Source organism: Lygodium microphyllum, chromosome 2 (assembly GCF_053477565.2).
Source record: "Lygodium microphyllum isolate KBCC chromosome 2, Lygodium_microphyllum_v1.1.10, whole genome shotgun sequence".
In the NCBI taxonomy this organism is placed as follows: Eukaryota; Viridiplantae; Streptophyta; class Polypodiopsida; order Schizaeales; family Lygodiaceae; genus Lygodium; species Lygodium microphyllum.
In genome coordinates, this window is record NC_141136.1 from 160,408,178 (window position 1) to 160,696,535 (window position 288,358).

Sequence of the window (288,358 nt, forward strand, 5' to 3'; positions counted from 1 at the left end):
CAATAGGAGGGCTCTCCCTACTTGGTGGTGACCAATGTGGGCTTCACCACACATGAAGGTTGCCACCAAGTGATAGAGACCTTCCACAACTAGATACGAGTGGCCTCCCTCACTTGGTGGTGACCCATGTAGGCTTCACAACACATGAGGGTCACCACCAAGTAATATGGGGGCCTCCACAACTAGACAAGGATGCCCTCCACATTTGGGAGGCCCACTTGCAACTAGATATAGGAATCCTCCATGATTAGGAGGGGTTTCCTTGACTTCCTACTAGTCAAATCAGCATTCAACCCACATCATGGTCATGAAAGAGTGATATGATGAGTCTTCACTAAGTGGAGATGCCTCTCACTTTGGTGATGACCCATTGTTGATTGACATCAATGAAAGGATCATGAACAAGCCATTGAGGGCATTCCCTTTAGGAAGCTATATGTCCCTTTAATGAAGAGCATCTAGATGTATGAAGTCCTTATTTAGTTTAGTTAGAAATAGTTGGCATTAGAAAGCTTGTATTACAACAAATAGAACCTCCATGAAGAGTGGGATATATCACTAGATTAGAGATCCTTGGTTTGCTATGCCTCTATTACAACAACAAAATGAGAGTTCAAGGATGAAATAGGAGCCACTCTTGAGACCAAATGCAAGAGACAGCTAAAGAGCTTGTGTGATCAAAGGAGATCAAGAGTGAAGTAGGAGCCACTCAAGAACAAATGCAAGAGAGAGCAAAGAGCTTGTGTGATTGAAGGAGATTGAGAGAGAAGTTCCAAAATGTCCCTCTAGGAGTTAATGTTATTATCCCTTTTAGTTACATTACTAGTCCCAAGGTCCCTTTTTGAGCTATTTGGTATTTGAAATTAATGAAATGGCTCTGTGTGTGTGTGTGTGTGTGTGTGTGTGTGTCTGTGTGCGCGCGTGCGTGCGTGCGTGCGTGCATGCGTGCGTGTTTGTTTGCGTGCGTGCGTGCGTGCGTGCGTGCGTGCGTGCGTGCGTGCGTGTGTGTGTGTGTGTGTGTGTGTGTGTGTGTGTGTGTGTGTGTGTGTGTGTGGACTTGGCATTATCAACATGTAATGCTTTTTATTACATTTTGTTCCCCATTGCCACATGACTAATCCAGGTGCTTTCCTGCTCCCGTCACATCACCATATCAATGGCGGTGGCAAACCCTCTTGATTGCATCCCCAAATCTCTTGGCTATTAAAAAAATGATTTTATCATTTGTAAATATCGCATATTAATGCAAGAGCATTCAATACTCAATCCCCACATGGACACACCCTTAACCCATTAATGCAAAGGCACTCAATACTCAATAGCCCCATCCCCAAAAATGATTAATGCATAAGTTCCTCCATTAAACTAGACTCTACACACATTCGGCCACTTTCTTACTTTTGCATTCTAGCTCTCACCCAACTAGTCATTTGTTGAGCCTTTTTGCCGTCCATTCCATCCATGGATATTGTTGATGCTGACCCTCAAAAGAAGCTACTCTATGGTGAAAGTGCCAATCCTATCATGATCTACTAACTAGTAAAGCCTTGTTTTATTTTATTTCATCATGACCTATTCATATGTTTAGTGTTCTTGTCTTTGAGGCTGCCCTTTACCACGAGGTAGCCTATATCCCTTAATGGCAACCTCATCCAATATTCTTGTCTTTGAGATTCACCACCAAGTAGTTCGTGGCAACTCTTTGCTTAGGGGCAGCCTCTATTGTTGGGTGGTGACCCTCATCCAATGTTCTAGTCTTTAAGGGTCACCATCAAGAAATTTGTGGCAACCCTCTGCTCAAGGGCACCCTCTATCACTCGATGTGACAAGTCCAATGTTCCAGTCTTTGAGGGTCACCAGCAAGTAGTTCTTGGCACCCCTTTGCCTAGGGAAACCTCGATTGCTTGGTGGCACAACCCTCATCTAGTGTTGTTGCCATTGAGAGTCACCACAAAATAGTTCATGGCAACCCTTTTTCCAAGGGTAGCCTAAATCACTCAATGGTGATGCTCATCAAGTGTCCTTATCTTTGAGGGTCACCACCAAGTGGTTCATGACATTGTCCTTGACAAATGCATGGCCTTCCTCTTGAGTATATTGTCCCCCTACCTAGGTTGTTATATGCCCGAGAGGGTAACATGTGCAGGTTGAGGTCGACACTCTCAACATTTGGGCACTAGATCATCCTAATGAAGAGATCTTGACAACTCCATCATGGTTGCCCTACAATAGTAAGTTCTTATTGTTTTTTTTCATCTTTATCCTAATCTCATTGGGTATATTGCTTCAATCATCTTTTAAAACCCCCTCCCCCATTTTTTTAAAGTTATGTTGTCCACTGCCTCTATACAATTTAGCATATTGTCTTAATCCACTAATGTTTAGGGCTCTACAAGACAATGGTAAATCATATTCTATACTTTTGAGGGGGTTTCCTTACATGAGGATTGATGATATGAGAGCCATTTTCATGTCTTATCATGAGCGGTAAGTGCTTGATCAAGTGCATTGCTTGTTTGTGTTCACTGGCTTCTTCTATCCTAGTTTTGGTGCTAGTACTTTGGAATTCTTATCTTATTTGATAATTGAATAGGAAACAATGGAGTCTCATATTATATTGTATGCAAAAAAGTATACATTATTTTACAAACATTACTAGTAGAGGCTACCATGGCATATCCCGATAGAAAATATCTACATCTCTCCCTCCCTTGAGGTTGGTTTATGCTCTTTGAAGGTGTCATCAAGAATAAACTTGGGGCTTGCATCTCTAGGGCTGCACATAAGCTTGTTAGCTACATGGAGGGCCTTCTTGCTAATCAAGAGAACCTTCTAGGTACCATGAACACATGGATTGTGTGAGTCCCACAATAGATGGATCAAGACATCAAGTGTGCATGGAGAACATGCCTCATCAATGCGTCTCTTATCGTCAACACTATATTTGATCTTCTAAGTGTGAGTGGTTTCTACAATAATGCAAGCTTATTTTTGCCAATTGAAGCTCGCATCTTGTAATTTTGTTTTTGCCACATGATATTAATATATGAAGATACTCCAGTTTTGATATTTAAAAGTTCAAGATCATCACCCTTCGGTTCATTGTAGCTCACATTGCCCGATGCCACAGGGAGGAGGTGGTTTGAGATGAAGCGGAGAGAGAGAGAGAGAGAGAGAGAGAGAGAGAGAGAGAGAGAGAGAGAGAGAGAGAGAGAGAGAGAGAGAGAGAGAGAGAGAGAGAGAGAGAGAGAGAGAGAGAGAGAGAGAGAGAGAGAGAGAGAGTGTGTGTGTGTGTGTGTGTGTGTGTGTGTGTGTGTGTGTGTGTGTGTGTGTGTGTGTGTGTGTGTGTGTGTGTGTGTGTGTGTGTGTGTGTGTGTGTGTGTGTGTGTGTGTGTGTGTGTGTGTGTGTGTGTGTGTGTGTGTGTGTGTGTGTGTGTGTGTGTGTGTGTGTGTGTGTGTGTGTGTGTGTGTGTGTGTGTGTGTGTGTGTGTGTGTGTGTGTGTGTGTGTGTGTGTGTGTGTGTGTGTGTGTGTGTGTGTGTGTGTGTGTGTGTGTGTGTGTGTGTGTGTGTGTGTGTGTGTGTGTGTGTGTGTGCAGAGGTAGCACTAGGTTGAAGAAGCTCAATTAGCGGCCATGCATGAGTATGAATGGGCCAAACATCAATTTGATGCCAATATGGTAGAATTTGAAGAATGGCTACAATTGAGAGGGTGAATATGGAGAGTGGGTTGCAATTATTGAAGAAGTAGTCATAAGAGATTGAAAGGGTGAGAGAGGGGGGCGAGATTGGAAACCTTGTGGCATGATATGGAGGATGTCACCACACATGATCCCTCCCAATCCCAAAGCCAGCCCCAATCTTACTACCAATCCCAAATCCAATTCACCGCCAATCCAACCATGTCGCCCACAACAACCTCACTATGCAAACCGTAGTTTCCCCCATGCTTGATCTTTCAATCCCTAACCTTGAGGGGACTCGTAATTTTGCAATGGCTCATCTATTCATCACATTGTATAAGTTTACGTGATTGTAATGAGAAAATAGAAATGCAAAAAAAGGATCCTCATTTCATATTGCTAAACTTGTTGATTACAATTTTTTGGTTGTATTGTCTTTCTTGTGTCCAAAAAGGCACCTCAAATGTTTGTGTTTCTTATGTGGAAAAGTCTTGTGTAGTAATTGCCTCTACTAATACAAGTGCCCACGTTGAACTAATGGCTTTCTAACATAGATGCATGGCGTTGTTTGTTATCTCTTTACATGTAATGTTATTTTCCCTTCTCGTTATGACCTGGCATGCATTAAGAGAGAGAGTAACTAGAGATAATGTGATGCAAACAAATCATTTGATCATGTGAATGTAAAGCCAAATAGGCAATGCAAATAATAATACACATTTTTATCATTAACATAGAAGTTAAACGAGCTAGGAAGTTGGATGCCTTCATTGTGCAAGTCCCTTCTCAATTATCGTAATGTGGGTGTTGAACCTAGCTTTGTAATGATCAATACTTCACCATTCAACCAAACATCAATTAGTATTAAATTTCCAAAAGAACTCTCTCATGTCTTGTTCTAGTGGCACCATTTTCCTGTGAACATGGTGCCATCTTTTGTATGAGAATGTCATGCATGAAGTTTTGAGTGGCAACCATATACTTGCAACCAACATAATTTAAATGACCGTGTAAGATATTCAATATTATACCTTTGTATCCTAGCATGCATCCACAAACTCTAGGATGCTATCTCTAGGCACTTTGATAGAAACATGGTTCTTGAGGTCTGAACTTTAGTGCTAGAGAAGAAGTCCCACAAAAATGGCTATAGGCATAAAAGTAGATATTTTGTTTTGCCTACCTGAAATGTTGGCCTTTAGGCATTTCCAAACCTCTTGAGAAATTTTGCACCTATAACTTTTACTTATCCTTGAATCTACTATCGGCCAATATTTGCTCTTAAAATGAGGGGAAGGCTAGACAAGGTTCCCCATTGCTCATTGGAGGAAGGTGGTACAAAAAAATGATCATTAAAAAATATGATCCTCTCAACCAATATTGCTTTGGTCCTCCCCTTATAAAGCTCCTCACCAACAGAGACATGGATGACATCTACAATATCTACCACACATTTCATTGGCTACCACTCCTCAAGGCTTGATGGGTGGATACAAGTATGTTAACATCAATTGATCTCATCTATTACAAGATGAATAAGAAATATGAACCTTAATTCATACCAGAAAGTAAACGCAACCAAATTGCACTAACAGTTGGGTTTATGCAGAGGAATATTGAAGGCATTGGGCTCAAGGTGAAGCTCCTTATGGATGAAAATATATTACACATGTACTTCTTTGATTGTCCTCTTGGAGCCACCGAGCCTGAAACCCATTAATCTACCCTTCCAACATAATAAGAAAGGGTTGCCTCTATCGAGGATCTCTTCTACCTTTTTTTCCACAAGATTATCCAACTTTCCCTTGTTATGGTCAAGAGAATCCACTTGTCTTTCTCATCAATTGTATTATAAGTGATTGTGGACTGAATGGAAGCATTGGGTTTTTGGCATCAAGCAAGTGCTCAATGGAGTAGAAAGATGGACAGCAAAAAATGTATGGCAGAGTGGAGAGAAAACAAAGAGAAACTTCCAAGTCTATTGAGTGAAGAGAAGAGAGGAGGAAATGAATACCGAATAATTTCAAAAGAGGATTTCGCCACCTTCTTTTCACCTTGATAAGAGAAATGGCTAAAATGTGACTACAAAACATGACTATTGAAAAATGATCATCACTCCAACCCATCTCAATGAAACTAACAATTGATCCACTTTACTCCTGGGAAGTGATAATTACTCAATATATTTCAACAAAAATACCAAAATTATTTTCTAAAAATACCAAAAATATTTTTGAAAAAATGCCAAAATGATTTTTGGAAAAAGGGTTACATAGAAGCCTTCTTCTCCTCATTGATGGAGCGCACTGTCTTTCTCTCCTCTTGCTAAAAGACCAAAAAGTGACCTCAAACTCTCACTACTACCAATGGTCAATGCACTTCAACTACTTCCATTGCTCTACCCTTAAGCATCTTATACTCACTTTCATTTATTTAAAACATTCATTCGTTTTAGAGTTCTCTTTCTCCTATGTTTTTGTTCTGTGTTTTTTTGTGTTTGTTGTGTTCTTGTCTCACTTGTTATGTTTTAGTCATAATGTTCGTATATTTTGTGTTTTCTCTCAAGCTCCCTCTCTCTTGAATTTCATTAATCAAGTCAACTCTAGAAACCAAGCTTTAACAAATACATATTGTACATTATTTTGTCTACATCATAGGAAGAGAGTCATACCCTTTTAGACTCGCTTATGGCTCTTGCCAATCCCAAACTCGTACTCCAACTTAGTAATGAAAAGATTCTTTGGAAATGTATCTTAATTTCTATATTTCATTGCAATCACACAAATGAAGTTATCACATAAGAATTAGATTCATGCCATATATATAAGCTTGGATGTATACTTACACCTAGGCTAAATGAGAACATGTGGCATGTGTAGGTTGATGATGTTGTCCATCTATCAAAGAAAAATCAAACCTCCTCTAAGCCAGATGATACGGCCAACACAATGAAAATTATAAGTGATACCATATGTCCTTGTGCAAGTGGTATAACCTATAGAAAAAGGAAACCAAGCATATTACGAAATGTAAGATAAAATTCCAAAACACATGCATATTTAAATATGTAAGAGGAAGAGGCTCCTATTCCTTGGGAAAGTGGTGGCACTAATAGAGTAAACTAAGGAAGTGCAATCTTTGTAGGAACTTGTACTTTTGAAGATTGAAAAGTGTCACTCCTCTAACTATACACCAAATGCTCACCACTACTACTTACACATACAAACAAGAGAAAATTACTTGGTTGATTGGCTTGAGTCACATGACCCAAACCTTGCATGGATTAAGTTTATGGAATTAAGGTCCTACCATAGGAAAGAATCACGAAATGTGAATACAACCTACTCTTAAGCCCATTTCCAATTTTATTTTTTTTCTCTCTTTTTTTTAAAAAACTTACATTGTTGTCGTGGTGGAGGGATCTCTCAAGGTGCCTTCTTGTGGATATTGTGCCAACCCAAGGCAAGAACTCTCGCAATGGTAGCCTCTAGTGCCTCATTAGAGAGCTCATGCCACTATATATGTCCTCATCAACCTCCACATGTGTCAAGCCCTACTACATATTGGTAGTCTCCATAGCACCATTGACAACTCTCTAGTAAGATGGTGCCAATCTAGAAAAATGCCCAATAGGAAGCGTCCAACTAAGGAGTATCAAGCCTTTTATAATGTTTGATTTCAACGAGACATGTAGATTTTTAACTAAGGATATGAGGCCCTTCAAGTTCTAGCAAAAATTGAGGTTTAATAGCCACATCAGGTTCTGTGCTAGGAAATTGAAGGCTTCATACTAGAAAACAACTGTTGGAATTTGACAAATTGCTAAAGATTTCAAGAGGTAGGCCATCATGACTGAATTTGGGATTCATTTTGACCAACCAAGGGTCAAGTAAAGGCCAATCCCCTAGTAGATCAAGGGGCAAATTAGATTTGTATTTCAATTCATATGAATTTTCTGCTTGTTGTAATTAGTGCTTGATCAGATTATTCATCACCCTTTCAAACAAGGCTAATTAGGTGCATGGTTCCATTGCCATGCCTTAGGAGCCTCCTGTTATATTGTGTAGTAACTAGACAATCTACCGCAATAGCTGATGCCCTAGTGGCCCATGTCCATGTTGATGCTCCATAGGATGTACACGCCCCGCAGCTTGGGTCTACTAGAGATAGACGATAGTCTACGTGGCTTGAGCCATCTATGGATTATGTTATGGTAACAAATGCTAGTGAGCCTCTTACTTATGATGAGACCATGCGCAAAAGTGATAGTCACTCTTAGGAGAGATCCATGCAATGAAAGTATGACTCACTGTAGAAAAATCATATGTGGGATTTGGTTCATTTGCCTAGTGGCAGCATGCTTTGCATGCAAGTGGATGGTTAAGTAAAAAGTACCTCTAGATGCCTCAAACCATGATACAAGGCCAGACTGGTTACCATAAGGGCTTCAAGTAGAAACATGGTGTGGACTTTGATGAAGACTTTTCTCCTGTTGTGAAGATGACTAGTCTACACTTGGTACTGGCTTTAGTTACTCATCTTAACTTGGATCTTTAATCAGATGGATGTTAAGATGGATTTTCTACATGGGGACTTGCATGATGAGATTTACATGGAGTAACCTAAGGGCTTTGCAGACCTTGGCTAGGAACACCTAGTGTGTAGATTGCAAAAGAGTCTTTATGGCATTAAGCAGGCACCTAGGGAATGGTATCACAAGTTTGATGCCTTTATGCATTTACAAGAATATTCCTGCAGTGATATGGATGTGTGTTTATACAAAAGAAGACTCGTGATGGGAGTCTTATGATTTTGATCCTCTATGCGGATGATCTATTGATTGCTGTTGGGAGTTCTCATAATGAGTTGGATACGGGTCAGCTCAAGAAGAGCTTTGAGATGAAGGACATGGGACAAATCTCATATATTCTTGGGATGTGCATTATGTGTGATCACTCTAAGGGGATCCTTTACTTGTCACAGAAGGAGTATATCTAGAAAGTCCTTAAGCGGTTTCATTTGAAGGATGTTAAGCCTATTGGTTGTCCTTTACCTTCTCACACGGAGGTTAGTTTAGTCCAATTGTCCACACTCTATTGAGAAAAAGGCCGAGTTGGCTAAGATCCCTTATGCATCTACAATTAGCAACTTAATGTATGTCATGATAGCCACTCATCCTGACCTAACATTTGCAATGGGAGTTGTGGTACAGTATATGGCTACATGTGGGAGATGGCATTGGGATGTTGTCAAGGGTACCATGAGGTACCTAAAGGGCAAGCACATTAGCTATGCATACCTCTTATAGTGGCCAAGATACAAGAGTTGTGGGATATACTAACTCTGATTATGGAGGACATGCAAATAGTAGAAAGTCAATCTCTGGCTATGTTTTTCCCTTTGCTAGAGGTACTCTTTCTTGGATGAATAAGGTGTAAAAATGCACGGTCCTATCTACTACCAAGGCAAAGTATGTTGCAGCCACTAAGGCATTACTAATGTGGTTCCTATACTACATTCAAATTCTATGAGTGCTATTCACTTGGCCAAGAATCCAGTCTTCCACCGAAGTCAAAGCACATTGAGGCCCGTTACTACTTTATTCAAGAGGTCATTGAGGACAAGTCCACTGAGCTTATCAAGATCTCAACTAGCCAAAATCCTGCAAATCTACTCACTAAAAGTCTCTCAATGGAGTTTTTTGCCTTCCTTTAGGAAGATGGTCATTGGATGAGATGGCATCTTTCCTCATCCTATTGTCCTTATATACATTTGTACTTTCTCACTTTGTACTTATATACATTTGTACTTTGTCACTTTTTTCTTATTCTCTCCTCCCTAGGGTCACATTTACCTTTGAGCAGGAGGTTGTTGGGGGTAAAGGCACTTGTGCGTAGCCGCCCATATATCAATTACGTTGACAGTATTTGCATACTCACACACATGTACACTATAGGTGGCAGGCATCCATCATTGTCATTTCATTCTTTATTCTTTCATTGACATTTGAATAAAGGGAAGGCCGACCACACATTGTGATTGTTGGAGTTCCTACATTATATATATATCTCTCTCTCTTGCTCTCGCTCCTTCTACCATAGCTCTTGCTTCAGCTTCATGATTCCACTTCGGGGCTCACCTCCCTTCAGTAGGGCCTTTATAGCTCCAACTATCAAATTCCATATCATGGTACTATCCACTACTTATGACCAAAATCTCCTATGGTTGGTGAGCTATAGGTTCAACAAATCCTCATGACCAACCATTTGGAAGGAAACTTTGGGTATGGATAGCTCATACCTATGTTAAGTGTGTCTAATCTCATGTAAAACAATGGTGTTTGATTGTCATCTTCTATTTTTCTATGGTTGTCACCATTACCTTGGAGGAGGATGTGCCATCTCAAAGGAGGCCCCATCTTATACTCCAATTAGCACCATGTGTGCTTTCATTGGCAAGATATGGTTAGTAGATTACTTAGTGTGTACCATGCAAGCTTGAGGAGAGTACGATAGAGAAGAGATGGAAGCTAAGGATCGAGGGTCCTCTTGGCATTTTTTTAACCCAAAAAAGTTTGGCATTGCAATAACCATCTTATGGATGTGCATGTGAGGATTCATTGCTTTCTGATATGGTTAGGTATATGAAAAATTATTTTATTTGAAGTTATGCATGGGGATGATCAAGAAATTAACATTGCAATTGCATGGATTGATGATCAAGGAAGTAATATTGCAATTATTGACCCTTAGAAAGCTTGCACCATGTAGCCTCTACAATGGTATCAAGAGTAAAGGATGTAGCAAGTTATGATAACTTTTCACATGTCTAACATGTTGAAATTAACAATCATAACAAATATTGTAATCAAGTAGCAAAATAAAGCAATAAGACTTTGATTAAAGTTGAGAGTAAAGCTTGAAAGGAAAAACTTACTACATTCAAAATTTGTAGCTTCTATAGTTATTTTGCAATTGAATAAAGTCACATGTCCCATGTACATTGGGGATACTTTTTTTAAAAAGATAGCATTATAAATAGTATTCATTCCATCAAAATCAATGCATCATTCACTACTTGAAGAATCCTTACAAGTTGAAGTCCTTAGGGATAAGAGTAGTATGATTTGAAGATTCCTTACAAGTTGAAAATCCTCGAGGATTAGAATAACATGCTTTGCATGTATTGCACCATATTGAGCGCTGCTCATTAAGTCTATTGAGAAAAACTCTATAGCCTCTTACAAAGTGTGAATATCTTCTTTTGTGAAGAGACTAAGTCTATCCTATTCGTGTGGTGGAAACCACTTCCTGCTTGAAAAAACAAACTCTAAAGCCTCTTCAAAGTGTGAAGATATTCTTTTGTATAGCGAGCACGTATATCCGTTCTTATGGTAGAAACCACCTCCTATTTTCTATTCAATATAGGTCTTGTACAACCTCACATATAAATCTCAAGAAGCTACCCTTCAGAATGATGAAATCAAAAGAGTATTAGCACTTCTTGATTTCTCTCAAGACCATTGTATCTAGCCTCCACTTGTATTTCTCGTGGGGATGCTAATGCGGACCCCTCTAATGTTAGATTGAGGATATTAGGTTAGGTTGAGAAGGAGGTGGTTTGTTGGAGGTTGAGAAGTAGCATGGTCATATACTGTATATGAGTTAATAGATGCTTCATTGTGAAAAACATGATATGGGGTTTTGAGTGGAAGCTTCTTTGCAACTATCTTATTGCCAACAAAGAAGTAGCATTATCAAAGACCATAACTAAGCTAATAGATACTTCATTGTGGAAAACACAATATGGAGCTATGAGTGGAAGCCTATTTGTAGCTATCTTCCCTATATAGTAAGAGATTCGAAAACTTAGAGAAGAAGATAGAGAGTGAAGTCCTAAAAGATAGTGCTTAAAATTTAAGGCTCGTTCATACACACACATGCACGCACACACACACACACACACACACACACTCTCTCTCTCTCTCTCTCTCTCTCTCTCTCTCTCTCTCTCTCTCTCTCTCTCTCTCTCTCTCTCTCTCTCTCTCTCTCTCTCTCTCTCTCTCTCTCTCTCTCTCTCTCTCTCTCTCTCTCTCTCTCTCTCTCTCTCTCAAAAGATAGATTATAGCACAACATATTTTCTTGACCTTACTATCTTAGATCTTTTTGAATCCATTTGCTACATTCTCTAAGCCTTATTTCTGACAACTTTGCATGGTTCTCTTTAGTATTTGATGCATCATAATGTACTCTTTTAGTGACATGACTTGATTCAATCATGTTTGCATGCCAATTCATCAATATTCTCATTGCTTTTCTCTACTTTCTCTCACAATATGATATTGTACCACTAACATAGTAATTGGATCATTGGATTGTTACCATCCACTTCTCACTATAATTGGTCTAACTGTAGTATGCACTAAGTGCTGAATTTTGCATCCCTTGAATGGATCAAATCCCAATGCTTCTTTTTTTTACAAAGTAAGATCCATGCTCCTCAAGGATATGCTAGAAAGGTATATGTCTTATATGAATAAAAATATTTTTTAAAAACTCATATAACTCTTGTGCTTCTAAAATTTTAACTTAATATATGCCATGTAATATGTGATAAAACTTTTACCTTGATTTTACACCATTTTTCCATAAAAATATATATGATGTCAATAAATTCTTTCTTATTTTCATTATCAAACAACATATGTTGAAGTGGTGGAGCCAATTCATTAAGATTAATCCAAACCTTACCTTTGGTGAACCTTGTTTTTTTCTCCATTACTTCAATCAAGAACCACAACATGTTTTTTCTACCCATCATAATATTCTAGCCTATGAACTACAATATTCTCTTCCTTTTCAATAGGTGCTGAAAGAAACTTTTTAGTCTTGGCTTCTCCAAAGCAATGTTTCTTTGGCAAGTTGCTAGATTGTCCTAATCTCTTCTTGACCTTCAACTTGATCATTATTTGATGTTTGTCTAGCCTAATTTGTGATAGCACACTTTTACATTTGTATAAGTTGCAATAGCATCTTTGTTAATTGCATTCTATATGCAAAGTAAATATATTCATATAGCATACTCCATAATCCTAACAAAAGAATACAAAAACAAATGTATACATACCCTAATGGAATCATCAACATAAGCTTCCATGTGATCTTCTTTATCACATATCAGTGCGATGACTTTCACTCTTTGTAAATTCTTCTTATCATCCTTTCATACCACCCTTTCTATCAAGCAATATAAGTATGGAAATCTTATATTTATACCACACATACATGTTTCAAGTCTTCAAATCTCCTACAATGTGCCATTCAACCATGAATTCACCATACCCTTGAACTAAGAGTCTTTCACTATATTCTTGGCAATCAATGATATCTTAAATAGTTATGCACATAAAGATGTGTAGTACCTCATATCCTAGAGAACTTCAAATGTAGCAAGCCACCATATGTGGTACTTCGATTGAACACTAAAATTTCTTGGGGGTTTTTGGTCAAATTATGAAGCCGTATTCATTAAAGAGATACTAACTCTTTCAAGATTTATGCTTTTAACCACCTCAATTTTATCTAGTTTTACAATAAACTACAATTTACCACTATAGTTTTCTACAAACATATTGTAGTACATTCCCATTGTAGACTACACCTCGTATAGATCCAAATAGTAATCGTTAAGCTCTATGAACTTAATATCAATATTTCTACACTTGTAACATGCATAAGATTTTAGATTCCAAGGAAAATAGGAGGATTATTGGTGAGAGGATCACTTCGGTAAATTGCTCCATCCATCCACAAGTTTACATTCTTCAATCCCATATTCCTATAGCTCTATAAAACTTGAGGATTATTATGGGCACACCGTGTCCTCTTGAACAAGCATATTCAATCTTTAGCTTAATATGCAACTTCTTCGTTCCTGTACTCTTATTCTTGATTGATTATGAGTTCAAGTTGAAGATATTTCATTGGAGTTGTACAAACTAGTAATATGAATGGGGATTTAGGAAATGGACAGAGAGAAGAATACAAGAAACATCAAAGGAAATGGGATAGTTGTGTGTGTAAAGGTAAACTAAATAAACACAAAGGAGTGGATACATTAGAGCTATGAGAGAAGTAAAATGGAGCATAAGAACTCAAAGAAAAGAAATGTCCAAAGTGTTTTCTAATTTGGAAAATTTAAATTTACTTCCAAACACGTTGTCAAAAAACATGGAAATTGACCAACTATGTTGCTTTTTTACCATAAGCTAGCATTTAAAAGTCCAAAATGAAACTGAAAAGAAACTCTTAAATTTTTACTTTTTTGAAATTTCTATTAAAAATGAATTATACCATATTTACTAATCGTTTCACATTGAAAACCTAGCACCACACCTCTATAACAATTCTCTATTTGCATATAAAATTTCATTAAAAAAAGCCATTGAATGAGGGCAAAACAAAATTTGAGTAAGTCCTTTATGCATAATATAAAACATACAAAATGAGATTGAAAGTAAAGAGGGAGAATGATTACTTGAGTATTCTTCTCTCCACTTTTTCTTTTTATAGGGAGGACATAAGGTTAAATGGTCCAAAAGAGAGTTTGTATTTTTCCCTAATGTTTAAAAGCATTGATTTCTAAAAGCATAGTATAGCCTAGCAAAAAATATCTATCTATGCCCAAGCATGTGCCTAGCTTGAGTAGCCTACACCTGAGCATACATTTATCCTACAATTATCTAGTGATCCATATCCTAGTATCCATGGCAATCTAAGATGACAAACCACTATCATTAATAGGAAGGCCTTTGACTATGACTACATTGATGGTTCATGCAATTGAGAATTCCTTAGTTCATCCAACTAAGAGTTCAAAATATGGTTGTCCTTATGCACAACAGATTAGTGGTGTTTAGGAGGGGGCAAGGTTGCACATGGACAATGTGCCCACATGTATTGCATGTAGGCTTCCTTCCATATATTAGTTCGTTCTTTTAATTTTTTAGAAACATGAGTGAGAATCGAGATCTTGCTGGTCACGCAAGCATGTATTTGCGCTCAAACTCACACACATATCACTCCTTTTTTAAATACGCTCTTTAAGGCTTTCAACAACTCCTACGTCATTCATTCATTATATCATACACTCGCTCTACTTCTATGCTCCTCCCGAGTCCCAGGCTCGCCACCTTCTGGATGGAAGTTTGGAAATAGCGCCGCGGGCGCTATGACGCCGCTCGCCGCTCGCCGCTCGCCGCTCGCTTGACAAGAATTTCTAACTCTCACGAGTCACTCCCGAGTCCCTTGAACCTTCGTATCCTACACTTTCACTTCTCCAGATAAAAGCTGTGCAATGCGGCACCATCAACATCATAAAACGTCAAAGTGACTGCATTGGACTCCATCGAAACAGCCAGGAAACCTTGCCCATCGTACGCAAATTGGACTCCATCTTCTTCCGTGTACGCTCTTAATCCCGCATAGGCTTTGGAGCCACCACCACTTGTGAACAAATGAACAGAACTGCATGCCAGTCGACAAATTATTTTAGGTGTCCAGAGTCACACAACCACATGGCCAGAGTTTCACACAAAATAACACCAACTGTAAACCTGTCTTCACGCTTGATGTGTTGCAGGTTGTGATCATGCCCATTGATGTAGAGGTCTACTTCGTAGTTCTACAGAAAAACATCCAAAACCCTCGCTTGAGCAGGAGATATAAGCTGCATGGCCTTACACCTGCGCAAGCAAGTAAACAGTATCAAAACATAATAATACCTGGAGTACAGGTAGAAGTTGCTCTACGAGCTCTTGAAGATCTCCATGATGGCCTATACTTCTGATTGTGTGATGGCCAAAAACAATCTTCCAGGTAGCCTGGGAATGGTTCAGCTTGAAAGCCAAATCCTGTGTAAAAACATAAAGAAGAGATCATCAGCATGTAGGGGCCTTAATTGCCTAACTCCAAAATACCTCACAAAAACCTTGCTGCTCACCTGCAGCTGGGATTTCAACTGCTGTGCTCTTGGAGCCAAACCTCTCCAATCAAAAGTTTGTGTTACATTTGATTGCCAATACTCATCAATGAAAGGTGTTGTGTCAATGAAAAACATGTCAACAGAAGCACTGCATGTCCCTGTAATCAAGGGTGAAGATGAACTTGTGACAAAAAACAGGATCAACACAAGTACACAGAACTATCCTTTGACATGAAAGGAAATTAGCTAGGGGAATAAAGGCAATTTAGGATATACGATATAGCCAATATGAGAATCATATATAAAAGGGCATGGACACACATAGAGAGACATAAATGTATTGTGGAATGTCATACAGGAAAATAACAAGAAAGACTTGTACATTTGTAGATTCCTCTTATTGCATACCTGCAGGTAACCCACTGCATAATAATTCATGTTGCAGTTCAAAATCTCGCCGGCAAAACCATCTAGAATCACGGTTTACAAGCTCTTTGCTGAGTTGAGCGAGAGTATCTCCCATGTAATCATGATTACCCAAAACTGAAAATCATTGTAAAGTGTGCAAAGGTGAAGAAGGTAAATTCAAACACGTTGCCACACAGGAGAGCTCAAGCCTTCAATAATTGGAGGTGAGTAACCCAGAAGAAGAATATACCAGCAACAAAATGGATTTTAACAGAACCTTCAGGGAATACGATGCATCCACAAAGTGACTAAAAGCAGACAAAATATTCAAACCTGTGTACCAAGTTGTCTGCAAACTGGGAGCTGTGTAGATATCAGTGAATGAGGTTGTGAAACCTGGATCATCTGCCCCCCTTAATCCAGTTTCATAAAAATTATCACCCACCGATATAACAAATTCAATGCCAAGCTGCTCTCCAATTCTTCCCATCTGAAAGCAAGATTTCATTAAATGATTAGAACCTCATAAAACAAAAGTTGAAACATTATTCAATAAGCTTGCAAAAGCCAGAAAGAACTCACAAATATAACTTGGAAAATTTTGAGCTCTATGAGAAAGATCACTTAGATGAAAGAGAGAAATGGAATAGTCCAATTACATACATTAAAAGATTGTATCTGACACAAAGCTCAGAAAACATTTCCTCCGACAAGGATTGTTAAATGGGTGTCAGCTAACTAAACCAAGAGAAAAGGCATAAGTTTCTGAGAAGAATGCAAATTTGTATGTGATATTCTTCATCATCACCAACTTCTAGTGCCCTTCACTTTTACTAGATAGATGCAGTCCAATGCCCCAAAAGTAATTTCTCAACAAACACTTGTATCCTTTCAATTGAGTAACTCGCTTCATTGCTTTTAAGGTTTTGCTTTGGACTGAGCTGATATTCTTTGTTCGTTGCTTCAAAGATGATCTTTCTTCATATGACAGCGGGAGAGCAAAAGCTCTACATGCCTCATTCCCATTTCAATCCAATATAATCCCAACAGCAGCAGAGCAAAAGCTCTACAATGCCACATTCCCATTTCAATCCAATATAATCCCAACAATTCTTCAATCATATGTTGGTCTATATTAATGAACCAGAACCTCCAAAACAGTTTCTTAATAAAAATTTTACTATAACATCTGATGAGAAAAATGAATCATGACACATGAAGTATGGCTACCTCACAAGTTTGACTACATCAATGTCAGGCTGGTTCCATACCATGGGTGCCTTCTCTGTGGGCAAATGTTTGGGTGGCAAGCAGCCATCTTGTCCACGACCCATTACTCATGAAGGGCAGTGGACAAACTTTTGATGTTAAGATGGTGAGCAGGTTAGTGTCGACCGGTTTTTATGCACTGGGTGCCTGCCAACCTATGTTGGCAGGGAAGCTCCCCTGTCCCCCCATTGATTTCATGTTTGTAGGCTGGATATAGTATCCCACTGCAAGTTGCAACACCCATCAAACGATTATATGTAGTACGAATGGATCTCATACATCATTGTTGGGACTCAATTGACACGTGCGAAGCATACTAACTCTTGCCTCTATCCTATGCATCTAATACTGATGGTTCTGCTCAGTTAGAGCTGAGTATGCAACAAAAGAGAGCAGGCCACTGATACTGTTGTATAACAGCAGCAAAATCACCATTTCTAACAACAAAGGCTCTCAATATTCTCTAGATGCATACTAACTCTTGCCTCTATCCTATGCATCTAATACTGATGGTTCTGGTCAGTTAGAGCTGAGAAATGATGCTGTTTGTTTAATATGTACATTTGGAACATAAACAAGGCAGCAGGCTCCAAAATGGCATCATCCCTACAGTAATAGCATATGCGACAAATGAGAGCAGGCCACTGATACTGTTGTATAACAGCAGCAAAATCACCATTTCTAACAACAAAGGCTCTCAATATTCTCTAGATTCTCTCTCGAAGCATGCTTTTCCACCATTGTATCTGCATGAGAAAGACAAGGAGCTCCCAAGTAACACAAGGCTATAATTGCTATAAGGGAACCTGCATGTGTGAATATCCAACATAAAGTTGACAGGTAGATAGTGACTTTGTTTATAAGTGTGACATTAATGTGACATTAAAAGTGATATTTAATGTCACATTAAGGTCATAAATATGGAATGTGACATTAAAAGTGACATTTAATGTCACATTAAGGTAAATCTAGGGGAACATGCACGAGAATGACCGTCCGGGCTCTTGGGCGCCCGAACGGGGTTAAGGGGAGCCTAGAGAGTAAGGGAGTCCAGGAATAGTAGGACTTCAGGAAGTTGACGGCTGGAAAAGGGATCCAGGCAGAGGGCCAGCACTTATCTAGGCGTGGTTGGGAGGAGAAGGGCTCGTGCTTTTCATCGTTTTGAGTTTTCTGACTCTCCGTCATCTATCAATAAGGAAGGCCGGCAACATCCTCTATGAGATGCATTTTCCAACAGGAGATTTTCAGTTACAAACAGTTTGCCTAAGAGAGTCTGTGTGACTTGCCCCAGAGTACAATAGACAACAGCCTCGAAGCCGTCTTTGCGACTCTTCCACGAAACAGCAATTGAGCTCAAATGGCAAGGACAAATGTTAACATAGCATTAAATACCTATGAACAATGTTTTCATCAAATGTAGACTTATGTGGGTTCTAGTTCATTCTCTTTGAAACCAATTGTGATACCCTCATTTCAACTAAATAATTGTAGGCTAATATAGATAGCTCAACTCATAAAGTGGAAAGAGGAGAGAGATCTAAATGTCCGATCTTGCAGCAGTGTACAAAACACATAACCCAGAGAGGTCTGGCATGCCTGCGTATCCAGGAATGGCCATAATACAGCACAAGGATAGTGGTTGCTGCAAATAGCAGAAAATCCTAATCTAGAACAGGGTAAAATCTAGAAACAATCAATTTGAGACAATACAGCCCCATGACAATTTTTGCATTAACATATTGATAATTTCATGCAGCATGCATGAGTCCAAGCAGTGAACGTTCAAGCTTTGAACAACAGGCTACTCAGTTGAAGAATATTGCCATTATAGGACATTTCTAAGTACTCAACTAGAACAATCCCCAAGCCAAAAAGTTAAGACCCATAAAGTTTCTGCATCTTCAAGTATACAGGAGCCATGAAGCTCTCATCTAATCTTCAGCTTCATAAGAGCTCATTTCTGTGATGCCTGTTCAGCAGACAAACCAGCCGTAAAAGAGTCTCGATATTTTTAGTCACCACGAAGATTAGCCCTATATGCACCACATCACTCCAGACAATTGTTACCTCCAAGGGACCATTATCCAGTGTAGGAAAATAATCAAGCACTGTGCAGACAAGCCAGGTTCATTCTCTTGGAGTTTGTCCGATACACGTACTCATATAGATCTAAGAGAACTGTGACTACTAGCCAGATATACCGGATATGCTATTGAAATGTAGAAAATTTTACATACAAAAGTTAACCCAAGGCCAAAACTTTGGATGGCATCCTATTGGTATAAGATTCCCCCATGAAATTATGTCTCCTAAACAGCCCATTAATGTTTGATAGTTGCAATCCTTGGACAAACATTTTTAGATTTGGGAAAACCACAGTAGAAATTACAGAAAGCGTTTCGCCTACTCCACAAATAGTACTTCTCGAAAGATTAAGGTGTATGAGAAATAGGACTTCTCTAAAAATCCTATTCACAAGTATAGTGTACCTAAGCACGCACGCACACCCTATATAAGTGTCAATATATACCTATTTGGCCCAAGCAGCAAATTACTTTCGATATTATTGAAGTAATCATTTATCTTTTTATGGATATAAAATTCATTCCGAAACTTTTCAAGCTAGTTACCTGAATAGCGACTTCTGACTGGTTGTATTGGCCGTCTCGTCCCCAGTCGCCCACAACCAAATAATTGAGGGCCGATGACGAGCGGCTTCGTTTCGTGCCTTGTTTGAGCTCCACATTTGGCCATGACAACATGAAGCTTCTCGCAGCCGCATAGACGATGCAAATGCAAAGGCAAAGGCAGAGAGCAACCCCGCCTCTCCACATAACCAGAGACCTCGATATAGAAAATGGACGATGGGGGCAGTGGTCCTGCATGCAGAATGAAGAAGACGAAAAGGGTCACAGTGATTAATAATATCAAGAATGATCATCATAACCATCATCATCAGGATGATTGTAATTACCAATCATCATCACCGTCATTATCTCATAGCAATTACTGATCATCATACTACCATCATAATCATTATCATCAATATAATTTGTTATAATGATCGTGATTATCGCCATATCATTGTAGAAAGTGATTATCATCATCACCATAATACTGATAAACAAAGGGATAACAGAAATGAAACCAGGGAGCAGGAATTAGTAATACTAAATTTCATCATGTCGTCAGTATGAGTGTAAAGTCTAGTCATCATCACCGCTCATCATCGTCATCGCCATACTCTTCATCATACGGGATAATAATGGTTATCAGCATTATTCGTTCTAATAATCATCAGTATCGTTGTTTATCATACTATTATACTAATTGCTTATCGTCATCATCATCCATAACACTGATTGATTGTATAAAACGAAGATGAAGAAGGCGCCTTGCCTGTTCAGAGCGAGGAAGCAAGGGCGTCTGTTCGTCTGCATTGCATTTCGCCATAGCCAACTTCCGAGGCGGGAGAAGGTTTATTTAGAAAAATCAACGATGGTAGAGACTCGAGAGCGGCGAGAGAGAGAGAGAGATAACAATGAAGTTGAAGCGGGGGCTATATGCGCGGGGCCACACAGAATATTCGACCTTCGATCCTTTCCTACATTCTCGGTCCCACCAGTTACATTCTCACTCTCACGACTCACGAGTCACCACATTCCCTAGCCATTGCTCTCTCACTTGCGTCATATAGGTACCCGGGTGTGCTGGGGAGTCCCACAGGTTACATTCACTCTCTCACCGGTTACATTCTCACACTGTCACCACATTCCCTCCCTAACTAGTAACAATCGCTCTCTCACTTGACGTCATAAGAGGAATGTGTTGGGGGAGTGCTCGAGAGAAAAACATTTGTTTCTATTTACTTTCTTAGCCTATAAATTTGCACTTGCGAGATTTGCATAGCAAATTTTTGCTACTTGCAAGTTCCCACTACGATTTGAGCCTCTTCGCACAAACCAGCAAAACTATGACTCCTCCGTTTAATGCTCAAAATATTTTATGTTCGCATGGCAAACAAAGCCAAAATTTTACAAACAATTGCTCAGGTGTATTGTTTCATAGTGGAAGCTCCGTTCCATTACGAGACTCCATGCCAAAGTTTTACAAACAATTGCTTTCTAGGGTATTGTTTCACAATGGAAGTTCCATTACAAGACTCCCTATAAATTGCCAAACTAAGCCATGTGGGAACTGCCTCTTAGAACAACTTCACATGAGAGCCCTCGCACTTGAGCTTTTGAAGAGCTTACTATCACAATTTCAATAAGCAACTATAGTAGGATAGTTTGCGGCACATGTGAAGCCACAATAAACTATTATAGGAACATTTTTTGTGAGGAGAGACCAAACATCGATGAGCCACACATCAAAACCTTCATGGTTGAATGTTGGTTTGAGTTTGTGACATAAGATTTTCCTATGCTTTTTGGGAGAAAAATTGGTTGGCCAATGTTTACGATTATTCCCATGACATCTGAATAAATGTCGACCATGGTGAGGTCTAAAGCCTCTATGTATGCAAGCTATAAGCAATAATTTTTGGTATGGCATCCAATGGTGGGTACTACTAATGTTCTTCGGACATGGTCCTAGTAATTAAATTCACATGATTGTTTGCAAATGTAAAAGAAATAAGTTGTTTGTAGGTCTTTCACCTCAAAACATTGGGCAAATATCCCCAAAGCATTTGGACATCAAATACCAAGCCTCGCGAGCATCACATAAGCTAAGAGCATGACATTTTCTTGCTGTAAATCAACTCAGATCTATTACAAAAAATTCTGTGATCAGAATTTTGCAGATCTGACATCACCCTTGCGTCCGGAGCGTGCCAAAACCCCAAGTTAAACTCTAACCTTACCTAAATCAAGTTCCGGATGCACGAGATATGAGAAAAAATGGGATTTTTGAGCCAAATTTTGAAACATGCGTTTAAAAAAAACGTGAGCTGCTACTATGGGGCCTACTGGTTATGCTAAGGATAAGGGGACAAATGGGGGCATACAAGGTGCCCAATGAAGCCAAGGAACACCTGCAAAGAACCTATGAGGGCCGGGAAGAGGCGGGAAATGAAATCTTACATTGGGGGGAAGAAGCCATGGCTGGCATTGAAGCTCCAAGCTCTAGGTCATCAATCCGGGCTGAAGTAATGCCGAGCCAAGCTCCACAATCAAGCTCTGATACCAGTTAAAGGGGATGCAATGGCAGTGAAGAAGGAGAAGAGGAAGATGTGGGAGAAAAGAGTACACACAATATAGGTGTTGTCCAACTGAACTAACAGCCTTATTGCACTATCATATTATATATGAATAAAGAATGGGCAGTCACAGTGTGCATAGGCAAGTCTAGAGGCCTTTTACCCCAACAGAAACATGGGGAAAGGAATTGAATGCTAAAATGGATGCAAACCTGAAAGCGTGCATGAGGGTGTGTGGCAACATGCAACAAAAAGTCATGAAATGACATGGATACAAAGCCAAAAGATATGTATGAAAATTTACAGGAGACATTTAGGAAATAACTAAGTGTTGGTGTAGAAACAAATGGAAAATCATACTCTAATAGTTGGGGTGATGCAAAATATAAAGAAATCAAGGCTCGCTTGCAAATGGATATGATAGATAACTTGAACATGGAAAGGGACGCTTGGAAAGCAGATATGGATGCATTGAAAGGTGATACAAATGCACACATAACAACCAAGGACATGGATATTGCTAAACTCAAAAGGTAGTTAGAGTCATGTAAGAATGAATTAGGGACATACAAGTCAATGATGGATGCACAAACAACAATGCTAGATGCACCAGAATTAAAGAAAGAGGTGGAAAGTTTAAAAAAGATATGTACACATGGGTGAATGTAGTAGAGGGAGCTCAAAAGAAAGTAGAAAATGTTCAGAAAACAGTGAACGAAAATACACAATGGATTGAAGTAGTCAAAAGAAACAAAGGGATGCCTCAGAACAAAGTAGAAATGATGAACACAACACTAGAGTGAAAGGTGAGAAGGATCGAAGCTTGCTTGGAAGTGAGCTATGGCAGAGAGTAAGAGCAAGAATAGAGAGAGACACAAATGGGAACTCCAACCATCACAATGTGTGATCGGGCCTTCCTTTATTCAAACTCTCACTAAAATAATAAAGAATAAAGTGACAGTGTGACGGGCGCTCGCCACCTGCAGTGTGCAATGGCGGGTATTGTTAGTGTAGTAATATATGGGTGGCTAGGCAAAGGCACCTTTACCCCCAACAACCTCCCACTTAAAGGCGAATCTTCCCCAATGAGGAGGGAAAAGAAAAAGAAAATATAGTACAATGTACACATGTACAACAAGATAAGAATAAACGTCATCTCACCCAACGCCCATCAATCTCCTGAGGAAGGCAAAGTGCTCAGTAGTTAGGCTTTTCGTGAGCAGATCTGCAGGATTTTCGTCGGTGGAGATCTTGACAAGGTCAATAGACTTGTCCTCCACGACCCCACATATGAAGTGACCTCACCTCAATGTGTTTCGTCTTTGCATGGAAAATCAGATTCTTGGCTAGCTAAATAGCACTCGTAGAATCCGAATGCAACGTAGGGATAGTATCAACCCCAAGGTCATGAACCAAACGGCCTAATCATATGGCCTCCTTGCAAGCCTCATTGGCTGCAACATACTCAGCCTCAGTGGTAGAGAGAGTTGTACCTTTCTGAACCCTAGATATCCAAGAAACAACACCTCCAGCATACGTAAAGACATAGCTGGAAGTGGACTTCCTACTATCTGTATGTCCTACATAATTGGAGTCTGTGTAGCCTACAACTCCTATATCCTAGCTGCCATAGCAAATACACATATCTGTTGTGCCCTTCAAGTATCTCATGATACCCTTTACGGCATCCCAATGTTTTTTGCCAGATGTAGCTATATAGCGTGCCATAACACCGACTGCAAAGGCAATATTTGGACGAGTGGCTATCATGGTATACATCAAATTGCCCACTGCTGATGCATAAGGGATCTTGGCCATCTCAGCCCTCTGCTCATCCGTCTGTGAAAAATCAGACTATGAAACCTTCACATAAGAAGGTAATGGACAGCTAATAGGCTTTACATCTTGCATGAGAAAATGCTCAAGGACTTTATGAATGTACTCCCTTTGTGAGAGGTAGAGTAGTCCCTTATGCTTGTCGCGCTTAATGTGCATAACAAGAATGTGAGAGACATGTCCCAAATCCGTCATTTCAAAGCTCTTTTTCAGCTGAGATTAAAGAGCATCTAGCTCATCATGAGCTTTCCCTGCTAGTAGCATATCATCCACATAAATTACCAAAATAAGCAAGGAGCCATCATGGACTTTCTTCGTATAAAGACACGAATCCATAGCACTCTTGTTGTAGCCCTGTGACTGCATAAAGGCATCAAACTTATGATGCCACTCCCTAGGTGTGTGCTTCAAGCCATAAAGACTTTTCTTCAACTTGCATACTAGATGCTTCCAGCCAGGTTCTGCAAAGCCCTTAGGCTACTCCATGTATATCTTATCATGCAAATCTCCATTCAAGAATGCAATCTTGACATCCATCTGATATATGTCCAAGTCAAGCTATGTGACTATGGCTAAAGCCAAGGGTAGGGTGGTCATCTTGACCACAGGAGAAAAGAATTCATCAAACTCAACTCCATGCTCCTGTTTAAAACCCTTAGCGACAAGTCTCGCCTTATAATCTGGCTTGGGGTTTCCATGGGTACTTTTCAGCTTGTACACCCATTTGCATGGCAAAGCCTTCTTGCCTTGAGGCAATGCAACCAAACCCCAAGTCATATTCTTATGCAAGGAGTCTATCTCAGACTACATAGCCCTCTCCCATGAGTGATTGTCACCCCTACACATAGCCTCATTATAGGTAAGAGGCTCTCCTGCATCTATAACCAAGACATAATCCATCAAGGGCTCAAATCTATCAAGTGGACGTCTATCTCTAGTAGACCATCTCACGGCTGGCTCTGCAGCCAGTCCAATACCCTGGAATATAGCCCTACGTATCTCTACCACCCTCTCAGGCTACATATGCATCTTGTCTTCATGGAAGACTACATCATGGCTGCGGATGACTTTCCGCACTTGCGTATTCCAAAGGCAGTAACCCATCTCGCCTGCATCCCCATAGCCAAGGAAAATGCATTTGACACTCTTAGGATCTAACTTAGTATGCTTGTCTTTGGGCACATAGCAGAATGCCTCACATCCAAAGACACGTAGATGCACATAAGAAGGAGGTTTCCCAGTCCATACCTCCTCTACAACTTGGAAATCCAAACCACTAGAAGGTGATCTATTTATGACATGCACAGCTGTACTGACTACCTCAACCCAAAAGCTCTGTAGTAAGCCTGCATAGCTAAGCATACTACATACACGCTCCTGGATGGTTCTATTTATCCACTCAGCCAAACCATTCAGGGGTGGGGTATAGGGGACAGTCAACTGACGCTTAATACCCCTCTCATCACATAGTTGCTCAAAAGCACGTGACACATATTCTCCCCCATTATCAGTCCTAAGGCATTTCAGCCTATGCCCAATCTGATTCTCAACCAATGCAAGCCATCTCTGAAACACAGCCAAGACTTCGAACTTAAGCTTAATGGGATAAGCCCAAACTTTCCACGAAAAATCGTCAATGAACATCACAAAATACTTTGCACCACCCATAAACTAAGAGGGCATGGGTCCACAGACATCCGAATGTACCAATGCCAGGGGCTCACTCATGCGTGTCCTACCAGACTTCTTAAGCCTATTCCTAGTTTGTTTGCCATAAACACAATGCTCACATGAATCAAAACATACATAGTCAAGGGGCGATAAGTACTGCAAACTAGAAAGCATTTTCATTCCCTTCAAGAACATATGGCCCAAATGGGCATGCCAAAGAGATACATGTGGGATGGAACCCACTGACAAAACATGGTCAACAAAGAACCCATCAACTACAAGAGGATAGAGTTTGCCAGCTTTGGCACCTCTAGCAAGCACAAGTATGCCATGGGTGATCTTCCAGGCAGAATCCCCAAATGAAACATGAAACTTAGCATCATCAAGCTGCCCTACAGATATAAGACTGCGTGTAAGCGCAGGTACATGACGTACATCCTATAACAAAAAAGTACTACCAATAGAGAACTGCAACCGTACATCCCTAATGCCAATAATAGCAAGTGACCTGTCATCACCCAAGCGAATTGAACCAGAGACAGTGCGGTAGGAGTGGAACCACTCACAACATGGTGTAACATGCAATGAAGCACCAGAATCCAAAAGCCAGCACTGTGCATACATAGAGTGAACATTGGTCAACGATGTAGCATCACAAGAACTAGCTGCAAGTATGTACTCCCCATCGGAGTCATCGGTCTACATGACATTTATCTCCTCAATTTTCACACGATTTCGTAGGCATAATGATGCTATCAGAGGACTTTTCCTGTACTTTGTCTTTCCCCTTCTCTTTGCGCTTCTCATTGGGCAACTCATGACATTGTGGGTGTATATGATCCTTCTTGCCACAATAATGACATGTCACATTAGCATTTCTCCCACGAGACGCTAAGCGACTTACCACACGACTTAGACCTAGACTTCTGCGAGTCTCTACCACGGCCATTTCCACAATCATTCTTGCCATTATCATCTTTGCCTCTAACAGTCAAAGCATCCGACACAGAGAGGCATCCAAGTTCTTGCGTTGATCTCTTACTGCAGAAGAGCACTCTCTGCATCAGGCAAGTTCAAAATAGTAGCAGGAGCACATAAGGCAGTGCGGAATACATCCCATGACTCACTTAGAGTCCCAAGCAAAAATAATGGAGTAACCTCATCATTAAAGGTAATACCTTGCGAAGTCAAGTTCTTGAGAATAGCATGGAATTGGCTCAAATGAGTAGACATTGTCATATTCTCCTTCATGCATGGGTCCATAAGTTGCTTCAACCAATATATCTAACTTGCTGGACTTTTCTTGTTATAGAGGTTCTTAATTTTATCCCAAAGCTGCCAAGCACTCTGTAATTCCTCAACCACATTGTAATGCACATGTTCAGTGAAAGACAAGATGAGGGTGGACTTGCATAACTCATCAAGCTCATCCCATTCATCATCAGTCATAGTTTCATGCTGCTCGTCATGCATCCTTAGTGGCTTTATCTGTGATTTTTGCACCAATACCTACCAAACTTGGCTCTTCCAATAGGCATAATTCGTACCATCAAGCTTAGTGATGTTGAAGATAGCACTGTCAGTGGAAGAAGAACCCATAGTGTAGTCCAAAACAGTGTAGACAGTTCAAAACTACTTGTTGTTTTTTGCTGTAAACAGCCAAAATAGCATTAAAACCAAGGAAAAATGACCACAAACTGATAGCTAATGATGCTGCCCACCAAGTACCATCAAAAGTACATAAAATCAGGATGATTCAGCATGAAAATTCAACATCATTCCATACATAACTGCTTGCTCTAATAAATTGCAACTAGGTACAATGAGAGCAAACTGTTGGCAAAATCAATGCACCAAGTCAACCACGGACTGTTAAAGCATAACCAACATCTAGCGGACATAAATCAACATACGATAGTCATACGGACATTGAGCAAACACCCAAGCATGTCAAATGAATCCGTCAGTAAGCGGGCACACCCCTTGTGTAATAGGGCAAAGTGTACACAGCACCACTAGCAAGACCTGACATGAAGAGGTGTTTGCTTAGGGAGTGTGAAGCCTAATTAAGCCCAAATACATGTATATGGACCACGGCATATCAACCATGCAACATCCAAGTGAAGAAGATCCCAGTCTCAGAAGACGCAAAGCTCAATAGCATAAACCACTTACTCAATGCCTATCAAACATCCAACGGTGCTCCCACTGGCAGAAAAGCCATATGGATCAAGCCAAGAAGCTCAAGAAATGCATATGAGAGCACCAATGACAAAAGATCCAGGACTAGACATCAATAAGACGTCATGAGCATACAGGCTCTATAGCCTCCAAATAGAGCATCCATAGACATCAACTATATCCCAAACACAACTCTAGCAAACTAAGAAATATCCCAAGTAAGTTTTGGGAAGCCAGATGCAAGCCAATACAAGGCACTAGTAGCAATTGGCTCCAAACAATGTAACTAGAATGTAGTAGTGGCATAGGCCAAGCATGTCAAGATCGGTCAGACATAGGTAATATACATGCCATATGTACATCCAAGATGGAGCATCAAATGCATTCCAAAGACGAGCTCAAGTGCAAATAAAGATCCAGAACCAAAGATAAGCTCGATGTCGTACCCTGAAGGTCAATACTTCATTGCATATCCCAAAGACATAGCTTGAAACTAATAGACATAGCCAAACATGAGATAATAGACACCAACCCACTGTGGTACAACAGTGATTTACTATTCAAAATTGAGTATTTTCAACAAGAAAATCAATCCAAAATGATGGCATAACATATGCCTTGCATCCCCCAAACAATCGGACATCAATAGATACCAAACCAGTTAAGTAGAAGTGCCCAAACAAGCATGGCATTAGATGCCAATGTTACTTTTGCATAACATGACTGTGGGACTGCTATAAATAGTCCTGGGAATGTATAGATCAGACCCAAATCTGATGCCAATACTCAAGGAGGCTTCAATACACATTAGAGATCATTGCCAAGTGCATTGCCAAGCCTGAAGAAGCATAACATAGCCATCAATGAGGAGTAGGTGAGCTGTTGTAGTGTGTTGTCCAAATCAGCCAAAAAATGGCGCAAAATTTTTGATCTCTTCTTCTACTCCTTGCATCCACATCGCCTCAATGGTAGTTGTTAGAGGCTCTAGGGGGTGCCAAGGGAGGCCCACAACAAGCCTGAAGTGCCCAAATGCAAGAGGGAGCAAGATCCAAGCTCCGAGGGTTTGAACTATGGCTACCCTGATTGAATGCAACCTGAGAACTGAATAAAAGCACTAAAAGAACACTTCAATACCTCTATACCAATGCCCTAAGGTGCGTCAATAGGCAGGGAAGGTGTTCGAAAAGCCGTGGAGTGACAGGAGCTCGAGAAGATCGGCTATGGCTACCGGGAAGGAGACCCAATGCTATAGGTATTTGAATGGAAGCTAGGAAGTCGGGAAGCCTCGCTTTGATACCGGTTGAAAAGTGAGAAGGATCGAAACTTGCTTGGAAGTGAGCTATGGCAGAGAGTAAGAGTAGGAAGAGAGAGAGACACAAATGGGAACTCCAACTGTCACAATGTGTGACTAGGTCTTTCTTTATTCAAACTGCCACTAAAAGAATAAAGAATAAAGTGACAGTGATGGGCGTCTACCACCTGTAGTGTGCAGTGGTGGGTACTGTTAGTGTAGTAATACACAGTGGCTAGGTGGAGGTGCCTTTACCCCCAACATAGAGGAGGAAGCAAAGAGGAAACTCCATGTGTTGCGTGTAGGTGTGGTGGGATGGGCTAAAAAAGGAAACCCCCACAAGGATGCAAAAACACTTTGTGCTAAGATGGGTGCAGAGACGAGACATGCATTATGGATGCTTGGAGGATAGGTAATCCAAATGACAAAAGAGGTCAAATCCTCATGCTGAAATTTGAGGATATGGATAGCAAAAGGGCCTTCTTATTAAAGAGAAAGGCTTTGAAGGGCAAAAAGATTTATCTCGATGAGGATCTTGTTAGCCTGTCCTATTTCATTATCAATCTGTCATCTCCTAGTTGTGAGCTTCTATCAGAGATAGAGGAGCTCTGATTGTTTAGTGTGTTTCTAGTTTTTTGTTTGCATTCCCTTTTTAGGTGGCACTCAGCCCGTTTTGGCCTCTTTATGTGCAGGGTGACCACTTTAAGAGCAAGTCGACCACTTTCTGGGGCTGCACCCTTAGGTGGCCAATTTAGGAATTTGGGGGCTATATATAGTAGTCCCCCCCATTAGTCCCATACACTATTTTGCATATTTTAGCACGCTCTCCCTCTGTTCCCACTCTGGCATTGCTGCCTGCCACTGCTTGTCTCTCATACCATTGAAACGCCGCGCCTTTGAAAGTGGCGCGGAATATCACTAACCAATGCTCAGGGGTTCTGGCATTGTTAGCCACACATGCTACCATAAATTCTGCTACATGAAGATCAGGGTCTTCATTGTACTCTCCCTTTAAAATTGGCAATGGGACTACATTTGATGGTCTGTCACATCAATATTTCCAAGACGATATGGAAGTTATCTTTGAGTCTACCATAAAAACAAGTATCACCTTAGCAACATAATGGCCAAGCATAAATCAAAATAGGAGATACTCAATTTTTTCTTGCAAGCGTTGTATTTGCAAGCCAAGTCCTTCAACATCTCTTGTAGGGTCTCTTTTATGTTCTTCATGCCCAACACTTCAGCCATGGGCATGAGTCTTTCTAAAAAGACCACATGTGGAGTGCAAGTGAGTGGTGACCAACCCTTTGAACGTGAAATCCTTAAGGATCATGTGGGGCCAGCATTTCACTTTCCTCTTTCCCCCTAGTGCCATAGTGGGTCCTTCTCACTCTATTTCCATCACTGATTCTAGCAACCCTTCCCCTTCTTCCCCACATGATACTACAGGGGGCCACTCATTGTTTTTCTTTTAGGTGAATTTTTACTTTTTAGGCTAAAAATATGGGTCCTCAAACAAATCAAGCAAAAAAAAGGTCATTTTGGAGCCACCAAAATCATAATGATCAGCTAAAAATGAAATTTTTAGTGTAACTTTTGAGTTCTAATCACCTAAAATGCCTATTTCTATAGAGAAAAACTATGGATATCCACAGATATCCATACAATTGTATATAGGAATACATGATAAGATACCTCTCAAGTACAGGAACCGATGAACACGGCTCACTCTACTAGATGTCTCAAAAAAGAAGCTAAGGAGGTTAAGCTTATGGCCCTGTAAGCAACTCAAAAGCAAGTTGATGCAAGTGAAGGCTCTATCTTCTAAGCATGTCATGCACATTCACTCTCTTGAGGACAATTTTACCAGCCAAACTAACCACATTGAACATCTCAAGCCATAGCTCATGTTGGTAAGTGTGAAGTAGAATCAGCTTCAGCCATCATTCAGTTGGGTGCTCATTCACTCTCTCGAGGACAATGTTACCAGCCAAACTAACCACATTGAACATCTCAAGTAGCAGCTCATGCTAGTAAGTGTGAAGCAGAATCAACTTCAATCAGCCATTTGGTTGGGTGCCTACTACTTGGAAACTTTGGCTATGGAGCTTTTATTCCACCACATCTCCCAGCCCCCACACTTGAACTGCATGGATCTCTAGCTCCAACATCACCATTTGAAAAACCACAACTCGCTTCTACCCCTACATTTGGTACCTCCACATCCTTTCATAGCCTAGCCTTGGAGTCCTCCTTCGCTTATGCCTCTTCCTTAAAATCTACTAGTTCTAGCTCCACCCCTAACCCTAGCAATAGAACAACTAATAGCACCTAAGGATACACCCATTCTAGAAGATGCACGAGCCATTGAAGAATAATCTCCTATGGGTTCGATTCCATGATGCATGCCTTGTGTTAGCAAGGTGTAGAATGGTGCAAATTGGTATCTAAGTGTCAATTAAAAATGATAGCAGTGGCATAGTAATGAAAGGCAGTGGTGTAGCTAAGGATAGCAATAGAAGGACTTGAAGGCAGCAGACAGGAAGAGATGAAGGTTCTACACATAAATGGTCACACACACGGTTTGACATACACATGATTAGCTACATTTTCACATTTCTATTGTAGCCATGGTTATTTAGCTTATGCCTTGTATTTTTGAGTAGACAATCCTTGTATATCGGCCTTCATCTAGCTCTGCTAGTCTCTCAAACTAGAATGGGAGGGACTCCCATGAAAGAAGGTGATCTTCCATAGCAATCCATAGATTGGGAACAATGAACTCTAGAGGAGTGATTTCCTGAATGCCAAAAGCAAGCTTGTAAGGGGTAAGGCCAATTGACACCTTAGAGGATGTGCGGTGAGCCCATAATGTTGCTGGGAGCTTTGTAACATCCTAATCTTTTTCGTGTTGCTCCACCAACTTGGTAAGGTTTTTGCATAGGGTCTTGTTGGTAGATTTGGCTAGGCCATTTGCTTGCAGGCAGTAAAAAGGAGAGGATTTCTTATGAATGACCATGAAGAAGGTAGTTATATGCTTAATGGCCTTATTGATAAAGTGACTACAACTATCACTTACTAATTCCATTGAGAAACCATAGTAGTTGAATATATGCTTGATTAAGAATGTAGCTATTGCATGGGCTGAATTGTTTGAGAGTGTCCAAGCTTCTATCCACTTAGTATAATAATCCATTGCATTGAGGATATATCTATTTTTGGTATAAGAAGGAATCGATCTCCTTAACCAATTTGGCCATGTGCAAATTCATGCAATACCTATCTATCCAAATGAGAATAGCATCTAGTTTAAGTAGAATATGGTGCTGATAGAATCTAGGGTCCAATCCCATGCAAATACATTCTTAAATTTTGCCATGAGGGCAATGAAGCACCCTTGAAACTCAAGTTGCATGTGAGTATTGATCTTCATTGGCTTAGCATCTTTTAAACTAAGATAGACTTTGGAAATTGCATCCTTCGTGGCCCTAGTCACCTTTTTCATATGTGCTTCAAACTCCCTTTCTTGTCTTAGTATATTTGCTATCTTCAAGAGATCATCAACACGATGAATTGGGTATCTATTCTTCACCATGGACTTGTTAAGCTCTCTATAATCAATGCACATGCGAAAAGATCCATCTTTCATCTTAACCAAGAACATAGGAGAGGCAAATAGAGATTGACTTGGCTGAATTAAACCCATTTGTAGTAACTCTTTAACTTGTCTTTCCACCTCTTCCCTTTCAAACTTTGACAAGCGATAGGGAGGCTTGTTGATGGGTTTTGTGTTGGGTAGCAAGTCAATAGGGTGATCTACCTCTCTCTTTGGAGGCAAAGATGATGGTTGCTAAAATAAATCTTTGTATTCCTCCAATAGCTCTTCCATTCTTGGATCCTTTTGCTTTGAAGAAGATGATGGTTGATTTGGTGGTTGCTCTTCATCCACGTTCGCAAGCAAAAGAGTGAATATGCATGACCTTGCATTGATTTCTTTAAGCATCTTCTTCATAGAGACGAGTTCCATTTGCTTTTGACCAATATGTTATTCATTCCATTTGAACTCTATCAACATGTTTTCCAAGTCCAAATAAAAATTTTCAATGGTTTTCAATCAATCGCAGTCAATGACAATATTTATGGGTCCCATTTCCAAAGTGATCAAGTCCACTTTCAAAGTACATAAAGGAGATAGAGTGATAGGGGTGTGTAGGCATACTTCATTACTTGACTCATAAGCTCCATTAGCCACTTGGATCTTCAACAATACTTGCATTTGTTGAGAAAACAATCTCAACCCATGCAAAGATTTGGTATTAATGAAGCTATGGGTGTTGCCCGTATCAATCAAAAGGTGAACCATTCCTCCATTGATGAGCCCCTCAAGTCTAAGGGTGTTTTCTCCCTTTTAACTGGTCCATGTGTCATGAGAAATTGCACATAAAGAATCACTCGAATCAAGAGGAAAGCTGTCCACAATATCATAAAAATCATCATTATTTCCTTCATCATCATCATGCATTTCTTCAACCATAGGGTTTGCTTCCACATGAAATACATTCCCCTCTTCACTTTCATATTCATCCGGCTCATTGATGATGACAAAGTTAAGCTTGTTATTTTTGGATTTGCATTTTAGCCTATGGTCTTGTGTCCACTTTTCTCTGCACTTGAAACATAATGTTGTGGCCCTCATGTCTCTTAGTTGATCATTTGAAAGGGCCTTGCTATAAGTGTTGTTTTAAGATCCCTTTTGTGCATTTTCAGCCCTTGCAAAGCTTTGTTTTGCTTTAGCCATTGCCCTATAACCATTTCCTCCACTTGGTTTCGATCCATAGACCATTGGATATGTAGGCAACTTACTGTAATTACTACTGTAGGTACTAATTCCCTTGCCTTCTTGCCTATAAACATCCCTTTGCTGACTAAAATGTGTTCCAACCCTTGAAGGTTGATTAGGTAATGAATACCCTGCACTTTTTTGCTGAACCCCCATTGAATCTCTTCTATATTTTTGCCCATACCTTTCAGCATATAAAATGGCTTTATGAATTGTCTTGGACTGCATTGCATCTACTTGCGAAGAGAGGGCTGAATCTAGACCAAAGATGTAATTGTTTAACTTGGCGAAATCATCAATGCCTTCAATGTACGTAGAAAGATTAAGGAACATATTAGAGTAATTGTGAACAGACGTGCCCCTTTGTTTAAGACCATACCATCTTCTTTGCAATCTTTCTTTCACCATTAGAGAGACAAACACATCCAACATTGCCTTCTTAAAATCCTCCCAAGAAGCAAAATTGTGACTGACTCTTTTCATATATCTCCACCATGTATACGCATAGCCTTCAAGATGAAGTGCGGCAAAATAGATATTGGCTCCATCATAGCGAGGGAAAAGTGTGAACTACATTACATCTCTAATTTGTTTACCCATTCTTCCCACTCAGTTGGAGATACATTATCCCCCTTGAAGTTGGAAATTGTAATCTTTTCTTTGTACTCCCTTTCATTATAGGTTGGCTGGAAATTGTTGGAGTGATGCCCAAAAGATGATTGTCTGCAAGACTCTCTATTCATTGAATCTCTTCCAAAAGAGTTTGGTCTAGAATTATTACCACCATGATTTGGTTGTCCCAATCCAAAAGAATGATGTTGTCCATTAGTGGGCTGACCACGAAATGAATTGTCTTTGTTGGTGATATCATGAAATGACCTTCTTTCATCAAATCTTCCACTCTTATCATGAAGGTCCGATTCTTTTTGCTTGATGGTAGATTGAGAGGGAAAATATTTGAAGAAGGGGTCACATCCATGAAACTCTTCATTCTCTTCTTTTTTTAGGTCCTCCTCTTCTTCATAAGTAGCCTCACATCTTGAATTGAATTGAGGATGGGCATAATGCTTTGATGACATTGGTAGCTAATAATGAGCACTCCTCAATGTTGATGGCTCTTCTTTCTCAAAGGTTGACATTATAGGCTGATCAATCCCCTTTCCTTTCATATTGGAGGGCTGGGCCAAAGTATTTTCAATATGAGAAGTGGGTACATTTGGTGTAAAGGATGATGTGGTTTGAGTCTTCAAGTCCTTGATAGCTGCTACTACATCTTCAAATCCACTCTTCATAAACTTGACTAGCTTTCTGAAGTCCTTCATTCACTTTGTTGGATGTGTTCTCAACCTTTCCCAAAGATTTAGATAGATGCTCATAAGTATCATGTATTCCAGTGTTCAACATACACAACTCTCTCGAAAGCATAGAGTCTTCAAAAGGTTCATGAGACAAGGGATTTCCCTCATTACCCACTCGTGCACTATGAGCATTACCAACACTTACACCATCATCTTGTTGGTCATGATTGAGGGCTTCATTAGTGTTGTTTTGATCGTTGACATACTCTCTAATGTCTTCTTGAATGGTCTCCATGACTTGATCTTTCCTTTTGTTTTGGGCCATTATGGATAGGTGTTGTCAAAGATGACTATAGGAAAGAAAATGATCAATATCTTGCTTAGTATTGCACCAATCCCAATGGTTTCTTGATCCAAATATAGTAATGATACTCCAGATTTATCAAGATCTCAGCTTGCAATAGGGTAAACGGGTGAAAGGAACTCAAACAGTGCACCCTTGTTGACTTGTCTAGGTGCAATCCCATTAGACCCCCTGTCAGAAAACTTCTATAACTTTTGCTCCCGAAGTCTGATTACTGAACTTTTTGATTCAGATCAAAGTTTGATATCCCCTCTTTAAAATATGCTATCAAGCTTCCAAATTAGATCATGACAAAAAAATTTGTAATAGAAACTATGAACTTGTCCTATGAATTCCTACACCCTGTAAACACCCTATGAAATATCTGTTTCACCCTAAAATGGGACTTGTAGTACTTGTAGCCCCCAAAACAACTTATAGAATTGTGATGGGTTGTAGGGCACTTGTAGGTATCCAGGGAACACTTGCAACTAATTAGTACCTATTGGAAAAACCTATATATCTATTCAAAGATGTCACAAACTGCCCTATTTTGCCCTGTTTGGTACCATAAGTCTTCTTCATCCACTCTTTCCAAAGCGGTCTTCCATAGTCCACCACCTGTGGTGAGGGATAAAATGGTAGGATGGGGGGCTAAATGGGCTCACCTCACTATTATCTTGCTATATCGTCCGGCTTCAACCTTTTTCCTCAGTCGGAATATACATGGCAAAGCTAGTGTTCTAACAATCAAAGCATGATATGCATGACTGAATCAAAATTTTGCCATTTCATGATATGCAAGAACTGGATTGGAAGTGGTTTGAAAATGAAATGGGGATAGGTAAGGAATACCTACATCAATGACTCACTGCTTTATAAATTTTTTATTCCACTTACCACTTGATTTTACTTTCAGCCAAATTGCAATCAATCACATCAAGCAACCAAGGTTAGGATTAGGCATAAATTTTCCAACAAATGGAAGAGATTAGCAACAATTGGCTACTGATTTTTATTGAGTAGGATAAAGAGAATTCAACATAACATCATTCAGCCCTAAGTTGGGTCTATATGCATTCAATTGGCAATTCCAAAATGGGATTACTCTTATTCTCCCTTTTCAACAAATGGATGGCTTAAGCAATTGGATTTTAAAGGGATTAAGAGCAAAATTTAGAAATGCCTCTTTCATTGTTGAAGTAGATGATTATGGAAGCTCCAATAACTGTTTGGGACTTGAAATTCTTGATCTCCTGCTTGATGTAGCAAAAAATATCCTCAAATTGCAATTCCCATGATGAATATGTAGCTCATAGACTCCAATTTCTCCTTCAAGAAAGCTCCAATATCCATGAGCTTGATGGAAGTGATCCTTGTAGCTCCAAATGTGGTTGAAATTTTGAAAGGGAATCAGTGATGAGCATCCAAAAGGGTAGAAGACTCCAATCCTTGATAGAGAGGTCCTCGATTGAAGCACATAAGCTTGCATGAGCTATCCATACACTTGCAATGCCAAGAACAAGCCCTATTCTTGCAATGTTGAAGCAATACCATCAAATCTTGACAAAATCCAATCCCTAGAATCCTTAGGAGGCATCAAGATCTGAAAGCCCCATGATTCCAACCTTCAAAGATAAAAGAATTTCAAGAATCAAGTGGCTGCCCTGTTTTGACTCCATAGTTGACTATTCTTGAAGCTTCAAGTCCAGAAATGGATCAATCTCGGTCCCTTGGGTATTGAAGAAGCTCTAGGAAGCTTGATAGAGTAAAAGCCCTTTGATCTTTTGAAGAAATTTCAAAGAAAACTCACTGTTGTCATAAATTTGCCATAGCCAAGGTTTAAGAGATCAGGAGTGATCAAGAGAATGTGAAATAACTCTATATGGTTGCTGAAAACCTTGAAGAATGATTGTCAAAGCTTGTTAAGCCATAGCCAAAGCTTGTATTGACTACAAATTTTCGTGAAGGAGGGGGAAATCAAATCAGCGCAAATAGCGCAAACTCAGCCTCTTCTTGTACTAGAAAATGAAAGTGCTATAAGCCAAGCACTAAGCTATTCTACTGAGAGCTTATACACTAAAGAATCTTGTCTTGTAGGTCTTTTGAGCCATTTATGGGCCTAAGAGAAAGAATAAGCCAAGATCGATTGTGAAAGCTTGAGGGAAGCTTGAGAGAAAGAAGCCCCAAAAAGTAATCAAGGTCTAACTCCTATAATCCCAGTTTAGACTCCAGTTAGGGTCAAAAACCTTCAAAATGGGCCTCCATTTGACCACGACCTACCATTTCGGCCAAGAACCTCCATCTTCCTCAAGATCTTCTTCAAGAAACCTCCAAAATTAAGCCCGACTTGTTATAGAGAACTCTGGCTAGTCACGATTTGAACTGTACCAAACCCTGTGACCAAATCTTGGTACTCTAGTTACCTACTACCTATCCCTGTGACTAAATTCTCCATGAAAATGATTCTTCCCATGGATCAAAGTCCATGCTCTGATACCAGTGTAAAATAGCTAATTCTCACAGCAAACAAAATAACTGGAATTTCATGAAATACACCATTCTTGCAAAGAAATACAAGAGATACACCATGTTTGCAAGGAAGCCATAGCCAAGGTAGCTAGGCATGAAATTATATTTCCATGGAAGGTTGAGAATCATAGATGAATGCTACAACATGAATACTCACCTCATATCAAGGTGGGACATGGTATGCACCCCATATCTTGGTGGCTAAGAGCATGCATCCTCTTAGTTGGTGGGAGGAAGGAACCTCAAAGTATGTATTTCTTGAAAATGGTAAAAAAAGATCCTTCACACATTACATCTCCACCTTTTATACTTAACCCTAACCTACCCTGCACTAAGGTAACTTATGCTTTATTACAGATTGGACATTTCGTGAGAGAGAAATGTGAAAGGTGGAGCAAGAGTGAGAGTAGAAGCAGAAGCAACAGCTATGGAGGTTCAAGTAAGAGAGAGCAAGATGATATGTGGGAACCCCAATAGTCACAATATGTGACATGTGTTCCCCTATTCCATTGTCATAAACAAAATAAAGAATAAAGTGACAGTGATGGGTAGCCACCACTTGTAGTGTACATATGTGTAGGCACTATGTACAAATAAAATGCAGGTAGCTAGGAATAGGTGGCTTTAACCCATAACAACCTTCCACTTAAAGGTGGATGTGCTTGGGTGTGGAGAAAATAAGAAAAAAATGACAAAGTATAAAGTATATATATAAGTATAATAGGATGAGGAATAGACATCATCTTATCATATGTCCATCAACTTCTTAAGGAAGACATAATGTTTTGCTAGAAGACTTTTAGTAAGCATATCTATAGGATTTTTTTCAGTTGAGATCTTGATAAAGCTCTATGTGCTTGTCCTCAAATACATGATGAAGTGATAACAAATCTTACTTTATTTAGTCTTCGCATGAAAGAGTAGATTATGTGCCAGCGAGATGATACTCATAAAATCCGAAAGCAATGTAGGAGTCATAAACAAACCAAGGTTTGCCAACCAGACGGCCTAAGTATAGGGTCTCCTTGCAAGCCTCAATGGCTACAATGTATTGAGCCTTAATAGTAGACAATGTTTGCATTTCTATACCTTGAACATCCAAGAAATAGCACCTTTAGTAAAAGTGGACACTGCCAGGGGTAGACTTTCTACTATCTACATGTCTTGCATTATTTGAGCTTGTGTAGCCCATAACTTAAGTATCCTAGCCACCACAATAAATGCACATATATGCAATATCTCATGATACCCTTCACGACATCCCAAGGTCACTAGTGTCATTATATAATAAGCCATAACTCCCTGCAAAGGCTATGTCAAGTCTAGTGGCTATCGTGGCATACATCAAGTTGCCCACTACAAATGCATAATACGGGATCTTGGAAATCTCAGCCTTCTCATCATTTGACTAGGGACAATCTACCTAATTGACCTTCATATGAGAAGATAATAGATAACCAATAACCCTACATATAGAATCACTCAAGAACTCTGTGGATGTACTTCTCCTAGAACAAATAGAGAAGTCTCTTAGAGTGTCTATGCATAATGTGCATACCAACTATGTGAGAGGCATGCCCCATGTCCTTCATCTCAAAGCTCCTCTTGAGATGAGACTTTAAAGCATCTAGGTCAACACGAGTACTCCTAGTACAATCAATATATCATCAATGTATAGCACCAAAATGATCAGGCTACTATCAGGTGCCTTATTCATATATAAAGACATGAATCCATAGCACTATGGGGATAGCTTTGTGAATTCATAAAAGCATCAAACTTGTAGTACAAATCCCTAGGTGCCTACTTAAGTCCATAAAGACTCTTTCTCAACTTACACACTAGGTGTTTCTTGCCCTCTTCCATAAAGCCCTTAGACTAATGCATATAAATATCCTCATGCAACTCCCCATGTAAGAAACTTATTTTCACATCTATCTGATAAAGCTCTAGATCTAACTATACAACCAAGGCCAAACCAAGCAAAGGGTTGTCATCTTGACTACATGGAAGAATATCTCTTCAAAATCAACTCCTTTTTCTAGTTTAAACCCCTTAGCAACCAAACCTACCTTAAATGCTAGTGTAGGAGGGCAACCAAGGGTGCTCTTCAACTTATACACTCACTTACATGGCAATGCATCTTTACCATTTGATATGGAAACAAAGTCCCATGTATGATTTTTCTATAGTGAATTAAACTCAAACTACAAGATACTAGCACCAAGTATACTAGAAGGGGCTAGTATTGGGGCTAGTGATCTTGCCTCTAATTTCTTATTTATGGGCTTGGATGCTTATGTTATTTACACATATGTATTATTTGGTATCTTTGGGCTTCCAAATGTTGCGATATACATATATTGAGCTTGCTTTTCTCTTGAATACTATGGTTTGCTTCCAACGGCAAAACTTTAAGATTTTATTGTAGAGCTTGGCTTTTAGAAGTGATTGGAGTCTCTCAAATATGCTCATTGGTTTATGTAGACATCATCTCTAATGTTATTAATCACTATGGAATGATTTTCATTTGATTTTTTGGTTACCTGTTACTTTCTCCCAGTTAGACATATTCTGCATCCACAATTCCTTGGACAATTGTGCAATAACAACCATAATGATTATACCAACAATCAATACCACTTTCAAGGTTTGTGTACTACTGACCTTGATATAGAACAACCTTTGAAATATTTGAAAAGGGGGAGGGGGTGCTTTCCTTGTTGGTATGAGAGAGAGAGAGAGAGAGAGAGAGAGAGAGAGAGAGAGAGAGAGAGAGAGAGAGAGAGAGAGAGAGAGAGAGAGAGAGAGAGAGAGAGAGAGAGTTTGTGTGTGTGTGTGTGTGCATGCACGTACACAAGTACATGCTTGCACTTTTTTGAATACTTCTATTTAAGTGCAAGGATTCATTACTAATGTTGGCATACACACACACACACACACACACACATACGAAAAATGTCATAAGAGTATTGGGATTAATGTAATAATTTTGTATAGGTTTTGCTGAACAAATGCAGCTCTCAAATATGTAGTTTTTTTTGCCATAGTGACATCATTGTGTGAAATAGGGGGGAAACAAAGAGGTAGCAATCCATAAAGGCAACCGGTTGTGTAGGTGCTTGAAACCTACTTGACCTTAGTGTGGCCGCATTGCTATTAAGTTTGCACCATGCCAAGTTAAGTTGTTTACCTAAGCATGGAGTGGCTCTAGTTAAGAGCGTTAAACGTACTTATACAATAATGATTTCACTGAAGGAAATGTTAAACTATGTTGTCACATTTAGCTAAGTAAAGGAGTATGAAGTTCCATATGCAATTCTTGCATGTTTGTTATGTAGTAGTTTTACTGATGGTGTTTAGACATGTGATATTTTTTAAAGTCAAGTACATTTGTAGATAAGATTTAGTGTTGTTTAAATACATGGAGAATCTCGAAAAGAGAATATGTATACTTATATAGTTCCAGTCAATGATTGTGAGTTTGAACATTCACTTTTTTGCTGCTATGTTGGATGAGCTTTCTTCTCTTTAAAAAATAATATTTTTTTACATCCTACTAGGTGTCCGTATAAGTTGTTATACTTGTCATAGTTGCATTTTTCCTACGGATGGTGGCTTGCTCAAAATTCCTAGCCTTGTCAATGCTATTAAATATTGCTTCTATGTTAACCTCAAAGTTATCCTTGAATAGCTAAAATGTTTCTATGTCTTTCTTCATTTTCTTGACGGGATTTTTTCAATGTTGTTGGATTCTTTTCTCAATGTTGGTCGTCTATCCTACGTACTCCTTGCCATTTTTCTTACTTGCTTTTGTGTCTCTGCATTTGCACTTCTAGACTAGCTCGTGGGTTTTGGTTGCATACAGTGTTGCCAGATGATATGGAAGTACTTGAGCTAGTTGTAGGACTTGCAATGGTTGAGGGTGCAAGTTTGGTGCTAGTAGAAGATTTGGTTTCTTCTTGGTTTGATTTTGTCTACATTTCAGCAATAAAAGTTGATATTGTTAGTTTTTTAAAATCAATATTTGAGAAGAAGTCATGTTTGAGAACTTGCCTATTATGTAGATTATAAAGGTGAATGGATCAAAGTTGGAACCGTGTTTCTAGATGTAGCCCTCTCTACTCAATAGGTATGTGACCTTCTCGATCATTATTGCACGATTGTCACTAATATGATTATAGTGGTTCTTTTTCATGTAATCTTCTGGAATGTCCTTGCCTTCTTTTTTCATAACTTCTGCCAATGGGTTGAGTGAGATTAAATCCATAGTGTAGTAGCTCAATTGGGTATGTTCTGATACAGTTTGTTGTTGTGTCCAAAAGTGCTTGGGCCGTGGTTGTTCATAGTGGATTGTCAATCGAGTCTTCATACTCAAGTTTGAGTCTGTCAAGTATGTATTTGAGGGGTTTTGCTGCATGTTAAGTGCATATGAGTTAGCATTGTTGTTTCAAGTAAAAATAAAGGTTGGAAAATTTATAGGAGATTGTGTACTAGTTGTGATCTTGTCATTTGATGCAAGACGTGGTTCTTTATCGAGAATTTGAGTGGATGTGGGCATCAAATTTTGAATGTTGTTGTACATTGCAAAGCCATTAATTTATGTGGATGGCTTTTGCCCATTGACATTTGCCATTCTCATCGAGTTTGTCGTTATGTACTTACGATTCTGTGTATTTAGGATGGTTCTTGATCTAGTGTTGGGTATTCACGTGGTTTTGAATGTATCGCTAGAACATCTACATAGATAGGTTAATGTGGTTAGGTAAAGTAATATATTTGTATTTTTATACACACTAGGTATTATTTGGATTGTGCACATCTCATCCGAAGTTATCTTTTCCTTGATGGATGATGAAATTTGTAAAGGAGAAAATGAGAAAGGCACATTAGTATGTTAATAAATATATTAGTAAGACAAGAAAATTTAGAAAATACATTAGTGTATTAACAACCAACGTTTGAAACAAGGTTTAGAAGATTGCTTTATTACATGCTACAAGAAGCGTATGAGATTGTCGTATGATGGAATGTGTTGTGTTTAAGCTTTGTTTGTTTTTTGTTGAGCTATGTTGTTTCTCTACTTGAGTCATGGTGTCAAGAAAGGTGTTGGAGTGAAGGTAAATGGATATGAGAGACTAATGATGTACAAATTTCTTCTTTTAATTACACGAGAGAGCATTACGTAGACTAGCCTAGGTGCGAACACACTTCTTATGTACAGAATAGCTTTTTGGTTGATTGCAACTCCTTGAGATTTGTGACCGGTGATCATGTATACAAGTGTCAATGAGAATGTAGATTTATGGTACCACTTGCTATTCAGTGCCTTGCGTTGATGCTTGCTATGCCATAGGTGAGCTGTTGGTTCGTTGATTGGATCATGACCTACATTCTTGACATCATTTTATCGTTTGATGTGTTGATACAGTTGATCTTACACATTCCACCATTTGTTTGAACCTATGGTGAGGTGAATGTTCTTATTTATCATTGTAGTTGCTCCAACTATGGTCTCCTCTATCTCTGGAAGTTATTGTTATGTAGCTAGGTTTGCAATGCTAGCTCATCATTTGCATTTGTCTATACTTTGATGGTGTGGATTTGTTCATCTATGTAGTATTTGTGTAGAATTTGCCTATTGTAGTTGTGAATATCTTCCTTGTGTGTGCATATGATTGTTGTTTTTTGGTTGACAAAATCTAGAACGTCCTTCTCATCAATCATGCACTGATATAAGCATTCATGTATTTCTCGCTTTGCTGGAAAATGATGTCTGATCACTTGTACAAATTGTAGGAATGGCAGGTTGCATGTGTGTTGAACTAAGGTGTGTAGAGTGTGTTGCTTTCTATGGGCCCAATACGATGAGGAGCTGATGTGATATTGTTTGTAGAACTCAATTTTATGGTTGCAAATAAGCAGTAACTATGCAAGATCGCCAAATAGTAGCACAAGCTTATTGTTGAATGGATTGAGCAGCAAGATCACAAAATAGTATCACGAGCTTATTGTTGAATGGATTGAGCAATGAGGATTGGCAAACACTCACTATCTAGTGCACGATTGTATCAAATGTTGTCCTTGTTAACATGGACATCTCATCAATTCGTCAACTTCTCTTATTGCAATGTAGCATTCGTCTCTCTCTTGCAACTGTACTAGATATTGCTGTGCACATATTGGTATCTTGAATTGGTAGTGGACTGTGGTGGATAGGTTGCATAGCCTAGTTGTAGTTTCTCTTGTGCTTGATGTGTTAGCAATACAATCTTATTCCTAGCAATCAGGTTGTAACTGTTGTAATGTATGAGGAAGCTCTTTCCACTACGTGGTGTATCGCTAATGATATGTAGGTAGTATGCCACATCGATGAGGTGGTTGTAGATAGTTTGTTGTTCTGTTATTAGAGTGTTGTTAAGAATTGTTTTGAATACTTTCATGAGCTGTAAAATCTTTATCCATATTGATGCAACGCTACTTTTGCAGTCAGAAGCTACTGGAGGCATTGTGAATGTCGCTAGGTTGTCTTTGATGAAAGGGATCTTTTGAATAATCATGTTTATCAATTGGTGGATTCGTAGTTCGAGGCGAGCAAGTTTCTTTGCGTGTAGTCCATGATGAACATTTTGAGGTCTTCCTCATTGGCCATGAGGCCACAGAGTTAGCACTTGATATAGTATGATTATGCCAAGTTCCCTGCACTTATTAGTTCGCTCTCTAAACTGAAGCTTGTTTGTTGCAGTAATGTGTTAAAAGAAGAAACCTTCAGTTTGGTGACCTAGGTGAAAATCTGTGAATCATATTGCCATAAGCATTGTGGAGTGTAGGTTGGAGATCAAATGTAGTGGTGGTTTTGGTGATACTGTATTTTTTGTGGTAATGATAGAATGTTACATGCTCTAAGCTTGATGGCTAGGCACAATAAAGGCCTACAAGATGCATGATGATATTCCTTGTCCTTGTGAGCTTTCACTATTGTATTTGTGTAGGGAAGCTCTTGATGTACTTGATAGACTTGCTTTGTGTGACTATTGAAATTTGCATGCAATTTAACGCTGCTTTGGTGGGTGACATTGGTTTGCACAATATTGTAACAAAAATTACTTTTTACTTGTTTGAGTCCAAGTCTTGCAGTCCAAGTCTCTTGGTATCTTTTGTTTGGATGTTTAACTTTTCAATCGGCTTTGCCTTCATTGCTTAGTTGAACAAGTAGTAAGAGATGGAAGAGTTCATTACTTGTTGAATATTCATGCGCACTCCCTAGAGGAGCTACTAGTAGCATTGGGTGATATGGCATAACATTTCAGTGCTCATCTCCAGGACTGTAGTAGACGTATCTTTTGAGTTTCAAGGTCTATTGTTGGTTCTGGATCATCATGTGAGGTATATGGATATTCGTACTTGCATTTACTGTGGCCATTACTTTTGCTTATGTATAACTACTAATAATACTAATAAGTCTAACTAATTAACTATTACTAATATTACTAATATGTCTAACTAACATAAGTCTATTGAAAAAAAAAGGATAAAATTTGAACCTTTTGCCAAGTAACATTACTAATTACTAGGTTTATTAGTTGACATGAACTAATATTTATTAATTGATAAGTAAGTAATATTAATATTTTTATGTTTATTAATTGAAGTGAACTAACATATTGTTAACTAATTAGTATGTTTATTACATTGATGTTGATACGTTTATTACATTGACATGATTAATTCGTTGGATATTGACGAGACACAATGAAATGACGAGACGAATGACAGAATTGGCGAGACGAGAAATGGCAACATCAACATAACGTGAATTGACAAGACATGTTCACTAAATGGAGAGTTGATGTGTGATGAACATTAGCACATGGAGCAAAGTGCCATAGAGCACACGAAACACCATGGAACAACACTTTGTAAGATTCTAAAGGTTATTATGTAAGTAATAAATAAGCTTTTCAATAAACCAAGGAGTGATACCTATTTGACAAGTGCCCATCCATGAAGAAGGCATCTGTCTGTGGACCACACCACATAGAAAAGGCCACCATAGAGCATGTGTCCCAGAGCATGGAAAGCACCAGGATGGCCAAGAATGAGCTAGAGGACACCATCCTTGATCCTTCCCATAAAGAACAAGAGAAGTAGGGGATGTACAGATAGGCCGTAAATGCTAAGACAAGTGTACAAAATCCATAGAGCCAAGGACGAGTAGTGTTGAGGCTAGGGACTACTAGCCCACAAATCATAGAGTTATGTTAAATGAAACTAGCGAAGCGGGGTGCGAGGGAAGTGAAGCTGCCGTGCTATCGCACGCCAGCTTCACTTCCCTATCGCACAGTGGGAAATGCTATCACAAAAACATCACATACTTTACTCTCCTCTACTCACAACCCCTCTATCTTTGATCCCATTTACACCTCCCCCCTCTGTATCCACACTCACTCACTCACTCAATCACTCTCAACCTCTCTCTCTCTCTCTCTCTCTCTCTCTCTCTCTCTCTCTCTCTCTCTCTCTCTCTCTCCAATTCTCTCTAAGCACCCTCTCTATGTCTCACACACACACCAAACTTAAAACTAAAAGTAGTTTCAAACCAATGTAACACAAAATGCCAAACATAAAAACAATCTCTTCCATGCACCATACCTACAAACATTCCTCTCGACATAAATGTAAGAAATTATATGCTTGCACATGCGATAATTAGAAACAACAGCGCAATACTGAAAAACGAAGCCACAAAGGCCAAGTATAAGGTACGCAAGTGTTTTTAAGCACCATAGGCAAATGGCCGATGCCAACAAAAAAAGACAATGTCTCGAAGATGCCTAATAGAAACAAAGCTTTTTGACTAATCATTAACAAAATCTTCATCATTGAGAAAAACATGAGAAGGCGAAGTCGGGAATGCTTCCATAGTTTCCATTGGTAATCACATCGGCAATGCAACGGTATAAGTAAGTATGTGGAATAACAATGTTACACTAAAGCGGGTCATAATTGAGGCAGAGACCAAGAACCACAAAAATAATTTCTATAAGAGACCTAGTCAAAACGAAGCCACAAAGGCCAAGCATAAGGCACGGACGTGTTTCCAAGTACCATAGGCAAATGGCCGATGCCTACAAAAAAAGACAATGTCTCAAAGACGCCTAATGGAAAGAAATCTTCCTCTTCTTCGAGGAATCATTAACAAAATCCTCCTCCTTGAGCAAAATATGTGAAGGTGAAGCATGGAACAATTCCACCGTTTCCATTGGTAATCGCATGGGCGATGCAACTGTCCTATCTCTCTCTTCACCACCTGCATTAGAACAAAAACTACAATATAAGTACATGGAACAACTAACAAAGATCATTCCATCTCAACAATAATAATATTGGTCGAACATTTGTGAACCACTCCGTAGGTACTGACAAACGTTGATGCAGTGTCACAAAACAACCCAAATCTTTGAACCCATACTTAAACCAATGCCTCGGTATCTTATTTGTATGGGAGCGTTGAAATCTCTTCTTATGGTCAACCTCGTACATATGCACCCGAAAACATTGCGTGTATCCACAATGTACAACTTCAATAAAAACTGGGAGCTTGATGTCGATATTAACATCATCATATAAACACTCGATGACCCTTGCAAGTGTCCTTCTTATGATATTATCAGGAGCTATAATGAGTAATGTGCATTGCAACTCCTTTTGATAGTCAGAAGCTGGGTAATAGTGCCACTCTAGGGTAGGCATCTGCAAAAGTTAAATGAATAGTGAAATATGAAAAAATTATACTTCCAAGAGTATATGCCAACCAAACAGGGCATAGAGAGCAATTCACATATATGTAAAACCAACGTCCCTGCATGGTCATATATATGCTAAACCAATGTCCCTACATGGTCGTCAATAACTACATCTCTGCAAAGAAAGTAATGCACATTACTGCACCTTTTGGAGAACATCCTTGTATACAATGTTTGTGGTCATACCCCCATCCTCTTCACCCAATAGCACTTTCACACCATGCGAAGATTTTACCCTTGAAAATGTAACATACAGTTGACCATGTGTAAATACTGGTGCCTTTAGATAAAGCCCAACAATGAACAAAGTATGCCCCTGTGACTTGTTGATTGTCATAGCGAATCCCAACCGGATGGGAAACTGTCTCCGCTTCATAGTAAATGGCAAATATGTAGCATTCGAAACAAAAGTAATACGGGGAATAAAAACTCGTTCGCCCACATTTGCCCCTGTTATTATCTGAGCATCTATCACTTTCCTATTGAAAGCTCTACATATCAATTGCGTACCATTACACATACCCCTTCCTGGATTTAGGCTTCTAAGAAGAATAATAAGTGCATTTATCTTCAGCAACAATAAATGAGGAGGAAATCCACCTCCAAGGTCTAATGTATTTAAATACTCAACGGAGTACAAAAATGAGTCGTCGGTCTCTACAATTGAATCTGCACTATAGTACTGTCTGACCTCCCCTGGCATTAGTTGCAATGCACGATCATTCAAAGTAGCCACCTCTGTATTCCGCGAGGCAAGTATAGCTCGCTCACTAAAATACGACGTGTAGTCACCCACATTGGACACGTCACTGTAGACACTATCAATCAGTGTTTCGATAGAGTGCCCTTTTAATATCATGCCAGGTGGGACACACAACTTATCACAACTTTCGATAACACCCACTCCATCCCCTATTCCTTGAATCCAATAGATGAACCCATTGTCCACCACACTACCAGCTGTCGACACTCGCATATTGCGAGATAGCCTTAGCACCCTTATGTAACGCCACAAATCAGAGTAACACAATGCAGCATTAACAATATCCTCACGTGTTCCCTTTATCACAACAGGCAAGACTTGTCTAAAATCTCCCCCAAACAAAACAACTTTTCCACCAAATGGCTTATCACAGCTCATAACATCTCTTAGAGTTCTATTAACCACTTCGAAGGCATGTCGATGGGTCATAGGAGCCTCATCCCACAAAATAAGGCTTGTTTGTCTCAATAACCGAGCAAGGTCACTTTGAACAGGAATATTGCAAGTGGATCGATTATTTAATTCTACTGGGATTTTAAATCGCGAGTGGCTGTATAACCACCTGGCAAAAGCAAGGCAGCAATGCCACATGATGTTGTTGCCAATGCTATGCGACCACCATTGCGTACCTTCGCAAGCAAACATTTGTATAGGAAAGTCTTCCCAGATCCACCAGGACCATCCAAAAAGAATACATCCCCAGTATCTGTATCAACAGCTTCCATGACTGCACCGAAGGCAATTCTTTGTCCTTCATTCAACATTCCCTCCATGGATTCAGAAACCCTATGTTGTTCTGATATATTGTATGCATATTCATCTTGCAAAAGAGGGTTAGCATGTAATTGTGATTTTGGTTGATGAGGTTCAGGCAACCCATCAAAATCACAAAGTCTTCATCCTACATGACGTAAAAGGTCTTGTAGATGCAACAAAGCCATGTTAGATGCCTCATGCTGCAGAACACCAAGAGAGGCGTGCACGTGCTGTAACTGCAATCTATACATAATATCCCCTACCATTGGCACCATAAATCTTTCCCATAGATGGCCAGGCCGAGCTGGCTCACAAAAGACCAAAATTGCAACAAATAAAGTTCGGAGTTGAGCACCAGTTTGCACAAAGGCAGCTTCCTCTAAGCACACAACATATTCATCGTCGCTCTCCAACATGCCCCTTGCAATGCAAGCATCCCTAAAAGTAATACAGATCGCGCTATCAACAGTACGCAAATCTTCAAAAGAAGTACATCCCCGACACTTTGTTAAAAGCATCCGCAAATAGTAGAGCTCACCACAAGTAGGCGCCACAAAATACATCCGACCACATGTATTCCCACGCTTCCTTCTAGTCCACATCTTATGTCGTGCATTCCACACCCAATACACTGGAAAGTCTTGATAACGAATAGTCCTAGCCTTTGAATGAATGCGGTTGCACACAAACCATTCAGTAAGAGTAGTTTTCTGGAGGTCTTCATTCTGCACAACATCTGGTATACTATCTGTATCCCGAAACACCACATAGTTCTCACCAGGTAAGTGTACCTGCAGATGTTGTATATTAGGCTTTTCATTGTGCAATGCATAATCATAGATCCGCCAACATGCCTCAGAGGCAGAAACATATCGTGCATCCAAATAACTTTGTATCTCATCCACCTCGTGAGCATTGCCACCATTTCGGACTGAATCAACCCCAACAGAAAATTTGATGGTTGCACGATTATGCCCCTTGTACACATACTTATACAAATACTTCACAGTCGCAATTGTTGAGCAAACCTCTACATTTATGTGTGCATTGTATTTTTTACTCAAGAATGGATTATATGGAACAATCCATCGATTATCAATAACATTACCATTTATAATCACAGAGTTTCCATCATCTCGTCTTCGATAAACGGGATAGCCAGAACTATCAACTGTCATCATGCCCACTAATTTTCGCGGGTAATCTTTAGTACATCTACCCTTGTCCATACAGGGACTCTTGGGGTTCAATCCTCCGCAAGGGCCATGAATGTTACACTTTGAAATTGTCTCAAATAAGGCTAGAAACTTAACTCTATTGGGTAACACAGTGCAAACCAGTCTATCGTAGTGACATGCTTCAGAAGGTTTGAAAGACGACTCTAAAATTAGCAAAGTATGAGAATGTGGTAGCCCCCTCTTTTGGAATTCAATCACAGTAACATAGCCAGCAACCTTTCCAAAGAGATCCTTCCGCAACAACGTACACATCAAATCAACATGCTTTTTATGAAACACGCGAGCAGTCAAATCCGGACGATCATAAGCACTTTGTCCAGGCAATAAAGCATTAGTAATCTCCAACCACTTTGGATTGCATGTCATTGTTATAAAAAGGTCAGGTTTTCCCTTACATCGCACTATAGCCATGGCATCCTGATATAATTGATACATGTGCCTTGGTCCACCTGTGAATGACGACGGTAAAACTATCCTCTTGCCAACAGAGGCACCAACAATCGGCATTGTCCCATCATCGTTTGCCCCCACCATGTCTGCCAAGCCTTTATAGGCCTCCGATCGTAACACTGATTGATTCTGGCGACACCAAGTTAACCTGCATTGCTCTATACTACAATAAGCATCAACAATAAATTGCTGCAATAGTCAACCAGCACGCAATATGCACACCTCAGTATCTTCACGCACTTGAAGACGAAATGCATAAAACTACATCTGGGTAACACAATTTTTATTGGACAATTCATATATGTTAACAGGAACACTAACATTACTGTAGGGAACAAATACATGCCAACCATCATCCCCCATAGGAAAAAGGAGGACATATAGCATTGGCATATATGCCCTATGCAAGTTTGAAATAGCAACACATCGACCACCCCGAGTGTAAACATGAATATTTTGACGATCAAGAGTACCCTCGTCACCCTGCCCTGGCATGATAGCTGCAATCTCAGTTGCAGGAGCAGAGTATTGTTTACTGGTTCTTTGAATACCAAAAATACTCATTCTTAGTTCCTGCACAGGATTATTTTGCAATTGCAAACCCACTGACCTAAAAGCACGTGCATATATGTTGTGTCGATGCATCATACATTGAAGCTCCCCTAGCAAGTTTGGTAATAAATCATGCATAACCCCCAGTCTATTAAGCAACTCATGCTCGGTATCATAAACATACAGTTGTGCAAATCTTGGCCTTTCTTGATGTTGCACATCAGGAAGCAAAGTACCTATACGGTGATAAACAGAGCCATGCACTCTAAAGGTGTAACCATTCCCGATAACGGGTAGCTCATCAACATTAGCTCCGAGTGATACAAATGCAAGAGCGTTGTTGTATGCTCGTATGCTATTTTTAAATATCCTACTCTGAGGGTGCATACCATGCAACAAATCATGCAATGGCTGCGATGGATGTTGCAATGGCGGCAACATTACTTTTCCATTTCGACAACAGTGTCTTCCAAACAAAATCGACCCTTGAACCCGAGTCTCGCATCTCCACAACTTAACTGAACACCTTTCACACATCAAACAAAGACTCCCCATGGAATGCACATTCGGCCATTGAAATAGTAGTATTGACATTGCCGGGTGAACATCCGTTGTAGGCAAAGCATTTAAAATGGAGCACAATCCACCACTTTGGGGATAAAAAACAGCAATATTATGAACACGTGACTCATTTGCCACAGAATTTTCCACATTGTGGTGATTTCCAAAATCTAAACCAACATGCTGTTCAACTGGCTCATTATCCCCATTTACAAATTCAACACGGTGAGACACACTCTCACAAACGACTTCACTAAGATTTCCCCCATGTTGGCACATAGACATTGAAGCATTATTAACATGTGACTCAAAAGTCACATGATTAAGACCATTGCAACCACCCACTAATGGCAAAGCATTCATCAAATCCACACCAAACTGTCGCTGGGCTTGAAATCCCCTAATGGTTCTATCCAATGATGGCAAAACATTAGCCACATCTATACCAAACTGTGGTTGGCCTAGTTCACAATGACCATTTAGAATCTCCTCATGGAACGAATGGTTTTCAATGTCTCTTTGAATGGATCTACCACGATCTAAAATCCCTTTTCGAGCCCTGAGTCTAGCAACCTGTCGTCGCTCATACCTCGTGGAAGTAAGCATGTCCCTACGAACACACAACACATAGTCTCTCCCAATTGCTCAATGCGAACACCCCATATTGATCACTTGGCCACAAAACCTATTATCAACGTATACACACATTTAATATATAAATATGTAAATTTAAGATTAAATATCAAGACACAAAACCATCACAACCCAGTCAATGTATCTGTCTAAAAAGACGCTACTCCAGCCCATTAGAGAGAGAGAGAGAGAGAGAGAGAGAGAGAGAGAGAGAGAGAGAGAGAGAGAGAGAGAGAGAGAGAGAGAGAGAGAGAGAGAGAGAGAGAGAGAGAGAGAGAGAGAGAGAGAGAGCCTAGTTGCTAAGATAGAAGTAACCTTGGTAATTAACAAAAGAAAGTAAACATGCAACTGTAGAAATGACTATCAATACACTTTATCAAAGGCATGGTTTGATTTCTAAACTAAATGTATTGTGTACATTCGATGTACACAATATATCAAATCTAAATATACCAACCATCATTGGAGTATCAAATCTGCTCCATGTAAATATCAAGAAAGAGACATCATGTCATACACAACTTGATACATTTTACTCAAATACACTTTGTTATATCAAAAGTGTTACACATCTTAGCACTTTCCATGTAGGCTTTACAAAAAAGAAGCAAATATTATCATAAAAAGTGCTAGCCCATGCACTTTAAAATACGCAACACAATCTGAACCTATAAGTTCCAAAATACCAATAAATTAAACCATACCAAGCAAACCTATTTAACTAACTAACTTACTATATTTAACTAACTAAACTAACTAAATTCAACAACTAACTAAACTAACTAAATTCGACAACTAGCTTAACAGGATTGTTGGTTCAATCAAAGATAACGAACAGAGATGAACTAAATAAACTAAATAACTAACTAAATAAAACAACTAAACTAAATAAACAACCAAAACTAACTAAACTAACTAACCACAAATCTAACCAAACTAACTAACAACCTATTTCACAATCTAACGTAACTACTAACTAAAGAAACTAACTAAAGAACCACAAACAACTAAACTAACTAAATAAATAAACTAACTAACTAAATAAATAAACTAAGTTCATGTAACATAGGACTACAAGTTTACATGGGTATGCATGTAACTATTCATCCATGATTGTCTACCTAACTACTTACATACACATACTATATCCAAATATATACACAAACACAATAACATGGATATTATTATAACCACACAATGGACTAAATAAACTAACTAACTAAATAAATAAACTAAGTTATAGTCTAATCAACTAACTAAATAAACTAACTAAACCAAATAACCACAAACAACCAAAACTAACTAAACAAACTAACAAAACTAAATAAACAACCAAAACTAACTAAACTAACTAGCCACAAATCTAACCAAACTAACTAACAACCTATTTAACTAACAACCAATAAATATATCAAAACAAATTTACAACTTGAAAGAGAGAGAGAGAGAGAGAGAGAGAGAGAGAGAGAGAGAGAGAGAGAGAGAGAGAGAGAGAGAGAGAGAGAGAGAGAGAGAGAGATATATATATATATATATATATATATATATATATATATATATATATCACCGACCTCAAATAGCAATCCCTACAAACAAACTGCACAAAATAAATCAAAATACCAATAAATTAAACCATACAAAGCAAACCTATTTAACTAACTAACTTACTATATTTAACTAACTAAACTAACTAAATTCGATAACTAACTAAACTAACTAAATTCAACAACTAACTAAACAGGATTGTTGGTTCAATCAAAGATGACGAACAGAGATGAACTAAATAAACTAAATAACTAACTAAATAAAACAACTAAACTAAATAAACAACCAAAACTAACTAAACTAACTAACCACAAATCTAACCAAACTAACTAACAACCTATTTCACTAACTAACTTACTATATATTTAACTAAATAAACTAACCCTAAACTAACACAACTAACTAAACTAACCAAGTAAACTAAATAAAATAAACTAACCCTAAACTAAATGCAAAGTAACTAACACACAAAAATAATTCAAACTAACTTATCTAATCAACTAACTAAATAAACTAACTAAACTAAATAACTAACTAACCACAAATCTAACCAAACTAACTAACTTACTATATTTAACTAACTAAACTAAATAAACAATCAAAACTAACTAAACCAACTAACCACAAATCTAATCAAACTAACTAACAACCTATTTAACTAACTAACTTACTATATTTAACTAACTAAACTAACTAAATAAACTAACCCTAAACCAACACAACTAACTAAACTAACTAAATAACTAACTAAACAAACTAACAAAACTAAATAAACAACCAAAACTAACTAAACTAACTAACCACAAATCTAAACTAACTAAACCAAATAACCACAAACAACCAAAACTAACTAAATAACTAACTAAACAAACCAACCCTAAACTATTAACTAAATAAACTAAATAACTAACTAAATAAAACAACTACACTAAATAAACAACCAAAACTAACCAAACTAACTAACCACAAATCTAACCAAACTAACTAACAACCTATTTCACTAACTAACTTACTATATATTTAACTAAATAAACTAACCCTAAACTAACACAACTAACTAAACTAACCAAGTAAACTAAATAAAATAAACTAACCCTAAACTAAATGTAAAGTAATTAACACACAAAAATAATTCAAACTAACTTATCTAATCAACTAACTAAATAAACTAACTAAACTAAATAACTAACTAACTAACCACAAATCTAACCAAACTAACTAACTTACTATATTTAACTAAATAAATAAACTAACTAAACTAAATAAACAATCAAAACTAACTAAACCAACTAACCACAAATCTAATCAAACTAACTAACAACCTATTTAACTAACAACCTATTTAACTAACTAACTTACTATATTTAACTAACTAAATAAACTAACCCTAAACCAACACAACTAACTAAACTAACTAAATTCGACAACTAACTAAATAGGATTGTTGGTTCAAAACAAACAGAGATGGCGGATTGAGGCACGTAGGTGATGGCGGTATTCATGGTGTGGCTCTTCAGTACTCACAGGTAATGTTCTGGGTGATTAGTTTTGAGTGCCGTTTTGAGAGCCATTAGACAGGCCGGTGAAAGGCAACTCTCTCTCTCTCTCTCTCTCTCTCTCTCTCTCTCTCTCTCTGGCCATTGGACAGGTGAACGGAAGCCATTGAACTGATGGGATGGCTGAGGGACAGAGAGAGAGAGAGAGAGAGAGAGAGAGAGAGAGAGAGAGAGAGAGAGAGAATGGCTGAGGAGAGAGAGAGAGAGAGAGAGAGAGAGAGAGAGAGAGAGAGAGAGAGAGAGAATGGCTGAGGGTCTCTCTCTCTCTGCAGAAGTCAGACGCGCAGAAGTTAGATGGGCAAATGGGCGCGTTCTATCTCTCTCTCTCTCACACCTATGTCTGTGATCTTGGTCGCTACCACCATGCTCTCTCACACCTATGTCTCCCCTCCGCAGTCTCCTCGGCAGGCGCTGTTCGATACCGCTGCCCTGCCAATGTTGGCTGTGCCCTGCCAATATCGACACCACTGGAGAGAGCTCTCTCTCTCTCTCTCTCTCTCTCACGGCCAGTCGTGAGAGAGAGAGAGAGAGAGAGAGAGAGAGAGAGAGAGAGAGAGAGAGAGAGAGAGAGAGAGAGAGAGAGAGAGAGAGAGAGAGAGAGAGAGAACGCGCGTTCTCTCTCTCTCTCACGACTGGCCGTGAGAGAGACAGAGGCTCAGCGTTCTCTCTCTCTCTCACGACTGGCCGTGAGAGAGAGAGAGAGAGAGAGAGAGAACGAGAGAACGTCACGACTGGCCGTGAGAGAGAGAGAGAGACAATGGATAGGGAGCCCACATGATCCACCCGCATGATCTAGCCCGCATCGAGAGCATGATCCAGCCAGACACGCACAAGTGCTGTGTGTGTGTGTGTGTGTGTGTGTGAGAGAGAGGTACAAGTCCCATACACTCTGCACCACAACTGGAGTGTGAAAGCTTTCAGACGAATGACAATGGCTACAGCAGTACCACACAGAATGGCCCTCCTGCACAGTACTACAACAGTACCACAGAATGGGCCTCCTGCCAGAATGGGCAGCTGGACTGGTCGTGAGAGAGAGAGAAGGTAAAAATGGCAAGAGAGAGAGAGAGAAAGAGAGGACTGACTTGCTGCCTGATGCTTGTTGGCCTGTCTGCTGCTTGCTCCTGGTGCCTGTTGGCCTGCCTCCTCCTGTCCCGTGAGAGTGAGAGTGAGAATGAGAAGAGAAGGTGGTGGAAGGAGACCACATTTCCTTCTACCCCCAATCATGTGACATAAATGGTCACTTACCTTTTTTTCTGCTCCTAATCATGTGACATAAATGGTCACTTTGGTTTGGTTTGGAAATTAGGTTCGGGAGCATTGTGGTGGTTCGACACTTTCTCGAACCTGTAGCTCAAATAATAAAGTAGTATAGATGAGGACAAAAATAAAAAAAGAGAATGAAAAAGCATAGTCTCGTAAATGACAAAATTACTCGTAAGAAAAAGATTTTTAATGATATAACGAAAACGAAAGAAGGGTTGAAAAAAAGAGAGAAAAAAGATTAAAAAAACGAAAGAAAGGTTGAAGGAAAAAAGATTAAAAATATTTGAAAAAATATGATCTTAAGCTGAACGTGTAAAACAACGTCGAACGAAATTTTCAGCGAGAGCCTCTGCTAAAAGAGTGATGCCGTTGTTAAGCTGGAGACGTCCTCTTTCTGCATTATTTTCTAGAGTCTCTCGGCTGGGGCGATGCGGGCTTTACTTCGGCGCTGTGGCCTTAAGCTTTCATTGTCCTCGCAGTCCAAGCATCGACATTTGCAGCGACCTGTGTTTTCCATCGCCCGAAGAGTGCAGTCTGAAGAAGATATCGCAATCACAAAGCATCGCTTTTCCATTTTCGAGACTGCAGGCAAGACGGTATGTTTTCGAGAGAGAGAGAGAGAGAGAGAGAGAGAGAGAGAGAGAGAGAGATTCCGGGCGAGCGAATTTCAATCTACCAGAAAGTCCAACTCATTAAGAAAGGAGATAATTGTAGCTGCATGAAATATCAGAAACCTGTAGTGATTGATTTTCACTTTGAGTTTGCAATCGGGAGGAGAGTTCATGGTCTGATTACACAGGGTTATGTCTTAAGCATTGCGAGATGAACTAGAGAGTGAGCTTTTGCTGGACGAAAAATCACCATGAGACGGTGAAGGAGAAACTGAGGATGATGAAGTATCACTAGATGGTAAAGAAGAAATTGGAGGAGGATAACGTATCAATGTTGGAAGTACTCATCCAACGAAAATGTGGTGCTTGGGCTTCACATCCAACGTGTTTGGTTGGGATGTTGAAATACCTATGGCAAATTAGTGCTTCACGTTTATTTAAAATGTGTGCTTGACAAGTCGACAACTTAGTTGGCTCAGCTGAGTGCCAATTCTTAACTTTGCAGGTAGTACACTATTGAGCTTCAGTGCTTGGAGACTTGACTGGCTGATTGGATAGTCAACCGGGACCACACAAGGGTTGACTTACTCCTTGCCAATTAGGATCAGTTGAGTTAAGGTCTTTGCATTTGGAATAGGTTGGCTTTCACATGAAGAATTGGATGGCCCAAGATCAAGGATCATGGTCTAGAAATTGCAACAAGAGAGTTCATAGATTGATTATGATTGATCAAGGAGGTACCTATGAAGAGTTGACATTGCTAGTGAATAAGAGGGTTGATGTAATGCATAAAAAGTATCAACGCCATGATGAAAGAATGTATGCTTAGATAAACCAAATGAAAATGAACAAATGCTCAAGTAAGGTGCAATGTAAGCTCAAGGAGCCTATTTTAATGTAGCTAGAGGAAGAGTGAAGGTTTAGTCTAGCATGTGGAAGAAGTCCACACAAGCCTTTTGAAATTTAGGTCTAGGATGTAGAGGGCCGAAGATGGAGTCGACAAGACCATGAATCAATGGGATGGAGTGAAACCAACTTTTAGATAATTTAGGATAGTAAACATAAACTTAGCAAGCACAATTAACTCAAATTAGTAAATTAGTAAATAAAATACTCAATAACACTAATGGTCCTATAGCTTAGCACTTGTGATATTTCTTGAATTTTATTGAACAGATAAACTTTTCTATGCAATCTCTTTCTTTGTGGTGAAGTAGAACAAGTTCTTTCATTTAATTCACTTCACTTCCAAAAAGTAGATTGGCTCTTTTCATTCCTATCACTTTGTCTCTTTGAACTAGATGGGTTTCTTCTCTAGTTTGGGAAGTTGCTCATTGATACATTAATTCTCCTCTTTTAAGGCTTTGAATGACTTGAAGAATAGCAACTGACTCTTTTATTAAGAATCTAGGAAATCAATGCAAGGGCTGAAAACAACCAATCTTATAATTAAGCACTACTAGTGTGGGTTGAAGGTTGAGCCAAAGCTTTGAGCCCATTGTAAGTGCCCCATACCATTTAGTATGCCTAACAATTAGAATATTTGCTTATTTTTAAAACAAGATATTAAAAAAAATGATAAGAACAAACTCTTCGAATCGAATATTACAATTACTTAGCAATGGATTGCAATCATAGACACATAAAAGAGATGGAGATAAGTTTAGGATTGAAGATGGGCAACGCTTACAACGTACTATGCTCAACAATTAGAATATTCACTTAGTTTCATGACAAAACATGAAACTATTTTCTTCTCAGACTTATGGTGGTAATTCCTCGATCAAGCACTTAATTACAACAATAAGCAAATAAGCATAATTGAAGTGTACTCTTCGCCTTGAAAGTTACAACAATCAGTAAACAAATTGGGCCAAATACTCTATCACAGGGACGTGAAATTTAAGATACTTTAATCTTGTCAATAACTTGATCAAACGTGGAAGGTTGTTTAACACATGTGATGCATAAGGCAATTATTTCATGGTAATAGGTCAAGGATCTCGAGGATATAGTGGATGTTAAAGGCAAAAGTTATGATAATTTATGCCAGCTGGGCTTTGGGGTTAGTTTGGTATTAGGTTTGGGCCTAAACCAATGTGAGTGGTGATGTTAGAGACTAGGGATTAATTAATTAATTAGTGCTAGTCTAAGGGTCAATAACTATTGGGGGATGCTTGAAAGACAAACTGGCTTAGTCATTTTAATTATTTACCGGTAAAATTAAATTTTTGAGCACTAGAATAATTATTAAATTAATTTTCAAAATTAATACTCTAAAAATTAATTTAATAAGTTGGATAATGTTGGAAGATGAGATTAGAAGGTTACCACTTGGCAAAATTTACCCATGCATATGGAAAAAACGTTTTTAGGGGTTGATGGAAGTCTATTTCAGCCATTGTGAGAGAGGAGATGAAAGTCTATTTTAGCCATTGTGAGAGAGGAGGCTGTTAGAGAGCAAGGAGAGACTGAGAGAGAAGGAGGCTGTTAGAGAGCAAGGAGAGGTTGCTTATGTGATTTGCAGCCACCATGGACCAGTCCTATAGCATGTGACAACAATTTAAATCCCTTTAGGAATAGGTGAGAGTAGCCCAAAGTGCTTTTGGTGCAGATGATAACATAAAAGAGAGGGCAATATTCTTTTTAGTGATCCCAAGCTGTAGGTGATAGCTTCCATGGCTATTTGAGTAAGGCAATAGTAGATTTTCAACGTTTCTCGTGATGAAACTTTGAAATTTCTCACTCTACAGCATTCTCTCTCATTCCTCAGCAATTTCTCAAGTTATCTCAGCATTTTTCGGCAATTTGAGCCAATTAGAGGAAGAAATCTCAATCAATCTCTGCTGTAAACACTACTCTATAGTAGACATTAGGGTTTTGATAGCTGCCTTGGGATGATGCTCAGAATTGAGGGTCTAGGACTTGAATTTCAGTAGTTGAAATTGAGGATTTTTAAGGAGATTCAAGAGGTGAGCCAGCCAATATTAGATTTGGGGCTGAGTTTATCATTTAAGGAGTAGAGTGAAGGCCAATTCCGAAGCAAACCAAGGGGCAAATTGGTTTGAAGGCTTGTTGGTTAGTTTTGATAGCAAGAGGCACTTGGATTAGCGGAGGAGATTAGAGGATCTCAGTTGTACTCCTTCTACATGCCCCTTGAATTTTACCTAGGACTTACTTTAAATTGGACCCAACTGTTGAGAAACCACTTCTTCAGTTTCCATACTTAATTTAGGGTTTCTCATTGATAGCCCCAGAAAGGGCTAATGTCTACATTTCAGTTATTTTTTCAGTGGGTGCCCATATAGTGGTTGCCACCCTAGACAGGTTATGCCTATATAAATAGGCAATCACTTCATTTATTCTTCACCACCACCACCACCACCACCACCTCAGTCATTCTTTACCCTCTCTTTGTCTGTCACTCCTACTCTTTCCTCTTCACTCCATTGCTGCCCATACTCCTTACTGGAGCACATAGCAGTTTGTGGTCACTTTTCTTTTTCTATAGCTGACGACCTTCTTTCCTTGCTGGCGATCTCTCTTCTCCACTAGGCGGTATTAGTCTGCTTGCGTTTTAGATGTTCTCCACTCAGCGATAGTCTCCACTTGTTGGCGTCTGTCATAAGAGCATGTATTTTTAAAACCTCACTTAACATGTGGATTAGTTTTTAATCACATGGTTAAGTAAATGTTGCACATGTGAGGTGTAATTGGGGTTAGAGTAAATTTACAAGCTCGGGATCTGAGGAAATCAGGGAATGTCAAAGGCAAAAGTTGCTATAAGTTATATTGCATAGGTACTTGGTGGTATCTAGTGCTAGTTGTTGGCCTAGGTCATTTGCTTGGCCATAAGTGTCAGTTGGTGACACTAGAGAAGTGGCGTTTAACGGTACCTAACGCCAATTTGATGGTCAAACATGACAGAGAGACACTTGGGAATGGAAGTTGCCTAGTCAATTTAATTATTGGTTTAGGGTGTCAAAATAAATATTAGATTAATTTTAGTATTTAAAGACTGAAAATTAATATTTAATTATGCATAATGCTGAAAAAACCATTTGAAAAGGTTGCCACTTGTCAAAAATGCCCATGCAAGACTGAAAAACGTCTTCAAAGGCTGGAGAGAGGCATTTTTAGTGTATTTAGTCTACAAGAGAGAGAGAGGAGTTGCTGGTTTGATTTGCAGCCATTGGAGGACCTTTTGAGGCAACGAGGTGCACAAGAAGATCAATCAACAGCAGGTGGTAGCATCTACAGGCTGTTGAGATAGGGCAATAGCAGTACATGACCGATTTTCTTCAGTTCTTTGCATCTACAAGATGTTGAGACAAGGCAGCAACAGTAAATGACAGATTTTGTTTAGTTCGTCACAAAGAAAGTCCAAAATTTCTCTCTCCTCAGCATTCTCTCTCATCTCTTAGCCTTTCTACAACCTTGCTCCAAATATTGTGGCATTGAGATCACTAGAGGCTGAGAAATTTTAGATTTCTCTACTGTAAACCCTAATCTGCTTTAGGGTTTAGCAGTAGCCTTGGGAAGCGTGCCAGAAATTGGAAGCTCCAAGACTTGGATTCAATAGGGCTGAAGCTGTTTTTAGCTTATTCAAGTGGAGGGACCAGTAAATAATTGAATTTGAGGCATTTTCCATCTCCATCAAAGCGGGTGAAGGCCAATTAATTGCCCAAATTAAGGGGCAAAATAGATTAAAGACTTGCTGGTCATTTTGAGCAGCAAGGGGAGTTGGGATACCGAAAGGGATTGGGAGAATCCCATTGTACATCAACAACTTCTTCAATTAAGTTAAATAAATACCTAAAGGGGTGTTAGTTTTGGGGCCAACAGGGTGTCTAATGTCTAAGATTATATGGTAAAGTGTACTTTTCAGTGCTAGGATACCACTCAATCCCTTGATTTGGTGGGCTTGAGGCACCTGATTGCAAGCCAAAGCTTTGTGCTAGTGGTGATTTTTATCCTCAGCTGAGAAGTTATAGCAATATGTCTTCATACAATGAGATGGACTCAAGCAATGATGATGCCTCTTAGTATGAACATTCACATGAGAATGAAGAAAATGCAATGCCTTACCTTGGACAGCAAGCTAAAAATGTTGGTGTTGGGCAAGATGCACGGCCTTTAGGGCATAAGGAGGTTGATGACCAATTCAAGAATTGGATGAGGACAACATCAAATCTCTTTGCTGAATTGGCAAAGGATCCTCAATTTACCCGATTTTTGAATGCTCCAAAGAAGGATAGAAAAGGGAAGAAGAAGAAGACGTCTTCTACATCTTTGGGACAGCAAGATACACCGAAGATAATGCCAAACCCTTCATTTGAAGCTCCCAAAGATGCTAATGGAATAAAACAATTGGTAGCTATAGGGCAAGGAATGCAAATGTAAGGCCATCATGAAAGTGCCAATCCAATGGATCTTGGATAGTTGGGCATGCATGCTATGATGGGGCAGCCAGGATATTTTGGTGGAAGCACGATTTTTCATGCTATGGTTGGACAAGGACCGCATACGGGAATGCATGGCATAAATCCCTATGGTATGCAGCAATCAACGCATGGTGTGCAAGGCCCAATGTATTCAGGTAATGCTGGAAATATGCAAAACCCTATGTATGGCAGCATTGGCTTGATGCTTGGGTTATAAAATAGCATGTTTGGTATTGCATCTGCACCCCGGAATGCTTATGGGGCTCAAGGAATGAATGTTGGTCATGCAAATGCTCCGTTTGGCATTGATTTTGATGTAAATTCAGCAAATGCACCCTTTTTGTAGTAGCCAATGTATGACAACTGGACTCCCAAAGGGGCAGCAAAAGTCTATGATGAGGCTGGAAAAGCAGTGAAATTTGAGTCCTTCAGTGGTGCACAAGATAGGCTGAAAGCTTTGACTTTCATTCAATAGTTTGATGCAGCCTATTCAGGGGGGGACTTTACCGAGTCCTTGAAGATTTAAAAGGCAGCCACTTTCTTGAAAGGGAATGCGCATGAGATCTGCAGCTTCTTGGGTTTATGTTCTTACTATAGGAAGTATGTATGCGGATTTGCTGAAATTGCATCTCCATTGCATGCCTTGTAGAAGAAGGATGTGCCATTTAGATGGACAATAGTGGAAATCTCAGCATTTGAAAAGTTGAAGGAAAAGATGACTTTATATCTTGTGCTTATATTGCCCGATCTAAGGAAGTCATTCATAGTTCAATGTGATGCATGTGGTAACAGCATTGGGGCTGTTCTTATGCAAGATGGCCGAGTTGTGGCTTATCAGAGCTGAATTCTCCACGGTATAGAAAAGAATTTGCAGGTTCATGAGAAAGATCTCTTGGTTGTAATTCATGCATTGTCTACGTGGAAACATCATTTGTTGGGGGCTGATTTTACAATGTAGATAGACCATCAAACTTTGAGGTACTTTTTGACGCAGACAAAGTTGTTAGAGAAGCATATGAGATGGACAAATTTTTTATCTATGTTTCATTTTCAGATTGTACATATCAATGGTAATAAGAATGTTATGGCTGATGCACTATTACCTAAGCCACAAATTTTAGCTGTCAGCATGGTTTATCATACTGAGTTGGATGCCATGAAAGAGCAATATGTTGCTGATTCGGACTTTGCTAATGTTTATGATCAGCTTTGCAATGGCTAAAGGCATGTACACTTTATACTAAGAGATGGATTTCTAATGATGCATGGATAACTGTCTGTCACAAAGCAATTAAGGCCTAGAGTTATCACTGAAAGTGATGCTCCTCCGTATGTAGGATATAGAGGTATTGATGCCATGGTCAAGGCAATGGAGCATTTTTTTTATTGGGCAGCTTTGAGGCATGATGTAGAACAGTTTGTTAAGACATGTATTGTATGCTAGAAGGTAAAGCATGATAGGCAAAAGCTTTGCAGTTTATAGAGGGTGATTATATATTGCTGCGTTTTGAAAAGGCAAGGCTGAAAAAGATGAAAGGAAGAGAAAGATTGTATCCAAAGTTGAGTATGAGATACTAGGGGTCCTTCCAGGTGTTGGAGAAGATCAATGATATGGCATATCGGCTGAAATTACCTCCACATTGGCGGATACGCAATGTCTTTCATGTCAGTTTGTTGAGGCCTTTTCATGATGATGTGCGAGAGGATATGTATGATGCTGAAATTCAGTCTTGAGGTTGAGGAGTTGGATGAGATTTTGGTACCTGAGCAGATTTTGGCACATAAGGAAAGAAAGGTCAAAGGTAAAGTTTCTATGAGATACTTGGTGAAATTTCAGAATAATTTATCAATGGATATCAAATGGATGGAAGAGGATGACTTGGTAGACCATCCTTAGTTGTTACAGCTTTATCTAGAGGCCTTTCAGTTTGAGTCGACTTTAGTTTGAGCTCTGTCAGGTTCAGTAGAGCAAGGGTCCGGAATATTGCCTAATTCTCAAGGGGGAGGTAGCACTTCCACTTCTCTGGTTATGGACAACTCTTGTATGTAGTGAATCTCGGATGTATTCAGCATAATCCAAGATATTGCGTTGACAACATGTGTGCCATGAGGTCTCTACCTAGTATACTAGTCACTGTGAGATGTATGTAGATGAGTATGAGTTTCACCCAGGCACTGGAACTATATTTTTGCATCAGCTTGTGATCAATTTGGCATGAATTTTGCCTCAATTTTGAGACAAAAATTTTGATCAGTTTTAGCTCAGTTTTTGATTAGCTTGAGAACCGTTTATGGTCACTTTTGGGATCAATTTTGCATCAGTTTTTGCATTGATTGCTGGTCAATTTTTGCAATGAGTTTGTGATTAGTTTGGGGTCACATTTGCAATAGTTTGTGATCAATTCCTAGATCAGCAAGTGATCAGTTTATGATCAGATTATGCTCAGTTTTCAATGGTTTACATCTAGTTCCATGGACATTGGCATATGTTATGATGCCATTGATGTTTTAGCCATGGTTTGTGCTTGGTTATGCTATGCTATGGTTTGGTTTTGCTAGATGAGTTGCTCATGAGAAATAGACATGTCACATGATAATTTGACTGTTTTTTTTATAAGATTCTTTGTGAGTCTTATGGTATGTTATGATTGGCTGGTAATTTTCAGCATGTGTTAGGCATATGGAATGGTTGAGTAACAATGCATAATGTTGTATTAACTATGACGCCTTGTGGAAATTCCAATCCACTATTTTACTTTTGATGCATTTGGCTGTGCAATTGTAGACGATTGCAAGGATTTTAAGGGGGAGGACTGCCATGAGGACATGTATTTTTGAAATCTCACTTAACATATGGATTAATTTTTAATCACATGGTTAAGTAAATGTTGCACATGTGAGATGTAATTGGGGTTAGAGTAAATTTACGAGCCCAGGACCCGAGAAAATCATGGGATGTCAAAGGTAAAAGTTACTATAAGTTATGCCGCATAGGTACTTGGTGGTATCTGGTGTTAGTTGTTGGCCTAGGTCATTCTAGTTGTTGGTGACATTAGAGAAGTGGCGTTTAATGGTACCTAACGCCAATTTGATGGTCAAAGATGGTGGAGAGACACTCCGGGATGGAAGTTGCCTAGCCAATTTAATTATTGGCCAGTTAGATTATTTTTCAAGGCACCAAAATAATTATTAGATTAATTTTCAACATTTAAGGACTGAAAATGAATATTTAATTATAGATAATACTGAAAAAACCATTTGGAAAGACTGCCATTGTCAAAAAGACACATGTAAGACTGAAAAACGTCTTTAGAGGTTGGAGAGAGACATTTTTAGTGTATTTAGCCTGTAAGAGAGAGGGAGGAGGTGTTGCTGGTCTGATTTGCAGCAATTGGAGGACCTTTTGAGGCAGCCAGGGGCAGGAGAAGACCAATGAATAGCATGTGACAGCATTTACAGGCTGTTGAGACAGGGTAGCAGTAGTAAATGACTGATTTTCTTCAGTTCTTTGCATCTAGAAGCTATTGAGATAGTGCAGTAGCAGTAAATGACAGATTTTCTTCAGTTCTTCACGAAGAAAGTTTGAATTTTCTCGCTCCTCAGTATTCTCTGTCATCTCCCAGCCTTTCTACAGCCTTGCTCAAAAGATTGCAGCATTGAGATTACCATAGGTTGAGAAATTTCAGATTTCTCTGCTGTAAACCCTAATCTGCTTCAGGGTTTAGCAGTAGCCTTGAGAAGCGTGCAAGAAATTGGAAGCTCCAAGACTTGGATTCAACATGGCTGAAGCTATTTTTAGCCTATTCATGTGGAGGGAACAGCAAATAATTGAATTTGGGGCATTTTCCATCTGCATCAAAGCGGGTGAAGGCCAATTGATTGCCTGAATCAAGGGGCAAAATAGATTAAAGACTTGCTTGTCATTTTGAGTAGCAAGGGGAGTTGGAATACCAAAAGGGATTATGAGAATCCCATTGTACATCAACTTATTCTTCAATTAAGTTAACTAAATATCTAAAGGGGTGTTAGTTTTGGGGCCAACAGGGTGTCTAATGTCCAAGATTATACGGCAAAGTGTACTTTTCAGTTTTGTGAATTTGTTAATTGTTGTAAATAGTGCTTAATTAGGTTATTTACCACCCTATGCGAGGAGAAAGGCTGGTTTCAAGTCAGCATCTACCTTGCATTTTGCACAAAGGAGGGCCCCTATAGTCTGGGTTTGCCATCATTAGGCATAGCCTTCACATTTGGTGATCTTTCCCACATAGTCATCGGCATTCCACAGTTTGCGTTTTCAACATTTTGGGCTTTCGCATTTGCGTTTGCAGCCGGGGGCTCATCTCCCCGCCATCTAAGGATTGCGCTTCACTTCCTCAATAGCTGGTGATCATATTTTTCATCCTTGATAGCATAAGAGGATTGCAGTTCACTCCTTTGGTAGCTATCCTTTACCTTCCAATGATTACTTCGATAGTCCACTGCCTGGGGGATTGCGTTTCGCTCCCTTCATTGTGTAAATTCCCGCAGGTGCTGTTGCTTGATTCGGACAAGACAATGTAGTTATCTTCCGAGCTTCAGCTTTGCTGTATTTGCTTTTCTTCTCATAGCATTATTAAGTGTATTATCAGCGTGTTCTTGTGTTTTTGAGTTTCACTTCTCTCAGTGTTTGCTATACATACTCTGTGTTTCTCTCTACAAACCCTATTGTATCTCTAGTCTCTGTCATTTTTTTGCATGGTGTCGGAGCTAGAGGTGCTTAGTGAGCCATGAAGATTCTCTTCGCTAGAAAAGGCAAATACAAGTTGTGGATTTGGCATCATGCACTGATTTCCCCTTCATTTCCACTGCATCACCAAGAGACAGAGATACCCTTCTCTTCGTCTTCTACCCATCCTTCCTTTTATTGGTTGACACTTTGGTGCTATGACTTCTCCACATGCAGATGGACAGATCATTGGGTGCTCTTCCGACATCATCAGAATCCCCACTGATGCTTACCCACATGGACAATGTTTGATATTATTAAGGTAATTTGTGCATTTTAAGTTATATTCATTTGCTAATTGCTGTAATTAAGTGCTTAATCAGGGAATTACTACCCTTTCGAAGAAGGAAGGCTGGTTGCAATACCATTCGATCCTCCTATGGCTCGAAAGGATTTAGTGTGCATCGAATGCGTCTTATTGCCTCGAGTGTAAAAACCTGAAAGCCGGTGCAAAATAAACTCTTTGTCCGAGAAGGGAGAGGTGGCACAATGAGTGCTTGGGGATAGACACATATATTCCCCTTGATTTTTCACCTAGGACTTGCATGGAATGGAACCTCCAATTGTCCAAATGCTGCCCTAAATTATAGTGAATGGCTTGGCATTTGGATTCCTTGACAATTACACAAATTTTAGGGGCTGAATTCAGTATACAATGCCTTTACCAATTGGCACGGTTCTTGAGGTGGCTATCAAACTCTAATTTTTGCAGAAATTTAGGGTTTACGGTAGCTTTGCTATCCACCAAATTTGGCTGAGATTTGCTTAAAATGGTTGAGAAATGCTAGGATCTCTTGAGAATGGGTTGAAGAAGGTGAGAGAAAGCCAAGATGAGAGAGAAATCTAATTTTCTTTGCAAGAAAGCCCTAAATTCTACTTGCTGCTTGCTCTAGCATACATTTATTGCAGTCATCCTATCGCTAGATACCTCCAAATTGCTGTCACTTGATAAGCAAATTGCTGTTCTTTGATTAGAAAATGAACCGGCAGCTCTCTCTCCCTCCCCCAAGCTGTAAAGTAACTGAATGGCTGAGACCCAACCCCCAAAAAAGTTTTCTTAGTTGGTATGGGCATTTTTGCCAGGTGGCTGCCTTCTAAACCCATTTCTCAGCATTATCCAGTCATTTAGTTAATTTTCAAAATTAAATAATCCTGGAAATTAATTTCAGCCCTTTTGATCTTGCTCAAAGTTAGATGTGCCCATCCATAATTAAATTGGCTATTGTCAGAGTGCAACGATGCAAAAGCGTAGGACAAAGACTGAGAGAGAGTGAACACGTAGAAAAGAGGGGGAGAGAAAAGGAGACAGTGTAACGCAGAAATTTTGCAGTGTAGTATGCTGTATAAGAGTGCAGAAATATACATGGGAGCAGAGGAAATATCTGTGTTTGTCTCCGCCTTGAAGACCTCGATCTCTGTCAGCTCGAGCGCAGTTAGTCTCAGTAGACTAACTTTGATAGATCTCAAGATCAGAATGATAACTGAGAGTGTGCCACCAATAAGCTATATGTAGCGAATAAATAAAAAATACCCAGCACCAGGTCAGTTGCATTAAATGTAGCCAACTGCAAAAAAAAACTGTCCGATTGCAGACTGAAAATTGTCCAACTGCTTATTTGTCCTCTGTGCTAATGTGGCATTGCCTGCTGACGTATCACCCTGCCGTATTTTGCTGACGTGGCACTGTGGCCATATGACTGTCCAAGAAATGACTGTCTAACACCCCCTCTCAGATCCTGGACAGGCCAAAAGACTAAGAAGAGCCTGGAGAAGTGCTTTCGTGAACAAATTTGCAAGATTATCCTTCGTCTTGCAGTACTCCACATCAATGGTCCTATCTAGAAGCTTCTTCCGAATGAAGTGATACTGGATCTCAATGTGCTTCGTCCGGGCATGGAAAATAGGATTTCGTACCAAGGCAATGCAACTCTCATTGTCGCACTGTAGAAGAGTAGAACGAGTCTGGGGGCAGCCAAGCTCCTCTAACAAGCACCGAAGCCACACAACCTCACATGTGGTAGAAGACGCAGCCTGATACTCTGCCTCAGTAGAAGAAAGGGCTAACGTGGGCTGCTTCTTACTACTCCAAGAGATAACACCTGTACCCAAGGTAAAACAGTAACTTGTAGTAGACCATCGGTGGTCCACATCGCTAGCCCAATGTGAGTCGCTCCAACCTACAATAACAAGATCCGAAGTATCTGTACCTGCTGGATAAGAAATCCCTAAGTCAGAGGTCCCCCTCAAATACTGAAGAATTCTGAGGCCAGCCTGCCAAAGCACCTGTTTGGGTTCACTCATGAACCCTGCTAAAAGACCCACAACAAAAGAAAGATCAACACGAGTGTTGAGAAGTCAAATCAAGGATCCAATCAACTGACGGTAGCAGAAATCATATGTCATGGGAGAATGAGAGTGTGAAGTGGCCTTCTAGTTTGGATCCATAGGAGTAGAAATGGTCTGACAAGTCTCCATCTCGAAAGTCATCAAGAGCTCCTGAATATATCTCTGTCGAAAGATGAAAATTCCCCTCGGAGACTGATAAATCTTGTGACCTAAGAAGAAATAAAGAAGCCCCAAATCTATCATCTCGAACATCTGATGTAAAGCTATCTCGGTCTCTCGAATCTTTTGTGCATGATCCCCTGTCAGAATCAAGTCATCAACATACAACACAAACAACACACGACCAACCTCGGAAGTGCGCACATAAAGCTGCGGATCAGCTTGGGAGTGCCGATATTCTAATTTTGACTGAAGAAATAAGTTGATCTTCTCATTCCATGCATGTGGAGCCTGCTTGAGGCCATACAAGGCCTTCTTCAACTGGTAAACTTTCCCATCCAAGGATCCAAAGCCAAGAGGCTGCTCAACATAGATCTCCTCCTGCAAGTCACCATTGAGAAAGGCCGACTTCACATCCAACTGATAGATAGGCCATCTCCTATGGCCAACCAAGGCAAGAACAGCTCGAATAGTCGCCATACGAGCAGTGGGCGCAAAGGTATCATGGAAGTCAATGCCGGGGCGCTGAGCAAAACCTTTAGCAACAAGGCGAGCCTTGTGCTTGTCCAAAGAACCATCTCTAAGGTACTTAGACTTGAAGACCCACTTGACACCAATCACCTTCTTGTGAGAGGGACAAGGCACAAGAGACCAAATGCCATTTCTCTCAATAGCCTCCAACTTGGCTTTCATAGCCTTTTGCCAATGATCAGACTGCAAAGCTTCCTTCACCGAAGTGGGCTCTCGATCCTGCATAACGCAGGTTATCAAACAATAGTTAGAGCAAACAAGCTCCGTAGAATGTGCCCCGTGCCTTGTTGGGTATCTCACACGCCTTACTTACGCCTACGCTCATATGGGAGTGTGCGGGTGATCACTAGGACACTGGGGCACTTTTTACTCTCGGTAGGAGAGGTTTTTTCCCCCAGATTATGTGTACTATTTTGTATGTGCTTGTGGTGCACACTTACGGGCACTTACTGTGTTCGGGTGTGAACAGCCCCTTATAACTCTAAGGTATAAGGGTTATCATTTGTACTTTCAGTCTAACACTCTATTCAGTACAATTGCATTGGGTGTCGTGCTCAACTCTGTCTCTCACTCTCACACTGTCTACTGCACTTCAGCTGCACCTCGATCCTCTCCCATCTGACATTTGGTATCAGAGCAGTCTTCAGTCTGCAGTCTGCAGCCCACTCCAGTTCAGCCAGTCCCCGCCAGTTCTGCCCCAGCCGCCTGTACCTGTGCGTGTCCTGCACAGCGTGCTATCTGTCCTGCACAGCGCGCCCTGCCCAGCGCGCCACCTGTACCTGCGTGCTGCCACCTCTGCCCAGCGTGTCCTCTGCCCTGTGTCTGCCCAGCGTGCCCCTTCGCCTGTCAGTCTGCCTGCGCAGCCTCCCTGCGCTGAGCTAGACTGTGCCGTCAGCTCCAGCTGCCAGCGCGCCACCTGTTTCCACCACCCAGTCCTGGGTACCGCCTCCTCTGCCCAGCGCGCGCCCAGTCCTGCCTGCGCGTGTCACTGGACCTGCACGCCTGTACCTGTGCGTCAGTCCGACTGTACCCAGCAGTCATTATCTCGGGAATCGTGCCCGTCGTCAACACGCAGAGGTAACATTCTGCACTTTTCTTTTACACAGGAGTTCGTGCAACAGGTTCAGTTTTCAGCATTGGGAAACGTGCTGAACAGCAGGTTCAGTTTTCAGCATTGGGAAAAGTGCTGTGTCTGTCTGTGACACATTGAATGCACATTTTGGGGCTTTTGTAACAGACATTTGTGACAGAAATTTTGGGCAGAAAATTTTGGGGCTTTTGATGTTTTAGTGCTGCTGAGCACTAATTGCACCTTGGGAAGCGTGCATCAGTGACAGTTTTTGTGACAGAGTACCCTTTGCACATTAATTGCAGACTTGTGTTTGCTGCAATTTCTGGAAATTTGCAGATTTCCAGCCCGTACTGCATTGACATTGCTCTATTGCCTTTTGGGAAATAATGGCAAATCAGGGAGGAGATGTATTCACCTATGTGTCCAAGGAAGACCGATTGGATGGGAACAATTATTCCCTTTGGTCTTTTATGATGAAGAATGTATTAGTGGCAAAAAAATTTGTGGGATTATGTCAGTGGAGAGGAAGCACGACCGGGAGTTGTGGCTCCCGCTACTCCTCCTCCAGGAGGACGTGCAAGAGGGCAACCTCAGCCCCCTCCACCTCAGCTCGCTCAGCCACTTCCCCCAAGAACTGCAGCTCAGAAAACTTGGGATACACGGGATGCACAGGCTATGTCGCTGATTGCATTGGCAGTTTAGCGTTCTATCATTCCTCATATTCGTTCAGCAGCTTCTTCACAAGAAGCTTGGTTGATATTGGAGCAGATGTTTGCAGGAAAGAATGAGACTCGCATCTCTTTCTTGAAGAAAGAGCTAGAGACTCTAAAGATGAATGAGGGTGATTCTATGCAGGATCATCTCAACAAAATTCAAGACTTGCGGGAGCAACTCATGAATGTGGATGAGTACTACTCAGATGCGCAGCTGATTTCTACGACATTGAATTCACTTGCTCCCTCTTACTTGGCTTTTCATACTGCCTTGAACCTCACTATGAGGATTTCGAAAGAGCCCATCACTTTCATTCAGCTTGTCAGTTTGCTTCTAGAGGAAGAGCAAACTAGACGGAACAGTGGTGTGGATGGTATAGCCTCTGAGCAGGCTTTTATGTCAAGGCAGAAGGGTAAAAACAGCCAAGGGAAAAATGCTTCGCAGAGTTCTGGTAGTAGTAACACTTCACAGACAAGTCAGAAACAGGGGGGCACGCAAGCCAAGAAAGGAAAATGCCATTACTGCAAGAAGCCTGGCCACTACATCACTGAGTGCAGGAAGCGCATCGCCAAAGAGAAGAAGAAGGAGTCAGGGATGTCTGTTTCTGCAGCTCCTTCCACTGCCAGTGAGTCCGCGTCCTTTGTTGCAGACAGGGACTATTGTTTTTACACTTGCAGTTATGATGTCTCTTGGGCTGATAGAGCATTTAGCTCTACAGAAGATGCTGACACTTGGTTCTTTGACAGTGGTGCTTCACGGCATATCACATCTCGTAGAGATTTGTTTGCTTCTCTTGGTGCACCTCCCGTTGGGAAGTCTGTTCAGTGTGCTAATAATGCATCATACCTTGTTCGTGGTATTGGGGAGATTCAGCTTACAGCCATTGATGGCTCTATTCTCCGCCTACAGGATGCTTTGTATGTGCCTGGCATTAAGAAGAATCTGCTTTCCATTTCTTCTATGGCACGTTGTGGTTTGCAGGTCACCTTTGATGATGACCGTTGCATGGTCCGTGACAAGGAACACATGACATTGGTCTTGACAGGTTCTTTGTGTCATGGGTTATATGAGTTGGATGCTCTTTCGGTAGATCAGTCTGCATATTTGACATCCACTCTTACTCCTGCTATGTTAGAGGCAGAGTTATGGCATGCTCGTTTGGGGCATGTAAACTATGGCAGCTTGATGCTATTACAGCGTACTCAGATGTTGGATGGATTACCTCTCTTGGAGAGACCTCCTGAGCATTTATGCGAGGGTTGCATTTTGGGGAAAATGCATCGTTTCTCTTTTCCCCGTGATGTTGCTTTTAGAGCAACAGCCAGATTGCAGCTTGTGCATTCGGATGTTTGTGGGCCCATGCAGACACAGTCATTGGGTGGTTGTTACTATTTTGTAACATTTATTGATGACTTTACACGTTTGTGCTGGGTCTACTGTTTGAAAAAGAAGTCAGAAGTGTATGATGCATTTTTGGCTTTCAGTGCACTTGTGGAAACTCAGTCTGGTTGCAAGATTAAGACTCTCCGTTCGGACCGAGGGGGGGAATACATGTCCTCTATGCTAAATTCTTATTTGCAGCAGAAGGGCATTATCCATCAGTACACTACTGCATATACTCCACAGCAGAATGGGGTAGCAGAGAGGAAAAATCGGTCACTCATGGAGATGGCCAGATGTATGCTGAAGGCAAAGAGTTTGCCTCATAGTTTTTGGATGGAAGCCGTCATGTGCGCTTGCCACATTTTGAACAGATGCCCTACCAAGGCCTTGAAAACCGTCACACCTTTTGAGGCTTGGCACAGCCGCAAACCTTCTGTTGGCCACTTCCGTACTTTTGGGTGTCTTGCATATGCCCATATTCCACAGGTACTTCGAAAGAAGTTGGACAACAAGGCTGTAAAATGCATCTTTATGGGATATAGCAGCGAAAGCAAAGGCTACAGACTCTATGATCCCGTGACCAACAAGGTTTTTGTCAGCAGGGATGTTGTATTTGATGAAAAATCAGAATTATCCTTGGCTGGTTTTGATACATATCAGGCTGCCCGTGATGTCTTTGAAGGGCTGCTGCCCATCACATTTGGTGATTCAGCTGGTACTTCAGCAAATGAACCTAATGTTCAGCCAGCTGCTCCTATGGAACATGCAGTAAATCAGCACATTGCTGAAACTGAAATTCAGCAGGAACTTGTACACAGTCAGGAAGCAAGACAGGTGCCTAGATGGTACACGCAGACTATGAGAGATAGTCATTTGGAAACACCCTTGGCTGGTCGTACTCGAAGGCAAACTCGACTGCATGATTCAGCACATTCCATGGAGTTTGTTATGGCAGCATGTACTCATGATAATGAGGAGCCTGAATGTTTTGAGGATGCACGACATAGTGTGCATTGGATGGCAGCCATGCAAGCTGAATTGGATTCTATTCATAAGAATCATACTTGGGATTTGGTGTCTTTGCCAGTTGGCAAGCGTGCCATTGGTACGAAATGGGTCTACAAATTGAAAAGGAATGCAGATGGATCCATAGATAAGTACAAGGCACGGCTGGTAGCTAAAGGCTACGCACAGAAAAAGGGCATTGACTATGAGGAGACCTTTGCTCCTACCTCCCGTATGACGACCATTCGGTCTATGATTGCCTTGGCTGCACATTTTAATTGGAAAGTGCATCAGCTGGATATAAAGACTGCATTCTTACATGGGGAACTTCAGGAAGAAGTGTATGTACAGCAGCCCATTGGTTTTGCAGTTGAAGGCTCAGAAAATTTAGTATGCAAGCTGAAAAAAGCTCTATATGGTTTGAAACAAGCTCCACGAGCTTGGTACGCAAAGATAGATGCTTTCTTGCTTAGTCAGGGGTTTGTAAACAGCCCATCTGAGTCTACCCTTTATGTACATAAAGAGGGGGGATCCATGCTGATTTTGTGTCTATATGTAGACGACCTTTTGCTCACTGGAACACGTGCTGATCAGATTTCAGCATTCAAAAATAATTTACAGCAAACTTTTGACATGTCGGACTTGGGTATTTTGCACTATTACTTGGGCATCCAGTTTGTACATGATGCTAGAGGCATTGGATTATGTCAGTCAAGGTACATTGGGCAACTTCTTGAGAAGTTTGGCTTACAGGATTGCAAGCCAGTTTGTACACCCATGGAACCTGGGCTCAAACTGTCATTACATGATGACAGTGATTTGTTTGATATCCATACTTATGCTCCAGCAGTGGGATGTCTCATCTATCTATGCCACACTCGGCCAGACATACAGTTTGCCGTTTCAGTTTTGAGCAGGTACATGCATCAGCCTCGTATGTCGCATTGGCAAGCTGTGAAGCGTGTGTTTCGTTACTTGCAGGGTACTAGAACTCTTGGATTGCTTTATGCCAAGGGGGGACCACTGCAGTTACATGCTTACAGTGACTCTGATTGGGCTGGTGATTTTGATACTCGTCACTCCACTAGTGGCAATTGTTTCTTTCTTGGCTCGTCATGCATTTCTTGGCTTAGCAAGAAACAATCCACTGTTGCCACGTCGTCATGTGAAGCTGAGTACAAGGCAGCCTTCACTACTGCAGTTGAGTGCGTATGGCTTAGACGCTTACTTGCTGATTTGGATGTATCTGTTACGGAGCCTACTCCTTTATATACTGACAGTCAGAGTGCCATTGCAGTGGCACGGAACCCTGTGTTTCATGCTCGCACGAAACACATAGAGATTCACTACCACTTTGTCAGAGAGAGGCTACATGCAGGTGATATCAGCCTTGTCTACTGTCCTACCACCAGCAATGTGGCAGACATTTTCACCAAAGCTCTTCCACGAGACAAATTTGAAGCATTTCGCGATGCTTTGAATTTGACGCCCTTTGGTGGCGGATGATCCTTGTACACTTGATCACTCTTCACTCCAGGGGGGTTTGTTGGGTATCTCACACGCCTTACTTACGCCTACGCTCATATGGGAGTGTGCGGGTGATCACTAGGACACTGGGGCACTTTTTACTCTCGGTAGGAGAGGTTTTTTCCCCCAGATTATGTGTACTATTTTGTATGTGCTTGTGGTGCACACTTACGGGCACTTACTGTGTTCGGGTGTGAACAGCCCCTTATAACTCTAAGGTATAAGGGTTATCATTTGTACTTTCAGTCTAACACTCTATTCAGTACAATTGCATTGGGTGTCGTGCTCAACTCTGTCTCTCACTCTCACACTGTCTACTGCACTTCAGCTGCACCTCGATCCTCTCCCATCTGACATGCCTCCGTGACCTCCGTGGTCCCCATCCTACGGTTCCCACTCATCAGGGATCCCCTCGATCCCTAAATCTTGGAGGGTGTCACGGGCCTAACGAGGAGGAGGCCGGATTGCTCCCTGTCGCTCTTCATCTGCTGAGGACTCGTGAACATCCATCGGTGGAAGCTCCTCGGGGGTGGCCGGTGGAAGGGAAGACTCTGAATTAGAAGAAGAACCTCCATCAAGAGACTCTGGCAACAAAGGAACTGTCTCGGGAGCCCAACTCTCCCTTGGATCTCCAAGGACGGGGTGTTTCTCACCCCCCTCTGTGGCCGGAACTTCCACGAACCGCACATCTCGGCTCCTGTAGACATCCCGCTTAACGGGATCAAACAGACGATAACCTTGGGACTAAGAGATGTAGCCAATAAAAGCCTGTCGTTGGGAAGCTGGCTCGTACTTGTCACGCTGTGTCTTCGGGATGTGCACATAGGTGTCACACCCAAAGATCCTGAAATACGAGACATCAGGCTTGGTCCCAAAGTAAGCCTCAAAAGGTGTCATCCTATCAACGACCAAAGCGGGAGATCGATTGAGGATGTGAATTGCGGTAGCCATTGCCTCGGTCCACAGAAATTGAGGTGTTTGTCGGTGCTCCATCATGGTGTCCGCCATCTCGATCACACTTCGGTTCTTTTGCTCCAAAATGCCATTCTCTTGAGGAGTGTTGGTGTTAGCAAACTCCTGGTGAATGCCCGTATTTGCACAAAAACGAGTAAACTCATTAGACATAAATTCACCGCCCTTGTCTGAACGCAAGGTCTTCAGTCGCCGGTCAGATTGGTTCTCCTCAAAGAGAAGTCAATCCTTGAAGTGAGAGAAAGCCTCTGACTTCAATGTTAAGAAATAGGCCCATGTCATCCTGCTGTAGTCATCTATGATCAACATGAAGTACAAGCTCCCCTTCAAGGACTCGGTCCTCATTGGGCCATTCAGATCCGTAGATACAAGCTCCAAAGGTGAAGTAGACCGCTATGAAGCTTTGGTGGGAATCGCATCTCGATGCAGTTTCCCACGAATGTAGGAGACACATGGCTGATGGCTCACCACTAGGTCCGGCAACCCTTGGATGAACGACCCTCGCGACGCCTTCTGAAGGTACTCATAGTTTAGGTGGCCAAATCGAGTATACCATAGCTCGGACTGCATGTGGGAGGTAAGAAGAAGTGAGGTAAGAGCTGTAGAAGACTTCGATTTGTAGATGCCATTCTCCTCATACCCTGCAGAGAGAACCTTCCTTGATCCACGATCAAGGACTCGAATAGTATCACTGTTAAACTTCACCAAGAGGCCAAGAGCACAAATCTTATGGATTGAAAGTAAATGATATCCCAAGCCTAGCACATGCAACACCTCGGAAGTGTGGGTACCACCACGTCCATCTGGGATAAGCTGCATCTTACCCCACGCATTAATAGACACAGAAGAGCTGTCTCCAATGAGAATCTGCCTACGCAAAGGTCGCAAATGGGCAACACCAACGGAAGAAAGAGTCATGTGCTGTGAGGCACCACTGTCCACAATCCACTCTCAAGCCTGGGGAGCTGTCATCGCAGCATTAGAAGTCGTCAGTGTAGGGTCCTCAATGACCGCTAAATGTAGAAAAGTAGCTGATGAGGGTGCTGTCACCCCTCCAGAATCCTTCGTGTCCTTCTTGTCTTTGTCGGGGTAATCCTTTTTCCAATGACCAGTCTTACCAGAAATATGGCAGGTCGATTCCTTCTCCTTGTCTTTCTTGGATTTGTTGTCCTCCTTTTTCTTCTCTTGGTCCTTCCCCTTCTTCTGAGAGGCTTGAGCAACCAAAGCCTCCGATTTGGAAGCATTTTGTCCCTTCAATTGTTCCATTTAGTCCAAGACCATAGAAACCAGCTCTTCCCACTGAGAGTCGACTCCCGCCCTGATGCAATAAGAGCGGAATAAAAAGTACCGAATCGTGGCGGCAATTGGGACAATAAAGTGATCACCATGTCTTCGGAGGAAATAGGCTTCTGCGCATTTTGAACCTGCATCTGAAGCTTGTTGATGTGTTCCCGAAGCGAAGAAGACTTATTCACGGACAAGGTCTGCATCTGCACCTCCAAAGAAACCCTCTTCATCAAGGTCACCCGGTTGTGCATCTGGTCGAGCTTCAGCCATATCTCTTGGGCCACCGTCAAGTGCTCGATGTGAGCTATCGCGGCTGTGGTGCAAGACAGAAAAAGAAAAGATTGAATCCTTGCATTCAGTTTGTCCCAATGAGACTGGGCCTTGGTCAACTCTACATGAGCATTGGAAGAGAGTTTGGACTCATCTCTTACCGATGGCCTATTAATCTCCTCCATCACAAGCTCCGCCAAATCATAAGGCTCTAGAATGGCCAACATCATCACCCACTAGATGCGGTAATTGTCACCATCAAGCTTCTGATCCGATGGAAGAGCTGGTAGGACAGGCACCTTCTTGTCCATGATTACCTGGAACTCCAAATCAGTCTCTGTAGGCATGATCACTTGCAATGCTTGCACATTTTTCAAAATCAGTCCCTGCAACCTATTAGGGCTGGTTCCTCCGCTGCCCGAACCTTCTTCACCCGCTGGAGGTGATAAAAAGGTAAAATCTGCAGTAGAAGGCCTAAAACACAACCTTCCTCCCCTTCGAACAGCAATAACCTGCAGCAAATTCATCAGTTGGACTCCTTTCCAACATGCCCACGCTCGCTTCAGCCTTGATCCGATGTGGAGCCCTCCTGCTCGCCCTCGAATCCCAGAAACACAGCCTTGTGTCGCACTGAAATCTCCTCTTTAGGTAGGTTCAACACACAGTTAGTCTGTCTTCACCGCTTTGATACCATGTTAGAGTGTAGCGATGCGAAAGCGTAGGACAAAGACTGAGAGAGAGTGAACACAGAGAAAAGAGGGAGAGAGAAAAGGTGAGTGTAACGCAGAAAATCTGCAATGTAGTATGTTGTATAAGAGTGCAGAAATATACACGGGAGTAGAGGAAATATTTGTGTTTGTCTCCTCCTTGAAGACCTCAACTCTGTTAGCCCGAGCGCAGTTAGTCTTAGTAGACCAACTCTGACAGATCTCAAGATCAGAATGATAATTGAGAGTGTGCCACCAACTAGCTATATATGGCCAATAAATAAAAAATACCCAGCACCAAGTCGGCTGCATTGCAAAAAAAGTTCGATTGTTGACGTGTCCTTTGCGCTGACGTGGCATTGCCTGTTGACGTGTCATCCTGCCATACTCTGTTGACGTGGCACTGTGGTCGTACGACTGTCCAGGAAATGACTGTCTAACAGCTATACCATTTGCAACTTGGAGTAGTTCCCAACCTCTATTGACCCTTAAATTGACATTAATTAATTAATTAATACTAGTCTTTAGTGTCACCACCGACACTTATTGGCCAAATAATGGTCCTAGGGTCAAAGCTGATATCAACTGACCTTGAAAGCCCAATTGGCATAACCTATCACAACTTTTGTCTATGATACCCATTGTATCCTCAGGGTCCTTGGTCTGTTACCATGAAATAATTGCCATGTGCATCACATGTGCTAAATAACCTTGCACATTTGATTAATAACTTAATAAAATATTATTAGCAAGATTAAAGCATCTCAAAATTTCACGTCCCCTTGATAGACCTCCCCCTTGAAATCCTTGCAATTGTCCTCGATTACATTGCATTGTGCCAAAGTAAAAGCATACTGCACTGGAATTTCCATAACGCATCATAGTCACAACATTGCACACTGTTGTCCAACCATGCTACATGCTTCAAAGCTGTTGAAAATTTTCAGCCAGCATATACATAACAAAAAATTGAAAATCAGTCCAAAATTGTTGCTAGAAACTCATTGGATGCATCCATAACTTATGTTTCTGAATTGTCCTGACTATCAACCATAGAAAAGCATCAATTCAGCATAAACCATGGCTGAAACTATGAGTGGCATTTACTAAGATGCTATTGTCCATGGAACCAATTGTAAACCATTGAAAACTGAGTATAATCTGATCATAAACTGATCACTTGTTGATTTGAGAATTGATCAAAAACTGCTACAGATGTGACCCCAAACTGATCAAAAACTCATTGTAAAAATTGACCAGCAATCAGTGCAAAAAGTGATGTAAAACTGGTCCCAAAAGTGGCCATAAAAGGGTTCTCAAACTGATCAAAAACTGAGCTGAAGCTGATCAGAAATTTAATCGCAAAATTGAGACAAAATTCATGCCAAATTGATCAAAAGTATAGTTCTAGTGCTTGGGTGAAACTCATACTCATTGCAAACATCTCAGAGTGACTAGTACACTAAGTAGTGACTCCATGGCAGACATACTAGCAGCATTGTACCTTCAATGCATGTTGAATACATCCGAGATCCACTATATACGAGAGTTTCCACAACTGGTAGAGTGGAAGTGCTACCTCGCCCTTGAGCATCAGGCAATACTCCGGACCCATGCTCTGCTAAGCCTGAACTAAAGTCAACTCTAATTCGAAGGCATCTAGGTAAAGCTGCAACAACTGAGGATGGTATACCAAGTCATCCTCTTCCATCCATTTGGCATCCATTGGTGAATAATTCTAAAACTTCACCAAGTATCTCCTAGAAACTCTACCTTTGATATTTCTTTCCTTCTGTGTCAAAATTTTCTCGGGTATTAAAATCTGATTCAACTCATGTTGAATTTCAGTAGACATATCCTCTAGCACATCATGAAAAGGCCTTAACAAACTGACATGAAAGGCATTGTGTATTTGCCAAGGTGGAGGTAGTTTTAGTTGATATGCCACACCGCTGATATTATCTAGCACCTAGAAGAGCCTATAGTATCTCATACTCAACTTTGGATACAATCTTTCTCTCTTTCATATTTTTCAGCCTTGTCTTTTTAAAACGCAGCAATACATAATCACTCTTTGCAACATGCAAAGCATGTTTGTGACGATTAGTTGCCCTCTTTTTCTTTTCCTTTGATTTTTGAAGTGCATACTTTATCTTTGCATAGGCTACATCCAAGTTTTTCACATAATGGTCAGTCTCAAAGATCTTATCCTTAGTTTGCAAGATAGGTGGTATCTTCTTGCAATCCTCAACCCCCTCAAATGGAGCTTTGCTAGTGGAACTATGCATTGTGTTGTTGTAAGCAAACTTAACCGAGGGCAAATATTACTCCCATCGTGTCTTATGGTTTGAAACATAGGACCTTAAAAGATCCAACACTGTGGAATTTGCTTCCTTAGACTGACCATCTATGTGCAAATAGGAGGAGGAGGATAATTTCAGCGCGGTATCCATATTCTCAAACAATGCCTTCCAAAATAAATTGATCAAAGGTCTCGATCACTAATGATCACTTTTGGCATACCATGATACTTAAGATGTGTTGCAAAAACAATTGTGCCATATGACGAGCCTTCATTTTCTTCCTCACTAGAATGAAATGGGCTTGTTTGCTAAACCTGCAAATGATAGTCCATATACCATTATTCCTTGTAGGTGTTCTAGGAAGCTCGAAAATAAAGTCAATTGCAATGCCTTGCCAAGGCCTATCTCAAATAGGCAAGGGCCACAATAAACCGAGAATCTTTTGCTTATCATGCTTTACCTTTTGACATACGATGCATGTTCTAACAAATTGCTCTAGATCATACCTCAAAGATGGCCAATAAAAGAAATGTTTCACTATCTTGATGGTGGCATCAATACCTCTGTGTCGTGCATACAGAGGAACATGACTTTTAGTGGATAACTCTGGGCCTTAAATGCTTTGTGACACATAGTGGTCCATGCATCATGAGAAATCTATCTCTTAGCATAAAGTGTTCATGCCTTTGGCCATTGCAAAGCTAATTATAAACATTAGCAAAGTCCGAATCAGGAGCATATTGCTTTTTCGTGGCATACAACTTAGTGTGATAAACTATGCTGATGGCTGAAATTCTTTTTACTATCAATATGCACAATCTTAAAATGAAACATAGAGAGAAAATTTGCCCATCGCATATGCTTCTTTGACAACTTTGTCTACGTCAAGAAAGTACCTAAAAGTTTGATGGTCTTCTTGCATTGTAAAATCAGCCCCCAATAAATAATGTTTCCACGTAGATAGTGTATAAATTACAGCCAAGAGCTCTTTCTCATAGTGTCATGAGGACATGTATTTTTGAAACCTCACTTAATATGTGGTTTAATTTTTAACCACATGGCTAAGTAAATGTTGCACATGTGAGGTGTAATTGGGGTTAGAGTAGATTTACGAGCTTGAGACCCGAGGAAATCACAGGATGTCAAAGACAAAAGTTGCTATAAGTTATGTCGCACAGGTACTTGGTGGTATTTCGTGCTATTTGTTGGCCTAGGTCATTCATTTGGCCGTAAGTGTCAGTTTGTTGATACTAGAGAAGTGGCGTTTAATGGTACCTAACGCCAATCTGATGATCAAAGATGGCACAGAGACACTCGGGAATGGAAGCTGCCTAGCCAATTTAATTATTGGCCAGTTAGATTGTTTTTTAGGACACTGACATAATTATTAAATTAATTTTCAGTATTTAAAGATTGAAAATTAATATTTAATTATAGATAATGCTGAAAAAACCACTTGGGAAGGCTGCCACTTGTCAACAAGATTGAAAAACGTATTTAGAGACTGGAGAGAAGCATTTTAGTGTATTTAGCCTGCAAGAGAGAGGGAGGAGATGTTGCTGGTCTGATTTGCAGCCATTGGAGGATCTTTTGAGATAGCCAGGGACAGGAGAAGACTAATCAACGGTAGATGACAATATCTATAGGCTATTGAGACAGGGCAACAACAGTAAATGATTGATTCTCTTCAGTTCTTTGCATCTACAAGCTGTTGAGACAGTGTAACAGCAGTAAATGATATGTTTTCTTCAGTTTTTCACGAAGAAAGTCTGAATTTTCTCGCTCCTCAATATTCTCTCTCATCTCTTGGCCTTTCCACAGCCTTTCTCCAAAGTTTACAGCATTGAGATCACCAGAGGCTGAGAAATTTCAGAGTTCTCTGTTGTAAATCCTAATTTGCAGTAGAAATCAGGGTTTAGCAGCAGCCTCGGGGAAGCATGCCAGAAATTGGAAGCTCCAAGACTTGGATTCAACAGGGCTGAAGCTATTTTTAGTCAAATTTAAGTGGAGGGACCAGCAAATCAATGAATTTGGGGCATTTTTCATCTCTATCTAGGTGGTTGAAGGCCAATTGATTGCCCGAATCAAGGGGAAAATCAGATTGAAGACTTGCTGGTCATTTTGGACATCAAGGGAAGTTAGAAAACCGAAAGGGATTGGGAGAATCCCATTATATATCAACTTCTTCAATAATTAAGTTAAGTGAATACCGAAAGGGGCGTCAGTTTTGGGACCAACAAGGTGTTCAATGTCCAAGATTATATGGGAAAGTGTACATTTCAGTTTTGTGAAATTTTTAATTCCTGTAAATAGTGCTTAATCAAGTTATTTACCACCCTATCCAAGGAGGAAGGCTGGTTTCACATAGACTTGCAAATTCTTTCCTGCATTGTGGAGAATTCGGTTCTTATAAGCCATAACTTGGCCATCCTGCGCAAAAACAACCCCAATGCTGTTACCACATACATCACACTAAACTACAAATGACTTTCTTAGATCAAGCAACACAAGCACAGGATTTGAAGTCATCTTTTTCTTCAACTTTTCAAATGCTGAAATTTCCATTGTGGTCCATCTAATAAATGGCACATCCTTCTTTTGCAAAGCATACAATGGAGATGCAATTTCAGTAAACCTGCGTACATACTTCTTGTAGTAAAAACATAAACCTAAGAAGATGTGGATCTTATGTATATTTCTCAATGGTGGCTATGGTTGTATTGCCTCAAACTTTGTAGGGTCCATGCGAATGCCATCAGCAAATACAATGTCCCAAAAAGTGGATTTCATGCAAAAAGATTTTACTCTTCTTGTCATTGATAACCAGCTTATGCTCATGTAGTTTATTGAACACAATGTCCAAGTCTCTTCCATACTCTTCCTCATTCTTTGAATAGACAATCCTGTCATCAAAGAAAGTGCTCACAAATCCTCTATGTGGCTTGAAGATGCGATCCATCATTTGATTAAAGTGGAAAGAGCATTTGTAAGTCCAAAAGGCATAATGAGAAACTCGTACAACCCAAAAGACGTCTTGAATGCTATCTTAGACACATCTTCTAGTCTAATGTGTATCTGATAATATCCACTTTTCAAATCTATATGGTTGAATATGGCTGCCCCTTGTAATCTATCTATAACATCATCGATTTGAATAATTGAAAAGTGATTCTTGATCATGATTCTGTTCAGAGCACGATAATCAATGCACATATGCCATGAATCATACTTTTTTTGCACCAAAAGCACTAGAGAACAAAAAGGAGATGAGCTAGGTTGAATCAATCCTTTTTCTAAGGACTCATTTACATGACTCATAATCTCCTGCTTTTTTTGCACCAAAAGCACTAGAGAACAAAAAGGAGATGAGCTAGATTGAATCAACCCTTTTTCTAAGGACTCATTTACATGACTCATAATCTCCTCCTATTGGACTGAATTGACTCTGTAGGGTGGCTTATTAGGTGGGCTACTTCTAGGGATAAGATCTATGCCATGATCTTTTGGCCTTTTAGGTGGTAGTTGGCTTGGAATTGATTGAGAGAAGCAATCAACATACATTTTTAGAAATCACATATGATCCTTCTCTAATTTAGATATGCTTCCAACATTCTCACCATCATCTTTATCCTTAGTAAAAATTAGGTATGTTGAAATATGATTTTTCATTATTGGGTTGATCACTAACAACATTGGGTACCAATCCTATTGATGCTTTGGGCTTCTTTTCTTTAGAATTTCCCTGATTTTTTGATTTTCCAGCTTGCTGCCTATTGGAACAGTCCCTTGTAATGTGACCCTCCTATTCACAAATAAAACATTTATTTGCAGCTATCAATTCTCTACATTGTACCAATGTTTTTGAGCCCTTTCTTTGTTGTTTTGGCCTCTTTACAGGTTGATAATCAGATTTGCTCCTTTTCTTAGCTTGAAACAACTTTTTATTCAGCTTCTCTCCACTCTCTAGGAAGCCCAAATCCTTCCCATGCAGCAAAGCATCGGCTCTAGCAGCAGTCTATGAGCTAAGACATGCTAGACATGGTGGATTTAATGTGAAAATCCTTGATTCTCTTGGGTAGCCCATAAACATGTTTTTGTGCTTGCTTGTGAAGGGATACGGGGTGATAAGAAGTAATAGATAGCAATGCATTCCGAAACTGATTATTATATCGCTCCAAATTTTTGCATTCCTTAGCATCCAGCTTATTCCAGGCTGTCATGATGTCCATCTTAAAGGTACTTGTCAACCAATTCAATGCAAACATTTGCTTGAATTGTACCCACATTGACGATGCTTTATCTTGCATCAAAAGAGTCGATCACCACTGCAATGCATTCGCTTTCAAGAAAGTGGTTGCCTTTCGAATCTTCGAGGACTTGGTAAAGTTTCCCCCTAAATAGGCTGCATCAAATTTGCTAAATGAAAGCCAAAGCTTTTGGCATATCTTGTGCACTATTGAAGGACTCAAACTTCACTGTTTTTCCACCCTCATCATAGTCTTTTACTGTCCCTTTGGGTGTCAAGTTATCATATATTGGTTGCTGCAAATAGGGTACATTTACTGAATTTATATCAAAACCAACACCAAACGGAGCATTTGCATGACTAGCATTCATTTCTTGAGCCTAATAAGCATTCATGGATGCACATGCATTACCAAACATGCTACTTTGTGCCCTAGGCATCAAACCAATGCTGCCATACATAGGGTTTTACACATTTCTAGCCATACTCGAATACATTGGGCTTTGTACACCATGCATTGGTTGCTGCATACCATAGGGATTTGTGCCATACATTTCTGTATGTGGTCCTTGTCCAAACATAGTATGAAAAATCATGCTTCCACCAAAGTATTGTGGTTGCTCTCTCATAGCATGCATACTTGGCTGTCCAAAATCCATTGGATTGGTACTTTCATGATGGCCTTGCATTTTCATTCTTTGCCCTGTAGGTACTAAATGTTTTGTTCCATAGGCATCTTTGGGAGCGTCAAATGAAGGGTTTGGCATTATCTTCAGTGCACCTTGCTATCCCGAAGGTAAAGTAGATGTCTTTTTCTTCTTTGCCTTATTGTCCTTATTTGGAGCATTCAAAAATTAGGTGAACTAAGGATCCTTTGTCAATTGACCAAAGAGATTTGTTGTTGTCCTCATTCGATTCTTGAATTGGTCATCAAATTCCTCTTCACTTTATTGGTCATCAGCCTCCTTATGTCATCTCGCCCAATAGCAACATTTTTAGCTTGCTGTCCATGGTTTGAGCCTTGTCCAAGATCAAGCATTGCATTTCCTTTATTCCCAGGTGAATGTTCATACCAAGAGGCATCATCATTGCTTGATTGCATCTCACTGTGTGAAGACATACTGCTGTAATTTCTCAGCTAATAGCAAAAATCAGCACTAGTACAAAGCTTTGGCTTGCAATTAGGTGCCTCGGGCCCACCAAATCAAGGGATTGAGCGGTATCCTGGCAATGGAACCATGCAACCAGCCTTTCTTCGTGGAAAGGGTGGTAATTCCTTGATTAAGCACTTAATTACAACAATCAACAAATGAACATAGCTTAAAATGCACAAATTACCTTAATAATATTGGACATTGGACATCTTGTTGGCCCCAAAAATGGCACCCGTCTCGGTATTTCTTTGACTTGATTGCTAATGGAATGGGTACAAGTTGAGATTTACAATTCTCTTTGCTGTTCCAAAAGCCTCGTTGCTATAACAACAATTAGCAATCAATTCAGGCAATTTGCCCCTTGATTTTTCACTAAAGACTTGTACGAATGGAACCTCCAACTGACCAAATGCTGCCCCAAATTACAATGAATGGGTTGGCATCTAAATACCTTGACAATTACACAAATTTCAAGGCCTGAATTCAGTATACAATGCCTTTACCAATTGGCATGGGTTCCAAGGTGGTTGTCAAATCCTAATTTTTGTAGAAATTTAGGGTTTACAGTAGCTTTACTGTCCACCAAATTTGGTTGAGATCTACTTAAAATGGTTGAGAAATGCTGAGATCTCTCGAGAATGGGTTGAAGAAGGTGAGAGAAAGCCAAGATGAGAGAGAAATCTAATTTTCTTTGTGAGGAAACCCTAAATTTTACCTGCTGCTTGCTCTAGTATGCATTTATTGCAGTTATCTATGGCTAGGCACCTCCAAAATGCTATCATTTGATCAACAATGCTATGGCGAGCCCCTGGAAGGTGACTCCTTGCTGTCCCCTATCTGTTGAGGCCCCCAGTCTTATGCAACAAATTGCTGTTCTTTGATTAGAAAATGGACCAGTAGCTCTCTTTCTCTTTGCCTCTCCCAAGTGGTAAACTAATTGAATGGCTGAGATTCAACCCCCAAAAAAGTTTTCTTAGTTGGTATGGGCATTTTTGCCAAGTAGTAGCCTTCTAAATCTAATTTTCAGCTTTATCCAGTCATTTAGTTAATTTTCAAATTTAAATAATCCCGGAAATTAATTTCAGCCCTTTTGACCCTGCCCAAAGCTAGATGTGCCCATCCATAATTAAATTGGCTATACCATTTGCAACTTGGAGTGGCTTCCAACCTCTGTTGACCCTTAGATTGATATTAATTAATGAATTAATGCTAGTCTTTGGTGCCACCACCGACATTTATTGGCCAAATAACGGTCCCAAGGTTAAAGTTGGCACCAAGTGACCTTGAAAGCCCAGTTGGCATAACTTATCACAACTTTTGTTTATGACACCCATTGTATCCTCGGGGTCCTTGGCCTGTTACCATGAAATAATTTCCATGTGCATCACATGTGCTAAATAACCTTGCACATTTGATTAATAACTTAATAAAATATTATCAGCAAGATTAAAGCATCTCAAAATTTCACGTCTCCTTGATAGACCTCCCCTTTGAAATCCTTGCAATCGTCCTTGATTACATTGCATTGTCCAAAGTAAAAGCATACTGCACTGGAATTTCCATAACGCATCATAGTCACAACATTGCACACTGTTGTCCGACCATGCTACATGCTTCAAAGCTGTTGAAAATTTTCAGCTAGCATATACATAACAAAAAATTGAAAATCAGTCCAAAATTGTTGCTAGAAACTCATTGGATGCATCCATAATTTATGTTTCTCAATTGTTTTGACTATCAACCATAGAAAAGCATCAATTTAGCATAAACCATGGTTGAAACTATCAATGGCATTTACTAACACGCTGTTGTCATGGAACAAGCTGTAAACGATTGAAAACTAAGCATAATCTAATCATAAATTGATCACTTGTTGATTTAAGAAGTGATTACATGAAACTAGGCTTTTTTTCCTTGGAATGGTGGTAATTCCTTCATTACAACTTAGTTACCGTAGTAACATTTATTACGAAACTGAGAAATGCAAATTAACTCACAATCTTGGACAATGGACATCTTATTGATCCCAAAATTGACACAATTTTTGATATTTCTTTAACTTAATTGAAAAAGAAGTTGATGTACAATGGGATTTTCCCAATCCCTTTCGGTACTCCAACTCCCCTTGCTGTCCAAAATGACTAGCAAGTCTTGAATCTTATTTGCCTTTTGATTCAAGTATTCAATGGCCTTCACAAACTTTGTTGGAGATGGAAAATGCCTCGAATTCATTGATTTGCTAGTTCCTCCACTTGAATTTGACTTAAAACAGCGTGTTGAATCCAAGTCTTAGAGCTTTCAATTTTTGTCACGTTTCTCCAGGTTATTGCTAAACCCTAATTTTTGCTATAGATTAGGTTTTAGAGGAGAGAAATCTGAAATTTCTTTGCCTCTAATGATCTCAATGTTGTAATCTTTGGAGCAAGGCTATAGAAAGGTTGGGAAATGAGAGAGAATGCTGAGGAGAGAGAAAATTTAAACTTTCTTTGCAAAGAACCAAAGAAAATCAATCATTTACTGTTGCTGCCCTATCTCAACAGCATATAAATGTTATTGACTGTTGCAGATTGGTCTTCTCTTGGCTATGGCTGCCTTAGAAGGTTCTCCAATGGCGGTAAATCAGGCCAACAACAACTTCTCTCTTCCTCTTGTAGGTGAGTGTGCTAAAATGCCTCTCTTCAGCCTTTAAAGACGTTTTTTAGTTGTCCATGGGCATTTTTGACAAGTGACAATCTTTCCAAATGGTGTTTCTAGCATTATCCATAATTAAGTATTAATTTTCAGTTTTTAAATACTAAAGATTTAATCTAATAATTATTTTCGTGCCCAAAAAATAATTTGACTAGCCAATAATTAAATTGGCTAGGCAACTTCCATTCTTGAGTGTATTTGCGTCATCTTTTACCATGAGATTGACATTAGGTGCCATTAAATGCCGCTTCTCTAGTGTCACCAATTGACAGTTATGGCCAAATGCATGACTTAGGCCAATAACTAGCACTGATACCACCAAGTACCTGTGCGGCATAACTTATAGTAACTTTTGCATTTGACATACTGCGATTTTCTCATGTCCCGGGCTTGTAAATTTACTCTAACCGTAGTTACACCTCACATGTGTAACATTTACTTAACCATGTGGTTAAAAATCAATCTACATGTTAAGTGATGTTTCAAAAATACATGTCCTCATGACAACCCTCCCCCTTAAAATCCTTACAATCGTCCTCAATTGCATTGCCAAATGCATCAAAAGAAAAACAGTGGATTGGAATTTCCACAAGGCATCATAGTTAACTCAACATTGCACACTGTTGCTCAACCATTTCAGATGCCCAACACATGCTGAAAATTACCAGCCAATCATAATATAACATAAGACTCACAAAGAATCTCAAAAACATTGCTAGATTATCATGTGACATGTCTATTTCTCATGAGCTCAACTTATATGGCAAAATCAAACCATAGCATAGCATAACTGAGCATAAACCATGGCTAAAACATCAATGGCTAAATAGTAAAACCTAATGCAAGTGTCAGAACCCCACAAGAAATAATAGTTAGAAAATAGGAATGCCACTGAATGTCTTACAAATTGGATACATCCATGATGACATGGGCATGTTTCCTAAAGAACATAAGGAATACCAAAGGTATCTGCTAACTTGGGAGGAGCAAGAACATCTTGGAGAGCACTACGATGGCTTCTAGACAATCTTCTATAGCACATCTTAGATGAGAAGCCAAGGAGCATTGCTTAACAGTTGCATTCAATGAAGTGCTTTGTTAGCATGACATATCCAAGATCAAGGAGTTCTAACAATAAGTTGAGAGATGAATCTGATTTGAGAATATTTGCTTAATAATTGAGCTTCAATGGCTAAACTTGAAGGCCAACTAATGACTATTGTAGAGGAGTGAAGAGCCCTATAGGAAAGGGATATGGCTGATTCTTTTCAAGAGACCGTGGTATGGGATGTGCTGGCAATAACCAACAAAATAGATTAAATTAGTAGTTTGATGAAATGCGGGTTCAAGAGGTGATGGAAACTTTAGAGGTAGGGGGAGCTCTAAAGGAAGAGGTGGATGGCTGAACAAAGATTCCAGCAATTCTGGTATTGTTTGTCATTATTGTGGCAAAACGGGTCATATTGTAGCTAGTGTTATGCTAAGAAGGATGATATTTTGTAGCGGTAAATTGTAGCAAGGAACCTATATGTTATCTTTACGACAGAATGAAGATAAAAATGAGAGTCTATTTGTTACGCAACATATGATGAATGATGTTACAGGAAAGGGGACACATGATGATGTATGGTATGTCAATTTAGGTGCATCTAATCATATGAACAACCATGCTAAATCATTTGAAGAGATGCAAAATTTACAAAATCTAGGTTAGGTAAATATGGGTGATCATTCATGCCACCCAATTTCACACATTGTTACCTTTTAAGTGGAACTTTTGGCTCTCCGAGATCCTTTACATCTTCATCCTATCTCTCTTTGCTTCTTTTTCTCCCTTCCTTTTTGGACTTGAGAGGGGGCATCGAGAAGCCACTTCTTCCGTTTCCGCACTTCATTTAGGGTTTCGTACTGATAGCCTCAAAAAGGGATGGTGTTTACATTTTGGTCGTTTTTTCAGTGGGCGCCCACATAGTGGTGCACCACCCTAGACAGCTTATGCCTATATTAATTTGCAGTCACTCCATTCATTCTTTGCCACCACCACCACCACCACCACCACCACCACCTCAGTCATTCTTCACCCCTCTTTGTTTGTCACTCCCACACTCTTTCCTCTTCACTCCACTGCTGCCCATACCCCTACTAGAGCACATCGTAGTTCATGGTCACTCTTCTTCTTCTATAGATGGCAACTTCTTTCCTTGTTGGCGACATCTCTTCTTCACTGGGCAGCATTAGTCTACTTGTGCTTTGGGTCTTCTCTACCTGGCGATAGTCTCCACTTACTGGCATCAACATCTACCTCGCGTTTTGCACAGAGGGGGCCCCTATAGTCTGCGTTTGCTATCATCAGGCATTGCCTCCACATCTCATGACCTTTCTCACATAGGCATTAGCATTTTGCAGTTTGCGTTTTCAGCATTCTATACTTTGGCATTTGCGTTTGTAGCCTGGCTCATCTCCCTAGTATCCGAGAACTGCACTTCGCTCCCTCAATTAGCTGTTGATCATCTTCTTCATCCTTGAGAGCATCAGAGGACTGCGGTTTACCCCCTCGATAGATGCCCTTCACTTTCTAGTGATTACTTTGATAGTCCACTACCCAGAGGTTTGCGTTTCGCTCCCTTTAGTGTGCAGATTCTCTTCTCTCTTAGTGTTTGCCATACATACATTGTGTTTCTTATTGCAAACCCTACTCTCTCTTTGGTCTCTTTGACATTTTTTTTGACATGGTATTAGAGCCAAAGATGCTCAATGAGCTAGGAAGGTTCTTTTTACGAGAAAAGGCAAAGATAGGTTACAGATTCGGCATTATCTATTGATTTTCCCCTTCATTTTTGTTGCATTACTAGGAGACAAAGACACCCTTCTCTTCCTCTCCCACCCACCCTCCCTTCTATAGGTTGATACTTTGTTGGTATGACTTCTTCACATGTAGATGGACAGACCATTGGGTATTCATCTTCGGGCATCACCAGACCCCCCATTGATGCTTGCCAACATGGACCTTTGCTCCCTATACCACTAGAGTATATGCGTCTATCCTAGGCACTTCTTGTGCCGCCTCTCCCTTCTGGGCCATAGAGTTTATTTTCCACTAGTTTTCAACTTATTTTGCTCAAGAACAAGATGCATGTAATGCATATTAAGCCCTTTTGAGTCACAGGAGGATCAATTGGTACCACGACCTCCTCGCGATCGCCAGAATGCACTACAAAGATAGCTTCTACTTTTTCTCGGATTTCAGGAATGGCATCTCGATAACCTGTGGTCCTGTAGTCTGCTCCATCGAGAGAGAGTGATTGTTGGATACCGTCCCCTCGATAGTCCACTTCTTCGCGAGAGACTGTGGCTGTTCAACACCTTCCATTTCTTTGGCTCTACAGTCCACTCCATTGAGATACAATGATTGCTGCCCGCCCTTGGCTCACAGCTTGAGCCTCACCTTTTCCCACCTCCACAACTCAGGTTCGAGAGGCCATCTTCAAGAGTTCTTCTACATCTTTGATACCGCATATATCTTCTTCAGCATGATCGACGGCACTTCCTTCATCATTAGATGATTCGGAGTTTGTGGCCTATGAGTTTTTAGATTCCTTCTCTCTCATTGAGGGGGGGGGGGGGGGTGACGAGGCCTTCAAATTCCTTTTAGCATGGAGTTACAGAGCTAGTGGCTTCTCTCTCGAGGTGGAGTCTATTGGAGCTCAGCTGGGGATCTGCAAGAGTTGGAGTGAACTTGACGACTAGTCAGAGAGGAAGAGTGAAGTACGATTGGATTTGAGTGTATCAACAATGTATTGGTACACAAAGAATAAAATGTATATATACTTAGGGTATATTAAGGGTACATTCACATGTACAACTGAATAGTGTATGTGTACTATACACGGAGGTCAAACGGGGCTTTATCCCAACAACCTCCCACTTAAAGGTTCAAAGTGAACCTCTATCCAATTCCCACTAGTCGTATGCAATGCTCATGTTCAGCTTTGCTTAGACATTTAGTGAGAACATGTGTAGGGTTGTCTCGTGTTTTGATCTTGGTCAATGTGATTAGACCATCTTCCAGAATCTATGTGATGAAGTGATATGGCACATCTATATGCTTTGTTTGTGAATGATACATGGCATTCTTAGCCAAATATACAGCACTCTGGCTATCATATCCCAAGACTGCAGTACCCATAGACATGCCGAGATCCTCTACAAGTCTGCTCAACCATATAGCTTGCTTAGAAGCTTCAGTAGCTGATATGCATTCAGCTTTAGTAGTACTCAGTGCGATGATGTTCTGCAACTTGGAACACTAAGAAACAACCCCACCAGCAACTGTAAAGACATACCCACTGGTGGACCTACGAGTGTCCAAGTCATGTGCCATGTCTACATCACAATAACCCTGCGAACTAAGTGCACCTTGCCCATAGCAAATACACTTTATTTGTGTATCCTTTAGGTATTGAAGAATACACTTGACAGCCTCCCAATGTGTTTTGCTAGGATTTGACATAAACGTGCTAACAACTTCCACTGCATGAGCAATGTCTCGATGAGTAGCAACCATAGCATACATAAGAGAGCCACAAGCTGATGCATAAGGGACTCCCTTTATAGCATTTGCTTCCACGTCATCTTTTGGGCTTTTGGCTTTACTAAGCTTAAGATAAGGAGGTAAGGGTATCCTAAAAGGCTTAGTTGCAACCGTGTTAAATCTGTCCAATACCTTTTCAATGTACTTGAGATAAAAACAACAATTTTTGCATTCTATCTCTGTGAATCCTCATGCCCAAAATATGCTTTGCATTCCCCAAATCTTTCATGGAGAAGGCTGATTTCAGCTGATTTTTGAGAGCATCCAAGCTAGTCTTTCTTTTTCCAACTAGCAACATATCATCCACATACAAAACAAGTATGATGGGGCTGCCATCAGTATCCTTTTTCATGTACAAAAAATGATCTGCATGGCTGTATGTAAACCCATGAGATAGCATAAACTTTTTGTACCATTGCCGTGGTGCTTGCTTCAGCCCATACAGATTGCGTTTTAGTTTACACACCATCTATTCTTTTCGAGGAACTACAAAGCCCTCGGGCTGTTTCACCTAAATTTCCTTATCAATGTCACCATGCAGGAAAGCTGTTTTTACATCCATTTGGTACAACTCTAAGTCCGATACAGTAGTGAGAGTAAAAAGCACATGTAGAGTGGTCATCTTCACAACAGGTGAGAAGATCTCTTGGAAGTCAATCTCTTCCTTCTGTGCATACCCTTTAGTAATTAGTCTTGCCTTGTACTTGGGTTTCCCATCAACTGTCTTTACTTTGTAAGCCCATTTGTTTGGAAGAGGCTTCCTTCCTTTGGGCAATGACACAAGATCCCAAGTATCATTAGCATATGGAGATTTAACCTCTTCTTGCATAGCTAGCTCCCACTTACTACTGAATTTGCATGACTTGGCCTCTTTATACGTAAGAGGCTCACCCTCATCTGTAAGCATCACATAGTGCAAAGAGGGGTTATACCTATGTGGCTACCTTCTTAAATGTGTAGACCTGTGTACCCAATGATCTACATTTTCAGGAATTGGGTCTACATTTAGAGGTATGTTATTTTCAGCATTTATTTGTTGCTGTAAGCCATTTTTAGCATGCTGTCACTCTATCCTACATTTGCATTTTTCTTTTCAGCCTTGCCTCTTTCATTATAAGCTAAGCTTCTGCCTTCTCCACTAGATATACGTCTAATTTCTTCATTCAAGATTGAACCCCTCACCCCGTCATATGAGAGATTGGAGTTATTGCTGATAGAAACCACCAAGGTCTCCCAGGAATCAGGCAGTGTCATGATAAAAAAAATCACCCTCAACTTATAATCAAAATCCAAATTTGCATCCTTGAGCTGATTTAAAATGCCAGTAAATGCACTCAAGTGCTCAACTGCAGGCTTTGACTCATCTAGTCGCATATTCACCAACTTGCGCATTAAATGCACCTGATTAACAGGTGTGGTGATCTCATAGGTAGTTTTCAGCTTGTCCCATATTGCATAACATTTATCTAAATCCTTAATGTCTGTCAAGATGTCATCAATGACACCCATCTTAATGTTAGCCACAACCTTTTTGTTTACTCTGGCCCAATCTGCATCAGACATTTGTGCGGGTTTATCTTCCTGCAAAGCATCCTCACAATCCTTTAGGAACAATATGCCCTGCATACGGCCTTTCCAAAGGCCAAGGCCATGACCATCAAACCGTTTGATTTCCATCAAAATCTTGATGTCTGAACTGGAAGAAGTTGCTGCCATTTTATCACGAACACAAGAGTAAATCCCCTGGACTGTAAAAGCACAAGCTGAACTAGGGAACACACTGCTGTTCTTCCTCAAACAGTAATAAATCTCTGCTGCTTATACACGAACCAGCTACCACACGGGCAAAGAATGCAGAAATTTACCAAATTCTGCACAAAGCCCCAAAATTTTAGGTCCAAAAGTGCATAAATGTCAGCCAATCTAACCCAGTTGAGAAAAATTTTACCAATAATTGAAAAACCCCAATTTTTTGGGATCCAATGTCAAGAAATTTTACTCAAAAGAGCGAAATTCTGACAAATTTGGAAAAATTCCCAATTTAATTGAGGTTACCACATGCAATGTGTGCAATTTTTGACTTGAATGCCTCTGTCAGGCATGAACGACTTCAAATCCGGCAAAAGCCCCAAATTTTCGAGCCAAATTTGCACAGATTTGTGACCCCTGCTTCAGCACGTGAACCCCGGTCAAAGGAAAGAATTTGAATAGAGATTTGGAAGAAATTAAGGTTTCTGATGTTAAAAAAATGACGGAATGACCGTCGGGGGGGAGGGGGAGGGGGACCGTTCACTCGTCAGATGGGTCACGTCTGACAATCCGCTGGCGTCTGTCCCTTGCGTGCCTGGTCCTCGTCGCTTGCTTGTGCCTAGTTTGCCTGCCCACTCCTTCACTCCAGCACTAGTCACTGGCCTGGTCGCCCGTCGACTGCGACTTGACTATCGTCTGATTGCTGCTCGCCGCTAAGTTGCCTGAACCCCTAGTCGTTGCGTGACCTATAGGTCACGTTGTCTATGTTCGTCGTTGTGACGCCTAGTGCCACACATTGTGTAGCCCATTGCACCACTGACTTTACTTGCTGAACGTTTGACTCTTGCACGACTACTGGAGCATTGAACACAACCTGTGCTCTGATATCGGTTGTTGGAGCTAAGCTGGGGATGTGCAAGAGTTCAAGGAGTAAGCTTGACGACTAGTCAGAGAGGAAGAGTGAAGTGCGATTGGATTTGAGTGTACCAACAATGAGTTGGTACACAAAGAATAAAATGTATTTATACTTGGGGCATATTAAGGGTTCATTCACATGCACAACTGAATAGTGTGTGTGTACTATACATGGAGGTCGAATGTACCTTTATCATAATAGAGTCGGGTTCTATAGTTCATCCCGTCCATTGTTCCTTACTATAGGTTATCTTGTAGGTGGAAATCTTGGCTCTTCGAGATCCTCTACATCTTCATTGTATCTCTCTTTGCGTCTCTTTTGCTCTCCCTTTTTGGGGCCAAGAGGGGGTGTTGAGAAACCATTTTTTCAATTTCTGCAATTTGCTCCTTCGACAACTGTCCTTTGCTTTCCAGTGATTACTTCGATAGTCCACTACCTGGAGGACTGCGTTTCGCTCCCTTCACTGTGTAGATTCCTAAAGGTGCTACTGCTTGAGTCAGATAGGACAATGCAATTACCTTTTGAGCTTTGGCTTTGCTGTATCAACTTTTTTTCGCATAGCATGATTTAGTGTATCATCACTGTGTTCTTGTGTTTGTGAGTTTATCTTCTCTCTCAGTGTTTGCCATACACACATTGTGTTTCTTCTCGTAAACCCTAATGTCTCTTTGGTCTCTTTGATATTTTTTCTGACATGGTATTAGACCCAAAGGTGCTCAGCAAGCCAAGAAGATCCTCTTTACTAGGAAAGGCAAAGAAAGGTTACGGATTCGGCATCATCTATTGATTTCCCCCTTCATTTCTGTTGCATCACTAGGAGATAGAGATATCCTTCTCTTACTCTCCCATGTACCCTCCCTTTTACAAGTTGATACTTCGTTGCTATGATTTCTTGACATGCAGATGGACAAACCACTGGGTGCTCCTCTTCTGGCATCACCATAACCCCCACCGATGCTTGGCGACATGGACCCTCCCTACACCACTTGAGTATATGCGTCTACCCCAAGCACTTATTGTGCCATCTCTTCCTTTTAGGCCACGGAGTTTATTTTGGACCGGCTTTTAGCTTTTAATGCTCAAGGCAATAAGACGTATTTAATGTGTACTAAGCCCTTTCGAGCCACAAGAGGATTGATTGGTACCACGGCCTCCTCGCGCGACTACCACAATGCACTACAAAGGTTGCTTCTACTTCTTCTCGGTTTTAGAAATGCTACCTAGACAACGCGTGGTTTTATAGTCTGCTTCATCGAGAGACAGTGATTGTTGGATACCATCCCCTTGGCAATTTTCTCCTTCATGAGATAGTGGTTGTTCATCACCTTCCATTACTTTGGCACTGCAGTCCACTCCATTGAGAGACAACGATTGTTGCCCACCCTTGGCTTAGCTTGAGCCTCACCTTTCTCGACCCTCGACTACTCATGTTTGAGAGGCCACCTCTAGGAGTTATTTGACATATTCAATACCCCAAATACATTCTTTGACACGATCGACGACACTTCCTTCGTCATTAGATGATTCAGAGTTCGTGATCCATGAGTTTTTAGATTCCCTCTCTCGTCAAGGGGCATTTAGAGGGGGATGTACTCTTTTTTCCCTGCGAGGGGGCTCCTACTTCTTTGGCTTCAGAGGGGACCTTTGCATCTCCACCCTCAGGGGGGCACCTACCCATCATGGAGTTTGTCACCCACCATTTACTCTTTTGGGATGGCTGTCTTTGAGCAATCACTTCACCTATTCATACTCAAAATCTTTAGGTACCACCTAGTTTGGGGCCTTGGAAGTTCAGTTGTGACTTGGTGACGAGGCCTTCAAATTCCTTCCCGTATTGAGTTATGGAGCTAGTGGCTTCTCTCTGGACGTGGAGTTCGGTTCTACAGTTCATCCTGTCCACTGTTGAGGTTATCTTTCAGGTGGAAATCTTGGCTCTTCGAGATCCTCTACATCTTCATCCTGTCCACTGTTCCTTACTACAGGTTATCTTTCAGGGGGAAATCTTGGCTCTCTGAGATCCTCTACATCTTCATCCTATCTGTCTTTGCTTCTATTTCTTCCTCCCTTTTTGGTCTTGAGAGGGGGTATTGAGAAACCACGTCTTCAATTTTCACACTTGATTTAGGGTTTTGCATTGATAGCTTCACTCCCACACTCTTTTCTCTTCACTCCATTGCTGCCCATACCCCTATTGGAGGAATCACAATTCGTGGTCATCCTTCCTGTTTTGTAGTGGGGGCAACCTCCTTTCCTTGCTAGCGACATCTCTTCTCCACCAAGCTGCATTAGTTTGCTTGTGTTTTGGGTCTTGTCCACTTGGCGACAGCTTCCACTTGCTTGCATCAACATCTACCTTGTGTTTTGCAAAGAAAAGGCCCCCTACAATTCATGTTTGTATCATCGGGCATTGCCTCCACATGTGGCGACCTTTTCCATATAGATGCCAACGTTCTACAATTTGTGTTTTTAGCATTCTAGGCTCTGGCTTTTGCATTTGTAGCTTGGCTTATCTCCCCGGCATCTGAGGACGTCGCTTCGCTCCCTCGATAGCTGGTGATTATCTTCTTCATCTTTGATGGCATCAGAGGATTGCGTTTTGCTGCCTCAACAACTGTCCTTCACCTTCCAGTGATTACTTCGATAGCCCACTGCTTGGAAGATTGTGTTTCACTCCGTTCACTGTGCAGATTCCTAAAGGTGTTGCTGCCTAATTCAGACAGGACAATGCAATTATCTTCTAAGCTTTGGCTTTGTTGTATCAGCTTTTCTTCGCATAGCATGATTTAGTGTATCATTACCATGTTTTTGTGTTTGTGAGTTTCTCTTCTCTCTCTGTGTTTGCCTACACACTTTGTTTCTGCCCGCAAGCCCTACTGCTCGGGAGAAAACCTTACTGTCTCTCTGGTCTCTTTGTCATTTTTTTTGACACCAACGGGCCAATTGCTACCCCAAATTACACGATATGTTGTTGCTAGCAGCTCTTGGTGCTAGAATTGTTGTCACATGCTACTCTTGATGACCGCATGGATGCTGTTTACTACCTCCAATGGCTGAAAACAGGTTTGAAATTTGACCAGCAGCACCTTCTTTCTCTCTCTTAAGCGGAAAATTGACTGAATGGTTGAGACCGAGCTCACAAAAACGTTTTCTCAATTTGCATGGCATTTTTGTGAAGTGGCAACCTTTTAAACCCATTTTCAGCATTATCTAGCCATTAAATTACTTTTCAAAATTAAATAGTTAAAAAAAATAAATATTGCACTTTTGACCTTACCCAAAATTAAATTTGCCTATCCACCATTAAATTGGCCAAGCCATTTGCAACTTGGGGTGGTTCCCAACCTTTGTTGATCCCTAGACTTGCATTAATTAATTAATTAATATTAGTCCATAGTGTTACCATTAACACTTGTTGGCCAAATAATTGTCCTAGGGTCAAAATTGATACGAACTGACCACTAAAACCCAGCCAACATAACTTATCACACCTTTTGTCCTCGGCACCCATTGCATCCTCATCCACAATTAAATTGGCTAGGCCATTTGCAACCTGGGGTGGTTTCCAACCTCTGTTGACCCCTAGGTTTACGTTAATTAATTAATTAATACTAGTCGGTAGTGTCACCATTGATACTTATTGACCAAACAATGGTCCCAGGGTCAAAATTGACACCAATTGACCACCAAAACCCAGCCGGCATAATTGATCACACCTTTTGCCTTTGACACCCATTGCATCCTCAAGGCCCTTGGCCTGTTACCATGAAATAATTGCCATGTGCATCACATGTGCTAAACAACCTTGTACATTTAATAAATAACTTCATCAAATGTTATTGGCAAGATTAAAGCATCTCAAAATTTCACGTCTTTATGACATACCTCCCCATTGCAAACCATGCAATTGTCCTTGATTGCATTGCATTGTGCCAAAGGAAATGTATATTGCATTGGAATTTCCATAAGGCATCATAGTCACAACATTGACCACTATTGTCTAACCAAGCCATATGTCCCAAACCTGTTCAAAATTTTCAGCTAGCATATACATAACATAAATGTGAAAAACAATCGAAAACAGTTGCTAGAAACCCATTGGATGCATCCAAAACTCATGTTTCTCAAGTGTTTCGACTTCACAACCATAGCAAAGCATATTTTCAGCATAAGACATGGGTGAAACTGCCAATGGCATTTATAACATGTTGATGTCCATGGAACCAGCTAGAAATCATTGAAAACTACCTAAACTGATCATAAACTAATCACTTGCTGATCTGAGAACTGATCACAAACTGCTGCAAATGTGACCCCAAATTGATCCAGACTAAATGAAAAACTAATCAGTAAATAACTGATGCAAAAGTGATCATGAATATGATCATAAACGGTCTTCAAAATTTAAAAAACGGGGCTGAAATTGATCAAAATTTGATCTCAAAATTAAGGCAAAAGCTCATGCCAAACTGATGCAAATGTATAGTTTTAGTGCCATAGTGAAACCCATAATCATATGCATACATCTCACAATGACTAGTACATTGAGTAGTGACCCCATGGTAGATATATTGTAAGCATAGTACCTTGGATGTATGTTGAATATATTCAAGATCCACTACATATGAGAGCTGTCCACAATTGGTGGAGTGGAAATGCTATCTTTCTTCCCCTTGAGCATTAGACAATGTAGGTAATGCTCCGGACCCTTGCTCTATTGAACCTAATCGAGCGTGAACTGAAGTCAGCTCTAATTGAAAGGTATCTAGGTAAAGCTGTAATAGCTGAGAATGTTTGACCTTTCTTTCTATATGTGGCAAAACCAGCTTGGGCATCAAAATCTCTTCCAGCTTCTCAAGCTTAGATTGAATTTTAGTAAGATACATTCATTGGTACATGTAAAGAAATACCCAAACATAGAAACACAAATAATAATCGTACGACAAAGCACAGACTCATAAAATAACACAATTAGGGTTACGGTAACTTAGAGACAATGAACACAGTGAATAAATGAAATGATATGACTATTGAATATACAATGCTCATGCAGTAAACACACTATGCATTGAATGAATACTGAACCTCGAACTCCTATATCTCAAGGATTAGGGCAGGGGTAATGAGTTGGAGAGAGTGTTGTACTTCGAACGGATCCTGAATCATAGCAAGGCAGCCCTCGGATGTCGAACACTAGCAAACACAACCAAGGAAGGCTGGATCTGATGCAGATGACAATGTAGGAGAGAGAAAACAGCAAATGCGGGCAATGGAGAGAAAATCTGCTGCGACAGGCTGAGGAGAGAAAAAGTTGTCAAACACAGTTGTGAGGAGAGAAAATGATGGCGACAGCAGATAGGAGAGAGAAACTGCAGCGACAACAGTCAGGACAGAAAACTGTGCTAGCAGCAGCAAGGGCCTACAAACGCAGTAGTATGCTGACGTGGTAGGTGTATGACAGCTGTACAGGTGGTCAGCAGCAGTCGCCTAGTTGGAAACAATAGCAAACGGAAGGTGGAGGGTTGGAAACAAGCGTGAGATTGCAGATGATAGTAAGGGACAACTATGACTGCGATGTCCTCCGCGAGAGGGGTGTGGGTAGCAAGTTGAAAACACCTAAAGAAACTTGCAAAAACAAGATTAAGGGCTGAATGGAGGGCAACATACTTATTTATAGAAAGTTTGGGCTCTCCCAAGTGGGTTTGTGCTTATGGGACACAGACACTCTCTAGGAAGGAATTTTTTTTAAATAAACAAGGTTTCTTCATTAATGAAGCATGTTTTGGGATTGTTTTAGTAAAACTAATGCATTTTTTAGTTGAACACTCTCTCTCAGGCCCAACAACGGTGCCACGAGAAAGAAAGCCAGTCAAGCCATTTTTCTTTTTATTTTACCGCAAGGTGTCCCACCCCAAAGTAGCCAGAGCATCGGACTAAGGGTGTGCGTCGGCTGCCCAGTGGCCCACTAAGACTATAGAGGTGATGGTTATCTTACCAAGGGAGCCCAAGTGATCACCCCAAAGAGGACAGGGCATTGGATAGAGAGTGCTCGTCGACTGCCTAGTGGCCTATCAAGCCCTACAAAGGCGGATGGAATCAGCTATGGGCCTTTTTTTAAATTGTTTTGAGGGCTTTTTAGATTTGATAGATTTAGCATTAATGAGAGTTGCAAAATAATTTTCATCCTATTGAGTATCCGTGCCCCAATAGGGGAGAGTGATAAGGGATGGTCAGACCCAAGACCTTTACAAAACAAGCATACTATTCCTACCATTACTGGAAGTCGGTGAAGAAGGAAAATGACTTAGGTGTGGGTACAGCAAATATGTGAAGCAAGGAAGACAAGCAAAGCAAGCAAGCAAGCTAGGGAAAGACTGCCTTGGAGATTGCCATGTGTAATGCCACGAATATGGTGGATTTAGAGTCGACCACTCGAAAAGACTAAAAAGGGATAAATGCGTACATATAGATGTTTACATGAACAAAATGCCAATGCATGGGGTAATGCAAAGGGAGATGCAAGATGTCATACTCACGCAAAATGCAATGCAATGGTGCCACTTTGATAGTGCTCTCGCAAGGGAATTGTTCACTTGCCCAAGCACCCTTTTACAATCATATCACCCTGACAATGCAAATAAAGTTACAAATGTCCATAATATAATATAAAAAAATAAATGAATGTCTAAAAAAAATTGTAAGCATCATCACTGTCACTATCAAGAGAAGAAGCTGCCCCTCTCAAATTGGAAGGGAAAGCAAGAGGGAAGCATCCTCTCCCTGTCAATCTAAAGTAGGGGAGGGTGTATCCAAGCTGATCCTGGGCAGTAGATACTGAAGAATTGGCCGGTTGATTTCTTTGGTCAAGATGTCTACAAAATTATCTGAGGAAGGCACATAGGGGGAGAGTGTCTTGCTCAACTTCCTCTCTGGAAACGTGGAAGTGGATTCCCACATGCCGCGTCCGTGGTGCGATGATCGGATTGCCTCCAAGGGCAATGACACTCTGGTTATCGTAGTAGACAATGGTGGGAGAGTCACAAGGAAAATGAAGTGCTGCCAATAAGCTTCTCAAGTAGATGGCCTCAGTGGTGCCATCGAAGAGAGGCCTATACTCAGCCTCGGTTGTGGAAGCTACTACCGTCTCTTGCTTACGGCTGGACCACGAAATGGGAGTCGTGCCCAAGGTAAAGAGGTAGCTGCCATGGGAATGTCGGGTGTCAAGATCTCCTGCCCAATCAGAATCAGTGTACCTGTGCAAACATAAGCCAGAAACATATGTCAGGCCATAAGAATAAGTATACCGTAAATAACGCAATACATAAAGACATGCAATCCAATGTGACATCCTAGGTACTGTGAAATACTAACTGAGTATGCTAAGTGAGTAAACTAAATCTGGCCTAGTGTGAATTAACCAAAGAAGTTTCCCTACAATAGATTGATAGGTATGTGCATCAAAGAGCTGACTTAGGATATCCTTCGACAAGTGGGCAATAGGATCAAGAGGCGTAGCCACTGGCCGTATTTGATCCGAAGCGTGCTGTTCCACGAGTTGAAGTGCATACTTCTGTTGTGACATAAAAATACAATCCCCAGATCGAACTACCTCCATCCCTAAGAAATAAGACAACAAACCAAGGTCTGTCATCTCAAAGGTAGCATTAAGCTTGGCTTTAATTTCTGCTATGGCAGCAAAATGTGAGCCTGTGATAAGTAGATCATCATCATATAACATGATATAACTAACCCCCTTTGCAGTAGATCGAACATATAAGTTCGGGTCATAAGGGGTAGAATGGTATTTGTGAGTTTGTAAGAACTCGTCCATCCTATGGAACCAAGACCCCGGTGCTTGCTTCAGCCCATAAAGAGCTTTCTGTGAGCGGAATACCTTATCCCTTGGGGTCCTTGAAGAAAAACATGGTAGTTGCTCCACATAGACTTCCTCCTCCAAATAACCATTTAGGAATGTACTCTTGACATCCATTTGATATATCAGCCAACCGTGGTGAGCGGCTAGCGCGAGAAGTAACTAGAAACATGTTAACCGTGCAGTAGGGGCAAAAGTCTCTTCATAATCAATGCCATGCTTCTATCAACACCCTTGTACTACAAGGCAAGCCTTGTACTTGTCTAAAGTCCCATAAGCTTTTAGCTTGGTCCGAAAAATCCACTTTGTTCCGATGACTTTCTTGTGGCTCGGACGATCCACCAATGTCCAAGTCTCATTTCGGTCAATACTCTAGAGCTCCTTTTTGATGGCATCTTGCCATTGAGGATGCTGAAGAGCCTATTGCCATGTATCTGGCTCAAATTGCGCTATGTAATCAGCTGTAAACAGGGACGCAAATGATGCTTGAGGAGCATGCCGGGCAGATCTTCTAGGTCATTCCGGAGTGGAATCCGGTGGTAGGATTTCCAAATCCCGCATGGTTTGCTGGTACCAACGAGGTAACGGGTCTTGCGGAGGGGGCCTGAGAGCTAAAGAATCTGTAGGAATGTCAGGAACGGGAAGTAGACCAGGCTCAGTAGGCACTATCTCCAAAGATGTTGATGGAGGAATCAGATTGGAATCCGGTACAGAGGACTGCATGATATCCCTCTCGTAAAAAATGACATCTCTTTTAACAATCACCTTGTTTGTTCGAGGATGAAACAAACGATAGGCTTTCGCTTTAGAGGAATATACAACAAAGATAAGGAGATCAGCTTGGGGAGTGAGCTTTCCTATCTTATCATTAGGTGTATGTGTGTGTAGGCAGGACACTCGAAGACTCTGAAGTGGAAAATGAGAGGACGAGAGGTAAAGAATGCCTCATACAGGGTCTTTTGAGGAAGAGCTACAATCGGGCACCGGTTGAGGATGTACACCGAAGTATTAACAACTTCAACCCAAAGGCGCTCAGGGAGCTCTGTTGCGAACAGCATAGAGGGTGCCATTTCCATGATTGTCTGGTTTCTACGCTCTACGACTTCATTCTGAGAGGGGGAGTTGGTAGAGGTGAGCTGGCGAGAGATGCCTTATTGCTGTAGAAACTCGGAAAACTCGTGGGAGATAAACTCACCACTGCTATCACTCCTCATGCAACCAACATGACGACCAGTTTGGTTATGAACTAGCAACATCCAAGCAGAAAAATATGTGAAAGCATTTGACTTATGCTTGAGCAAGTACACCCACATGTATCTAGAATGATCATCCACTATCAAAAAGAAGTACAACACACCGTTTAAGGCGGTAGTGGATGTCGGCCCACAAAGATCAACATGAATCAATCTAAGCGGCGCCTCAACACGATGTGTGGTCTGTTGAGGGAATGGGGTATGGTGTTGCTTCTTGAGTTGACATGCTTTACAGACATGTCGAGCTAGCTTCATGCGTGGACCTCAACCAACGCACAATGTGACTACTTATAAAGGTTGAAGATGAGATAGAACCATGAGGTGTCAGGACAATGGGTTAAGATGGATGGTGAGGGTAAGAGGGTGGTAGTGGAGTTGGCTGATAGAAAGAAGGAAGGGGAAGAGGTGGATAGTAGAATTAGGCTACGAGTGTTCAATGAGTGCCGATTGAGGTGGATGCATTGGAACATGAATGTTTCCATAAGGTGCCGATGGAGGTGGAGGCACTAGGACATGGAAGCCTTGTCCAAAGTTCTCGATTGGGGCACAATAGAATGACTAGAAGGTTCACTAGGTAATGCCATGGAGACAAGCTATGGTACTAATTGATCCACACTTGGGAGAGACTGGTGGGGACACCCAGGCTGGAATGATCCCGAAAGTGTGTGAGAAGAAGGTGAAACACCATTCGACTGAGGAAAGGACAAGGTCTTAAAGGCGGTGCCTATGTTTCCATAACCCCTTGGTGTGATGTGCGGTGCAACATGAGGTGTATGAAATGAGTGGATGGAAGAGTATGAAAGGATGGAACATACTCGGGATCTCCTTCTTTAACAGGAGGGCCCCATCCTTGAGGGAGGTCTCGACAGCCCTACAATATCATTAGATTTATGCGCAACATCCGAAGATAGAAATTCATGCATACCTTCATTGAGTAGCTTCTCTTGAAGGGCAATCCTTCGATCGAGCTCCTTAATCTTCTTTTGTCTAAAAGCCATGATCACACGATATTCTTCAATGGATAGTTTGTATAGCTTTTTTTCTGTGTCATGAGAAGTGTCTTCCATCATGTCGGAACTTTGTGGAGCAAGCTGATCTGCCCACTCTTGCTCGGTTCTCGGCATAGTTGGTTCTGGAGACTAAATTGGTGTTGTTGTGTTTGAAGTCATTTGAACCTATTGTTGTTCTTGCTTCTGCAAAGAGCTTTCAGATCAAAGGCCTAGGTTTCTCAGAGAGTATCAGGCTCTGAAACCATGTAAAGAAATATCCTGACACAAAAACACAAATAACAATCATACGACAAAGCATAGATTGATAAAAGAACAGAGTTTGGGTTAGGGTAACTTTGAGACAATGAACACAGTGAATAAATGAAATGATATGACTATTGAATATGCAATGCTCATGCAGTAAACACACTATGTAGTGAATGAATACTGAACCTCGAACTCTTGTATCTCAAGGATCAGGGCAGGGGTAATGAGCTGGAGAGTGTGTCGTACTTCGAACGGATCCTGAATCGTAGCAAGGCAGCCTCGAGATGTTGAACGCTAGCAAACGCAGCCCAGGAAGGCTGCATCTGATGTAGACGATAGTGTAGGAGAGAGAAATACTAAAAACGTAGGTGAGAAGAGAGAAAGACTAAAAACGCAGGCTATAGGAGAGAGAAAACAGCAAATGCAGGTAGTGGAGGGAGAAAATTTGCTGCGACAGGCTGAGGAGAGAGAAAATTATGGTGACAACAGATAGGAGAGAGAAAATTGCAGCGACAACAGTTAGGATAGAAAACTGTGTTGGCGGTAGCTGGGGCTCGCAAAAGCAGCAGTATGCTGACCTGGCAGGTGTATGACAGCTATGCAAGTGGTCAGCAGTAGTCACCTAGATGGAAACAGCAGCAAATGGGAGGTGGAGGGTTGGAAACTAGTGCCAAACTGTAGATGACAGCAAGGGACAGCTGAGACTACAATATCCTCCGCGAGAGGTGTGTGGGTAGCAAGCTGAAAACACCTGAAACTTGCAAAAACTAGATTAAGGGCTGAATGGAGGGTAGCATATTTATTATAGAAAGTTTGGGCCCTCCCAAGTGGGTTTGTGCTTATGGGACACAAACTCTCTCTAGGAACTCATTTCTTTTAAATAAACAAGGTTTCTTCATTAATTAAGCATGTTTTGGGATTGTTTTAGTAAAGCTGATGTATTTTTTAGCTCAACAGTACATCACCACAAAAAGGCCTCAACAAACTTTTACAACCTCTTCCAAAATAAACTGGCCATCCAAGGGTCTCGATCACTGATGATTGACTTTTGGATTCCATGATACTTAAATATGAGTTGCAAAAACAATGGTGCCATGTGATGGAGGCCCAAGAGAGACAACAAGAAATAAGGGGATCTATTGCAAGAAAATCTATCTTGTGGCACCAACAAGTATGTTCTTCATAGTTTAATCAACCACAAGAAGAAAAACAATGCCAATTTTCTCAAATCTTCATGCAGCCTTATATAGCAAATTTTCCATGGATTTATCACAACAGAACTTCAACACATTTTTTCATAGAAACCATCAAAAGAATAAGAGAACACAAAAGAATGCTCCACTTTGAATAGAATTTTATCACGTAGGTTTGAATAGAACTTCAACACATTCTTCATAGAAACCATCAAAAGAATAAGAGAGCACAAAAGAATGCTCCACTTTGAATAGAATGACTTATGCCTATACTCATAGAGGAGTGTTGGTGATCCTTGGTGGGACACTAGGGCACTCTTCACTCTTCTTATTAGAGGTTTTCCCCCCCAATGATATTCTTCTTTATTTTATGTGTTTATATTACACAGTTCGAATACTTATCGTGTTTTATACCTTTCGGGTGTGAACACACATTAACAATCCTAAGGTTTAAGGGTTGTACTTTGTACTCGCACATTACTCTTTGATTATTGCATTGGAAGTCGTGTCTTCACTCTCACACTCTCTTCACTGTCAATTGTGCAGTCTCAACTGAGCTTCGATCTGTCCTATCTCTCACAATTGCCGAGCATACTTGGATACATTGGGCCTTGCACACCATGCATTGGTTGTTGCATATGATAAGGAGTTGTGTCACACATCCCCATATGCACCACCAAAGTATCATAGCTGCTCCATCATTGCATGTATGCCCTTCTATCCAAAAAGCATTGGATTGACACTTTCAAGTTGGCCTTCCATATGCATCGATTGCCCCATGGACATCATTTGCTTATGCTCACTTCCCACATTTGGAACATCATGTTGCTGTATTGGCTCTTTCTTAGGTGCATCTTGCTGTCTCCAAGCTTTTGAAGACGATTTTTTATTCTTGCCTTTACTGCTCTCCTTAAAGGGTTCAAAAAGTGCATGAACTAAGGATCATTTGCTAATTGCATAAACATTTCAGTTGTTGTCCTTAGTTGATCTTCAAACTGGTCATCGAATTCCTCTTTCTCTTACTGATTATCAGCTTCTAAAGGCCTAGAAGGACCCACATTTTGGCCTAAACCAACATTATCAGCTGCTTGTCCATGCTGCATGCCTTGTCCAAGATTAGGCATTGTATTTATCCCAAGACTCTATGAATATTCAGATAGAGAGGCATCATCCTTGCTTGATCCCATCTCACTATCTGAAGACATTCTTGCTGCAATGCTCAACTAAACACAATGTAAGCACTAGAGCAAAGCTTCTAACATTTAATTAGGTACCTTGAGCCCACCAAGTCAAGGGAATTGATGGTATCTTGGCAATGGATCCATGAAACTAGCCTTTCTTCTTGGAAAGGGTGGTAATTCCTTGGTTAAGCACATAACTTTAGCAATCAACAAATGAATATAAGTTGAAATGTACTCATTATCTTAATAATCTTGGACATTGGACACCTTGTTGGCCCTAAAACTAATGCCCCTTTTGGTATTTCTTTAACTTGATTGCTAGTGGAATGAGTACAAGCTAAGATTCACAATCTCCTTTGTTGTTCCAAAAAGCCTCTTTGTTGTAGTAACAATCAACAATCAATTCGGGTCAATTGCCCCTTGATTTTTCACCTAGGACTTGCCCAAATGGAACCACTGATGACTGGCCAAATGTTGCCCTAAGTTACAATTAATGGACTGGCATTTGAATTCCTTGACAATTACACAAATTTTCGGTGCTGAATTTAGTGTACGATGGTGTCACCAATTGGCACAGGTCCTGAGGTTGCTATCAAATCCTAATTTCCACAAAAATTTAGGGTTTACAGTAGAGATCTCTTTGTTGTTCACACTGAATTCAGTTGAGATATTCTCAAAAAGGATGAGAAAAGCTAAGATCTCATGAGAATGGATTGAAGAAGGTGAGAGAAAGCTCAGATGAGAGAGAAATCTGGTTTTCTTTGCAAGGAAACCCTAAATTCTGCCTGCTGTCTAGTCTAGCCTGCATTTAATGTAGTCACCTCTACTGCGAGACATATCCAAAATGCTGTCGGTTGACTAGCAATGCTATTGCCAACCCCTGGAACGTGACTCTTGTTTGTTTCCTGCTTGTTGAGGCCCCCAGATGGCTGTCTTTTGCAGCAAATTGTTGTTCTCTGATCAGAAAATGAACTAGGAGCTTTCTCTTTCTTTCTCCTAGGCTGTAAACTAAATGAATGGTTGAGACCTAGCTTCCAAAAAAGTTTTCTCAGTTTGTATGGCCATTTTTGGCAAGTGGCAGTCTTCTAAACTCCATTTTTCTACAGTATCTAGCCATTTAATTAATTTTCAAAATTAAATAATTCTAAAAGCTAATTTCAGCCTTTCTAACCTTGCTTAAATTTAAACGTGCCCATCTGGAGATAAATTGGCTAGGCCATTTGCAACCTAGAGTGGTCCACAACCTCTGTTGACCCTTAGATTGGCATTAATCAATTAATTAAGGCTAGTCCCTAGTGTCGCCACCAAAACTTATTGGCTAAATAATTTTCCTAGGATCAAACTGACAACAATTGATCCAAAAGCCTAGCGGACATAACTTATCATAACTTTTGTCTTTGGCACCCACCAATGTATCCTCTAGGTCCTTGACATGTTACCATGAAATAATTGCCATGTGCATCACATGTGCTAAACAACCTTGTGTATTTGATTAAAAGACTTAATCAAATGTTATCAGTAAGATTAAAGCATCTCAAAATTTCATGTTCCCATGATAGCTAATGGTATTTGTATGGACCCTATAAAGGTTGAGGCAATACGCTCATGGCTACCATTGAATAATGTACATGAGATCCGTAGCTTCTTGGTTTATGTTCCTACTACACTAAGTATGCGAAATTGCTTCTCCATTGTATGCTTTGCAAAAGAAAAATGTGCCATTTAGATGGACATTAGTAGAAATTTCAGCATTTGAAAAGTTAAAAGAAAAGATGACTTTAGATCATGTGCTTGTGTTTTTTAATCTAAGGAATTCATTTATGGTTGAGTGCAATGGATGTGGAAAGAGCATTGGGGCTATTTCAATGTAGGATGGTTGAGTTGTCTCTTTCATGTTGTAGAGAGAAATTTACAGGTCTATGAGAAAGAGCTCTTGGTTGTAATTTATGCATTGTCTACGTGGAAACCAGGGTTGTCTCTGTACGTAGTACGAACTGATTGGTATGGTACGTATCCGTATGATTTAATACGAAAAAATGGGCACTTTTTGGCCACTCTCCTTTAAGTCTACAACTTTCTTTTTTTCTTTCTCCTCTTTTTTATCTTCTTTTTTTCTTATTTCTCCCCCAAGCCTCTCTCTCTCTCTCTCTCTCTCTCAAGCTTTTGACACCCTCTTTTTCTTTGAAGGCTCTCCTCTCTCTCTCTCTCTCTAGCCTCTTTCTCTCTCTAGTTGCCCTTGTATCACGTACGAAAGGTTTGATAGTATACCATACTTTAGGTACCGTACCTTACGCATTAGTACCATAAGGTACTTGTTAGAGATCATAGCCAGGCTGGGCAGGAGTGCAGTGTGCAGTCAGACAGGCAGTCGGACTGCCACGTGGCAGTCCAACCAGTGCAGTCAGTCGGCTGAATGCAGCCGATAGGATATTTTTCTGCGCCCTGTTTTTTGGCAGATTCTGACTATAAATAGCCGACATCCCCAGCAGTCTCCGATACTTCTCTGCTCGCAGATTACAGACCGGTGACATGTGCAGATTCCGTCTCTGTTCGCAGATTTCAGACAGGAGACAGTGCAGACTGCAGCGGACTTCGAGGTGAACAGCAGGTTGCATCGTCGAGGTGGAGACACGCAGTCCGGCGCACTGCGCCCGTGTATATATTTGCATATCTTTGTATTCAACACACTTTATACAGCAGATCTTCATCTTCCACTGTCTCTTTCTCTCTCTTCTCTCTCTGCGTTCTCTCTCTCTCAGTCCTACGCTTCCGCACCGCTGCACTCTGACATGGTATCAGAGCAGTGTTAGAGGGCTGACTGAGCGCAGAATCAACCTGAAGAGGAGTTTCTATCGCGACACAAATTTGCGTTTTTTGCGTTTGAGGGCAGACAGGAGGGCTGTGCCTTGAAACAAGGCTGAAGCAAGTGTGGGCGCACAGGAAAGGAGTCGAGGTGGTGGATTTGCTACTGTTTACTGCTGCTTGATGCGGAGGAAGTTTGAGTTTTCAGCCTACAAGTGCAGGTTTTACTTTTTCATCGCCTCCGGCGGGTGAAGAAGTTTCAGGACGCAGAAGAGCCTTAGCAGGCTGAGTTTTCACTGTCAGAGGGGGCTGCTTTTGCGTTTGTAAAGGCATTATAGGTGAAGATGTCTATAGAGATTGACTTGGACTTCCAGTCGATTATGGATCGGAAGGTGCCTGTCTTACCGGCTCTTTCTGCAGATCAGAAGCTCGACGGCGACAACTACCGCATTTGGCGCATCATGATGTTGGCTATCCTTGAGTCCTATGATTTGGCGGAGCTTGTACAGGAGGAGATCGACCGGCCCGAGTAAGAGATGAGTTCAAACTCTCTTCCGATGCTCGTGTGGAGTTGGCCAAGGCTCGGTCTCATTGGGACAAACTGAATGCCAGGATTCGTTCCTTTCTTTTTCTATCATGTACTACAGCCGTGATCGCTCACATCGAGCACTTGACGGTGGCTCGGGAGATATGGCTGGAGCTTGATCAGATGTACAATCGGATGATCCTTATGAAGCGGGTTTCTTTGGAGGTACAGATGTGGACCTTGTCCGTAAACAAGTCTTCTTTGCTGCGGGAGCACATTAACAAGCTAAGGCAGCTTCAGATGCAGGTTCAAAATGCGGGGAAGCCGATTTCCTCCGAAGACATGGCGATCACACTATTGTCCCAGTTGCCGCCACGATTCGGTACATTTTACTTTGCCCTTATTGCTTCGGGCCGAGAGTCTACTCTTCGGTGGGAAGAGTTGGTTCCTATGGTCTTGGACCAAGAGGAACAGTTAAAGGGACAGAATGCTTCTAAGTCGGAGGCGCTGACAGGTCAAGCCTCTCAGAAGAAGGGGAAGGACCAAAAGAAGAAGAAGAAGGGGAATAACAAGTCCTAGAAGGACAAGGAGAAGGACAAGGACAAAGAATCCACATGTCATATTTGTGGAAAGACTGGCCATTGGAAGAAGGATTGCCCTGACAAAGACAAGAAGAACACCAACAAGAAGGACACCAAGGATTCTGGAGCAGTGGCTGCATCCTCATCAGCTGCATTTCTTCATCTAGCTGTCATTGAGGACGCTTCACCGAATGCTTCTGATGCTGCGATGACGGCTCCCCAGGCTCGAGAGTGGATCGTTGATAGTGGTGCCTCCCGGCACATGACTTCTTCCTCAGATGGTGTTGCCCAGTTGCGATCCTCGCGTGGGCAGATTCTCATTGGAGACAGCTCTTCAGTATCTATTGCAGGTCGGTACCCATACCTCAGAGGTTTTGCATGTACCCGGCTTAGGGTACCATCTCCTGTCAGTTCATAAGATTTGCTCCCTTGGCCTTTTGGTGGAGTTTGAGAGTACTACGGTGGGAGTGCTTGATCGTGGATCGAGGAAGGTTCTATCATCCGGATATGAGGAGAACAACATTTATAAATTGAAGTCTTCCACCACTCTCTCTACTCTTCTTCTTACCTCTCAGTCACAGTCAGACTTATAGCATGCTCGGTTTGGTCACCTGAACTATGATTATCTTTGGAGGGTGTCACGTGGACAGCTTGTTCGAGGGTTGCCGGATATAATGGTGAGCCAGCAGCCATGTGTCTCCTGCATTCGGGGGAAGCAGAATAGGGATGCCATTTCCCACACAGCTTCGTGGCGGTCTATTTCACCGATGGAGCTTGTATCTACGGATCTCTGTGGCCCTATGAGGAATGAGTCCTTGCGTAGGAGCTCGTACTTCATGCTGATCGTAGATGACTACAACAGGATGACATGGGCCTAGTTTTTGGCATTAAAGTCAGAAGCTTTCTTACACTTCAAGGATTGGCTTCTCTTTGAGGAGAACCGATCGGGCCGGAAGTTGAAGACATTGCGATCCGACAAGGGTGGTGAATTTGTTTCTAATGAGTTTGCTCGGTTTTATGCGGATAAAGGAATTCACCAGGAGTTTGCCAATACCAACACTCCTCAAGAAAATGGCATTCTTGAACGGAAGACCCGCAGTGTGATCGAGATGGCGCACACCATGATGGAGCACCGACAGACCCCTCAGGTTTTGTGGGCCGAGGCTGTGGCTACTAAAGTCCACATCCTTAATCGATCCCCTACTTCGGCCGTGGAAGGGATGACCCCGTTTGAGGCTTACTTTGGGACGAAGCCAGATGTTTCTTACTTCAGGGTCTTTGGGTGTGATGCCTATGTTCACATTCCCAAGGCTCACCGTGATAAATTTGAAGCAGCTTCCCGAAAACAGGTATTTGTTGGCTACAGCTCCCAGTCCCAAGGCTATCGATTGTATGATCCCGTCAAGCGAGATGTGTACACTAGCCGTGATGTGCGGTTTGTGGAGGTTCCGGCCATATCAACAGGTGAGGAGCATCCCGTTCTTGGAGATCCAGGGGAGAGTTGGGCTCCTTCTACAGTTCCACTGGAGGCCGTGCCTTTTGATTATGATTTTGTTTCTGACACAGAGTCTACTGTTCCACCGGACACCCCTGTAGAGTTACCACCGGTGGATACTCCAGAGTCTTCTGCTGATGGAGAGAGACGAGGGGAGGTTCGGCCTCCTCCTCGATGGGCCCGTGAGACACTTCGTGATTCAGGAATCGAGGGGGTTCTTGAGGAGTGTGGGGGCCGCAGGATGGTCCGCGGCAGTCACGGCGCCACCAGGCACATTCAATGGAGCTTGTATGTACTAACTATTGTTTGATGACCCGTGTTATGCAGGATCGAGAGCCCACCTCCGTGAAGGAGGCTTTACAATCCGCACCATGGAAGAAAGCTATGGAAGTTGATTTGGAGGCTATTGAGAGGAATGGCACTTGGTCACTTGTGCCCCGCCCCCCGAATAAGAACGTGATTGGCGTCAAGTGGGTCTTCAAGACCAAATACCTTAGCGACGGTTCTTTGGATAAGCACAAGGCTCGCCTTATTGCTAAAGGTTTTGCACAGCGCCCAGGGATTGACTGTCATGATACTTTTGCCCCCACAGCTCGTATGGCGACCATTAGAGCTGTTCTTGCTTTGGTTGGCCATAGGAGATGGCCTGTTTACCAGTTGGATGTGAAGTCGGCCTTCCTCAATGGTGATTTGAAGGAGGAGATCTATGTTGAGCAGCCTCCTGGTTTTGGATCTTCAGATGGGAAAGTCTATAGGTTGAAGAAGGCCTTGTATGGCCTCAAGCAGGCTCCGCGTGCATGGAACGAGAAGATTGATTTGTTCCTCCAGTCTCAGTTGGGATATCGGCGTTCCAAGGCCGATCCGCAGCTTTATGTTCACACTTCCGAGGATGGTTGTGTGCTTTTTGTCTTATATGTTGATGATTTGATTGTCACAGGTGATGATGCACAGCAGGTCCAAGAGACGAAGTCAGCTTTACATCGGACGTTCGAGATGACGGACTTGGGTCTACTCCATTTCTTTTTGGGCCATGAGATTTATCAGTCTCAGAGGGGGATCTTCATCTCTCAACAGAGATATGTACAGGAGCTCTTGGTGTCTTTTGAGATGGAGGATTGTCGGGCCCTTTCTACTCCTATGGATCCGAACTGGAAGGCCACTTTCCATTCAGCTTCTCCTTTGGCGGATGCTTCCGCTATCGTCAGTTGATTGGGTCCTTGATTTGGCTTCTCAACACTAGGGTTGATCTTTGTTTTGTTGTTGGGCTCTTGGCAGGGTTCATAAGTGAACCTAAGACGGTGCATTGACAAGCTGCTCAGAGGATACTTCGGTATTTGAGGGGGACGTCTAATTTAGGGATTCATTACCCCGCAGGGACAGATGGTTCAGATCTTGTACTTGCAGGTTGGAGCGACTCGGATTGGGCCGGTGATGTGGACCACAGGCGGTCTACTACAGGTTACTGTTTTACCTTGGGTGCAGGTGTTATCTCATGGAGTAGCAAGAAGTAGCCCACGGTAGCCCTTTCGCCTATTGAGGCGGAGTATCGGGCCGCGTCTTCCACCACATGTGAGGCTGTGTGGCTTCGGCGATTATTGGAGGAGCTTGGGTGCCCCCAGACTCGTCCTACTTTGCTGCAATGTGACAATGAGAGTTGCATTGCCTTGGCACGGAACCCTGTTTTTCATGCCCGGACGAAGCACATTGAGATCCAGTACCACTTCATCAGAGAGAAGCTTCTAGATGAGACCATCACTGTGGAGTACTGTAAGACGGAAGATAATCTTGCGGATTTGTTTACGAAGGCACTTCCCCAGGCTCTACTTCGGAGACATTCTAGATCCCTCAGGCTTCTGCCCTGCCTCGGCTCTGAGAGGGGGTGTTAGAGATCATAGTTAGGCTGGGTAGGAGTGCAGTGTGTAGTCGGACAGGCAGTTGGACTGCCACGTGGCAGTCCGACCAGTGCAGTCAGTCGGCTGAATTTAATGCAGCCGACAGGATATTTTTCTGCGCCTTGTTTTTTGGCAGATTCTGGCTATAAATAGCCAACATCCCCAGCAGTCTCCGATACTTCTCTGCTCGCAGATTACAGACCGGTGACACGCGCAGATTCCGTCTCTGTTCGCAGATTTCAGACAGGAGACAGTGCAGACTGCAGCGGACTTCGAGGTGAACAGCAGGTTGCATCGTCGAGGTGGAGACACGCAGTCCAGCGCACTGCGCCCGTATATATATCTGCATATCTTTGTATTCAGCACACTTTATACAGCAGATCTTCATCTTCCACTGTCTCTTTCTCTCTCTTCTCTCTCTACGTTCTCTCTCTCTCAGTCCTACGCTTCCGCACTGCTGCACTCTGACAGTACCAACTTAATGGATACATCTTTCTGATTTCAATTGCACTTTGAGACGAGCTAAATGCTCCTTATATTAATATGATTTTCCCATGAGATTAGGTTATTTGAGATTCAAACAATTTCTCTCAATCTTCTCTCTCTCAAGCCCACACTTCTCTTATTTGTATGATCATGAATGTATGATGTATCCACTCCTATCTATGTAGTTATAAGTTGTAGGTAGCAGTAGTGCATGTTGTGCATGTAGCATTAGGTTTTGGCATGCTACCCTCAAGTACCCATCTTATATACTCTAATAGCATTGCTATTTGGACTTGAAATATCTATTCTATTATCTTTAGTCCAAAATAATGAAGTTATTTTTTTTCATACTAATATCGTACCGTACCTTATAAAATCTTAAGGTACCATTTAGTACCGTATTTTATCGTACCGTACCGTATCGTGCCTTTCGTACTTGACAACTATGGTGGAAACACTATTTGCTAGGGGTTTATTTCATAATACATACATATCATCAAACACTGAGGTACTTTTTGACGTAGATAAAGTTGTGAGACAAGCATATGGGATGCACAAATTCTCACTATGTTTCATTTTCAAATTGTACACATTGATGGTAAAAAGAATATTGTGGTAGGTGCATTGTCATGCAAGACACAAATTTCAACTGTCAGTATGGTTTAGCACATTGAGTTGGATGCCGTGAAGTAGTAGTATGTTGCTAATTTGGACTTTGCTAATGTTTATGATCAGCTTTTCAATGGCCAGAGGCATGAATACTTTGTGCTAAGAGATGGATTTCTGATGATGCATGGACAATTGTGTGTTGCAAAGCACTTGAGGCCTAGAGTGATCATTGAAAATCATATCCCTTCGTATGTAGGAGATAGAGATATTGATACCATAGTCAAGGCAATGGAGCATTTTTTAAATTGGCTAGCTTTAAGGCATGATATAGAGCAGTTTGTTAGGACATGCATTGTATGTCAGAAGGTAAAGTATTATAGGTAAAAGATACCAGGTTTGTTGGAGCCCTTGCTTATTCGAGACAAGCCTTGGCAGATCATTGCTATGGATTTTATTTTTGAGCTTCCTAGGACACCCACAAGGAATGATGGGATATAGACTATCATTTGCAAGTTTAGTAAATAGGTCCATTTCATTTTGGTGAGGAAAAAAATAAAGACTGATCATATGGCAGCAGTTTTGATTTTGCAGCACATCTTTAAGTATTCTCAAACGATAGTCAGTAATTGAGATCCTCAGACGATCGGTTTATTTTGAAAGGGGTTGTTTGATAATATGGGTACCATGTTGAAATTCTCATCGTCCTTCCATTTGTAGGTTGATGGTTAATCTGAAGAGGCTAATTTTATAGTGTTGGATCTTTTGAGGTGCTATGTATCAGACCATAAGACATAGTGGAAGGAGTATTTGTCATTGATTGAGTTTGCATACAACAATACAATGTATAGTTCCGTTGGTAAAATTCCATTTAAGGTGGTTGAGGGTGGGAAGAAGGTACTATCTATTTTGCAGACTAAAAATAAGATTTTGAGGCTAATTGCTATGTGGAAAACTTGGATACAACCTATATAAAGATAAAGTATACTCTTCGGAGATCAGAAGGAAAGTAAAAGAAGGCAATTGATCCCCATAGATGTATCATGTGCTTTGCACTTTGTAGAGGGCAATTATGTACTGCTGCGTTTTCAAAAGGCAAGGTTGAAAAAGATGAAAGGAAGAGAGATATTGTATCTAAAGTTAAGTATTTGCCACTATGGGCCCTTCCAAGCATCGGAGAAGATTAGTGATGTTGCATATCAATTTAAATTACCACCACATTGGCGGATACACAATGCCTTTTATGTCAGTTTGTTGAGGCCTTTTCATGATGATGTGTTAGAGGATATATTTGCTAGGATAGGTTTTGTCTACTGTCTGTAGTAGTCCTGGGCTGATAGTATGTGCAGAAATGTAGAATCAGAGAGAGAATCCAAGTTTGATACTTTTCTCATTAAATATCTCTTTTTTTGGTAAGTGAAAATAGAAAATAAGCTTTCCAATGTAATAAGATAGTTGTGAGGTAAAAATTTAAAATGTGACATTACTATCCCTTTGACAAAAAGGAAGCAAGAATCCTCCTTTCTTCACTGTTGTGGAGTGCAAATTTCATATTTTGCATTAATCCATTATTTTTCTGGTCATTGAGAATAAAAGGTAAGCTTTCTAATGGAATAGAATGGTTTCAAAGTAATCTGTGACCTTACTGAGCCTTTGACAAAAGGTAGCAAGAACCCTCTTTTCTTCACTGCAGTGGATAACAGTGCCGAATTGTTGGGCTGGCAAATGCTCTACTTGCTTATGCCCTATTTAGTTTTTTGTCTCTCTTAAATAAGAAATCAGATTAGTTTTGGCCATTTCTCTATCTAATTTTTTGCTTGTTGATGTGTTGTTGATGAGCAGGGATCTAAAAAATTAGGCTGGTGCGGGAGCACTCGCAGGATTCATCATACCTCTTTCTTACTGGCAAAGCCTAAGTCTAGTATGACAGGACATGGGGCTAGGAAAGATAGAAAACCACGTCCTCCACCAGTTGACAAACCTTATGTCCCCTCTGATGCTGTCTTGGCACAAAAATCGTCTCCCTATAAACCTATAAAAATCTTTAATGGAATGACTGTGAAGCAGCTGACTGAGCAGATGAGTCAAAGGTTAGAAGTGGTGCACGGTTTGCTAACAGGGTTAGGAGAGGTTTCTCATAGTTCTTCAGATATTGTCGAGATTGATGCTGCAGAGCTGGTTGCATATGTAAGTGTGGTTATTCTGGTTTTTTTAATTTCCTTTGTTCAGCAAATACACTGAGAAGGGCACAATAAATCACCAGTGGACAGGTAGAGCCAGTTGTCTGCTCTGCAGTATTACTAATTTTCACACAAGTTCTCAAGCCTTATTGCTGGTGGTCGCAAACTAATTCAGCTAGAAGTTATTATGGCTTTTACAGAAATGCTTCTTGTTGTGTTTGTGCTGCTGCTGACCATCATGTTGTTGTTGTTGCCTTATTACAAAAGAAATTAGGGATGTTGCTTACGTAGGGTATCCTTGTCCATCCAAGTGGCGTCCTCCTTAGGATAGTCTTTCCATTGGATGAGATATTCCCTAATGGTCTTGTTTCTAAGGATGCATTCTCTTACATCCATTATTCTATTAGGTTGAAGCTCAAAGACTCCTTGGCTTGGCATTACAACTTGTTGATCATCAAGGATATGATCAGGGTTGGGTACATAACCTTTTAGAAGGCTAACATGAAATACATCGTGAACTTTCAAGTGTTTAGGAAGTTGTACTTACAAGAACTGAGCCCTAATTTAAAATGGGAAACCATTTCTGAATTGTCCTCACACACTTCCATGTTGAACTCTTTTCTGAACAATTCTCCCCACTTTACAAATATTTTGGATTAACAGTGTTTCTTGTTCATCTATTTCGTAGATTTAAAATCAGCTAGGCTCATGTGAAAGTGATTGTTTAGCACTATCTCATCCCTTGAGATGAGATTATTTATATCACCCACTTTCCCTTTAAGCAAGGTTACAATAAATATTGGATGTATCTTACTTGTGGCAAGTAAAAGGAGTTGGTAAGCCATTTTTCCTATCATTTTAAGTATTTTGGAAAGTCCGCAATACCTAGGGGATAAGTCTGGACATAGTTCCTTCTTCATGCCCTCAGGTTGCTCAAGCATGCTAAGGTAAACTTGCTCTTCCTATGAGAAAACCAGAGGTCGTCTATGTCAGTCAACATAGGCATTGGCTCTGTTTCATACCTTCTTAATGCTGCTTTATAGAAATTTTAACATTTCATATGCTATGGCAAATTCTTAGCTACTTGAATGTTTCCTTTTGCAGTCTTATTGCATAAGGAGCTCTAGGTTGACCAAATCAGTTTGCCATACACTTACATATGCTTATCTCCTAGGAGTTGGTTAACCCTTTCCATCTGTTTGTGGATGATCCAACCTACTCATGAGTCATGCTAAGCTTAGTATTCCCCTCCAAAAGTGGCTATCAAAATTTCTAACAAGATCTGAAACTGTATCTGTTGGTTGGCCATACAGTTGATGTAAGTTCTCTCTGAACAATCTAGTCAATTCCGAAGTTTTAGCATTGAAATGTTGTTTGAGTAAACCTAGCCGTCTTGGTTAACATATCCATAATTATCCATACAGAGTTGTGCCTCCTTCGTGTCCTAGTTAATCTAACAGTGAAATCCATGAAGACGTTGAGCAAGCAAAATTTAAAGGCCTCAATCAACACGTCATTTTGGCCTAATTTAGCTGCAAGAAACAACCCCGATATAAGGACAAGCTGTGGGCATCGTTCACCATCCCATCATTATTGTCTTTTGCCCCAGCCATCAACGATTATTCTCTCTCTCTCTCTCTCTCTCTCTCTCTCTAGCAGGCCACACCTTCACTAGAAGCTGCTACTCCTCATCTGGAGGTGCCGCCCAGCCTGTTTGCTGCTGCCAGGAGCTGTTACCACCATCAATGGTGTTGCCACCCTGTTGTCCTGCCATGTCATCATCCTTTCGGGATTCCTGCAATCTGCATTTCATCATTGGAGCATGCGCTTTGCTGCTGCAGTAGACGAATAGCTGATGTTATCATCTGCTGCATTTTGGGCTTTGTTTTCAGCTTGCAGACATCGTGTTTGCTGCCTAGAGTCTACAGTTTGAACATCTTGCTGCCCAAAGATCTTGTTTTGCTCCGCCCAATGCTACAATTGCCATACTGGGAAGATCCCTCAAGGTCTATTTGGGGCATAAGCCTTTTATTGGTCATTTTCTATGTGTGTGGATGCGATGCTTGTGTACATATTCCAAAGAATAAGAGGGGGAAGTTAGGTGCCAAGTCAAAGTGCATATTTTCATGAGCTATAGTCTGCACACCAAGGGTTATCTTCTCTACCTTGACTCACAAAAGGTGGTGGTGAGTTGAGAGATGGTCTGTCACAAGGATTCTTCCCGTCTTCCCATATCCTCTTCCTCAAGTGGTGCATCATCTAGTGGTTCTTCTTTGTTCTTTTTATTTGATTCCCCTCCCTCACTAGCTTGTTATGCATCTCCCCTTGCTTCTAGGGTGCCTTCCCTTCTCTCTATTTCTTGGACCGAGCTCCTTCTCCTTCAACTTGTCCTTACTATCTGCTTTATTAGAGGCACCTTTCTGTCCCTCTTCAGAAGAGGGATCCAGATTCAGCTTTTAGTGACTAGGAGGAGCCTCTTAAAGAGATAGGAGCCCTATAGGTGTCCGAGGATTTGCGGCCTTCTTGACAAGATTAGGAAAAGTATTTCACCATTCAATGGTAGTTTCATAAGCTTATGGAGGATGTAGGAGTTATTTCTCTTCTTGACCGTAGTGATGGACCTTGGAGATTAGACCTTTATTGGCTTGAGTAGGATTAGAAGTGCTCCTTTTGTATGGAACATGCCCTTATGATTGGGATTATGGAGGCTAGGGAGCATATCACCATTCATGAGGCTCTCTCATACAAGTATTTACATTGAGATATGCAAGAAGAACTTCATTGCAGTGATAGAATCATACGTGGTAGCTGGTTGAATGTCCTTAAAAGAGAAACACCATTGATATTCGTTGGGTCTACAAGACTATGTATGGCTGATGGGTCCATTGGACAAGCACAAAGCTAGGGTTGCTACAAAGGGTTTTTTCCCAAAAGCTTTTGTTGGATTATGCAAAGATCTTACTTTGATTGCTTGGGTGTCTGTACTGTTTGGATGGACCTATATCTCGTAGCCCATGGTTATTGGCCAGTGTATCAAATGGATGTCAAGTTAGCCTTCCCCTCACTGGTGTCTTTGTTATGAGGACACGAAATTTTAATGCCGTGTCATGGGGACATGCAATTTTTGAGATGCTTTAATCTTGCTAGTAATATTTGATTAAGTTACTAATCAAGTGTGGAAGGTTGTTAAGCACGTGTTACACATGGTAGTTATTTCATGGTAACAGGCCAATGAGCCAATGATCTCGAAGATGCAGTGTGTTTTAAAGGCAAAAGTTGTGACAGGTTACGACAATTGGGCTTTGGTTCTCAATTGGTGTCAGTTTTGACCCTAGGATAGTTGTTTAGCCAATAAATGTGTGACACTAGGAACTAGCATTAATTAATTAATTAATGCCAATCTAAGGATTAACAGAGGTTGGGACCACTCCATGTTGCAAATGGCCTCACCAATTTATTTATGGATAGACACATTTAATTTCGGGTAGGGTCAGAAGGTTTGAAATTAATTTTCAAAATCAACTAATTTTGAAAATTAACCTAATGGTTGAATAATGCTGAAAATGGATTTAGAAGGCTGCCACTTGGCACAGATACCCATGCAATCGAGAAATTTTTTTTTTGGGCTGGTGGAGAGGCATTGAGTGGTTTTTTCAACTTACGAGGGAGAGAGGAGCTGCTGGTCATTTTATGAGTAGAAGACAACAATTTGTTGCAGACGACAGCTAAGAGAGGGCTCTAGGAGGCAAGTGTCAGTAGGGAACCATCATCAGGGGATGGCGATAGCATTGTGGAGGTGCTTGGTAATAGACGACTACATTTGATGTAGGTTGGAGTAGGTAGCATGGAGATTTTAGGGTTTCCTTGCGAAGAATATTGGATTTCTCCCTTATCTTGGCTTTCTCTCACCTTCTTCAATCCATTCTTAGGTTATCTCAGCATTTCTCACCCATTTGGAGAAGGTCATAGCTAGATTTGGTGGACAGGAAGAGAATTTCTGCTGTAAACCCTAATTTACAATAGAAATTAGGGTTTAGTAGCTACCTTGCGACTTGTGCCATTAGTTAAGGATATCGTACATTGAAATCAACATCTGAAATTCAAGAAATTGTGAGGGATTTCAGATGTCGGCTCATCCATCGTGAATTTGGGGCAACATTTGGCAAGTTGGAGTTCCATTAGAGCAAGTCTTGAGTGAAAATCAAGGGGCAGTTGGCTTGAATTGTTTGCTATTTGTTGGGTACAAGGGGCTTTTGGATCAGCCTAAACCCTAAACCCTAAACGGTTATAGTTTCAAGAGCCTTGGATGAAGCTTTGGCTCTTCGACACTTTGGTCATACTAACACTTCTGTATGGGGCCCCTATATGTGGATCGAGCCTATACCACACGAGGAGAGCCACAAAGGACTAACCATTATCCAAGGGAAAGGAGATATATGAGGGGTGGAAGCAGATGGAGAGACCACTAGTACTTATGATTTCACGGATGCTTTGGAGTAAACCCTTTGTACCACCTAAGATTATTGTTCTGGATAGTGACTTTTCTACATAGGCTTTGGACCTTGCCGAGACAATGATACTCCCAACTTACACCAGAGTCATCTAGACAGCTTGTATTACAAGGGAATATTGAGTGCTGGTATGCTCAGATAGAGGCATAGCTATGGTTGCATGGATTACACATGGATCACCTCCCACCACTATAGTACAACTTGGACTACCCTCACTTGGAGCTCAACCGAGAGGACTTGAATTGTATCATTAGGATAGACATTATTTAGATACACACAGCCACGACATGGGTGATACCTATTGAGAATTTGGGGATGATGATGGCTTTCTATCGAAAGCATCTTCTGCATATATCACCTAATGGCTTTGTTGTCCACCTGAGATACATGGATGCACACCTGCCTCACGTGTATGATGGGCCATTGGAAAATTTTGTACATTCTCACACGAGGTTCGCATTGAGATAGGTAGATATAGCACAAACTCCCTTCCCCTAGAGAGTAGGATTTGCCAGCTATGTTAACTAGAGATAGAGACATGGAGGCACTACCTACGAAGATGCCCAGTATACTACGAGATCCGAGGGTGCTTCTATTGCTTGTTGGGAGAGGGATTTGGGCCACTCTCCAGGGTCATGGATGTCTTGGATCAAAGATATCTTGAGCTCTTCTTATTGGAGCTACACCCACACACGACTGCACACGGGGTTCTACAGAGTATCAACTACTCTCTCCACTATAGATCCCTCATCAGAACGATCGGTTGCCCCACCATGGGGGATCACCCCAGACAACCATAGAGAGACGTAGAGCCTCTTGTCCATGTGAAGATATCATAAACTTTGCACTGAGGAAACACAGCATGTATGATAAAGATTGAAACACAAAGACTTGGACACAGACAAGCAAAACTTAAACCCTAAACGCAAAACACAAAAACTCAAAACTGAAACATAGAGACAAACATAGAGAGAAGAAACTCTAAAGGAAATGAATGGCTGTAAATGAATGTAAGAGTGTTCAAAATGCCCAAGGGCAGAGCAATGCAGTGTTCGAGAGTGATGTCCATTGGAGACAGATCCCAAGTGTAGTAACCACCAATCAGAGATTAGAGAGTGCTGAATAATGAAGGGCAGTAGGCTGGTCACCAAAACACAGGAGTTGGAGGCTGAAATCTAGTAAAGGCAGTAGTGTACCACTAGATGAAGATTGAAAATTGATCACTTGAGGCAGAGAACTGTCAAGTGGTAACAGAAGAGGTGTTTCCTCGTGTAGATGTCTTGCTGGACAACAAGAATGCAGGTACTGCAATAGTCTCCCGCTGGAAGAGATGGCAGCAGCCTCTCACTTGGCACCAAATGTTGAAAATGTAGGTTGATCAGGTGCTATGATGGCACAATAGATGGATATCTCCAAATAACAGGGTGATGGCTGAAAGTAAGCCGCCTAGGGTTGGATAGTGATGGGTTGTAGTCCGGTGATGGTTGAATAGGAGATGCTAGGTGGTTGATGACTGAAATCTGCACGGTAGGGCAAGAAATCTGCACAAAAGGATAAAGATGAATGGTGGGCAGCTCGTCTATTTATAGAAAATGAAGGGTGACACAAAAAATTAGGGTTTTGGGGGACCATTGAAACTTTGTCGAACTTTGTCGAACTTTGTCGAATCATGCACAAAATTTGTGTTTTTACTAATTAAGCATGTTTTTGGGTTGTTTAAAAATGCCAACTAGTTGTACAATGTGTTTTAGCTCAACATCCCCTCAGGTCCAAAGTTGAGCCTAAAAGAGAAGGTGGGCAATGTTTACCCTGTAACAAAGCTTTTGTATATGAATTGTTATAAATGTATATTGGCTCAATGATTTCAAATTATTTTTGATGCTTATGTACTTTGAAAGGCGATTTGTATTATTTAAGTGCTTCAAAATATGATTTAATGTTCATCTTTCTATTTAAGGGTGGCCAATGGCAAGAACATTCTATAATTATACTTGGATTGTCATTGAGGAGATACCCAACGAAAATTAAAAGTTTAGTCGTACGGTTAAATTGTATTGAGATGCTTAGCACTTTTACACTCAGATAGTTATGTTGACTAAAAGCCCATGTAATGAGTGGTTTCAAAAAGTGAAACCAAATGCTCATGAACAAAGAAATAAACCATGAACCAATGAACCCATATAATGAAGCTCTCCATAAACTAAAGTTTTGGACTCCTAAAATTTAGAAGGTTACCATTTTCAAAGTTGGTCAAATGGAAATTCTGTTCATGTCAAAGGCTTTAGAATTTTGCACCGAACAATTTTACCTTTAGGAGCTATCTCAAAATTTTAACCATTTGAGAGATTTTTAGAGTAGAAGGTTTGGACTTCTTTCTCTAGAAAAGTGACACATGGCATTTGGAATAGGGTATGTATCAATTTGAAGAGACAAGTGTCTCTACACTTGTCATTTTGAATAAACACTTACTATTTGTAGCCTATATTTTTTTCTTTTGAGCACCCAAGCCCTACACCTATATATTGGATCTCTCTTGTTATTTGGAATAAGCTCTCAGGTTGAAATTTCAGCCACATGCTTTGTACTCTTCTATCTCTCTCTCATCCAAGAAGTACTTTCTACTTAGCTTGATCTAATCCAAGCACTAAATAAGAAAATTAGCTTGTTTCTCAAAGTTTGTAGAAATTAGGATTTCAAAATCCTAATTTTTACAAGTGTAGCAAAACAACCATTTTGTATATGATTTAGGTACTTGGTGTCTATGGTTTTGTTTCAATAAATTTCTTTAAAGCGGGAGGGGCTGGTTCTCCTCTTAACGTGGTGTCGACTCCTCTCTCTCTCTCTCTCTCTCTCCTAATTTTCATGGTGACAATTAATCGAGTTGGTTAGTTCAAAGAATTGTCACTCTCATGTTATTCCCCGCGTTTACATCGGTATCAGAACAAGAAACTCTTCTTTATAAGAACTTTTATGGGCTGACAAGATCTTTGGGTCTAATTTTTGTGAGATGGAGAGGATTGAAGCTCAGTTTAGAGTGCAATAGACAGTGTGGAGAGTGAAGCACGACACCCAATGTAATAGACTGAAAGAGTATAATCTGAAAGTACAAAGTATAACCCTTAAACCTTAGGGTTGTAGGGGGTGTTCACACCGGACAATGCCCGTAAGTGTGTGACATAAGCAGATACGAAAGAAGACAATAAGTCCGGGGGAAAAAACCTCTCGTACCGAGAGTAAAAAGTGCCCTAGTGTCCTACTGATCATCGACACTTCTTTGCGAGCGTAGGCATGAGTGAAAATCCAACCAACCCCTCTGGAGTGATAAGTGGTCAAAAGTACAAGGATCATTTGCTACCAAAGGAGATAAAATTTAAAGCATTGCGAAATGCTTCAACTTTGTCATGAGGAAGAGCTTTGGTGAAGATGTCTGCCACATTATTGGTGGTAGGACAATAGACAAGGCTGATATCACCTGGATGTAGTCTCTCTTTGACCAAGTGATAATGTATCTCAATGTGTTTCGTGCGTGCATGAAACACTGGGTTTCATGCCACTCCAATGACACTTTGACTGTTAGTGAACAAAGAAGTAGGCTCCGTAACAGATACATTGAGATCAGCTAGCAAGCGTCTAATCCATATGCATTCAATTGTGGTAGTGAAAGCTTCCTTGCATTCACCTTCACATGACGATGTGGCAACAGTGGATTGTTTCTTGCTAACCCAATATATATGAGATGAGCCAAGAAAGAAACAATTGCCACTAGTGGAGTGACGTGAATCATAATTACCCGCCCAATCAGAATCACTATAAGCATGTAATTGCAGTGGTCCCCCCTTGGCATAAAGCAATCCAAGAGATCTAGTACCTTGCAAGTAACGAAAGACACGCTTAATAGCTTGCCAATGTGACATTTGTGGCTGATGCATATATCTGCTCAGGGCTGAAACGGCAAACTGTATGTTCGGCCTAGTGTTGCATAGGTAAATAAGACATCCAATTGCTGGAGCATATGTGTGTATATTAAACAAATCATTGTCATCATGTAATGACAGCTTTAGTCCAGGTTCCATTGGTGTACAAACTGGCGTGCAATCCTGTAAGCCAAACTTCTCAAGAAGTTTACCATTGTATCTTGATTGTGATAAACCAATACCTCTAGCATCATGTATGAAATGAATGCCCAAGTAATAATGCAAAGACCCCAAGTTTGACATCTCAAAAGTTTGTTGCAAATTTTATTTGAATGCTGAAATCTGATCAGCATGTGTCCCTGTAAGCAAAAGGTCATCAACATATAGACAAATGATGAGCATGGATCCCCCCTCTTTACATACGTAAAGAATGGACTCAGATGAGATGTTTATAAACCCTTGGTTGAGCAAAAAGGTATCTATCTTTGCATACCAAGCTCTAGGAGCTTGTTTCAAACCATATAAAACCTTTTTCAGCTTGCAAACCAAGTGTTCGGATCCCTCAACTGCAAAACCAATGGGTTGTTGTACATTACTTCCTCATGAAGTTTCCCATGTAAAAATGCAGTTTTAATATCCAATTGATGCACAGTCCATCCATAATGGGCAGCCAAAGCAACCATAGACTTGATGGACATCATCCGGGAGGTAGGATCAAATGTCTCCTTTTAGTCAATGCATTTTTCTGTGCATAGCCTTTAGCTACAAGCCTTGCCTTATGTTTGTCAATGTATCCATCTGCATTCCGTTTCAGCTTGTAGACCCATTTTGTTCCAATGGCTTTCTTCCCAAAGGTCAAAGACACTAAATCCATGTTTGATTCTTAGTGATAGAATCCAATTCAGCTTTCATTGCTGCCATCCAATGCACGCTTTGTTGTGCATCCTCAAAACATTCAATTTCCTCATCAAGTGTGCTTGCTGCCATAACAAACTCCATGTTATGTGCAGTATCATGCATACGAGCTTGCCTTCTAGTACGATCAGCCATGGGTGCATCCAGATGACTATCTTTCATAGTCTGTAAATACCATCTAGGCATTTATCTTGCCTCCTGGTTGTGCATAAGCTCTTACTGAATCTCAGTTTCAGCACTTTGTTGAATATTCAAATCAGCCAATGGCTGAGTTTTTGCATTTTCCAATGGAGCAGCTGGCTGAACATTGAGTTCACTTACTGGAACTACAGCCGAGTCACCAAATGTAATGGGTGACAGCCCTTCAAATACATCACGGGCAGCCTGATGTGTGTCTAAACCAGCAAGGGACAATTCTGATTTTTCATCAAATAGTATATCCCTACTGACAAACACCTTTTTAGAGACAGGATCATAGAGTCTGTAGCCTTTGCTCTCGCTACTATATTCCACAAAAATGCATTTGACAGCCTTGTTATCCAAATTTTTTCAGAGTACTTGGGGAATGTGTGCATATGCAAGACACCCAAAGGTACGAAAGTGTCCAACAGAAGGTTTCCGGTTGTTCCAAGCCTCAAAAGGTGTAATTTTCTTTAATGCTTTGGTGGGGCATCTGTTCAAAACATGGCAAGCACACATAACGGCTTCCATCCAAAAACTGTGTGGCAAGGTCTTTGCTTTCAGCATACATCTAGCCATCTTCATGAGTGACCGATTCTTCCTCGCTGCAACCCCATTCTGTTTTGTGGAGTATAAGTAGTAGTGAATTGATGAACAATGTGCTTCTGCATCGAAAAAGAATTCAACATAGAGGAGATATATTTCCCCCCCGGTCAGAGCGGAGTCTTTATTCTACAGCCAGATTGGTTTTCAACAAGTGTAACAAAAGCCAATAATGCATCATACACTTTTGACTTTTTTACCAAAGAATAGACCCAGCAGAATCGAGTAAAGTCATCAATAAAAGTCACAAAATAGTAACATCCTCCCAATGACTTTGTTTGCATAGACCCATATACATGTGAATGCACTAACTGTAACTTGGCTGTGGCTCTAAAAGCAACATTACGGGGAAATGAAAACCGATGTATTTTTCCCAAAATACATCCTCGCACAAGTGCCTAGGAGGTCTCTCTAGAAGAGGTAATCCATCTAGCATCTGTGTACGCTGTAAGAGCATCAGGCTACCAAAGTTCACATGTCCCATCCGAGCATGCCATAACTCTATCTGTATCATAGCAGGAGTAAGAGTGGATGCCAAGTACGCTGACTGATTAATTGAAAGAGCATCCAACTCATATAATCCATGACATAAAGTGCCAGTCAAGACCAAAGTCATGTGTTCTTTGTCTCTCACCATGCATCTGTCATCATCAAATGTGTTGCAATCCACAATGTACCAAAGAAGAAATAGAGAGCAATTTTTTTTAAAATACCTGGCACAAACAAAGCATCCTGTAAGCAGGGAATAGAGCCATCAATGGCTGTGAGCACAATCTCCCCAATACCTCTAACAGGGTATGATGCATTGTTGGCACACTGTACAAACTTGCCAACTAGAGCTGCACCAACAGAAGCAACTAAATCTCTGCGAGATGTGATATGCCTAGAAGCATCACTGTAAAAAAACCAAGTATCTGCATCCTCAGTAGAGCTAAATGCTCGATTAGCCCAAGAAGTGTCATAACTGCATGTGTAAAAGCAATAGTCCGTGTGTGCAACAAAGGACACAGACTCAATAGCAGTGGAAGGAGCATCAGAAACAAACATTCTGGACTCCTCCTTCTCCTTGGTGATGCGCTTTCTACACTCAGTAATGTAGTGGCTTGGATTTTTGCAATAAAGGCATTTTCCCTTTTTGGCGTGAGTGCCCCCTTGTTTTTTACTTCCTTGTGGGGTGCCTGAAGTCCCAAAGCTCTATGGAGTATTCTTTACTTGGTTGCTTTTGCCCTTTTGTCTAGCCATAAAAGCTTGCTTAGAGGCTATGACATCCACACCAATATTTCTTATTGTTTGCTCCTCCTCTAGAAGCAAACTGACTAACTGAAGAAAGGAAATAGGCTATGGGGCTATCCTCATTGTGAGGTTTAGGGGAGCGTGGAAAGCCAAGTACGAAGGACGTAATGAGTTCAATGCAGCAGATATCAGCTGTGTATCTGAACAGTACTCATCGATATTCATAAGTTGCTCACACAAGTCTTCAGTTTTGTTCAAGTGATCCTGCATAGAATCACCCTTATCCATCTTTAATGTCTCTAGCTCTTTCTTTAAGAAAGAGATGTAAGTCTCATTCTTACCAGCAAATATCTGCTCCAAAGTTAGCCAAGCTTCTCTTGAAGAAGCTGTAGAAGGAATGTGAGGGATGATGGACCGCTGAACTGCCAATGCAATCATCGACAAAGCCTGTGCATCCCGTGTATCCCATGCTTTTTGAGCTGCTGATCTTTGGGGAAGTGACTGAAGTGAAGTAGGTTGAACAGGCTAAGGTGTCTGTTGTCCACATCCTCTTGAAGGAGTAGTAGGAGCTACAACTCCGAGCCTAACTTCTTCTCCAGTGACATAATCCCAAAGATTTTCTGCAATAAGCACATTCTTCATCATGAAGGACCAAATTGAGTAATTGTTACCATCCAATCTGTCCTCTTTGGATACATAGGTAAATACATCTCCTCCCTTATTTGCCATGATAATCAATACCAAAGGAAGGCAAAAGAGCAATGTCCAAGTTGGAATAATCTGGAAATCTCCAAAATTTTCAGAAATTACAGCAAATAGCTTGCTGCAATTAGTACACTGAGGTACACTCTGTCAAAATTGTGTGTAATGCTTGCAGTCCAAGGTGCATTCAATGTTTAGCAACACTGTATGAGCAAAAACCCCAAAATTTATTGCCCTAAAATTGTTCAAAACAGCCTATCTCTAATGGAGACTGTAGTACATATGCCAATGCCTTCAAAAAACTCAAAAGACCCAAAATTTAAGATAAATTTGCCAAGAAATTTGCATCAACCGTGTCCCAGACACGTACTCAGAGTTCTGTGCCTGCTTGGGCAGAAGCCCTTAACAAGGTAAAATTTTAAGAAAAAAATACCTCAGAAATGTCGAGCTGGAGGCAGTAGATGCAGATGGTTAGATGTAGTCCTGTGCAGTTAGTATGGTGGCTTGGGCGCTGTTGAGGCGTGGCAGGGGCAGATAACAGGCCAGGGACGTTGCTGAAGCTAGGTGAAGGCTGCAGTCACCAGGCGAGTTGGAGGCAGCGCTGGCAGACACGTGGCGCTCAGCAGGCATGGGCCGGCTGCGGACGGGGGCGTGGGACACGGCAGTATGCTGGCAGACAGGCGTTGTCAGGGGCGGGTGGATCAGAGGTTGCGTGGCTCAGGTAACTGGTTAGGGGCGTCAACAGGAGCAGACGTAGGCAGTGCTGAAGGGACTTATGGAGGCACACCCAGGGCGTCTCCTTCTGAGGTGATGTTGATTGACTGAGCGGAAGGAGAGTAGCTCCAGAGCTGACAGTGGACACTAGGGCAGATCTGCACTGAACCAGGACTCTTGGAGGCTGAGCAGAGTTGATCTGTTCAGAGCCTCAACTCTGATATCAAATGTGAGATGAAGAGAGGATCGAAGCTCAGCTTAGAGTGCAGTAGATAGTGTGGAGAGTGAAGCACGACACCCAATGCAATAGACTGAAAGAGTGTAATCTGAAAGTACAAAGTACAATCCTTAAACCTTAGGGTTGTAGGGGGTGTTCACACCCGAACACGATAAGTGCCCATAAGTGTGTGACATAAGCACATACGAAAGAAGACACTAAGTATGGGGGGAAAAACTTCTCGTACCGAGAGTAAAAAGTGTCCCAGTGTCCTACTGATCATCGACACTCCTTTGTGAGTGAAGGCGTGAGTGAAAACCCAACAACTTTCTCACCATATCAAGAGGCAAAGAGGAGAATTTTGGTGAATAATTGGAAGGCTCCCAACACTCTATATCTGTATTAATCTTTGATTATGAGAAGATACAAAGATATAAGGAACTGGAAGCTGATTCAAAAATTCGAGCTTTGATGGAGAATAGAGCTAAAGCACAGCCTGAAGTGAGGGTCTTTGAAGATTTCCTTACCGAGAAGGCTCTTGAGATAGATAATATTACGGTTGCGAAGGGCTATTCTAGCATAAAAGGGATCAATTTTATTGATGCAACTAAGTCTATGAAAGGTAACATATCACCTATTATTCGAGGATCCACCCAAGCGGTGACTTCAAAGTCTCATGATACACAAATGGCTTCCTCTTGTCCCAAGAATCCCTCTTTATAGAAGGGCAAGGAGAAAGTCAATTAGCAAAGCAAAACAATGCTAAAAGAGACTATCAGAAAGATTCTATGGTAAGAGAGATTCTTAGAAAGTTGTGTCTTTTAGTAGACTGTTTGATGTTGCTTTTGGTGGTGAAGATTATACAGAAAAATAAAAAATTAGAATAGTTAAAAAGCATATGAGAATGCCGCTTTGAATTGGTGGCTCAAAGTTGTTCAAGAGGAAAAGGAATGCGTTTTGGAAAGAGTTTAAGGAGATGTTCAACAAGAAGTTTCTACCTTCGTCATTTGAAGTTGATGTGCAACAAGGAAGGGATGAGCTGAAGCAAAGCCATGGAGACAATGTTGAAACGTACATTAACAGGTTCGCATCTGTCTTAAATTTACATTTCTTAATGATGTTCCTTTCAATATGGAGATGAGAAAGTTATTCATGGATTGCATCTGATGGTATGATGAGTTGTCAAGATGACACAGCTTGGTACTTTGGAAGCGGCCCAAGATATAGCCTTAGAAGCTGAAGGACTGTATATGCCATGGATGCTTCGTAAAGCCTCAAAAGAAGATGCACAAAGGAAGAAGATAAAGATGTTTGACCAAAAGAAGTGAGATAAACAAGAACCAAAGAATAGGGATGGAGGTACATCACCTTTGCCATCCAAAAAGAAGCTAACATATCAGCAATTAGTAGAATATACAAGGGAAGAATGATGTTTTTCTTGTGGAGAAAAATGACACATGGTTGGTCAATGTCCTAATAGGGCAAAGAAGGAAAACCAGCCCCAAAAGACATCTCAAGCAAAAATACTGTACCTAAGGAATCTTTGCAACAGGATGAAACTCCTTGTCAGAGGAAATAAAGTTTTTTATGGCTTGGGGCAAGATTGTTGATCAACCTATTCTCATTCATTTTGATATCAAGGCTACATATCATTATATCCATCCTCAAATTGTTGAAGCTCTACATCTACCGAAGAAGAGGTTTAAAACACTATGAGATGGACAGATTGAAGCTCAACTGAGAGTACAATTGACAGTGAAGAGGATCATAGCACGACATCCAATGCAATACTCTAAAGTGTAAGGTGTAAGTACAAAGTACAACCCTTAAACCTTAGGGTTGTAACAGGGTGTTCACACCCAAAGAGTGTAAAACATGATAAGTGCCCAAGCTGTGTAACATAGGTACATAAAATAAAAGAAATAAATTTGGAAAAAATACCTCTCGTACGGAGAGTTAAAAGTGCCTTAGTGTCCTACTAAAGATCACTGACACTCCTCTGTGAGTGTAGGCATGAGTCAAATCCAACAAACCCCCTTGGAGTGAAGAGTGATCAAGATAGAAGAGTCATTCACCAAAGGAGATCTAATTTAGAGCATTGCGAAATGCTTCAAATTTGTTACGAGGAAGAGCTTTGGTGAAGATATCTGCAATATTATTGGTGATAGGATAGTAGACAAGGTTGATATCATCTGCATGTAGCCTCTCTCTGACAAAGTGATAGTGAATCTTGATGTGTTTTGTGCGTGCATGAAACACTAGGTTCTATACCACTACAATGGCACTTTGATTGTTAGTGAACAAAGGAGTAGACTCCGTTGACAGATATATCCAAATCAGCTAACAAGCGTCTAAATATACGCATTCAACTGTGGTAGTGAAAGCTGCCTTGTATTCAGCTTCACATGATGATGTGGCAAAAATGGATTGTTTCTTTGTGGCCAAGAGATGCAAGATGAGCCAAGGGGAAACAATTACCACTAGTAGAGTGACGAGAATCATAGTCACCAACCCAATTAGAATCATTGTAAGCATGTAAATGAAATGGTCCCCCCTTGGCATAAAGCAATCCGAGTGTCCTAGTACCCTGCAAGTAATGCAGAACATGCTTGACAACTTGCCAATGTGACATGCATGGCTGATGCATGTATCTGCTCAGGGCTAAACCTGCCAACGATATGTTAGGCCTTGTGTTGCATATGTATGGATATGAAACAAGTCATTGTCATCATTCAATGACAGCTTTAGTCCAGGTTCCATTGGTGTAGAAATAGGCTCGCAATCGTGTAAGCGAAACCTCTCAAGAAATCTACCAATGTATCTAGACTGTGACAATCCAATGCCTCCAGGATCATGAATGAACTCAATGCCCAAGTATTAGTGCAAAGGCCCCAAATCGGACATCTCAAAAGTTTGTTGCAAATTTTGTTTGAATGCTGAAATTTGACTAGCTGTGTCCTTGTAAGCAAAAGATCATCAACATAGACATATGACCAGTAATGATCCCCTCTCTTCACATACGTAAAGGGTAGACTCTGATAAGCTGTTTATGAACCCTTGGCTGAGTAAAAAAGCATCAATCTTTGCATATGAGAAGCTTGCTTCAAACCATATAAAGTCTTTTTCAGCTTCCACACCAAGTGTTTGGATCCCACAATTGCAAAACCAATGGGCTTCTGTATGTGCACTTCTTCTTGAAGTTCTCCATGTAAAAATTGCGGTCTTTATATCAAGCTGATGCATAGTCTATCCATAATGGGCAGCCAAAGGAACCATAGATCTAATGGTAGTCATGTGGGTGTCAAAAGATGACGTACGAGCGAGACAGTAGGGTTTGCGAGGAGGAACACCGAGTGAACTCGGCAAACATTGAGAAGAGAGAAACAAACTCTGATGAATGGAAGGATGAAGTTCTGAATCATGGAGTGAATGTGATACAAGGGAACAAGGGTGCCGTAGCACAAGGAAGATGATGAAGACAGCCACGAACCACGAACCGCAATGCCCTCTTGAAGGGGTGTGAGGGTAGTGGAGAGGCTGGAGAGAAGAGGTGATGGATTGAATGAATCAGCTGTGAGAAATGAATGAGAGAGTGGCCTATAAATAGGCACAGTTAGTCTAGGATGTGCCCTCTTGAAGGGGTGTGAGGGTAGTGGAGAGGCTGGAGAGAAGAGGTGACGGATTGAATGAATCAGCTGTGAGAAATGAATGAGAGAGTGGCCTAGAAATAGGCACAGTTAGTCTAGGATGGTGCCCTTTTTTGGGACTGCAAGCGCTAAACGCAAAATGCAAAAACGCAAAAACGCAAATTGCGTGCGAAGGGTTTCTCAATACCTGAAGGGGTATGAGGGTAGTGGAGAGGCTGGAGAGAAGAGGTGATGGACTGAATGAATCAGCCGTGAGGAATGAATGAGAGAGTGGCCTATAAATAGGCATAGTCAATCTAGGATGGCGCCCTTTTTTGGGGCTACAAACCCTAAACGCAAAACGCAAAAACGCAAATTGCGGGCGAAGGGTTTCTCAACACCTGAAGGGGTATGAGAGTAGTGGAGAGGCTGGAGAGAAGAGGTGACGGATAGAATGAATCAGCTGTAAGGAATGAATGAGAGTGGCCTATAAATAGGCACAGTCAATCTAGGATGGCACCGCTTTTTGGGGCTTCAAGCCCTAAACGCAAAACGCAGAATCACAAAAACGCAACCTACGGGTGAAGGGTTTCTCAACACCCCCTCTCACCAAAAAGGGAAACAAGAGAAGAGTGAGCTGGAGATGTAATGCTATATACTGAAGAATGCTCATGCAGTAGGTGTCACTTGGACAGTGTGCCTCGTGGGAAAATTGGTCACTTGCCCAAGCGCTCTAGTACAAAGATGATGAAAACATGCAATGCATAGGAGAAATGTCGAACTTTATGTGGTCCCGAGAACCATAAGGATATGCCCGTACTCGATCTCGGGAGGTGGCTCCATGCTGATCAAGTGACTAAGGCAAGAAGAAAAAAGAAGAAATAAGATATAGAGGATCCCTAAGATCCAAGAAGATGTAGAGGATCCCTAAGATCTAAGATTTCCACCAGAAAGTGGAACCTGCAGTGAAGACTACTAGACAGAGTGAATTAGAGAACCCAAAACACAACCTCGGGAGAGAAGCCACTAGCGCATGCATGCTAGAAGGAATATGAAGGCCTCGTCACCAAGTCGCGGCTGAACCTTCGAGGTCCCAATCTAGGTGGTTCCTAAAGATCCTCGGTATTAGTAGAAGAGATAACTGGTTGAAGACAACCACCCAAGAAAGTAGAGGATGGGTGAAGAACTTCATGTGGAGTAGGTTTCCCCTCTGAGGTGGGAGGTGGTGGGGCCCCCGCTGAAGTCGAAGAAGTAAATAGCCCCTTTGAGGGCAAAGAAATAACATCCCCCTTTGAATCTCCCTCTGAAGTAGATAGGGAATCCAAAAACTCATGGATCACGGACTCTGAAATGTCTGATGATGAAGGAAGTATCGCCGGTCATGCCGAAGAAGGTATCTGGGGTGCCAAAGAGCTCCTAGAGGTAGCCTCTCAAATCTGAGTAGTCGGGGGCGGGGAGGTGGGCCTCAGAATGAGCAAGAGGTGGATAACAGTCGTTGTCTCTTAGTGGAGCAGACTGGGTAGCCGAAGAAGAGGAAGAAGTCGAGCAGCCATTGTCTCTTGAAGGAGCAGACTGACGAGGAGATAGTATTAAACAATCACTGTCTCTCCATGGAGCGGACTGCAGATCCGTAGGTCAAGGAAGCCACAGTATTTGAAAATAAGTGGGAGAAGACTACCGCTGGCATTGCGACGATCTCCATGAGATCGTAGCGCCAATCGATCCTCCATGTGCTCGAAAGGACTTAGTGCGCATCGGATGCGTCTTATTGCCTTGAGCGTAGTACTCTGATAGCTGATGTAGAACGATCTCTGTGGCCCAAGAAAGGAGAGGTGGCACAAGGAGTGCCTGGTGAAAGACGCATATACTCTGAGGGCGTGGGGAGTAAAGGTCGAAGTTGGCAAGTATTCGTGAAGGAGTGCCTGGTGAAAGACGCATATACCCTGGGGGGGTGGGGAGCAAAGGTCGAAGTTGGCAAGCATCCGTGGTGTGTTCGGTGATGCCACAATAGGAGCACCCAGTAGTCTGGACATCTGTTGGTAAAGAAGCCATGGATACCAATATGCCTTGCTGAAGAAGGAAGAGGTCAGCTACCATGAACCACGAACCGCAATGTCCGCCTCAAGGGGTGTGAGGGCAGTGTGAAGCACGAACCACAATGTTCGCCTCAAGGGGTGGGAGGGTAGTGAAAGGGCTAGAAGTGAGTTGCCAGTGGCAGGAGGATGTGACCAGCAGTAAGAGGTTGCAACCAGTAGAAAAACGTAGGTGAGGAGAGAGAAAGACTAAAAACGCAAGCAGGATAGCCTGTAGGAGAGAGAAAGACTAAAAACCCAGGTAGGACTGCTTGCAGGAGAGAGAAAGACTAAAAACGTAGGCAACAGGATTGTGATGACGTGGCAGGCTGTACAGCAGTAGGTCTGCACAGGAACAACAGTTGCTTGACTAGAATCAGCTCTAAATTGCGTGAAGAGGGCTGAAAATCAGGCGCCAACTGATGGAGATGGCAATGGACAGCTTCGGTTGAGATGTCCTCCGCGAATGGGGTGTGGGCAGCAAGCTAAAACATGTGAAATTTGCAAAAGCGAGATTTTGATGCAGCGGAAGAACAAGAGAAGTGGATGCCAAACCCGCCACTGATCTTTGCCTTCACTGGAGTGGAGAATCTTTGTTGCTGTTTAAGCAGATCCAACTCTGATACCATGTCAAAAGATGACGTATCAGTGAGACAGTAGGGTTTGCGGGGAGAAACACATAGTGAACTCAGCAAACATGGAGAAGAGAACAGAAGAGAGAAAAAAACTCTGATGAATGGAAGGATGAAGTTTTGAATCATGGAGTGAATGTGATACAAGGGAACAAAGGTGCCGTAGCACAAGGAAGATGATGAAGACAACCATGAACCACGAACCACAATGTCCTCCTGAAGGGGTGTGAGGGTAGTGGAGAGGCTAGAGAGAAGAGGTGATAGACTGAATGAATCAATTGTGAGGAATGAATGAGAGAGTGGCCTATAAATAGGCACAGTCAGTCTACGATGGCACCTCTTTTTGGGGCTGCAAACCCTAAACGCAAAACACAGAAACACAAAAATACAAAGTGCGGGTGAAGGGTTTCTCAACAGTGGTATGTAGGAGAAAATATTTCCTCATAGCCAATGCTTTTCTTTTATGTGAAGCCCTTGGCCACAAGCTTGACCTTATATTTGTCAATAGATCCATTTGCATTCCTTTTCAACTTATAGACCCACTTTGTACCAATGGCTTTCTTCTCAACAAGCAAGGACACTAAATCCCATGTTTGATTTTGTATGATAGAATCAAACTTTCCTTGCATTGCTGCCATCCAATGCACATTATGTTGTGCATCCTCAAAACATTCAAGCTCCTCATCATCAAGTGTATTTGCTGCCATAACAAACTCCATGGTATGTATGTGCACCATCATGCATACGAGCTTGCCTTCTAGTATGACCAGCAATAGAAGCATCCAAATGACTATCTTTCATAGTCTGCAAATACCATCCAGGCATTTGCCTAGCCTCCTGACTGTGTACAAGCTCTTGCTAAATTTCAAACTCAGCACCTTGCTGAATATTTAGATCAGCCAAGGGCTGATTTTCTGCATTACCCAATGGAATAGCTGGCTGAACATTAAGTTTACTTGCTGAAGCTAGAGTTGTATCACTGAAAGGAAATGGGCAAGCCTCAAAAGGTGTTACATTGTTTAATGCCTTGGTGGGATACTTGTTCAAAACATGGCAAGCGCACATAACTGCTTCCATCTAGAAACTGTGGCAAGCTCTTCACTTTCAGCATATATTTGGCCATCTCCATGAGTGACTGATTTTTTCTTTCTGCAAACCCATTTTGCTGTGGAGTATAAGCGGTAGTATATTGATGAACAATGCCTTTCTGCTTCGAAAAAGAATTCAGCATAGGAGACATGTATTTTCCACCTCGGTCCGAGTGGAGAGTCTTTACCTTGCAACCATATTGATTTTAGCAAGTGCTGCAAGAGCTAAAAATGCATTATACACTTCTAACTTTTTTACCAAAGAGCAGACCCAACAAATTTGAGTAAAGTCATCAATGAAAGTGACAAAATAGTAATAGCCACCTAGTGACTTTGTTTGCATAGGGCCACATACATCTGAGTGCACAATTTGTAATTTGGCAGTTGGTCTAAAAGCAACATCATGGGGAAACGAAAAATGATGCATTTTTCCTAAAATACATCCCTCGCATATATGCTCAGGAGGTCTCTCCAAGAGAGGTAAGCCATCAAGCATCTGTGTATGCTGTATAAGCATCAAGCTAATATAGTTTACATGCCCCATGCGAGCATGCCATGCTCCACTTGTGACATAGTAAGAGTGAGAGTCGAGGCTAGATAGATCGACTGATTAATTGAAATAGCATCCAACTCATATAACCCATGACATAGAGTGTTAGTTAAAACCAAAGTCATGTGTTTCTTATCTCTAACCATACATTCGTCATTATCAAAGGTGACTTGCAAACCACAACTTGCCAAAGAAGAAATAACAAATTCTTCTTTATGCACAACATAAATAAAGCATCTTGCAAATGGATAATAGAGCCATCAATGGTTGTCAACACAATCTCGCCAATGCCTGTAACAAGGTATGATGCATTGTTGGCACACTGTACAAACTTGGGAACTGGGGCTGCAATAGCAGAAGAAAACAAATCTTTGCGAGATGTGATGTGTGGAAGCACCACTATAAAAAAACTATGTGCTTGCATCCTTAGTGGAGCTAAATGCTCTATCAGCCCAAGAAGAATGATAACTACATGTGTAAAAACAATAGTCCCTGTCTGCAACAAAGGACACGAACTCAGTAGTTATAGAAGGTGGATAAAAAACAGACATCCTTGACTTCTTCTCCTTGGCTATGCGCTTCCTACATTCAGTGATGTAGTGTCTTGGCCTCTTGCAATAGTGACACTTGCCCTTCTTGGCTTGCATGGCTTCTTGTTTCTTGTTACTTTGTGAAGCACCTGATGTCCTAGAGCTTTGTGGTTCATTTTTAGCTTGGTTGCCCTTGCCCTTCTATCGTGCCATAAAAGCTTGCTTAGAGGCTATGATATCCACATCACTATTTTTTCTTGTTTGCTCTTCCTCTAAGAGCAAATGACCAATTGAAGGAAAGTAAGTGGCTTTGGAGAAATTGTCATGGTGAGGTTCAAGGCGGTATGAAAAGCTAAGTATGAGGGCGGCAAATAATTCAAGGTAGTAGATATCAATTGCGCATTTGAGTACTACTTATCTACATTCATAAGCTGCTCACGTAAGTCTTGAATTTTATTTAAATGATCCTGAATAGAATCACCCTCATCCATCTTCACATTCTTAAGCTCTTTCTTCAAGAAAGAGATGCGTGTCTTCTCGTTCTTTCCAACAAACATATGCTCTAAGGTCAGCCATGTTTTTTGTGAAGAAGCTACAGGCTGAATTTGAGGGATGAGGGACCGTTGAATTGCCAATGCAATCAGCGGCAAAGCTTGACCATCCCGTGTGTCCCATGCCTTTTGTGCTGTTGATCTTTGGGGAAGTGGCTGAGGTGGAGCGGGCTGAGTTGCCCACTATCCACACCTTCTCGGAGGAGTAGCGGGGAGCCACAACTCCGGGTCTAACTTCTTCACCATTGACATAATCCCAAAGATTCTTTGCAATCAGCACATTCTTCATCATAAAGGACCATAGGGAATAGCTGTTGCCATCCAACCTATCCTCCTTGGCCACATATGTAAATACATCACCTTCTTGATTTGCCATGATAAATGCCATTGATCAAATAGCAATATCTCAAGCTGGACCAACATGGAAATCACAGAATTTCCAGAAATTAAAACAATAACTTTGTTGTGATTAGCAAATTTAATCACACTATCAAAAATAGCATGGAATGCACATTGCTCAAGGTACAATAAATGCTCAATAGCATTGAAAATGCAAAAGCCTCAACATTTCTTGTCCCAAAATGCATGAAATCAGTCTATTTCAGACTGTCTCATTGATGTACATTTGCCAATCTTTGAGTGACAACAAAAGCCCCAAATTATGATCCAAAATTGCACAAAATCTCTGCATAAAATGTGTCGCAGACACTTGCTGAAGTAGAGAGATGCTTTGCGGACACAAGTTCCTTCCCAATATAAAATTTGAATAAATTAATAATTTTTTATTTTTAGCTTTGATGTAGTTTGTGCAGAGCTGAACTCGGTGGGCAGGCCTGGCGGAGTAGGTGATGGCACTTACGGCTCAGCTGGTGGCTGTCTTGGCGGGCTGGTGGCGCAAATGACTGAGCAGGCGGTTAGCAGGAACAAGGTGGTGTTTGTGGCAGTCACGTAGGCAGCCAGTGAGTGCCTCTGGTGGCAGTGCATAGAACTGGCAGGCATCTATGGCACTAGTGTCGTGGATAGAGGAGGGGTATTAGCAGAGGCATTACCTGTACTACGAGACGGTCGAGCTAGAGATGGTGCAGCTGAAGACCAGACATGCCAGGTGGTGGTGTTGGCGTTGGCGGTGCAAACTAGCGAGCTGTGAGCTGCTTCGGGCAAGTAGAGATTTGGTATTGTTGGCCGGTGGTAATGCAAACAACTACTGCAGACAGAGGTAGGAGCTCACCAAGCTGAAGCTTGAGGAGGACAATGGAGTGCTACTAGTTGCAGAGAGAGAGAGAGAGAGAGAGAGAGAGAGAGAGAGAGAGAGAGGAGATTGAGCTTGATACCAAATGTGAGATGGATAGATCGAAGCTCAGCTAAGAGTATAGTTGACAGTGAAGAGTGTGATAGAACGACACCCAATGTAATAATTTGAAGTGTAAGATGCAAGTATAAAGTACAACCCACCTTAGGGTTATAAGAGGGTGTTCACACTCGAAGAGTGTAAAACACGATAAGTGCCCAAATTGTGTAATGTAGATACATTAAATAAAAGAAATAAATTTGGGAAAAAAAACATCTCTTACAGAGAGTAAAACATTACTCAGTGTCCTACTGAAGATTACTGATACTCTTTATGAGCGTAGGCGTGAGTCAAATCCAACAAACACTAGAAGTGCCAAGTATTGCTTTTTAAGGAATAGAGTCTAAGGTTACTCCAACTCTTGGGAAACTATGAATTGAGATAGGAGATTTTGTAAATCATGAGAGTTTTATCCTGGTAGATCTTGGTCATTGTGATATTGTATTAGGAATATCTTGGCATAGAAAAATAGATCCAACTATTGATTAGAATCAAAATATGTTTAGATTCCCTTTCAAGGATAAAAATGTATCTTTTGATGTGGGAGGAGAAGAAAACTCTATTTCCATCTTATCCTATGTACAAATTTATAAAGGAATGAAAAAGTCTATTTTCTCGTACTTGATTTTTATCAAAGATTCTAACAAAGAGTCTAGAATTGAAAGTCTATCTCAATTATGAATGAGGATTGAATGAGTTTCTTAAAGGAGTATGGAGATTGTTTTGTAGAGACTTTACCTAACGAGTTATAACTAGAGAGGCTAGAAGATCATCACATTGATCTTATTCATGGAAGCTCACCTCCAAATAGGCCACCCTATTGTGTGAGTTCAATACAATAAGAGGAGATCATGAAGTAAGTGAATGAGCTCTTAGAGAAGAGTCTAATAAGATATAGTTCCTCATCTTTTTGCTCTCCAGTTCTCTTAATGCAGAAGAAAGATGTACCTTAGCGCATATGTGTGGACCAAAGGATGCTCAACAAAATTACAATTTGGAATAGGTTTCCCATTCGAAGAATTGATGATATCTTTGATAGATTGTATGGATCCAAAGTATTTAGCCGGATTGACTTGAAGAGTAGCTATGATCAGATAAGGATTGCTTCTCAAGATATTCATAAAATATCATCTAGGATAACTTTTGGTTTGTATGAGTTTCTTATGCTACCATTTGGTCTCACCAATGCTTCTGTAGTCTTTACTAGAGTGATGAAAGGAATCTTTAGAGCACATTGGAAGTTTACAATTACTTTCTTTGATGATATTTTGGTTCATTCAAAAGATAAAGAAGAGCATATCCAAAGATGGGATTTAGATGGATCCAAAAAAAGTCAAGGCTATTGTAGAATGGCTAGAATTGACTAATGTTCATGAAGTTCAAAGTCTCTTGGAATTATGCTTTTATTACAAGAGATTCATTAAAGGGTTTGCAGTGGTTGCTGGACCATTGCATGATTTAATGAAGAAAGCAGTGACATTTCGGTGGACCAAACTAGAGAAGGAAGCTTTTGAGACCCTAAAGTTCTATATCAACAAATAACCTATTTTAATTACGCATAATTTGGCAAAACCATTCTTTGTGAAATGTGATGCTTTAGGAGACTGCATTGGTGTAGTCTGAAATGAGGAAGAACATGTAGTTGCTTATGCAAGCAAAAGGTTGCAAAATGTAGAAAAGAATGCTATTATCTATAAAAGGAAGTTAATGGTTATCATTCAAGCTTTAAAAGATTGGAGATACTATCTTTTAGGCAGATAATTTCTTATTAGGACAGACCGTGATAGTCTGAGGCATTTTCTCAACCAACCAAAGATTTTTGAGAAGCATATTCAATGGGCCAATTATTTAGCTCAATTTAACTTTCAAATATTGTATATTCTTGGAAAGTAGAACAAGGTAGTTGATGCCTTGCTAAGAAGATTTCAGATTCCTTTAGTGTTCATGTTTCGTAATAGAGATTTTACTAGTACAAGGGACATGTATACTTCTGATAAAGATTTTAAAATTATTTGGGAGAGTTTACAACTTGTGTTATCAAAGATGGATTTCTTTTGATGGATAATAAGTTATGTGTTACTAAAGATTTCAAGCCTAAAGTAATGGAAGAATGTTATGTGGCTTCTTACATGGCTCATCATGGTATTTGGCCATAAGTAACACACTTGAAATGTATTTCGTTTGGCGAAGTCTTTGACGGGACATTGAATAATTTATCAAAGAATGTCTTGTGTGCAAAAAGATTAAGTTTGATAGCCAAAAGCCTGTAGGGTTTTGACAACCTTTACCAATTTGAAGCCAATCTTGGGAAGACATTGCTATGGATTTTATTTTTGGCTTGCCAAAATCAGCAAATGGCAATGATGGGATATTGACTATTAGGGCAAGTTTAGGAAACATGTCTATTTTATTCCAGTGAAGCAAACTATCAAGCGTTGTCGTATGGCTAGAATATTTATTTAATGAATATTTAAGTATAATGGGTTACCACAATCCATCATGGGTAATAGATATTCATGAACCACCAATCTCTTTTGGAAAGCTCTTTTTGAAAATTTGGGTACAAAGCTTAGCTTTTTTTAAAATTATCATCCTAGTCAAAGTGAGATAACGAATCTCTTAATATTGGATATGCTGGAGTGCTATTGCCATGGAGGCAAGCAACAATGAAAAAATGATTTATCTTTGGTGGAGTATACCTATAGGTAAAATATCATTTGAGATCATATATGAAAATTACTCTTATTATCCATTCTCAAAATTTAAGACGAGATATTTCATGCCGATGAGTTTGTGCATGATATGGATATAGCTTTTGCCCAAATTAGATAAGCTATTCAAAGATCTCGAGAGAAACACAAAAAGTAGTAGATAGGTATAGTAGGCACTTGATTTTACAAAAAGGAGATTGCGTGTGGCTGAAATTTGACAAAGCTTATGTAAGAAGCTCTAACAAGTTTTCATCCCAAATCACTAAGCTCATAGTACGACATGATGGGCCACTTTTAAGTCACAGAAAAGATTAATGATATTCGTTATAGGTTACAACTTCCAGAGCATTGGGGAATTGACAATGCTTTTCGTGTCTATCTTTTGAAGCCTTGTGAAGCGTCTCCATGATTGTACTCTCCTATCTATCTCTCATCCAAGAAGCACTTTCTACTTAGCCAAGCACTAAAGAAGAAAATTAATTTGCTGCTCGGAGTTTGCAGAAATTAGAGTTTGAAAACCTCAAATTTTTAGACTTGTAGCAAATTAGTCCTTTTATGTATGGTTTAGACACTTGGTGCTCGTGGTTTTGTTTCAATAAATTCCTCTAAAGAGGGAGGGGTTGGTTCCCCTCTCAACATGGTGTCGACTCTCTCTCTCTCTCTCTCTCTTAATTTTCATGGTGATAATTGATTGAGTTGGTTAAGTTCAAAGTATTGTCATTCTCACATTCTTTCTAGTGCTTATTAATTCTAAGACATTCCATCCCAAAGCAACTAGGGATTCGAATAAAGGGTGCTCCTCGATTGCCCAGTGGCCTACCAAGTCCTACAAAGATGTATGGAACCACCACATTGAACTTTTTTCTTTCTTCTAGTTGGTTGAAAATTAATTTTATGGGTGATGGCCGATTCATCGTACGGGGGAGTTTTGGAAACGAGGGAAAAGGAAATGGAAAAAACCGAAGTTTCGTAGTTTCAGCTAAATTTTGGAAACGGAAAAACGGCCACACTAGAAATAGAAACAAGCTCACAATTGCCCAGTTGGGGCGTTTAGTGTTTTGCCATTGCAATCTCCAGCTTCCTGAGAGGACCGCTCTATCCCCCGAGCCTTCACAGGTAAATTGGTAATGATTAGTATTATGTATGATTAACTTTTTAACCTTGAGTTCTTGACACTTGAGATTGCTAATTTGCTTGGAAGTTGGATTGTAAATTGTGATATGTATGAACATTGAACATGTTGAATCTCCTCTCATATGATATCTTTGTCTCGTTCACCTTTACAAATGAATGTTGACAAGATTGATATAGAGAAGGTGCGTCACAATACATAGATACCACAGGAGTGGGATATCTTCTCCATGCTCTATGAGGAGCTATCGGCAATGGTGCATGAGACTCGTGCATAGAGGAGGGTTAGAGTGAGGGCCACACGTGGTCGTGCATCACAGACTGAGTCAGAGGCAGAGTCTAAAGACAAGGTTGAGGCTGCTTCATCAAGTTCTCAATAAGGCTGAGGTTGCTTCATCAACTTCTCAATTTCACTAATGCCTAAGCCAAAATACGAGACATAGTGAAACGAGTCCTCCTTCTCGGATAGGGTGGTAATGCATTATTAAGCACTTAACTACAATAATTAATAAAAATGAGCATAAACTGAAATGCACTTTTTACCTTAATAATCTCCTTGTTGGTCCCAAAATTAGCGTCCTTTTCGGTATCTCTTTATCTTTATTTGCTAATAAATCGAATATAAGTTGAGATTTTTAGAATCTACTTGGTTGATCCAAAAGCCCCTTGTTGTATGAACAAATTGCAACAATTTAGGCCAATTGCTCCTTGATTTTCACCCAAGACTTGCTGTAATGAAAAATCTCAATTGGACAAATGCTGTCCCAAATTCACAATGGATGAGCTAGCATCTGAAATCCCTGACAATTTCTTACATTTCAAGTGTTGATTTCAGTGTTCCATGCCCTTAACTGATGGCACAGGTCCCAAGGTGGCTACTAAACCCTAATTTCTACTGTAAATTAGGGTCTATAGCAGAAATCCTTTTGTTGTCCACTAGATCTGGTTGTGATCTCCAAATGGTTGAGAAATGCTGAGATTACCTGATAATGGGTTGAAGAAGGTGAGTGAAAACTTAGATGAGAGAGTGAGCAATTTACTTATAGGTATATCCCACAGCAAAATGGGGTTGTAGAAAGAAAAAATAGACATATTATACAAGTTGCACGGGCATTGATGGGGCTGAAAAGAATTTGCCAAAACATTTTTGATTTGAAGGATAACATTGTTATAACCTTGTCACATGTGAGTTCAGAATGAACCAAGATCTGAAACAAGTTTAACACATGGCAGCTAGAGCAACTAATTTATTGTCGCTCTAACTTGCGTATACTTTAAACTATACATGAGATGCCTATGGCTAGACAAATAAAGTTAGAACCTCGAAGTAACAAGTTGTATTCCACTTATTACGTATTCTAAATAATGAGTTAGATTCTAAATATGTAAATTATTATTTTATTTCAATTAGGTGAATGTTGATGAGATCAAGTTAAGGTGGGCTGCCTTGAAGAGTGTCAAGAAGGAGTGAAATGAAGAGGAGGCCATCTTTAGGGATCCTTAGCCCTACCAAGGTTGTCACGTTCGATGGCATCCGATTAGTATCGTTTGATACTAATACGATACTAATCGAACTAATAAGTCTTGGACCTACGTCCGATGAGAAAAATTGTACTTCTAAATTTAATATCTAAACTGAATGTTGGGACTCAAAGTAATACACTTTAAACATTTAGAGACTTTGTAACCAGCCTTCCTTTTGTAAATGGGAGGTAAATCCTCGATTATAATTTAATTACAGCAGCAAACAATTAATGCAAATCTGAAAACACAAATTTACCTATTGATCTTGGACAATGCACACCCGATTGGCCCCAAAATTGGCGCCCCTTTTAGTGTTTCTTTAGCATTATTGAAGAAGAAGTTAATTTACAATGGGATTCTCCTAATTCCTTTCGGTATTCCAACTCCCCTTGTTGTACAAAATCACTAGCAAGTCTTTAATTTGATTTGCCCCTTGAGTTGGGCAATCAATTTGCCTTCACCTGCTTTGAAGAAGATGGAAAATGCCCCAAATTCAATTATTTATTGGTTTTTCCACTTGAATAGGCTAAAAACAACTTCAGCCTTGTTGAATCCAAGCCTTGGAGTTTCCAATTTTTCGCACGCTTCCTGAGGCTATTTCTAAACTCTAATTTTTGCTGTAGATTAGGGTTTACAGCAGAGAAATCTGAAATTTCTCAGCCTCGAAGGGTCAAATGGTGAGATCTTCGGAGCAAGGTTGTGAAATGCCACAACAGCTTGTAGATGCAACGAATTGAAGAAAATCAGTCATTTACTATTGTTGCCCTGTCTCAACAACCTGTAGATGCTGTCTCCTGTTGTTGATTGGTCTTCTCCTACCCTTGGTAGCCTCAGAAGGTCCTCCAATGGCTGCAAATTAGACTAACAGCCTCTCCTCCCTCTGTCTTGTAGGTTGAATTTATAAAAAATGCCTCTCTCCAGTCTCTAAAGACGTTTTTCAGTCTTGCATGTGTCAGAGTGCAGCGATGCGGAAGCGTGGGACCAAGACTGAGAGAGAGAGTGAACGCAGAGAGAAGAGAGAGAGAGAAAGAGACAGTGGAAGATGAAGATCTGCTGTATAAAGTGTGTTGTATACAAAGATATGCAGATATGTACACGGGCGCAGTGCGCGGGACTACGTGTCTCCACCTTGACGATGCAACCTGTTGTTCACCTTGAAGTCCGCTGCTGTCTGCACGATCTCCAGCCTGAAATCTGCAAACAGAAGTGTATGGAAGACTGCAGAATGTAGGCTATAAATAGCCAGCATGAATGCGCCCAGAATAGGCAGGTCGGCTGCATTAAATGCAGCCGACTGACCAGACTGCCACGTGGCAGTCCCGACTGGTCAGTCCAACCAGTCTGCTTGTACGGCCAGGCCAGGACCTGATATCGCTAACATCCCCTCTCAGAGCCTGGACAGGGCAGAAGCCTGAGGGATCTGGCATGTCTCCGAAGTAGAGCCTGGGGAAGCGCCTTCATAAAAAAATCTGTAAGATTGTTCTCCATCTTGTAGTACTCCACAGCTATGGTCTCATCCAGAAGCTTCTCCCTGATGAAGTGGTACTGGATCTCTATGTGCTTCGTCCAGGCATGGAAAACAGGATTCCGTGCCAAGGCAATGCAACTCTCATTGTCGCATTGCAGCAAAGTAGGACGAGTCTGGGGCTAGCCAAGCTCCTCCAACAATCTCCAAAGCCACACAGCCTCATAGGTGGTGGAAGACGCGGCTCGATACTCCGCCTCAGTAGACGAAAGGGCTACCATGGGCTGCTTCTTGCTACTCTAAGAGATAACACCTGCACCCAAGGTAAAACAGTAGCCTGTAGTAGACCGCCTGTGGTCCACATCACCAGCCCAATCCGAGTCGCTCCAACCTGCAAGTACAAGATCTGAACCACCTGTGCCTGCTGGATAATGAATCCCTAAGTCAGATGTCCCTCTCAAATACCGAAGTATTCTTTGGGCAGCCTGCCAATGCACCGTCTGAGGTTCACTCATGAACCCCGCCAAGAGATCAACAACAAAACAAAGATCAACATGAGTGTTGAGGAGCTAGATCAATGATCCAATCAACTGACAGTAGCGGAAAGCATCCGCCAAGGGAGAATCGGAATGTGAAGTGGCCTTCCAGTTCGGATCCATAGGAGTAGAAATGGTCCGACAATCCTCCATCGCAAAAGAAACCAAGAGCTCCTGTACATATCTCTGCTGAGAGATGAAAATCCCCCTCTGAGACTGATAAATCTCATGGCCCAAGAAGAAGTGGAGTAGACCCAAGTCCGTCATCTCGAACGCTTGATGTAAAGCTGCCTTCGTCTCTTTGACCTTCTGTGCATGATCACCTGTGACAATCAAGTCATCAACATACAACACAAAAAGCACACAACCAGTCTCGGAAGTGTGTACATAAAGCTGCAGATCGGTCTTGGAACGCCGATATCCCAACTGTGACTGAAGGAACGAATCAATCTTCTCGTTCCATGCACGCGGAGTGTGCTTGAGGCCATACAAGGCCTTCTTTAACCTCTAGACTTTCCCATTTGAAGATCCAAAGCTAGGAGGCTGCTCGACATAGATCTCCTTCTTCAAATCACCATTGAGGAAGGCCGACTTCACATCCAACTGGTAGGCAGGCCATCTCCTATGGCCAGCCAAGGCAAGAACAGCTTGAATAGTCGCCATACGAGCAGTTGGGGCAAAAGTATCATGACAATCAGTCCTTGGGTGCTGTGCAAAACCTTTAGCAACAAGGCGAGCCTTGTGCTTGTCCAAAGAACCATCGCTAAGGTACTTGGTCTTGAAGACCCATTTGACGCCAATCACCTTCTTATTCGAGGGGCGAGGCACGAGATACCAAGTGCCATTCCTCTCAATAGCCTCCAACTCGGCTTCCATAGCTTTCTTCCATGGTGCGGACTGTAAAGCCTCCTTCACGGAGGTGGGCTCTTGATCCTGCATAACACGGGTCATCAAACAATAGTTAGAGCAAACAAGCTCTGTAGAATATGCCTGGTGCCTCCGTGACCGCCACGGACCATCCTGCGGTCCCCACTCCTTAGGGACCTCCTCAATCCCTGAATCACGGAGTAGAGCAAACAAGCTCTGTAGAATATGCCTGGTGCCTCCGTGACCGCCACGGACCATCCTGCGGTCCCCACTCCTTAGGGACCTCCTCAATCCCTGAATCACGGAGTGTGTCACGGGCCCAACGAGGAGGAGGTTGGCGGACCTCTCCGCGTTGCTCTCCATGAGTTGAAGACTCTGGGATATCCACCGGTGGTAACTCCTTGGGGGTGACCGGTGGAACAGTAGACTTTGTATCGGAAACAGAATTGGAATCAAAAGGCGCTGGCTCCAAAGGAACTGTCTCGGAAGCCCAACTCTCCCCTGGATATCCAAGAATGGGATGCTCCTCTCCTGTTGCTATGGCTGGAACCTCCACGAACTGCACATCTCGACTGGTGTACACATCCCACTTGACGGGATCATACAAACGATGGCCTTGGGACTGAGAGCTGTAGCCAACAAACACCTGTCTTCGGGAAGCCGCTTCAAATTTATCACGATGAGTCTTGGGAATGTGAACATAGGCATCACACCCAAAAACCCTGAAATAAGAAACATCGGGCTTAGTCCCAAAGTAAGCCTCAAAAGGTGTTATCCCATCAACGGCCGAAGTGGGGGATCGGTTAAGGATGTGGACTGCAGTAGCCACAGCCTCGGCCCACAGAAACTGAGGTGTCTGTCGGTGCTCCATCATGGTGCACGCCATCTCGATCACACTTCGGTTCTTCCGTTCAAGAATGCCATTTTCTTGAGGAGTGTTAGTGTTAGCAAACTCTTGGTGAATACCTTTATCTGCACGAAAACGAGCAAACTCATTAGAAACAAATTCACCAACCTTGGCGGATCGCAAGGTCTTCAATTGCCAGCCCGATCGGTTCTCCTCAAAGAGAAGCCAATCCTTGAAGTGGGAGGCCCAAGTCATCCTGCTGTAGTGATCTACAATCAACATGAAGTACGAGCTCTCTTTTAAGGACTCGTTCCTCATAGGGCCACAAAGATCCGTAGATACAAGCTCCATCGGGGAAGTAGACCGCCGCGAAGCTTTGTTGGAAATCGCATCCCTATGCTGCTTCCCACGAATGCAGAAGACGCATGGCTGCTGGCTTACCACTATGTCTGGCAACCCTTGAACAAGTTGTCCACGTGACGCCCTCCGAAGATAATCATAGTTGAGGTGACCAAACCGAGCATGCCATAGCTCTGACTGTGTCTGAGAGGTAAGAAGAAGAGTAGGGAGAGCGGTAGAAGATGTCAATTGTAGATGCCGTTCTCCTCATATCCTGATGAGAGAACCTTCCTTAACCCACGATCAAGGACTCGCACCGAATCACTGTCAAACTCCACCAAAAGGCCAAGTGAACAAATCTTATGAACCGAAAGTGAACAAAACTCCACCAAAAGTCCAAGTGGACTCACGCCTCGAGGCAATAAGGGCGGAGTAGAAAGCACTGAATCGTGGCTGCAACTGGGACAAGAGTGTGATCGCCATGTCTTCAGAGGAAATCGGCTTCCCCACATTTTGAACCTGCATCTGAAGTTGTCTAAGCTTGTTGATGTGCTCCCGCAACGAAGAAGACTTGTTCACGGACAAGGTCCGCATTTACACCTCCAAAGAAACCCGCTTCATAAGGGTCATTCGGTTATACATCTGATCAAGCTCCAGCCATATCTCCCGAGCCACCGTCAAGTGCTTGATGTGGGCTATCACGGTTGTAGTACAAGACACAAAAAGAAAAGAACGAGTCCAGGCATTCAGTTTATCCCACTGAGATTGTGCCTTGGCCAATACCGCACGAGCATCGGAAGAGAGTTTGGACTCATCTCTCACCGAGGGCCGGTCGATCTCCTCCTATGCAAGCTCTGCCAAATCATAAGACTCAAGGATGGCCAACATCATCACGCGCCAGATGCGGCAATTGTCGCCATCGAGCTTTTGATCTGCGGGAAGAGCCGGTAAGACAGGCACCATCCGATCCATGATCGTCTAGAACTCCAAGTCAATCTCTGTAGACATCTTCACCTGTAATGCCTTCACAAATGCAAAAGCAGCCCCCTCTGATTGTGAAAACGCAGCTAGGGTTCTTTCTTCTGCGTCCCAAACCTTCTTCACCCACCGGAGGCGATGAAAAAGTAAAACCTGCACTTGAAAGCTGAAAACTCAGCCTTCCTCCTCTTCAAACAGCAGTAAATAGTAGCAAATCCACCAATTGGACTCCTTTCCTGCGCGCCCACGCTCGTTTCAGCCTTGTTCCAATGCGCAGCCCTCCCGCTCGCCCTCGAACGCTGGAAACACAGCCTTTTGTCACGATGGAATCTCCTCTTCAGGTAGGTTCTTCACTCAGTCAGCCCTTCTTCACTGCTCTGATACCATGTTAGAGTGCAGCGATGCGGAAGCGTGGGACCAAGACAAAGAGAGAGAGAGAGAGAGAGAGAGAGAGAGAGAGAGAGAGAGAGAGAGAGAGAGAGAGAGAGAGAGAGTGGAAGATGAAGATCTGCTGTATAAAGTGTGCTGTATACAAAGATATGCAGATCTGTACACGGGCGCAGTGCGCGGGACTGCGTGTCTCCACCTTGATGATGCAACCTGCTGTTCACCTTGAAGTCCACTGCAATCTGCACGATCTCTTGCCTGAAATCTACAAACAGAAGTGTGCGGAAGACTGCAGAATGTTGGCTATAAATAGCCAGCATGAATGCGCCCAGAATAGGCAGGTCGGCTGCATTTAACAGCCGACTGACCAGTAGAGGTCGGATTGCCACGTGGCAGTCTGACCAGTCTGCTTGTACGGCCAGGCCAAGACCTGATATCGCTAACATCATGGGCATTTTTGACAAGTGGCAGGCTTCCCAAATGGTTTTTTCAGTATTTTTCATAAAGTCTTTAAATACTGAAAATTAATCTAATAATCATTTCGGTGCCCTAAAAAATAATCTGACTAGCCAATAATGAAATTGTCTAGGCAACTTCCATTCCCGAGTGTTTCTTTGTCATCTTTGACAATCAGATTGGTGTTAGATACCATGAAACGCCACTTCTCTAGTGTCACCAACTGACACTTATGGCCAAATGGATGACCTAGCCCAACAACTGGCATTAGATACGACCAAGTACCTGTGCGACATGACTTATAACAACTTTTGCCTTTGACATCTTGTGATTTCTTTGGGTCCTGGGCTCACAAATTTACTTTAACCCTAGTTGCACCTCACATGTGCAACATTTACTTAATCATGTGATTAAAAATTAATCCACATGTTAAGCACGGAGCTTGAGAATAGAGAGGATGGCCGATGGAGAGCTTGAAAGTGGAGGCAGGGTGAAGATATGGCGAAGGAGAGCTTGAGGGAGTGGAGCTAGAGATCTTAAGGAGACAGAGCTTGAGAATAGAGAGCTCGAAAGTTGAGCTTGGAATTTGAATTTGAAATTAGAGAGGGAAAGAGAGGTAGAGAGTCTATTGCTAAAAGAGAGAGAGAGAGAGAGAGAGAGAGAGAGAGAGAGAGAGAGAGAGAGAGAGAGAGAGAGAGAGAGAGAGAGAGAGAGATTTTTGGGATATGTACAAGTATGTTGTGGAGAGGAAGCATAAACAACAGCTACAATTTATCCCAAAAGTGACTGTAAGTGCTTATATACAGGCACTTGAAACAATCAGACAGTTTCCATCGGACGCCATTGGATGTGATCGGACTTGTCGTACTGGACGGGATAGATCAAATGAGTTGATTGGTCGGTCGGACATAGACAATTAGGGGCCCTATACTAGCCATCGAGACCTATGTGAGGTGAGGCTCTAGGAGTTCCTCTACTACACATGTAGTTATTGTAGAGGATGCTCCAATTAGGGAGCTAGAGTATGATGATCATGGGAATGTTGTAAGTGATGGTAACTTTAGTGAGCCATCTGTGGCCTTTTCTAATGTTTGAGCCTGATCATAGTTGTCAGGTACGATACGATACGGTACGATAAAATATGGTACTAAATGGTACCTTAAGATTTTATAAGGTACGGTACGATATTAGTACGAAAAAAAATAACTTGATTATTTTGGACTAAAGATAATAGAATAGATATTTCAAGTCTAAATAGCAATGCTATTAGAGTATGTAGGATGAGTACTTGAGGGTAACATGCCAAAACCTAATGTTGCATGCGTAACATGCACTATTGCTACCTACAACTTATAACTACATAGATGGGAGTGGATACATCATACATGCATGATCATACAAATAAGAGAAGTGTGGGCTTGAGAGAGAGAAGGTTGAGAGAAATTATTTGAATCTCAAATAACCTAATCTCATGGGAGAATCATATTAATATAAGGAGCATTTGGCTTATCCCAAAGTGCAGTTGAAATGGGAAAGATGTATCCATTAAGTTGGTACCTTATGGTACTAATATGTAAGGTACGGTACCTAAAGTAAGGTATAGTATCAAACCTTTCGTACGTGGTAGTAGTGCAACTAGAGAGAGAAAGAGGCTACAGAGAGAGAGAGAGAGAGAGAGAGAGAGAGAGAGAGAGAGAGAGAGAGAGAGAGAGAGGCTTGGGGGAGAAATAAGAAAGAAAGAAGACAAAAAAAAGAAAGGAGAAAGAAAAAAAGAAAGTTGTAGACTTAAAGGAGAGTGGCCAAAAAGTGCCCATTTTTTCATACCAAATCGTAGGGATACGTGTGTATGTTCTGTACCGCACTAGTTTACGTACGAATCGTATCGTACTAAATGTATGAAACCACCTTGCACTTGATTGAAGGTCAAAAGTTTTGCTCTAGTGCTCAAATTGTGTTTAGTTGTGCATTTATAGCAAGAATGTCATCTTACAGTGAAATGGGATCGAGCAATGATGATGCATCTCATTCTGAAAATGCATATAATGAAGGGCAAAATGCAATGTCTAATCGTAGTATAGGCTTATAACATGGACAACAAGGAGAAAATGTGGTTTTTGACCAAGAAGCAGGTGTTTCCAAGCCACAAAATGGTAATGACCAGCTAAGAGATGAAGAATATGATGATTGGTTCAAGGCTTGGTTAAAGGCAGTTGTAGACATCTTTGTTCAATTTGCCAAAGATTCATAGTTTGAGAGATTTTTGAATTCTTGCAAAAAGGACAGCAAGGGTAAGAAGAAGATGTCATCCTCAAAGGCTTTTGGCCAGCAAGAAGCTCCCAAGGGACAATTGATGCAGCCTAAAGATGCACCCAAAGTTAGGGATGAGCAGAAGAAAATGGTACCTGTGGGATTGGATCCCCAATTGCAAGGTGATCTTAGTAGTGCCAATCCAATGGGTTTTGGATAGTTCAGCATGCATGCAATGATGGGGTAGCCAAGATACTTTGGTGGTGGCACTATTTTTCATGCTATGGTGGGTCAGGGATTACATACGAGAATGTGTAGCACAACTCCTTATAGTATGCAGCAGCCAACGCATGGTGTGCAAGGCTCAATGTATCTAGGTATGGTTGGTAATATGCATAACCCTATCTATGGCAGCATTGGCTTGATGCTTGGGGCGCAAAGTGACCTGTTTGATGACATATCTACACCTCTTAATGCTTATGGGACTCAAGGAATGAGTGCTGGTCATGCAAATGCTTCTTTTGGTGTTGGTCATGATTGGAATACTATAAATGTACCCTTTTTGCGGTAGCGTGTGTATAACAACTTGACTCCCAAAGGGTTAGCAAAAGACTATGATAAGGGTGGAAAAGGGGTAAAGGTTGAGTCTTTTAGTGGTGCACAAGATAAGTTGAAAGCCTCGACTTCTATTTAGTAGTTTGATGCAATCTATTTAGAGGGAAACTTCACCGAATCCTCTTAAGATTCGGAAGGCAGTCGCTTTCTTGAAGGGGAATGCATTGCAGTTAGTGGTCTACACTCTTAATGTAAGGTAGAGCACCTTAGCACCGTCAACATGGGTACAATTCAAGTAGATGTTTGCGTCAAATTGATTGACTAGTACATTTGAGGTGAACATTTTGATAGCTTGGAACAAGCTTTGATGTAACACAATGCAATAACATGGAACAATATAATAAAAAGTTTGGGATGCATTGCTTCCAGTAACTTCTTATTGTCCAATTCCTCTTCATGAGCAAGTGGAAAAGTATGTATATTGCCTGTGTAAGGGAATTAGGAATTTTTGCATTAAATTTACTGTGTCTAGCATGTCTTAGCTCATAGAGACTATTGCTACAACTGACGTTAGGAAAAGATTCAGGCTTCCAAGAAAGTAGGGAGAAGGTGAATAAGAAGTTGTCAAAGGTTGAGAAAAGAGGTAGATCTGAAAATGAGTTTGAAAAGAGGTCAAAATAGCAAGAAAAGGGTTGGAAATCAGTTGCACAACGTAGGGAATTAAGGGCTACAAATAAATGCTTTGTTTATGAACAAGAGGGTCATATGGCTAAGGACTCTATCCCAATAGGCAGCAAGCTGGAAAATAAAAAAATCAAGGAGATCCCAAGGGTAAGAAGCCTAAAACATCAGTTGAATTGATATCAGATGTTATTAGTGATCAGCCCAATGATGATTCTTGTGAGTTATGTAGAGGATGGAGCAAATTTAGGGATCTGTATGCTTTGATTTTCTTTAATAATGGAGCACGAGACAATTTTATTTGTAGAGATATGGCAACCCGTCTAGGCATCGGAGAGGATGAGATGGGACGAATGGGAGAAGTTGGTATGGCATGCAAGGGCCATGTAGAGCATGTCACACCTCTCATTGGAAAGCTTCGTTTGCACATTTATAACTATGTGGACAATGAAGAGTTATTTATTGCTCGGCTTGAGGGTTGTGACGTCTTGCTTGGTATGCCTTGTTGTCATCTTGTATATATAGTGATTGATTCGCATGCTAAAGTGATGACGATTCAGCGTAAGGGCAAGAATCCATACTTAGGATGTAAAGTTGAGAGGGGAATTTGTCCCTGTTGTATCGGTTGATGCTATTTCAAAGTAATGAAAAATCACCTTTCAGTATACTTGGTTTTTAAGAAGGATAAGGTTGATAATAAAAATGTTGAGAACATATCAAAGTTAGAGAATGATTGCATTTGACTTTTTAAAATATATGTTGATTGCTTCTCTCAATCACTTCCAAGGCAACTACTGCTTGGAAGTCCTAAAGATCATGGGATAGATCTTATCCCTAGAAGTAGTTCACCTAATAAGACACCCTACAAGATAAAGTGCAGCCTAGTAAGAGAAGATAGTGAGTTAGGTGAATGAGCTGTTGAAAAAAAGACTGATCCAACCCAACTCATCTCCCTTTTGATCTCGAGTACTTTTGTTACAGAAAAAGGATGGTTCATGGCATATGCACATTGACTGTTGTGCTTTGAATAAAATCACAATAAAGAATCAATTTTTGATCCCTCGGATTGATGATATTATGGATATTTGGCAAGGGGCACCTATTTTCAATTGGATAGATTTAAAAAGTATGTATCATGAGATTCGCATGAGATTGGAGGTTGTGTCTAGGACAGATTTCAGGGCATCTTTTGGGTTGTCTAAGTTTCTTGTCATGCCTTTTAGACTTACAAATGCTCTCGTCACTTTTAATTGGATGATGGATCGCATCTTTAGGGCATATAAGGGATTTGTGGATATCTTCTATGATGACATGATTATCTGCTCAAAGAATGAGGCAAAGCATAGAAAGTATTTGGACATATAGTGTTGGTTGATGGTATTCCTGTGAACCGTGCAAAGGTTGAGGCAATATGTTCATGGCCAACTTTGAGAAATGTATATGAGATCCATAGCTTTTTGGGTCTATGCTCCTATTATATGAAGTATGTATGCAATTTTATTGAAATTGTATCTCCACGGCTTGCTTTGCAAAAGAAGGGCGTGTCTAAGAAAGTCATTTGTTGTTTAGTGTTATTTTTAATGTAAGATGATAGAGTTGTGATATATGTGAGTCGTGTTCTCCATGGTGCAGAAAGGAATTTGCAGGTTTATGAAAAATAATTGCTTGCTGTAATTCATGCACTTTCGATATGAAAGCACTATCTTTTAGGGGATGATTTCAGAGTTTAGATAGAGCATTAGACATTGTGCTATCTTGACTCGGACTAGGTTGTCTAAGAAGCACATGAGATTGGTCAACTTTTTATCGATGTTTCACTTTCAGATTGTACATATAAATGGAAAGAAGAATGCGGTGATTGATGAAGTCATGTAAGTCTCAGATTTTGATTGTCACTATGGTATATCATACCGAGTTGGATGCCATGAAAGATCAATATGTTGTTGATTCAGACTTTATGAATATATACGATTAGCTTTGCAATGGTTAGAGGTATAAATACTTTGTGCTTAGAGATGGTTTTCTGATGATGTATGGATGAGTGTACGTCACAAATAAGGTGAGGCCTAAAGTGATTATTGAGAGTCATGCTTCTTATGTAGGATATAGAGGGATTGATACTATAGTTAGAGTAGTGGAGCATTTCTTTTATTAGGCTTCTTTGAGACATGATGTTGAGGAGTTTATTACGACATGCATTGTATGTGAAAAAGCGAAATATAATAGACAAAAGATATCGGGTTTATTGCTGCCCTTGCCTATTCTTGATAGGCCTTGGCAGAGCATTGCTATGGACTTTATCTTCGAGCTTTCTAGAATATCTACAGGAAATGATGGGATATGGATAATTATTTCATGTTTAGTAAGCAAGTTTATTTCATTTTGGTGAGAAAGAAGACAAAGGCTAATCATATAGTATGATTATTTTTGTAGCCTGCGTTTAAGTATCATGGCATACGAGAGTCGATGATTAGTGATCGAGACTCTCGAATGACTAGTTTATTTTGGAAGGGGTTATTTGAAAATATGGATATCAGACTGAATTTTTTCGTTCTTTCATCCGCAAATAGATGATTAGTTAGATAAAGTAAATTTTACAGTGCTTGATCTCTTGTGGTGCTATGTATCAGAGTATAAGTCACAATGGGAGCAATATTTACCCTCAGTAGAGTTTGCACACAATAATGCGGTGCGCATAGTTGCACTAGTACCACGTACGAAAGGTTTGATACTATACCTTACTTTAGGTACTGTACCTTACGTATTAGTACCATAAGGTACCAACTTAATGGATACATCTTTCCCATTCGAATTGCACTTTGGGACAAGCTAAATGCTCCTTATATTAATATGATTCTTCCATGAGATTAGGTTATTTGAGATTCAAACAATTTCTCTCAATCTTCTCTCTTTCAAGCCCATACTTCTCTTATTTGTATGATCATGCATGTATGATGTATCCACTCCAATCAATGTAGTTATAAGTTGTAGGTAGTAGTAGCGCATGCTGTGCATGTAACATTAGGTTTTGGCATGTTACCCTCAAGTACTCATCTTATATACTCTAATAGCATTGTTATTTAGACTTCAAATATCTATTCTATTATCTTTAGTTCAAAATAATCAAGTTATTTTTTTTCGTACTAATATCGTACCGTACCTTATAAAATCTTAAGGTACCATTTAGTACCATATTTTATATACCGTACCGTATCGTACCTTTCGTACTTGACAACTATGGTAATGCGTAGTTCCATTGGTAAAGTTCCATTTGAGATTGTGAAAGGTTGTAACAAACCTTTTGTATATCAATTATTACCAAGATATATTGGCTTAAAGATTCCAAATCAATTTGATACTTATGTACTTTGGAAGGCTATTTGTATTATTTAAGTATTTCAAGATATGATTAAATATTTATTTTTCTATTTAAGGGTGGCTAATGGCTAAAATTATACTTGGGTCATCATTGACGAGATGCCTAGGGAAATTAAAAGTTTTGGTTGGATAGTTGGATTGACCAGAAAGCTCAGATAACTAAGACTTTTACACTTAGATAGTCACATTAACTAGAAGTCTATATAATGAGTTGTTTCAAAAAGTAAAACTAGATGCTCAGGATGGAAGAAACAAACCAAGAACCGATGAACCTATATAATGAAGCTCTCCAAAAGCTAAATTTGGCAACTCTTAAAAGTTAGGAGGTTATGATTTTTAAAAGTTATTCAAATGAAAATTCTATTCGCGTTAAACACTTCAGAATTTCGCAAGGAACAATTTTGTCTTCAACAACTATCCTAAATTCTTAACCATTTAATAGATTTTTAGAGTAGAAGATTTAGAAGTTTCTTTCTCTAGAAAAGTGACATATGGTATCTAAAGAGGACATGTTTTATGTTGAAGAGACAAGTGTTTCTACAGTTGTCATTTTCAACAAACACTTGCCATTTGTAGCCTCTACTTTTCACTTTTGAGGACCCAAGTCCCACACCTATATATTGTAGGTCTCTCTCTTAATTTAAAATAAGCTCTCGTGTTGAAATTTCAGTCACATGCTTGTAGTCTCCTATCTATCTGTCATCCAAGAAACGCTTTCTACTTAGCTTGATCTAATTGAAGCATTAAAGAAGAGAATGAACTTGTTGCCTGGAGTTTGTAGAAATTGGGGTTTCAAAATCCTGGTATTTAGAATTGCAACAATTCAACGCTTTTGTATATGGTTTAAGAACTTGGTGCTTGTGGTTTTGTTTTGTTAATTCTTGAAAAGGAGGAGGTGTCGGTTTTCCTCTCAACGTGGTGCCACTCTTTTTTATCTGTCTGTCTGTCTCTCTTTGACTTTTTATTTTTTATGGTGATAATTGATCAAGTTGGTTAAGTTCAAAGTATTGTTATTCTCACGTTGTTTTCTCGCACTTACATTGGTATTAGAGCAATGACTTTTTATTTGCAAGAACTTTTTTGGGTGACAAGATATTCGGACCCAAATTTCTCATCATGTCAATAGGCAAAGAGGAGAATTTTATGAACAACCGGAAGGCCCTTGATACTCTGTATCTGTATGCTTCTCTGATTATGAGAAGATACAAAGATACAAGAAGTTGGAAACTGATCTAGAAATTCAAGCTTTGATGAAGAGAAGGGCTAAAGCACGGGCTCAAGCGAAGGTCTTTGAAGATTTTCTTACTAAGAAGGCTCTAAAAATGGATGGTATTACGGTTGTAAAAGCCTACCTTAGCATGAAAGTTATCAATGTTATTGATGCAACTAAGTCTACGAGAGGTAACATATCACCTATCGTTTGAGGATCGACCCAAGTGGTGACTTGAAAGTCTTATCATATAGAAGTTGCCTCCTCTTGTTCCAAGAATCCCTCCATGCAGAAAAGCATGGAGAAAGTAAAAAAACGGGCTATTTCCATGGTAGTTGAATCTCCAAAGATGCTTTTAGCAAAGGAAAACGATGCTTGAAGAGACTTGAAGCAGCCTGGAGAGAAGAGCGTCAAGTTTGAGGTTTTCTATAGTAACAGAGATTCTCAAAAAGCTGTGTTTTTTACTAGACAGTTTGATGCTACTTTTGATGGTGAAGATTATATAGAAAAATAAGAAATTAGAAAGGTTAAAATGCATCTAAAGGATGCCGCTTTGTATTGGTGGCTCAGAGTTGTTGAAGAGGAAAAGAAACCCAAGTCTTGGAAGAGTTTAAGGAGATGTTCAACAACAAGTTTTTGCCTTCATCCTTTGAAGCTGACGTGCAACAAGAATGGTCTTAATGAAGTTCCTTCAAATATGGAGATGAGAAAGTTTATCCATGGATTGCATCCGACAGTACGGTGAACTGTCAAGATGACAAAGCTTGATACTTTGGAAGCAACCCAAGATGCAGTCTTAGAAGTTAAAGGACTACATATGCCATGGATGCTTGGTAAAGCCTCAAAAGAAGAATCACAAAGGAAGAGGATCAAGGTGTTTGATTGAAAGAAGACAAATAGATAAGAACCAAAGCATAAGGATGAAGATAGACCATCTTTGCCATCCAAAAAGAAACTAACATATCAGCAGCTAGCAGAATATACAAGAGAAGGACATTGTTTCTCTTGTGGAGAAAAATGACACATGGCTAGTAATGCCCTAATAAGCCAGAGAAGAAAAATCAGTTCCAAAAGACACCTTAAGTAAATTCTGTACCTAAGGAATCCTTACAATAGGGTGAAACTCCTTAGAGAAAAGGAAGCTTTTTATGGCTTGGGATAAGATTGCTAATCAACTTATTCTCATTTATTTTGATATAGGGGCTACATATAATTATATCTATTCTTAGATTATTGAAGCTCTACATCTATCAAAGGAGAGGTTTGGAACACTAGAAATGTCAAGTGTTGCTTTTCAAGGAATGAAGTTTGAAGTTACTCCCATTCTTAGGAAACTATGAATTGAGATAGAAGATTATGTAGACCATGAGAGTTTTGTCATGGGAGATCTTGGTCATTGTGCTGTTGTATTAGAAATATCTTAGTATAGAAGAATAGATCTAGCCCACTGATTGGAATCAAAATGAGTTTAGATTCCCTTTCAAGGATAGAAATGTGTCTTTTGATATGGAAGTAGAAGGAAACTCTACTCCCATCTTATCCCATGTACAAATTTATAAAGCAATGAGAAAGTCTATTTTCTCGTACTTAATTTTTATCAAAGACTATATATAATAAAGAGTCTAGAATTGAAAAATCCATGTCAGATATGAATAAGGAGCAAATGAGTTTCTTAAAGGAGTATGAAGATTGTTTTGCAGACACTTTATCTAACAAGTTCCAACCAGAGAGGTTAGAAGATCATCACATTGATCTTATTAATGGGAGCTCACCTCCAACTAGACCACTCTATCGTGTGAGTCCAATAAAATAGGAGATCATGAAGTAAGGGAATGAGCTCTTGGAGAAGGGTCTAATTAGACCTAGTTACTCATCTTTTTGCTCTCTAGTTCTCTTAATGCAGAAGAAAGATGGATCTTGGTGCATATGTGTGGACTAAAGGGTCCTTAACAAAAGTAAAATTTGGAAATAGGTTTCCCATTCCAAGAATTGATGATATCTTTGATAGATTGGATGGATCCAAAGTATTTAGCCGGATTGACTTGAAGAGTGGCTATCATTAGATAAGGATTGCTCCTCAAGATATTCATAAAATAACATTTGGACAACTTTTGGTTTGTATGAGTTTCTTGTGCTACCATTTGGTCTCACCAATGCTCCTGCAACCTTTAACAGAATGGTGGAAAGAATCTTTAGTGCAAATCGGAAGTTTACATGTACTTTCTTTGATGATATATTGGTCCATTTAAAAGATGAAAACGAGTATAAGCAACTATGCAGAAGATGAAGAACTACGCAAACACAAACTTTATGTTAATGGCACAAAGAGTGAGTTTTTCGTAGAGGAGATTCACTACTTGGGGCATATTGTATACAAAGATGGAATTCGGATACATCGAGAAAACTCAAGGCTATTATAGAATGTCCAGAATTGACTAGTGTTCATGAAGTTCGAAGTTTATTGGTATTATGCTCTTACTACAAGAGATTCATTAAATGGTTTGTAGTGGTTACTGGACCATTGCATAATTTAACGAAGAAAGCAATGGCATTCTTATGGACCAAACTAGAGAATGAAGTTTTTGAAGCTCTAAAGTTCTATATCCACAAATGACATTTTTTTATTATACCTAATTTGTCGAGACCTTTCTTTGTGTAATGTGATACTTTAGGAGATTGCATTGGTGCAGTCTTGAACCAGGAAGGACATGAAGTTACTTATATAAGCAGAAGGTTGCAAAATGCAAAAAGAATTGCTACTATCTATGAAAAGGAGTTAATGGCTATCATCCAAGCTTTAAAAGATTGGAGACACTATCTTTTAGGTAGAGAATTTATCATCAAGACAGACCATGATAATTTGAGACATTTTCTTAACGAAATAAAGATTTCTAAAAAGCATATTCGATGGGTCAATTATTTAGCTGAATTTAAGTTTCAAACAATGTATATTCCTAGAAAGCAAAACAAAGTAGTTGATGCCTTGCCAAGAAGACCTCAGATTCATACAGTATCCATGATTCATCATACAAATTTCACTAATATGAGGGACATGTATGGCTTTGATGAAGATTTTAAAATCATTTGAGAGAATTTAGAACTTGGTAAAAGGGTAAATTCTTATAGTATTAAAGATGGGTTTCTTATGATGAAGAGAAGCTATACGTTACTAAAGATTTTAGGTCTAAAGTAATGGAAGAATATCATGCGGCATTTTATATGGCTCATTGTAGTATTTTGGCCACAACCAAGGCACTTGAAATATATTTCTTTTGGCCAAGTCTTTGATAAGGCAATGAGCAATTTATCAAAGAATGTTTTATGTACCAAAAGATTAAGCTTGATCGCCAAAAGCGTGTAGAGCTTTTGTAACCATTACTAATTCCGAGCCAACCTTGGAAAAGATTGCTGTGGATTTTATTTTTGGCTTGTTAAAATCAACAAACAGTAATGATGACATATGGACTATTATTGACAAGTTTAGTAAACATGCTTATTTTATTTTAGTCAAGAAGACTATTAAGTTTCAACATATAGCTATAATATTTATTTAACAAATCTTTAAGAAGCATCATGGGTTGCCAGAATCCATTGTGGGTCATAGAGATCTACGAACCACTAGTATCTTTTGACGAGTCTTTTTTGAAAATTTAGATACAAAGCTTACATTTTCTTTTTCTTATTATCCTCAAACAGATGGTCAAAGTGAGATAGCTAACCTCACAATATTGGATATGTTGAAGTGCTATTGGCATGAAATCAACCAACAATGGAAAAAGTATTTGCCTTTGGTAGAATATGCCTATAACAACACAGTTCATACTTCTACAAGTAAAGTACCAATTGAGATTATATATAAAAAACCGCTCTTATTACCTATTTCGAAAACCAAGGAGGAGACATTTCATGCCGATGAGTTTGTGCATAATATGGATACAGGATTCGCTCAAGTTAGACGAGCTATCCAAAGATCTCAAGAAAAACAAAAGAAATCAATAGAAAAGGAAGTTGTAGGATGAGAAATACTTCAAGCAATGTTTTGAGGGCAAGACAGATTTCAAGAGGGAGGGATGTAACAAACCTTTTGTATATCAATTATTACCAAGACATATTGGCTCAATATTCCAAATCAATTTGATGCTCATGTACTTTGAAAGGTGATTTGTATTATTTAAGTATTTCAAGATATGATTAAATGTTCATTTTTCTATTTAAGGGTGGCCAATCGGCCAGAATGCCCTATAATCATACTTGGCTCATCATTGGCGGGATGTCTAAGAGAAATTAAAAGTTGTTAGTCGGGAGTTAGATTGACCGGAAAGCTCAGATGACTATGACTTTTACACTTAGTCACATTGACTAGAAGTCCATATAATAAGTGGTTTTAGAAAGTGAAACCAATTACTTATGATTGAAGAAACAAACCATGACTTCGTGAACCTATATAATGAAGCTTTTCGAAAGCTAAATTTGGCAACTCCTAAAATTTAGGATGTTACTATTTTTAAAAATTACTCAAATGGAAATTCTGCTTGCGTCAAAGGCTTCAAAATCTTGCAAGAAACAAATTTGTCTTTAGCGACTATCTTTATTCTTAACACCATTTGAGAGATTTTTAGAGTAGAAGGTTCAAAAGCTTCCTTCTCTCGAAAAGTGACATGTGGTATCTAGAAGAGGACATGTTTTATTTTGAAGAGACAAGACAAGTGCTCCTACACTTGTCATTTTCAACAAACATTTATCATTTATAGTTTCCACTTTTCACTTCTGAGCATCCAAGCCCCACACCTATATATTGGAGGTCTCTCTCTTCATTTAAAACAAGCTTTCGTGCTGAAATTTTAGTCACATGCTTTGTAGTTTTTTGTCTATCTCTCATTCAAGAAACACCTTCTACTTAGCTTGATCTAATTTAAGCATTAAAGAAGAGAATCAACTTGTTGCCTTAAGTTTGCAGAAATTAGGGTTTCAAAACCTTGGCATTTAGAATTGCAAGAAATCAGTCCTTGTGTATATGGTTCAGGTACTTGGTGTCTGTGGTTTTGTTTCAATAAATTCTTGAAAAGGGAGAGGGGCCAGTTCCTCTCTCAACATGGTGTCGACTCTTTTCTCTTTCTCTCTCTCTATCTTTTTATTTTTCATGGTGATAATTGATCAAGTTGGTTAAGTTCAAAGTGTTTTCATTCTCAGTTCTTTTCTATACTTACAAAGGTGGTAAGAAAGTGTTCCCTATTTTACACACGTAGGACAAGATCTTGTAGACTGATCGGTATGTAGAAAACATGGATGTAGGCTATGCAAATGTTAAGTATGCTCTTCAAAGGTTTCAAAGGAAGCAAGAAAAAGCAATCGATTGCCATAGACGTGCTTTGTAATTTGCAGAGGTCCATTATATGTTGCTGTGTTTTGAAAAGGCAAGGTTGAAAAAGATGAAAGATAGAGAGAGGTCGTATCTAAAATTGAGCATGAGATACTATGGCCCTTTTAGGTGTTTGAGAGAATCAATGATGTTGCCTATAGGCTAAAAGTACCTCTATATTGGCGGATACACAATGCCTTTCTTGTGGGTTTGTTGAGGTTTTTTCATTGTGATGTACTTGAGGATGCATATGCTGAAATTCAGTTAGAGGTTGGGAAGATCGATGATATTTTGGTACCTGAGTAGATTTTGGCAAATAAAGAGAGAAAGATCAAAGGTATAGTTTTCAGAAGATATTTGGTGAAGTTTTAAAACTATTCGTTAATGGATTGAAGTGGATGGAAGAGGATGAATTAGTAGACCATCCTTGATTGTTGTAGCTTCACACCGAGGCTTTTCCGTTAGAGCCGCTTGGGCTCATTTAAGTTCAACAGAGCGGGGGTCAAGACCATTGTTTGGAGAGCTCCTCTATTGATGAAGAGCTCCTATTTATAGTGGATCTCTGATGTACCTAGCATGCATCCAGGGTATTGTGTGGATAGTATGTGTGCCACAAGGTCACTATTCAATATACTAGTCACTGTAGTTTGTATGCAGATGGGCATGGTTTTGACTCCAACTCTAAAACTAAACATTTGCATAAGTATGCTTTAGTTTGCATTAGTCTATAATCATCAAAGATTGATTATCAATTGCTGGTTTTCAATGGACGGTCATCAATTTTAAGTTGTATTCAGCTGGTCTTGTACACAATAGCAGGTTTTATGAATGTCATTGATAGTTCAGCAATGGTTTGTGCTCACTCTATGCTTTGCTATGGTTGTTTGACCAGAATACTTAAGATATGTTAATGGAAAATGCATTCTATAGATTCTTGGCAGTAGTCTCGCATTCTTTACGAGTCTTATATTTTATTTATGTTGGCTGAAATTTTTCAGCAAGTGTTTGGCATTAGCTTGGTTAAGTAGCAATGCTCAATGTTGTTTTCACTATGATGCTTTTCAGGAAATTCTAGTGCAATATGTTTTGGGGTGGTCTATCACAAGGGCATAAATTTGATTGCTTTGCTTAGCATTTGATTAAAAGCTAGTCAAATGTGCAAATGTGACTTGCATATGTGAGGTTCACGTCAATTATGCACGATGTGGGACCAAAGACCTTGTGATATTAGTTGATACTAAAGACAAAAGTTGTAACAAGTTATGCGTGACATGTACTAACTAGGTGGTACTATGTATCAGAACTTGGTCTAGAATATTTAATTAGCCATAAAAATCAGTGGTGGTGAGACTCGAGAATTGACATTAATTAATTAAATATTACTAATTTTGGGCTAATGAGTGCTCCAGATCACTTGATTGATAAGTTTGGCCTAGCCAATTTAATTATTGTCTGGTTAGATTATTTTTTTGGGCAGTTGAATACGTATGGCTTAGACACTTGTTGGCTAATTTGGATGTATCTATCACGGAGCCTACTCCTTTTTTCACTCACAATTAGAGTGCCATTGCAGTGGCAGGGAACTCAATGTTTCATGCATGCATGCATGAAACACACAAAAATTCACTATCACTTTGTCAGAGAGAGGCTAGCCACATGCAGTTGATATCAGCCTTGTCTATTGTCATTACTAGTGGTAGGGCACTATCACTTTGTTAGAGAGAGGCTACATATAGGTGATATCAGCCTTGTCTACTGTCCTACCACCAGTAATGTGGCAGACATCTTGACCAAAGCTCTTCCTTCTGACAAATTTGAAGCATTCCTCAATGCTTTAAATTTGATCTCCTTTGGTATGGATGACCCTTGTATATTGATCACTCTTCACTCTAGGGAAGTTGGTTGGGTTTAACTTACGCCTACGTTCACAGAGGAGTGTCAGTGATCCTTGGTGGGACACAGGGGCAACTTTTACTCTCCTTACGATAGGTTTTTTCTCCCAGATTTATTTCTTTTATTTTATGTACCTATGTTACACAGTTGAGGCACTTATCGTGTTTTACACCTTTCGAGTGTGAACACACTCTCTTCATTGTCAACTGCACTCTCAACTGAGCTTGAGCTTTGGTCTTTGTACATTCTCTCACGTGTCACAAGCAAGTGATAAGTTTATGATGAGATTATGCTTAGATTTCAATGGTTTATTGTTGGTTCCATGGACATTAACATGTTAGTAAATGCTATTAGCAGTTTTAGCCATGGTTTATTGCTAAGAATATGCTTTACTATGGTTGTGAAGTCAAAACAATTGAGAAACATGAGTTATGGATGCATACAATGGGTTTCTAGAGACAGTTCTTGACTATTTCTCAGTATTATTTGACCATCCAAGAATTGATGATACCTTTGATAGATTGGATGGATCCAAAGTATTTAGCCGGATTGACTTGAAGAGTGGCTATCATTAGATAAGGATTGCTCCTCAAGATATTCATAAAATAACATTTGGACAACTTTTGGTTTGTATGAGTTTCTTGTGCTACCATTTGGTCTCACCAATGCTCCTGCAACCTTTAACAGAATGGTGGAAAGAATCTTTAGTGCAAATCGGAAGTTTACATGTACTTTCTTTGATGATATATTGGTCCATTTAAAAGATGAAAACGAGTATAAGCAACTATGCAGAAGATGAAGAACTACGCAAACACAAACTTTATGTTAATGGCACAAAGAGTGAGTTTTTCGTAGAGGAGATTCACTACTTGGGGCATATTGTATACAAAGATGGAATTCGGATACATCGAGAAAACTCAAGGCTATTATAGAATGTCCAGAATTGACTAGTGTTCATGAAGTTCGAAGTTTATTGGTATTATGCTCTTACTACAAGAGATGCATTAAATGGTTTGTAGTGGTTACTGGACCATTGCATAATTTAACGAAGAAAGCAATGGCATTCTTATGGACCAAACTAGAGAATGAAGTTTTTGAAGCTCTAAAGTTCTATATCCACAAATGACATTTTTTTATTATACCTAATTTTTCGAGACCTTTCTTTGTGTAATGTGATACTTTAGGAGATTGCATTGGTGCAGTCTTGAACCAGGAAGGACATGAAGTTGCTTATATAAGCAGAAGGTTGCAAAATGCAAAAAGAATTGCTACTATCTATGAAAAGGAGTTAATGGCTATCATCCAAGCTTTAAAAGATTGGAGACACTATCTTTTAGGTCGAGAATTTATCATCAAGACAGACCATGATAATTTGAGACATTTTCTTAACCAAATAAAGATTTCTAAAAAGCATATTCGATGGGTCAATTATTTAGCTGAATTTAAGTTTCAAACAATGTATATTCCTAGAAACTCAAGGCTACTTATAAGAATACAACTCCTTTCAATCAGGTACATCTTATGCAAAAGTTAGTCAACTTGAAGCTTGGTGAGTCTAAGCTTGCCTCAGAGCATTGGAATGCTTTCATTGGTATTTTGAGTCAGTTACAGGATGCATGCTTGCTAGCTTTTGATCCTAAATTAAGGGCTATCTTCTTACTCATGACTTTGTGCGATTCATGGGAAGCATTGGTTGTGTCATTGAGCAATAACCCCAACTTGACATTTGATGGTGTGCGTGGTTATATTCTCAATGAAGAGATTAGACGTAAGGCAAGTGGGAAAGACAACGAATCAGCCTAGAATGTAAGAGGAAGAATTGAAAAAAGATCAAATGCTGCAAACAAGAATAAAAATCTTAGCAAAAGCAAGGAAAAACAGCAAGATGTAACTTGTTATCGATGCGGTCTCAAAGGGCATAAAAAGCTTGATTGCAGGTACTTTAAAAGGGAACAAGAACGCAAGAAGCAGGCTGATGCAAAAGGCAAAAAGAATGAAAAGAATGGCAGCTCTACCCCTAAAGAGACAGAAAAAGCAAATGTGGTATCAAGTGTTGTTATTGAGGAGATAGAAGAGGATAAAGATGTTGATTTGCTGGTTGCATCTTCACATCCACATGCTATGATAGTGAAGGACATATATATCACTAAAACGGATGTGATAGATGCCTTGTTGTCAGTTCATGATGGTTTGTCACAATCATGGATTGTTGAGAGTGGTGCTTCATTTCATATAACTCTATCTTTGGAGTGTTTTTCTTCTTATGTAGAAGGTAAACTTGGAAAAGTCTATCTAGGCAACAATCATGCATGTGATATTGAAGAAATGGGCACCATACATCTAGCTCTTGAAAATGGTCAGGAATTGATCCTTCATGATGTTAGGTATGTACGTGGTATTAAGAAGAGCTTGCTTTCAGTTACGCGCCTAGACAGCAAAGGTTACTTCACTACTTTTGGTGGTGGAATGTGGAAGGTATAGAAAAGGTCTATGCTAGTCATTAGAGGTGGTAAAAAGGGGACTCTATTTTCTCTACTACAAGGCACTTACTGGAAATTTTGTTGCATTTGTTGAAGTGTAGTCACACATGGAGTTATGGCATAAGCGTCTTGTACACATGAGCCAAAAGGGTTTGCATGCACTTTCTTTACTAGAAAAAGTTGATGTAAAAGAGTCAAAGCTTGATTTTTGTGATGACTATGTTTTGGGTAAACATGTAAAGAATCCATACTCTTATGGAGCGTCTGGGAAGGCATGTATCTTGGATTTAGTCCATTTTGATGTATGCACCATGCCAAAAAAAAGTCACAGTGGTTTTCGTTATTTTGTGTCTTTTATTGGTGACCATTCTAGAAAGCTATGGGTTTACTTGCTTAAGCGGAAAAGTGAGGCGTTATAATTCGTCATCTAATGGTGTGGTTGAGCGAATGAATTGCACGTTACGTGAGAAGATATAGTGCATGTTGTCCACAGCTACTAATCTCCCGCAATCGTTTTGGGGAGAGGCAATTAAGACTGCGGTGCATATTTGCAATCAATCTCCACATCATGCACTTGAAAGTGGCATTCGTGAAGAGGTTTGGTTTGGCAAACCTGCTTCATATGACCACTTAAGAATCTTTGGTTGCGAATGCTATGTACATGTACCTATTGATAGCGAGACCAAACTTGACATGAAATCTCATAGAGGCATATTCATGGGTTATGGAGATGAAGGTGAAATGGGCTATAGAGTTTGGGTTCCAAGCATAAAAAAGGTGCTATGCAGCCGAGATGTGGTATTTAATGAGTCAAAGCTACTGAAAAATGTCACATCTAATGACTCAGATAAAAAAAGAAAGAAAGTGAAGTTTCAGCATGATCAGCCTCTTGAACTGTCATCAGTTTTTGAAAATTCAGCTCCATTTGATGCTGATTATGATAATCAGTGTATCATCATTGAGCCAGATGAAAATGGGCAGCAAGGGGATGCTGAAAATTAGGTAAGGCAACAAAATCAGCATGTGGAAAATAAATTACAACAGCTTGAAAATGTATTACAACCACCTAAACATGTAGTTCAGCAACCAAATAATGAGGTCATTGACATTTCTTTGGATGTGGATCCATTATCTAATAATAGAGATCATTGGGTAAGGTCGTCTACACGTGTTAGAAGACCTATACAAAGGTTTGATCCATCTTTGGACTACATTTTGCTCATAGACGAAGGTGAGCCTCTTATGTATAAAGAGGCTTTATCATGTAAATTAAATAAAAAGTGAGAGCTAGCTATGCAAGAAGAAATGAAGTCATTGTATCAAAATGATACTTGGGATTTGGTTTCATTTCCCAAGGATAGGAAAGCCATTTCTAACAAAAGGGTCTATAAAATCAAATGCGTAGATGGCACACCCAAATACAAAGCCAGACTTGTGGCTAAGGGCTATACACAAAAAAAGGGTATTGATTTTTAGGAAGTCTTTTTTCTTGTTGTCAAAATGAATACTCTTTGAGTATTATTTGCCATTGTAGCATCTATGGATCTTGAACTTGATTAGATGAATGTTAAAACTACATTTTTGCATGGTGATTTGAAAGAACAGCTGTACATGAAGCAACCTAAAGGTTTTGTTATACAAGGAAAGGAGCATTTGGTATGTAAGCTTAAGAGAAGCCTGTATGGTTTGAAACAACCTCCCAGACAACGGTATAAAAAGTTGATGCCTTCATACTTTCACATGGGTTTCAAAGAAGTAATGCAGATTACTACTTATATAGTAAGAAGATTGATGATGGAAATCTTATTTTACTTGTGCTTTATGTGGATGATATGCTTATTGCTGTGGTAAGTATAAAGACAAATTAATTCATTGAAAAAACAGCTGAATTCAACCTTTTCCATGAAGAATTTGGATGGAACTAAACACATTTTGGGCATGGGTGTGACAAGAGATAGAGAACAACAGCTCTTATTTCTCCAACAAAAGTATATCAGTAAAGTACTTGATCGTTTTTCTATGGTAGATGCTAAGCCCTTTGGTGTTCCTTTACCACCATATCTTAAGCTTAGCAAAGTAGATTGCCCAAAAGATGATAAGGCAGCCAGCTCTATGAAGGGTGTTCCTTATGCTTCAACTTTTGTGGTTCACTTATGTATGCTATGGTTACCACTAGACTTGACATTGCTCATGCAGTGGGAGTAGTGAGCAGGTTTATGTCAAATCCTGGCAAAGCACGTTGGGAAGTAGTGAAATGCATCTTACGGTACCTAAAGGGCACACAAAGAAAATGTATTTGCTATGGCAAGGATACATTAAATCTGCAAGGGTATTGTGATGCAGACATAGTAGGTGACTTGGATACTCGCAAGTCTACTAGCGGGTACATATTTATCTTGATTGGTGGGGTAGTTTCTTAGTGCTCTTGATTACAAAAGATAGTAGCACTCTCTACCATTGAGGCTGAATATATGCCAGCCCATTGAAGCTTCAAAAGAAGTTGTTTGGCTTGGTCGTTTGGTCAAGGATTTTGGGCTGCCCACCAAAGCACCTATACTTGGATGTGATAGCCAGAGTGCTGTGTGTCTGGCTAAAAATGCCATGTTTCATGCACGTACCAAACATATTGATGTTCTGTATCATTTTATTAGATAGGTTCTGGATGATGGTCTAGTCACACTGACTAAGATCAAATCACAGGATAACCTTGTAGATGTTATCACTAAAAGTCTTGTGAAGGCTCAACATGAGCATTGCATTAGACTTGTGGGAGTTGGTTAAAAGTTCACTTAGAATCTTTAAGTGGGAGGTTGTTGGGTGTAAGGGCCCCTTATGCTCTTCCATGTGTATATTGCTTTACATATGTAAACTCACCCTTGCGGGTGTAAATGTACCGTATCCTAAGTATAAATACATTCTTTTACTCTGTGTATACCACACTGATATACACCTATCTGTCGACTCTCGCTCTCACACTCACTCAATGTTCAGTAAACTCCTGCTGCATCTCGATTGGCATGCATACTCTCTTTGCCTCTGCTCAACACTTCAAGCCAATCCCCAAGCAAACCAAGGGGAAAATTGGTTTGGAGGCTTGTTGGTCAGTTTTGACAGTAAGAGGCACTTGGATTAGCGGAGGAGATCAAAGGATCTCAATTATACTCCATCCATTTGCAATATAAGTTAAAGAAATACCAAAAGGGTCGCCAATTTTGGGGCCAACAGGATTTCCCATGTCCAAGATTAAAGTTATAAGATGTGTATTTTCAGTTTTGTGAATTTGTCAATTGCTTTGATTAAGTGCTTAATTAGAGAATTACCACCCTCTCCAAGAAGGAAGGTTGGTTTCACATGGCTTGTTGGTTGACACATTTGAATATCGGGATGGTGTGGACTGGTAGTGGTAGTATGGGTTGCCAATCCATGGGACATGGTCATGACCTAGAGTGTTACTTAGCTTCTAGGCTCAGGGATGAGCTCCTTCGGATCTATGGTTGGGAGGTGAGCTTGATGTGCAATCCCTTATATTTGTGGATATTGTTTGTATCATGTCTTGTGTACAGGTTGCTATGAGTTACATTGTCCAATTTTTCCCATCTAGAAAGTTGCACCACAGTTTCTTCAATCCACTAGAGCCTTCATATGCCAAGAGTGGAGTGACATGCCTCCAAAATGGATTTGGTATGATGAAGAAGGCGGCATGGAAGCTTATAAGAAAAAGAAGGACGAAGAGGAAGGAAGAAGAAAGGGACAGAGGGAAGACAAAGAATAAGGAATAGAAGGAAAGGGAAGAAAGAAGAAGAAAAAGAAGGAAGAAGCAAGAGAATGTAGGAATGAGGAGGAGATGGCCATGTTTGGAAGAGAGCTGCAAGTAGGGTAAGTTGACTCAAGCGAGGAGTGAGAGTTGCGAATGTAGGAGAAGAATAAAAAAATAACACCACCATGCTCTGCATAATCAGCATTTTGCCGGTTGGATGGCTGGTCTGAAACGCTGTTTTGGCAGTCCCCTTTTGGACATTGAAACAGCTGGACTATTTTGGCCTAGCCAAAATGATGTTTTGGGGTACGGTGATCATACATTAGTGTGTACTATGCCTTATATACCTCAACAAAACACTATGGCTGAAAGAATGACTTGGACTCTTATGGAGATGGAACAATGCATGCTTTTACACAATAAGCTACCAACAAAATTTTACTTAATGTTGTTGTGTATACAATATAAGTGCTTAATCAAAGCCCCACAAAAGCATGGAGTGATTGTAATTTGTATACCTTATGAGGTTTTGCGTGGCTGTAAAGTAGTGGGTTGAACCATATGTGTGTCTTTGGTTGCTTAGCATATGCTTTAGTACAATAGCCAAAATGACATAAGGTTTAGGATAATGTTATCAAATGCATTTTCATTAGTTGCAGTGCAGAGAGCTAAAGGTACCGCTTGTATCAACCCTCTTCAAACAAACTTTTGTGAGTGGATATGTTGTATATGCTGAAAACGCAGGTCAGCCCTTTCTTGATTGCAAAAATTAACCACTTGGTCATCCAATGGATATGTTTGACAGAATCAGCCACTTTTGCATGAAAATCACCAACTTGATATTAAACTCATTGATCAAGACATTGTTGATGATGTTGTTCATCATGAAAGGGCTGCCATTCAAGAGGCTGAACATGTTTCTAGATGGTTGTTAGATACTTTATAGGATAGCAAACAGCGTGTTCCTCTTCACTCAAATAGACACTAGATATGCTAAGGGTCAATTTATTGTAGAGGTGCTAGTTTCTATTGCATGTAATGAAGAGTCCATTTTGTTTGATGATGCTTCTTAGAGTGAGCATTGGATGACAACAAGGTAGTTAGGGTTAGATTCTATATATAAAAATGACACATGGGAGGTATGTGGCGCTTGTCTCCTTACAAGCATACTACATAAACTGGGCCAATAGACAAAAACATAGATTTGATGGTAGCATTGATTGCTGCACGCATGTCTTGTTGCTGAAGGGTATGTCTAGTAGCATGAAATTGACTATGATGAGAATTTTGCACCTACTTTACTTTTGACTAGGATTCACAATATTATTGCTTTGGCTGTCCATTTTGATTGGCATGTGTATCTATTGGAAGTGAAGATTGCCTTTTTGAATGGTGATTTATATGAGGAGGTTTATATCACTTAACCTCATGACTTTGTTTAGAAAAGGCTAGAGGGCAAGGTATGTCCGTTGCATAAGGCTTTGTATGGTTTCAAATAGACACCTAGGGTAGGGCTTAAGAAAATACATGCTAACTTGATTGCCCTTGGTTCCAGTTACTCACACACTAAGAGCACGCTATATCTTTGGACAAATGGAGGTTTTGTGCATTATTGATTGGTGTGTTGGGTCTAAAGGATTATGTAACAAACCTTGTGCGAAAAATCAATAAAAGAAGTTATTTGTATATTTTAAAAAAGTTAGGTAGCTTAAAACTACTTAGATAGCTAAAGCTTGTTGGTTGTGTGGCTGGAAATCAAATGAATAGAGGTCCCAACGACCCTATCTTATAGACAAGTGAGCCCAATTAGTAGGTAGGTTATATTTTAGAATCAAGGTTGACTAATCACGATTAATTGTGTAGAAAGATAGAACCTTAAGCAAAATTGTTTTAAGGGAACAGAGTGTTACTATGCTACAGTAGAGGGATTGATGTATGACTCCCTCTCATTTCACTCTCTCCTGAAACCAAGTGTGGTGTTGATTACTCTCACTCTTAAGAGAATGCCAAGTGGTTTCTTTAGGAGTGGCGTTAGACTTTTGTTTTAGGATGACTCAGAGGTTTAGGAACCTTCAAGTTCGATCCTTTAGAGGCCTTGACATTCTCTATGAAATAGACTAAGAGGCCTTCTCGGCCCCCCCCCCCAGCCAAAACCCAAAAAAAAAGAAGGGAAAAAAAACCTAGGTCAATGCTTAATTGCATGTGCATACATATATACAAAAACACAATAACAGTGAACAACAAGAGAGAAGAGAGTGCTAGAATGTCAAATTCACTGATATAATAATGATAGAATGAAAGTACAATCCCTAAGGCGCTATAATACCACACCAAAGATGGGTGTTCACATGAGGAAAAAAGCCTTTTTCAACTAGAAGGCAAAAAGTATCCATGAATAAGAGAAGATTCACACCAAAATAACAAAGCAACACAATAAGTGTAATAATTTCCTTGGAATGAATGATGTGAACATGTATACAAAATGATAGATCAATCCCCAAATGGTAGTAAGCTGAAAGCCTTGCGGAAGGCCTTGAACTTCTCTCTCAAAAGAGCTTTAGTAAATATGTCTCCCAAATTGTTCTATCCAAGGATATGAACCAAGCCAATCTCCCCTACATGCAGCTTCTTTTTGATATAATGATAATGCACCTCAATGTGCTTAGTGTGAGCACGAAACACTAGGTTCCTTGCAATTGCCATGGCAATCTCACTATCAATATAGATGGGAGTGGGCGATTGTTGCACCACACTAAGATCAACCCAAAAGGCATCTAAGCCGTTCACATTCCAATGCAGCTATAAATGATGCCATGTATTTAGCCTCACAACTAGATGCATCCATTGTAGACAACTTCTTCCTTAACCAAAATAGCAATAGCATATCATCCTAAAAAGAACGACAATCAATTTTCACTAACAATAAAAGCAAGTTTTTATCTTTGTATTTAAGAGAAAAAACAAAAGACTACCCAAGTAGTAGCTCAATTCACCCACTAGTGTGACTAATTCTTATTTTGATTGGTAACCTAGGATTCAACCCTTTAATTTGCCCAGATTGGGTAGGTCCCAAGGGATCGTATACCTTGTTTTAGGCAGCTGGAAAGACATCAAGCTGGTTGGTTGCTTTGTGGACCCCCGACTTTTTACTCGTGTGAGAGAAGCGGCACATTAGGTTGGACTCCAATGACCACCTAGCTTGCACTGACAACACTCGGCAACTTTATTCTCAAGAACGCTTCCTCATTGACAATTCCATTCACCCCATGTGATCATGGTCCACCCACCAACAATCATCATTCTCTAAGGTGTGAGGGCACTTTGCATACTTCTAACCTTAATAGTACCCCTCCCTTGCTCCATGAGCACATGGGAGAAAGCGAGTAAAGAAGAGGAATGCACTTTCCTTGCTTTTTATGAAATTAACATTTTCTTCAAACAATATTCAATCTCGCTTTGGTTCAACTCTTACCACACAACAACCATCGCTAACCTAGGCCTCAATAATTTGCTTATTATGTATGTTGATGATTCTTTTCATGGGGGTAGGATTAATAGCCCCATGTTGATGGTTGCCACATCCTATATTGCAACAACCATTAGTTGAGTGGTGGTGGGAAACCATATTGCAACATCCACCTAGGATCCAGTGTGCACACAAGACACGACACAACTTATATCCATGCATGTATAAGGAATGGACATCATACTCACCTTCTAGCTAGAGAGCCAAACGAACTCACCCTTGAGCTTGGGAGCTAGTAGCAAATTGGGTCATGACCATGTCCTAAGAGTTAGCATCCCATATTACTAGCCCATACCGTCCCAATGTTTAAATGTGTTGGCTGAGAGGGCCAAGAATCCAAGAGTGGTGATCACACAATAAATGTACACGATAGGGCTTTGAGTCCTATGAATAGAACTCAACTACCCTAATCTTGAAGCAACCTTAGTGCATTTGCACTAGGTCACTTCACAACTGCTTTGATTACTGCCACTAGTGCCTATCTAGATGTCCAAGGATGTAACACATGTAGCCTCATTGGTTGAGGGCTTCAAACTCGCTAGAGTTGGATGGATTTTGGCAAAGCTTCAGGAAGCTAGCTGAAAAGAGGAACAAAACCACATATTGTATTACCAAAAGTTTGACTTCATTTACTTAGCCTTCCATAGCCAAGCACATAAAATCTCATCCCTCAAGGCTCTTGGCAAGGGGAAGGTGTGTTAGAACTGGCCCCAAGGCTTCTTTATATAGCTTTTTGAGAGAGCTCTCTAAGGCCTACAAAAGTTTACGGTCATGTGAGAGGGTGGAAAAGTAAGTTGACATGTCTTGTGCATGCAATTTCTTGCACTTATGACAAAACTTCAAACGACTCTGACTTTTGATCTAGAATTTGAAATTGAAAATGGATTGAAGCATTGGAATTGTAGCAATGAGCTCTATGATCACATCTCTCGATATCAACTACTTGAGTATTTTTAAAAATATCCATAATCTTCATGGCGTTTGAATTTCTAACATTGTTAAAAGAACAATACAAACAAGGTTTTCAAAACTTCTAAACATGATTAGTCTAGAAACTTGCTTATGTGCAACAAGTCTTGCAATATCCTTGATAACATTTAGTAAGGTAAGCACTGAACATTACATAACCTCTAAAGTAGAAAGGTGTGTATATTATTCCAAAGGGCTAGATCTAAATTCTAAATTTGAAAAGTTCTCAGTGGGCATTCATAGTGCAAACTCCATAAAAAGGGGTCTCAGATGAAGCCATTCCTCATCCTTACATTATCCACACATCAAAGATCATCCTACCTTACCATCAGCAACTAGCCTCCATGCAACCCTTTGTTGTTCTTGCCAACCCTTGCAGCTGCCCCAGCTGCTGCCACAGTTGCCACATCCTCATCCACACTCGTGCTGCATTTTGAATTGAAAAACCAGCTGCCCAGTACTTGAAACACTGGTTGAGATCATCACATTGCTGTTCCAAACCCACCTGCTGCACCTTGCAGGCTGTTAACACCCCAGCTGTTTGCTCTGCTGCTGTTCCAGCCGGCCTTATGCCATGCTGCCACCTAGATGCAGCTGTTCGCTGCCTGAAGTGTACTCTTTGCTGCTTGAACTACTATTATTAGCCAAAACATAGGTTTCCCCTCATCCTTGGCACCTCATTCTTGCAGTCCAGTACTTTACCTGGAATGCTGGTTGGTAACTCACATTCAAGATCTGTATGAGTCATGATACACAATACTCTCAACTTGTGCTGTTTGTGGCGTAATTGTTTCATGCACAGCCATTAGCACCTTTGCCGCTTTCTGTACGACATTGTATCTCATTCAATGCTTCAAAAGAGGTTCATTGTGCCTGTTATTCCATTTCCATTTTCATTGTATGTTTGCATTTATTTGTCATTGAGGAGTTTGCTTGTTTGTGTACTTGATTAACCCACTTTCCTGACACTCAGATCATCTACCTAGCTCATGCTTGAGAGTAGAAAGAAAAATCTTGGCCAGTTTATGGCTAGTGATGATCATCTTGTAATTGTTGGCCTTTGTTAAGTCTCTTTCCTTATGAATCGGTACTGTCGTATTGGTGGCTGAACTAGAGACGCAAACTGGAGAACCCTTGAGAGTTCTCTTAAACATGTGTGCTAGCAAGGCATCCACTAGGTCTCTTGCATGTGCAATATTCTCAAGCACCAATCCATCATGATCCTAGGCTATGCCTTTTTGGCAATGGGTCAATAGCTCTTGTCATCATGCTAGTGTCGGAAAAGGTTAGATTGTAGTGAGGCAATGGGGGTTGTCCATAGCCTTCTAGCATGATTTTGTAGTGGTCTGGTGGACACATTGTTGGTTGGAGATATCACACAGCCATCTGTGCACATGATGATCAGAGTTGTCATATTGGCATGTGAAAATAACGTGTTTGTTGCTGGCATTGTCTACCATTTGTCATGTTGACAATTCTCTCTGTCTGCAAGCTATGATTGTAACTCAGTTGATGCAGGATCATTAGATACATGGTAAAGGGAGTGGGCATACAAACACAAAACATTTGTTGAGGTAATGGGGTCACATCTGGTACTCTTAGAGTCTCCTGGGAGCCACCTTGCAGTTTTGGGCCAAGAAAAAGCTAGTAGAGCTCCTCAATCTTGGCATTTAGATGATTCACTTATTGTTATTGAGATGGTGAAATATCTAGTCTAACTCTTTGTATGTGACCTCTCCTATCATCTTCTCTATAGACTTGTGTTTGCACTCATCACCAACCATTTTGTAGCAGTCTGGTAACGCCTTGATTTCCCTTGTGAGAGGAAAGGCTGTCATGGCTGATGTGTGCTGACCCCCTGAGTGAGTTCCTCCAATGGCAGCAGCTTTGTATCTTGTAGTAGGCAAGCCATCTCCATATTCTAGTGCATCTTTATTCCCCCCTCCTACATCTAGCACTCTTGACATATCCTGTCTTCTCATGATTCTCCAAAGTAGTCTCAACTTGGACCTGGTAGGAGGTCTGCATCTAGTCTATGGCACACCTCAGCCCAAATTGTATATGTATGTCCACGTGCCCTGCTCTGCTAAATCCAAAAGTGCATATAGTGGCTATCTGAGAGAAGGGGGTTAGGTGTGTGTGCGTGTGTGCACATTTTACGACCAAAGGGGACTGCTACTCCATTTATTATCATAGTGGAGAAGGCAAACATCATTAGCAATATGTTTTCGTGAAATCAACTTTTTAACATATCTCAAATCAGTTGCTGTTCTTTTGCTTCAAATTGTTCAAATACACTGCAATATATACATGGGAACATTCTATGGGATGCTCAACACTTCTCTAATTTTATATTTTTCCATCATTGCAGGAGCTTGGCTTTGATGCAAAGAGAGATTTCTCTGTTGCTTCCAAAACTGACATGTCACCAGGAAGATCAGCTACAATTAAAAAGGTATCCCGGCCTGCAGTTATAACGGTTATGGGTCATGTTGATCATGGAAAGACATCTTTATTGGATGCCTTACGACAGACCTCTGTAGCAGCAAAAGAAGCTGGTGGCATAACACAGCATATAGGTGCTTTTGTTGTGAATATGCCATCAGGTACATCACTCACTTTTTTGGATACACCTGGACATGCTGCTTTTAGTGCCATGCGAGCTCGAGGTGCAGCTGTCACTGATATAGTGGTGCTTGTGGTTGCTGCTGATGATGGTGTGATGCCTCAGACACGAGAAGCTTTGTCTCATGCAGTAGCTGCACATGTGCCACTGGTTGTTGCAATAAATAAATGTGATAGGCCAGATGCAAATCCTGCCAGAGTTAGAGAGCAACTTGGACAAGAAGGTGTGGAGCTGGAGGAATTTGGTGGTGATGTGCAGGTGGTCGAGATTTCTGCAACTCAGAAACTGGGATTAGATAAACTGGAGGAAGCATTATTATTACAGGCAGAACTTATGGAACTACATGCAGACCCTGCTGGAGCTATTCATGCAGTAGTTGTAGAGGCCCGTTTAGACAAGGGTCGTGGTCCTTTAATGACTGTAATAGTGCGCAATGGAACGCTGACCGCTGGACTTTACATTGTTGTTGGTAGCGAATGGGGCAAGATAAGGAATCTTGTTGACACTTCTGGCCGTCAGATCAAATCTGCCGGGCCTTCAGTTCCAGTTGAGGTCGAAGGCTTGAAAGGACTTCCTTTAGCAGGAGATGACATTCTTGTAGTTCGTAGTGAAGAAAGGGCCAGGAAGTTAAGTGAGTCTAGAAAAGAGAGGTTTGAACAGGGAAATCTGCAAAAAGCAAAGCATCTGGGAGTACAAAAGGAGGCTGCAGATGATCCAGATGAGGAGCTTGATGAGAATGAGAACATTGAACTAGTCCTTATTGTAAAGGGTGATGTCCAAGGTTCTGTTGAGGCTGTCTGCAATGCTCTTCAATCCTTAAACAGCTCTCAGGTAAATTAAAATGCTGATTGTGTTCACTCTCATAAGGATCTTCCTATAGCATGAAAAATTAGAACATTATCACATGACTATGAAAGAACATGAAAATGTGAAGTGTAACATGTGAGATAGTAACTGCAACTGGTTTACAAGATGGTTGAAACTTTGACTGAAGTTGTGAATTAATCAGTCTTGGTCAGTTCAGTCAGTATGAAGCAAGAGTGTAATGTAACAGTTGGTGTCTGTATCAAAAAAGTATTATTTAAGTTATGAAATCAGGTCATGGGTAACATGACTATGATGTTTGCAGGTAACTCTGAACATTGTCCATTCAGGTGTCGGTGCTGTTTCATTATCTGATGTGGAACTGGCAGAAACATGTGGAGCTTCCATAATTTGTTTCAATATTAGGCATAACCCTTCCACTGTTGAAGCTGCTGCTCGCCAATCAAACATTGAGGTGACTATCCAACCACTATTTGACTGGAACTTATGGTTCTTCTGAAATTGCTTTTCATCAAGTCCCATTTGCTATTTTTTTTGTATTTTACTGGATTCCTGTAAAGACTTCCTGGAAATAAGATTTTTGATTGAAGTATGTTTTCTGCACAGATTCGACAGTATCGAGTGATATATCATCTGCTAGAGGACATAGGGGAGCTTATAGTGAGTAAGGCTCCGGGAAGGCTAGAAGATCAAGTTGCTGGCCAAGCGGAAGTGTTGAGTATCTTTGAAATCAAGGGAAAGGGGAGTCAAAAACAAGGTGCTGCAATAATTGCAGGTTGTCGAGTATTTGAAGGTCAGATTATGAGGATATGCAATGCAAGAATCTTACGTAGTGGAGATCTTATTTTTGAAGGAAGGTTCAAATCACTTAAGAGAGAGAAGGTGGATGTTGAAACTGTTGGCAAAGGGAATGACTGTGGGATGATCATTGATGGATTTGGAGATTTTAATGTAGGAGATGTGATACAATGCATTGAGACTGTAAGAAGGAAACCTCGATTTGTCTCATCTGAGAGTGGTACGGTCAGGATAGAATGCTAGTCGATTTCTTGGAGAGCTAGTGAGTTTACTCCTCTAGCAGGCACGAAGCAAGCTGGCAAAGAACACAGGGCCTAACCTGAAAAACAAAGATCATCATTAAATGTGGATAAATAAGAGGAATCGACACAAACTAGGGCTTGTGCTTTTGTATTGGTGAACAAGAGATAAAGCTCCATTCTAAGAAGCCGTACAAAAGTGCAGCTTTCCTTCAATTGCCAATGTTTTCTTGCTGGAAAAGTTTGACAGATTTTTGAAGGTTTCTGGCCCTTAAGGACATCCTGAATCCTTGCAGTTATGTGATCTTGGTCTGGTTTGTGTTTGGAGATATATAATGAATCAGGCTTTGAAGGTTTCGTCATATAACAGACATACAACTTCTGTTTCCTTGGGGTTGAAGCAAATGTGTGATCTTCATTTCCATGCTCTGAAGATGCCAGGAAAGCAACTTTTTGATGTCCAGATGCCTATTAGCTGGTGTTTCTCAAGAGTCCCTACTCAGCTAATCTACTCGCAGGGTATGGACATCACAATTATGGCTACAAAGACCATTCTTTTATCAAACATTAAATTTAGGAGCTTCAGTGATCAATAGCTTGGGTTTATATTAACATAAGATGGATGGCAGGTGAATGCAAGCTAGTTACTACTGCCACCACCGTTACCATAACGGGCTGTTATACAAAGTTTTGTAGTCTTCTGAGGTTCTAGCTGAGCAAAGTTGATGCTGCTCTAGGCTTTCTCTGGAGTCAAAATTTTGTACTCGACAAGACGGATTTTGTACCCATTGGAGAGCTAATTGATTTGTGTTCAATATAAGTTTTGTAACGAGTTTGTCCAACATTGTGCAGCAAAATTAAGATACCTAAGGGTGAGTAGCATCCCCTATATGCGGAGTATCAAAGAGCAACTTCTTGCAGTCTGGGCTATCAACACATGATGTAATTGACAAAAAGAAGTGAGTAGCTCCCCAGTATGTCAGTAATCAATATGTAACTTCTGTAGTCTGGGGTGTGAAAACATGATCTAATTTGAAGAACTGTTAAGAATAGGTTAGTTATGGCGTTCTTTAATGTAGTTACAAAATTTTATAATGTTTTAATATTCCATCTTTCTTGTTGCCATTCATTCTTGTTAAAGATCAGGCGAGGTTAAGAGTCTAAATATTATATTAATGGTCAATTGCATTAATGGCTAAATGTCCCATTAGACAGATGAGTAAAAATTGTTGAGAGCAGGTCTTTCTGTGATGTATTTCTAATATTTTATAATGTGTGGTAACTTTTTTTTCCCTCAGCGTTTGCAGTTTACTCTTTTAGTCATTAGATCACATTAAGAGTACAAAAATAGTAAGCTACGCCAATCAGATCTTGGTAGTACAGCTACAGCTTATTCCTTTTCATGCCAAGTATTTGATATCATTGATCCTGTCTCCCTCTCCCCCACTTTCTCTGTAGCTACAGACAAAGGCCATGCATCAAAGATACTCAGTCTTCACAAGGTCAAATAGATTGAAAATACTTTCAGGACACACGTCCAACAAGATAAATATCTAAATCTTTTCCAAAAAAAAAAAAACAGAGAGAAAATACATTGAAAGATGCACCTTCTTCAAGACAATGTAAGCTTTCCAAATCTCCTCCAAAGTTAACCGATCAGAATTTCTCAAGAAGTCTTCCCTTGTGGCTTTGTAGGGAAGATGAAGTAGCTGCAGGGGCATTTGAAAGGTCTGTTGGAGACAATCATGGCTAGTCTGAATATCTTCTAATTACATAGAAGTGTGATTAGAGAAGATATTCAGAGATGGATCAGAGAAGAGTGTTATTGGGGGCCTGTTGCATTTTTTGTCTTGCCCCAAATAGAGATGCAAGTTGTGCCATTTTTGTCGTTTTCTTTTACTTATCGAGACTGGTATATAATGAAGTTGAATTTGGAAGATGGTTTAATCGATCATATCAAATGAGAGCATCGCTTAATGAGTTCAATTCATTGGAAAATGCTTCTTTTTTGCCCTTGTTGGTTCAAGTGCAAAGTGCGACTGTCAACAACACTGTTGGATTCAAGGGTAACATGGTGTATGTATTGTTATGGTCTACAAACTCTTCTCAAGAGGAAGTTCTCGTATGTTATGGTCTACAAACTCTTCTCAAGAGGAAGTTCTCGTACAAACATGGTATATGCATTGCCCTGTCTGGATTGCATTTTCAACATTGTTCCCTGATTTGCTTGAAGGTGGAGTTCTTGCTCTTGTAGAGGTGCTTAGGGAAGTGCTATATATCCCTTGGGGTGCTAATGGACTCTTACAGGCGGAGGAGGCATGTATCTTATGGACTGACATCCTTGAGCTTTATGATGCCATCACAAAAGTTAGGTTAGCATTTTATCCATAGTCCTATTATGTATGTAGGGAGTTTGATAATTTTGCCAAGGATTTCCCTAAGCGTATCATGATGGATGATCCTAAGGAGGAAGCTAAAGCTTCTCAAGGCACCCCGAGTGGGGTCACATGCAGGATCTCAGAAATCCATGCAGAGCTCGGAATCATCTGAAACTGGAGCACACAAAACCCAGCTAAGATATGGTAGGGTGAGTAAGGATGGTGGTAAACATGATTTAATGCATCAATTTCCAATGCGGGTAAGGAGTTGGTTTGCAACCTAAAGGAAAAAGGTAAACCGGGCTCTGACAGCAATTTCCAACGCGGGTCTAACAAAAACGATTTTCTGCAAGAGATTAATTGGACTGCGTAAGCCTGGCATGTTGCCACAGCAGAAAGTTAAAATTGGAGGTCTGTTGCCTTTCCTGCTCATCTTGGGGATAGTGTTCTAGCTCATCTCTTGCAAATTGTTAAGAGGGTTAATGTCATTAAGGATATATGTAAGGTTATAGAGCTTCGGGTGCTAAGGTGTTGCCAAAGGAGAGATGAGATGTGCTTGGAGATGCTCCACGTAATTTCTTTTCACTTCCTTTGAGTTAAGCGAGAGAGGAAGACGACAGTATATCTTTGGAGGATGATCAAGGTTTTGTTCATAGGGATGATCAAGATATATTGCAATTATATATATTTAGAGAGCCCCTCTCGGTGGTGGGGGGTGGGTCATCTGAGAAGCTCAAGAACTTTTTTGGTTGCATACATAATACTTTGCCTTCCAATGAGTTCTGCAGGGACAGGATAGTATAGAAGGGACCTTGCAAAGAGAAGAGGATAGAGGCCAAAGCATACCACTCAAAATTACCATTGAGACACTAGATTCCGGGATAAAATTCTGGAGCCCCAAATCACCCCTTTTAGTTAGCCAATCCTAAAGAAGAGATGGATATTGTAAACAGGAAGCGCAAGGACCGAGAATCCTAAAAAAGTTATGGCTAGATCTTAAAGGTCAACATAGTTGTTTTGTTCTTCAATTAGGTTAAATGATAAATGAAGTTGCTAAGATCCTAGGGAAGAAAGTCAAGGAAATAAATTACTTGGAGTAATCTATCTTTTGTCTCTTGAAAGTTAGCCAATCCTAAAGAGGAAGAGATGGATATTGTAAACACTCCCAAGGACCGAGAATGCAAAAAAAATTATGGTTAGATTTTAAAGGTCAAATTAAGACCATCTTTGACATAGTCTTTCTGTTTTTGAATTAGGTTAATGATAAATACAGTAGCTAAGATCCTAGGGAAGAAAGTTAAGGAAATAACTTACTTGGAAGGTACTATCTTTTCTCTTGGATTGGTTTTACCTTGATGTTTTGCTTGTAGTCATTAAAAAGATTACTTGATTTGATGGAAATGTACAATCTCACAAGAAAAGTTCTCACTTGGTCCAAAGACCTCAAGACATTAGCTATGCCACTAATAAAGATAGCGGAAACTCCTAGAAGGACACTATTTGAGACAATGGCTAGAAATCGAGTGATGAAAAAGACTAGCACGAGAGGATCACCTACCTCCCTCTTTTTGACATTACTATTGGAATAGACCTATGTGCAACTCTATCTTCTATACTTCTTCTCCCTAAGAACTTCTAGGAAATAGTAAAACATAAGAATGAGATTGGTCCATCGCTTGCTTTTTTCCCTTCCTTCCAACCACTCCATTGCAATTTCGAGAATCCCTCTATGGGCACTGCCTTGGCTCTGCCTTTCTCTTACAATCTCTTCACTTAGACCCTTCCTCCACCATCATTGTGATTTCCTTTTTTACTCAATACTCTTTAAGCAAAGCAATAGTCCAAAACCACAAAAACAACTACAATAATATATGAAAAGAGAAAAAGCATACAATAGCTGTATAGGGGTCCTCAACTTAGTAATGCCTAGTGGCCCTTGTCACTAGCGAATTGCATCAATAACACACTATGGCCCCCTCCCCCACCCTATCCCTAGGGCATATCAAAAGCAAACTATATCATGTTTTTAGTAGCAAACATTATTACGTTTCGTTCCATTGTATCACCCCATTCAATTAGGTCCTCAAGGGTTGGACATACCTAGGGTGCATCAAAGTGCCTTTTGTAGACTGATGTTCTAGTCACATGAATATGTGCACCATCACTCACCAAAGTTAGAGACATACCTCATAGGGAGAGCATGCTTGCATAAGTACTTCACTTCATAGGAGGTTCTAAGCCATCAAACACCACCCACATCCTCATAAATGATTACTAACACGCCTTTGTTCCTAGCCAACAATTGGGTTGTTGAAGATTGACACCATATGGCAAAGGGGTAGTGTTACCATCTTTCAATGCAAGATACCAAAGTATGAAAAAAAGAGAAGTTGAAAGAGGAAAGTTTCAAGGAATCAAGTAAAGTAAAGACAAAGGAAAATAAGTACAAGTTGTCAATTGAAGAACCAATTTTTGAGTATTTCGAATTCGAAAATTAGTCCATTGGTTTTTGATGCAATTTGTTAAATCCCACATGAGGGTATATGCCAAGAGTTAGGGATTGCATCAAGAATGAATGCCCAAAAGGCTAAGTGAAAGGGTTAACTCCTATTGCCCATTTTGTATATAAACTTCAAAAAGACAAATGCAAGGTTAGATCTCGTGTGTGTCAATTGCTCGCTCTCTCTCTCTCTCTCTCTCTCTCTCTCTCTCTCTCTCTCTCTCCCTCTCTCTCTCTCTCTCTTTCTCTCTCTCTCTACACACACACAAAATAGATTGAGCTTGATCTTAAGATTGATTCTATTTCTTATGTGGGCATTTGGTGAGTGGAAGAATGTGAGGCTCCCTTAACTCTATCTTTGACGGACACCTCTCATTCTTGTGGTGGTGCATATGGTAGAGAGACCAAATGATGGTAAATCAAGAAGAGGTGAAAAGAGTTTACATCCAAGCATCTCACTATTCTTCTGGACTAAATGGCATAGATCAATGCATTCTTGGCATATGAATGGTGCACATTAAGAGAGGATATAAGAGAGTAGGATGGTAGGGTAGTCTATGTGGGAGGCATGTTACTGTAGAGTTTGTGGAGGCCCCTAAAACAATAGCTAATTCCATCTACTCCCATATATTGACCTTCAGATGTATAGCTTGAACTATACTTGCCTTTAGGGTTATTTTGGTTTGTAAATCAATGCCTTTTCTTTTTATTGAATGTGCTAGTGAGGTTCAACGATATCTATTTGTAAGGTGTCAATTGAGCATTGGAGCTATTTGGTTTTCTTTTGATCCTCATAATAGAATGAGGGGAGTTGTCTCACCATGACCCCACATTTTGTGCATGCATACATACATTTCTTTCTCCCTTAAGAGATATGCTTGTCTTTTGTGGCTTCCTCAAGGAAAGTCCTTAGTTCTTGGTGTGGGGGATGCTTAATATTCCTTTAATCAAGCTATTTAAGTAAAAAATGCTAGTTTTTATGTATGTTTTTCCTTGAATATTTGAAGAATTTTATACAAAGTAACCATTATCTTTTGACCTTCAAATTTTAATTTTATAGTTCTCTCTCTCTCTCTCTCTCTCTCTCTCTCTCTCTCTCTCTCTCTCTCTCTCTCTCTCTCTCTCTCTCTCTCTCTCTCTCTCTCTCTTTTGAGTCCTTATGAGAGCTTGATAGTGGGGGAGGTACTTCATGTTGGTATGCCAAATGCCATCTCTGTTTGAATTACATGGCTTTAACAAGGACAACCTACCACTGTTTTTGAATTATGTCTATTATGACATTTGGGGGCACTTTAATTGTCTCTTGAAACACGAGTTTGGGCTACTATCAAGATTCATGGATCACACTAATCAATTTCTTTCTCCTTGAGATACAATAGCTTAGAGACATTGTTGTCAGGGGTGGAGCACAAGTACATTGAGAGTGTTACTAAATTGATTGCTTATTACGAATTCTCTATTTAGTGAATTTATGTCAATAAATTAATGACCCCACTTTTCTTCAAGTATTGATGATGATCTAGCATGGCCATGAGACCATTTAGAGACTAGTATTCCTAGTGCATCACTTAATGGGGTGATTAGAGCACTGTGACGGGGATATTTGGCACAAGAAGAACAAGTTATGAAGGGGGAAGGAAGTGTTTGCCAAGTGTAAGAGTGTACACAAGAACCAAGGAGCTATACATAAATGAAGATGGATTGAGTTCTAAGAAGAGGAAGTGTATTAGCATTGTGTATATGTATTTATGTGTGCATCTAAGGACGCCTGGGAATGTTTACTTGTGTGTAATGAGTATTAGATTCATTTGGAGTCATCCTTTCCCTTACAAGTCAAGGTTTAATGTTTTTTCTCTCTTAGTGAATTAAGGAGAGAAGTAATTCTCTCACTAAGAAAGTTGAGAGACATGATCCTCTAGAAGTGAGGAGAGAAGTGATTTTCTCTTTCTAAGGTCTAAGATGATACAAGCTTTTGTGTGGAAGTCAATCTTAAGGTTGAGTCCCAAAGCAACCTAATGAACTCTCCTTATCTATGGCTCAAGGTAGTTGCGTGGACCATAATTTAAGAATAGAGTTTAAAAAACTGCTTTTCTTAAAATAGACATGGTGAATCCATTTTTAAAATATCTCGCGATAAAAAGTCGATCTCAAAAAACGGCTCGCTAGAGTTATCAGAAATGACGAGATCTACAACTTTTATGTTGGAGGTTTTTCCATCCGAGCAATGCACAGAGCGATGTTCCAAAATTGATGCTACAGAGTAGGTCATGGAACAACCACATCTTGCATGAAGATCAACCTCTCCAATCTTGGCACTCAAGTCTCTCTCCAAGAAGAGAAGCCCTTGGAGCCTATAAAAGGGAGGCTCTCCTTGGGTGTGGAGGAGGTGAAGGAAGCATCACTTTGCATGTGTGTAAGAGGAGGAGAGAAGGTGGTTCAAGTCTCACAAAGTGCTGCCGAAGGTCTGCTGAAATCAAGCACCAAGAAGAGAGCCCTACACATATTGTGTAGGAGAGAAGAAGAGAAATCAAGAAGATCAAAGGAGCCAACTTCTGAGTTGTACAAGTGCTCGTCAGTTGTATACCATGCAAGGATCTGTGTAAGTTTAAGCTCGCCAACCCTGGAGTTGTGCAAGTGTTGTATGAAAGCTCTATTGAAATCAAGCTCCAAGAGGAGATCCCTACACATATTGTGTAGGAGAGAAGGAGAGACTCAAGAAGGATCAAAAGATACCAACTTCCAAGTTATGCAAGTGTCAGCCAGTTGTATATTGTGCAAGGAACTGTGATCTTATTCCCAAGATCTACAAGTTAAGCACTGGTTTATATGTAACAGAGGAGATTTCTCCTTGTCAAAAATATAACTCCATAAAGGAGGAGACTAGCCCATCTTCCAGTGCCTATAACGTTGACAATCTCTCTATCTCTCTCTCTTTCTCTCTACATCTTTCTTTTCTCTCATTTGTTCTCTCTCCGCGCCAGTATAATATTCACCATATATCTTTTAGGTATATAAGAAGGCCGTGTGTGTATCTCAGAGCTTATAACAGAGGGTCTATCTAGAGGTAGCTTAGATATTTCAAACAATACTTAAAACAACTCCACAGTAGTCTCAATGTGCATTTGGAAGGACTGTAAGGAGCCCCAAATTGCATATACACAATAAATATTAATTGATTGAGAACTATAATTGTATAGCTTGACCGATCTAGATATTCTAGATCCCAATGCATGCATTGATGACACATGTATAGGAGAATACTCGAGAGCCAAGGGACCTAGATTATTCTCCATATGGGATGATATTGAGGCTATGCGACAATGATTGGTGAGGGCTTTCTTAGCATGGTATGTATCTCCATGATTTTTGTATCTAGCCTCTTGGCATCCCAGTACTATCATGCTCATAAAGCGATGATTTTTTTTTCAACATTTTGTTTTTCATTTCTAGCTCTTATTTCCAATTTCTTTTCCAAGGCAATTATGTTACGCATTGATGATACATGTATAAGAGAATATTGGAGAGCCAAGGTCCTTAGATTCTTCTGCATATGGAATGAGATCGAGGCTATGTTACAATGATTGATGAGGGCTTTCTTTAGCATGATACCTATCTCCATGATATTTGTATCTAGTGTCTTGGCATCTCGGTATTGTCATCACTCACAATAGTATTAGTCATGATTTTCTTCCAACATTTTTTTTTCCCATTTCTAGCTTTGATTTCCAATTTCTTTTGGAGACAATTATGTTACACTGTAGATGGTTGTAACTCATGGTCTCATAGTTCAATTTATCTTTTGCAAGTGTTAATGAATAATTTTATTGCACACACACACACACACAGAGCCCCCACCACTACATCTTTGTTTTTACATGTATTAAGAAACTACATTATGTTTTCATTTATAAAGGCTCCATATATAGTGTCCTTTTTATGTCTATTTACATTCCCAACTCGTATAAAAAAACCTTTGTAAGGTTTGCCACCTCACTAACTATTTAACACCACATATAGACACACACACCTGAATGCATACACACACACCAAAACAGTCCTATCCCTACATCTCATCCCAATTGTCCTTTTTTGTAAAAAGCATATGAAAATTACAACCAAATATGATAACTAGGTATTATGTACCCTTTCTCTAAAGATAATGCTACATTATTTTCTACTTCACCTAAGTCTAGCACTATTGAGTATATATCCTACTTACTACCACTTTTATAAACTAATTTGCATATCCAAGTGGTGGTATCCCCTCCAACAAAGCCTCAAGACTCCATCACTATGGAGTATATATCCTACTTACTGCCACTTTTATAAACTAATTTGCATATCCAAGTGGTGATATCCCATCCAACAAAGCCTCAAGACTCCATCACTATGGAAACCAAAATTAGATGGAGGAACCAATTGATTTTCGCTAGTAACCTATTGAGAAAATGGGCCACATTTATAGCACATAATGTTTGTGGGTGCCCTCTCTATATAATTTGTTAATATAGTGATGGCCCCAATTTATTGATACATTTTTAGCCATGATAATATAAATGTGCTTAATGTTAGAAATTGATCTCTATTTATGGCCATAATTTTATATCTACTTATGGATTGGTCATTAGTGGATAGACACACACATGCACATGTGTATACATGAATGCATGCACATGTGCACGTGCACAAGTGCAAGTTGTAAAATGGCAACCCCTTATATGGGAAGAACATAAATGGAGAAGGTCGCATGTACATGACTTATCAAGCTCTTCAATCCACAAGCCAATTAGATAATAGCATCCTTATCCTGCACTCTTGCCAATGTTATTTTCATTGCCCACATGCACCAATCCCATCCTTACATCTCATCCCAATTGCCCTTTTTTGTTAAAAGCATGTCACAACCCTAAACCAATTTTCCCAATACAAGGTTTTGTTATCTACATTTTGTCTTATTAATGCCTTATATATGACAATAAAATAGGATATAAGTTCAATCTAACTATAATAGATGTGCCCTACTAAATATCATTAACCTTTTGCGACTTAATCTAGCTCATGAAATGACAATAAGAAAGGATATAAGTTCTTATGTTGTATCCTAATCTAACCATAATAGATGTGCCCTACTAAATAACACTAACTTTTTATGACTTAATCTAGCTCACAAATTAATAAAATTACTAACCACCTTAATGTTTACATAAGGACTAATAAAATCATTAACCACACTAATGCTTACATAAGAACCCTTCACAAAGGATAAAAACTAGTCCCATATCTTACTAATACTAAAATAAGCTACTAAGGTGCTATCTTAATAAGCTAAAATTTATAACCCATGATAGAGATCTAATCAAGAAACTCGCCTCAACGCCATGTCATGTTGTACAAGCTTGAGGTTGAGTCCATTGGATACATCCTTATTCCTTCAAGGATTTTGACCTACGAAGCACACAACTCTCTCGCCTAGTCTACTCACACACCAAATAGATCTAATGACTAGATATAATTAGAGAACACATTCATTAGTACTCACCACATTGTAGTTATCACATTGGCAAGCCACACTTCTACACTTTGGATCTTTCTTTTATTGTTGCCTCTACGAGTAAGAGTAGATGCCAATAACAAGCTTGAAGATGAGAAAAGAGCTTGATAAACCATGTCCCTCACTCTCTCACACTCTCAACTCACACACTGTTACTCGCATTCACAATTGATTCACAACTCACCAAGGAGCATGAGAAGAATAGGAAAAGATGTGAGGAGCTTCTCATTGCCATATCTCTCTCCACATACACACACTCACACCCTCTCTCCTTCACTCTCTTCAGAGATAGAGTAGCAAGAAAGCTAGAAGGCAAAGTTTTCACACACATAATGAATAACTTGTTTCATAATTTTTCATCCCTTTCACATGAGTTCTAGGGTTAGGATTTTGCATCTCCCTTGGGCATTAAACCCCTTTTTTGGGACTACATGATTGGACCTACTTCCTAATGTATGCATCTAGACCTTAGTCTTAATCTAAAAATTTGACTAATGCACATTGTGACCATATGGTGTTGCTCAATTAGATACAATTTGCATCGATATTCAATGAATTACACAATTGATTTTTACAATGATCTCTTTTTCCTAAAAATTTATGGGCATCTTTTCTCTTTGTAAACATTATGCTCCCCTTCTAGACAAGTGTTGGTGGTCCCATGGCACTCATGCTAAGGGTAACTTGTTGTTGCTGGTGAGAAGTGCTAGGACAACCAATGATAAGTCTTGGTAGAGGAGGGATAGTGTTTGATCTTGAAGGATTTCATGCTTTGACATGCTACCCTGAAGATGGGCAGAGAGATGTCTCGTTGATGGTTGATGGATCATGGTTGTTGTGGACCACCAATGTTGATAGGTTTGGAAGAGGTTCCCTAAGGGGTGTGTCTATCTTACTTGTGTGTAGTGAGTGGTGTGCATGCATGTGCAACTAAGCTAGATTGAATTTCAAGTAAAATTTGAGTATTGTCTATACTTAAGGACCCAATTGTTGCAAAGTAGTTGTATTGTGTTGATCTCAAGACCATATCTTCCAACAATTGTACACATAATGTGGACACATCAATGTAGCTCTAAGGTGAATTTGGACCATTGCCACTTGATCAATACCTACATAAATGTCAAAAAATAGTGCCACAGAAGCCTGTCTTTGAATGATGTCAAGGGTTTTAGCCGCATCTTAATGAGAAGCCCGAGGTAGTTGCATATGGTGATTAAGGAGAGGTTAGGGCACTTGGTAAAATCTCTTACAAAGTGAGAGAAATACAGCATTATGTCTATGAGTTGGAATAGGTAAGATTCCCACCTCTCTTGGTATCATTACACAAATTTATTTGGATTTTCTTCTTATTCTTCCTATAGCAGGAGCTTAGGGGTGATAAGTACCCTTTTTAGCACTCTTTTGATTCACATGTGTTGAACTTGGGAAGCTGTGGTGTCTCAATGGGAGGTGTCACAGCTATGGATAGCTCTATGGCAATGGGAGATGTTGAGTGGGGTATTTCGGGGTGCAAAAAACCTATTACCTTTAGTCCATGATCTTCATATTCTTTCTATCTATGGTAGCAGATCTAGTCTTATTTGGTTTGCTCTTCATTCATTAGGTTGATCTTTTTTATTTGCTCCATGCCTTCTAGGTGCCGAAGATCATAGGCCTTGAGCTCTTTAGGGTCTTCTATTTGCAAGATGTAGGCCAACAATGTTGCTTCCCTAAGTCATTCATGTTGTTTAGCCACGATAAATTTATAAGCTTCCAATTGTACCTTGTGTTGAGTTTTACTATATAGTGTTGGATCTAGGTTATTGGATAGCTTCGTCAAGGTTGTTTTATATAGTTTCTGGGTTTCACCTTCTACTTGGCCAACATGCCCTATTAGGCTAGCAACAATCGTTTCTTGTAGTCATATGTGGCTTTCCACTACCCCTATGCTTGTAGATCTATTGTCTGTCTTTTGTGTAAGCTTGTTTTGGTTTTCTCCTGGGCCAGCTAAAGGGAGAGCTTTGTTGATGTATTTTGAGTAGCTATTTGCACAGCTTATCCACCTCCTCCTCCTTAACCTTGAGTGTTGTATCCTTGTCTTAAACCTCAAAAGCATTTTCCTAAAGCTTTGAGTTCTTTTCCCTGAGTTGAGTTTGGAGTCACTACACCTAGTCTTTGGAATCCACAAGGAACTTCTTATATGCTTCTTCATTACAATGGATTGTATGAGAATGTTGGGGTTCTCCATGGGTGGCTTGTGTAACTAGTATCCAGGAGGGTAGTAATGTTTAATATGATTGCTATTGAAGTAACCAATACTTTGCCCATCCAAGGTTTGTATCTGCACATTTGTTGGAAGAGCAAAACATGTAGTGGAATAATGAAAGACACAAGATCAAAGAAAGAGACAATGTATAAGATGTAGAGACAATGTGCAAGATGTAACTAAGAATAAGAATCCACTATGACAAGAGTACAATGGTTAAGAACGAGCTTATATATTGCACAAGCTCCCTCTCTCTACATCAAGAATCTGCAAAGTACTTGAATGGATAATGGATTGTGGCTACATTCCCTTATTTTATAGACAAAAATAAAGGAGTTGTCATACCACAAAATAGGCTAGCCAATTACCAAATAAAGAATGAAGAGAGTACCCATAAATTAGGCCATGGTTGCCGATGAACCTATGATATGACCACTTCTAACACCCTCTCTCAAAGCGTAGGTAAACAAGCAATGAACAAGGGTATCTAAGATGTATCATGAATACTCCAACTGCGTGCACTCCATTGAATGTGCCTTGGTAAGACAACACCTTGAAAAAGAAGTCCAAATGCCATAATTCCTCTTTGAAAGCAAAGTAGTCGAGCTAGCCACCTTGCACCTTTTGTAGTCACACAAGCTCTACGGATAGCTTGCTGTGATACTAAGATTCCTCCATGAGAGCATATGCATGCCCTTTGGTCCCCTCATGTGAGACCACACGAACACATCATGGCACTCGTCCCAGCACATGAACTTGGCACTAGATACACCAGTCCAAGCTTTAGATTGCCAGAAGATGTAAACTTGATGACACGCACCAAATCCAATAAAGAGCATCAACATGCCCTCTCTCCACCCTCACACTCGCCCCTTCTAGTCAGGAGCATGTAAGGCATGTGCATCACTAAAACTGAGAAGAATCATCCACCCGAGCCATCAATAGGCCTCAAGTGAACCAAGTTGATGTAGACATATACATGGTCACATGCTCCACCAAGCAGCACGACCATGATATCCACTGCATGAAGCAACAATATGTCTTTCTTCCTTTCTCTACAAATGTGACACTATGCCACACCATCCCTTTAAGGCTCTTCACCTTCATGTGTGTGAATACCGTGCGACCGCATCGTGATGGAAGTAAAGACTCCTCCAAAAGTTGGAGCAATCCAACACCTTGTCTAGAAAGCACAGGTAAATGCATGAACACTCAACCTTAGCTCCATGAGATGTATTAGAATATTGAATTTCTCAATCACAAGGGCACCAGGATGATCCTAATGAAGTGTGATGAGAATGGGAGCACTTGCATGCTACCTCAGTCAAGAGAGGCCAGCAAAGGGAGTGTAATTAGCTTGCACAAAGAACTCAATGGGATGTAGCAAAGTATGCAAGCCTGCAAATGAACGATAGCAAAGGCACTGAACAGAACAATGGCTTAAAGCAACAAGGCCAACTAAGTGCCCCTGCCATAAAATGTAACAATTCGCCCTCAAGCAAACTGTCATGTGCTTATTAGCAGGCGGCACAACTGCCCCACAAAAATACGGCATGTAAAGATATTCAATGCAGGACTGGAGTCTGGAAACTTCGGGAAGTTAAAATGGCAATCAAATGCAAAAGCAGCAGCATGGTCAAAGTTGGAAATTGGAACGTTTGCAGTGGCTAGCATGCATTATGTATCAACAGCGCCAGAAAAATATAAAAACACTGCACGACAACACAACATGGCCAGTCTTGAGATTGAGATTAGCGAGAATCAAGCAACAAGCACATCATATTGATAGTAACCCATAGCCGTAATAGCCAAAGCAGCCAACAGCGTGCAGCCGTAACAGCGGGTACCTGTAGGCTGATATCAACGCAGAGGGTTAATGAGGTAAGCAAAACACAGCCAGGCAACTCCATAGCAGTAACAAGGATATGAGAGCATGGAAGACGCCACCACCACCACCGAATGCAGGACAATGCTATGGCTAGCCACCAAATAATAGGTCTGCAACAATGCATAGCAAAACGCAATTACATTAGACCACATGCAATCAATAGATGAGACCACACACAAACAATACCAGAAATCATAAGCATATCTCATTCAGAAAACGGTAAACATTTGATACCATGTTATAAGAGCAAAACATGCAATGGAATAATGAAAGACACACGATCAAAGAAAGAGATAATATGCACGATGTAACCGGGAATAGGAATCCATTATGATAAAGATTACAATAGTTCAGCACTAGCTCACACACTCCACAAGCTCCCTCCCTCTCTCCACACTAAGAATTTGCAAGTACTTGAATGGATAATTGATTGAAGCCACATTCCCTCCTTTGATAGACAAAATAAAGGATCTTTCTTACCACAAAATAGGCGGATCAATTACCAAATAAAGAATGAAGAGAGTGCCCATAAATTAGGATATGGGTGCTCTCTAATATGACCACTTCTAACAATGTTACCTATCCTAATAATGATACGAATGAGTGGAGCGTAAGGCCTTGAAGTTTAAGTTTTTGTTTATGGCATTTGATTGAGTATAACAACACTACATCATCTTTCTCAAAGAATCACTGCTTAAAATGTTTATCAAACCAGGCCTTTCGTTGAGCTTTCCCAACAACAAGCACGGTGGGAGTCATGAGTCATTGTATTTCAGTAAAATGGTCGAGGTCCATGAGGCATTCAATCCAAGCTTTAATGCCTAGTGTTCTTACACTGTGATGCAAAGACTAGGAATAATGAACTTGACTAGCATAGTTGTGTTGTTCCCATTAGTGACCATGAAGGATATGTGGCTCGTGGCCATCTTGTAAGCTGTATAATAAGCCTAGAGTGTAGCCATGACCATTTCATCCCATCTTGATCAAGAAAGTATGATCAAAATGTTGGGACTGTTTTCATGAGGACACTAACACTTTTATGTGTTGCTTTTGCTTGGCCATTGATCACTTGAGGGTAGTAAGGACCAAACTTGCGATGTAGGATAGACAAGAGGTGTTCGATTATGCCATTTAAGAAATGAGTTTCTTGGTCACTAACAATTTCAATGGTGTAGCCAAATCGTGAAATGACTTGCTTCCATAGAACTTTTATTATGGTTATGGTATTGTAGTTTGTATCCACCACAATAATATAGCATACCGGAGAGTACTGGATAGGAGGGCTGATGGGTTCTATAAAGTCTATTTTCTACTTCTCAAAAGGTTGGTGGGTGATTAGAGGGAAGGTTTCCATTTTATCCTTTCTAATTGGATGTTTGATTGACTGACACTCATCACAATGTTTGATGAAACAAACCATGCCTTTAAAAGAGTAGGCTACCACAACTAGGAGTGCAGAATATTTATCACTATGGTGTTTGCATCGAAGTTTCCTCTTGAAAACCCTCCATGTTTTTCTTATAGGATACCCTTGATTTCATGCTCACATAGATCAAAGAAGACCACGATACCCTAGTCGATATAGTCGATTTGCTAATGAGGTCAGGATGAATGAGTCACACCTTTTCAATAGGTCTCTTTGATAGGCCATTTTCAAATATGTGAATGGTGTCGTCTACCTAATGGGATGTAAGGTTTTCCTTAAAGATTTGGGCTTCCTACTGAATGTCCAATGCAAGGAGGTAGATTACTAGTACACAGACATGCTTCACGAGCTCCAAAGGTACTACATCTAGTTCATTCCCCATGGAAACAATGCATGCTTTGTGTGAAGGATCCACATGGACCAAATTCTTGTTCACCAATTTTGGTGATTCTTCTTGACTTGAAGTACCATGAATTGTTCCAAAGATACCCACATCATGTTGAATTCCTTGACAAAGCATGTGCAAGTGGCAAGGGTGTTCACAAAGTCTTCTAGAACCTAAAGGGGAGGATCCAAGAGTGAGATTACGCATTCTTTGTTGAAGACCTTTGCGAAAACCTCAAAGATCTCATCACTCTACCTATGAAATAAAGTGTCATGGATGCACTTGTCAAAGTGTATGCGAGCATCTATTGCAACATATAGGAGAGATTTGATAGATGTGAAGAGAGAATGTGTGAAATGAAACAGTGAAACAAAAACTAAACTAAATCTATCTTTAAACCCCTGAGCTTTAAACCATTAAAGGACTATCTACACACAATATATAATTATATTTTTAACTGTCATCTTTGTAAAGTTGACATGCATGTATAAATGTGTCTATGTGGCACTTGCATATTGTATTCGCTAATATTTGGAAGGACCCCTCTCTCTCTCTCTCTCTCTCTCTCTCTCTCTCTCTCTCTCTCTCTCTCTCTCTCTCTCTCTCTCTCTCTCTCTCTCTCTCTCTCTCTCTCTCTCTCTCTCTCTCTACACATAGATGTATGCATGAATATGTGGTATCTTTAAAAAATGATATCTACATATGTTTGAAAATTCATTGTAAATTCCAAGAATACACAGATACTCTATCACTAATATTGGAGGGGAGATGCCTTTCCCCCGTCTCTATGTGGATATTTGGGTGTATGCATCTTATCTTCATAAAAAAATTGTGCAATCATATTTTCTTGAGAAAAAAATGTGTGTATATGTTTTCTCAATAATCAAGGTTAGGGAGGCATTTCTCTCCCTCGATGTGTGCCATTGGGTGCATGCGTGTTATCTCAAAATTCAAACTATGTGTATACATGTTCAAATAGTTCCAAATATAATTACATAAACATATGAGAAATTGAAAAATAATAAAAATTAGAATACTGCTAAGTGTGAGATTTTGCAAAGGAGTTGTATTCCATTTGTCAAAAAATTCAAAAGTTACAAGTATTGGATATTAGAACTTATGAAGGAGACTCCACAATTTCTACAATCTATGGAGCCATGTACCTTTTGGTTAGTAACCATACCCTCAACTCGGCTTCGATTTTACTGCCATCTAATTTGAAACAGAATCTAGTATAGGTGGATTATCCATTAATATTGTAATTTCTCAGTCCATTATACCTAAGGGCCAATCATCCTCCATCTACAATGCTTGGGGCTCACATCCCTTATAGATGATAGTAACATCCATAACTATACTTTCATGTGCAACTTGATCAAGGGACAACCATTCACCCTTGAGCATCCTCCATCTACGATACTTGAATACCAAGTAGAAAGTTTGTCATGTCACAAAGCTACAATTGGAAAGAAAAGTTAGTTGAGCATCCTAAAGTAATAATATAATTACTCAAGAGAGTGAAATTTTACTTGAAAGCCATGTCCCTTGTTATGACTTGACACTCTACTATGTCAAGACTATGTGTGATTTTTTATGTCCAATTTTTACCTAGAATTTCTGTTATGTAGTCTCAAACCCCCATATTCCTTGAACATATGTAAAAAAGTTGCAATTGGTATAAACCGACTTAGATGCATATTCATTTAATACTTGGCTTCACCGAGTTTAATATGTCTACTGAAATTTTTATGTTGCATATGTATAAATTATTGCTACTACATGTATGTCAACACAAAGTGTGGATTCAATTTCAAAGCGTCAAATTGATCATAGCATTTATATGAAAGAGAATGAAAAGAATAATACAAGAATACTTAGAGAATTTCACAAAAATAAACTTTATTATAATAAACAAAGTCTAACATGACTTAGTACATTGTATGAATGCATGGGTATTACAAAGTAGTTGTTACAAGGATGGTGATGGGATATTGAGCATATTTAATATGAGCTACTAATGGAAGTGGGGTGGATGTCAATGTATGCCTTTGTGATATACTTGAAAAGAAAAATCTTGTGCTTTTTCTTGAGGATAGTCTTTAAATTAAATATACTAGTCATGGACTAATTTATGTAGTGCAATTATAGGTCATGGACTAATTTATGTAGTGCAATTATAGGAGATGGATCTAATGCTAGGCAAGCCGAAACTTCCTAGGTATATTACATACTTGCAGATGCAATCATTGTAAGGGGTGGTTATGCAATGAAATTCAAGGTGATAAGCATATGGAGCAATCTTTGGGGTATCCTATCCTAAGGTGCCTTCAGTTGAAGTCTATGAAGCAAACTTGGGGATATCCTACCCTAAGGTACCTTAAATTGTGGTATGGGGTAAGAAGTCTAGGGGGTTAGAGATGGAGTTGATTGATCAAGGTCATCATGTATCTCCAACTTGAGGACTCCTAAGTGCATTGATTGTGCACACATCTAATTAACTTAGAGCCTTTGCTCTTTCTTTTTTGAATTTTATGTTGAAGGAGTGGGTGCAATGTTTGAGAAAGCCAAGCTCATCCATTAGCTACTCTCTTTGATATTTTATCTAACTAGGGACTATAAGAGCAAGGGATGAGAGCAATGGGTGAAATGAATCTTAACCACATATCCTAGTAGCTCTAAGTAGTATGTTGGTAAAAATCTAGTTTAGAGTATGAGCCTAGCCATGGTGCTTTGATAAACTTTGGCATTCATATCAAAGAACAAGGTTGGCAGTCATAACATTGCATGCTTCTATTTTAGTAATAGGATGAGTAGCTACAACTAGTTGCAAATGACCAAAAAGGTAGAACAATAGTTAATGCCCTAAAAAAGGCAATGAATGATGGGACAAATCCCCTGGTTTTGAATAAATGCATGCTTTCTAGGTCCTTGGCATTGGTATTTGTTAAGCTCAATGAGAGATCAACAATAGAGCTTTGGATGGAGACTAGTGGAGACTCCTATTCCTTCAAGAGATTAATGTGCTAATGGCTCAACTACCTCTCACTTAAGCAAGAAACCAAATATTAAAGGTTTAATATACTCACCTACTTAGCTTTACCACATAGTATTCTGATTGCTAGTAATGTTCATTGATGGTCTCATGATTCATTTGGCGTGCTTCAAGTTGCTATCTCTACTTGTGTGCATCCACTCTATAGCTCCAATGACAAGAGAAGATAATAGAGAAGAAGAAGGTGAAGTAAAGAATGGAGAAGAGCTTCTTCTAATGGACCCTCAATCTCTCTTTTTATCTCTCTCCCCCCTTAACACACTACCTCTTAGCCAAGTCCTTACCCTTCGACCATGGAAGTAAGAGGAAAATAAGAGATGAGAAGCAAGAGCTGAAGATGAGCTTCAGTCTCATTAGTCCCTCATGCAAACTCACCTTCTCTTCTCTCTCTCTCTCTCTCTCTCTCTCTCTCTCTCTCTCTCTCTCTCTCTCTCTCTCTCTCTCTCTCTCTCTCTCTCTCTCTCTCTCTCTCTCTCTCTCCCCCTCCCCCTCCCCCTCCCCCTCCCACACACACACACACACACACACACACACACACACACACACACACACACACACACACACACACACACACACACACACACACACACACACACACACACACACACACACACACACACACACACACACACACACACACACACACACACACACACACACACACACACACACACACACACACACACACACACACACACACACACACACACACACACACACACACACACACACACACAACTATGCAAAAGAAAGATAGACAAGAAGGTACAAGAGTTGTGGCTCAAAGTTTTGACACACAAGAATTACCTCTATATTCAATTTTACACATTATGGTTAAGGTTTTCCACTTACTTGGGGACTCCTCTTTGCCTTTTGCTAGACCTTGTGACCATTCCTTTTTCCTTTTGTATGTATCTTAGCCTTTGGGCTTCATTATGAGGCAATTTCTTTGATCTATTTAAAGTTGGAATGTTTTTTCAAAGGCAATTACATCATGCTACTCTAATCACTTTCTTACTATGTTGACAACTAACTTGTTGAGAGTTTGGATAATTTGAATTGGTGAATTCTCCTAAATCTCAATTCCTAAGAGACATTGAAGGTGAACATCATAACAACATTAGACCTATGATGGTCTTGGAATTACCAAAGTGCTTCTTTGAGACCTTCTCCATGTTCTTCAGGTAACAAGAGTTCTATGGGGGTTAGAACTTTAGATACTCTCCACATTTGGGCCTGAAGGACTTTGATCATTTATTTAGAGTGTTCTTCAATGCACATTGATATCTCTGACTCCTAAAGTGGGCATTGGGACTCTTTATCCTCCTTCATGGGTGAATATCACGCTCATGGGTCTATGTAGTCAGTTAGGTGTGTCATTGATCTTGGTGGCTCTCTAAGACTATTGCAACATATTTTTCTAATAGATGGGGATGGATGCTTGATATTGATGGTGTCATGAATATGTCATTGTCTAGAATCCCATTTCCTTGAGATCTTGGTTGTTGCCATGGCCTACAAATCTATGGTGATCGAAAAACCTTTCTTTGGCCTACCCATAGGTGGATACTTTGATTTCTTAGCCAAACTACTATAGAGAGGAGGTAGCTAACAAAAGTATTTTCTTCAACTCTTCTATATTGTCAATAGATTTCTTGGCCAAATTTGTACTATAGAAAGGAGGTAGCTAACAAAATATTTTCCTTTAGCTCTTTCATATCATCAATTAATGGCATGGTGACTAAGAAGATCACATTGTAGAAGAACTCCTCTTGCATGGAGATGATGTTCTTGCAAACTATAGATAACTTATTATAATAGCTCTCTTTTTACAATACACTAGCTAAAGCTGAAGTTATCTTCCTAAAAACTCCTCTCTCATCTCATGCATCTTCATGGCTTCCTCTTCTACACCTCTACGTGCTCTTTTCAAGGCTACATCTATTCACTTTCTCATGTTCCTGATAAGTCTCTTGTAGATTCCTAGTAAAAGTGGTTTTTTAAAACCTTCTTCTACACCATCTAAATTTTAAGTCCTGCCACCACTAAGGTTCTAGCTTCTTCATACTTCTTATGTAACTCCTCTATTTACATCACCTTTTCTTTCATCCATTTTATTTCCTTGGTCTTGTCATCTAATTGTGTTTGCGCTTCCAAAAGTTCCATGTAAACTCTTGTACATACTCATGGTAAGCAACTTTTTCATAATCCAATTGGAATTGAATTTCTTGCTACTTCTTGATAGCTTTGTGCTTATCTTGGGTGAGCTTCTTGTAGAGGTTTGTGAGTGTAGTCACACTCCCTATGGTTCAACTTATCTTATTAGGTCATTCATAAGAATCATTGTTAGATTCATGCCTTATTTGAGAATTAATGATAATTTCTTTGGTGCTTCCCTCTTCTTTATCTCACTCTCATTTTGTATCTCTTGCAATGTTGCCAACAACTTTTGTAGGTCATTATGAGCAATAGGTGGGGGTGTTTCCTTGACTACTTTCTCCTTTCCCTTGCTAGAACTTTCTCTTTGTCCATTTCCATTTCTACCTATTATGCCACAAATTTCTTTTGTTTTCTCATTTATTCATTAAAGGAAATTCTCATGGCCATGAGGGTATCTTCATATTCTTTGGCATGAGCAATTTCTATGTCCTTAAAATCTTTCCTAATGTGGCACTGAATTTGATCTCTTTTATCTCACTTCTAGTGGTTCATTTATTTTTTAACTTTTCTTCTTTCTCACACCGATCCTTTGTTCTATTGTTTGCAAGTTGTGTTGTTTCTTCTCTTTTCTCATTTTAGATAAGTATCTTTCCTTATTTTCTTTTTCACCCCCAAATTCACCTTCCTCTCTTTCTTGATGTTCACCTTCTTCTCCTTGATGTTTTCCTTCCTCTTCTTCTTAACAAGAAGACGAGTCTAATTCTTATAAACGGGGTTCCTCTCCTAATTGACATCTAGCCTATTGCAATAGCTTTGGTGGGATCTCTTTTGAATGTGACTATGGTCCCCTTGCTAGGGTCAACATATTATTGGGTCCCTTGCTAAGGACTTTTTATGGTGTCTTTATTATGGCATAATGGGCAAGCTCATCCACAGATCATTTAAAATTTGCCTTACTATCCCACCAATCAATTAGGTCTTTCCATTTAGTTCCCTAAGCACAACATTTGTCTTGATTTATGTAAATATAGTGTAGAAGATTTGAGTGGTGAAAAACAAGCCCTCATCCACAACATCACTAAGTAGCAAGCCATCTTAGGTGATGTTTGACTTGATCCACTTGGTTGGGATAGTTGTATCATTTTTAAATCTGTCATTGCCTCACTAGTGCTTCTTCTATTAGGTCTAGTGAAAGTGTGATGTCATAGGGCATATCTTTGTTATCAGTCTACATCTTGATAGTCTTGATCTTTGTATTGGGCCAATATGTGTAGCTAAAATCCTAACAAGAGTCTTTAATAAATGCCCCATACATTGCTCTTGCATGAAACTTCAAACCCAACTACTCTACCAATATCTTTATGTTGGGGTAAAAGGCCACTGGGCCTACCCATATACATAGACCACCCATTATTCACATATAATATGAAAGTGCAATAAGGCTATAAATTACACTTTGGACAGCACCTACATTGTGTGTGGTCTTCTCTCCTACATCTTTCTCTTCCTTCTCCGCTGCCATTACATCCCCTTCACTTTATTGAGGCATTACTCTCTATTACCTTGTTGATGTTGCTCATAGTTTTGAATCTCATGTCTCCAAAGCACAGTATTGTGGGTCCTATGCAAATTGTTATTGTTGCTCCATAGTGAAGGCAATCTTATTCTTATTCTTAGTGTCTTCGATAGGTTCTACAAATGATCACTTTTTTCGTTTGTGATTAAGGAATATAGTTTCTTTTTTAAGAGATTCCTAGTATAAGGTATGGGTTTAAAGAATAGCCTCATTACCTTTATCCTACACTATTTACCTCCCCTTACTTATAGTTATAAAAATGTTGTAGGGTTAACTCTCTTCTTGGTGTGTGCAAGGTTTTGTTTATAGTTCAATAAACTAAGTATATGTATTCGCATACAAGTTATTGTTGTGCCTAGGCATGAGGCATCCATTACTTGTAGAATTTGGGATTATATTGAAGTTCTTCTAGGGGATCTAGATCAAACAGTCATCACACTAGGATAAAAAGCTAAGTAGTGGTATTAGATAACAAGTTAGATAACTAATGGTATTGATTTGTGACATGAACTTCTTCATGCAGAACTTTATCAAGTAGTGATCTAATATTGAAGTTCTAGTAGAGAGTCTACTGAAAGGGAAGTAGAACCCAGGAGGAAGAAGCTTGGTGGTGAGAGCTATGGTGGATGGAGAGCGAGAGCCAAGAGATAGAGAGACTCAAAAGTGGGAACTCCAACAACCACAATGTGTGGTTGGGCCTTCCTTTATTCAAACTGTCACTAAAAGAATAAAGAATAAGTGACTCTGACGGGTGCCCGCCACCTGTAGTGTGCAGTGGCGGGTACTGTCAGTGTAGTAATAAACGGGCAGCTAGGCAAAGGCGCCTTTACCCCCAACAACCTCCCACTTAAAGGCAAATCTACCCCTAGTGAGAGAAAAAAGAAAAGACATTACAACATGTACACATGTACAACAAGATGAGGAAAAAGACATCATCTCATCTAATGCCCATCAATCTCCTGAGGAAGGCAAAGCGCTCGGTAGTGAGGCTCTTTGTGAGTAAGTCTACAAGATTCTGCTCAGTCGAAATCTTGACAAGGTCAACAGACCTATCCTCAATGACCTCGCGAATGAAGTGATACCTCACCTCAATATGTTTCATCTTCGCATGGAAGACCGGATTCTTAGCCAATTGAATGGCACTCATAGAATCCAAATGTAGTGTAGGCATAACATCTGTCATACCAATGTCTGCAATCAAACGGCCTAACCAGATAGTCTCCTTGCAAGCCTCTGTGGTTACAATATACTCGGCCTCTATAGTAGAAAGGGTCGTACACTTCTACACCCTAGACATCCAAGAGATAGCCCCTCTAGCATAAGTGAACACATAGCCAGAAGTGGTCTTCCTACTATGTGCATGTCCTACATAATCAAAGTCAATGTACCCCACGACTCTTATGTCCTATGTCCTGGCTCCCAATGTTTCTTGCCAGGTGTAGCCATAGAAGGTGCCACAATCCCAATTGCAAAAGCAATATCTTGATGGGTGGCTATCATGGCATACATAAGACTGCCCATGCCTGATACATAGGAAATCTTGGCCATCTCGACCCACTGCTCATCTATCTGTAGACAATCGGCCTGTGAAACCTTCACATGAAAAGGTAATGGATAGCCAATAGGCTTAACATCCTACATGTAGAAGCTCTCAAGGACTTTATGAATGTACTCCCTCTGAGACAGATAGAGTAGTCCCTAAGATCGATCATGCATAATGCGCATACCAAGTATATGAGAGGCCTGTCCTAGATCTTTAATCTCAAAGCTCTTCTTGAGCTGAGCCTTAAGAGCATCTAGCTCCTCATTAGCTGTCCCTACTAAAAGCATGTCATCCACATAGAGTACCAAAATCAAGAAGGAACTGTCGTGGGCTTTCTTCATGTACAAGCACGAATCCATAGCACTGCGACTGTAGCCCTATGACTACATGAATGCATCAAACTTATGGTACCATTCCCTAGGTGACTACTTCAAGCCATATAGACTCTTCTTTAGCTTGCACACTAGGTGTTCCCTGCCAGGGTCTACAAAGCCCTTAAGCTACTCCATGTAAATCTCATCATGCAAGTCCCCATGTAAAAAGGCCCTCTTGACATCTATCTGATACAAGTCCAGGTTAAGCTGTGCAACCAAGGCCAAGACTAAGTGTAGGGTGGCCATCTTGACTACATGAGAAAATACTTCGTCAAAGTCAACACCATGCTCCTACTTAAAACCCTTAGCAACCAATCGAGCCTTGTATGCCGGCTTGGGGTGTCCAGGGGTACTTTTCAGCTTGTACACCCACTTGCATGGCAAAGCCTTCTTACCTTGAGGCAAGGAAACCAAATCCCAAATTTGATTCTTATGTAATGAGTCAAGCTTAGACTGCATAGCCCTCTCTCGAAAGTGACAATCACCCCTGTGTATAGCCTTATCATAAGTGAGAGGCTCTCTTGCATATGTAACCAATACATAATCCATAAAGGGTGCAAAACGGTCAGGAGGCCATCTATCTCGAGTAGAATGCCTCAACCTAGGCTCTGCTACCTGACCAACATCCTGTCTAACATTAACATGTCTAGCATCTGGGCCATGAGCATCAGGTGATGCTGCACACTGTCTAGCTAGCCATGGAGTAGGCTGAATAGGAGCAAGCGGCTCCTCTTGAAAGATAACTCTGCATACCTCTACCACTTTCTCAGGGTGCATATGCATTTTGTCCTCATGAAAGATGACATCATGGGGCTGCGGATCACTTTCCACACCTGCGGATCCCATAGACGGTAACCCATCTCTCCTGCATCTCCATAGCCAATGAAAATTCATTTGACACTTTTAGGATCCAACTTATTGCATTTGTCCTTGGGCACATGGCAGAATGCCTCACATCCAAAGACACACAAATGACCATAAGAGGGGGGGACTTGCCTGCCCATACCTCCTCTACAACCTGAAAGTCAATGTCACTGCTAAGCAACCTGTTAATGAGATGCACTACAATAGTAACTGCCTCTGCCCAAAAGTGCTACAGTAAGCCAGCCTGACTAAGCATGCTACGAACCCTTTCCTGAATGGTCCTATTCATGTGTTCAGCCATACCATTATGGGGAGGGATGTAAGGGGCGGGCAACTGATGCTTAATACCCTGCTCATCACAAAACTGCTCAAAAGCACGTGATACATACTCACCCCCATTATCTGACATTAGGCATTTTAGCCTTTTCCCAGACTGGTTCTCTGCCAATGCAAGCCAATGTTGAAATGTGTCTAAGACATCGGATTTTCTCTTTATGGGATAAGCCCAAACCTTACGTGAGTAATCATCTATGAAAGTAACAAAGTACTTTGTCCCACCAAGTGACTGACAGGGCATGGGTCCACATACATATGAGTGTGTTTCTTACTAGAATTTTTATATGTATTTCTAGCCTGCCTGCCATACAAACGATGATCACAAGAATCAAAATGCGAAGAGTCAAAAGGTGGAAGATACTGCAAAGCACGGAGCATTTTCATTCCTTTAAGAGACATATGCCTTAAATGAGCATGCCAAAGGGATACATGGGGAATAGAACCCACAGACAAAACATGATCCAATGTAGCTCCAGATACAAGTAAGGGATAGAGGCTTCCAGACTTGGCACCTCTTGCAAGCACAAGCTTGCCATGAGTAATATTCTATGCAGATTCTTCAAAAGACACAAAATACCCTGCATCATCAAGCTCTCCAGTTGACATAAGGCTGCAAGTCAACGTAGATACATGGCGTATATCATGCAAAACAAAAGAACTAATAGAAGGAAACTGCAGCTTAACATCTTCAATGCCCACAATATCAAGAGACTTGTCATCGCCAAGACGCACAGAACCAGACATGGTACAATATGTATGAAACCAATCTCGACAGGGTGTCACATGAAAGGACACACCTGAATCCAAGAGCCAGCACTACGCATACATAAAATGTATCTTAGAAGCCTGTAAGGCATCACATGAAGAAGCTGCAAGTATGTAATCATCATCTGAATCAATGGCATGCATGGCATTAACCTCTTGTATCTTTACACTAGACTTTGCATGTACAATACTACGCTTAGAAGACTTTTCCTGCACTTTTTCTTTTCCCTTTTCCTTGCGCTTATCATCACGCATTTTATAGCACTACGGCCTAATATGTCCTACTTTCCCACAATAATGACATTTAAAATCAAACTTCCATCCATAGGACTTACTGCGACCACGTGACTTGGACCTGGACTTCTAAGAGTTCATGCCCTTATGATCATTATCATGCCTCCCATGTCTGCCACATCTAACGGTCAATGCATATGAAGAGAGGGAAGCATCATTGTTTCTCCTGTTGATTTCCTCAATCAATAAAGCACTCTTAACATCTCCGATTTTCAGCCCATCAAGCTTGTTTGTGCATATGACATAAATCATTGGCATTGGTGCAATACTAAGCTATCCTTAATGGCCAAACACAAGAGAAAAGATCAAGTCATGGAGACCATTCAAGAAGATATCAGAGAATATATCAACGATCAAAACAATACAAATGAAGCCCTCAATCATGACCAACAAGATGATGATGTAAGTCTTGGTAATGCCCATAGTGCACAATTGGGTAATGATGGAAATCCTTTGACTCGTGATCTTTTTGAAAAGCACTTGCTTTCAAGAGAGATGCGTATGTTGAACATTGAGATGCATGGTCAATATGAGCAACTTTCCAAATCCTTGGGGAAGATTGAGAATACATCAAACAAAGTGGATGAAGGACTTCAGGGGCGGCTGGTCAAGTTGATGAAAAGTGGATTTGAGGATGTAGTAGCAACTATCAAGGGTTTGAAGACTCAACCCACATCTTCTACACCAAATGAACTCATTATTCATATTGAAAATACTTCAGTTCAACCATCCAATATGAAAGGAAAGGGAATTGATTATCCTATTATGTCAACCTTTGAGAAAGGAGAGCCATCTACAATGATGAGTACTCATTACCAGCCACCAATATCATCAAAGTACTATGCTCATCCTCAATTCAATCCAAGACGTAAAGCTACTTATGAAGAAGAGAAGGATATAAGAAGAGAGGAGAATGAGGAGTTTCATGGATGTGACCCCTTCTACAAATCTTTTCCCTCTCAATCTGCCTCAAGAAAAAAGAATTGGAGTTTCATGATAAGAGTGGAAGATTTGATGAAAGAAGGTCATTTCGACGCTAGTGGATGAGGAGTTAGGGATGTTTTGTATCAAGACCATGGAGTTATAGCCTATGAAAGTCGCAAGCTTGATGACAAGGAACGTCAACTACATGTATATGAACAAGAAATGTTAGCAATTCTGCATGCTATCAAAAAGTGGCATCACTATATATATGGCAGCCATTTCAAGGTGAAAAGCAATCATCATGGGCTGAAATACTTCCTTTCCCAACCAAATTTATCCCCTAAACAAAGAAGGTGGTTAGCTACTCTTCAAAGCTATGATTTTGAAATATCTTACATGGCTAGAAAAGATAATGTTGTGGCAGATGCTTTATCGCGTATGTGGGCATGCTCTTTAACCTCAATTTCAATCATACATAAGGATTGGATTCATGACATCCAAGAAGAATATTTTCTTGATGAGCAAGCATCAAAGATGATGAAGGAATTTCAGCAAGGAAAAGGAGAAGAGTATCCCAATTTTAATTGGCATAACAGTCTTTTATGGTATCATGGTAGAGTCTACTTGACACCACAATCCTCTTTCAAAGACCGTATTTTGCATGAGATACATTATTCACCTTTAGCGGGTCATCATGAGCTATTCAAAATGTTTGACAACATCCATAAGAGCTTCTATTGGAAGTTCATTTAGCAGGATGTAAAGGATTATGTAATGCAATGTCTTCCGTGTCAACAAAATAAAGACTCGTCTCTTCTACCTAGCGGCTTACTTCAGCCACTTCCTATTCCTCAAGGCAAGTGGATTGATATCTCTATGGATTTCATTGTGGGATTGCCTACAACTAAGCATGGGTGGAATAGCATTTATGTAGTAGTTGATCAGTTGACTAAATCAACCCATTTCATCCCTACAAAGGCTCAATTTACAGCAAAGCAAGTGGCTCAACAATTTACGGACTGTATTTTCAAGCTTCATGGTTTGCCAATGAAGATTGTGCTTGATTGCAACACTAAGTTTATGGCAGCTTTTGGAAAAGTTTGTTTTCTTCGATGGGGACTCTTTTGACTCCTAGTACTGCATATCACCCACAAACGGATGGGCAAAGTGAAAGAGTTAACAAATGGCTAGAGGTTTATTTGAGACACTTTTTCTATGAGACACAAAATACATGGGACTAATGGCTCCATCTTGCGGAGTTTTGTTACAACAATACTTACCATATGAGCATTGGCATGTCTCCTTTTGAAGATTTATATGGCTATAAAGTATAAGTACCTTCTGCATTGTTTCATGAAGATGTAAATCCAAAGCCCGTGAGGAGTTGGAAAAGATGGAGGCCATTATGAAGCAATGCAAGGGCAACATTCATAAAGCTCAAGAGACAATGAAGGTCTATGCAGATGAGAAAAGAAGACATGTGGAGTTTGAGGAAGATAAATGGGTATTTTTGAAGGTTCCCAAGTCACGTTATGCTTCTCTTAAAGGAGAACACAACAAACTTGCTCATAGGTTTTATGACCCTTATCGTATTACCAAGCGAGTTGGGGATCTTGCTTATCAACTAGACTTACCTTCCAACACAAGAATCCATAATTTCTTTCATGTGTCTCAACTTAAAAAGTATGTGGGACCTCAAATTCAAATTCTTGAAGAATTACCTCCCTTGGATGATGATGGTTTAATCATCTATGAGCCCGAGAAGATTATTGGCAAAGTGGGAGAAGGTTCTAAGGAACCGTATTCTTATTGAATACCTTATCAAATGGAAGGGTTTGCCTATCGAAGAGTCTTCATGGTGACAAACATCATATTTGGAACAATTTCCATGGCTTCAGCAAGTGGACAATTCATAAACAGAGCAGTAAACTGCTTGTTGTATTAAATTTCTATGACAAAGTAAATTGTCTTATTGGCTTCAAACTTCAATTTTTAAGGCATGGCTGGGTACTACATGTCATCCTCTACATTTCTATATCTCAAACATAGAAATCGGCCACTTCTAGCTCAAGATATGATCCATTTTTGTACTACAGCTTGTTTTGGACAGTTTATAGCAGCTTGTTCCATTTATATGGTCCATGTTCATCAAATTCTATGATCTTCATCAACATGGAGCTTTATTTCAGCATGAATTCCAAATGCTTCAAGCTATCTTTGTAATCATCCTTGTGATTTGTTCCCAATTTAGCTTTGAGAACAAAGCTCTTTTAGGCCGCGATGGCTTGTAATAAAGCATAAGTCACTTTAGTCTAGAGGAGGCTAGGGTTAAGTATAAAAGGGGAAGATGAAACTTGTGAGGTATCTTTCTGTCATTTTCAACAATACATGTTTTGAGGCTCCTTCCTTCCACCAACTAAGAGGGTGCATGCTCTTAGCCACCAAGATATGGGGTGCATACCATGTCCCACCTTGACATGAGGTGAATATTCATGTTGCACCTTACATCTTTGATTCTCACCCTTCCATGGTAATATCAGTTCAAGCTTAGCTACCTTGGCTATGGATATTTTACAAACATGGTGTATTTCTTGAAAGAATGGTATATTTCATGAATTTCCAATTAATTGATTTGCTGTGAGAAGCGGTTTATTACACCCTCTCTCTTGTCTCCACCCTTTGGAGTTTCTATTTGTTTTCTCTCCACTCAACCACACATTTCTGCCATCCATCTTCCTACTCCATGGATGCATCTTCTCAGTGTAGAAGAACTAGTGTCTCCATTGAGTCCATAGTCACTTTCAATACACTTGATGAATAAGGTACGTGGATTCCCTTCACCATAACAAAGGAAAGTTAGATAATCACGCTATAACAAAAGCAAAAGAGATCTTTGATAGCTGACCCTTTTTTATCATATTAGAAGGGCATGATAATGGATTTTAGGCTTGATGGCTCCAAGAAGACAAAGAAGTGTGTGTGCAATATGTTTTCATGCATAAGGAGCTTCACCTTGAGCCCACTACCTCTAATATCCCTCTTCATAAACCCAAATGTTGTGCATTTTGGTTACATCTACTTTTTATTATGAATGAAGATTCATAATTTTTATTCACCTTGTAACTGACAAGACCATTCAATGTTAATGGACTTGTATCCATCACAAGTATCCATTAGGAAAAAAATGAACTCACAAATGGACCCTTAAAAATAATATAGTTTAAGATGTGGGCCTTTGGGATTATCCAATAGCAAGGCTAGATGTTGACATCCATGGAGTGTGAATCTTGTCTCTCCAAATCTTGGGTTTTTAATTTTAAAAAGGGGTAGTGGGGGATTCAAAAAAAAAGGGAGAATAAATAGTACACAAAATTTGAGTTTCTCTCACCTCGTATTTCCCCTTTTTTTTGGAGAATTTTCAATTTCGATTTTTTTCCCTTTCACGAAATCAGTTTAACCCAAAAGTTGAGCAACATACCACTTTCCCTATCTTCTCTATACTGGTGAAATTTTGTCTCCATTGAAGCTCCCTGGTGAGATTAATTAGGGTCTTGAGTGTTCTGCTTACCTCTACACTTTCTTCTCCATGCAACTCCAGATTTTGGGCAAAACACAAGTGCCCATCTCTCTTTGCATTTTCATTTGTTTGCTATTTTTCAATAGGATTTGATGTCGTTTCTTACTGTTATTGTTGTTTTATTGAGAGGTTGTTTTGGGTAGGAGGCAGAGGTGCTCATCTCTCTTTCTGTATGTGTGTGTATGTGTGTGTGTATGTGTGTGTGTATGTGTGTGTGTGTTTTTTTTCTCTCTCTCTTTTATGTTGTGTTTTCAATAGAATTTGATATTGGTTCTAATTGTTGTTTTCTTGTAGAATTTATTTGGAGCAAGAGACAAATGTATTAATCTCTCTCTCTTTTTGGTTTTTTTTGTTGTTGCTATCTTTTCAACACAACATGATGTTAGTTCTAACCTTTTTTATTGTTTTATTGCAGAGATAATTTTGGGTGACATTGCATAAGTGCTCATCTCTCTCTCTCTCTCTCCCTCTCTCTTTCTCTCTCTATGTTTCCTCTTTTCTACTATTTTTTCAGTATACCTTCATGTAAATACTAACTCTTGCTATTGTCTTTTACAGAGATCAATTTGGGCAAGATTGGATGCCATATTTTGTGGTAGCAAAATTTATTCATTTAATTAGTGACTTTTATGTTTGATGGGATTGATGTTTTCTTTTATCCATCATTTGCAATGGGTTTTGATAAGTAATAATTCAATCTTATCTTTAGCAAATCAGCTTATAGGTAAATTGGTCCTATTTTGTGTTACTTCTATTTATGCAATTATGTAGATATATTTTGTTAAAAGAGATTCATGCAAGTATTTTTGTAAAAATGGATTCATGCTAGTATTTTTTTGTACATGCAAGTATTGTACAATGTTTAGGTGAATCACATAATTCTCAATTGACTATTTTGATGTGGTGAGTGATTCCTTTATGCTGAATGAAATGGATCTGCTGGAAGTCGATAGTTCAAAAATTCTTTATTTTATTGGTCCTGTGTGTCCATTCGGATCTCTGTGCCAATTGGCAATGATCCATGAAACTCTTATATCATATCATCCATATAACACACAATGTGTTGAGTCATAAAATATCTCAAGTGTCAATCCAATGTCCCTATTAAGATTTGCATGCCATGTGACTGCTATCCTTGTAACAACGACTCTATAACACCCACGTTTCATACAATGTATTGAGTCAATTCAGACTCCTATTCATTATAATAAAATTTATTTCGGCAAAATTCTCTAAGTATTCTTGTGCTATTCTTTTCATCAAATTTCATGTAAATGGTATGATTAAAGTGATGCCTTGAAATTGAATCTATACTTTGTGTCGATGTACATATCCATATGCATTTTGATATTGATATTTGTGTATGTTTACAAAAGTGTAAACATCTCTTAATGCCATGTTGATTTGTATGGCATATTGGTGATTACTAGACAGACTTAAAATGCTTATTATTTAGGAGTTAATACATACTTCTTTACATCTAATGCCTAGGTTATAATGCATGAGAGAAGAACAAGCATTCTCTCAATAGAAGTATATAACAGAAAAGATGAAGAAGGGAATTGAATCATTGATACGTATCATTGCTCGTCTTGGGTACATATGCATCCAAATATAAAGGGAGCTTTCAAGGTGAGAGCATCTGCAATTGCAAATGTATCAAAGCATTGGAAGGGTAAAATTTTAGCTCTTAGAAAAAGGAATGTTGATTCTCACATTGTAACAAAGGCATTTGTACAACATGTATTCATGCAAAAACAAATACATATTGCGCCCGCTGTGCCCTTTCAATGAAACATTGCAAATAGTAAGTATTTGCAACTCATTGAGAATGGGAAATTTCATGATATCCATATAACTACTTTTCTCATATTTACAGAAGTATACCCTTTGGATTGCTATGAGTGGCAAAATGTTGTGAGTTTCACAGGTTCTTTTAAGTGTTACAACCTCGAAATTGGTAGATTACTCTTTGAGGACGTACAACTAAGCAACTCGCAGAGGACCTTGTTTTTTTCTATGACTCAAAGTACATATTGCCCAAGAGAGGTTGAGAATATGGAACCCTTGAGTCTATGCACGTATCAAATCTCAATAGCATAGAATGGCCATTGTGTAGTAGCAACATTTTGCACATGTGTAGCACAAAAATTTTAGTAGACATATTGAACTCTATGAAGCTAAGCATTGGCTTAAATAATGTACATCTAAGCTCGTTCATACCAATGCAATTTTTGCACATATGTTCAAGGAATGTAAGGGTTTGAGATGTACCAAAAGCACATATGTCACAAAAAGTGCATCGAGGATTATGTGACAAGGATTCTAGCCAAAACTTGGACATAAAAAATGACTCACAATCCTGACATAGTGGAGTGTCAAGTCACAACAAGGGACATGGCTTTCATGTAAAAATTTTCTCTCTTAGTTGACTATTATCTTACTTTGGGATGGATTGGCTAACTTTCCTTTCCAATTACAGGTACTTTGTCACATGAAAAACTTTATACCTAATGTTCAAGTATCATAGATGGAGGATGCTTAAGGGTAAATGGTTGTGCCTTAATCAAGACATGCATGAAAGTGTAGATGTGGATGTTATTATCATTTGTGAGGTCGTGAGCCCCAAGTGTTGCAAATGGAGGACGATTGGCCCTTGAGTATAACACACTAGAAAATTACAATGTTAATGCAAATTCCACCTGTTAGCTTCTATTTTAAACTAGATGGTAGGAAAATTCAAAGCTGAGCTGAGGATACTATTACCAATGGAAAGTGTGTGACTCCACATATTTTAGAAATTGTAGAGTCTCCCTAAAAATCCCAACACCACAAGTTGCCAACACTTGTAAATTTTTGAATTTTTTTTTTGCCAATAGAATATTGTCACTTGCAAACTTGCAATATTTAAAAATTATGGTATTTATGCAAAATCATACACTTGCTATACACTTTCCACATCAATACATTTACATATGCATGTAACTTTACAAAGACATAAGTAAAGCCATAACTAAATATCGTATGCGAACATCCCTTAATGGTTTAAAACTTAAGGTTTTTAAGATAAAACTAGTTTAGTTTTTATTACATTGTTTCATTTCACACTTTCTCTCTTCATCTCTTTATATCCACCACATCCCTCCTACTTGCTACGATGGATGATCGTGCACACTTTGATGAGTGGATCCATGAGACTATCTTTGCCAGCCAGGATGACGAGATATTTCAAGTTTTCTCTAAGAAATTCAACCTTGAAACTATGCTCTCATTGTTGGATCCCCCCCTTTAAGATTTGGAAGACTTTGTGAGCACCATTGCTACCTACACATACTCCATTGAGGAATCCGACATGACTTGGGTGCCTTTGGAATAGCTCATGGTATTTCAAGCAGGGAAGAAGCACCAAAAAGTAGTGAATAAGTATTTGGCCCACGTGGATCCTTCACACAAAGTATGCAATGTTCCCATGGGTAGTGCACCAGGTACAGCACACCTTTGGATCTCGTGGAGTGTGATTGCGCATTGGCAATTTACCTCCTTGTATTGGATACACCCTTAAAGAAGAAGAGCGATGAAGATACAACTCCACAGGTTGTTGCTATCACATACATGGGAAAAGAACCGATTGAGGAGCTCATAAATATTGAACAGGAACATCGGGTGGTGGCAAAGCAAGGGTTGGCTCTCATGGTGCCATCTTCTTCAGAACATCCACAAGTCGACAAACCCAATCTTGCCTCCTTGACGCCCATTGAAGTAGATGGTGTACAATACTTGCTTCTATCAGATGTGTTGCAATACTTGGAAATGAAGGAAAAAGAGTTGTTTTCCATCCTAGTCAGGGATTCGATGGAAGACCTAATCGATTATGATTACATGGATGTGTATCCAACGATGATAGAGATTGAAAGATATGATGGCATAAACTTAGATATAGTAAGTGCCATCATAGCAGCACAAGAGCATATTGCCTCGATTGAAAAATATTGCCTTGTTCCGAATGTTGAATTTGAAGCACTACAACATGATCTATTCGGGCCAAGGCCCCAACTTCCTACCAAGGAGTTTGTAGATCCCTCTGTCCAAAGAGGTGCCTCACTAACACACGAGAAAGTGAAGATACAAGACAATCTGAAGAAGGTGAGATTTCTAACTACCATATATTTTTATGCGGCGAAACTTGATGATAGGGTGCATCGGGTCCCTCGAAGTCTACCGGTGAAATCTTGGCAAAAAATGTGACGCCAGACATGTCCATTGCATGCATCATTTTTTGCCAAGATTTCACCGATAGACTTTAAGGACCCGATGCACCCTACCATCAAGTTTTGTCACTTTCTAATAACTCTAGGTTAGTTGCTAAATATATTGTTTAATTTAACTTTGCCATTCAAGACGTATTGTATATAGATGAGTTTGCATCAAGGCAGGGCATGTGGATCGACGGAAGGATTCACCTCTGAATGAGTACATTGGCAACCTTGTTGCAGACTTCGTGGTCTTTCATAAAAAGTTCTCACCACGAGTGCAAGAAAAGATCATGAAAATTTGAGCTTTGACCAACTTTGGACCTTTTCAAGCGATACATGTAACATCTAGCTTGGAGAAGGTGGTGCTAATCAAGGGATCAAAGCTTCTTTACTTGTTTGACCAAACGTGTGGTGGAGCAATGTGTGTGCTTGCTACATTTATGTGACCCTATTAAAGTGTCAGATCCGCTTCTCCTGGAGAAAGAGCTGAAGGGGGAGCATGTCATTTTTGAAGCAAAGAAGGAACTTCTATTTTCATCAAACCTAGCCCCTCCTCTCCACTGATGAAAAAGCAAAGGAATGAATGAGAGTTCTTATTGGCTATCAGCTTTTTGTATCAGCCATCACATGTATTTTTCTTGATGAATATAAGATATTTTACTTTGTCCCTATAAATAAATATTTATTGAATACCATCACATGTATTTTTCTTGATGAATATAAGATATTTTACTTTGTCCCTATAAATAAATATTTATTGAATAAATGTGTTATTCGTGTAAGTGTGACGATAATGTGTGGTATATGAATGACACATTCACATACGTTAACATAATCCAATTTAATTATATCAACGCGTAGTATTGTACTTGCGATTGTGCATAAGCAATAATGTAAAACGTATCCATACGTATTATTACTTTCGATGTGTATGTACATTAAACAAAAATTAAGAGTCGTGTGTTTCAAAAAAAAAACAAAACAAAACAAATTTACTCAATTATTTGAATTCAGTACACATTGCATTAGATATTGTGTGTGTGTGTGTTCCAATGTTGCAGAGTGTACAAAATTTTTTGGCCTTCCAAGATGCTATAGTGCTATAACACTCATTATAAAACCTTCCATCATTAATCTCATTACCTATGGAATAGTCCCCTTGCTATGTCGAAGCCAAACGATAAAGTTCATGTCTTTATCTATGATTTTGATATACATTACATGGATGGCCACTAACTGTGTATCATCGAATAAGTTGATGAGAAACTCCTCTGCAGAGCCATTTGCAGGGCCTCCATAGCTGTAGCAGTCCACCTTCCTGCTAGTGGGCCATCCTGCACTTGCACCCAAAATCTTCCCATCCCTTTCAGCTCCAAGTCTTACGTGGCTTTCCAAACAAACTTATGAAAAGGAAAAGATCTTTTCGAGATGGTGATATGCTTACTTTGTGCGTGCCATGCAAGCTTAAGGAGGACAAGATGGAGAAGAGATAAAGGTTGGGGGTGTGAGAATGGAGGAAGCAAAGAAAGCAAGATGTGAAAATGAGAAGAAGAATGAATTTTTAACCTATTTAAACCCCAAAACCAGGTAAATGCAACTTCATTCGCACTGTCCATCATGTGATTGTAAATCCATAACCTTGTATCGGATGCGAGAAAAATTCATGCGTGCACTCGTTAGGTGGCCAAGAGCCCTTTTTTTTAATTTTTTTTTTGGAAAAAAATTGCATGCAAACCCCTAGTTCGAAGTCTGGTATCTAGAACCATCAAAGTCTGGCATCTAGAGCCACTTTCCTACCAGGGTCTACATGTATTTTTTTTTTAAAAAATATAATTTGGGCTCTTGGCACCTAATGAGTGCATGTGTGAAATTTCGTCACATTTTGATACAGTTTAGTATTTTTAAAATTATCCTACACCAAAATTATGGATGGATTGATAATTGAGAAATCAACATCGCAACTATTGGTGCTTAGAAACTTTGCACCACATAAACTATTAAGAAGCATCATGAGTAAAGTCCGCACTAAGAAATGGTAAATTTTTACATATTTTTCCTATTGAAATTGATAGTGCTAGCAAAAACTGTAAGAGTTGAAAATACAGCAAAGATGCACAGTCAAAGTTGAGAGAGAAGGTCAAGAGTAAAATTATAATTCATATTTAAAGGGCACATACAACAATTTTGCACTGGGACATAGTCATATGCCCAATGCACGAGGAAAACACTATGCCAAAAAATATAACATTACAAACTATGTTCATTCCATTGGAACGAATGCATCCTTCACTGCTTGAAGATTTCTTACAAGTTAGAAGTCCTTGGGAGTTAGAGTGATGCACTTCGCATGTATTGCACAACGCTGAGCATCAGTCATCAAGTCAACTAAAAAGGCCTCTATAGCACACTGTAGAGCATGAAGACATTCTTTTGTGAAGACATCTTGCTTTTTGTGCGGTAGAGGTCTTGCACAATCTCACGAGCAAGTCTCAAGAAGCTCGCTTTCAGAATGATGAGATCAAAAGAGCGTTGATACCTCTTGATTTCTCTTAGGGCCATTGTACATGGCTTCCACTTGCGTTTCGTGTGGGGATGCTAAGGAGGACCCTTGTGAGGGTGGCTTGAGGAAGCTGGGTTAGGTTGAGAAGAGGGTGCATCTGAGCTAGTAGATGCACCAAGGGTCTGAACGCAATATAGGGCTTTGAGCAAAAGCTTATTTGCAACTACCTTAGGCCTAGCCATCTTTCCTGCACAAGTGATGTGAGAACTCAATGAATAAGATAGAAAGTGAAACCCTCTTTTATATAACCCTAAACTATAAGACTCATTCACATAGATGCACACACTCTCTTTCTCTCTTAAACTATGAATTGCATACACACTACACACATTGTTCATCTTACTATCTTAGCTCTCTTCAAACCCATTTACTACCTTGTTGAAGCCTTGTTTCTAGCCACTTGGCATGGTTTTCTTTGGTACTTGAGGCTTCATAACACACTCTTTTAGTGACATGACATGATTCCATCATGTCTATAGCCAATTCATTAGTACTCTCATTTCCTCTCTTTTGCGAGAGTTTGGCTTCATCCGCTACTATAATCCTATACCACCAAGATAGCAATTGGATCAGTAGATTACTACCATTCACCCCTCCACCATGATCAATTTTTCTTTGGTATGCACCACATGCTATCCAAAGTGAATTTTTCATCTCTTGTGTGGACCGAACTCTGAAGCTTCTCTTTTTTGCAAAGTATGGCCCATGTGCCTCAAGGATATGCTACAAAGACACATATCACACATGAGTAAAACTATGCTCAATAGTTTATACAATTCATACAATTTTAAAACTTAGTATGCACCATGTAATATGTGATAGAGCTTTTGTCCCACACTTCCACCATGTTTTCATAGAAGCTATGCACAACATCGATAAATTCTTACTTATCTTCATTGTTAAATACCATCTTGCGAAGTAAGGACTTATGAACTTCAAATGCAGTGAGCCACCACACATAGCACTCAGATTGAATACTAAAGTTCCCTGGGTTGTTCTTGTCAAATTGTAAAGCTCTATTCATCAGATTTACACTAATTCTTTCAAGCTTCACTCCTTTGATGACCTCATTTTCATCTAATTTTATAACAAACTGCAATTTACCATTACATTTCTCAATAGACATATTGTAGTACATTACCATTGTCGCCTACACCTTGTACAAATCTAAATAGTAATTGTTGAGTTCAGTGAATTTCACCTCATATGCATTTTTGGTCCCAACCTTTAATGTTTCCATGCATTGAACATACATGGGATCTCCTATTAGCTTCAAAACTGTAACGTGTCCCATAGTATTATCCAGGACACGTCTTAGCAGTCCATCAGAAAGGATGTCTAGAAAGCTCCGCCCGGCACTCCCATGGAATGTTACGGGTTTTGCGATCTAGTTCTTCCCACGTCTGCCACGTAGCGGAAGTATCCTGGCCGTTCCCACTTAGGATCGACCGGAATTAGGGTTTTCCTAATGAGTCATTAGCTAACAGCAACTAGCGTCAGACCCGAGCGAACTACTTTACGCAGAAACGCCAGGTCTGAAGCATATTCACGCTGCACTTGGTTCAAGGAGAATGGGAAACGAGAGGGATGCAAAGCTCAACCTCTCTGCCATAAGGCATAGTCCCATTCCATTTCCCTAAAACAGCGTAAATCGGGTAAGACGTAACTCTAGGTCATCGTTCTCGTTATTCTTTTTGATGATGATGATCATTCCGCTGTTCTTCGAGATTTTTGAGAAAACTTCTAGACTAACCGGGACCACCCAATCGTAGGACAGACCCATGGCCCATCCTCCGCACTTTCCTCGGTTTGTTTTAGTTATGTAATTATCTAACACATTAATTTAACATATAACAATCAGCTTCTTTAATTAACCTTGTTAAGCACTGGTTCCTTCACATAATCTTATCATGTGACATAGAAAAAAAACAACATCAAGCAAGTTCTTTTAACATTTCATCATTTTATCTTTAAAATACAAGGAGTTCCGCCCATAGGCTTGTCCATAATCTGCCCGAAGGCTAACCAGTAATCTCTAGGGATCACTATTCCAAGCTTCCACCCGTCAACTAGTATGCGGGCCTTGAGATCCAATCCCGAGTCACGTTAGCCTCTTGTGCAGGACCCGGAAGGCGAGGGATTTACGGCCAGAGCCCCCCCTGGCACCCAAGTGTCCTCCTACTCCAAGTAGAGCTTAACGGAAAGACCTCTCGCGGCGGGTTCGGTCCACGTTCTCGGCGCGGTCAACAACCCCCTTGGTTAGGGTCAGGCATGCAGTCGGGGGTAACTGAAGCTGCCTCTCCCTTCAAGCCTTTAACCTGAAGTATAGGTACTTATTTAATTTGTCATTCATAATTCAAACAGAGCCCTAAAATCTCTAGCAAGCACAAACATTTCCATTAATCAACCCGGTTGTATGGCAAATTGCTAAGGAAGTGTTCTTTCCTTTTTGAGTGTATCAGCACTCGTTCCCAAGGTGTCTTGTAACTTGGCAAAATCTCTTATATTCCGGTGTAGGGCATACCCAACTTGGTTAACCCTAAGGTACCTTAGATATGCTAGTTTCTATTTTACAACTTTCCTTATTTAGAAGGATATCCAAAAATACGTCTTTTTGCAAGATAACTTGCGTAAGGATCTGCCGTCCTTGATGAGGGGTTTTTTTTTCCCTTTTTTTTCCTTGTGAATCAATCACAAAATGATTTCATACATGATGCACAAGTCCTGCGATGGAATAATCTGTTTAGTTTCTTTAAGCTGACGTATGTCAGGCCTAGGGTTTCTTCATTTAGGGACAAACCCTAGTTTCTTATCTTTATGAAATTATTGTCCTTACAGTAAGGAAAGTAGTCAAATGTTAGGGTATGAATGTTTCTATGTTTAGATTTGTTCGGTTCCCTTTTGGAAGGTAATCTTACTCGTCTTGTCACGGTTTTACTATCCTTGTGACAATTAACCTTCTCAATTAATACAGTTTAATTTGGCATATAGCATAATGCCAATATGATACAAAGGGCGACAATACTCCTTGGGACAAAGGGCCTAGCTCAGAAATTGGTGTATACACACTTTATTAGTCCCAAGTCCTCAAATAGCAGGGGAAAAGTGTTAATAGAGTGTCATCCAGCAATTCCCCATTACATTTTCTTTCCAAATGAGTTCGTATATCTAATTTTTATACTTGTTAATTCCTAACATTTAACTTCCGTTTTCTTTAAAGATGAACTCATGCCAAATAACAACAGTTGTCTTGCTAAGATGTGCAACTAGCAAAGATAACTCCCTAGTAATTTGAGCATCGAAAGAAACCTTTCATTAATTTAGCCATTTTACCATGATTCGTTGCGAAAGGAATAAGACTAATGGTGCAAGATATAATTTCTACACTTTAGGAATATATTACTATAGTAAATGGTTAATCTTGCCTATAATTTTATAATGCTTGATGCAATTTGAAGAAAGCTAATTTGTATACATTGTCATTCATAAGCTAACTCCTTCGTTAAAAAAAACTCGAACAAATATATCTATCCTTAACAATTTTTCTTTGCATGATTGACTTAAAACCGAATTAACACCAAGAAGAAAAACCTGACTTTGAGGTGAGATATCCACATGGATACCGGGAGATGACCCTCCCGTAGCTACACCTTGGACTTTCTTCGGCGGCATCGTAGTTCGAATGTGAGATAGCCTTTTCCTTTTTCTTCTTGGAATTCCATCGTCTTCTCCTTCCTTTTCTTTTACCTTTTCCCCAATCTTCCTCCTTCACTCCCTCTTTTCACTCCCTCTACTTCCCTCCCTATCTTTTACCTCATGGCTATTTCTCCCTTACGGAATACCATACGAGGCCATATGAAGAATTGGATTTTCAGGACATGGGAGTGTGTGGACACCGGCTTGTTTGATAAAACTAAGAACACAAAGCTCAATTAAGAGAGCACTCACACAAGAAGATCTAAAAAGTGAGTGAAGGAATTAATGCAAGAGAATGGAAGTCTGCAAGGTAGCCTAAGGACAAAGTAGGCCTATGGGTGTGACTTGAATAGTCTAAAGAGCTATGAGGAGGTGAAAAGGGCAAGGGCTTAGGGGGGGAAATTAAAACCGGGAGGGGAAACAAGGGGGCTTAGGGGGGGAAATTTAAACCCAGGGTGGGGGGGGGGGACAAGGCTTTAGGGGGGAATTAAAAAACCCGGGAGGGGGGGGGAAAACAAGGCCTTAAGGGGGATTGAAAAACCCGGGAGGGGGAACAAAGGGGGTTTAAAGAAAAACATAAGGGGGGGGGGGGGGGGGGGGGGGGTGAAAGGGGGCTAAGAAGGTTCTTTTAGAAGCTTCCCCCCAGGAAGCTTCTAAAGCTTCCACATGGGGGGGGAAAGCTTATTCAGCAGAACGGCGGGACTAGACGGACTGCGACAGTCGATGGTGATGTGGTGGAGGGCAGATGTTGGCATGGCAGTGGCGACTCATCTTCCTCCCTTCAGCTCGGAGATATGGTGGCCCTTCCCCTTGTCTTGCTCGGCCTCTTCTCTCACGGCCCCGCCTCCTTCTGTACAGCAGCCCCCTCCCGTCGTTTAAATAGTGGAGGGAGGGGGATCTTCTCTTCTTGCGTGTCGACATGCATGTCCTCCCTCCCTCCACAGGCTCCACCAAGGAGCTTAGTATCTCCTTCTATTCCCCTCCCCCTCCAGCTCGTCAGTCGGCTGGAGGGATAAGGGGGGAATAATTTTTTAAAAAAAATCTATTTAACTAATTCATTCTTATTAACACGGGATATTACATTCTCTCCCCCTTGGAGGAATTGAGATGTCCTCATCTCGAGATAAACTGGGGATATTGATGGTTGAGAGAGCTTTCATCTATCCAAGTGGCATCCTCTTTGGGATAATCTTTCCACTGGACAAGGCATTCTTTCAAGGTTCTAGATCTTAACTGTCTTTCCCTAACATCTAAGATCCTTTCTGGCCTCAGTTCAAGGACTCCTTGACTAGGCATTACAATTTGTTGGTCATCAAGTACATGATTAGGATTGGGTACATATTTTTTCAATAGGCTGATATGGAATACATTGTGAACCTTTAGGTTCTCAGGGAGTTGCAATCTATAAGCATTGGGTCCTAGGCATTTGAGGATTTTATACGGCCCACAATACCTTGGACTTAGCTTCTTGCATTCTCCTAGGGATAGAGAACTCTTTTTAGGGCATACCCGAATGAAGACCATGTCTCCTTCTTCAAAGACTCTTTCTTGACATTTCAAATCTGCATATGCCTTTTGTCTATCCTTGGCTGCTTGTATGTCTTGTCTTATTGACCTTATTTGATCATCCATGTCCTCCAACATTTGTCTTGAAGCTTCAACTCTCAGGGTTGGATCAGAAAAGTTTAGGGGACTTCGACAATCATGACCATACAATGCCTGGAAAGGGGTCATTTGAATGCTCTGCTGGTAAGAAGCATTGTAGGCAAATTCAACTAATGGCAAGTATTGAATCCACCTCTTCAGCTCTCGACAGCAGTATGCCCTAAGCATATCCTCAATGATTTGATTCACTCGTTCTGTTTGTCCATCCATTTGGGGATGGTAGGCGGTGCTAAAACAGAGTTGAGTCCCAATAGCTTCAAAGATAGCTCTCCAAAAGTGTGATGTGAAGAGAGAATCTCGATCACTAATGATTCTTTTAGGTAACCCATGTAGCTTGAATATCTCCTTGATAAACAATCTTGCAATGTCGGAGGCTTTATATTTTGTCTTTACTGGAATCAGGTGTGCAACGTTGGTAAGCATGTCAACCACAACCATAATGGAATTGTATCCTCCTTGGACTTGGGGTAAGCCCACAACAAAATCCATACTGATGAATTCCCATTTCATTTGGGGAATGTCAAGCGGTTGCAATTTCCCTGGCATCATGACATGTTCGGCCTTGATACGTTGGCAAGACAAACATTCAGTGACATACTTGAGAACATCACCTTTAAGCCTCTTCCAATGGTAGCTCTTCCTAACTGCATTAAGAGTTTTTGCATAGCCAAGATGTCCTGCGAAAGGAGAATCATGAGCTTCCCATAATATCTTATGCTTAAGTGACTAGCTTGTTGGTATACACAGCCTTATTCTGTAGTAGACAAGTCCATTATCAATGGAAAATTCCTGATACTTAGCTTGCAATATCTGATTCTGCTCCTTGGTAGATATTTCCTTTATCATTGTTTGGTAGGCCAAATCATGGTATGCTTCCTCTCTAGCTAGTTCAAGTATAGGGTTGTTTGGCATAGATACCTTTGTAGCCAGAGATCTGGCCATTGATGGATTCTGCAAGATTAGGGAATTTAGGAATGCCTTGCGACTGAGTGCATCGGCAACTACATTCTCTTTCCTTGGTCGGTACTTGATTTCAAAATCATATTCCTCCAATACTTCAATCCACCGACGTTGCCTCTGTTGAGCTCGTTCTGGGTAAAATTCCATTTGAGACTCTTATGATCGGTTACTAGAGTAAACTTGTTACCCAACAGGTAGTGTCTCCAAAGCTTTAGAGAATGGATGACGGCTAGTAATTCCAGATCATGCGTGGCATAATTTTTTTCATGACTCTTCAATTTCCTTGAAGAGTATGCTACTGGATGACCTTCCTACGTAAGTACACACCCCAAGGCAAGAATGCTAGCATCAGTTACTACCTCGAACTCCTTATTGAGGTCATGAAGTTTTAGAATAGGTGCTGATACCAAACTTTGCTTCAATTTGTCGAAGCTATTTTGTTCGGAAGTTGACCATGTAATGGAAGTCTACTTCTTTAGTAAGTCTGTAAGAGGTGCTGCAATCAAGGCATAGTTTTTTATGAAGACCCTATACCATCCTGTCAATCCAAGAAAGCTACGTATTTCTTTGACGGATACTGGTATTGGCCATTCGAGCACATCTCTGACTTTGGCTGGGTCTACTGATATTCCCTCTGATGATACTATGAATCCCAGATATTCAATCTGACACTTGAAGAATGCACACTTCTTCATTTTTGCATACAACTTATAAGACCTCCTTGTCTCAAGGACAATACGAAGTTGAGGTTCATGATCTTCTTCCTGTTTAGAATAGACTAAAGTGTCATCGAAGAAGACAAGCACGAAATCATCAAGATATGGTCTAAAAATATCCTGCATTAATCTATTGAAGGTGGCAGGTGAATTTGTAAGCCCGAATGACATAACCAAGAACTCAAAGTGCCCATATCTTGTACTGAAGGCCGTCTTTGGAATATCTTCTTCCTTGATCCTTATCTGATAATAACCTGACCTGAGATCAATCTTGGAGAAGATCTTTGCACCTTGAAGACGATCAAGAAGCTCATCAATTCTAGGAATAGGATACTTGTTCTTGACTGTTGATTGATTCAACCCTCGGTAATCAATACATAGTCGAAGTGTCCCATCTTTCTTTTTCTGGAATAGTACTGGAGCTCCCCATGGTGAGTTGCTAGGCTGGATGTAACCCTGATCCAACAGTTGCTTGAGCTGTTCCTTCAACTCAATTGCTTCTGGTATTGACATTCTATAAGGTCTCTTTGCAATTGGTGCAGCTCCAGGCACTAGTCTAATCTCATGATCTACTTCTCTTGGAGGCGGAAGTTCAATCAATTCCTCAGGGAATACGTCAGCGTATTCCTTTAGCCAAGAAGGTCCTTCATGAGACTCTTGCTTTTGATCTAACTTGTTGAGTTTGATCAGGTAAACGGGCAATCCTTTTCTGACTCCTTTTATGATCTGAGAGACTTTGGCTAATTGGATTCTTGGCACTCCTGCCTCACCTTGAGTTGTGACAAATTCCCTTTCAGAGTTTCGAAAGGAAACTTGACCCTTTCCACAATGAATGTGGGCGTCATTAGGCTTAAGCCAATCCATCCCGAGTAGACACTCATGGATACCTAAATTCATGACTCTGAATTTGACTAAAGTCTTCTTTCCTCCCAGAAAGAATTCCTCCTTAGCAGTTTGCGTGGTACAAGTTACCTCACGACCGTTTGCCAATTCCACAAGCAGGGTAGGTGCTTCTACTGTGGCTATTCCTAATCTTTTTGCACATGCTGGTGAGATAAAGGAATGTGTACTGCCACAATCAATCAAGGTTTTGAAACCTTTACTTTGATAGTCCGACGGTGTTTGAATCACCGAGAACTGGTGATTCGGCCCTTTCTTGTGTAAAGCGGCATGGACTGTCGCTCTTTCGAATTCTGCTTCCATAGTCGGATCTTCCTCTTCTTCTTCTTCGCATCTTTGCCTATTGGCAATGCAACCAGTTCTTCCTCTTCCACAGGTGGCGGCTCCTTGACTGTGGCTTGCACCTTGGAAAGGCGTTTGACGATGTCCCCCGCTGAGCTTGGAACATTGCCTCTTGAAGTGACCGGGTTCGTTGCAGTGGAAACATCGGAGGTTTCGGCCATTACTTTGAGTAGGAACAAAGTTGTTGACGTTATTTGTCCTTGCTTTCTTCCTTTGTCCCTGATTGTGATCTTGAACTCTCTTCACTTGAGGTCTGAATGCTCCTCTGTTCGGGTCACTATAGGACCAAGTTTTGTTACCCCTTGGTCTAGCTTGCACCTCCTAAATTATAGGCGCCGCTCGAATGAGTGCATCCTGAAGATCTGATGGATGCATAGATTCGAGACGGGTATTTATGGGTGGATTTAAGCCCATGCAAAATTTGGACACCTGCTGCGTCATGTCCATCTGTGGCGCATACTTTAAAAGTGAGACGAATTTAGAGTAGTATGCGTCCAGAGTGAGTCCTAGCTGTTTTAGCTCGTAGAACTCATTCATTTTCTGTGTACAATATGCAGGTGGCAAATATCTCCCCTGCACGGCTTTCTTTAACTTCTCCCAGGTAATGGACCCCTCTGAAGTCCCTTGATCCCTGCACCATTGTTTCCACCAAAGTCTGGCTTCGCCGGTGAGTTTTAACTTGGCGAGCATGGCCTGATTGGTAGGTGCAGTACTAGCTGCTTCAAAGTAATCCTCCATAGATTCAATCCAAATTTCAGCATCAGACTGGACGAATCTGCCTCTCCCGTCAAACTCGGGTGGCTTTATCTGCTTGAGGAGGAACTTCTTCTCCTAGGTCACAGCAGTACTTGATGTAGGGGGCGAATTTGGAACCTGTACCTGGGGTTGTGCTTGGATAAAAGTTTTCTTAACGTTATTATATGATAATTGACGTTAGCTTATCTTTTAGTTCAGCTATCTTGTAAATAATGAATCTAATTAACTTTTTAACAACTCTGATGCACAGCCAGATATTGATAAAAGAAGTCTTTATTTATATTTACATGGGTGTAGCCTTATACAACGTCTCGTGTGATGATAATCTAATCATTACATTCAGTTTGGGGAGAACAACGTTGTATTGCATTTGTCTACAGGAACTGTGTAATAGTAGGGTTTTGGGTCATGGATCTTTAGGAATCGATAATTCATTGGAAGTTCAGGATACCCTTTTCGTTGGAATCCATACTTCTCATGGCGGCCCAACACTTTAATCCTGTCGGCTGGGATTACACGGGTTACTTCCTCATATACATATGAGTTCATTTCAACCCTCTGACTTTGAATATGTAAAGTTGAATTTACGTGAGCTTCCACAAAAATAAATAGCTTCACGACTTTCAAGTCTTCCAACCACTTGATCCTCTTTAGGTTGGTCTGTAGATAAGTGAACCGGTGGGCAGCTATGTAGTAGATTCCTGAAGTCCCCATCCATCTTCGTTCTATGTATAAAGGTGATGGATTATAAATCTGCTCCAAGATGTTCATCATCCCAATTCTTTGTCTATAAAGCGGAGAATGCATTGCAGTCATAAACATGACCCGAAACACCAAAAACTTGTTCCACGCTTCATAGTTCTGCAAGACAGCATTGAAGATGAGGAAATGTTTGGACAGCAACAATTTCTTTATTTCATTTTATTGAGATCTCATAAAAACAATTCCATTGTTGGTCGGCTCTGATACCAACTGTAATGTGTCCCATAGTATTATCCAGGACACGTCTTAGCAGTCCATTGGAAAGGATGTCTAGAAAGCTCCGCCCGGCACTCCCATGGAATGTTACGGGTTTTGCGATCTAGTTCTTCCCGCATCTGCCACATAGCGGAAGTATCCTGGCCGTTCCCACTTAGGATCGACTGGAATTAGGGTTTTCCTAATGGGTCATTAGCTAATAGCAACTAGCGTCAGACCCGAGCGAACTACTTTACGCAGAAACGCCAGGTCCGAAACGGATTCACACTACACTTGGTTCAAGGAGAATGGGAAACAAGAGGGATGCAAAGCTCAACCTCTCTGCCATAAGGCATAGTCCCATTCCCTTCCCCTAAAACAGCGTAAATCGGGTAAGACGTAACTCTAGGTCATCGTTCTCGTTATTCTTTTTTATGATGATGATCATTCCGCTGTTCTTCGAGATTTTTGAGAAAAGTTCCCGGCTAACCGGGACCACCCAACTGTAGGACGGACCCAAGGCCCATCCTCCGCACTTTCCTCGGTTTGTTTTAGTTATGTAATTATCTAACACATTAATTTGACATATAACAATCAACTTCTTTAATTAACCTTGTTAAGCACTGGTTCCTTCACGTAATCTTATCACGTGACATAGAAAAAAAACAACATCAAGCAAGTTCTTTTAACATTTCATCATTTTATCTTTGAAATACAAGGAGTTCCGCCCGTAGGCTTGTCCATAATATGCCCGAAGGCTAACCAGTAATCTCCAGGGATCACTATTCCAAGCTTCCACCTGTCAACTAGTATGCGGGCCTCGAGATCCAATCCCGAGTCATGTTAGCCTCTTGTGCAGGATCCGAAAGGCGAGGGATTTATGGCCAGAGCCCCCCTAGCACCCAAGCGTCCTCCTACTCCAAGTAGAGCTTAACGGGAAGACCTCTCGCGGCAGGTTCGGTCCACGTTCCCGGCACGGTCAACAACCCCCTTGGTTAGGGTCAGGCAGGCAATCGGGGGTAACTGAAGCTGCCTCTCCCTTCAGGCCTTTAACCTGAAGTATAGGTACTTATTTAACTTGTAATTCATAATTCAAACAGAGCCCTAAAATCTCTAGCAAGCACAAACATTTCCATTAATCAACCCGGTTGTATGGCAAATTGCTAAGGAAGTGTTCTTTCCTTTTTGAGTGTATCAGCACTCGTTCCCAAGGTGTCTTGTAACTTGGCAAGATCTCTTATATTCCGGTGTAGGGCATACCCAACTTGGTTAACACTAAGGTACCTTAGATATGTTAGTTTCTATTTTACAACTTTCCTTATTTAGAAGGATATCCAAAAATATGTCTTTTTGCAAGATAACTCGCGTAAGGATTTGTCGTCCTTGATGAGGGGTTTTTTTTTTCCCTTTTTTTTCCTTGTGAATCAATCACAAAATGATTTCATACATGATGCGCAAGTCCTGCGATGGAATAATCTGTTTAGATTCTTTAAGCTGACGTATATCAGGCCTAGGGTTTCTTCATTTAGGAACAAACCCTAGTTTCTTATCTTTATGAAATTATTGTCCTTACAGTAAGGAAAGTAGTCAAATGTTAGGGTATGAATGTTTCTATGTTTAGATTTGTTCGGTTCCCTTTTGGAAGGTAATCTTACTCGTCTTGTCACGATTTTACTATCCTTGTGACAATTAACCTTCCCAATTATTACAGTTTAATTTGGCATATAGCATAATGCCAATATGATACAAAGGGCGACAATACTCCTTGGGACAAAGGGCCTAGCTCAGAAATTGGTGTATACACACTTTATTAGTCCCAAGTCCTCAAATAGCAGGGGAAAAGTGTTAATAGAGTGTCATCCAGCAATTCCCCATTACATTTTCTTTCCAAATGAGTTCGTATATCTAATTTTTATACTTGTTAATTCCTAACATTTAACTTCCGTTTTCTTTAAAGATGAACTCATGCCAAATAACAACAGTTGTCTTGCTAAGATGTGCAACTAGCAAAGATAACTCCCTAGTAATTTGAGCATCGAAAGAAACCTTTCATTAATTTAGCCATTTTACCATGATTCATTGCGAAAGGAATAAGACTAATGGTGCAAGATATAATTTCGACACTTTAGGAATATATTACTATAGTAAATGGTTAATCTTGCCTATAATTTTATAATGCTTGATGCAATTTGAAGAAAGCTAATTTGTATACATTGTCATTCATAAGCTAACTCCTTCGTTAAAAAAAACTCGAACAAATATATCTATCCTTAACAATTTTTCTTTGCATGATTGACTTAAAACCGAATTAACACCAAGAAGAAAAACCTAACTTTGAGGTGAGATATCCACATGGATACCGGGAGATGACCCTCCCGTAGCTACACCTTGGACTTTCTTCGGCGGCATCGTAGTTCGAATGTGAGATAGCCTTTTCCTTTTTCTTCTTGGAATTCCATCGTCTTCTCCTTCCTTTTCTTTTACCTTTTCCCCACTCTTCCTCCTTCACTCCCTCTTTTCACTCCCTCTACTTCCCTCCCTATCTTTTATCTCACGGCTATTTCTCCCTTACAGAATACCATACGAGGCCATGATGAAGAATTGGATTTTTAGGACATGGGAGTGTGTGGACACCGGCTTGTTTGATAAAACTAAGAACACAAAGCTCAATTAAGAGAGCACTCGCACAAGAAGATCTAAAAAGTGAGTGAAGGAATTAATGCAAGAGAATGGAAGTCTGCAAAGTGGCCTAAGGACAAAGTAGGCCTGTGGGTGTGACTTGAATAGTCTAAAGAGCTATGAGGAGGGGAAAAGGGCAAGGGCTTAGGGGGGGAAATTAAAACTGGGAGGGGAAACAAGGAGGCTTAGGGGGGAAAATTTAAACCCGGGGGGGAGGGGGGAGGGGGGGGGGGGGGGGGGAGGTGGAAAAGGCTTCAGGGGGGAATTAAAAAAACCCGGGAGAGGGGGGAAAACAAGGCCTTAAGGGGGATTTAAAAACCCAGGAGGGGGAACAAAGGGGGTTTAAAGAAAAACATAAGGGGGGGGGGGGGGGGGGGGGGGGGGGGGGGGGGGGGCGGGGTGAAAGGGGGCTAAGAAGGTTCTTTTAGAAGCTTCCCCCCATGAAGCTTCTAAAGCTTCCACGTGGGGGGGGAAAGCTTATTCAGCAGAACGGCGGGACTAGACAGACTGCGACAATCGATGGTGATGTGGTGGAGGGCAGATGTCGGCGTGGCAGTGGCGACTCGTCTTCCTCCCTTCAGCTCGGAGATATGATGGCGCTTCCCCTTGTCTTGCTCGGCCTCTTCTCTCACGGCCCTGCCTCCTTCTGTACAGCGGCCCCCTCCCCTCGTTTAAATAGTGGAGGGAGGGGGATCTTCTCTTCTTGCGTGTCGACAAGCATGTCCTCCCTCCCTCCACAGGCTCCACCAAGGAGCTTAGTATCTCCTTCTATTCCCCTCCCCCTCCAGCTCGTCAGTCAGCTGGAGGGATAAGGGGGGAATAATTTTTTTTAAAAAAATCTATTTAACTAATTCATTCTTATTAACGCAGGATATTACAAAAACCTTTGTATTAAGTTACCGTCGGGCCTCTATTAACTTTGAAGGTTGAGAAAGAGGCATGATTCTATTTCTCTTCAACACACAACCAAACCCAACCTTTACACCTTTGAATATATTTGTTGAGAGAGGAAAAAGACTGAATTGTGAACTGATTTTTGTTGTTTTTGAGGTCTGAATGGTTGATTTTTTATGGATTTTGAGTGATATTTGGTTGTTAATGGAAGTGTTTGAGAGTGTTTTGGATGATATTGATTATTTTTTGGAAGCTCATGATGATTCTTAGTGGAAACATGAGCCTCTGTGATGTTCTAATAGGTTCCATTGAGGTTCTGATTGGTTCTAATACCTTCTATTTAGCTTCTATTTTGTTCTGATTTTCTTCTGTATGAAGCATGGATTGATGATTGATGAAGGTTGAGGTTTTTTGAAAGATTATTGAATAGTTTTTGATAGTTTGTAATGGTTTTAGTATGAGTTATGAGGATCTGATATTCTCTGATGGCCTTCTGTAACCCTCTGTAGACCTTCTGTAGAGCCTCTGTCTTTGCTATGTTCTATTTTGTTCTATTATGTAGATCTTCTGTAAAATGTTATGTAGAATGTATGTGTGACTTTGGAAAAAGTTTCTAACTTTTGGAAAGGATGAATCTAAGTTCAAAAGAGCTAAAACAAATGGAAGAACCAGTTGTTGTTGAAGACTGAAGAGAAAACTGAAGTGACAGTGACAGTAGTGAGCTATGAAGAGACACTGTAGTGGCTCTCATGCCCTTTCATACCTCCCATACCTTTTGGGAGGTGCATCCATGACCTAAAAAGGATTATTAAGTGTCATTCTTGAGTATTGTAGTGATGTGATAATGAACTATTGATAGAGAGAGAGAGAGAGAGTCAGAGATAGCCAATTCTATCAAAACAATGTATCTAATATCTGAGAGATAGAAAAAGAACTATGAAGACATTGAAGATGATTTCCATTCAAAAATGGTGTATTCTTTTGTGTTCTTGTTTGTCATGATGGATTCTATGAAGATGCTAAAGATTATGGTTGATTCTATCAAATCCATGGGACATATCTACTATGATGCTGCGTGAAGATTTGTTGTTTTCCTTGTTTTGGTCATCTAAAGAATGAAACAAAAGCTTGTCGATATTACAAGATAGTTTTTCTTGAAGTAGAAACCCCTCTTCTTTGGTGTCTCTCTTGGGGCTCCATGTTTTTTGTGATGGGGAAACTTGCCATCAACAAGCATCAGAAGAGGCTGAAAATGAAGGAAATGGCATCACCAAGAAGAGGAGAATTCAATGGATGTTTGCAAATCTTCTTCTTCCACTGAAGAGTTGGAGATTCTTATTGCCAAATCCACTTTCCACAAGAAGTTCATCCCACAATGGTAGAAACATATTACCATCATGATGCAAGCTCTATGCGGTGGACTATTTCCTCTTCATGTTGAAGAAACAGAGACCTGCATCTTGGTGGTAGAATGTTTGGGAACAAACTAAAGAGCAGAAACAGAGAGACCGACCATTCATGAAAGATTTGACATTCATTCAAAAGTTTTCAGACATCATTAAGTGGGAGGTAGTGAAGAAGCTTTAGGAGTTGTGGTCAATGGAAGCTCACAAAAACAAGAAGGAAAAGAGTTGGAATTTGTTCTTGGATGCTCAACAGCAAGATATGTGGGATGCTTGGTGTTTTGACAACCTTCTGTTAGTCCAATTAGCAACCCACTGGAAGTTGGTAGACATAGTGTTTTTCTCAACATACACCGTTGAAACCATTAGAAGCTGGCGTTATTATGATGATGGCACAACAACGATCCTCATGAGATAGACGATACAGAAGCACCTCTAGAAATAGAGGAAGTACCTATGCTACCATTTTTAGAAGAAAAAGGAAAGATGAAAGTGGGTGTGGCCCCATTTCCCAATCGATTGGAAAAGCCTGTGGATCCTATCAAAGAGTATGACTTGGTCAAAGACCTAGACACCTTTAAACCAAACTTAACATTCCGACAGTTGCTGATACTGTCCCCTAGTTGCCGAAAGAAATTCAAAAGCATCTTGACTCGAAGACGTGGATTAAGGATTGCTCCTTCAACAGTGACCAAGACTAATAAGGCCCCAAATCTTATAAAGGAAGTAGATGTGGCTAACGCCTTCCTAGATCCTGGAACCCCAGAGATTAGTGTATGGATAGAAGGATGCTTTATTTTAAATGCATTGATTGATGGAGGCTCATCAGTAAACATAATGACAGATGTGACAATGAAGGACTTAGGTTTGCACGAAATTCAACCTACACAGTGGCTTATCAGTTTGGCAGATCAAAGCAGAATTAAACCGTTGGGCATCCTCCCATATGTAAAAACAACCCTTGCAGGAAGAGACTATTGGCTAACATATTTGGTGGTCAAATCAAATTCTTATGGGACCTCATACCCTCTCCTGTTAGGAAGACCATGGATTTTTGAAGCAAGAGCCAGGATAGATTGGTTCAAAGGAATCCTAACCCTAGGCAGAGGACCCAATAAAGTGGTATTGAAATTGTATGGATCGCAAAAGGGCAATGGATCCACATCCATCGAAGTCATAACAGACTCCTCCAATGAAGTAACAAATGGTACATTAGGAGACGAAGAGGCTGTTAAACAGAACTTTTCCAAGAAAATAGAGGCACAGTCCCTAACAGTGGGCACTGTAAGCTAACTACCAAAGGAAGCAAAGTCTTTGTCCATGGGAGAATACCTCCTACCTCAACTCGAATTGACTTTTGAAATCACCTCTGACAGCGAGATAGAAGCATGGATGTATTGTTCTCCTTGTTACATGGCAGTTGCAGAGTCAAAAGCAAAGACAATAGCAGAGACAGAGCTAGAGATAGAAGTAAAAGCAGAAGCAGATGCAAAGGTGGAAGATCTATTCTTCTCCTACAGAGCCTCTAGAGGAAGAGGATGAAAATGATAAGGAAGCAAACAAAGCAGGTTATAAAATTGCAGACGAAGAAGTTCCTCTAATAGCGGACAATCTTATTGATGTCCCTACAGAGACCTTAGAGGCCAAGGATCTCGGGGTGTTGGATGGAATGACCATGGTTCCATTTGGCTTGACTAATGGATCACAAAGTATGCATAATCTGCATAAGCAATGGATCAAATGTATAAAAATTAAGTTCATCAGTGGCTCCTATCGCCCTGACCATTCAATCTAGAGAAAAGACGATGATGATGCCCCTTGTCAACAGAAGTCAGAGCCATCAAAGCCACATCTTATAGAAGGTCCGTGCTATGTGACATTCCTAGACGCATCCTCTAAAGATGAATCCCTAAGTCCAGAAAAAATCACAACTCACACAGAAGCAAAAAAAGCTCTAATACCCTTCCAGCAATCTCAACAGACAAATGAGTCATCTATTTAGAAGGAGGACACTGGTAGTGGAACATCAGACGATGACACTACTCCCTTGAAGGAGTTAGACCTTTATTCAAAAGCAATCTGTGGGACATTCATCCACGAAGTGGAAGGTGAAAGGCAAGTGACGTTCCTAGATACTGATGGTACTGAACGTCACCTGAAAGTGGGTCTCAATCTTCCAAAAGAAGAACTAGTGGTCTTTCGAGATCTACTAAAGGAGAACTTAGACGTGTTTGCTTGGTCGTACAAAGACATAAGGGGATTGATCCCATAGTATGCCAACATCACATTGACCTAGAGCCTAATGCCAAACCTGTAAGGCAAAGACAAAGGCATATGAATGCTAATTATTCTACTCTGGTGAAGGCTGAATTATTGAAGCGTCTTGAAGCTGAGTTCATTTATCACGTGGTTAACAGTGAATGGGTTTCGCCCATTGTAGTAGTACCCAAGAAGAACGGGAAACTTTGAATTTGTGTGGACTTTTGAAAGCTGAACTCGAAGACAGAGAAGGGTCATTTCCCTATCCTTTTCACAGACCAACTGTTGGAAACAATGGCATGCCATGAGCTCCATTCCCTCTTGGATGGATTCAGAGGATATAACCAAGTCCAAATCGCAGAAGAGGACCAATCCAAAACAAACTTCACCATAGAATGGGGGGCCTATGCCTATAGAGTGATGCCGTTTGGGCTCTATAATACTCCTGCCACCTTCCAACAAGTAATGATGGCTACTTTCCAGAATCATCTGCATGATTTGATTGAGGTGCATCTCGATGACTTCTTTGTCTATAGCTTAATCCGTGAGCATTGGGGACACCTAGAGCAGTGTTTTGACAGATGCTGAGAGTATGGGATTTCTCTCAACCCCAAAAAATGTGTCTTTGGCGTCTCATCATGAGTTCTTTTGGGCCATATTGTCTCTACACAATGGATTGCAACAGACCCGGCGAAGATTGAGAAGACTACCACCTTGATCGCACCAACAAACCTCAAGCAACTGAGAGGATTTCTTGGCCATGTGGGCTATTACAGAAGATTTATTGTGCATTTTGCAACCAAGGCAACCCCTTTACACAAGCTCTTAAGGAAAGATGCGGATTTTATTTGGACCGATGACTACGAAGAAGCCTTTAATACCCTAAAACAGTGCCTTATCCAAGCACCTATCTTGCAGCCTCTTGACTGGATGAAGGAGTTTCATGTGCACACAAATGCATCAGTTGAAGGGCTAGGTGCTATCCTATGTCAAAAGGACCCCTCTAAATTAGATCAACCAATATATTATGCAAACCGAAAGGTCATTGATAGAGAGTGGAACTACACAGTGACAGAGCTTGAGTGCTTGGCAATGGTGTTTGCACTGGAGAAGTTTCGACACTATCTATTGTCAACGCATTTCAAGTTCTACGTGGATCATGAAGCCTTGTCCTTCTTGATGAACAAATTAGATGTCAAAGGACGACTGATGAGATGGTTGCTCCTGTTCCAAGAGTTTGATTTTGAAGTGGTCACTAAGCCTAGGTGTTCCCATGTCCTAGCAAATCATCTATCTCACGGATCCCTCAAACTGCAGAAGAGGAACAGGATGATCCAGACCTTTCTGATGCTTCATTATTTCTAGTCTAAATACTTACTCCATGGTATGCAGACATAGCCAACCTCCTGGCAACTCAACAGTATTCTCCTGGTATCCCAAGCCGTGAGAAGAAGAAGCTTCTGTTAGACTCATCCCCCTATACCTTGCTAGGCAGTGCACTGTACAAGAGAGACAAAGATAAAGTATTGCAAAGATGTGTTGTAGGAGACGAAATCGGCATAGTATTGAAAGCCTGCCATGATGAACCATGTGGTGGACACTTCACAAGAGAAGCAATAGCCATGAAGGCTCTATTAGCGGGATACTAGTGGCCAACACTCCGCAAGGATGCATATGACTACTGCAAGAGATGTGATGCTTGTCAGCGAATGGGAAAACCCACCAAAACAAGTGCCATGCCACTGCAACCTATTCTTCCCCTAAATCCATTCAAGAAGTGGGGGGTTGATTTCATGGGTCCCATTGATCCACCTACCAGACGGAAGCAGAATAGATACATCTTAGTATGTACGAATTATGTCACAAAGTGGTGTGAAGCTAAAGCTCTCAAAGCAAGATGATGGTAACAACATATCTCTATTCATGTACGAGAATATTATCACCCGTTTTGGCAGTCCCCTCAAGTTGGTAAGTGATAGAGGTACTCATTTCCTTAACAAGATCATGGAAGAGTTGACGAAACTATATAAGATCCGCCATCACAAGTCTACTCCTTATTACCCTAGAGCCAATAGCCAAGTTAAAGTCACCAACCCCATCCTCTGCTTGATCTTGACAAGAACGATTGTTGCACATCATTATGATTGGGATGATCACCTTACAGAGGCCCTCTGGGCGTACAGAACCTCCCATAAGGCTGCTATAGAACAGACCCCTTTCCAGCTAGTATATGGTACCGAAGCCATCCTCCCTGTTGAACTGGAATTGCCCTCTTTGTGAGTGGCAGTTAAAGAACTCTTGGGAGATGATGAGTCATTGCAATGCCGCCTCTTGCATTTGAAATGTTTAGATGAGATTTGGTAGATGGCCCTACAATGCATGGAAACCACTCAAGCGTGACATAAGGCCTATCATGACAGTTTCATCAAGTACCCTTCAAAGAAGGTGATCTTGTCTTGGCCTATGATTCGAGATTTTGCAAGTTTCCTGGCAAGCTTCAACAATGGTGGATGGGTCCGTACAAGGTACTTGTTGTCAACCCTAATGGCTATGTTCAATTTGCAGACCATTGATGCCTCTGATGATCCTTTTCTAATCAATGGCTATCGTTCGTAGAAGTACTTCCCTCCCTGGGGATCTTGACAATCACAGTTGACTTACCCTTTCCCTTTTGGGCGTTGCACTGTCCTTCTCCTTGTGCTTCTGATAGCCCAAAGGATCTTCCTCATGAGGCAGTCTCGTTCTGTTAGCCCCTCACAGATACCTCTCAACCCTACCTTGTTCTCTTCTCATCTGATTCAGCAAGGTGGGAAGGTTGGTCCTAACACACAGTATTTCCACCATTCTCTTTATTAATGAAAAAAAAACAAAACAAACAAAGTGTTATGGGAGAAAATGAAAAAATTCCCTGTCATAGCAGGCCTCGTTCCAAGAAAAGGTGGAAACACCCTTGGGCGGGAAGCTGACTGTGGAAAAGGTGGTAACACGCCGCAATTCAGGATAGCTGATTCATCAGTAGAACCTTTCCGCAAGCAATTTGAAGCCACCTCCCTTGGTGCACTGTCTCTGCAATATCAGTTCGTCTGCCCTCCTTAACAAACAATCTTTCATAAAAATCATTGAAGTACCAGACATGTCAACTACCACCCTGGGGACGCATCATCTTCAACACTCTTATAACAATAGCCAATGCAATCTTCATCACCAACCCCTTGAGTGATGTGAGATTTCATCCTAACAGTATGGGGAGATGAGTATGGGCTGCCCTCTATATCTATCAAAAGAGTGTGAGATAGAGGGTGGGGTGAGTGACCAGTCTTTCCCTTCAAATCAAATGAGAGGCGAGATGTATGAATGGAGTGTTGCATGCACGGGTTGGGCCTCTCAATGCACAATGCATGATCTGCTCTGTACACTATACCATAAGGCTTCATGGCTTTCCTTCTTGCACTGTATGCCGACACAGAGCGGGATGCACTATTGCACCATCCAATGCACACAAGGCATATAACCTTTGCACAAGTGAATGTGAGGATTACATCAATGGGTTTCAAGTTTGGGCTGCCCTCTGTATCTTTCAACAAAGTGTAAGACAAAGGGTGGACTGAGTGTGATTGGTGCTTCTTCTCAATCAATTCCAAGAGGTGAAATTGAGGAATGTTACAACAATTGGAGTCAGGTACGTTTTTGTTTCCCTATGCACACAGGAGACGGGCCTCTGCCATCAGCACAGGACATCTAACCAATCAAATGAGAGGCGAGATGTGTGAATGAAGTGTTGCACACATAATTGGGCCTCTTAATGCACAATGCACGATCTGTTCCTGTGCACTGCACCATAAGGCTCCTGGCCTTCCTTCTTGCATTGTATGCTGATACAGGGCAGGATGCACTATTGCACCATCCAATGCGCACAAGGCATACAATCTCTGCACAAGTGAATGTGAGGATTACATCAATAGGTTTCAGGTTTGGGCTGCCCTATGTATCTTTCAACAGAGTGTAAGACAGAGGGTGGGCTGAGTGTGACTGGTGTTTCTCCTCAATCAATTCCGAGATTTGAGATTGAAGAACGTTACAAAAATTAGAGTCATGTACGTTTTTGTTTCCCTATGCACACATGGGATGGGTCTCTGCCATCAGTATAGGACACCTCATCCTGTTCTATGCACTGCACTACAAGGCTCCTTGGCCTTCCTCATTGCACCTATGTTAGATGGGTGGAATGCATGGATGCACCATCAATTGTCCACAATGGCATACTTCCTCCAAATCTGTTTCCCCTTGTTTAATTCTAAACCGAGCGTGAGTTATGGGATTTTATGATTATTCATTGAGCGATGTGTGTCACGGGGTGAGCGACTGTTCTATCATCCTCTTGAGTGCCCGTGAGCTGAGAGTTCTATTCTTCGTCATCGACACTTGTATCAATGGACTTTATCGACAAAACTACCTCCCTAGGTGCTGTTGCATGGTCCTTACCATGCTGGACATGTTCTATGGCACACCTGGTCCCTCTTGCTGCCCGACGACGATTTCAATCTTTCTGCATCAACAACAGTGGTTCCCTTCAACCATCTACGAAATGGGCCAAGTGTTCCTAACCCTACTTTTATGTTTGCAAGTGTATGTTATGTCTTAAGTGTGGGGACGCTAGTGTCTAGTCAGTTGACAAGTCCGTAGCCGTGTCGATCAATCTACTCTAACCGGTAAGGTCTTAAGTCTGGAGACATGTTCCTACGCATCTGATGTGTATACCCCATGCATATGTCATTACCCAATCATGCGTGTCTGCCCCGTACTAGTTCTATTTTTATGGGGTCCCTTCCTCACTCACCCACCCTCGTACCCCCTGTCGTCGAGGCCGTTTCCCTTGTGGTTACTTTTATTGTGTAATTTTTTCCTTTTCGATGTGAACATTCCCTACGTTCACCAAACTCCCAATCCAACCTTATAGCCCAGTTCGTTCCTTCGAATGACACACTTTTCCTTTTTACATCCCCCATTCTGGCTTACCATTTTTGCATTATTAATTTTTTAAGCTTTTCTCGCACAATTGAATATATTTCCATGCGAACACGTCCTTATAGCTTCGAAATAGTGATTTGACATACCATTCATGTCCTATGCCTTCCCTTGGACATTTTTCCTTTTGTCCACTTGTTATTCTGACGTACGGTTTGCCCGTAATTAATTTCTGTACGGTTTCGTATCTTTTTCGTGCTTGTTTTTTACCTTTTTCCATGTGAACCTACCCTATTCTCCTCCGAATTCAATCCTGACCAGATAGCCTTGTCCGGCCACCCTTTCTAGACAATTCTCCTTTTTCCTCCGCCCTGTTTTGACCTCTTGATTTTGTGTTGTTAATTTTTATTGGTGTTATCGAGCTCCATTTTATTGTTTTTTCTATGTGTACTCCTCTTAACCCTATCCGAACGGAACTTTGATGTGACATTCCTGAATATTCTATATGTCTTGACATTTTTTCTTTTTTCCGCCCTCCCTTTCGATGCACAGATCCTTTGCTATTAATTTTTGAATCTTGTTTCGGATACGATTTTTGGGTTTTTTCCATGAGAATGGGGTTTTTTTTGCTCGGCACTATGTTCTGATATAATAGGCTTGTCGGGCACACTTTTTTACATATTTTTTCCTTCTTCCCTCACTTTGTTCCGACTAATGGAATTTCTGATATTAATTCCCATATGCGTTTTTTGGATCGCTTTTCGCCTTTTTTGCATGTAAACCCCTTCTAATTCCCCCGAAACTACATGTTGATGTGCCAACCCTATGAATCCCCTTCCCCAGACATTTTTTCTTTTTACTGTCCTTTGTTTCGGTGACCATATCTTTTTCTATTAATTTTTGTATCCTGTATCGAGGTCGATTTTTGGATTTTTTCCATGTGACCGGGTCTTATCTCTGTCGGAACTGTGTTCTGACCTCATAAGCCTGTCCGGTATTTCTTTTCACACAATTTCTTTTTCCCGTGTTTCATTTTGGCGAATGGATTCTTTGATATTAATTGTCGTATGGGTTTTCGGGTTGTTTTTTGTCTTTTTCCCATGGGAACGCCCTGATTTGATCCCTAACACCCTGTTGTACTTTTTCGCAATCTCCCCCTCGCCTTCCGACCCATTTTTTAATTTTTATAGCATTGCATTCCGATGCACGGTTTGTGCCTTATTAATTTTTCTTTGTTTTGACGTGTTCCCGTGTGCCTTGCCTCACGCATTAACGCGCGCATTTTTGACTTTACGCGCCTTGAGATGTCCCATTCTCTTCATGCCCTTTAGTCCCGATGTCCTGACCAATCCCATCCTTGCAAAATTCCCCCGCACCCCCCCCCCCCCCCCCCCCGGTGCCCCGATGTATATGCACGGGACAGGGCGCACTCCCTTTATTTTGGCCTTTTCTTTTATTTTCATTTCCTTTTTTTAAAAAATCAATGAAAAAAAACCCCAAAAAAAAAACAAAACAAAGCAAAAAGAAAAAAAACCACAACAATAACACCTCCACGCCAAAACTACAACCACAACTTTTTTTAAAAAACAAAAAATAACAAACCCCCCCTCCCAAAAAAACAACTCAAACACTTACAAACAACAACCAAACCACCCAAATAAAATAATAATAATAACAATAACAATAACAACAACAACAACAAGAAAAACAAAAACAAGAAAAAAACACACAAAAAACCCTAAAAACAACAAAACAAAAGCACTCAAAAAAATAATTATTTAAACAAAACAAGACAAAAAACCAAAAAAAAAAACCACCACTTTACACACCTCTAAAAAAAATTTCAAACTAACAAAATAATCATACAACAAATTAATTTGGAAAAATAAAATTTAAAAAACATGTTATAAATAAAAATAACAAACCAAAAAAAAAAACACACACACACACACAAATTTAAAAAAACAAACACCAAAAAAATAAAAGAAAAAAAACAAAAAATTCAAAAAAAATTCGTCGTATTCTTCCTCTCTCCTCCTCCCCCGCCTCATCTTCTTCCTCGGTCCCTCTCCTCCTCGACAACCCCACCCGCCTTCTCAGTCTTGTTACCTCCGCCCGCGGCTCGCCCTCTCCTCCTTGCCACCTATATCCCGCCTCCTCCTTGGCCTCGCCGCCTCCGCCCACAGCTCGCCCTCTCCTCCTTGCCCCCCTGTACACCGCCTCCGCCCCCTTTTCGTCCTCCCTCTCCTCCTCCTCCACCCCCGCCCTGCCACATAGGACCCTCCCCCCCCCCCCCCATTTTGGCCTCCCTCCACCAATTGGACCCCCCCTTCCCCAAATTTACGCCCCCTGCTAAATTTACCCCCTGCCAAATTTACCCTCCCACCCCCCATTTTGGTCCCCCCTCCACTAATTTGACCCCCCCTTCCCCAAATTTACCCCCTCCTAAATTTACCCCTGCCAAATTTACCCTCCCACCCCCCATTTTGACCCCCCTCCACCAATTTGACTCCCCCTTCCCCAAATTTACCCCCGTGGTAAATTTACCTCCTGCCAAATTTTCCCTCCCCTCCCCCAAATTGAACCCTCCACCAAATTGACCCCCCACCCACTAAATTTTCCTCCCCTCTACATTTGGCCCCCTTCTTAAGCCCCTGTTCTTACCCCCCTTCCTACGCCCTTCCTAAGCCCCCCCAACCCCCCTTTTTCCCCCGCGGCCTCGTAGCCCTCGTCCCCCCTCCCACGGGACCTACACATGACACGTGAAAAATCCTTTATCAAATTGGAAAATTTTTTGGTTTATTTTCCTGGTTGAAATGCAAAAAATAAATTGTAGATAAATTACAAATATTAAAAATCCTTCAAAATCCATTGAAAATTGAATAAATTTCATTAAAAATCAATAAAAATCAATAAATCAAAAAATCAAAAATTTCCACCAACTTAGAATGTTCCATATGCTAAAAATGCTTTGTTAAATGGTGAAAGTATTATTTTAAGGTAAAAATACTAAATTCAATACCTAAATTCATGAAAAAATCATTTTCAATTTTGAAAATAAACTGAAAAATACTAGATAAATCCATAAACATTGTTGAAACTTGATGGTCCAGTTTTCACTCATGGCGGGCTGCTAAAACCTCACCATAAATATTTCTAATATATTCATGTGTCTCGTTTATCCCATTTTAATCATATTTTTTATTTTTTTTTAACAAACAAACATAGGATATCACCTTTAAAATAATTTTGTTTAAAATCTAATAGTACAATTAGCAAAAACAAAAACAAAATAAATCACACACACCAAACAAATATACTTCCACTAACCTTGCCTTGACGTGTCATATCATTTTCAGTTCATGGTTTTTTTTCCTTTTCAGACTACTAACTTGCATCTTGGGATTAAGACATGCCTATTCCATTTCATTGCATACACACATACCCACTTCTAGGTACTTTTCTTTTTCCCTTTCTATTTTTTATTTTCTGCTATCCCAAAATTCACGATTAATTCTTAAAATGAATCCTAAACACCACCATGGCATGCATGCTCACAGCAAACACACATTTTTCTAATAAATTAAAATCAACCTGCCATTCACTTTGCACGCGCTACGTGCGTTTCAGAGGCACCTTAATTTCAAATAAAAATGAACCTACCATCACAAGTGCACATACTATACAAAAAGTGCTAAACACACACTTAATTTTTTAATTAATGAATATGCATTTAGAGACCCAGTCAGGGTATCAAAGTCTGAGATTCATTAAAAGCATTGTTTCACATTAATAAATTGTAACTAACAATTTAAAAATGTCATTTTTTAATTAAGGTTTACAACCTAATAAAATTTCAACCATTGTTAATAATTTATTAAAATAAACCCTTCACAAAAATCATTCCCCTCACTGTACTTTTTTCCTTTTCAATAAATATGCTTTGTGGGATGGGCATGTACAGTCTTTCAAGTTGTTATTGCTTATAGAAGTTCTAGTTATGTTCTAAGAGGGTTACTAAGGTATTATGGCTTGATTGTATGATACCATCATGGCTGCTTCACTCCCTCTGATTCTAGATGATCCAGTCCTTTGTGATGAGTTTATCGCGTCACAGTAAGAAATCGGGCTTAGTTCGTGATACTTCCATGGTCCTGACACCTAGAGGGTTAGGGAAGGCTTTGTCTCTTCCCTATAAAGGAGAACCCTTTGTCACAGCCAGACAGTTATTCTCAAATGAAGAGATCCTCAAGCTGTTACAGAAGCAGACTAAAGAGGTCCTTGATGTCAAGAAGTTGATTAGCACTTCAAGAGTGCCTTTCTCAATGATCACTGATTCTCTCTAGAAGCTAGTCTGTCAATTTCTCCAGGACAGGTTCATGCCTACCAAGAGACCATCTCACTATTTGTCCAAGGAACTCTTCACAGCTTCTAGGATGGTTTTAAAAGGGGTTGCCATTGACTCGAGTACTTACATTATTACGAAGATGGACATGCATTTTGTCAAGGTGACTAGAGGAAATGTTACCAATGTAACCTATAGTTCATATTTATATGGTTTCCTGACATATTTAGGCCTTAAGAAGGGTGTTTTACCTTCTCGTCCATCTGCTCCAGTCCCTCCCCCTCCACCTTTAGAAGATTCAAAACCCATTGACATAGAGGATATTGACTCCCCTCCTCCATTGGTCATTTAGTGGAAGCGCTTGAAGCGTGTAGCAGAGACAAATCCACCAATCATTCCTTCAGTATCAGTTCCAGTTACCTCTGGAAGTGACCTCCTTACCTACCTCACATGCAACAACTTATTCAGGGCATATCGAGAGGGTTCTTTGGATATATCAGTTCCTTCGCTGAACAACTTAGTGGCAAGGGATACCATTCCTTTCCTTTGTAATGACGTCCATAGTTCTATTGAACTCTCAGTGACAGCTTGTGTTCAGTAGTTATATGCTTCTTTCTATGAAGAATTGATGCAATCCAAAGACCAAATGCATAAGGCAACCACAAAGTTAGCCTCTGCTAAAGACACTCTTTCCGATCTGTTTAAGCAAATGGAGCAGTAAACACAAATGATTGAAACCCAGAGAGAAGAAATATATTCTTTGACAACTTAGTTAGCAGAAGCTCAGTCAGAGATCATTAGAGTTTCGGAAGAGAAAGAGAAAATATCTAAAGAAGCTCAAGAGTTTAAGACTCTTCTGGATACGAAACTATCAGCTTTGTAGACTAGTCGCTCACAATACAGTGAAATCCCAAGCTTCCCAAATTAAACAATTGAAGGACCAACTGGTGCAGTCATAGTCCATCCCTCCAAGTCCCAGTGTCCCCATGATTCCTTCTATATCTCAGCAGGACTTGGCAATTCTCCAGAGACATGCCACATTATATCCGTTGTTTCAAGCTAAAGTGGAAAGATTGTAGTCCAGGATGGATTTATTATGGTCTGCATTTGAACAATTTCAGGAGTATGTTCCTCCCGACCATTCCTTTTTTGTCCACTATCAATTGCAAAAGTTTGCATTCTATATTAAGCTCTCAACGATCTCTTCCTCTTCCAAAGGATGGTTGGAGTGGAGCTTGGTCTTCTGATTTGTTGACAAAAGTTGTTTGTATAGTCTTTGAAGTTTCTGTGATGACGAATACCATGTTGCTGTCTTATAAGTATCTACGAGGTGATCTATTAATTCCAAATGATATAGATCTGGCTTGGTATGTAGGGGATGTGATCTTACAAGCTTCCTTATATGTCAACCATTTGGAGTTGAGGATAGATGAAATATTCCAATGCTATTCTTCTAAAGTGGCCACTTGCCCTGACACTTTATGGCATTCAATGATTGATTATGTATTCCTGAACCAACAATCGAATACAACCTCTACTCATGTGTAGAACACTAACCAACTAAGGGTGGATCTCTTAGCTTATCTTTCCAAGAACCATCCCTTTGATTCATCCTTCTTTGATGCCTACCATCGATGATCTGTTTTAGGTCCCTCTGTTCCTAGCTTATTGTATTATCAACAAATGGCCCATCGCTATGATGCTTATTTTTTCCTTTATCAATCCAATTCAGCAGCCATCTTACCTCTCCTTTTCCAACCTCAGGGTTTTTCTCAAATTCCAATCTTTACCTATTGTTTCCAACCTCAGGGTTTTTCTCAAATTCCTTTGTCAATCCAACTCAGCAGCCATCTTACCTCTCCTTTTTCAACCTCAGGGTTTTTCTCAAATTTCAATCTTTGCCTATTTTTTCCAACCTCAGGGTTTTTCTCAAATTCCAATCTTTATCTATTATTCTTTCATTGAATATCGAGTCTTTTCCCCTTCTCCACCTTATCCTTCCCCGTCTATCCATATACCTTCTACTTTTCCTACTTATCAATTAACACCTTTCCCAACTGATTTGCATAAATTGTCAGCTAATCTTTCTTTAGCTTATTCTTCATTTTATGATTTTGCCTATCCATCTCTTCATCCTCTTTTACTCATTCATCTTCCATCTCCTACCACTTCTATTTCTCAACCCCCTCAGTTGGTTAGTGGGTATGAAGGATTTGATCAGCAGATTCCAAGAAGAAGAGGATGGATCTCAACTTATTCTCTCACGGGACCACAGATTAATTGGCCATTAATTCCAGGAGACTAGACAACTGCTAGTCAAGCATACCAAAATTATCTTCATTTTTTCCAACAATATTCACAATCTCTAGATCCTTCAGTGAGATTGATAGCCCATTTTTCTTGGTACCTAGAATATATGCATAGGCATTCCCATAATGATCAAAAGGCCATTCCCAAGCTTTGTATGAATGTCAATGTGAACATTGATTCTCAACAATTGGATGTCCTATATTTTCATGCCCTTTATTTACCTAGCAGGTACCTTGTTTTGCTAGAACGGATGTGCCTTCAATTCTTTCAGAATCCTCCAAAATCTTTTGTAGGTAAGTCTTTGTCCATGGATTGCTTTCGTAATCATCAAGCTTTCAAGACATCTTCACTGATACTCCTGAATGTATCTTCTATGCTTCTTAATGATATATTTTTTTGGAGGTGCCATTCAAATTGTTTTTTTGTGTTTGTGATGTATTAATTTGTATATGATGAGTTTGTGCTGGTTGAATAATTTGTTCAAGAGCTCTCTTTTCGACTATTGGCACTAATGGTGATGGTGGATGGCAAGCCTATGATGCAAAGCTGAGGAACCTCTTATATCCTTTACGAATTTGTCATGACTTTATATTGTTTATTATAAGATGTGTTAATGCATAACGATGTTTTCCTTTAGCAGTATTCTTTCTCAGATACAAGTGATAAGTTGGGGTCGTGCTTAGGTGATTATTGAAGATACTAAAGAAGATCAAATTGAGCTCTTTACTGAACTTATATTCTTCTTTTCCTTAGGTCACGAGGATGCTTCCTTTCTAAGTGTGGGTATATGTTGAGAGAGGAAAAAGACTGAAATTTTGACTGATTTTTGTTGTTTTTGAGGTCTCAATGGTTGATTTTTGATGGATTTTGAGTGATGTTTGGTTGTTAATGGAAGTGTTTGAGAGTGTTTTGGATGATATTGATTATGTTTTGGAAGCTCATGATGATTCTTAGTGGAAATATGAGGCTCTGTGTTGTTCTGATAGGTTTTGTTGAGGTTCTGATTGGTTTTGATACCTTCTATTTAGCTTCTGTTTTGTTTTGATTTTCTTCTATATGAAGCATGGATTGATGATTGATGAAGGTTGAGGTTTTTTTAAAGATTATTGAATAGTTTTTGATAGTTTGGAATGGTTTTAGTATGATTTATGAGAATCTAATGCTCTCTGAGGGCCTTCTGTAACCCTCTGTAAACCTTCTGTAGAGCCTCTATCTCTGCTCTGTCTTTGCTCTGTTCCTATTCTCTTTTGTTCTGTAGATCTTCTGTAAGTGTTCTGTAGAATGTATGTGTGACTTTGGGAAAATTTTCTAACTTTTGGAAAGGATGAATCTAAGTTCAAAAGAGCTAAAACAAATGGAAGAAGCAGTTGCTTGCTGAAGACTGAAGAGAAGACTAAAGTGACAATGACAGTAGTGAGCTATGAAGAGACACTATAGTGGCAATGGTGCCCTTTCATACCTCCCATACCTCTTGGGAGGTGCATCCACAACCTAAGAAGGATTATTAAGTGCCATTCTTGAGTATTGTAGTGAGGAGATAATGAAGTATTGAGAGAGAGAGAGAGAGAGAGAGAGAGAGAGAGAGAGAGTCAAAGATAGCCAATTCTATCAAAACAATGTATCTACAATGAGAGATAGAAAAAGAACTATGAAGACATTGAAGATGAATACTATGTGATTGATTTCCATTCAAAAATGGTGTATTCTTTTGTGCTCTTGTTTGTTTTGATGGATTTTATGAAAATGCTGAAGATTATGGTTGATTCTGTCAAATCCGTGGGAGATATCTACTATGATGATGCGTGAAGATTTGTTGTTTTCCTTGTTTTGGACATCTAAATAATGAAACAAAAGCTTGTTGATGTTACAAGCCTTAAACTTAGGATTGCTCAAAGTGTTTTCTAATGTACTTGCCTTTAGCAATCTACTAATACATGATCCAACCTCACACTCACCTAGGTTCTCATTCTGAGCTACCTTACATGCTTTAATATGTCACTTCCACTAGCCGCTATTCACAATTAACTCATTGATTAGCTTCTTCTTTCGTTTGCGCTCCTATATTAGCTTGTTGTTGATCTTTCTCAGGTCGTCCAATTGTGCCTTTGTCTCCTCATATGAGATCAATGTCATGGATAGTGTCCTGCATTGAAATAATTTGATTGTTTTGTTGAATTATAGTATCATTCAGATGTACCACTTGTCCTATGAGCTGTTATATATGAATATGTGCATTGATCACATCATGACAATTTTTTATGGCTGCTTGGCAAGTTGTAAATACTTTGAACGCTCGATCATTACTGCCTAGTGTAACTAAGCAACCCATTTTTTAAGGGGTCAATTGGGTAGATTCCCCCATCAACCCACAAGTCCACATGTTTCAATTCCATTTACTTGCAACTCGGTAAAACCTGAGGATTAACATTGGTACTTGGGTTCTTTTGAAGAATGGGGCATATTCAATCTCTACCTCAATATGCATCTCCTTCTTTCCTGTATTCATTTTACTATTAATAGAAACGAGGAGCCTACTTCGTTGTCATACGAGATAGAGTGGAGATGCATAGAGAGAAGGGTGTAAGTAATTCACTCTGTTAATGAAAGTTACATAAACACAAAGAAGAGGTCACAATAGAGCCATGAGAGAGTATAGATATGGGGGAAAATAACTCAAAGGGTAGGGATGTCCAAGACTCTTCATATTTTAGACATTTCTATTTTACCTCCAAAAATATTTTCAAAAAACACGAAATTTAACCAGTTGGTTTGTTTTTTTAGCAAAATCTAGAATATAAAAAATCCCCAAAATATCTTAAAATGAACTTTCAAATTTTTATTTTCCTTGTTCTCGATTAAAAAATCAATTACCTCGTATCTACTAATCATTTTGCATTGAAAACAAAACACCATACTCCCCTAACTAACTCCTTTTTTAATATAAAATTTGGTTGAAAAAGACTTCTTGAATGAGGAGAGAGAAGGAATATGAGTATACCTTTGTATATAATATAAAAAATGAAAAATGAGATTGTAAAGGTGGAGAGAGAAGAGGATTATTTTGCTATTCTTCTCTCCTCTTTTGCTTGTTTTAAGGAGGAGAGGTGGGGGGAGTAAAAGGCCCATTTCTGAGTTCATTGTTTTTCTAATGTAAGAGTGGCAGCTAATAGAATGTGTGGTAAATGTTTTGGATATCATCCACTGCTCTATTGGGGAAGAGCTTTACAAAGGGAGGACCAAAGCGACACTGGCTAAGAGGGGCATACTATTTTATGACCATTTTTACATACCACCTCCCTTTAGTAGGCATTGGGAGCCTTGTCCAACCTTCCCCTTTCTGATTTCAAGAGTAAAGAGTGGCCATTACCAGATTCTAGAATAAGTAAGAGTTATAGGTACAAATTTTTTCACAAGGTGCAAAAATGCCTAAAACCCAACACTTCAAGCAATCAAAGCAATATATCTACTTTTATGCCTATAGCCATTTTCGTAGCATTCTTCTCTAGCACTAAAATCTGGACCTCAAGAACCATGTTCCTAGTGACGCGTCCATATACAAACAATATCCTAGAGTTTGCGAATTGGAGCCCTAAGAGGAACACCAAAAAAATAGAGAATTTATTGAAAGAATATCTATCTTGTATCATCAACAAGCATATTCTTCATATTTTGTGTGACCACAACAAGGAAAAGAACACTAGGAACAAAAAATCTTTACGCATCTTCATAGAAACAATTCTCCCACTGCTTTAACTTGAACCAAAATTGATTATGCTCTTCATATTCTTCATATAATTTATTAAGATACCACAAAGATACAAGAGAATACACCAGTTTGAATGGAAATTATCACATAGTATTCTTCTTCAAAGGTTCCATAGCTTTCTCTCACAATCTCTCACTCATAGATACATTGTTGTGCATAGATTTTACTGTCTCACATACACACACACTCTCTCTCTCTCTCTCATACATACTTTCTCTCAATAGTACAATGAGATAATCAAGAATAAACATTCATAACCCCTCTTTGGTCATGGATACCCCTCCCAAGAGGTATATCTCATATGAAAGGTCACCAGAGCCACTACAATATCCCTTATAGCTCAACAATATCACTGTCACTTTAGTCTTTGCTTTTAGTCTTCAACAGCTACTTCTTCCACTTCTTCGAGCTATTTTGAACTTATATTCATCTCTTCCCAAGGTTGGAAAACCTCCCCAAGCTACACATTCATCCCATATCACACTTATAGAGGCATACAAAATAGAACATAATAGAGACAAAGGCTCTACAAACGATTTTACAGAAGGCATTAGAAAGCCTTTAGCTCAACTTAAATCATTCAAAACCATCAAGAATCAATCAATAAAATCCAAACACTCTCAAAATCCATCAATCATTATTCCAACACCTTATACATGAGAAAAATAGAGCAAAATAGAACCTCAATAGACTCAAACAGAATGAATTAAACACTATTAGGACATCAACAAAACATGTCAGAACATCATATCTCCACTATAAAACATCATGAGCTGTCAAAACATAATCAACCTCATCCAAAACACTCTCAAAAACTTCCAAAACAACTAAACATCATATAAAATCCATCAAAAATCAACCATTTAGTCAAAAACAACAAAAATTAGCCAAAAATCAAATCATCCCAGCCCTCAACATATCCCCATACTTAACCAAGGAGTGTCCTCATAACCTAGGAAAAAGAGAATATAAGGTCAAAAAAAGATCTTTCCTAAGAAAAAGCTAGCTCATGATTCACTTTATTCAACTCTTCTTTGATCTGTTGAACTTTTCCATAACAAGAAGAATAAAACTAATGGATACATGCAGTAACCAAGAGTTCAATAGAACTCTGGATATCTTTGCATAAGAAAGGAATTGTGTCTCTTGTCAACAAGCATTGTATAGAGGGAATGGAAATCTCCGGAGTACCATCACAATGTGCTCTAAAAAGGTTCGGCATTGTGAGGAAAGCTAGCAATCGATTGCCAAACTGAACATGAATGGAGACTGGAGGAGAAGGAGCTGGGGGCTGATTCAACCACTCGTTTAAGTTGCTTCCTTTGAATCACCACAGGTGGGAGGGGATCAATATCCTTAATATAACATTAATGCTTTCAATAGGAGGAAGAGGAACCTCTAGGAGGATCAATTGGTAATGTAGGAACTTCCTTTGCAGGGGGAGCATATGCCAAGAAAATAGAAAGACAAGAACCAAATGTGACATTAGTCACATTACCCCTTGTGGCTCTAACAAAATGTTGATCCATCTTTGCCATGAGATAGGAACTCCAATCAATAGTAATTCCATCAAACACCATTCGGGAAGCTGTGAATAACTCCTTCAAAAGGTAGGTAGAAGGTGTTTTGGTAGGCATAAACCTGTCTTGAAGGAATTGGCATGATACCTTCCAGACAAGATTGAAGATCACAGAGACACTAACACTGGAAGTAGTAATAACCCTCTTAGGGTCCAACACATCTTGGTTCTGCTTTTGCAACAACTTGAGGATATCCTCATATTAGAGAATAATTGTCGAGCAGTAGAAAAAGGTTCTCCTTGATATGGTAAGAACAGAGCTTTGCTCATGCTCCTAGGCGTCATATAGATAATTGTTCCCCTAACAGGACTAGACCTCTTATTGTAAGTGTCTAAAAATTGATCTCCACAAACATCAGTATCCTCCAAGATAAGTGGCAATGAAAGTGCTACAAACTTGGATAATCTTGCGTTATTGACAATATCTGAATCCAGCAATAATGAGTAGTCATGAGATACCAAATGAACATACTAGATTGGGGAGAGGAGTACGAGACACCATTCATATGGTTTACACACACCATACTTACACACAGAAAATCACAAAGAATGCCTGCAAAAAAATCAAAATAAAAAGAGACAAGATATCAACCACAAAAACTCTCATAGACTTGACCAACTTATTGACCACCCCAAGCAATCCACATCCTAGAAGAATTTCAGCATGGCATTTACACTTATGTGACCGAAAGATTCATGCGATGCATATATATAAGCACCCAATATCCCCATATCAGGCAGAAAAGAAAAAGAAATACACACCGTATCCCTGAATCTAATCAAATAACCAAAAAAACTACCAAACCAAAATCCAAATAGACTGTTGACCAAACTTCAACTAATTAAGATGACTGATAGGGACTTTGACTGACTAGAATGTCACCCACCCCATGTAATGCTTCATTGAAATAGGGAATGTGCAATGTGAGGGGAAAGGGGGGTTTAGTTAAAAGTTCCTTTTGCGAAATAATTAGCAAAGGTGAATTTTTATTAGGTGATAAACCTTAATAAGAAAACAACGGTTTATTTTATCCATTAAAAACTTATTAAGTTGTACGGTGCTTATTAACATTCTCAGACTACGTCCTAACTTTGGGTCTCTAAATGCAAGTTTGTTTTACAAATTAATGTGTGTAGCACTTTTTGTTTAGTGCGTGCACTTGTGACGGCGGGTTTATTTTATTACAAATTAATAAGTGTGCTCCTTAAAACAATCTATTTGAGTTTTATTTAAATTATATATTGAATGTGAACCCAAATCTCAGTTTTGCTGCTTTCTTGAGTGTCTCCATATCAGTTCTCTGACTCCCCTCAAGGTTACCATTTCTTTCTGCAACCAAGTTGATGTCTTGATGTATGAAATCACTCTCCTGATCTATGGGGCAACTGTGTTGTTGCATGGGGTTACTATTTACTGACAATGGTAAACTAGCTGCTTGGAGTAGTAACCATGTTACCTGCAGTAGTAACCTTATTATCAAATGCAATAATCATGTCTCTTGTAGCAAGGTTACAATCACCTTCATTAAGATTGTAGTTTCTGCTGCGTGAGGCATTGCAGTAGTGACTTGCATAAAATTGATTCCAACTATTGGCTGAACCTGTGAATCCTTCTGTGGCTCATCACAACCAACTTGATTAATGTCCCCTTGCATTACAGTCAAAATGAAAGTAGCTACAACTATTGATAGGTAATAAATCATAGTTATATAGTACAACCATTTCAATGAAATATGCCAGGGCTAAGAACTCATCATATACAATGAAATCCATAGCATATAATAGAGAATGAAGATATAGAACCATAACAGAATAAGTAGATTACTGCTCCAAATGCAAATAATAATTTCATTGACTTGAAAAGATAACAATGATGCTCTAGCATTTTCATCATAATAAATGTATGGCAATGTATCACCCAATTTTGATATTGAATAAGGCATTGCATCTTGAAAGAAATGTGTAAGATAATCCACAACAACTTGCAACTATTGATTTTCAAGTACTTGGAACTAGTAATCGTCATGTGGTTGTCGTATTTGCTGTTTTTGAGGTTGTTGTAGTACTTCTAATTGCATTTCAGCTTGTTGTAGTACATTTTTCTTCTGTTGGAAGTACAAGAATTCGGCTTGTTGTTGTAAGTATTGCAAAAATTCAGCTTGCTGTTGTATGAATTTTGGTTGATGTTGCATGAAGTTGAAGCTGATTAATAACAGACAAAGCTTCAATTGCTATAACATTGACTGCATTTCTCTCCTTTTCAAGCTCAACAAAAAACCAATGAATCATCTCAATTGGAGATTGAAGCATAGAGTGTACCTCATGATGGGGAACTTTAAAAAAAACCATGCAAACTGATTGCATTCTACAATGCTTCATATTCAACTAACTCTTGCAAAGGAAATGTAGTGCAAATCTTGCTCTTCCTGCAAAGGGATTACAGTGCTAATCTTACAATTCCTCAATTCCGAGAGTGGAACACTGAATATCAAACCACTTGCCTTGAGGAATAGGGAGTGGTTGAAGTAAGCTACATGCCAAGTATAAGAGAGGAGTCCTTATTTTGTTGACACGAAAGACATTGCATAACATAATACTTGACATCCCTCCAAATGCCCTTCCAATAGAAGCTCTTATGGATATTGTCAAATGTTTTGAACAATCCATGGTGTCCTACTGCTAAAGGCGAAGAGTGCATCTCATGCAAGATATAGTCTTTGAAAGAAGATTGTGGTGTCAAGTAGACTCTACCATGATACCATAAAAGACCATTGTGCCATTTGAAATCGGGATACTCTTCTCCTTTGCCTTACTGAAATTCCTTCATCATCTTTGATGCTTGCTCATCAAGCAAATACTCTTCTTGGATATCATGTATCCAATCCTTATGCACGATTGAAATTGTAGAGATGGAACATGCCCACATTCTTGATAAAGCATCCACCACAATATTACCTTTTCCAGCCATATAGGATATTTCAAAATCATACTTGAAGAGTAGATAGCCACCTCCTTTATTTAGGGGAAAAATTTGGTTGGGAAAGAAAATATTTCAGCACATGGTGATCGCTTTTAACCTTGAAATGGCTGCCATATATATAATGATGCCACTTTTTAATAGCATGCAAAATTGCCAACATCTCTTGTTCATAGACATGTAGTTGACACTCCTTATCATCAAGCTTTTGACTTTCATAGGCTATAACTCCATGGTCTTGATATAGAATAGCCCCAACTCCTCTCCCACTAGCATCCCCACGTATAATGAATTCCTCAGAGAAATCCATGCATACAAGAATAGGTGCTGAAACTAAGAGAGATTTCAGCTCATTGAAACTCTTGTCGGCTCTATGGAATCCCAAAAGAAGCCTCTTTCTTCACAGCGCCTATTAGTAAAAGGCGCTGCCACACGAGCATAATTTTTTATAAACCTCCTATAGAAGGAAGATAGTCCAAGGAAACCCCTCAAAGAAGTAGAATTCATAGGAGTAGGCCACTCTTTGACACATTTCACTTTGTTGGGATCCACTCGAATGCCTTGCTCTCCTACAATGTGACCCAAGTATTCCACTTCATCTTCCATGAAAGAACACTTTGAGATTTTGGCAAAGAGTGTGCGTCTTCTTAATATGTTAAAGACCTCTTGTAAATGCATCAAATGCTCCTCCTTGGATTTGCTATTGTTGCTGCCCTACCTATGTAGAATACATAATAGGACAAATAATGCTTCATGGAGTAAATACTCGATATCGCATCTAGAAACCATGGAAACTCATAACTAACCATATAGAAGCATAGACATACTATATTTAGCACTACAAATGAGAAAATGAGAAGTACAACAGACAAAACATGTTGCAAATGAGACAAAGACACCATAGATGATGTCGCCAACTACCAGATTATCTTGATAATCAGATAAATCCATCGTACATCACACATATACATCACATATGACCAGATTGATGAGAACAATGCACAAAATGCCTTATCAGGTCACATTTTTGCAACTACCCCAAAACTGCCTTCATGAGGCAATGAACTTCATGAGACAAATAGAGGCTGCCTCACACATAAGACTAACATAACCAACGTCCAACCATGCTAAGGGCATAATACATGATCCATAAAGTGTGAGACCATGACCATGGCTAGCACCTAGCACATCACAGTGGATGGCTGACATAGCCATGACTCAAACCCTTGCATAATCTATGAAGTCAAAATATCTTATCCAAAACTAGACATATCTAGTGAGAAAAATTATGCCTTACTCATAGCCTTGCACCATGAAGTAAGCTACAAAGAGTAGCCATAGTTAGAGCCTCTCCATTAGGATACTTATAGCCCCCTACTTCAGTTTCATAATCCGCTCAAAGGACGGTCAAAACAAAACGTAAAGGCATCACATAGAGGCATACATATCAAGTATGAAATAAGTGTGATGAACAAACAAAGAAATAGATCTGATAGCAGTACATCAAAGTAACTCGTGAACTATGAGGCTGATGAGCATCATGGAAGTCCTGGTCATACTACATTCCATACACATGAGGGTCAAAACCCATAAATGAGAAAGCTCTCAAGCCTAGGGTGAAGCCTCCCTTTCTTAGTGGTGACCTATACTACATTCAAGTTAACATGAGGGTTAACACCAAAGGACCCTTTGCCCTAGTGAGGGGCCTTTTTTGCTTGGTGGTGTCCTGTATTGCATTCAAGTGTACAAAATAACAAAACCAAGTGATGTGGATCTCTATAGCCTAGGGAGAAGCCTTCCTTGCTTGGTGGCCACCCACACTATGTTCAAGTACACATGTTGAGAGTGGAAAAAGACTGAAGTTTTGACTGATTTTTGTTGTTTTTGAGGTCTGAATGGTTGATTATTGATGGATTTAGAGTGATGTATGGTTGTTAATGGAAGTGTTTGAGAGTTTTTTGGATGATATTGATTATTTTTTGGAGTTCATGATGATTTTTAGTAGAAATATGAAGCTCTGTAATTTTCTGATAGGTTTTGATTGGTTCTGATACCTTCTGTATAGCCTTTCTTTTGTTTTGATTTTCTTCTATATGGAGCATGGATTGATGATTGATGAAGGTTGGACGCTTATTGAATAGTTTTTTATGGTTTGGAATGGTTTTAGTATGAGTTATGAGGGTTTGCTTTTCTCTGATGACCTTCTGTAATGCTTTGTAAACCTTCTCTAGAGCCTCCGTCTCTATTCTGTCTCTGCTCTGTTCATGTTTTATTCTATTCTGTAGATCTTCTGTAAGTGTTCTGTAGAATGTATAGGTGACTTTGCAAAAGTTTTCTAACTTTTAGAAAGGATGAATCTAAGTTTAAAAGAGCTAAAACAAATGGAATAAGCAACTGTTGAAGACTGGAGTGACAAAGATAGAAGTGAGCTATGAAGAAACATTGTAGTGGCTCTGGTGCCTCTTCGACACAGACATATCTCTTGGGAGGTGCATCCACAACCTAAGAGGGATTATTAAGTGTCATTATTGAGTATTGTAGTGAGGAGATGATGTATTTTTGAGAGAGAGTGTGTGTGTGTGAGTGAGTGAGAGAGAGAGAAAGAGCCAGAGATTGCCAATTCTATCAAAACAATGTATCTATATATGAGATATTGAGAGAGAAAACTATGAAGACATTGAAGATGAATACTATGTGATTTATTTCCATTCAAAAATGGTGTATTCTTTTATGTTCCTTGTTCTATTGATGGATTTTATAAATATATTGAAGATTATGGTTGATTCTATCAAATCTGTGGGAGATATCTACTATGATGCTGCGTGAAGAATTACTATTTTCTTTGTTTTGGTTATCAAAAGAATGAAATAAAAGCTTGTTGATGTTACAAGATAGATTTTCTTGCAGTAGAATCCCCTTTTCCTTGGTGTCTCTCTTGGGGCTCCATGTTTTTGGTGCGCAGTCGGGGAAGCTTGCCATCAACAAGAATCAGAAGAGGCTGAAAATCAAGGAAGTGGCATTGCCAAGAAGAGAAGAATTCAATGGATGCTTATAAAGTTCCTTCTTCTAGTGAAGAGTTGGAGATTCTTATTGCCAAAGCCACTTTCTACAAGAAGTTCATCCCACAATGGCGGAAACATATTACCATCATGATGTAAGCTCTATGTGGTAGACTATTTCCTCTTCCTGTTGAAGCAACAAAAACTTGCATCTTGGTAGCAAATTGTTTGGAAACAAACTGAAGAGCATAAGCAGAGAGAATGACTATCCATGGAAAATTTGGTATTCATTGAGAAGTTTCTAGACATCATCAAGTGGGAGATCGTGAAGAAGCTTCAGGAGTCGTGGTCTGTGGAGGTTCACGAAAACAAGAGGGAAAAGAGTTGAAATTTGTTCGTGGATGCTCAAGAGCAAGATATGTGGGATGCTTGGTGCACTGTCAATCTTCTGTTTATCCAATTATCAACCCACTTGAAGTTGGTAGACAGAGCGTTTTTCACAATATACACTATTGAAGCCATCAGAAGTTGACATTATTATAATGACATAACAACGATCCTAAGAAGAATGAGTTTTGATACTTTTAGAACGGAATATCTCCCTCTCTATAGTGGTTTGGAAGCCAAATTCAAAGATGTTGAAAAGAAGGAAGTAAAAGAGATGTTGGCCACAGAATTTCCCAGAGACTCAAGCCCCTGATGAATGACACAATCAAGAGGCAAGCATTAGAACGAGTCTAGAGGTACGTGAGAAGAGAGAAGGCAAGAATCAAGGCTGAGAACGATCTCGCAGCAAAAGCCTCCTTTGACGCCCTAAAAGCACTCTTTAGAGAAGTCCCCATGGTGGCTCAAAGTCCCCTTCCTAGTCAGATTCGTCCTGGAAATATTGATGACAGACCATCAAATGTAGTCCCATTGCCAATTTTTAAGGGAGAGTACAATGAAGACCCTGATCTTCATGTAGCAGAATTTATGGTAGCATGTGTGGCTAACAATGCCAGAACTCCTGAGCATTGGTTAGTGATATTCCGCACTACTTTCAAAGGCGCGGTGTTTCAGTGGTATGAGAGACAAGCAACATGAACTTTTGGCACATGGGATGACCTGAAGTTGGCCTTCCTCACTAAATTCAGGCGTGAAGGTTTTGAAGAGCAGATGCAAGAGGAGTTCATGAACCTAAGTCAGTCCTCTGGAGAAAGAGTAGAAGCTTATGTTTCGAGAATGGAATCCATCCTGAAGAGATGGACTAACCATCATTTGGATGAAGGTATCCAGAAAGGAGTGTTTCTCAGGGACCTACAACCAAAAGTTTGCAAGTTTGTGGAATTGAGAAGACACCAGTCAATCTGCAAGTTGTAGTGGAAGGTGCAAGATTGTATGACGAAGTTGAAGTAAGGCTGTCAATGACTCCAAGAAGAGGAGTCTTACCTCCTCCCATGCCAGGAATGGTATACCCACCAAATGCAGTCCCAAGGACAATTCCCTACCCTTATCCCCAGATGCAAACAGTGCCGCAATATAATGCACCTAATCCACTATGGTCACCACATACGACAATGGCTCAAATGATGGTTCAACCACAATAATAGTGGCCTCAAACAATTCCTCCAATAGCAACTCAACAATAATGGAATCCTACCAACTGAAATCAACAATCCCAAGTCTCAACAAGAGCTCTAAATTGGAACCAGAACAGAGGACCCTCTGGATCAACCCAATGAGTGTATATAGTAATTACAGAAGCTTCACAAAACCCTACTACAAGTACTTCAGGAGGTGAAAATCTGAAGGACTACTTATCCAACTCGGTTGCAAGTATCAAGAAAGAGCTTATGGATGTGATTACAGAGCAACTGCAGACGTTGAAGGTGAATACCGCTAATATATCCACCCTTGCGGGAGTTGAAAGAGATGTGATGCGTTCTAATACATGGTGCGAAAAGTGTCATCAAGCAGGACATTTAGCCACTGAATGTACCCGAAAACCAACCATTCCTGGAGCCTTTTTTTCCTACTGTTTGAGGAAGACAAAAAGATGAAAATGCAAGATTCAACTTGCTAGAATCCAAAATGATGACACAGGATATTGGACCAAAGCCTAGGGATTTTGGTCCTAATTTCGATCCAAGGAGGCTTCCCTCTCAAAGTTACAGAGGATGACAGTCTGGCGGTGGTCAGAGATCAGAGGTGGAATGTTATAGGTGTGGAGAAAAGGGTTATATCTCCCCGAATTGTCCAAACCCAAGACGATTTGTGGATTACAAGCCCTTATATAGCCGATGCAAAGGAGAAAGCCACACTGCAAAGGACTGTCCAAGTCCAGCCCCTGTCAAGGCCAATGCCACTGATAGCCAACAAAAGGCACAAGAGCCTGTCTCCAATTTGGTAAAGTTGGAAGTTGTCGCTATCATGCGCGCCAAGAAGAAGGAACCAGTTGTCCAGAAAGAGAACAACTCCCTTGCCAAGACTATGAAGTTCAACCTGCCAATAGAGGGACAGAGCAGTACAGGACAGAACAGTGCAGTACAGAGCACTGCAGTGTCACAGAGAGTCACAGAGACAGTCCCAAAAATAGGACCAGAGGTCCAGGAGATAGACGATGCAGAAGCACCTCCAGAAATAGAGAAAGTGTAGATGCTACTATTGCTAAAAGAAAAAAGAAATATGAAAATGGGTGTAGCCCCATTCCCCAGCAGGCTAGAGAAGCGCGTGGATCCTATCAAAGAATATGACTTGGTAAAAGACCTAGACACTTTTAAACCAAATTAACATTTCGATAGTTGCTAATGCTATCTCCCAGCTGTCGAAAGAAATTCAAAAGCATCTTGACTCGAAGACGTATATTAAGGATTGCTCCTTCAACAACGACCAAGACCAATAAGGCCCTGACGCCTGTAAAGGAAGTAGATGTGGCTAACGCCTTCCTAGATCTTGGAACCCTAGAGATTAGTGTATGGATAGAAGGATGCTTTATTTTAGATGCATTGATTGATGGAGGCTCATCAGTAAACATAATGATGGATGTGACAATGAAGGACTTAGGGTTGCAAAGAATTCAACCTACGCAGTGGCTCATCAGATTGGCGGACCAAAGCAGAATTAAACCGTTGGGTATCCTCCCATACATAAAAACAACCCTTGCGGGAAAAGATTACTGGCTAACCTATCTAGTGGTTAAACCAAATTCTTATGGGACCTCATATCCTCTGCTATTGGGAAGACCTTGGCTTTTTGAAGCAAGAGCCAGGACGGACTGGTTCTAAGCAACTCTAACCCTAGGCAGAGGATCCAACAAAGTGGTGTTGAAATTGTACGGATCGCAAAAAGGCAATGGACCCACATCCATCGAAGTCATAACAGACTCCTCCAACGAAGTAAAAAATGGTACATTAGGAGACGAAGAGGCTGTTAAATAGATCTTTCCCAAAAAAACAGAGGCACAATCCCTAACAGTGGGCACTGTAAGCCAACTACCAAGTGAAGCCAAGTCTTTGTTCATGGGAGAATACCTCCTGTCACCTCAACTAAAATTAACTTCTGAAATCACCTCTGACAGCAAGATAGAAGCATGGATGTACTGTTCTCCCTGTTACATGTCAGTCCGCAGAGACAGTAACAGAGATAGAGCCAAAGACAGAGACAGAAGTAGAAGCAGACACAAAGGTGGAGGATCTGTTCTTCTCCTACAGAGCCTATATAGAAGCAGAGATAGAGCCTCTAAAGGAAGAGGATGAAAATGATGAGGAAGAAAACGAAGCAAGTTATGAAAGTGCAAATGAAGAATATCCTCTGATAGTGGATGATCTTGTTGATGTCCCTATAGAGACCTTAGAGGTTGAAAATATCGGGGTGTTGGATGGAATGACCATGGTTCCATTTGGGTTGACCAATGGGCCGCAAAGTATGCAAAATTCGCATAAGCAATGGATCAAAGGCATAAAAATTAAGTTCACCAGTGGCTCCTTTCGCCCTGACCATTCATTCCAGAGAAAAGATGATGATGATGCCCCATGTCAACACAAACTAGAGCCATCAAAGCCACGGATTTCCAGAAGGTCTTTGCTATGTGACATTCCCAGACTCATCCTCTGAAGATGAATCCCTAAGTCTAGAAGAAATCACCACTCACACGGAAGCAAACGAAGCTCTGATACCCTTCCAACAATCTAAATAGACAAATGAGTCATCTATTTAGAAGGAGGACACTGGTTTTAGTGGAACATCAGAGAGGACACTACTCCCTTGAAAGAGTCAGACCTCTATCCAAAAGCAATCTGTGGGACATTTATCTGCGAAGTGGAAGGTGAAAGACAAGTAACGTTCTTGGATACTGACGGTACTGAATGTCACCTAAAAGTGGGTCTCAATCTTCTAGAAGAAGAACTAGTGGGCCTGCGAGATCTACTAAAGGAGAAATTAGACGTGTTTGCTTGGTCATTTAAAGACCTAAAGGGGATTGATTACACAGTATGCCAACATCACATTGACCTAGAGCCTGATGCCAAACCTGTAAGGCAAAGACAAAGGCGTATGATTTCTAATTATTCTGCTCTAGTGAAGGCTGAATTATTGAAACTTCTTAAAGCCGAGTTCATTTATCCCGTGGCTAACAGTGAATGGGTTTCGCCCATTGTGGTTGTACTCAAGAAGAACAGGAAACTTTGAATATGTGTAGACTTTCAAAAGCTCAATTCGAAGACAAAGAAGGATCATTTTCCTATCCCTTTTACACACCAATTGTTGGACACAGTGGCAGGTCATGAGCCGTATTCCCTCATGGATGGATTCAGTGTATATAACCAAGTCCAAATCATAGAAGAGGACCAATCCAAAATAACTTTCACCACAGAATGGGGGACCTATGCCTATAGAGTGATGTGATTTGGGCTCTGTAATGCTCCTGCTATCTTCCAATGAGTAATGATGGCTGACTTTCAAAATCATCTACATGATTTCATTGAGGTGTATCTTGATGACTTTTGTGTCTATAGTTTAATCCGTGAGCACTAGGGACACCTAGAGCAATGTTTTGACATATGCCGAGAGTATGGGATTTCTCTCAACCCCGACAAATGTGTCTTTGGTGTCTCATCAGGAGTTCTTTTGGGCCACATTGTCTTAGCACAAGGGATTGCAATAGACCCGGCGAAGATTGAGAAGATTTCCGCCTTGACAGCACCAACAAACCTCAACCAATTGAGAGGATTTCTTAGCCATGTGGGCTACTACAGAAGATTTATTGCACATAATCAAGGCAGCCCCTCTGCACAAACTCCTAAGGAAAAATGCGGATTTCCTTTGGACTGATGATTGCGAAGAAGCCTTTAATACCCTAAAACAGTGCCTTATCCAAGCACCAATATATTATGCAAGCCGAAAGGTCACTGATAGGGAACGGAACTACATGGTGACAGAGCTTAAGTGCTTAGCAATGGTGTTTGCACTGGAGAAGTTTCAACACTATCTATTGTCAACGCATTTCATGTTCTACATGGATCATGAAGCCCTGTCATTCTTGATGAACAAGTGAGATGCTAAAGGGTGACTAATGAGATGGTTGCTCCTGTTCCAAGAGTTCAATTTTGAAGTGGTCACTAAGCCTGGCCATTCCCATGTCCTAGCCGATCATCTATCACGGATCCCTCAAACTACAGAAGAGGAACAAGATGATCCAGACCTTCCTAATGCTTCCTTGTTTCTAGTTGAAACAGCTATTCCCTGGTATGCAGACATAGCCAACCTCCTAGCAACTCAACAGTATCCTCCTGGCATCTCAAGCCGTGAGAAGAAGAAGCTTTTGTTAGAATCAGTCCCCTACACTTTTCTAGGCGGTGCACTGTACAAGAGAGGCAAAGATGAAGTGCTGAGAAGATGTGTTGCAAGAGATGAAATCGGCATAGTATTGAAAGTATGCCATGATGAACCATGTGGTGGACACTTCGCATGAGAAGCGATAGCCAGGAAGGCTCTGTTGGCGGGATACTGGTGGGTCGACCCTCCACAAGGATGCACATGACTACTGCAAGGTATGTGATGCTTGTCAATGAATGGGGAAACCCACCAAAATAAGTGTCATGCCACAGCAGCCTATTATTCCCCTAAAGCCGTTTGAGAAGTGGGGGATTGATTTCGTGGGTCCCATTGATCCAGCCACCAGACGGAAGCAAAACAGAGACATCTTAGTATGTACAGATTATGTCACAAAGTGGTGTGAAGCTAAAGCCCTGAAGTGGGACGATGGTAACAGCGTAGCTTTGTTCATGTATGAAAATATTATCACCTATTTTGGCAGTCCCCTCGAGCTAGTAAGTGATAGAGATACCCATTTCCTTAACAAAATCATGGAGAAGTTGATGGAGCTGTATAAGATCCACCATTGCAAGTCCACTCCTTACTACCCCAGAGCCAACGACCAAGTTGAAGTCACCAATCGCATCCTCTACTCGATCCTGAGACAAGAATGATTGCTGCACATTGTCACGACTGGATGATCAACTTACAGAGGCCCTTTGGGCATATAGAACCTCCCATAAGGCAGCTACAGGACAGACCCCTTTCCAGCTAGTGTATGGTACTAAAGTCGTCTTCCTTGTTGAACTAGAATTTCCCTCTTTGTGAGTGGCAGTTAAAGAACGCTTGGGAGATGATGAATCACTGCAATGCCACCTCCTACACTTGGAATGTTTGGGTGAGATTCGACGGATGGCCCTATAGTGTATGGAAACCAGTCAAGCGCGACACAAGGCCTATCATGACAGTTTCATCAAGCACAAGGAGTTTAAAGAAGGTTATCTTGTCCTAGTCTATGATTCAAGATTTGGCAAGTTTCCTAGCAAGCTTCAACAACGGTGGATGGGCCCATACAAGGTACTTGGTGTCAATCCTAATGGCTCTGTTCAGGTGCAGATAGTTGATCCTCTGATGTTTCTTTTCTGATCAATGGCTATCGTCTAAAAAAGTACTTCCCTCCTTGGGGATCTTGATAATCACAGTCAACCTACCCTCTCCCTTTTGGGTGTCACAGTGTCCTTCTCTTAGTGCTTCTGATAGCCCTTATGATTCTCCTCATGAGGTGGTCTCGTTCTACTAGCCCCTCACAGATACCTCTCAACCCTTCCTTGTTCTCTTCTTTTCTGATCCAACAACGGTGGTGAGGTTGATCCTGATATGTGGTATTTCTACCATTCTTTTTATTAACGGAAAAAAAAAAAACGAAACAGACAAAACTGTTATGGTAGAAAATGAAGAAATTCCCTGTCATAACAGGCCTCGTTCCAAGAAAAGGTGGAAACACCCTTGGGCGAAAAGCTGAATGTGGAAAAGGTGGTAACACCCCACAGTTCAAGATGGTTGCCTCACCAGCACAACCTTTCCATTAAGTAATTTGAAGCCACCTCCCTTGGTGAGCTATCTCTGCAATATCAGTATGTCTGCCCTTCTTAACAGACAACCTTTCTTACAAATCATTGAAGTACCAGACTTGTTGGTTGCCTCCCTGGGTATGCCTCGTCTTCAATATCGTGGTGACAACAACCACCCATCACCAATCCCTTGAATGATGTGAGCTTTCATCCTAACAGGATGGGGACGTGTGTATGGGGTGCCCTCTATATCTATCAGTGGAGTGTGAGACAGAGGGTGGTGAGTGACGAGTCTTTCCCTTCATTAAATGAGAGGCGAGATGTGTGAACGGAGTGTTGCATACACAGGATGGGCCTCTCAATGCACAACGCACGATCTGTTCCTGTACACTGCACCGTAAGATTCCCTGGCCTTCCTTCTTACGCTGTATGCCAGCACAGGGCGCGATGCACAATTGCTCCATCAAATGTGCACAAGGCATACAATCTCTACACAAGTGACAGTGAGGATTACATCAATGGGTTTCAAGAACGAGTTGCCCTCGTGGATCTTTCAACAGAGCGTGAGACAGAGGGTGGGCTGAGTGTGACTCGTGTTTCTTCAACCAATTATTGAGAGGTGAGGCTTGAGGGACATTACGACAATTGGAGTCATGTATGTTTCTATTTCCCTCTACACCCACGGGATGGGTCTCTGCAATCAACATAAGATATATCACTCTGTTTTGTACACTGCACTGCAAGGCTCCCTGGCCTTCCTACTTGCACCTATGGCACACGGCTTGGACGCACTAATGCACCATCAATTGTGCACCTTGGTATACTCCCTCTGCCCCATTCCCTTGTCAATTCCTAAACTGTGTGTGAGATCTGGGTTTCATCATTATTAATTCGAGTGATGTAAGTTATGGGGCAAGTGACTGTACTTTCATCCCTCTTGAGTGCTCATGAGTTGAGTGACTATCCTTCGTCAAACGACATCTCACCCGATGGGCTTCATCAACCAGCTACCTCCCTAGGTATTGCTGCATGGTCCGTGCCATGCTGGCTCAACCCTGGAGCGAGCCGTGGTACCTCCTGCAGCCGACTCCAATCCTTCTGTAGTAGTGACGGTTCCTTTGACCATACGTGAATTGGGCCAAGTCTTTCTAACCCTATTTTTGTGATTGCAAGTGTACATTATTTTTTAAGTATGGGGACGCCAGAGTCCAATCGGTTGACGAGTCCTAGGCTGTGTTTCTGCATCTAACCCTATCCGTTGAGGTTTTAAGTGCGGGGACGCGTCCCTGCGTGTTTATGATACATATCCCCCTGCATATGCCTCACTTGAATCCTGTATGTATGCCATGATCTGATTTTACCTTGATGGAGTCCCTTCCCCATCCACCTGTCCCTGTTTAACCCACCCTTGGGGGCCGTTCCTTCCCTATTTTTCTTTATCCCTTGTTTTGATATTTTTTCATGTGAACGCATCTTACGTTCATCGAAACCCACATCCAACCTTACAACCCTGTTTGTCCCTTTGACTTGACTATTTTTCCTTTTTACCAACCCTTGTTCTAGTCGATGATTCTTGAGTTATTAATTTTTGAAGCATTTCTCATAAATTAGACGATTTTCCATGAGAACACATCTTTATTGCTTTCAAACAACAATCAGACATGATAGCCTTTTCCTCTATCTTCCTCTTGATATTTTTCCTTTTTGATCCCTATCCTTCTGATGCATGGCTCATCCGAAATTAATTTTTGCGCGTTTTCGGGCCATTTTCATGCATAATTTTAATATTTTTCCATGTGAACATGCTCTATTTTCATCGGAATTCCAGTTTCATTTGATTGCTGTGTCTTCCAGCCTTCCCCCACATTTTTCCTTTTTTCTCCACCCTATTTTGACTGCTGGATTTTTTGTTATTAATTTTTCAATATATTTTCGGTTCCATTTTTTGTGATTTTTACATGTGAACCCCTTCTAACTTCACCAAAAGTGTGTTTTGATGTGATAACCCTGTGCATCCCCTTCTTGCAAACATTTAATCTTTTTACTACCCTTCATTTCGCTCCTCGGTTCTTTCTATATTCATCTTTGAGCCCATTTTCAGGTCCGTTTTTGGGTTTTTCCCATGTGAACGTGTCCTTTCTCGATCATAACCGTATTTTGACATGATAGGTTTGTCGAGCACATTATTTGGCACAATTTTTCTTCTTTCTATCCCCCATTTTGGAGTGCTGATTTTCCAATATTAATCCCCGTATGTATTTTTGGCTTCGTTTTTCATGTTTTTCCTAGGGGAACGCCCTGATTTGATCCCGGCCACCCATTCTACTTTTTTGCAATCTTGCCCTTACCTTTCGGCCCAATTTTTCTTTTTACCACATTGTGTTCCGATGAATGGTTTGCGAGTTATTAATTTTTCTTTGTTTTGCCATGTCCCTGTGCGCCTTGCCTTGCACATGCACGCGCGCGTTTTTGAATTTATGCACCTCAACATGCCTTATTCTCTTCGTGCCCTTTTGTCCCGACATCCTAGCCCCTATCGTTTCCTATCCCTGCAAATTTTTTAAACCCCGCCCCGCGCATGCACGCGGAACGGGATCAGCTCCCCGTTCTTTCTTTTTTAAATATTTTTTATTAAAAAATAAAACAACAAAACACATTTTTTTTAAAAACACCACTACAACACAACCCCCCACCCCGAACAAAAAAACAACAAAAAGAAAAGCACACATGCAAAAATATAAAAATTTAAACAACATAAACAAATAAATAAACATTTAAAAAAAGAAAATAGAAAAAAAGAAAAAAACAAGAAAAAAAAGAAGAAGAAGAAAGAAAAAATTAAACACCCGCCCTCCGACGGTTTCCCTTCCCTCCCTTCTTTCCTCTCTTCTTCTTTCTCCCTTCCCCCCTCCTCCATTCTTCCTCTCCTCCTCCATTCTTCCTCCCTCCTCCCTTCTCCTTCTTTCTCCCTCTCCCCCTCCTCCATTCTTCCTCTACTCCTCCTTCCTTCCTCTCCCCCTCCTCCCTCTTCTTCTTCTCCCTCCTCCTCCCTCCCTCTTCTTCCCTTCTCCGCCTCCCCCACTCTTCTCCTTCCCCCTCCCTCTTCTTCTCCCGCCTCCCGCCCCTCCTCTTCCCTCTCTTCCTCTTCTTCCTCCCCTTCCTCTCCCCACACCACCGCCTTCTACTCGTCACCTGCCGCCCGCCACTTCCACCCGCCTGCTGCACCACCCGCCTGCGCCCCTCCCACCCCTTCCTCCTCTCCCACCTCCTACTCTTTCTCCTCCACCACCACGCCCTTCTCCTCCCCCACCAACCCTTCCTCCTCTCCTACCTCCTCCTCCTCCTTCACCACCCACTTCATCCTCTTCCTCCCTCCCCCTCCATTTCCCCCGCCCATTTTGCCAAACCCCCCCCCCCCCCCCCCCCCAATTTTTTGAACCCCCACCCGCCCATTTCTGAACCCCCCACCTCCATTTTGAACCCCCCCTCCTTTTTATCCCCACCCCCACAATTTGACCCCCCACTCCACATTTAACACCCTCCCCCTCAATTTGACCCCCTCCCTACATTTACCCCTTCCCTTCTCTTAATTTACCGTACCTTCCACCTAAGTCCCCCTGTCCCACCCCCTACCTCTATTCTTTTTACCCTTTTAACTTGTTCGGACCCTTCGCGCGTTGCGGTCGACCTTTTGATGTCAGTGGATGTCCGCATGCGTTCACACGTGAGGACGTGCATCCGCCTTGATCATGCGGTAGGGTCTTGCAACCATTCGTACGCAATCACAGTCATCAGCAGTCGTTCATATGCAGTCAAATATTCATTAAAAACACATACAAAATTCAAATATTCATTAAAATTCAATTAAAATCTTAAAAATTTATAGAAAATTTCCTTAAAAATCTCCAATATTTTTGCAAACAATTGAAATATTTTTCAAACTGGAAATCTTAGTATAAATTTGCCAAAATTTTGAAAAAGTAAAAATTCTTTTCAAAAACATTAAAAAGTTGGCCAAAAGTCATTAAAAATTGATAAAAATACCGACATAATTTCAAAAATTTCTACAAAATTCATTGTCCCTTTGGTCAATCATTTCTCAATTGAAAATGATTTTCTAATTGGCCAAAGTATTATTTGAAGACAAAACCCTAATTTTTTGCCCAAATTCATGCAAAATTTTATTTTTAATCTCAACAATGAGCGGAAAAATGTGAATTAAATCTAATTACCTTTTTGACACTTGATCCTCATGATTGGTTGTTAAAATTTCACGTTTACATCTCTTTTTTTTTTAAACACCACTACAACACAACCCGCCACCCCGAACAAAAAAACAACAAAAAGAAAAGCACACACGCAAAAAGATAAAAATTTAAGCAATATAAATAAATAAAAATTTAAAAAAGAAAATAAAAAAACAAAAAAACAAAAAAAAGAAGAACAAAAAGGAAAAAATTAAACATCCCCCCCTTCCGACGGTTTCCCTTCCCTCCCTTCTTCCCTCTCATCTTCTTTCTCCCTCCCCCCCTCCTCCATTCTTCCTCTCCTCCTCCCTCTTCTCCTCCTCCATTCTTCCTCCCTCCTCCCTTCTCCCTCTTTCTCCCTCTTCCCCTCCTCCATTTTTCCTCTCCTCCTCCTTCCTTCCTCTCCCCCTCCTCCCTCTTCTTCTTCTCCCTCCTCCTCCCTCCCTCTTCTTCCCTTCTCCTCCTCCCCTGCTCTTCTTCTTCCCCCTCCCTCTTCTTCTCCCACCTCCCTCCCCTCCTCTTCCCTCTCTTCCTCTTCTTCCTCCCCTTTCTCTCCCCACACCGCCGCCTTCTGCTCGTCACCTGCCGCCTCGCCGCCCGCCACTTCCACCTGCCTGCTACATCGCCCGCCTACACCCCCTCCCACCCCTTCCTCCTCTCCCACCTCCTACTCTTTCTCCTCCACCACCACCCCCTTCTCCTCCCCCTCCAACCCTTCCTCCTTTCCCACCTCCACCTCCTCCTCCTCCTTCACCACCCACTTCATCCTCTTCCTCCCCCCCTCCATTTCCCCCGCCCATTTTTTGAATCCCCACCCGCCCATTATGAACCCCCCACCTCCATTTTGACCCCCCCCCCCCCCCCTCCTTTTTATCCCCAAATTCATTTTGACCCCGCCAAAGTATTATTTGAAGAAAAAACCCTAATTTTTTGCCCAAATTCATGCAAAATTTTATTTTTAATCTCAATACTAAGTGAAAAAATGTGAATTAAATCTGATTACCTTTTTAACACTTAATCCTCATGATTGGTTGCTGAAATTTCATGTTTACATCCTTTTTAAAAAAACACCAAAATATATTATTTAAAAAAAACAAACAAACAAAAACAAAAACCAAAAAAATCATAACCATAAATCCCAATCAATTCAACATCCCAACATATCCATCTTTTTGTTTTGGTCATATGTATCATTTATTTTATTCTTTTTGGTCAATGTATTAGTTGTTTTTTTCGTTTTTCTGTACGACAGGACAACTAGTTTTAGTCGACCTTTTGTCCGTTGTGTGAAATATTTTTGGATTGCGCCTTTCCTTTTTTTTTGAGGACGTGGTATTAGAATTTGCAGATAGCCCCACCCATTGCCAAGTTTTTTCTCTTTTTCCCTCTCTCACGTTACACTGTAACACACTTGTAATTGTAATAAAATCAACCGACCGTTGCATCCACCAAATAAACAGAGTGCACTTCATTAATTTTTAATTTAAAAGAAACCCGACTGTTAATTGTAAAAGGAGCCCTGCTATTGCACGAGCACATGGCACAATAACCCACATAATTTTCTAAAAATAAATCCATAGGTGCACGCGCATACGCGCTACAAACACAATTTATTTGTAATTAAAATGAACCCCCGCCATCACGCATGCATGTACTTTGTGCCACAGATCACATAAGTTATAACAATGAATTGCATTTTTAGAGACCCCCAGTCAGTCAAGTCAGTCTAAGTAGGGGTTGGGATTGCAGAATCGACTCACTATGCATTAATGGTTAATTAATAACGATCTGCAATCTAATTTGTACATGGTTAAAATGAATTCGATAGTGTTTACCCATCCACGTTCACTACACCATAGGTTTACGCAATGCGTTTACGGGGATTGGGATTTGTTAAGTTCAAGATGTTGGTCTTGTTCATCTCTCTTTATTCTGTTGGTCCAAGTCTTGGATTCTATTTGAGTCTAATTATTGTTTGGGGTACGGTGTATTTGAGTTTTTTTTATTGATTGCTTGATTACACGGGATTAGGGTGCTTTCTTGTTGCATAGCATGAAGCTTTCAGTCGCACGAGTACATAGGTCATATCAAAATTTTTCCGTAGGATGTGGATTGTTTGGGGAAGTTTGGTCTAGTTTGGTCTAGTCATCTGTCCTTTGTTTTGATATTCTTCTCAGTGATGATTTGTCTGGGTTTTGCATGAAATTTTTCGCATTTTTCCTTGGTTGTGTGTGTGGGTTTTTTTGTTGTAGTCTAAATGGTATCTACCTCTTTTCCTCCTATTGTCATCCAGCATGTGCCGTTGCCGATGCATGACTATGCTCTTCTCCTGGAGGCAGATTGCATTCACCATGCTGGTCTTCGTCCTTTTGTGGCTTTGAAGTTTCCACCAGTGGACAACATGATTTGCTACTCCTTCCTGGCATCCTACAAGAACCAATCTGGCTTGCTTTATAACTGACGCTTTTGCTTATCCACAGCCAATATTTGTGATGCGTTGTGTTTTCCCCTTTCAGCATCTTTCGTCCCTAGTGGAAATCAATTATTAACAGCTGAGGAGATCCTTTCTCTCCTGCAGAAAGAAACCTCTACTCCTTTGGTCTCCAGCAAAGTTATCACAAGTTCTGGGGTTTCTGTAGCTCGCATCTCCTCCCCAGTATGGAAACAGCTTTGCCAGTTTCTGCAAGACAGGTTCACGTCAGGGAAGCCTGCTCCCAAATGTCTCTCCAAGGAGCTATTCACTACTTCAGTTAGGATCCTAGAGGGAGCCAAGTTCAATTGGGTAGCATTCATGCTCGTGAAGATGGATCATTATTTTTAGAGAGTTCAAAAAGGTCAGGGTAGTAATGTCTCCTATGGTGTTTTTCTTCAGAAGATTATCTCCATTGCACCTCCTCATGGTCGGGTGCCAGTTCCTGATCTTGCTCCTCTTCCGAAGTAGCCTCCACCTTCTGTTCCAACTCCTCCTCCATTACAGCCCAGTTTTGATTCGGAGGATGAGCCCCCTACTAGATTCTCTCACAGTAAAAGATTACGTACTAAAGGGCCCCTTAGTCCTGTTTCTATTTCAGTTTCTATTTCAGTTTTTTATTCTCCTGCACAGGACTCCATTCCTCCTGTTTCTACCAGTTCTCTTCCTTCATTCTTGTCATGTCCTAATCTATTTGCATCACAAAGGGATGGGCAGTTGGATAAACAGATCCCTGCTTCCTTACAAACAATGTTAGCTGGACCTTTGCTCCCTCAACTAGTTTCTGGTGTCTAGGCTACATCGGAGACTTCACTGACGACTTGTCTTTAGTCCATTTACACATGGGTGTATACTTCCTTGTAGGACAAAGTGGATTCCCTAACTAGTCAATTGAGTAAGGCTTTGGAGGATCTAGCATCTAAGAAAGCCATCCTCACGGATATTCACAAACAAATGACTGAAGCTACTACCTTGATGGATTCCCAGAAGGCCACCATTCAGAAGTTAGAAGCTTAAGTAGTTACCTTGGAAGCAGAGAATGCATCTTTGACTAAAGAGAAGAATTCTGCCCTTGAGGAGATGATCAACTTAGCCAGTACGCTGGGTACTTGTGAGGTTCAGCTACAATCTTCTCACGAAATTGTTGAGAAACAAAAGAAGATGATTGCAGAGCTTAATCAAAAGATTGTTACTCTTTTTGTTCCTCCACCTCTTATGGTTTCTTCTGTAGTATCTTCCAACAAGGAGCTTGACCAGTTATAGCAGAAAGCGAAGTTGTGTAATGGTTTTTCTGCTAAGGTCGAACACCTTCAACAACAAATGAATTGTGTGCAAGATGATTTTACTAGTTATGCTGAGCTGGTGTCACCCCCACCGTCTTTTTGGATCAAGTATAATCAGCAGCATTTTGCTTTGTATATCTCTTTGAGCAATGTGGATTTAGAACCTCCAAAGGATGGGTGGCAGAATTTGTGGTCTGCAGATTTGCTGAAGTTTGTGTTTGACAAATTTGTTGATGAGCTGATTTCGCATAAAGTACAATTGCTGTCCTTCATGTATATTACGAGGCATTTGCAGATTCCTGATGAGGAGGATTTGAATGTGTATGTGGGAGATGTTATCTTACAAGCAGTGATGTATATGCACTCAGTTGAGCTCCTGCTAGCAGATAGTTTGAAGCATTATCATGAGCAGACATCTTGGTGTAGAGGACATGCTTGGCATCTACCTTTGGAGGATGTTGCTTTGGAGCCTCGTCATCTCAGGGGTGTATTCCACAAATTTGATATCTAGCCTTTACAAACTCAACTGTTGCATCATATTGCTTATCATCCATTATTCAGTGATTCTTTTTTCCAAGATCTTACTTATCGTTGTTCTTTTTATCCATTAGATCCCACTGATCTTTTGTCTTATTCTCTTATGTCCTATCGTTTTTCGTTGTATATTTCCCTCCTCACTTCCAACCCTGACACTATTCCTCTGTTGTCTTTTACTCCTTCTAATTCCCCTCACATTCCTGTTTTTACTTTTTTTCATTTCATTGCCGATCCGACATTATCGCCTACCCCTTTTGAATCTCCTCTTGTAGTTCCTCCTGTTCCTTATGTTTTCTCAGCAGATTCCCTTCATAAGTTTTTGCTGAATTTTCCATCTCTTCCATCTTCCTTATCTGTTCATTTCCCTTCTTTTTATGATCTATCCTATCCTCCTTTACAATGCTCTCCTCTTATTCCATTTCCCTTTCCTTCCAATTACATTAACCTTCCTTCTCAATCCATGCTGGATACACCAGGGTATGATAGTGACATACTTCGTCGACGACAATGGACACTGCATGATTCTGACAGGATCGGTGTTTAATTGGCCTTTCATTCTAGGGTCTTGGGATACCTCTGCAGCATGTTCGAACTCTTACCTTCATTTTGCTCGGGTGCATGCTCATTCTGAGGATACCTCTGTACTTCTCGTTTTTGCTGACACCTTGCTTTTATGCATCAGTAGTCTAATCTGAACACTCGCAAGTGTATTCCCCATTTGATCATCAATCCAAATGTGGATGTGACTGCTGCTCAAATGGATATTCTGTATTACTTCGCATAAGCTTTCCCTACCAGGTTTCTTATTTTGCTGGAAAGGATGTGTTGTATACAGTTCCTCCAAAATATGCCTTTTCATTTTGTAGATGAGAGTAAAACTCTAGAGCATCCCAAGTCTAGCATGCAGTTTAAGAAGAAGTGTCTACATCCTTCTTAGTAGTGGAGTTCTTTTTGGATGTATCAGTTCTTTTTCTTTAATGGAAATCTTTTTCTGTGCTCTCCATTTTTTGGGGGCATGTATCATTCAGGTTACATGGTGTTGTGTTTGTGTGAGTTGTATATGTGGTATGTATATATTGTTTATCTTTGTTGAACGGAGCTGAAGTTGAAGATGGATTGATGAAAAAGATGTTGGACTACAAGCTAGCAGAAGATGATCCTGATTCAAAGAAAACTCTTATATCCTTTATGACTTTGTGATTGCTAACAATTTTTAAAAAATGGAGATAATATTTTCTTTAGTATATGTGGTGTTTCCCTTTCGTTGTAGTATTTTCTAAAGATACAGGTGATAAGTTGGGATCGTGGTGGAGTGATTGTTGAAGATACTAAAGAAGCTTAAATTGAGCTCTTTACTGAACTTATATTCGTCTTTTCCTTAGGTCGCAAGGACGCTTCCTTTCTAAGTGTGGGGATATGTTGAGAGTGGAAAAAGACTGAATTTTTGACTGATTTTTGTTGTTTTTGAGGTCTGAATGGTTGATTATTGATGGATTTAGAGTGATGTATGGTTGTTAATGGAAGTTTTTGAGAGTGTTTTGGATGATATTGATTATGTTTTGGAAGTTCATGATGATTTTTAGTAGAAATATGAAGCTCTATGATATTCTAATAGGTTCTGTTGAGGTTCTGATACCTTCTATATAGCCTCTGTTTTGTTCTAATTTTCTTCTGTATGAAGCATGAATTGATGATTGATGAAGGCTGAAATCTTCTAGAAGTTTATTGAATAGTTTTTAATAGTTTGGAATGGTTTTAATATGAGTTATGAGGGTTTGGTTTTCTCTGATGACCTTTTGTAACCCTCTGTAAACCTTCTCTAGAGCCTCTATCTTTGTTCTATCTCTACTCTGTTCTTGTTCTATTATGTTTTGTAGATCTTCTGTAAGTGTTCTCTAGAATGTATGTGTGACTTTGGAAAAGTTTTCTAACTTTTGGAAAGGATGAATCTAATTTCAAAAGAGCTAAAACAAATTGAAGAAGCAGCTAATGAAGACTGAAGAGAAGACTGGAGTGACAGAGACAGAAGTGAGCTATAAAGAGACACTGTAGTGGCTCTGGTGCCTCTTTGACACAGACATACCTCTTGGGAGGTGCATCCATGACCTAAGAGGGATTATTAAGTGTCATTATTGAGTATTGTAGTGAGGAGATGATGTATTATTGAGAGAGAGAGAGAGAGAGAGAGAGAGAGAGAGAGAGAGAGAGAGAGAGAGAGAGCCAAATTCTATCAAAACAATGTATCTGTATATGAGAGATTGAGAGAGAAAACTATGAAGATATTATGAGAGAGAGAGAGAGAGAGAGAGAGAATGCAGAGGAGGCATGAGCATGAATAAGAGCAGATAATGGCTCTGCAAGATGTGGAAGACGCCATATGAGGTCATGAGGCCACCATGGAAGACCTTCATCAATGGGAGAAATCGAGAGAAGTTGTAGAGAGCAGGTCACAAATGGTGGAGAGGGAACCACAAAGATTGAAAGATCTTTGGCATGATATGGAAAAGTCACATAAAACCTCCTAGACTTAGCCACAATGTCACCCCCATCCCAATGACAACATGAGGACAACCTCATTGCCCTCACAAGTCAGGTCAGCTCTTGAAGATTTGGCTCCTATCCTCTAAGAGACCCTTAAACCTGGCCTTCAAGGCCTTTTCATTGTAAAGTTTTAGTCCACATTCGCCACTTTGTAAATGGAAATGAAAACACAAAAAAGAAAAATAAAATATTCTCATACATATTCCTAAACTTGTTTGCATTTATTTGATGGTACGGTCTTTCTTGAGTATAAAAGCCCCATGAAACTTTTACCTTTTTTCTTGCGAAAAATGCCTATGTCTACAATTGTGAAAAGGCACCTTCATTTTGATTATAGTTGGGCTGATTGAAGTGGGTATTGTGTGTGATGAACCCCACAAGGGTCACCGTCAAGCTTCTTAGGTTGAAGGGCCCCCACTTAACTCGATGTTGACCCTTGTGTACATTGAATTCTATATGGGTCACCACCAAGCAAGAGAGACACATCCCTAGTGTAACGGTCCTTGTATTACTTAGTCATGATACTCCAAGGCTACTCAAATTTTGTGCCATTCTCAATTATAGTTAGCTATAATGTGATTTTCTCATGGCCCAAAGTACACCAGGATACATTGATTGATATGAGAGATTACTCAAATGAGGCACAAGAAACCTGCATTTATCAACTTATCTATCATGTACATAAAGTAGCTAGATGCCAAAAAAATATACAATGGGACCACTAAATTTGGTACTTGAAAGTATGAAGACTATGAATAATAGTACAGTGAGATCAATAGTAATGGTACTAAGAAAGTACCCAAAACTACCAATTTTGGTACCCTAGGACAAAGAAAACCACCAATAAAGATAGTCCTAGACAAAAGTATGGAATGACTCCAAAATACAAAATAAGTATTGAGAGCTAGGGAATGTGCTATCCAAATGCTAATTGTGATACTTACTTCAGTCTATTCTACATTTAACTTCTATTTTATTTCTATGTTCTCACTCTTTCCCTTTGCCTATCTTTATCACTATCGTTATAGTAGTTGTATCTCTTTATAGGAGCGAGCTTAGCTTCATTTTGTGATTACTAAGTGTAGATGGACTTCTTAGGTGATGATGACATACTTTTTTTTTCATAGTCCAAGCCTTGATTTTAGGTGTATCTCCTTGAACCTTGTAAGTAGGTGTCTGTCGTCATGTAATTGTGGAGTCCTCAAAGGTAGCTCTACTAGGCTGCTAATGGCAATGTAGATGCACAGCATTGTTTGTCATCTCTTTACATGTAAAGATATTTTCTTTTCTTATTGGGATGTGGTAGATATCGAGAGAGTAGTTAGAGATAACATGATGCAAAGAATTCCTTTGATCATGTGAATGTAAAGCAAGGTAAACAATGCAAATAGCAATGTACATTTTTATCTTCAATATAGAAACCAAAAGAAGTAGAAAGTTGGATGTCTTCATTTTTCAAGTTCATCCTCAATTGTCATAATGTGCACATTGACCATATCTTCATAATGATCAAAATTCTACTATTCAACCAAACATCAATATCTTGTAATGAATTTCCAAAAAACTCCCTCATATCTTCATCTAGTAGCACCTGTTTCCCACAAACATGATGCCATCTTCTATATAAAAATGTCATGATGAAGTTTTGAGTGGCAATCATATATTTGTAGACAATATAATCTAGTTGCACCTTGCATGTGATTTCATCTTGTATCTTTGTATCCCAATGTGCATCCGTGTTGAGGGTTGAGATGATTTTATTTGGCTGATTTTGTTGTTTTTGAGGAGGATTGAATGGTCGATTTTTTATGGATTTTATATGATCGTTAGTTGTTTTAGAAGTTTCTGAGAGTGTTTTGGATGAGATTGATTATGTTTTGAAAGATCATGATGTTTTATAGTGGAGATATGATGTTTTGACATGTTTTATTGTGATGTCATGATAGTGTTTGATTGGTTCTATTTGAGTCTGTTGAGCTTCTATTTTGCTCTGCTTTCCTTTTGTATAAGGTTTTGGAATAATGATTGATGGAGTTTGAGAGTTTTTGGAAGCTTATTGATTGATTCTTAATGGTTTTAAATTATTTAAGTTGAGCTAAAGGCTTTCTGATGCCTTCTATAAACCCTCTGTTGACCGTCTGTAGAGCCTTTGTCTCTTTGTTCTGTATTGTTTTGTATGCCTCTGTAAGTGTGATATGGGATGAATGTGTAGCTTGGGGAGGTTTTCCAACCTTGGGAAGAGATGAATATATGTTCAAATTAGCTTGAATAAGTGGAAGAAGTAGTTGTTGAAGACTAAAAGCAAAGTGTGAACACTATTGAGCTACGAAGGGACACTATAGTTGCTATGGTAACCTTTCATATGAGAGATACCTCTTGGGAGGGGTATCCACGACCAAAGAGGGTTTATGAATGATTATTCTTGATTATCTCATTGTACTATTGAGAGAGTGTGAGAGAAAATAAAATCTATGCAAAACAATGTATTTATGAGTGAGAGATTGTGAGAGAAAGCTATTGAACCTTTGAAGAAGAATATTATGTGATGATTTCCATTCAAAGTGGTGTATTCTATTGTATCTTTGTGGTATCTTGATGAATTATACGAAGAATATGAAGAGAATAATCAATTTTGGTTCAAGTTAAAGTCATGGGAAATTGTTTGTATGAAGTTGCATGAAGATTTCTTATTCCCGGTGTTCTTTTCCTTGTTGCAGTCACATAAAATATGAAGAACATACTTGCTAATGATACAAGATAGATTTTCTTGCATTTGAATCCCTATTTTTGTGGTGTTTCTCTCTTGGGGCTCCATGTTTTTGCTATACAGCTGGGGAAAATTGCCATCAACAAGCATCAAAAAGAGGTTGTAAATGAAGGAAATGGCATTGCCAAGAGGAGAAGAATTCAATGGATGCTTGCAAAGTTCCTTCTACCACTAAAGAATTGGAGATTCTCATTTCCAAAGCCACTTTCTACAAAAATTTCATCCCACAATGGTAGAAACATATTATCATCATGATGCAAGTTTTATGTGGTAGACTATTTCCTCTCCCGATTAAAGTAACAGAGACGTGCATCTTGGTGGAAAATTGTGTGGGAGAAAACTAAAGTCCAAAAATAGAGTGAATGATCATCCATGGGAGATTTAGCATTGAGTGAGAAGTCTTCAAACATCATCAAGTGGGAGATCGTGAAGAAGCTCAGGAGTCATGGTCAGTGAAAGTTCACGAGAACAAGAAGAAAAAGAGTTGGAGTTTGTTTGTGGATGCTCAATAGCAAAATATGTGGGACACATGGTGCACTGACAGTCCAATTAGCAACCCATTGGAAGTTGGTGGACAAAGTGTTCTTCATAACATACACTGTTGAAACCATTCGAAGTTGGCATTACTAAAATGATGGCACCACAACGATGCTTAGAAAAATGAGTTTTGATGCCTTTAGAATTGAAAACCTTCGCCTCTGTAGTAAACTGAAATTTGAATTTAGAGACGTCGAAAAGAAGTAGAAGAAATGTTGGCCAGAGAGTCCTCCAGAGACTAAAGCCTCCTCTGATTCTGTTCTGTGCAGTACAAACAAACTGGGTGGAGCTAACTCCCTAATAAATGACACGAATCAAGAGGTAAGTACTAGAATAAGTCCGAAGGTAGGTGAGAAGAGAGAAGGCAAAAATCAAAGCTGAGAACAAGCTAGCAGAGCAGAAGCCTCATTTGACGCCCTAGTAGCACTCTTTACAGAAGTTCCCATGGCTACTCAAGGTCCCCTTCCTAGTCAAATCGGTCCTAGAAATATTAATGATAGGCCAGCAAATGTAGTCCCTTGTCCATCTTTAAAGGAGGGTACAATGAAGACCCTGATCTTCATGTAGCAAAGTTCATGATAGTCTGTGTAGCTAACAATGCCAGAACCCCGAGTATTGGTTGGCGATATTCCTCACCACTTTCAAAGGCACATTATTTTAGTGGTACGAGAGACAAGCAACAGGAACTTTTGGCACATGGGACGAAGATAGCCTTCCTCACTAAATTTAAGTGCGAAGGTTTTCAAGAGTGGATGCAAGAGGAGTTCATGAACCTAAGTCAGTCCTCTGGTTAACAGGTGGAAGCATATATCTCTAGAATGGAATCCATACTAAAGAGATGGACCAACCATCACTTGGATGAAGGCATCCAAAAGGGAGTTTTCCTTAAAGGCCTACAACCAGAAGTTTGTAAGTTTGTGGAGCTGAGAAGACCAATCAACCTACAAGCTGCAGTGTGGAAGGTGCAAGACTATATGATGAAGTTGAAGCAAGGTGACATCAATGATCCCAGGATGAGGAGTTCTACCTCCTCCCATGCCAAGAATGGTATACCCACCAAATGTAGTCCTTGGGACAATTATTGATCCCTATCCTTAGATGCAAACAGTGCCACAGTATAGTGTACCAAATCCATAGCGGCCTTAAATAGTGCCACAATATAGTACCTCAAATGATGGTTCAACCACAATAGCAGTGG

At 40.3% G+C, this 288,358-nt stretch overlaps 2 protein-coding genes across 5 annotated transcripts; one reads left to right on the plus strand and one right to left on the minus strand.

Moving 5' to 3' along the window:
• Positions 1-14,282: 14,282 nt before the first annotated feature.
• On the minus strand, positions 14,283-20,863 carry LOC148040547 (purple acid phosphatase 4-like). The gene is made up of 8 exons (XM_087666689.1): positions 20,740-20,863; positions 19,971-20,219; positions 16,405-16,561; positions 16,072-16,206; positions 15,682-15,821; positions 15,464-15,592; positions 15,296-15,363; positions 14,283-15,206 (listed from the first exon to the last, which is right to left on the minus strand). Exons 1-8 carry the CDS (start codon positions 20,791-20,793, stop codon positions 15,011-15,013), a joined length of 1,128 nt encoding a protein of 375 aa, XP_087522815.1. The 5' UTR covers positions 20,794-20,863; the 3' UTR covers positions 14,283-15,010.
• Positions 20,864-57,992: 37,129 nt separating this feature from the next.
• Positions 57,993-188,400, plus strand: LOC148040548 (Translation initiation factor 2, small GTP-binding protein). Of its 4 annotated transcripts, none has more exons than XR_015694970.1 (6): positions 57,993-58,260; positions 121,091-121,435; positions 184,482-185,567; positions 185,866-186,015; positions 186,168-187,557; positions 188,294-188,400. XR_015694970.1 is itself a non-coding variant. In XM_087700753.1 (5 exons), exons 1-5 carry the CDS (start codon positions 58,093-58,095, stop codon positions 186,600-186,602), a joined length of 2,184 nt encoding a protein of 727 aa, XP_087556879.1. In that variant the 5' UTR covers positions 57,993-58,092; the 3' UTR covers positions 186,603-187,707. The 4 variants fall into 4 exon arrangements, 1 of the variants encoding a protein (XP_087556879.1); XR_015694971.1 differs by lacking the exon at positions 188,294-188,400 and having other exon boundaries at positions 186,168-187,117; positions 187,228-187,708; XR_015694972.1 differs by lacking the exon at positions 188,294-188,400 and having other exon boundaries at positions 185,891-186,015; positions 186,168-186,304.
• Positions 188,401-288,358: the final 99,958 nt, after the last annotated feature.

Excerpts from the sequence above, each read along its gene's own strand:
- LOC148040547 (XM_087666689.1), bottom strand. The coding sequence starts at position 20,793 with ATGGCGAAATGCAATGCAGACGAACAGACGCCCTTGCTTCCTCGCTCT. Across the intron at positions 16,562-19,970 it reads AGTCAGAAGTCGCTATTCAG|ATGGGAAGAATTGGAGAGCA; the intron begins GTAACTAGCTTG and ends TCTTGCTTTCAG. Across the intron at positions 15,207-15,295 it reads CACATCAAGCGTGAAGACAG|TTCTGTTCATTTGTTCACAA; the intron begins GTTTACAGTTGG and ends ACTGGCATGCAG.
- LOC148040548 (XM_087700753.1), top strand. The coding sequence starts at position 58,093 with ATGCGGGCTTTACTTCGGCGCTGTGGCCTTAAGCTTTCATTGTCCTCG. Across the intron at positions 121,436-184,481 it reads CTGCAGAGCTGGTTGCATAT|GAGCTTGGCTTTGATGCAAA; the intron begins GTAAGTGTGGTT and ends CCATCATTGCAG. Across the intron at positions 186,016-186,167 it reads CTCGCCAATCAAACATTGAG|ATTCGACAGTATCGAGTGAT; the intron begins GTGACTATCCAA and ends TTTTCTGCACAG.